The 288,358-nt window shown below is 38.0% G+C and overlaps 7 protein-coding genes across 16 annotated transcripts in view; 5 read left to right on the forward strand and 2 right to left on the reverse strand.

Annotated features, from left to right (window-relative positions):
• The first annotated feature begins 1,980 nt into the window (after positions 1-1,980).
• rnf144aa (ring finger protein 144aa) lies at positions 1,981-52,548 on the forward strand. Of its 2 annotated transcripts, none has more exons than XM_065288475.2 (8): positions 1,981-2,130; positions 27,300-27,450; positions 32,038-32,142; positions 35,555-35,615; positions 39,091-39,301; positions 42,997-43,144; positions 43,805-43,894; positions 47,741-52,548. In XM_065288475.2, exons 2-8 carry the CDS (start codon positions 27,316-27,318, stop codon positions 47,870-47,872), a joined length of 882 nt encoding a protein of 293 aa, XP_065144547.1. In that variant the 5' UTR covers positions 1,981-2,130; positions 27,300-27,315; the 3' UTR covers positions 47,873-52,548. The 2 variants fall into 2 exon arrangements, with proteins under 2 accessions (XP_065144547.1, XP_065144548.1); XM_065288476.2 differs by lacking the exon at positions 1,981-2,130 and adding an exon at positions 13,148-13,302.
• Positions 52,549-53,064: 516 nt separating this feature from the next.
• Positions 53,065-70,459, forward strand: adam17a (ADAM metallopeptidase domain 17a). Of its 4 annotated transcripts, none has more exons than XM_065288471.2 (20): positions 53,065-53,478; positions 53,893-54,025; positions 54,465-54,598; positions 54,692-54,780; positions 55,070-55,247; positions 58,333-58,466; positions 58,544-58,630; positions 59,667-59,780; positions 59,977-60,121; positions 60,212-60,306; positions 60,415-60,567; positions 61,869-62,068; positions 62,519-62,622; positions 62,708-62,842; positions 65,198-65,328; positions 65,414-65,492; positions 65,597-65,685; positions 66,018-66,074; positions 66,280-66,322; positions 68,213-70,459. In XM_065288471.2, exons 1-20 carry the CDS (start codon positions 53,364-53,366, stop codon positions 68,557-68,559), a joined length of 2,562 nt encoding a protein of 853 aa, XP_065144543.2. In that variant the 5' UTR covers positions 53,065-53,363; the 3' UTR covers positions 68,560-70,459. The 4 variants fall into 4 exon arrangements, with proteins under 4 accessions (XP_065144543.2, XP_065144544.2, XP_065144545.2 ...); XM_065288472.2 differs by having other exon boundaries at positions 66,283-66,322; XM_065288473.2 differs by lacking the exon at positions 66,280-66,322.
• Positions 70,460-70,532: 73 nt separating this feature from the next.
• Positions 70,533-74,221, reverse strand: iah1 (isoamyl acetate hydrolyzing esterase 1 (putative)). Of its 2 annotated transcripts, none has more exons than XM_065288808.2 (6): positions 73,944-74,221; positions 73,816-73,856; positions 73,586-73,728; positions 73,352-73,513; positions 71,020-71,141; positions 70,533-70,934 (listed from the first exon to the last, which is right to left on the reverse strand). In XM_065288808.2, exons 1-6 carry the CDS (start codon positions 74,004-74,006, stop codon positions 70,761-70,763), a joined length of 705 nt encoding a protein of 234 aa, XP_065144880.2. In that variant the 5' UTR covers positions 74,007-74,221; the 3' UTR covers positions 70,533-70,760. The 2 variants fall into 2 exon arrangements, with proteins under 2 accessions (XP_065144880.2, XP_065144879.2); XM_065288807.2 differs by having other exon boundaries at positions 70,536-70,934; positions 73,816-73,868.
• A 400-nt stretch (positions 74,222-74,621) lies between these two features.
• Positions 74,622-81,610, forward strand: itgb1bp1 (integrin beta 1 binding protein 1). Its single transcript, XM_065288470.2, has 7 exons — positions 74,622-74,751; positions 75,711-75,840; positions 76,175-76,253; positions 76,348-76,478; positions 77,820-77,912; positions 80,182-80,331; positions 80,933-81,610. The coding sequence occupies exons 2-7, from the start codon at positions 75,769-75,771 to the stop codon at positions 81,002-81,004; spliced, it is 597 nt and encodes a 198-aa protein (XP_065144542.2). The 5' UTR covers positions 74,622-74,751; positions 75,711-75,768; the 3' UTR covers positions 81,005-81,610.
• A 1,263-nt stretch (positions 81,611-82,873) lies between these two features.
• Positions 82,874-177,221, reverse strand: asap2a (ArfGAP with SH3 domain, ankyrin repeat and PH domain 2a). Of its 2 annotated transcripts, XM_065288469.2 has the most exons (28): positions 176,661-177,221; positions 149,622-149,694; positions 128,088-128,233; positions 126,273-126,347; positions 116,993-117,042; positions 112,371-112,500; positions 112,176-112,261; positions 111,877-111,952; positions 110,544-110,630; positions 108,589-108,692; positions 108,205-108,274; positions 105,142-105,229; positions 102,290-102,338; positions 101,997-102,163; positions 100,377-100,510; positions 99,897-99,991; positions 99,599-99,788; positions 99,287-99,372; positions 98,947-99,062; positions 95,337-95,404; positions 95,144-95,251; positions 94,852-95,062; positions 92,608-92,754; positions 92,390-92,501; positions 91,932-91,990; positions 88,574-88,653; positions 88,250-88,363; positions 82,874-84,886 (listed from the first exon to the last, which is right to left on the reverse strand). In XM_065288469.2, the coding sequence occupies exons 1-28, from the start codon at positions 176,784-176,786 to the stop codon at positions 84,812-84,814; spliced, it is 2,922 nt and encodes a 973-aa protein (XP_065144541.2). In that variant the 5' UTR covers positions 176,787-177,221; the 3' UTR covers positions 82,874-84,811. The 2 variants fall into 2 exon arrangements, with proteins under 2 accessions (XP_065144541.2, XP_073668377.1); XM_073812276.1 differs by lacking the exons at positions 149,622-149,694; positions 176,661-177,221 and adding an exon at positions 145,306-145,387.
• Positions 177,222-187,015: 9,794 nt separating this feature from the next.
• Positions 187,016-262,684, forward strand: mboat2a (membrane bound O-acyltransferase domain containing 2a). The gene is made up of 13 exons (XM_065288467.2): positions 187,016-187,288; positions 217,281-217,426; positions 222,558-222,635; positions 237,049-237,144; positions 237,686-237,741; positions 243,285-243,339; positions 248,580-248,763; positions 250,942-251,134; positions 252,022-252,125; positions 252,220-252,284; positions 254,903-255,035; positions 255,441-255,592; positions 258,728-262,684. The coding sequence occupies exons 1-13, from the start codon at positions 187,211-187,213 to the stop codon at positions 258,903-258,905; spliced, it is 1,518 nt and encodes a 505-aa protein (XP_065144539.2). The 5' UTR covers positions 187,016-187,210; the 3' UTR covers positions 258,906-262,684.
• A 1,139-nt stretch (positions 262,685-263,823) lies between these two features.
• kidins220a (kinase D-interacting substrate 220a) overlaps positions 263,824-288,358 on the forward strand; it is an 84,958-nt gene continuing 60,423 nt past the window's right edge. For 3 of the 4 annotated variants that reach the window (XM_065288463.2, XM_073812299.1, XM_073812300.1), the window contains exons 1-22: positions 265,095-265,224; positions 267,406-267,556; positions 267,923-268,021; positions 269,733-269,831; positions 270,300-270,398; positions 270,533-270,631; positions 271,371-271,469; positions 273,348-273,545; positions 273,634-273,732; positions 273,942-274,040; positions 274,139-274,237; positions 274,347-274,524; positions 274,594-274,758; positions 274,837-275,016; positions 275,963-276,128; positions 277,376-277,527; positions 280,093-280,379; positions 280,468-280,608; positions 282,687-282,924; positions 284,316-284,404; positions 286,884-287,028; positions 287,148-287,310. In XM_065288463.2, the coding sequence (XP_065144535.2) occupies positions 265,220-265,224; positions 267,406-267,556; positions 267,923-268,021; positions 269,733-269,831; positions 270,300-270,398; positions 270,533-270,631; positions 271,371-271,469; positions 273,348-273,545; positions 273,634-273,732; positions 273,942-274,040; positions 274,139-274,237; positions 274,347-274,524; positions 274,594-274,758; positions 274,837-275,016; positions 275,963-276,128; positions 277,376-277,527; positions 280,093-280,379; positions 280,468-280,608; positions 282,687-282,924; positions 284,316-284,404; positions 286,884-287,028; positions 287,148-287,310 (3,050 nt within the window). In that variant the 5' untranslated portion in view covers positions 265,095-265,219. Of the gene's footprint in view, positions 263,961-265,094; positions 265,225-267,405; positions 267,557-267,922; positions 268,022-269,732; positions 269,832-270,299; positions 270,399-270,532; positions 270,632-271,370; positions 271,470-273,347; positions 273,546-273,633; positions 273,733-273,941; positions 274,041-274,138; positions 274,238-274,346; positions 274,525-274,593; positions 274,759-274,836; positions 275,017-275,962; positions 276,129-277,375; positions 277,528-280,092; positions 280,380-280,467; positions 280,609-282,686; positions 282,925-284,315; positions 284,405-286,883; positions 287,029-287,147; positions 287,311-288,358 lie in introns of those variants that run through there. The other variant, XM_065288464.2, reaches the window with a different exon arrangement.

Raw genomic sequence — 288,358 nt, forward strand, 5'->3', positions numbered from 1 at the left:
TTCTGGGCCGGGGTGATAAAAAATATGCTTATGTAGCAGTTTAGCCAGTTGCTGTGAACATTAAGATATGACATAAAATTAAGCCAATCAGCATCTCAAACGAGCCACAGATTGGACTGTAGGGGCTGAATAAAGCAAACAATTATCTCATCAGTAAAGTTTTAATAGATGACAACTGTAATCAAGGTACAGTAAAGATTATTATAATGTTGACCATGAGTCAAAACAAACTGTGTATGTGCACTGATGGATCACATTTCGCCAAGTGCAACATCTAACAACATTCCAATCAGGGACAAGTTCCCAATTTAAGTCTAGTTTAGGCTTACAATCAGGGTTACATATCATTCAGAAAGTATTTAGATCACCTTTACTCAGTTTCTTGGGTTGCAGCCTGATACTACAAACAAATAAATTCATGATGTTTCTTATTGAACCACACTTAATTTCGTATCCCATAATGACAAAGTGAAAAACACATTTTAGAAATATTTAGATTTATTAAAAAGAAGAAAAAAAACTCAAAACTTATCACATTTACAGACCTTGTAAAAAGAAAGTTGTACACTTGTTTAATCTCCATCCATATTTATTTTTCAATCTATTTTATTAAGATAGAAACAGAAAATACAGGGAATATTTACAACAAAATTTTAAATTACATTTTTAGGACTAAATCTCTTCTTTAAAAACACATCTTGAGTGTTTTCAAGCAGAATGAAAGTTGGATTAACTTAAAAAATTACTTCAATTGTTAACATCTAAAAACTAGATTTTTTTTAGATAATCCAGTACACATTTCCACATCAGTTCTGCCGATTCATAAACAAACTAATCACTCTCTTTTACTTATTGGATAATATGAGATGAATCTCAATTTATAATAAATGTGTGTGTAAATACATTAATGCCATTATTGAGCCAGAAACTTTAACCTATGTTACTTAAGTAACTATGTTAAACAGTGAATGGGTATAACAGATTATAACACATGATGGCAGTCTTGTGCTAAATAATAATTTATTATTTACTAAGAGACAGAAGTTATCCCTGCCTGCAGTCTCTGATAGGCATGTGCATTTAACCTTACCCACAGAATGACACAGGTGAAGCACAGGCATGATTAAACACTGACCCACAGAATGACACAGGTGAAGCACAGGCATGATTTAACACACCCCCACAGTATGACACAGGTGAAGCAAAGGCACGATTTAACACTGACCCACAAAATGACACAGATGAAGCACAGGCACGATTTAACACTGACCCACAGAATGACACAGGTGAAGCACAGGCATGATTTAACACTGACCCACAGAATGACACAGGTGAAGCACAGGCATGATTTAACACACCCCCACAGTATGACACAGGTGAAGCAAAGGCACAATTTAACACTGACCCACAGAATGACACAGGTGAAGCACAGGCACAATTTAACACTGACCCACAGAATGACACAGGTGAAGCACAGGCACGATTTAACACTGACCCACAGAATGACACAGGTGAAGCACAGGCACGATTTAACACTGACCCACAGAATGACACAGGTGAAGCACAGGCATGATTTAACACTGACCCACAGAATGCGACAGAATTCTGTTCCAGCCCCAGTCAAACACATCTGAACCTGCTAGACTAATATGCATGTTTGAGCTGCCTTAATTTAAAACATCTTGCAATGACATGTCTTAACATCTATCAGTGTCACAGTCACCTCAGTAATGTTCTTATTTGTAAGGTATGTTTGTAAAAACTACTTAAATGTCCTAATATAACTAAGGCCTAGTCCTGGATTAATATAATCCCTGTCTGGGAAACTACCCCATGGTGTTATATCCAAATATTAGCCCACATAACAATCACAAAATCTTCTTAATCGTTTGGAATTGTTCCAATCTAGTTTGCTTGGGCTTCGCACGTGTACCCGACAGAGGGCGCTAGTGTTGAGCTTTCGTTTTCAAGAGACACATACACACATATAACTACAGTAGATATAAAGAAACCCACTGTCTTTACAGCACAGCAGTAGGAAATGCTGCTCAGACTAATGGCGTCTTCACAACGCGACGGACCGATCAGCTGATTCTTATATTTGGCTGCAAAACTACAAGAAGACATAAGGTAAAATAAACGCAACTGTACGCTTTGAATATATCTGTCTTCAGCTGAAATACTATTTTATGTACACCGTTCGCGATACACGACATCGACTTCATCAATCAGTAATGAAAACAACTTGTGCAGCGTTCGTCCTTTTAAAACAACCCCTTTGTCAGCCATCTCAAAATGTAACGTCTGTTTATGCCAATGCTATTGACTACTAGCTATAACGGCGAACTCTAACGTTACTTTCTTTCAGGATGTGCTGCTCTGATCAGATAGATTTGTTTACACGACTGATGTCTAAAAATGTCTGTTTACTATCACATTCAGTTTGACTGTGTATCAAAATCGTGTACGCTTTGACCATTAAGTTATAACGCGTGCAATGTTTTGGCCATCATGATGTACAGAAATGTTGCGCGCGCATGTAATGCCCAGAAATGCTGCCTTCTGTAAACAGCACAAGGGTTTTAAAACCCCTGGCCCTTTAAAGCATACGATGCACTGAGTTTGCATTAAAACATTTGCAGGTGGTCAGCAGCTTGTTATGTGTCGGACCGTGGACCCCATGGTAAATAGCTTTAAATTAGACTACAGGGATTTTCATGTTTTCAAATTGTCCGGTTTATGCAAAGACATGAAGTAATCTCTACCTTAGTTTGTTAAAACTAGCATGTGGTATTCTGCAAAGAGATCCAGGGCAGGATACCTGTCTGTAGATCTTTAGATGTATCAGATAGAGGTGATGGAAGGGCTGGATTTTTTTGTCCTTGGATGTAGGAATGGCTTTTTTCTGTAAAACAGTCATATGGTGCATTGACATTTTGTTTTGCTGTTTTGTCTGCTTTGGTTTAGCCTTGTAATTATGACTAAAATGTATGGATACATCTGAAAACATTATGATCGATAAGAGTCAAATTTTTAATATGAAAAAAATCAAAATCACACTTCGTAACTCTTGCCTTTCTGTCGCCATTTTTGTTTGAAACCTAAAGTTGCAGGTTATTTTATGTGCATATTTTTACATGAGTTTAAAGGCACACTATGCAATTTTCAGGCTAGAGAGGTCACAGTGTTTCCAATTAATTGTAACAATGCGTCGAATTTCTGGGTCGAAAAATCTGTTTCAACCAGCTTGTTACTTTAAAATGCATGTCATGCAATATCCACGTCTCGCTGCATGGTTGTAGTATTTTTTTTACTAAATTCTACAATAAATACTAGTGATGCACCGATGCATCGGCCGCCGATATTTATCGGCCGATTTTTGATGAATTTGAAACCATCGGCATATCGGCAATAGCACGAGAAAGGCCGATACCGATTGTTTATTAATTAACCGCATAAAGTCAATGAATTGCATGTCTGTTGTTCAATTAAAATGATTTAATGTTTGGGTGTGCACTAGGGCTGTTCCGAATACAATTCTTTGAGCTTCAAAGCTCTAGTAGAAATCAAATCAAATATTCAAAGCTTCGGAAGGAGGGGCTGAACATATTTTTCTCTTTAATAAAGGCAGGAATCTGTGTGCGTATGTAGCGGCGTGCCTGTCACGCGTGCTGCGAGAACAGCATTAGTGAAACAAAACACAAGCAATACTTTTAATAAGGTAACGTTAGCCTAACATTTTTCTAACAAACAAACACTCCCGTATCAGAAATTAGAAGCATAGTAATTACTGATAACGTAAAGGGTAACTTAGGCCATTTAAATAAAACAACGTAAATAAATGAACGAATGAATGAAGTTCAACAAACTGTAATAAAACGGTAGCATACTTTCAAAATCAAGTTTATTTACTAACACTTACACCATCCAATACGTTTTTCATCAGTAGAACAATAAAGAAGATATTTTGCAGAAACCCCAGTGCTCCGTCATGCAAGTCAACCGATCCGCCACTTTAAACATGTATATCTAATACAAAAGTAATCCCCCATAACTCCGTGTGACATATTGATGTCTTGTGAAGGAAATCAATCAGTTTTTGCAAGAAACTGAACGTTATTTACAACACTATTAGCGTGAATGCCAAAGCAGGAAGCGCGCTTTCCGTTCGAGGCGATCTCTTCTACTGGTGGCGTTTGATGGCTGTTTGCTATGGATGTTGGTCTCTCTGCGCCACCTATTGAGCGGGAGCGTGAAGCGCACTTCCTGCTTGGCAAAAGCTCTGCATTAACGCTGTGAAATATTTATATATATTCGAATCTCAAAACTGAAAATTGAATGTCAACCAACGGAACGAATATTCAAACATTCTGGTCCAGCCCTAGTGTGCACTATACTTAAGCACCGACAGAAAACCTTTGTTGAGCTGGCTCAAATGTCTTGGACAATAAAAGAAACAGACTGCACTTTAGTGGGGCAAGAAGTCCAACTTTTTTGAAGTAGCAATATTTATACTCTGTTTAAAGCAATAGCACTGGCATTATTTATGTTTATTAAAGAAATCAAATATATATGTAAAAAAAATTAGTTAATGTTGTTAATAAAAGAAATGCTGAATAGCAAAAACCACCTTTGAAGGTTGTCATGTTGTCTTATTATATTTGTTTTAGCTTAATTTGTGCCTCTTATTATGTTGGTCAGTTGAATGTTAATTAGATCCAATCCATGTTCAGTAAAAATAATTTGATGCAGAAATAAACTAGCTAATAGACAAACTGTATAATATTGTAGGCTAAAAGTGTTTAATATCGGTATCGGCATCGGTATCGGCCATAAGTTGTCTGCTTAAATCGGTATCGGTATCGGCCCAAAAAAATCCTATCGGTGCATCCCTAATAAATACGTGAAGAAGAACCACCGAAGCATTTGATATTTTGAGCTGTCAGTCCTAAGGTGTTTTTATTTTACAGCAACTGTTTGAAATTTTGTGTCACTTTCAACCGGTTTGTGTGCTTTCACTAGCCTGGGTGCCAGCCGATCTTAGCCCCGCCCACAACATTTTGAGGAAGGGAAGATCGGTCTGGGGTTTATTCGTTGAGGAGCTATGCGAGACCCAAAGCTGGTCGACCAATCAAATTGTCAGGGCGGGCTTTATACGATGATGGACAGTAACGTAATCAACCACATCACCAAAGAGCGCGTGTGTTGAATCTATTTACAACGAAATGGCTGCCGCTGTAGAATTCAGATGTGTGGTTTCTGACATTGAGTCTGTTTTAAAAGATATCGACAGAGCATTGATTTTTAAAGAGGAACAGATGAACGTGATCAAGGCATTTGTTGATTGGATAGATGTTTTTGCCGTCCTTCCTACGGGAGTCGTCAAAAGTTGGTCGCACTTACCTATTAATTGCTTAGACTTTGGCATCTTATTTGTCCCATCTCAGTTTCAAAACGAACGAAAAAAAGCTTGTAAACATCTCATAATAACATATGGGTCTCTAGCGTTTCGCTGTTTTTTGGCCAAGCATTTCTCAGTCATAGTCAGTCGCACTCCCGTCCTATTTCGTGAGATGATGTCGTGGTTATAAATCAGGATTTTAGCAGTTTAGAAGTGACTGCTGATTGATTGAAAATATGTAAATGAAAACAGCTTTATTTGGCATTCAGCTGCATTAAATTACAATATGTGACGGTTCAGAGATTTGAAGTGCTAAATAGAGTCTGAATGGAAAATGTGAAGCTCTGGTTAAAACTATGAATTTCTATGAAACATCTAGATCGGATAATGTAACTTCACATGTGAAAAAAAATATAACATTGTGATTTTTGAATGTTTTAATGAAATCAAACTGACATTAGCTATGAAATCAGACTTGTGAGCTCAAATGATAAACCGTTTTTATAATCTTACCATGTGGATTTGTTAAGGAGATAGTTCTCAAAGACCAAAACTGTTTAGAAAAGGGCTTACGTAATTGTACTGGTCTGTTTAGATTAGAGCAGAGCCCTTATCTGATGGGTGTGTTATCTAAAGTTGAATTTGTATGATAACAATGCATTTAAGTGACTATGACCAAAAATTTTGTCTTTTGGAGAATGCCAAGTTCTGTTGTGCATTTTACCCTTGACAGATGAACAATTATGTGCCCAACATATTGTATACTGTATCACAAATATGTGACAGGGTGGGTGGGGGTCAGTCTATAAACATTACCATTAATGGCCTGTGTTCTAAATGTGATGGAATCTTATTATTTCCACCAAAAAAATGTAAATCATACAGAGATTAGATAAATGAGTTACTCATAACAAACAGAAAAACACTCCCAAACTCGGCCGCTCTCTGATTCACCAAACTGGCAACCTACAAATGCTTTTATCATAGAAAGTTGGTTTGTGGGTTGTGGTGATCCAGCTGCACTAGCAAAATTTAAATTGAGTCTTTTGCTTATAAAATATTTGGTTAAATACATAAAAGATGGGAAAGTGGTAAGCTAGAAGGCTGTGTATGGTATGATTCCAGACTGTCTATTCCAACAAGACTATAGTAAAATTTGTTACAACAATTTGTAACTTAAACTCTAAATAGCTTCACCTTGCCTATGTCTATCGACCATTTAATATCTCTTCCTGGTCCTTGCATTTAATGTACATGACTTGGAAACTTTCACCCCACACTTGATTTGTTTATAGGATATCCATAAAGACAGTGGCTGGCTTTCTTAATGTGTTTTAAAGTTCGGCAGATAAGCATCTTATATTTTTTTACCATAAAATGGCCTTTTTTTGACCTTGTCAGCCCACGCACACATATATTTTATACGTTAAATGCGTTACTGAACACTTAAAGCTGTTGAGCCGTTTTCAACAATCCGTAATGTGTATTTTCTGAGATAAAGTGACCATTTTGCAATTGAATTACAAGAGGTACTATGACAACAGGCCTTTTGTTTAACTCAGAAACGTATTGCCGTACCAACTTATAATTAATAATAAACGACAATAATCTTTTCCAATCATATTATTTACCATAAAATTCAATGTTAGTTACCTCCTTGTTCAAATCTGTCTTGCATTATGGCTCAAGGCGACATTTTTACCTTAAGCAGTAGTGTTTCTTCTGTATTAAATTCTATGCAATCCTGCTTTTTTATGACATACCATGTTTTCACTATTAGCCAGGCGCCATTTATCAAAGTAGCATTGTTGCAGCCTACCAGCTGTGGTTGAGATAGAGAAAGCTTTATAATTCAGACACTTACTAGACTGTCTGGCTCAGGGTAGAAGCTGACCTCAGCTGGGTTCAAATCTGAACCGAATTGCAGAATACCAGTAGTTTTGTGTTTAAAAGATACACATGCACAAACAGTTTTTAAAAGTCAATTTGCCAGGAATACGTAGTTGGCACACAACCTCGCCGAAAGTACGCAGTTTAACATCTGCCATCATTGCTCATGGGCACTCAGCTTTGCAATTTAGGCTTTTTGAGCCATTCAGCTAAAACAGGAAAATAATGTCATCACAAAAACGATTGGCTAATGACACCACAGGTCCTTTGCTAGTGTATAACCTGCTTTGATGTTTTATATTTGTACTGTAGTGGTTAACTGGACTAAAACTTGACACCAAGTCTGTCAGTCTTTCTTTTGGTCTCTAACAATAATGTTGGTATATGACTTTATGGATGTGTAAAATGGTTGACCTTTTCATGAACAAGCTTGCCACGAATTTAAACCGTGGCTTACCTGGGTGACAGATATTTTTATTCATTCAGTTCTCACAGTCGGTAGCCACTTAACCTAAAAGCTCGCGCCCACCCTAGAGTATCAAGCGTTGCCACATGTGGTTGGTGATATAATGAGACATTTGCATGTTAATAGCTTGATGGCAAAGTGTGAACTCATCAGTCAGTGAGTACTGCAAATCTATGCAGATACTGCACAGCATCATCCAAATGACTGGACCACCACGATGTTAATTGAGGCACTACATTAGCAACAGTTGAGTCAGAGAAAGAAATTCTCTGCTCCATATTTTTCTACCAAGCTAATCTTTTCTTTTAACTTTCGGTTCGGTACAATGTTATACATGCTTTATGATTCATGCTGTGTTATTGAAAGCCTGTATTCAAATTTCACTGGTTAAGTTTACCTCAAGGCTATTATGGATGACTCAGTAATGGCGCTTTTCCATTGCATAGTACCCCACGGTTTAGTTTAGTTTGGGTCGGGTCAGCTCACCTCACTTTGGCGTGGTTAGCTTTTCCATCGAGTTTAGTATCACTTCGGAGTGGGAGGGATTATAGGCGTGTCGTTATATTTACGCTGCCTACTGCTGTGACATCATACAAGTGAGAGCGTTGTTGTACATTCCCATACATTCATTTATTTCCCAGTCTGCCACAAAATTAAAATTGGCCACCACAAATAGATGTTTGCACATCGCGTTTATAACTACCTCTGTCTCACATGACAGTTTCTGTTCAAACACCCGACCCGTGGCGTCAGTCGACGGCGCTCCGCTGAGCCTCATTCAAGTTGCATTTAAGCATATATAATGCGGACGTGCACGTCGCGAATGTGCCGCCACAAACTGCAAGTCTGGAAAAAACTGTTATGGTGTCCCGGATTCTCAACCTGTGGATGTTTTTCATAGGGCTGGACCAGAAAATTCGAATATTCGAATATTCGTTCCGTGGGTTGACATTCGATTTTCAGTTTTGAGATTCGAATATATATATATAAATATTTTTCAGCGTTAATGCAGAGCTTTTGCCAAGCAGGAAGTGCGCTTCACGCTCCCGCTCTGTAGGTGGCGCAGAGAGACCAACAGCCATCAAACAGCACCAGTGGAAGAGATCGCCTCGAACGGAAAGCGCGCTTCCTGCTTTGGCATTCACGCTAATAGTGTTGTAAATAACGTTCAGTTTCTTGCAAAAACTGATTGATTTGCTTCACAAGACGTCAATATGTCACACAGAGTTATGGGGGATTACTTTTGTATTGGATATATATGCTTTAGCTCTTAAAGTGTGCGGATCGGTTGACTTGCATGACGGAGCACTGGGGTTTCTGCAAAATATCTTCTTTATTGTTCTGCTGATGAAAAAAACATATTGATGGTGTAAGTGTTATAAATAAACTTGATTTTGAAAGTATGCTACCGTTTTATTACAGTTTGTTGAACTTCGTTCATTTATTTTCGTTGTTTTATTTAAATAGCCTACCCTACGTTGTCAGTAATTACTGTGCTGCTAATTTCTGATACGGGAATGTTTATTTGTTAGAAAAATGTTAGGCTACCTTATTAAAAGTATTGCTCTTGTGTTTTGTTTCACTAATGCTGTTCTCGCAGGACGCGTGACATGCATGCCGCTTCCAGCTTGCGCTGTTCTGTAGTATTTTTAAAGTTTATTTCTTAAAGTTTATTCTAAACGTGTCACATGTCCATATTGCACGAAAAAAAGGCACTACACTCCCTTGAGTCCGCAGCAACACATCCGCCACATAATAAAACTGTAGATAAACAGACACACACACACACACACAGATTCCTGCCTTTATTAAAGAGAAAAATATGTTCAGCCCCTCCTTCCGAAGCTTCGAATATTCGATTTTATTTCTACTAGAACTTCGAAGCTCAAAAAATGGTATTCGGAACAGCCCTAGTTTTTCATCGCTAAAAGGGTGTTGGGAAACTTATAGCAGAACACAGATAACAACATGTTTGCTTGAGACAGCGCAAGCTAGCAGTAAGCTAAAGCTAATATTTACATTATAGCGATGACGCTTCTCTCAGACCAATCAGTGACCTACAGTGTTTTCGCGTCACGTTTGGTATCAGCTCGGGTCGCTTGGAACCCCAACCGAGGTGGTACGAAAAAAAGTATCGGGTACTACGTACTGCACCCAATGGAAAAGCTCCCAAAAGTAAGCTGACCCGACCCAAACTAAACTAAACCGTGGGGTTCTATGCAATGGGAAAGCGCCATAACATTGCTGTGACATGCTGGCACAATTTTGATGAGCCTTTACTTCAGTCTTCAGTTGTTGTTTTTTTACTAAAAACATCCAAATTAAATCAAAACTCCTAGTCTTTTGCCTATACTGTCAGTAAAAAATGGTCACTGTGGCAGTAGTATTTAGAAAAGGTATTAATATGTACCATTTAGGTACATATACAGTATGTATATCTTTAGGCCAATTCACACTGGTCCAAACAACCAACTGCCAACAGGGATTTCAACAGACAGTTAGGGCGCAATCACATTATCCAAACCAAACCAAACCATGCCCCAGCGTGATTGTCACCCCTCCCTACTCCCCCAGGTGCACGCACTCACAGTGTACTTTTTATTGATCCGAGTCCGGGCGTCATTAAGATGCGTTTGTTTTGAAAAAAGCAGGAAGTAAAATGCGCTCTTAACACTGGAACCCACCTTAATGATAAGTCTGTGTTTTTTATCCGGAGTCGTTTGGTGCGCGATTACAGACAGCCCTCTCACATGCCATCATATTGCTTAGTTGATCTGTCATGTGTGCAGCTCGGACATTCACGTAACCCCACTGCGCGCATCAAAAGGTTTTTACAGAGGCAGATGAAGGTGAGTGGTCGCGCAACTGACGTCTTCACCTTTTGAATCGCGCTCAGGCGCGATTGCGCTCACACCACAGCCTTCCGCGCCTGAGCCCAAGTGAACCGCGCTCCGGCCCACCTCTGCAACCCGGCCGCTGCACGATTAACCAATCCGCGCCCCGGGCATGGAACAGAGCGATCACATTAGTCAAACAAACCAGGCTTTGGGGGTCAAACGCGCCTGAGCGCGGTTTGGTTTGGATCGTGTGAGTGCGCCCTTAGTGTGAATTGGGCTTTTGAGGTACTAATATGAACTCTTAAATTGCAAATGTGTACTTTTTACAAGGGTACAGGCACAGTAACAGCTAGAGACCATTTTTTTTTTTTTTTTTGTCTGACAAGTGTAGAGTTTCATATACAAAAGAGATGCTCAACCATTAAAGAAAGAAGGTGCAACTCTCTTTCTAGACGATAATTAAAGGGGACATATCATGAAAATCTGACTTTTTCCATTGTTAAGTGCTATAATGGGGTCCCCAGTGCTTCTATCAACCTATAAAATGTAAAAAAGATTAACCCAGTAACTTACTTTTGGTAAACCTTTCTCTGCAAGCATGTGGAAAAAATACTAGTGTGCAAAAGTCTTCAATAATACCATTAGATTAGTTGTTTTTGCAATTGTATAGTGATCATATATCATTATTTTTCAGTCTCTTTATTAGAATACAACCAGAAAATACAGGAAATTTGTATGTTGTATTAAAAAACAGTATAAAAGTATAAGCTGAAGTGTCACATATTTAGGTTAAACTCCCCTACGCTTGAGCAATAGCAAGCAGCTGTAGGATCTCTTAAACCTAAATAAAATTAAATCCTAATTTCTAATTCTAATCGAATGACTTCAGGACTTTAGTCTCCTCAAAAAAGCTCAAGATGTGTTTCGTGCCAAGAGAGATCACACTAAATACTGACTGATGCCTGAAGAAGACATATAGTTCTGAAAAAAAAATAGTTTTTAATTTTGTGTACATATTTCCTGTATTTTCTGTCTGTATCTTAATAAAAAGAGTGAAAAATAAATAAATATGGATGGACATTAAAACTTTGCTAAAACAACAAAGCTGGTGATGGTGGCCAAAGACTTTTGTACAGTACTGTAGGTAATTGAAATTTGGCTCCCCTTGTGATGTCAGAAGGGGTCAATACCGCCTCTTTATCTGCACTATCCAACCACGACACTTCCATTAAGTGCAGAGATCAGCTCATTTGCATTTTAAAGGACACACCCATAAACGGCACCTGCTCACACCTACAAAGTGGCAATTTAAACATCCTATAAAAATTATCTGTGGGGTATTTTGAGCTAAAACTTGCACCAGTGATGCACCAGTTTGTTGAAAAAGTTTATTTTTGGCATTTTATCATCCAGCTTCCTGAGGCATAACCTTGAGATACTTTTTCAACAATATTTTTTGAAAGTCATTTTCAAATATATAATAAAATGAAGTATTTTTGTCTACCAAAATTATTTCAAACATTAAAGCGTATGAATGTCCTTCAGATAAAGGATTTTTAAGTTCATGACAAAGTAAAGTGACTGTAAACGTTTGAAAGGCATTGTATGACTTCAAGCAGACTTGTGAAGCCAAGCTCTTCCTTTGAGAGTCAAAATATTAAAGCAGTTAATGACTTCATGAACACAGCGGTGCATCAGTTTAATGTGACAGAACATTGAGTGCCTGTTGAAATAGAGCTTTTGGTGTAGATTATAATAAATTATAATATAATAAAGTTTAGATTTTAGACACTCAGCTCGTGCCATCATAGGACAAATGCACATGCCTTGTGATGCAATGAATGCGTGTGTTTTGTAAAGAAAAGGTGAGGGGACCAGTTTAGGCAGGCAAGTGAATTCTGTCCTAATCGTCTGTGATTTACAGCTTTTTCGTAACTGCTATAGGCGACTTCTGTACCTTTCCCATCTTATTTGTGTTTCACAGTTGAGAAGGCATCTGTTTTTGTTGAGGAGCAGGCATGCTCACTTATGTTGCTAAATGTTTCACTTTTATATTTATCTGAAATCCAAAATGTAACAATTATTTTGTAGTTATAGTTGTAGGTGTTTCACTTTATTTTCTTCTTGTAATTTAGAATGTGTTTTTAAGACACAAAACTTTAAGAGACATCAAGCGCCGTTCCCAGATAACCTCAGGCTTTCTGTAACCTGTTTGAATGTGTCTGTCAATAGAAATAAGTATTCCACAGATAACTTGTCATACTCACTTAAGCCTGGTGCACACTGTCAGATTTCAGCCACGACTTAGCTGTCTTGGAAAAATTTTGAAATCCTAAAAGATTTCTGGAATCCTAGGCTAAAATCTGCTGTCTTTGATCGCTATGTTCACAGACAGTCGATTAATGAACGTTGCAATCAAAATTATCCTTCGACATAATTCTGGTAGTGACAGAAATTTTCAGACACAATCCTGCTGGGTGACATCTCCCTACGACAACCGGCAGATCAATAACCAATAGAAGCACAGAACTCGATTACGCAATTAGTGCGACAACAACAAATCAAAGAACCAGGTAGACTGTACAGCAGGAGGAGAAACTTGTGAAGTTATGGAAAGATAAAGAGTGTTTGTGTCATCGACACTGTACCATGATAGGATAAAAATGAAGCAGCCTGGAGAGAAATCGTGCTGGAAATACAAATGCCAGGTAAATTACTCATATCCTTGTTTTTTGCCTTCTTTTTATGCTCCAGACAAGTCATGATTAAAATGAACGGTAGATGTTGTTTCGGTTTGCTAGCCTTCGCTTTAGCGTGTGTTCGCTCAGCCATCGTCGATCGATGACTTAAAACTGCAAACTTGTACAGTCTGACATTGATGGAAACTGAGATCATTCAGTGTGACATGGACTTTACTACAATCTTGATCGCACAGTGTGGCAAGCAACAATCCTAAAGGACTATTTAAAATTGCACAGTGTATACCAGGCTTCTTCAACCTCCTAAGCCCTTATGTGTCCGCAAATGTGGACATTACATTTTTGGTTGTTTGCACCTTAATACTTAATCCTATGTAACTGGAACCTGTTGTACACAAACTTGGACAATTACAATGCTTCATGTTCAAAGAAACATATTTGGTCATTATATTTATTGGTTCTTCCTAACCCCCAAATAGTTGGAAGAAATCTGAAAAAAAGACAAACCAAAGCTCAGGTCTAACGTTAAGGCACAAATGGCGTGACATATGGCTTATATGATGGAAGATGTCTTGTTAGATCTAATTTAGTGTTATTTTGTCTTCGTTTCAATGTTGCATTTCTGCTTTAATTATTCATCTTTGTAGATAATGGCGTTCTTGTAATCAAACTGGGAAACATTTTCATACCATCTGTAGACAGAGTAACATGGATATTTAATAGAGAAACGTTCTCATTCTGTCAGGTTGACCTTTTCAGACTTGATATAAACTGATGAGACTGTCTATGTTTTCCAAAGTGCCAAGATATTCCTGCACCGGAGTCTGAAAATTTGATCTATTGAAAATTAGTCTGTAAAAAACAGCTTTTTGCATGAAATCATCTTACATGCTGTAATGTAAAGAACATTTTGTGACCTTGATATCTGTAAAGTTAATAAAAGTGAAATCAGTGGTTGAAATCAAACGTTGATGGTGCTAATCTTATAATTAGATTATTAGACTTAAGCCTGCATTTTACAGACAGGGTCACATGTGTCACTTCCTCGTGAATTAGTTTTTATAACAGTAAAATACTACTGATGGAACTACATACTTTAAGCACATTGTTTCAGCTTATACTGCTGGATAAACTGGTCAAACCAATTAACTGTGTTCCATCTTATTGATTCCCAACCAGACGTATGTGTATTCGCTTTACAGTGTCAATTGCATTTTGTGAATGGCTCTTATAATAGCCACTTGGTTTTGGGTGATAAAGCCTCAAACATGGGGCAGTGGGGGTCAACCACTTCAAACTTTGTTTTGAACCATTGTTAACCAGTTCAGCCAGACCTTCACCAGTTTAGCTAAGGTCTACGAGCCCTGATCTGGTAAACCGAGATGGCCTACCTGCACACCCACCAGCTGGTAATTCATCTAAACTAGTTTTAGACCAGGTAATTATCAGTTTCAGCTAGCTAAAGAATATATTTAAAAAAATCTACTAGCAGGTTAAGGCTGGATTGTATGCCAGGGTTATAAAGCAGGTTTTGCATTTTATTGAAAATAGTCATCTCCGTTTGGACGGATCTCATCCTAGTCACATACTGTAGAGAGAGAGACACCACAATAATCCTTTCCAAAGAGCTGACTATTAATCTTGCCCATGACGTTCAAGGAGGTTTCTTTGGAAGAGAGACTGATGGTGTTGGTGTCATTAATGACGCATGCCAGGGTTGAAGGCTGCCACCAGTTTGTATTTGTATGCAAGACTGTTATTGTAGCCTTGTCTGACTCACTGAACTACAAAATAACCCTTGGTACTCTCTACGTGTAAAGGATGATCACTGAGGTATCAAGATGAATAAAGCAATAGTGGAGTTCAGTTCTCATCACTATGATGAAGGCTGAAGATAATTGTTCTTGCTCGCTTGGAGGGTTTCACTTCTGGGATCCTGAAGTATAGAAAGATGATGTAAAAAATTAAAGAGTGCTCAGTCCCTTTGGGAAATAAAGTGGGTCTTTTGTAAGGACTAATAAACGATGGTGGAACAGTAACATCTGTGATCTTCCTTGACCATTTAAGAGCTTTTGTCATTACAGTGTCATGGGTATTTTAAAAGGTGTAGTCATGAACTTTTAGTTGGACTTTATTGATTCTTTTGTCTTCCAACCGTGAGTGTCTCTAATATCTCAGTTGTTTCTATTTAAAGCCAAAGAGATGAAATTGAGATTTTAACTTGGACAAGTTAAAGTTAAACGACACCGTTTTTCAATATTTTGCTATGTTCTTCAACTTGGACAAATTAATACATGCCTATCTGCTTTCAATACATGCACTTAATCTAGGGCACTATAAAATCCGTTTTATTTTTTCCCAAATTCGGTTTTATTTTTTCCCAAATTCCGTTTTCTCAGTTTTAATTTTTGCAGGTTCCGTTTTATCCGTTTTAATTTTTGGCAATTATGTTTTTTACCCTTTACTGTTATTTTTGTCATAAAAAGAGTGTGCCTTTAATGTTAATGATTAAAATGTAAATGATTTGGGGAAAAACTGGATAACACGATTACTTAATGACTGTAAAACAGGCACATACACACGCGCACACACACACACACACACACGCACACGCACACACAACTCAATTCAATGCATTGTGTAGTGTTGTTGCAGAAGGCTACAACAAGGTGTCAAAGCAGTGGTGCCTTCAGAAGTGCCTTAAACACATCGGTCCAGCGGAACGCGATCCATATTTTATACACGATCGCTTGAAATGTATATAACTTTACAAACATACACAGGATATAGTGATCTGACTTGCATGAGCGCGCAGCTCTTTGCACGTGCGAGCGCAAGAGAAACAGAGAGCGGCGCCGTGATGCAGATGATTATATTTTAAATGCTAGGGATAGTTAGTTTGCCTCAGCTCGCTTGAAATGCATAAAACTGAACAAATACATGAGGATTTGTGTTCGGACTTTGGACAGATTCCCCCGTTCATATGTAAAGCACTTTGAGTACTGAGAAAAGCGCTATATAAATGTAAGGAATTAGATGCGAGAGCGTGTGCACGTGAGAGATGTGCAGTGAGACAGATGTGGATGAGAGAGTGCTTGGATCTTTACGCTCACCGTGAACAGAATGTTGACAAAACGTACAAAATGACAGTTCTCCGGTCACATAAAAGTCATGTGAGAACTGCTCGGAACTAAGTGCTTGGCGTTGAATTTTTAAATTTTTTCGCTGACGAAAGCAGAAGAGAGTCGTGGAGAGCCGCTTCACCATGGTTTCAGTGTTTTAGAAGGGGTCTGAAACAACGGGAGGGGGTGTGTCGCCCAGATTTACTTCCTCCGGTTTGCTTTTCCCCCAGACATACGTTCGTCTCCCACACAAAAACACAATTTTATTCAAAATATGTAAAATTCCGCGAAATTCCGCGTTAATACTAGATTCTATGTTAATTTGCCAATTCCGCGATTCCGTCCGCGATTCCGTGATCGCGGAATATATAGGGCCCTAACTTAATCTTTATAGAGTGTGTTGTGAATGTGTAAGCATTTAGCCTAGCCCCATTCATTCCTTAGGATCCAAACAGCAGGGCTCGACATAAGGGACTGCCCGGTTGCCCGGGGCCACTGTGAGAGAAGCTCGGGCCAGTAAACAGTAAAGTCACTTGCCCGATCGGGCCAGTGCTTCATCCTCAGTCACTAAAATATATTTTCTGTCTGCGGCCGTTTGTCTGTTTGTACTCTTACGCAATGTTACCATTGAGACGCATTTTAAGCGGCGCGAACGTAAACTTCTTAGCAATATCATAAAGTTTCTCTTACCTTATTGGTTGTTGTGGTGACTTATGCGTGTTTTGCGTAATACTCAGCTGGTAGTAGTAAGTTAGAGCAAAGATACGTTAAGATGGCGGAGGCGCCGGCGCCCTCCGATTATAAGGCCAAACGTAAACTTTTTTTAGCATCTCGGAAGCATACATTTACTTAGATAAAACACGACGAAAGAAAGGAAGCGATGTTTCGACCAGTTTTCCGTCAATTTCCAGGTATAGCAGACAAGTCAGGATCCTTTTTCGTTAGGACCAGCAACTACCGCAAACAAAACGTCGAAGCCCATGAGAAAAGTCTGATAACGCTTCATCTGGTCCACTGAACTTAATGGCGAGACGTATGAATGAGGAGAATTTCCAGCGCATCGAGAGACATATCAACACAGCATATCACCTCATCAAGAATGAACAGCCATTCGAACGATGTATTGACTTGCTTAAAAAATTTAAACAGAGTTTATGTGGGATCTCAGTACCACACAGATATTGCATGTCGGAGGTAAGAAATATTTGGTTTTACGTCTTTACTAATAGTTAACTCTTTCCACACCAATGATGAGTTTAAGGCAATCTATTTTTCCGCTATTACCCACTAGGTGGCGGGCTTACCCAACTTATAAAACACTGTAGCATTCACTGATATTATCTGATCTCTAACAAACGTCCTTAAAACCCACCCATATTTGAGAGGTGATGAATAAAAATGAAGATGGGATGAAACTGTATTTTGTTTGAAAGCAGAGGGATCAGCATAAAACTTTTGTGAAAATCATAAAAAAATGCTGGCGCTGGCAACTTAAAAAAAATCCTCTTGCGTTAGAGAAGTAAGTCCACTAAATGCTCCACTATTTGTTAAAATGGATAGAACTGCATGGAAATATATGCATATATGCTGTTTGTTTCCATCACACTATGATTTTGACCTATTATAACATTTCCTAAATATTTATAATTCTAGATTCACAGACACTATCTTTGAGGTTCTTTGGAAAGATATGCTAACTGAGATTAAGGCAATTCACTTTATTAGCGTGCTGGCAGAAACAAAAACAACACTGTATAAAATGTAATACCACTGTTTTAGTAATATGGGTTAGTTAACGTTCTTGCAACAAGATTTCTTTTATGAATGATCTTTTGTGCAGTTTTTATGCTGAAATATCTGAGACCATAGCCATGACAGGCTAATGATGAATACAATGTGTAAAATTATATTTGACTTTTGAATTAATATATTTAATATTTGACACAAAAATATTTTTTGGTGGGGCCAGTGAAAATTTTGGCAGGGCAAGTAAAAACCTGAACCACTAGCCCGACCGGGCCAGTAGAATTTTTTTTTTGTGTTGAGCCCTGAACAGGAATTAATTTAGAAGCCACCAAAGACTGTTACATGAGTAGTTACACGAGGAAGTATGGTGGCACACAAAAAACAGTGATTTAACGTGGCGATTAGGAGTGATGATTTTACTGTGCGCTGAGGTCGAAGTGCGGCAAACTAAGTGCTCTTCCACCATACAATATCAGTGTTTCCCACAGATCTGAAATTTACTTGTGGTGGTAGCTGGTGAAAAGGGCAATCATTATTATCCACCGACAAAAAATGGTCTACTATACATGTAACAAAGAACTAATAATGTGTGACACAACACAATACTTTGATTTATAAAACATTCATATTAATTTCACATTATAGTTCATTAATCTAACCACCCCAAACTTTTTTTGCCATAAACAAAGCTGACACTGTTTGTCAAAGCACCACGAAAAAAACTTGATGTTTTTGCACTGATATATGAAGCAATTTGATGACCCCTTTTATCAAACTCAATTATATACAATACTATGTATACTATAGCCTATATAGACAGTGCAGGTCTATAGATTATAAATGTGACTGATGTTATAATGGTAATAACTTCTATAGATAGGCACTTTTACTGCTTTCTATTTCTCTTTTGCCGATTAAAAAAAGCTTAATCCACTAATTATTTCAGATTTAAAAGTCTACTTGCTGTGCTGTCCCGATGACAGACTTTACATTACAGCTTTGCGTTTTTTATATCCTGAGTCAGCTAGAGCTTTGCTCATTCAGTATTAGCACTGCTTTTTGCTACAATCTCTGTGCAAACTGTTTAGATTTTAGTAAAGATATTGTCTATTAATAGTAAGACTATTAAAAAATGGGATAAAGAAAATGAAGCGGCGCGTGGTCGTGACAAGAGCCAGTTGCTATCGCCATAGAAACCGGAGGCACGCTAAAACAGCACTCGAGCTTTAGCGCGGTAGCGCTCACGGCCGTTCTCCGATCGACTCGGGTTTTACACAAAATATTAATCAGACTTGGGACCCGAAGTAATGAACTAGGACCGACCCGGACCCATCTGACCATTTAAAATATAAACCCGGAACCGTACGGGTCCCGCGTCCTCAGTGAAGAAAGACCTCTAATGGTAAAACTCTGCTCAAGTTCAGAAACATGAAAGGATACAATGTGACACTGAGGTTGCTTCGCGTCGCGCCCAATTCATTGAGAAACAGAGAGCACGTGAACGGACACTCAACCGGAGAGACACAACGTGCTTGCACGCAAAATGAAGCCAACTTAGATGCTATAAACACATATGCACATAAGCATATGCGACCATTTTGGTCGCAGTGTGTTCCCTGGCTGCTCCGTATGTGCTGCTGCAGTTGATCCAGTTTGCCGCGCTGGATGATGAGTTTATGACGCGTGCATCATCTTCACGGTCACCCGACCCCCACCTCTCTCTCGCGCTCTCTCTCTCTCGCGCTCTCTCTTTCGCGCTCTCTCTCTCTCTCTCTCCAAAACACGGGTCATCCAGTCGAGTTCAGAAATACGGAAATTCGTAAAGTGATTTTTTTTACTTGGGCGGGTCGCAATTTACCTGGGCGCAGCGCCCAAGTAGAGCCTATGTATGGGAAACACTGAATATAGTTCTCAATTTTATCTGCTTAAAAATTGTCTTGTTTAATTTTGTGCCACCATACTTACTTGTGTAACTACTCATGTAACAAGCTTTAAAAAGGTAAAACATGGAAGTGTTTGGTGGCTTCTAAATTCATCCCTGTTGGTAGCAAATTCCCTTTAGGGAAGTCATGCCACCAGGTGGCCGTGTTTGCAACCACACCAGGCAGTTATTTCAGTCATGCAAGTAGGGATGGGTATCGTTAAGGTTTTAACGGTATTACTACTCTTACCGGTACTGCTTAACGGTCCGGTGCTTTAACGGTATTCTTATCGGTACTTTGGCCAATGTTAACATTTGATCACGAACCTATGTTCACATGATTAAGTTAATTATGTGTCTGCATTTCATTATTACAAATTAATTTCTGGATATCATTTCTAAATATTATACATATATTTATTAATGCACCAGCGTGAAAGCTGCAGAAAAAATACTTTAAATAGGATATTTAGGCTAAATAAATGTTTACATGCTGATTTTTCTTTATTTGGGATTTTAAAAAGAAGTAGAAAATATGTTGAATGCATAACGTTCAGCATTTCTCCCAAAAGAAATCAACAGAATTTCAACGTAAGGTAAGCAAACCAATTAGGGAGATTGTACATTTATTTTAAATGACGTGAACAATGTTGATTCAACATGATTTTAGCATACATGCCTGACGTTGATGCGGCAACCACCAGAGATGATGGTTGAATTTTGCAGGCTGCGACCTTCTAAGGACGTATTTTAAGACCGATTGCGTCACAGCAGCGCGACTTGAGGCTGTGACTTGTGTTAATATTATTCTGTTTATGTTGCGTATTTCTAAGGTTGATTAATTTTATATACTGTTGAATAGTTTAATCTACATCAACGTGTCATATTTTCTAAAATAAATGAATATTTTTCTGATTCCATATTTATTTAAATAAGTCAGAAACGTCTCCGCTGTGTCCTGCTGACAGGCGCGGTGGGCGCGTGCAACAGGTGACGCAAATTATAGGTCCTCCGAGGGTTAGACTGTCTCATTTCAGTTCTCTTCGCTGACTTCTGAGGCTGCTACCTTGAAAGACAGAGTGCTCCCCTTTTAAGGTTGTATGCTTAGAAGGTCGCAGCCCTTGAATTGGGACACAGCTTCTTTCTGCACGTAATACACTTTTGAAAGATGCTTTGACAGATTGCTTGTGTTTCCGCCCTTACATGCAAACATCTTGTTGCACTTACCTGTATGACAACGAGCGTTGTCTGCATCAACTCTAGTGAAGTATAACCACACTTTTGAATGTTTTGCTATATCCGCCATCGTCACTCTTTGTATTAAGCGGTAGTTTTCGTGCTGTTATGCGTGTGCGTGCGCCGCGCTCGTTGTTGTGGTTGTGTTTGACAGACAGCCAGCCTCCGCGGCGCGCATGAGAGATCTCGCAGATCTCACAGACAAACGTCTTAATCGCAAATTAGAAATGTTTGGTGAGATAAAATGTGCACGAAAACATTATTAAGCAAGAAAACATAGTACATTTATTTATTTATTTTTCTCCAGGACCGATAGCAGAACCGATAGCGTCAGATCTTACTGATACTACGGTCTTTCATATTTTAGCCCCGGGGCCAGTTTAATACCGGGTTTCGGTACCCATCCCTACATGCAAGACTAAAGTCCATTCTAATTAAAAGGAAGAAAGATTGATATCTCTAAAAGTATGTGCAAAAAATCACAATTACCATATTTCTGACCAATTAAACCTGACATCAACCTTTGTTTCTTAAAATCAAGTTGCGCTAAAACATCTTTTTGAGGTTGCTTCATCTACAACATATGCACACAGGTTGGCAAGCACCTCACGTGACTGAATAGAGCCACTCCCCCAGGGAATAATTAGTCTTTATCAATCGATGATAGGTTCTTTTAACTGAAAGCGGGACTTCTGATGTCACAGTGGCTGTATTGAGTGTTCCCCAATTGCTCAAACTTGATTTAATATCTTTGCTAAAGCCTCCTGTGTTTCAAAGAAAACACCTTAATAATCTCACAAGTGACTCATCTAAAGTCAAACCCACCTAATGTGCACAGCTACTGCATTCTCCTCTGTTAGTGTTTGAAGCCTGAGCTCTTATGAAACCTTTATTGAGCTTGTTGAATATTTATTTTGGCATTCACACATGGCGGATTAATGAGGGTATAGTTTTCACAAGAAACTAGAAATGACCTTTACACAAAGACAAATTCAATGCTGATGTACTACCTCAGTGTTAGCACCAACACAGACGGCAGTCAGAAACAAGTGTTTAATGAACGCTTTCTTGGTTTTTTTTCTACATGTTAGAACAATAAATCTCATTTGCAAATCTTGCTATAAAGAACAGTAAGTAATAATTAAGCTAGTCTCAGCCATCACGCCAACAAACCATTGGATGAACATTTAAGACATCTGAATTTTACAGAATTTCCTAAAGGCATGTGTCTTCAACGGTCCACCAGAGCCGGGCTAGTTACCCAAAGGTCGTTGGTTTGAGTTTCGTGACCGACAGGTGCCTGAGGTGCCCTTGAGCAAGGCACGTTTCCCTCAATAGCTCCCGGGTGCTGCAGTTATAATTGTCCACTGCTTTGGGTGTTCGTGATTTGCAGTGCGTTTGTTCACTACTCACTGGGATGGGTTAAATGAGGTCACATTTCAGTATGGGCTACCATACTTGACAATTATATCCATTTTTACTTAAATCTAAGCCAAAATGTGATTGGTTGCTTTTCTTGGGCAGTCCTTGTCATTGTTGTGTATTCTTTATATAAAGTTTAAGGCGTTAATACAGTACTGTGGGGACTTGTTTACTGGGATTCATTTTGCAAAAATTGTTGATCAGTCCCTGAATGAGTCTGTTTATTCTTATCACAGTCTATTGTGTTTGCTGGCATCCAGCTAATCTCATATGGGGATATGTTGTCAAAAAGTGTTATGAAAGCTCACAGTGTTAAATTATTATGATTGTGAAATATTATGCTCTGACAAATGAGTTGAACTTGGGCCCATGGTGCCCTGCTTTTCTTTTAAAGAATGATGTGGAAACCAACCACACGCCTGTTGAAGTTGATAAGAAAGAAGAGTACTTTACGAGTCAGGGAACATTGTGTTTGTGGATTGAGGCAGAGATTTACAAATAACCATATCTTTGATTGTTCAGGCATCTGTAGCGCTCAATTCCAACTGAAAATAATTATAAATACATTGTTTTTTAGGATTTTTTAATGAAGTTAATATGGGCTGTCCTTTAGAACTAAAACATTTTAGAAATACTAAAACTGTGCCCTAAATTGTCCCCTATACCCTCATTCACTAGTCCCTATACATGACTTAAAGGAATGAATGAAAATGAGTGAGTGAATTTAAAGGTATAGTTCACCCAAAAATGGAAATTATGTCATCATTTACTCACTCTCATGTTGTTACAAACCTGTATACATTTCTTTGTTCTGATGAACACGAAATGTTTGTAACCAAACTGTTTGTGGACCCCATTACTTCCATAGTATTGGAAGTGAAAGGGGTCCACGAATGGTTTGGTTACAAACATTCCTCAAAATATCTTTCTTTGTGTTCATCAGAACAAATAAATTTATACAGGTTTGTAACAACATATGAGTGTGTAAATGATGACATAATTTTTATTTTGGGGTAAACTATCCCTTTAAACAATGCAGGGACCAAATGGGGTAAGGGTATCATCATCTGTTAAGATCATCTGTGAGCCTCACTGTGGATGGGTAGTGGCTAGCGTGAAGTGTACATTGGTCATACACAAATTATTGCTGAGCATCATGGGATTGAATGAGTGCACTTAATAATGTCCACTATGTTTTCGGATACCACTAAAAATAGCAGGCCCCTCAAGTGCACTATGTATAAGGGGCTATTTCAGACAGATATATTGTAACAACTGTGGTTTATTATTTTGGGAGACGTTATGGTTACTATGGGATTTTTTAATGAGATAATACTAATCAGTGGGCTTTGCCTTGTTTGTCAGTTAGTCACAATAGGAAACTTTTTGAGATGCTGTAGATCATATTGCCGCCCGAGTTCAAGATAAATGATTGTTCTTCTCTGTTCAGTGATCTGATAAGTGACTGAAATATGAGTGCAGAGATGTTCTCAGAGGGCTGTGTTATTGTGGATTGCTTGTGTTGTTGTTGTTGCTGTGTTGGGAGGTGATAATTGCTCAGAGGATTGCATCTCGGTGAACTAACTTTCCCATTGCACCTTATTTCACATGAAATATCTGTAACCGTTAATGTAAAAACCTGGTAATAGGAATAGAAGTTGATTAGAAATTTGGTAGTTTATTACTTCTGCTTATTCCAATTCCATTTAAAAAAGATGTAGTTACCAAAAAATGATGCATTTGTTATCATTTACTTGTTGTTAATTTGTTTATTTGAGGAACACAAAATTATGTTTTAGGCAGAATGTTAGGGACTGACAGCCTCATTCGCCATTTATTTCCATTGCATGGTGAAAGATTCAATTAAAGCAAATGGTGACTCTTGCATTTGTGACTTTTGTATCCCTTTAAATTAGGGATCCATAACGATTAATCACGGTTAATCTATAGCAGAATAAAAGTTTTTGTTTACATCATATATGAGTGTGAACTGTGTGTAGTAATTATGAATATATAAATATGCACACATGCATGTATCATTTTATAAATTATATATATAAAATTATACATGGATGTGTGCATATTTTATAAGTATTTTTATTTATATATAATTATTATATAAATGATACATAAATATACAAATGTATACACATATAAACATTTCCTTAATATATACATGTATGTTTGAGCATTTATCTAAGGTATTATAATCAGTTCACACACATACTGTATATGATGTAAACAAAAACTTTTATTCTGCTATAGATTAATTGTGATTAATCGTTATGCATCCCTACTTTAAATATTTTGGTTCTTTAGATAAACCTTTATATACAGTATCTTAAGGTGCCAACACAAATCATCCTCCTTTATATTTGATGACATATCTATTGAATGCAGTTTTCTTGCGGCCATGTAGATGAGGTGGTAGAGAGAAAGGCAGAGCGATTGAAATGGATAGATGTGGACGAGTGAGATGTTGTGATAGATTGAAGAGAGAGTGACGTAAGCATCAGCCTGAAAAATCCATTTGACTTATAAGCCAAACGGGCCAAGAGGGTTTGTGGAAATGATTAACGATTTTGCTTAACATAGAAGCCCTTTGACTTCCTATGAAGTCTGGGTTTAAAATGAAAAACAATTAGAAGCATTTTTTTCAATCGATTGTCTGTTATTCACAACCACTCTTTATCATCACTGATAAAGTTAAACAAGTGCATTTCTTAAAAAATGTGAAAAGTTTACCCCCAAGCCAGGTGTATATGACTTTTTTATTTAAGCCAAATGATATGGGTTTTTATAAGGAAACATTTATATTTTAAATAGTGTTGCACGATATGCCCCATAGTGTGATCGTCCTGTTGTCAGCATGTGAGAAAGCCGATACATGATAATATTGGGGGCGGGTCAATAGTTTATCAAATATTTAGTTTTTTTTTTGTTTTTTACTCAATTATGAAAAACAGAGGCTGATTTAGTCTAAGGGCAACTGGCAACACTGTCACAACAGTAACCTTTTTAAACCTGATGCCATTAATCTGAGTGCGTCATTAATGCCCAGGCGTTCTGATATTTCCTGCATTCGAGGGTTGGGGAACAACTCACTCACTGGTTTTAAAACCCTGCGCGCCTTTCCAGTGCAAAAAAATTTCAAAGCCTTGCGTATTACAAGCTCAGGTGTAAGAAGGAGTCTGTGCGCATGCATTACAAGCTCTCTCGCGCAAACAGAAGCCCACAAGCCCTCTCATGCGAGAAAAAGCATACAATGCACATGTTCATGTAAAACGAATGTGATGATAATTATAATAATTTAAAACTATAATTGGCAAACATGCCAACTATGGTTATGAAGGCCCGCTATCGGCCATTCGTCGTAAAGGAATAGTCTACTCATTTTCAATATTAAAATATGTTATTACCTTAACTAAGAAGAGTTGATACATCCCTCTATCATCTTAGTGCGTGCACGTTAGCGCTGGGGCGCGCTGCGACACTTCGATAGCATTTAGCTTAGCCCCATTCATTCAATGGTACCACTCAGAGATAAAGTTAGAAGTGACCAAACACATCAACGTTTTTCCTATTTTAGACGAGCTCCAGGACCAGGGTTCCCCACCCCTGCTTTACAGTCTACAATTGATGACTTACGTTTTGTTTCTTCGAGTGTTTAGTCCACAACCTTCCTATTAGCAGATCACCACATTAACCACCACGTCACATTGCCCTTTGCAGCTCTGGCTGATGGTTTTACTTCACAACCCCTGATAAGTGAAAGATACCTGACCATCCCTCAAGTCACAACTACGTCATAAAATCTGAAAGTTTCTGCCCCGTCTCCTTCCACAACTACAGAATGAAATCTGTAATATAGTCATATATACTTCAGGCACCACCAGCAGGAGCATATCTGCCTCGTTCCTCCTTCCCACGTTGCTTAGCAGCCAAGCCAGGGTGTTTTGGCGTTCTCACAAGCGTTTCCTGTAAACACTTAAGGGTACGCAAGCCTCTCAGTGCACAACAGCCCACTTCAACATGAGAAAATAGAAACCACTGTGTCTCTCATACTCAAGACATCCAAAAATATCCCTTTCCTGAAAACTGTAAAAAGCAGAAGCGTAGGCAGAGTGAAAGTGTGATTTATTTTTTCCTCCTCACCTTCTCACTCACTTCCCCTTTGCTTTTCTACGCCGGTATCACCAGACGAGGAAAAATAGCTCCTCCTGACTTATTCCCATTCCATTACATTTCAACAGCAGTCTCGAACGTATCTCGGAAAGCACTTTGAGGCCACGCTTTCTGTTACATAATATAAAGGGGGGTAAATGCGTTTGACCCTTTCACCACTCCGTCTATCAGACCTTCTTCGTACAAATTGTGGCTAATTTAATGTGCATTTAAAAGGCCGGCCATAACATTGGTAGCGATATGTGTATGTTAGCGACTGGGCAATAAAGATGCACTTCTCGTAGGCAGTCGGCAGTCTGGATTGACAGTGCTTAAAAGCTTTGCTCTGTCTGTATGTGTAGCCTTTCTGTAACACAGCATGTTATGTGTTTCAGTTCTCCAGCAGGAACCATGACCACAGCTAGGTACCGACCCACCTGGGATTTGGCCCTGGACCCACTGGTGTCTTGTAAGCTATGCCTAGGAGAGTTTCCTTTGGAGCAAATGACCACCATCACCCAGTGCCAATGTGTCTTCTGCACCCTGGTGAGTAGCATCTAAACATAGGTCTCAAAGTTCAAACTCATCAGATAAGAGAGCAGCCCCCTGCCGACCAAACAAAGAGCAGAGCCAGTCATCACCAAATGTTGTTTTGGATGCTGGTCCCCAGGGGTGGTGGGTATCAGCAGGGACCTTGGCGATACAATATTAAATGAATACCCTGGTCACGACACAATATTGTTGCCTTTTTCTTATATGTTTTCAAAGGTGATTTAATTGTAATGCTTTTTATTAAAGATTTACTGTATGTAGCATATCACCAGCACTCTTTTCGTCTTTTGTTTGTTCTTTACAAAGAGTTAAATAAAGTGCTCATGTATAGCTTAGTGGTTAGCAGCACAAAAGGTCATGGGTTTAAACCCAGGCAACATGCATACTGATAAAAATGTATACCTAGTTAATGCACTGTACGTCGCTTTGGAAGTATAGTAATATTAAAATCTGTCTGCCTCGGTTTGAAAATATTGATTGTTTTATGTATTTTGTACCATTTGTGTTTACTCACTTTGGATAATAGGTTTGTGCCTATTTCTATTATTCAAATGGAACATCTAAAAATATATCGGTGTGATTCTTGCGTAAGCCTTTTTAAACGTGTCTAAATTTAGGCGCAGAGTTTTTATGCCAGCAGTGTGTTCACAGTACAGCTTGTTTTTTTTTTCATTTGCTGTGTGTATGAATAAATTAAAATGAACATAAAAAAGCAAAACCTGATCAGCATTCCTTTCCCTTCATTTTCTGTAAGTACAGTTAATAAATCTAGCTGTTTTTCATGTTATTCATTAAAAGAAGGTACACTGCCATTTTGCACAGACATATGCACCTGATGTCTTAAACATGACTAAAGGACGAAGTATGATCCAATTTTATGTGCACGCGAGGGTCCTCATACAGTGCTTTTGACGCAATTTTCTTCATCAGACAGCCTGGTCTCACTGTTAATACGTAGTATTTACACGTAACTTTAAAAAACAAAAAACGTATTTTTTGTATGTTTAAATAGATGCTAAAACGTACAATGTAGACGTATTTACAACATTTAAACGTAGCATTATTACGTTTTGATAGCTAAAAAACGTAAAACATTTACGTATCTTTCATTCCATAAAGATTTCTGAATAATTTCCCTTTAACCATTTTAGCGATTTGTTACACCTTAACCCTACCCCAAACCTTACCCTAAACCCAAACCTTATCCTAAACCCAAACTCTTCTTATACAAAATGTTTAAATACGTAATGTATTATTTTTATATTATGCAGCGTAACAGACAGATATGTTTAGGAACATATTAGTAACAATATAGCATTCAAAAGATATTTTAATGTAATACAGTCCTACGCAAAACAGTTTTTAAAATCATTTAACGTTACTGTTTAAAAAATCATAACAGACAGCCAAGTGTAATCACAACAACTTATTTATTGCAAATATTAAAATCAGTACCAAAAGTAGTTAAAATGACGATGTGCTGCAGGAAGGTCCTCTCTGGAGTATATGAAGTAAAGTAAAGAGAAGTATTAAAGTTATTAATCCAAGAGTTTGATCCGCGTTGATCCGGCTTCCTTCTGTCACGACGCGCGTCGCGCTTTAATTTCAAACGTACACCAACGGAAATGATGCAAATATGTCACGTGGCACACAAAGAGCCAATGAGCTTTTGATTTCACTGCCGTAAAGCAACGTGTAATAAAGCTTCTTGAGGCGGGATATTTAAATTCACAATTTCACATTAACGAACGCACGATCTAACGCAGCCGGGTTGCTGATGAGAACTCTGATCAGATCCCTGGATAAAGGCCTGAATTTGGATCTGTTCCTCGCAATCGTATGAATTTTAAAGATGTTGATTACAGCAAATGAATAAAAGTGTTTCAACATCTTAACATCTTTTGTGAATTGATGTTGTATGTTGTTGTTAGTAATTATTGCTTAGTAGTAATAACGTATTATTGCATAGAAGACAGCAGGAGAAACCACGTTTTTGTGTGTCATGGCAAACAAACTAAATATAAATACAGAAATTCTATTCATTTTAAAGTTTTAAAATGTTAAATATTCTCTGAATATCATAATAATTTCATTAGGTAAACGAGTAAACTGTCTTAAATAAATAAGTCAGAAAATATGACTGAAAACATGTAATTGTTATGAGTAAGAAACGCCAATGCCCGCAATTTTAATATTTATGAATAGGAATAACTTACGTACAAATTTGTACATTTGTAAAGCTGTAAATACGTAAATAATTTACGTATTAGTCCTGTCAAAACTTTGATATTAGACGTTTCAGTGTGTTTTAAACGTAAGTAAATGTACGTATTGTACAACCACACTGAAACGTAAAAATACACACGTATTCTCATGAGATCACGTTGCATCAGAACAGTGCGTGTATACTTTAGGCATGGGCCGGTCACCTGTTTCAAGGTATACCGAGGTTTTAAAGAGTCATGGTTTCAAAACCACAAAAACTTTTTGTGATACCACAAAATGAATTAAATCATGTAATTGAATTCATGTTTATATTTCAATTACATATTTTTGTAAGAATATAATCATGTAAAGGCTTTATTTTTACCTGGCATAAACATTGTATGTTGCTTAAAAATAAAATGTATTGTGTCCAGTTGAAAAGTTGATGTTTTTATATGCAGACATTTGAAAATAACAAATTTTAGTGTTACAAAGGCAATACCGCAAAACCGTGGTATTTTTGCTTACAGTTATCATACCGCCAGAATTTCATACCAGCCCATGGCTATACTGTACAGTACAGATATTTGAAACCCCACGTACATTGTACATGTAGATCTAGCATGCGTGTAAAGGATAATGTAGCATTTTCCATTGCATTTTGTCGCAATGCGCATGCGTTGAACGTCTGCGTGCACATATGAGTCAAATAAACTATGCTTTGAAAGGCTGTGCGTTCGATCTTTCGTGTACATGTAAAAACTACACTATACTCCGGGCTTTACCGGCTTTTTAATACTTAATAAGCAACATTTTCCTTGTCAAGCATTCCAAAAAGCTCAGATACACGTGTCTTTTTGTTTTTGTTTAAAAAAACTATTCAGTGACTAAAAAATGTAAACTGATAATTTATCAGTTTGGTTCCAAATCATGATAAACGCCTTTTTTTTAAGTAGGTACTACCAAAATCAGTATTTTATCTGGTCAGTATTAAAAAGTAAATTCTTCTTAATTTTACACAAAATCCGATATCCGTTGTGTTTTTCTATCATCTTTTCTCCTTTTTCCCAAAACGCGATAAACGCCAGTCCTCCTTCTCTGCAGAATGCAATAAATCTGCTTAACAAATCACAGCGCACCATTCCACGCATTGTAAACAACAATGGTGGCACGTTGAATACACACAGAATCCTAGTTGTTCCTCATCTGCTTAGCACTTCGGGATCGACAAACGACCAAAAACAAAATAAAACTTTTAATGGCATTGATAAACCTGTGGTGGTTTTCTGTGGCGGGGAAGACACATAAGCCACTCGGGCGAAGGAAAAATGTTGGCTGTTGCTTGTTCTCACACGACAGCATCAAACTTCTGTCATGTTAACACATTGACCCCAGGGGATCTTATGAAAAACTTTCCATACTCGAAGTCAACGAAAATCGAGCAGGACCAAAACATTTTACAGCTGAGTGATCGCTGTCAAAAAAGTTTAGCACCACTAGTCAACTAAATGAATATAACATGGCAAAGATTAATCCACATTTATATATTGATTCAATAGATATATAGCATTTTGAAAAAAACTTAATAATTAATCTTTGAAAATAAAATTATGGATTTGAATTTTTTAATGCTATTATAACCTAAATATGCTATGTGAAATTTTGTAACAGAAAATAGTGGTTTTCATCTTGTCACTTTCTTGGTATAGACGGATTCAGCAGTAACAACATAAACAAGCGCCTGTCGTGGACGTGGTCCTCACGTAACTTCCGGTGAACGGCGCTAAGAATAAATAATAACAAAGTTCTTTAAACGTAGTTTATTTATATAACAAGCAAAAAACAACACATAGATTACATAGGAAACCAAATTTTTTTTTTCGATGAAGCATTTGTTCAAGAGATCAGTTTAGCAACTAGTCAGATCATTAAAAAAACGAAACCGGAAGTAAAGTTCGGATCCAGATGTGTATCGCGTCAGCGCACGTGCGTCCGATGACACGGTCTATAGAAAACACGCTTTTTACCGAAATTAGTCAAAATGGATATATTGCGGTTTGGAACCAAACTCTTCTTATAAATGTAAATAATAAAACCAAAGTATTTTGTTATGGCATATTAAAAACAGTTTGTGTACTGGAAGATAATTAGTCTTGGAAAATTGACTGCGTCTTCATTAAATTGATACATTACACAATGTAATTATTTAGAGAAAGTTAACAGTTCATTACAAGTGATGTTTCTCTGCTCCAGTGCTCGCTCTTGTAGACATATCGAGCAATAACAAAAGCAATTTGTTTTTTAGAGATTGTGTTTTTCTTGTCATTTTTGTTTTGTATCTTTTAGTTACTATTTTGTTGTTGTTGATTTTCAAAGTGCCTGAAGCAGTATGTGGAACTTCTCATCAAAGAGGGCTTTGAAACCGCGATCAGCTGTCCTGACTCGGCCTGTCCAAAACGTGGACATTTACAGGAAAATGAGGTAAGGTTAACATTTATAATGCTGTTGCAGTTTATATAGCTTATCTTAGGAAAATTTCAAGTCCAAAATACTAATTTAAACATGATAAAGAAAATATTTGTTCAGAAAGGCTATATCACTAGGCAGGATTCATACAATAATGCTTAAACTGAATGTTGTTTATTTGTCAGACTGTGTATTCTAGATAAATGGAACCTAAATAATTTTCTTAATAAAAAGTAAACGTTAATAAGGTTGATTAAATTTCGGGGGAAAATAACACGTTAAAAGTTTTAACGCATTTAACATTCCCGGTCGAGCCAGTGCTGCATCTTCACAAGGGTTTATCATTTCACATGCTTTTAGGTTTGCCTATATTTAAATATTTAAGCACAAGAAGACGCGAATCGTGTATGTGAACATACAAGCACGGTCGAGTGCAAAGCATAGTTTTTTTTTACTCATATACATATACACAGACATTCAAGCATGAGTTTTGCAACAAAATGCAATGCATCTGGGCTACATATGACATCCTCCTCTACGTGCATGCGCGGCCAACACATGGTAATCGAATCAAATTTTTGTCATGCACACTGTTTGCAGACCCTCAAATATGCGAAAAAACAGAACTATACTTATAGCATTAAAGTGCCAATATGAAATTTGTTCATGGTGTAGTTGTGTAGCAACTTTATTATAAACACCTGAGGCTATGATATACTGCAAATATAATACGAATGGGATTTCTGAAAGATGTGTTTTCAACAAAACCTGTCATGGATGCTGGATACAAACATAGAGCAAATGAAATTCTACTGAGCATCAGGTGTCTTTCAGTATGAAATGTATCCTGAGATCTCAACAGTTTCACTCTTTCCTCGGTTGCTTGCACTGTAAAATCCTCTGTAGTCTGAGGTCAGCGCGAGGACAGGGTTTCTCCTCAGGCTGTGGGCTCATTGTGAGGATGCTTGGCTCATTTAGTATTCAAAACTGTTAAATCGGAGGAATTGGACTCAGGAACCGAGCATTAGAGCAACTGATGTGTTGGTCTGGCCATCCTAAAAGACAAAGTATATCACTTCTGTGTCACGATAGTGTAGTGTAACTGCGAAAATTATCACTGTTTTCAGGTTTCCAGAACCCATCTTTGAAATTAGTTGAGCCAATGTTGCACAGAGTTTTTTTAAAGTGGTTCATATCTATACTGCTGCTATCACTGTCCTAAAATCGGCTGATGTCTTCCTTGTTCTATGTAGTCCTTCCTTTAGAAATACTTACAGAGTTCTGATTGTGAAGTGTTTTTAGTGATTAAATAGCAGCTTAGCTTGAGCCATTTGAGCTTAGCTGGCGACTGAAGTACTCCTGTGGGCGGAGTTCAGTCAAAAACTGTTTTATTGACGTCATTCAACCGGGTAGTAGAGGTCTGTAGTCCAAACCGGCCATTCGCTGTAGGCTTTGAAAGGGAAATTCTGTTAAAGAAAATATATCGCCTGGCAGTGAACTTTGAGCTTTATCATTTTGCAGGTATTATTTATGCTATTACAGCCACATTACACACTAACTAAAGTTTAAAAAATGGGATAAGAAAGAATGTGACTTTTAAAGGCACACAGCGGAACTTTTTGGCCACTAGGGGGCGCTAGACATGTATTTTTCACGCCTATCGCCCCTAGAGGCCACAAGCGCCTTAGCACTGTCGCAAAGGAAAAGAACTGGCCAAACTTAAAACTAAACTAAAAACTAAACCTTTAAAAACGAAACGCTAAACGATCAACATTTTGAGGCATCAGGGAGAACGCAGTCATGTTACAACTTTCTGAGGAGGAACTCAGTCTGAAGGTTGCAGCCTCCGGATGTCGTATTTCTAAGCTGCATACGACATCAAGACTGACTTATTTCAGAATATGAACAATTATAAAGTTGACTATTATACTTAGTTAATCGTAAATTGTTGCAGTATGCTTATGACTTGCGAATGTAATGCTCAGTTTACCTTAATAAACCAGACTTGATGACGTATGCAGCCTGCATATTTGACCTCCGGAGGCTGCAGCCTTCCAATTGAGAAACGACCGGAAGTGTATCCTTGCCTTTTTCGAAACAAATATTGTTGCATCGTCCCTCTCTCTCTCGCCACCAGGATTTTCCGCAATGACGCTCGTTTTTCCTCTCTTTTGTGTGAAAATTGTCGCTCCAAATCCAAGTAAACCGATGTGTTTAGGTCTGCCGCTTTGTGATACGTCACGCGAGTGACAGCCGAACGAAGCAAATGAGGAAGAGAAAAGAGAGAAACACTCGGATCGGATTGGTGAATGAATAGGGATTGGTGAATGAATAGGGTTTGGTGAATGAATAGGGATTGGTTTTACACTGTGTGAGTTTGAGCAAGTTTGACTGCTATAGCATCCTGGATTGTAATGTAAATACCATAGACAGTTAAAGAAAGGTAAATACGTAAACACGTGAATGCAGCATCTGAATACAGGGAACTATATGCAAGATAATCGCCGTCATTTATAAAGAAAATCGCATTTATGTATGAATCAAGATCGTGAGTTTATATAAAAAATTGCCTTAAAGGAGAATCGAACCCGTGTCGCCCGTGTCATATGTCCGTGACATTAACACGGTGCCACAGAGTCGCACAATAGAAGTTGCTCTCTACACTCCTTAAGTAGCCTCCAGCAAAATGCACTTTAAAAAAAAATTGTGTGGAGGAAGCGACGTATGCCGTAAAGCAGTCGAATTTTTGTAGTTTTTTTGTGCTCTGGTTACTACCCGAAACCCTAAGTTTTAAAGTACGAGTAACAGCGATACAGACCCCGTCAGCCTATGGTAGACATGTCATTCAACCTGTTTAAAGTCGATGTACTATCACAAGGGTCTTGAAAATTTATTATGAAGGTTGAAAAATTACATGGTGTCGCTTTAAGTATAAAAATTATTGAAATGAAAGTGAAATTAATGGTTGAAATCAAACATTGATATAAGATTATGATGGTCCTTAAAATTAAAGGGTTAGTTTACCCCAGAATTAAATGTTTTTAATTCAAATAAATAGTTTTTTTTTTAGATTATGTCTCTCACAGTGGACATGCACCTACGATGACAATTTCAGACCCCTCCATGATTTCTAACTGGGAGAACTTGCAAAATAGCAGGGTGTTCAAATACTTATTTTCTTCACTGTAGCTGTATATTCTTAAAACACTGATTACACTAGACATCGTGTATGATATCTGGACAGTATTTACCAAGATTAAATTGTAATTTTAAAAGTAATATCTGCAAATCGAAGAGTGATCTTGTTTCCATCAGACCACACTGTGCATAATTGCTTTTGTTCTCTCTCTCTCTCTCTCTCTCTCTCTCTCTCTCTCTATCTCTCTATCTCTCTCTCTTTCTCTCTTTCTCTCTCTCTCTCTTTCAGATTGAATGCATGGTGGCCACAGAGATAATGCAGAGGTACAGGAAGCTCCAGTTTGAGAAGGGTGAGTGGAAACAGCCTGTCTGTCCATCAGGGGGGCGATCAGCATCACCTGATCAGACACGTGTGCATGTTTGTTTATGGTGAGCTCCATGGTTCCTGTCCTAGATGCCTGAGGGTGACTCACCTTAGACAAATAGGCCAAAACGGTGGTACGTGTGTGCATGAAGGTAAATAGTGGGGACTCGCATTGCACACGTGTACATCCAGCTGACCTTATGCTTAAACAGGTGCTGGCTGCATCTCAAACAGTCACAACATGCCATCTGTTGACATATGAATATCACCCAGTAGATTAACCTTATTATGTTAACTGTCTTTGTTTTTGTTTTGTTTTTCAAACTCACGTTGTCTGCATAAGCACCACAGCTTATTGTAATGACTGGGTTGCCAGATAAAAATGGGATAGACACATCTGAAGTCTTTTGGGTGACAATCCCTGTTAAAACCCAGCCAAAGTCATTTTTTCCATATAAAATCATCCAACATAATGTAAAGAACATTTGGTGAAAATATAACCTTGATATCTTTAATATTAACTAAGTAAGGTGTCAAAGATATCTGTAAAAAAAAAAACTATAAAAAGTGAAAGCAAAAATTTAAATCAAACTTTGATGCTCTTAATCTCATAATTAGATTATAAGACTTAAACCTGGATTTTACAGACAGGGTCACAGTTATATGGAACTCAAAGTTATATGCAGTTAAATCATCTTTTAAAATTATAAATATGAAACATTTAAAACCCATATCTAAAAGTTACTTTAAAGGCATTAAAGCATTAGCACATACTGTCCTGAAGTGCCTTCAGTTTTAACATGCTTCAAGTCAGATTCATAAGGAGTTATTTAGAGACTCACATTAATTGGATATGCTTGATCAAAAATAATGCATGTGATGAGACACAAGACCCTTTATCTCTGGTGCCATTTGAATCTTCTCTTTCATCATATTCATCAGTAGGTGATCCCAGACTCTGTTATGCCTCCGGTAGTCTAAACCACAGGATACATTTGAGTGATATTCACCCTCTCCCCTCTCTTGTGTGTTGCATGCCTTTGAAACAGCACACAATAGAGAAAGTTAAAGGAGAACGCCACTGTTTTTCAATATTTTACTATGTTCTTACCTCAACTTAGATAAATTAATACACACCTATCTTTTTTTCAATGTGTGCACTTAATCTTTGTACAGTGCGTCGTGAATGTGTTAGCATTTAGCCTAGCCCCATTCATTCCTATGGATCCAAACAGGGATGAATTTAGAAGCCACCAAACACGTCCATGTTTTTCCAATTTAAAGACTGATACATGAGTAGTTACACGAGTAAGTATGGTGGCACAAAATAAAACTTTTGTTTAGAGCCATAGGAATGAATAAAGCTAGGCTAAATGCTAATACAGTCATGAGGTGGTATACAAAGATTAAAAGTGCACGTTTTGAAAAACGTTTGAGGTAAAAACATAGTAAAATATTGAAAAACGGTGGTGTTTTTCTTTAAATGTGGTTACATGATGCACTCGCTGGGAGTTGATGTTTTTTGTTCTTTATAGAGTGTATTCTACCTTAAACTATGGTACTCTGACTAAAAACGTATAGATTAACACTGGGGTTGACTATAAGAATATAATACAAATTATGTAAAAACAAAAGATAAGCTTTATAAATGCCCACAGTAGGCTAGGTGGCAGTTTGTGGTCTTGGCACCCGCATGCCTTTAAAGGGCACCTTTTGTTCGATTCACGATTTTACATTTCCTTTGGTGTGTAAGTGTGTATTAGTACTTGTTAACGATATGCAAAAGATACAAACTCCAAAGTAATCAATGACGCGGGTTATCGTCTCCAACGTAAATCTCTTTTCTTGGACTACAACAAACACACGGATTGTAGGCAACAGTTTACTTCCTGGGATTGGTGATGTAGGCAAGACCGACATTATCATAGTTCCTCCCGCTTTGGACTCAGCCTGTAAGTTAACTCCTGTTAGCATTGCATTGTGACCGAATCTTTCAAACATGGTAAGGAGCGTCACATTTCCGGCTGACGTCAAAGGTATTCAGGCCAATCACAACGTACAGATTAGCTGGCCAATCAGGGACACAGTGCTTTTCAGATCGAGGAGTTTTGTACAAAATCAGTGCGTTTCAGGACAAAAGAGATAACTGGAGCTACAAAAATGTATGGTATGTGGATATAATGTGTTGTTGGAATCATAACCCACGCGAACTCATTGTATTATACCAAATACACAAAATAGCGTTGTTTTTAGCAATGAAATAGGTGCCCTTTAAAAATTCAAGTTTAACAACATCTTCTGTTTAGCCCTTTCTGTATGAACTGGATATTAACAAAGATGAACAATACAGAAAGTCTGAGTTGTAAGAAAGTGGGGAGTAATTTTTTAAAATTATTTATATAGTATTTTATATGGTTAATAACCATTACACGCTATTAACCAGAATGCACTATACACAAAACATAATAACATCTTAAAATAAGTATTGCATGTTGGGATTTTTTAAAGTAATGAAAATATTTAATGTGTTTTATCAATGGATTTTACTTGTAGAAGGCAAATACAAAGTATTATAGTTATATTCAAAACCAATATGGCTTTCATTAATCTTTTTTATATTAAGAAAGCAAACTGGATCAATTGTTATTAAATTTGACTCAGACTTTGCTCTTTCTCCGACAAAGCTTTCATATGTATCACTTTTATGGAGCTATTTTTTGTTTTTGAAGCATGGAAGCACCATTTTCACTGTATGATAAAGAGCCTGCAAGGTATTTCTTCCAAAAGAAAGTCTGGATCAACCCAGCTGTTCAGTTTCGCACAAGGATTGTGATAGCAATATCATCATAAATAAGTGAAACAAGAAACAAGCCCATCATTGTTCTTGCTAACTGGGGCGGAATTATGAATTTAACATATCAAGGCTTTCAGAAACCAAGCAAAATACAAAAAATATGGAGAAAGATTGTGTTAGGTTTGTGAGAGATTCACAGTGCATGCAGGGACAGATAAGAGCGTGTGTCATCCTGACTCAACAAGACTTCTAAAAATGGCAATCAGCACATATTATGAAAGCAGTCTTTTTACAGTATTTGCCCTGACCGTACAAAGATAACTGAGTCATACAGTATGTTGTTAAATAAAAAGTTCACAAAGATATGAAAATTGTCAATAATATTCTCACTTTCATGCCTTTCTTCAGCTGAACACAAATAAATCATTTTATAGTAAAATGCAGTCATGTTATAATCTTGGCTTATTTCTTTAATGATCACTTATTTAACTAATGAATATATGCAAAGCTATGATAAGTCATTGCATCGGTAGTGTCTTGTTCCCTGGGGCAGATGAAACTCATCTTTGATGGTGTAACCATGGTGACCCATCAGCCCGAATCTGTTCTAAGCAGCCTAAAATATACACTCACAGGAACCGTAATGTTCTTCCTCTCACCCCAACAGAGGTGTTGCTGGACCCGCGCCGGACCTGGTGCCCGTCTTCCACGTGCCAGGCGGTATGCCAGCTGAAAGAGTCTGACACGACACTTCCGCAGTTGGTGCGGTGCAACGTCTGCACACACGAGTTCTGTTCCGCCTGCAAGGCCAGCTGGCACCCGGACCAAGACTGCCAGGAGAACGTCCCCATGACCTCCTTTCTACCTGGAGAGAGCAGGTAGTTGGGGTTAAACACTCTCTTTCTCATTCATTGGCATTTATGTATAAAACAATTGAACAAGGCTTGTCAGGGTATACATTTTATCTGTATGTGTATCAGTGAGAATCAAACCAATGACCTACCAGCTGAGATACTCGGTCTCATTGATGTACATTTAAGCTTTCATTTTTTCCACACTGTTGAGCACTCGCATCATTCAGCCTAAGAATTGATTTCTGCTTTAGATGTCAAAGAGCTTTCTGCTTTCAGCTCAGTGAGCATGAGATTCACCCACAGGTGTTAGTTGACATTCATGTCACACACACAAACTCGATTCACAAGCAAAAGCATCACTGAAGAGAGTGTCTGACTCTGATCCTTGATCTGCGGGCAGGTGGGATTGAGCACTTAGCTGGAAGTGAACTGGAGTGAATTACATACTACACACATCCTATCAAGATCTCTGGATCTTTTTGCATTTCAATATTGCTTTGTGTCAACCTTCGAACATCAAACACATGATGAAGTATACCATCACAGAAACTAATGTCTAATGTCTCTTTTTCAGTCAAAAAGAAATTATGTTTTTTGAGGAAAACATTCCAGATTTTTTTTCCATATAGTGGACTTTAGTGAACGGTTCGCAGTTTCGACGCAGCTTCAAAGGGCTCTAAACGATTCCAACCGAGGCATAAGTGTCTTATCTAGCGAAACGATTGTCATTTTCACAGAAAAAACATTTACTTTTAAACCATAACTTCTCATCTTGCATTAGCTATGTTACGCACCAGCGCCACCTTACCTATTACATAATCATGTCAAAAGGTCACGCCTTCCATAGTATGTGAAACGCACACTTGCGATTAATTTTAAACAATAAACTGACACAAAGACATTAATTAGTGTCATTCTACATACAACAATGTCGGAACGGTCCTCTTTCTCTATACTTGTAAACACTGGAGCAGTAGTTTCGCATACGTCATGCACATAACAAGGCTAGTGCAAGAAAATAAGTTGTGGTTAAAAGTATTTATTTTTTATTTTTCTTGGCAAAATGACGATTCAATTTGCTAGATAAGACCCTTATGCCTCGGATGGGATTGTTTAGATCCCTTTGAAGCTGCCTTAAAACTGAAAACTGCTGAGGTCCACTTAAGTATATGGAGAAAAATCCTGGAATTTCTTTTTGACTAAAGAAAAAAGACATAAACATTTTGGATGACATGGGGGTGAGTACATTATTAGGATTTTTATGAAAGTAGAATATTCCTTTAAGAAGCTATTTCTGCCTGATCATTTCAAAAATATGACTTGGTTTCATTTGTGATTGTGAGTTGTTGTTTTTTTCAGGTTGGGTCAGGCATATTTAATATTAACTTCAACAGGGTTTTTGGTTTTAATCTTGTAGATGTATTAACTTTCTCTGCCTCTGAAATAAATCAGTTTTCTACTGATTATATTAAAAAATAATGAAAAAATACAAATGAAAAAAGCTAGCTATTTTCAATCCAATCTAACGCCAATAAAATCAGCTCCTGTCCTGCATTACTGTTTTTCCCCAAGACTGTCTTGGTTCCCTGGAAATCATATTGGTACAGTCAATATTGTTTGCAAATCCATTTCATGTTGTCTTTAAATGAACTACACTCTAAATGTTGGGTTATTTTCAACCCAGCGTTGAGTCATAAAGGTACAAACGCAACCTGTTGGTATAAATTAATCCAGAGAATTTTATTTTTGACCCAAATAACGGGTTAAAACAACTTCACATTAGGGGTGTAAGAAAATATTCAATCCATGATGTAAGTGTTATGATATTTTGTTTGGCAAAGATGTCTTAAAAAAAATCTATGGGGTGGTTTCCCAGCTAGAGATTAGCTTAAGACAGGACTAGGCCTTAGTTTAATTAGGAAATATAGCTAGTTTTAACAAACATGCCTTACTAAAAACATTACTTGTGTGCATTTTGTACTCAAATAGAGGCTCGCCACAATTATTTTTGCTAAGGTGGTTTTGCATATTGCGGTGTGCTCTCAATGACAGCTTTCCTAAAATTTGATCCTATTATATTCCTAAAGCCCGGGATACACTGCACGATAATTGGCTGTCCCAGACAAAAGATTGCCATCGTGAAACAATCGTCGCGATTTCTGTGATCGTGGCTCTTCATCGGTGGTCCTATGTCGTACATTGAGAGAGGTTCAAGGACGGCCGTTTTCCTGGTCTTGCGTCCAAAGATAGCCTACGATAGTTTTCTGACAGTGTCAGAAATTCAGCATGATCAACGGACAGTTTGTTTGCTGCTACGACCTGCGCGCCGGTATTTGTTTACCGCGAGCGCATGCTGGTGACGTTGCGCAACGTGTGACGCTGCCGCCGAAGCTTCCGTGTCATCATCGTACAGTCTAAATGCCTCTCGTACCCGAGTTTAAACGAGCAATGTCGCATAGTGTGATAAGGTAATGATCTTATAGGAGGGCAAAAATCGTGCAGTGTATTCTGGGCTTAAAAGAGGAAATCTCAGAATATACCATCTCGCTGTACAGTATTGCAATGTATTGCAACATTTTGCATCGCAACATTCTTGCCGATACACAGCCTTACTCAGCATAGGTGAAATTACAACCCAGTGGGTTGGGTTCATCCCTTTTTGACCCAACGCTGGGTTGAAGTGATCCCAGCATTCTTCGTAGTGTGGGATTAAAATGTCAACGTATCATATTATTACTATTGTAATTAATAATACCTGCACTACTAATACTAATTAATTGTAATATTAAAAAATACGTTTCACACCCCCCTTAAGTAGCAATGTGAATTAGATTCTGCCCCTGCAGTTGTAAAAAAAAAATTCAGACATGACTATGAAAGCACAGCTGGACGGTGTCACTTCTCTTAGATCAATAGAGCAGGGATTGTCCTGGAAATGAATGGGCTTGTACCTGTCAGCTCGGTCCCTGTGGGTCATCTGCTCCATTACCAGCAGTGACTCTGGACCACAACTTTTCAGTACAAAGATATGGGCTTGTCGAGGTGAAAAAGAGTCTACTCTTGACTTTTAGCAGTTCCTCTTTTAAAATCAAAGATTAAGCAAGGCTAGTCAGTTTCATGCAAAATTACAAAAGTCCTAACTCTCATCATTTTAGTGCGTATTAAAGGGGACAGAGAATGAAAAACCATTTTTACCTTGTCTTTGTTGAATAATGGTAGTCTACCTGTATTCGCAAACATACAAAAAGTGCTAGACATGCTAAACATCTCAGTCTTATAGAAATTCCTCTTTTAGAAATGTCAGCCAGAAAACAGCCCAATCTGAAAAACTGATGCTTATGACATCACAGGCATCTCACTGCCCCTCAACTTTGAAAATAATTGGCTACATTTCTTGAGTGGCAGCAAAGTCAGCCAATCAGTAATGAGATTGCAAGTTGAACCAGTAGGGGGAGCCAAATAGGTGCAAAACCACTTGTTTAAAATCCCCCACCCTAGAGCTATCTGAGAGAGGTTTGTAGGGAGCTTCTAAGGCATTACAGACCCAAACAAAAAACTTTTTGTCTACGTCACATCACAGAACAAGGATAAATACCCCGTTCAATCATTCTATGTCACCTTTAATATAAGCATCAGTTATATTTGTTTTTACTAAGTAATACTCATATCTGTTACTGCTACATTTTTTTTTTACTTTATCTATTTTTTTATTCTCACAGTTCTTTCTTTAAGACCAACGATGACAACACGCCCATCAAACGCTGTCCAAAATGTAAAGTGTACATCGAGAGAGATGAGGGATGTGCCCAGATGATGTGTAAAAACTGCAAGCACGCTTTCTGCTGGTACTGCTTGGAGTCTCTGGATGTAAGTTCTCACATCATCATAGTGCAAAATATCTCCGCTAACGTCATTTATTCACCCTTATGTTGTTATTTTCTTTCTTCTATGAAACGCAGAATGAGATGGTAGGCAGAATCTCCGAGCAGCTGTTTTTGTATGCAAAGTGGGGAGCGATTTATAATGACAATTTTTTATATTGTGCTCTATATTCCAAGTCTTGTGATAGCTCTGTGCAAGAAACAAACAAATTTTTGAGTTAATGTATGCACTAAAAATCTTTTCCCCTAAACATTTTACTTCACATGAATTCACACAAACCTTTCGTCTGTATCATGTGTTTTTTTCTGACTTGGAATGTAGCACAAAGAATGTATAAACTACTGTTATGATACCTCCATGGTGATTTTTTTAAGAGTCCATCCAAACATCCCTTTTCACATTTCCTTTTGTGTTTTCCCAACGAAAGAAAACAATACAGGGTGAAAAAATAAGCACATTTTCATTCTTTAGAGCACTATTAGAGCACTTAGAGCATGCCACACTATCCTACTGTATTTTAAGTGGTCATGTGTCTGTCATTGAGGCGACACGTTTGGCCGTGAATGCAACAGTGTCCTTCACTCCGCTCTTCTGAACACCCACAGTGATAATGAGAGCTTTCTCCTAATACTGTGTTTCTAACAGGATGACTTCCTCCTGATTCATTATGACAAAGGACCCTGCCGGAACAAATTAGGCCACTCGCGAGCCTCCGTGATCTGGCACAGAACACAGGTGGGTGCACGTTTTTTCCTCTGATGTTTTGCTGTGAATCCAGCATGCGTCCATGCACATGCACATACACGTGAATCCATTCAGAAACTAGCGTCTATTCAGCAAGGTGGTTGTGTGCTTCAAAGATTACGCTTACTATGCGTTTCAAAAAGGACGGGTGATCTTTGGATTGAGCCGTTGGTGGCAATTCGTAGTCTTACTGTTAGATGCTTCTAAAACTCCCTGATTGCACCTTTAAGTTAGGGATTATGAATCAAACGTATTTATATTGTAAATTAGATTAATAAAGAAGTTATTCTTTATGCCTTACTGTGGGTTCACACCAGCCGCGGAAGAGGCGGCAAAAACGCGCTATTCGCGCGTAGTTGGACGCTTGAACATTTGAGTTCACTCGCTTCATTCTCGCGTGAAAGCCGTGGGTGAAATTCTAGTCATTCGAGAAATTCACGCGGAAATCCGAGTCATGGGAGGGGCTTCTGCGACTCCGCGGAGACTACACCACTCCGCTCGCTTCCTGTAATCACGTCACTACTACAGCAAGCTCCTGATTGGTTAACGCGGCGCGGAATTCCGCCAAAGTTCAGATTTTTGAACTCGCGCGTTTCCCGCGACAACGCTCAATTCGTGGCTCAACTCAATGCGGCTACCGCATGTACCGCGCCGCAGGATGCCTAATCGCGTGTTTGCATTGACTTAACATGTAAATCATCCGCGCTTGCCGCCTCTTCCGCGGCTGGTGTGAATGCACAGTTAGAAGATCCACCACACACAAATACACACATTGCTTATGTCTATAGGACATTCTGTGCGGACATAGTTTCAGTACTGTATAAGGCTCATTAGACATACTGTTCATTATGTATTTCCTATTACCCAATTTTTCTACGGCTCATAAGATGAGCAAAAGCTATGTGCAATAAAGTCTCCAAAGGATGTCATTAGGAGGAATCTACAGTATGAAGAAAATGGATTTTGAAGATTTTGAACATTGCTGATCATTTCCTTGTTGGGCCACATTGCACTTAATTTCATAAGAATATGCCTTAAAGATGCAATGTGACAGAAATGCAATATGCAATATAATATACATAAATATATTATCAGTGGTGTATAAACACCCTACAAAATGACCTGGATTGTTTTTATTACCTTAGAATGAGCTGTTTTTATCTACATACACTGTGGGTCCCCTTATATGGAAACCGTTGGTTGCAGTCATAGACCGTAAAAAAATATGGACGTAGTGTCCGTGACGTCACCCATTGGCTTGTGAAGATCGTTTTTGAAGCTTAAAGTAGGCGTTGCCTGCCGTCGCCATCTTGGCCACGCGTCACCGCGAATCACTCGCGGAAAACCGAAAATGGGTAAAGAGGCGGGACATGGTTGAAGCTGAGGTGAAACCACGCCCGCCTATCGCGAGCCTAGTGACAGCAGTGGCTGTTCAACCGTCACTCAAGCGGCCACGCCCTTAATTATGCAGAAATTTAAGGCTTAATATAATTTAAACGGATGAGTTACAAAAAATTCACCCCCCTCACAGTTGTCATGAAAGGCAAAATTAGCTATATAGGCCAAAAACACTTTTTGTACCAGGCTGTAAACATATTCTTTTCTACTGTAAAGTTGGGCATTTTTAACATGGGAGTCTATGGGAATTGACTCCCTCTTGGAGCCAGCCTCAAGCGGCCAGTCGGTGAATTGCAGTTTAAGTCACTTCCATATTGGCTTCATGAGAGAGATCGGAAGGTTGCCCTTCGGTTGCAGTTCACAGTCTAAGCACTAGATGTTGCTAAAAGTCCCACATTGCACCCAGTGTCGGCTCTTGACTGCTCATCCGAGGGGCGCTAATTCAAAATAAGTGTTCAGAGTTTTGTGTGTGGTTCAAAATACATACAAGACACTCCTTTAATAGTAAAGTCTGATTACGCATGAGATTATGCGAGTATCTGGCAAACGCGAGTGTCTCTTTTATCATTAACCCTTTAGATGCATCTGCAGCAGGCACGTAATGCACACAGGATCTCTCGATGCGCAGAACACATATTTTGAAAAAAGGAACCACGCACATGACGGGCTAAATACATTTTGTTATGAACTTCGCATCGAGCCCCCTCAAAAAAGAAGTCACCGGGGATCCACCTATTGCACCTTTAAACCATACCATACAATAGTTACTTTAAAAACTGAATGGATGAGAGGCATTTGAATCAGCCAATAATCCGTCAAACACATCAGAACTGTGTGATTATTTTGAAGAGACAATGACAACAGAATCGCATTATGTACGCTCTGCACACTTATAATAATGTATTCTTTATAATACGGTTTTGTATTCGTTTGCCTTGATATTTTTTGAAATATCACTATGATATTAAAATATGATAAAGCAGTGCAAATCGCAATTATTGCAAATATTATGTGCTATTATGTGCTTTATTATGAAAAAAAGTACTGAAAAAAAATCTTTTTTAAGCGCTGACATCATTATATGCTGAACATAATGTTGAAAAGGTGAGCTGGCCCTGAAACTATGAAGAGATCTGCACAAAGACATCTGTTGCTCAGCAGGGAAGAGTGAGTCGCATTAGGCGTCATAAAAGCACGGCAGCTCTGCGCCAGCCCTCAGAGTTTGAATTTTACAAAGCCTCAGTTTGTATACCATCAGAATTTGATTCTTTATAAATTAGTAAAGATGAAGCTACTGGGCTGAGCCGCACCTGGTTCTAAGCCTTGAGCTGTTTTTTCATTTCACTGCTCTCCTCTTCATGCCATTTGCTTATCGTGTGGTTTTTCAGACTGCAAAAGAATTTACATAGACAAAGTAAATGAAGAGTGTGTGCAAATGGGTCCCTTGATGAATTGCTGTAATTGTCCTTATAAAAATTCTGGGAAGTTTTTTTATAGAAATAGAGGCCAGTCGTATGTTTTTGAAGTTGTTCAATATGAAGATAAGTTTCGTACTGTGTCTTAGAGTGATGTGAAGCAAGCATAATTTTAGGACCATGATTACATGTTTAAGAATACATCTTTTCCAGTAATAAATTATAAAGATCTGACGCCCCTATGTGGTGAATTATGGTGCTGCATTTGGATAAACACCGTCAGAAAAAAGGTACAGAATTGTACCTTTTCTGTCACTGGGGTGGTACCCTCAAAGATTTATGTTTGTACCTTAATGAGTATACAATATTGAAATGTTGTACTTTTCGGGGTACATATTACACCCTAAGGACTTATTGTGTACTTGTAATAACCCATTTTGTACCAAGTTACATTTAAGGGGACAAAACATTTAACTTTGCCTTTAAAGGCACACAATAGGTCTTTGAGGTACAGTAATGTCCCCCTATAAGGGTACAAAACATAACCTTAGGGTAGCACCTCAGCGACAGAAAATGTACAGTTTTGTACATATTTTTCTGATCAGATCATCATACAGCTTGTTGTTATTAGTTTAAAGGTGGGGTGCATGATCTCTGAAGCCAATGTTTACATTTGAAATCACTTAAACAAACACGACCCTACCCCAGTAGAATCTGGACCTTTCTTTTGACAGACCCGCCCCACACATACACAACCCAGGCAACGATGTGGTTAGTGGACCTGCCCCTTACTGCTGATTGGCTACAAGTGTGTTTTGGTACTTGGCCAGACTCCCAAAGTGTTTTTTAAAAATCATTCACCCTGCCTTTAAGTAAATACTGCTAAAAAGCGTTATGACTATATGAACTGAATTGGTCACCATGGTTTCATGGTCTAAACAGCATTGACTGCATATCGGTAGACCACCAGTCTCATGTACTTTCTGTTACATCTGTTATATTGACTTTATTGTTTTTTCCGCAGGTCGTTGGAATCTTTGCCGGTTTCGGCCTACTCTTACTGGTAGCCTCGCCATTTCTGCTGCTGGCCACACCTTTCATTTTGTGCTGCAAGTGCAAATGCAGTAAAGGTGACGATGACCCTCTTCCCACCTAACAGCTCGTCCCGAAGAGTCGCTGTGTGAGGAATTCCGGTCATCTCCTTTAATTGTTTTTCTTTTCTTCCTCCGCCTTTGAGCTCTTCATCAACCGGTGGGACTTGTAACGTGAGCAACTCATGCCACGGTTACACGGCAGCATAGCTGGCTGAGTAGGCTACATCCTGGCAGGCTCGACGAGTCCAAAGGAGACCTCATAAGCCACTTGCTTAGGTGGAGGATTTGAGAGGAAGAGTAACCTCTCCGCAGTACCGCAGGAGACAGCATGGTGATTGTATGGGGCGCTTTTATTTTTGTATGTGGTGGATGTTTCGCATATGTGGCTGTCCTGAAGGGTTCTGTTTTAACACAAACATTTTTCAATATGTTAGTCGGTGTGCAAAGTAGCAGTCACATGGTTATTTCTTTATCACTAGTATTACACAGAGATGGGGCTTGTTTGTCAGTTTAAATGTGAGCATATATCATTTCTTTGTCTCAAATGTACAGAAACATTGCAGTTTTAACATTAAGTCTGTTAATCTAAACCCACAGAAAAATGAAATTCCTATTCCAAAACCTAGTGAGCTGTCTTGCTTTCTCTGCCTATAAAGGCAAACTTGGAACAAGTGACCAATTTGAAACGCAACTTTGTACGTCTAACAATTAATTTGAGAACATTAGCATGTAACTAAGTTAAAAGCATTTAAGCTAATAACCATTAAAATAAAATACAGACAATTTTTTTTTTTTTAACTGGAGTACTTCCATTAAAACTCATTTAGTATTGAATATGTATCTATAGTCTATTGTGGATTTTTGCTGTCACTGAGCTTGTTGAAGTGCATTTTGGGATTGCTTTTCTTGCAAGGGGTGCATGCTACTGTATGATGCCTTTAAAATTTGGCCAAAACAAGGTATCTTAATACATTTGCATACACTTTTGAACAGCCTTCTCTCCAGCAATGCACCTTTCATGCCTTACAGTGTTTCCATAGGCAGCTCAAGAGGTTTGGGAACGGAGGATTATAAGCATTATGATTTAAGGGCTGTTACACCTAAGATTGCAAGTAGCTAAATGTAAACGGTCCAAATACTGAAACCAAATTATTAAAATGTATTATAGTTAAGAGCCTTTTAACCTAAACTGCATATATGCTTTGTAAACAGACTTAATTTCGGTCTCTACAGATCTTTTTTGGATATGTCAAGATGAGCTGCAGAAAAGCGCAATTAAATTTTGGAGATTATATGGCTATTGAGCTATATTTTTTGTCAGATGGTTTAAAACTTGTATACAGTTTGTATCACTTGCAACATTTTCAGTTTTGGAACAGTCTCTAATTCTAACAGGGATTATACACTGATTCAAGCTTTACAGGTCTAGCACTGTATCTATGCAAGTTTATACAAATTGTAGATAAAAAATGTGGCTTTTGCTGTCTTGAATTGAATGGTTGCCAGTTTATGTATACAGTGGTTTTGTAGCTAAAGGAGAGCTATATCAATATATGTTTAAAACAGTTGAGCATTTCTGAAAACATTGAAAATAATTTCTTGCTTTAAATATACCTTAGAGATAAACTATTTCAATGTTATCATCTTGCCTGCAGCACATGGCTCATCTTTAAAAGCTATTGTGCCATCATATGTTTCATAAATACAGGAACGGAGCACCAGCCATATTTGTAGCTGGACAATATGTAGCTCATCTCCTCAAAATCCTTTGTGAGATTTTCTCATCTACCATTTGCAAAGTATGTTTTGAAATGTGGGAATGCCATATTGGAGGCTGTTGGTGAAGGGGTTGTCTTTTTACATTACATTTATACATTTTTCGCTAGCCCTACATTCTACTTCTTATTCTCAGTATATTTAGGGCCCAAGCACGGGGGCCTTAACATGCTCGAAAAGTCTTGAAACTTGGCACAAATGCTGGAGTTGTCGCCATTCGGACCGGGTAAAGGCTGGCACACGGGCATGGCAGGAGGGCTCTAGCACCTCCTGTAATGCAAAAAAATTTGGTGCACAGATCGGGTGTACATGTATGTAAAACTTGTACGTGCATAGATTTTATAATCCCAAACACCTTTTGCACTGACACCCAACAGGAAGTCATCCATTTTGGATTGTTTGAAAAGTGCATACGTTGAAATTTTAGAAGACTCCTCCTAGGGGATTCATGCGATTGACACCAAATTTGGTGAACATGATGCCAAGACATTGGAGATGAATTGCGAAGGGATTTTTGATATCTCAAACGCTGTTGCCATGGTGAGGCGACAAATTTATGGCGACATCAGAGAAACAGGAAGTGTCTTATATCTAAGGCATACATTGTCTGATTGGGATCAAAATATAGGGTGTATGTTTGGCCACAGATTCTGATCACAGTGATGTGCCTACTGTAAATCCTGGGCATAACGCCACCAACTGGCGCCAGGAAGTGTGTAAGTCACAAAAGTGGATTTTACAGTAGCATGCAATAGACATTTCAATACTCCTTTTAGGGGATTCATTCAATTGACACCTAATTTGGAGAACATGATGCCAAGACATAGGAGATGTTTAATTGCGAACAGATTTTTGATATCTCGAACGATGTCACCGTGGCGAGGCAATACATTTATGTCGAAATCAGGGAAACAGGAAGTGTCTCATATCTACTGCATACATTAAGTGTTTGGTTATGGGATCTGATCATATTGATGCAGATATTGTAAGTCACAGGCATAGCGCCACCAACTGGCAACAGGAAGTGTGTCTTGTAAACAGACTTTACAATTGTCTGCATATTTTTACCCAATTGAATCCAGACATGATCATAAAAATGTAGAGACGTGGCTGATGTAAAATTGTTGAATTGTTTTTGTGCTATCTTTAATGGTGTTGTCATGGCAACCTATCAAACTTTAATATTACATTCAGGTGTATTTATAGCTCTGAGCATTAAAATTTGGCACAGACGTCAAAGTTGTTGGCCGGTAGGCGTGGGCAAAACTTAGGGGTGGAAAAAGAGTTCTGTAGTGCCCACTTTTGAGAAAAGTGGTGGTGTTCGTTTTGCTTACAGTCCCCAAACTGGTCAGTAACAACATTCAAATGGTCCACTGATATTTACTTACTTAATTGCATGTGCCCACCATGCATTGTTTTCTGGGAACCACCATGTAGCGATGGCAACATTGTGCGAGGGCCCATCATCGCTGCTTGCAGCTATATTTACAAGTTATTTTTTATGTTAATGACATCCTTTCTTTTGTAGCAACTTGCATTTTCACGTTTTAGCCTTAAATTTTAGAGTACCTCAGTGGTCTTCTCTTCTGTAGCTTAAGGTTTGGTTCATTTTTATGTTTGTTTTTATTTGTTTTGCTTACCCAGATCCTTCTAGAATAATCATTTTGACACTTTACAACTTTTGTGATGTTATATATACCATTAATGCATACATAAATAATTAACACAATTGGCCAAAGTATGGACTAAACTAATCATTAGCTATACATTTTATTTACAACAACTTTATTAATCTTTTTTCTCACTAAAGTAGATCTTTTAACATCATAATAATGGTTATTCTCAGTCTCTATAAAATTATGTTAAGAAAACTGACTTATAATTAAAAGTAAATGTTTGAAACCTTTAGCTGCAGTACATCATTCTCTAATTTGAAACCATAGCAAAAATATGCTAAATTAAAGCAAAGCACAGCATATATGTCACTTATAAATAGCACACAAGTTCCTCTGTTGAGTGAAATCTAATTGTTGTTGTTTTTTAGCAACATATGGCTATTTCTGTGCAAAAAACTATTGTAATGCATACACATACATGTATATATTGATAGTGCCAAGCAGATTTTTACGACATTTGTAGAGAAAACACTTTTTGGGTAAATATGTACTGATGCGAGATTTTGATGTATGGGCTATAAAATCTCATTTATAGGGTATGTACATTTGGTTTCAGTATCCATTTGATGTTTTTATGTTTATGTAATATATGTTGTTTAATATAATTGTTTTCCTTCAGGGTTATTGAAATAGCACTTTGGCTTTTTATTTAGTTGGTGCTTATTTTGTTTCTTCTTTTTGGGTAGCATAGAAAATGTAATTTGTTCCTGCAACATATTAGAAAATATTGTGACTAGGAAATACATCTTAAAATACAGTATAGATTTTACAAACAGCCAAATACTGTATTGTTCTTGTTTGTAAGAATTTGCCTGTTGCACAAAACTTAGCTTTGTCAGTTTGTTTTTATTAACACATTAAACTATGTATGTGTCTGTCCAACAAACAATTTGCTTTCTTTTTCCATATGGTGGACCCTTTGTATTAATGTTTCTGGTTTTTAGCTATATTATAAAATAAGCTATATTTTTAGCCATATAACCAGCTGTAAAACATGAAAATTATTTTTGCCAATTTTAGTATGTAATTTAGGGACCTTGTCAGTGCACCTTATCAAAATGAGTTTGCCTTTCAAATCTTCTTTATATGACCTTTAAATGTGTTTGTTTTTGATACATTATAAATAAATGTGTGTTTTCTGTAAATTGGCACCAGATCCCATTTGTACAGTTGCAATGTTGTAAAATTGCATGTGTGTGATGTCTTGAAATATAAAAAATACAACTACAAGAAATACAACATTACCTGTATTGTCTGTCCCCAATAAAATGCATACATATTCATGACATTTGTTTATATTTGCATTTCATTCAAATGTCAAGGAAACTGCTCAAAATACAACTGTTGGAAACTGTATCATTACAACACAACAATAATTTTCAATTTAGTAAATAAATTAGTTTTGGACAAATACACTTATAAGTAGGGCTAGAGAGATGTTTAGAGTATTTTAAAGTCTGGTAATAATTAGTTTCCTTGTTGTTGGTTGATTTGTGCATTTTAAAAGTGCCCGCAATGCAAGTATATTTAGGCATTTTTAATTTTATTTTTATATTTATTTATCATTTATAAGAAATTTTACTATAAATGATAATATCATTATAATTTAAAATAAAAAAAATATATATATTTGTATCATGCATATTTTAATATACGACACTGTATAATTAATGTTTTCATTTTTAAATACTGTTTAACTGATATTTAATGGTAAATTTTTTGTTACTACAAAAGTAACGTCAGAAATATTACATAATAAAAGACCAAACTTCCGGCTAATTCACATTTTCCCGGAAACAGAATCGTTGTTGGATTTTTCCCTCAGATTATTATCTAAAGGGGATCCACGCAAATGTGGACGGAAGTGTGAAAGCTACTGTACGGTGTAACCGCTCGCGTATTTTAACACTAAATAATCGACTTTTAGCATTTCTTGCCAGTTATTTCCACGTTAGTATTGATATTTGTATGTATGTTTTTTAAAGGCGTGGTTAATAACCGGAACAGCAACTAGCCGCGTATATTTGCAAATAACAGACGACAGATGTTGACAGCTGTCGCTTGGACATGGTGCTTTGACAAGTGATGTTACATCTCCAGTATGGAGTTTTTTATATTTTATTTATTCCTTTTTGCTCCATTATCTGTCCGTTGTGCGGTGACACCAGTATCTGTTGAAGAAGACCTGAGAAGTCAGGAAGAGGCGCCAGAATTTGGTGAGTTTGGAGTTAGTTTATTTTAAGGGAGAATAAAAGCTATTAATAAAGAGCATTTTAGGGTAAGTTCAAACATGCCGTGTTTTTAAAAGCAGCTGTGTGGGTGTTGTCTTTATCAGTGTAGTTTTTTGTTCCTTTTCCTGTTTTAGCAATGCCTGTGTTGTGTAAATGGTACATTTCCTCTTGTCATGGAAGTTCCTGCATGTGCAATTGAATTGAATATATGAAAGATCGTATTTTATCCATATGGCTTAAATGGTGTACATGAACAATATGTACACCATTAGATATGTGCAATGCCTTGTCTAAACCCCAAATGCAGAAGCAAAAATATGTGGATACTTGATTGGTTTTCAAAATGAACTATTCATGGATTTTGCATGAATAACGATATATATGCTTTTAATCACTCAGATACGCTCAGCTCCTTACTGTCAGACTTTGAGGTTCTTCCTGCATCAAGTCTGCATCTTCATTCGCTCAAAAAAAGGGACGTTGATCCCCAATCTCATGTGGACCGGCTGGTCAGCTTCACAGCACTCGAAAGGTAAAACTCACAAATCGACACGTCCTACTTGCTATTACACAGTAAAAAAGCTATAAATAAGAAAAATCAGTATTCAAATCGCCAAGATTGTGGGTAGAGCATATCAGATAATATCTGTGGTGAAACTCCATGCTGTGTTTTCTGACTCTAAGCTGTTTAATTTTTATCTGCATTTGTGTTAGTCTTCTCTGATCTGTACAACTTGTTATCAAAGTCGTTAAAATGTAGGGATTTTACGTTATAAACCTGTTAAACTACTTTATCACTCTCTCAGTGGTAGAGCATTGCGTTAGCAGCCCATAAGGTCATGGGTTCGAACCCATGTAACACATATAACGATAAACATGCATTCCTTGTAACGCACTGTAAGTCCCTTTGGATAAAAGTGTCTGCCAAATTCATAAATGTAAATGTTTTATACTGTATATTTTCCTCAAAGGCACTTCAAGTTGTACTTGACAACCAACACAGAACTCTTCACAGAGGACTTGAAGGCTGTATTTGTAGACAAGAATGGAAATGAGGACCAATATGAAGTTCAGTTACAGAATTACTTCAAAGGACATGTAGTAGGTAAGATATAAAACAATTATATTGGATATTTGTATGAGGCTGCTGGGTTAGATCTACATATTTTTGTCATGTGATTGTATGATATCCCATCAGGAGAGGAGCACTCGCGTGTGCAGGCACACATTGATGGAGATGAGTTTTCAGCCCATATTCTCACCAATGAGGCAGAGTATAATGTAGAGGTGAGTTGCTAACACATTTATATGTGATCTTTTTAATCTCCCCAGCCTTAAAGGACAAGCTTTTCATATCCCATTTGAATGTAGTGAGACTATATCATACTGTACTAACAAAACAAAAGCCAACCGTTGATTTATTTTACTTACCAATGGCAGAAAAGTAGAAAAAACATTATTTCATAAAAATTCAATACACAAAGTAATGAATCATCTTCTTGGGGACATATGTAAAAGTCCAATGTTTTGTTTTCATCTTAACAGTGTTCCTTTTCTCCTGTCTTGTTTCTGTTAGCCTTTGTGGCGATTCACAGAGACACCCGCTGATGGACGTTTGCTGGTGTACCGCTCAGAGGATATAAAGAACATCAGTCGACTGTCATCATCTAAAGTGTGTGGATATGTGAACACTAATGCCGAGGACATGTTGCCACTGGAGGCCAGAGGAGTTGGACATGATGAGGATGAGGAGGGTGTGTATTAGGGATGCTTAACGATTAATCGCGATTAATCATTAGCAGAATAAAAGTTTTTGTTTACATCATATGTGTGTGTGAACTGTGTATAATAACTTTGTATAAATAAATGTACACACATGCATGTATATGTTTTAGAAATGTTTACATGTGTATATACATTTGTATATTTATGTATAATTTATATTATATATAAATATAAATACTTAATATATACATTTTTTTTTCTAAAAATTATACATGAATGTGTTCATATTTATATATATACTTATTTATTATACACAGTTTACACACATATGTGATGTAAACAAAAACTTTTATTCTGCTAACGATTAATCGCAATTAATTGTTTAGCATCCCTAGTGTGTATGTTTATGTGCATGACACAGTCCTGGAAATTGAGCCTTTAATATCTTAAAAATAGTGTATCTCATCTGGTAGAGCATTGTATAAGCAATGCGAAGGTCATGGGTTTGAGTCACAGGGGGAACATACATGTGATAACGTGTGTAGTTTACATGTGCTTCAAGTCGCTTGGATTAAAGTGTATGTCAAATGAGTAAATGCAATGGAAATGCAAAAAGAACATGACATTTATAGTCTTTACCAAAAAAAAAAAACTATTGAATCACATTCATTCATTTGTGAAAAATTACACTTTTATGCTATGGAAGTGGGGAAAATATGATTTGCCAGTAATATTAAGTCAAATACTTAAAAAAATACTTACAGAATACTTAACATTTCGATCGTATTGATTAGGGGTGTCACGATTCTCCAAATCCTCAATTCGATTACATTTTCGATTCTAGGGTCATGATTCGATTCTCAATTTTTACATTTTTTTTGAAAGACAAAAAATGATATGCCATTATTTTTTATTATTATTATTATTATTATAGTTTCAAATTAACATGCACATTGCATGCTTTTTCTTGCATGGGGGTTTGTGGGCTTCACTTTACGCGAGAGAGCTTGTAGAGAGAGGATTCCTTCTTGCATGCACATGGACTTAATGCACGCGTTTTGGACTCCTAGCATCTGAAATAAAACCAGTGCGTAATAAGCAGCTGCGCTTCTCTCTGTCTCACGTGCACGGCACACGCTCTCGCATCTGTCCGAAGTCTAAACATAGACTAAAGTAGTAATCTTTACATATTTGTTCAGTTTTATGAGTTTCATGCGAGCTGAGGCAAACTATCCCTTTTTTTTATAAATATAACCCGCTACATTTGGCGGCTCTCTCGCGCACGTGCAGAGAGCTTGGCTCTGCCCAAAGTCAGATCACTAGGTAGTAATCCTGTTTATGATATGCATTTCAAGGAGTTGTAGCAATACATCCAACGTTTTTAAAATATGAATCACGTTCCGCTGGACCGATGTTTTTAAAGGCACTTTTGAGAGGTTTATTTTCCCCTGCTTGGCAAGCCGACGGGACGTGACATGGGGGCGTGGCAGAATCAACGATTTCATTTTTTAATTCAAAGTTCGAGGTTGTGACTTAATTTCGATCGGTTTCTATTTAAAATCTAAATTGTGACACCCTTAGTATTGATAGGGTTGGTGACGTGGTGTAGTACGATCTGTGATCTGATCATCAGGAGAAAATTATGCAAGTGAATCAAAGTATTTTTTCACTTGGATGCAAAAATACCTTGTGCACATGCGCAGAAGAATTGTGCTTAAGTTCACGTACGTATTATATTTATTTACCGCTTATTAACGTGTAACAAGATTCTCATCACAGAAACATGCAATAAGAAACGCATAATCATTAAAGTCGCAATGAAATTAAAATGAAAATCTGTCATTTGTTTTAGAATACAAATGACTTCTTCCTGATCCATTTTTCAAACTTTAACAGTAGCTAGAGCATAAATAATACCTGTAAAATCATAAAGCTCAAAGTTCACTGCCAGGCGATATATTTTGTTTACCAGAATTCCCCTTTCAAAGCCTACATCGAACGGCCGGTTTGGACTACAACTTCCTGTTTGAATGTTGTCAATATAAGAGTTTTTGACTAAACTCTGCCCACAGGAATATGTCAGTCGCCAGCTAAGCTCAAATGGCTCTGCTAAGCTAAGCTGCTGTTGAATCACAACACACTAAACAAACTACTCAATCAGAACTCATTACGTATTTCTGAAGGAGGAAGAACAAGAACAAAGATGACATCAGTCTTTTTTTAGGACAGTGAAAGCTCCGGTGTAGAGCTAAGTAAATTGTGTGAGAAATTCCTCGTTTTTTATACGTGAAACATGAACACATGTTATTTTCCACACTGTTAACACAATCAAAGCTATAAAAACACAGAAAGAATGGGACCTTTAATCAAAAATGCCTCCAATCCTCGATATGATCTCTCTTCCGGTCATATGGTATGGCAGGTGGGCGTGGTCCAGGAAAAGATTAGGAAAAGTTAAGATTGTCTTATTTTCCCCATCGTAGCGTATATCCAAGTGAAATGGCTTCTGAAATGATAAAGGTAGGGCTGGACTTAAATTTGTCCACACAAGATTTAATCAAATCCAATGGATGAAATCAGGTTCTGTACCCCAGTAGAAAAAATCCTACGTTATTATTTACTGAATGTTTTGTTTTACTCCTACATGTCACAGTATAATGATATTCAGTTACAGAAAATATGTTGCAAGTGTTATGTTGTGGTATCAAACTCTTTTGTTTCACCCGAACAGACAGTAGATAACTTTTATCACATGCTCATGACGAGAGAATAATCATTAATGCATCAGTGTGTAGGAGTTTAACTGACAAAGGCTATCCATTCAAGTGTGTTGTCGCCCAGCTATGACCTCCTGCCCTAAATAAGAATTGATACTTGTCTAGAAACAAACTACAGCTAGTAACCATGGTTAGTAATTAAGTTGACTAATAACACATTTCTTTATCCTCTTATTTAAATAGCAAAGACATACAATCTTCTATTGTATTGTAGGCAACTTCATGGCTCTATTGAAGGATGTAGAAGCTATGGATTTTTTACGTGTATGGACCAGAGAATTTGTTTTGTTTCATAGCTTGTCAATTAATTTTTTTTATCTCCTGGTTTTGCGTTCAGAGCCACATGAGAGAGAGAAGAGATCTTCATCTAACCACGGCAAGAAAAACACCTGCACTTTGCTGTTAGTGGCGGACTATCGTTTCTTTAAGCACATGGGCCGTGGAGAGGAGAGCACTACAATAAACTACCTGGTGAGCACGGCAACATTCAGGAACACATGATGACGTGCACAGTGTATTCAATTTTGTCTGCGTTTTGTTTATTTCAGATTGAGCTGATAGACAGAGTGGATGATATTTACAGAAACACTTCCTGGGATGATGAGTTTATAGGCTACGGTGTGCAGATTCACCAGGTGAACCCTTCAATAATGGCTTTCATTGCAAATATGCAAACATTTTCGATATGTACTCAAAATCTTGGTCAGGTCACAGATCTTTTCAAACTGCGTGACTATCTGGGGTAGCGTTCAGTCGCTGCTGTTTCATGCCAAAATATCTCATGGGTGTCGCGACTCGTCTGCAATTCTCTCAGATCACATCTTTGATAATTCACACTGTGTTATTGTCACTCGCGTGCACAAGCATCAATTTGATTCGTGATTTATGGCATTTGTCTGCGATTTCTCAAACCTGCCGGTGAGTCAAAATCAGGGCTAAAATCGTGCAGTCTAAACTCTGCATTAGTTGTCATTCTTTATTTGTGGCAGCCCATGGTGGTATGCACAGCATTTTGACCAGACACATGAAGTATAGGCTTTGCACAAGGCTCCGAATCCTAAAATGACCGACCTGACCGCATGTTAGTTTACCTATCCCCCTTTGCGGATGTGCCGCAACAAATAAACTGTATGTTTGTGGCAAACACTGGTTTGGTATGTTAAAGTCAACTCGCATGCAAAGAGCTTAAAGACGGGTGCATGATTTTTGAAAAACACTTTGGAAAAGTGAGTTGGGTCGACTGCCAAAACACACTTGTAGCCAGTCAGCAGTAAGGGGCGTGTCTACTAACCGACATCGTTGCCTGGGTTGTGTATGTGTATATCAAAAGAAGATCCAGATTCTATTGGGGTAGGGGCTTGTTTCCTTAGGTGATTTCAAATGTCAACATTGGCTTTCAGAGATCATGCACCCTGCCTATAATGTTAGTTTAATCAGGCGACAAAAGTTTCCTGGCTTGTCACAAACCCAATTTTTTTTTATAACTTTCCCAAAGTGAAAGAATAACCTGATTTCCATCTGGAGAGATTCCACCATTTTTTTTTACCATATTTTTGTGTTGTATTTTTATTTTAGTCGCTTGTCAGAATATAATTGCTTAATTCTACTTTTAGAAGTGAGCGTTATTTTTTATTAAAAAAAAATTATAAATATGAAATTCTTCCCCCACAGATTCTAATAAACAAGGAGCCCACAACCGTGGTACCAGGAGGGATTCACTACAACATGAAGGGCAGCCCATTAGGAAGAAAGGATGGTGTGTGGGATGTGAAGAAACTTTTAGAAGTAAGTGCCAGACATTTTTTACCATCCAATCCCTTGCGGATCAATCATTTCTTCTGTTGAAAATCAGTTTCACTCGTGTCACATTATGGAAGTAGTTTTTTGAAAATGCTGTTTCACGATGACTTTTAAAGTGCCAGTATGTACAGTACTCTCACTTTGTCATCTCTCTATCCTGTGGCATCTCTGTTCCCTATAGCAATTCAGTTATGACATCGCAGACAATGCCTCTGCCGTCTGCCTCGCTCATCTTTTCACATATCAGGACTTTGATGATGGCACTCTGGGTCTTGCGTATGTGGCTCCTTCCAAACCAAATGGATTAGGTGGACTCTGCCCTAAACGTAAGGCTGTGATCAACTTGAAATCGACAGAATACTCTCTCTTTTTTTTTTAAACAGAGCTTGACCTTGCATATCAATTTCATCCTACAGCCTATAAGCCATCACACTCCCATAAAGGGAAGGATTATTACCTGAACACTGGCCTAACTAGCACTATGAATTATGGGAAAACTATTCTGACCAAGGTTTTTACAAACAGCACTTCACCTGTTTCTGTATACCAGAGCTTGAAATATATGCTAGATGTTAATTATTAACTGGCGAGACAGTGATGTATTGTTTCTGATCTCCAGGAAGCAGATCTTGTGACCACCCATGAGCTTGGTCACAACTTCGGAGCAGAACATGATCCAGACAACATACTTGATTGTGCTCCAAGCGATGACAAGGGTGGAAAGTATGTCATGTACCCCATTGCAGTCAGTGGAGATCATGACAACAACAAGGTATTGCCCATCATGGAATAACTTTATTTCCTTTATCATGCGGGAATTTTGATTGCCTTTTATTGGCCTGGTATGTTTTAAACAACACTCTATTTATTCAACTTCAGCATTTACCAGTCCCCACCCTTTGTACACCATGGTAATATCTCCAGGTTAGTGCTCAACGATACAGGTTTTTAATGCCAATATTGAGAAAGCAGTGGGGCTGATACGAGGTCGATATACCATACATACAGAAAATTGTTGAAACTAATAATAAACTAATAATGTTGTGCATCAGAAGTACTTCAGAAATATTCCTGAGATATTTGTACATATGAAAATAAGCTATGACACTTTTGTCAAAGTTTTTTCTTATGAAACAAAGAGCTAATGCGCTAAATGGCAAGTAAACCGAAAAATTGATGGTCGGATGCCGATAGCTAGAAAATTATGTTGACCGCAACTCAAATTGGCTTTTCAGGAGAGTTACACGATTTCTGTTCTAAATGAATTGATTGTTTTTGTTTAGCAGAAGGCAAATTGCACAAATAATCACTTAGGTTTACATTACATAAAGAGACCCAAGCTATCAAAGTATCAATGAGATTTACAGTGGGCAATTTTGGGGAAGTAAAAAAATATATAGTCTGTTTTTTACCTGACATTTACCTGATGGAAATTGTGTCACGCGCACTGTATGCAGACCCTCGTGTACGCATAAAAATGGACCATACTTCGTCCTTAATTAAACACCCAGAAGACTTAAGCAGCCACGATTTTCCAAATAGGCTTTATGCCCAGCTGCACTACTTCTTGAACTTCAGCCAGCTCCTTGGCCCGGTTGCATAAAGCACCTTAAGTGTAATTTTCCCTTAAGTTCACCCTTGTGTTTCCCTTAAACTTAAGGGTGTTGCAAAAAAACCCTTAATTTTTTCTGTTCTCCATGGCAACAATAGTATTTTCATAACAACAAACCTGGGTCGCTGTCGTGAAACATTTAACGATTACCCTTACCTAAGAGAACTATTTAAGGTGCTTTATGCAACCGGGCCCTTGTTTCCTGTCTGCCATTATTGGACAAACTGATTAATCCAGCTGTGCTTGACCTTAGTAGTCACAAACAAACTGATTAATCCAGGTGTGCCTGACCTCAGTAGTCACAACAACAATAATCAGACACACCTGGATTAATCAGTTTGTCCAATAATGGCAGACAGGAAACAAGGAGCTGGCTGAAGTTCAGGAAGTTGTGCAGCTGGGCATAAAGCCTATTGTCTTGTGCTCTCTGTTTTGACTTATAGACCTTTTTCTTCTCACAGCGCTTCTCCAGCTGTAGCAAGTCATCAGTCATTAAATCTTTAAAAATGAAGGCCCAGCTGTGCTTTAAGGAGAGGAACAGGAAGCTGTGTGGAAACTCCCGTGTGGAAGAAGATGAAGACTGTGATCCTGGACTCCTTCATCTCAGCAATGATCCCTGCTGTACATCTAATTGCAAATTCAAACCAATTGCCCAGTGCAGGTAAAAAAAAGTGTTCATACATTCCAACTAGAGTGTGAAACTCTGCATGTATTTAATTTGTGTCCTCACAGTGCACTAGTGCTTTATGAATGCCCAGTGATGATAACTGAAGAATAGTGATAGGTTGACCCCTTTTTTTACTTTGTGTAATTGCAAAAAACAAGTGGTTTAAAGGAATGCAAATTCATTATACCATATTATATTTAATACATTGTATGTAAGCCATTGCTCACCCTGCTGTTTAGATATGGATAATGCCAGCAGACATTTTATAGGTCATTTTGGTTGACAAATAACGATAAACCTGCCAACGCTGTTAGCCACGTGAACACTTTAATTTTCTAATGGCGATAATCTTAAAATCACTGAAAATCCACCTATCCACAGTCCACAGTTACTGTAGATCTCTAAATGTGAGTGTTTTGATATTGTTGTTTTTGTGGATCTCAGTGACAGGAACAGTCCCTGCTGCAAGGGCTGTCAGTTTGAAAATTCAGAGAAGATCTGTCAGGAAAACATCACTGCCACCTGCAAGGGCATATCAAAGTGCACAGGTGAGTCCACATATAGTGTAGGTGTAACTGGTATTTTGGGATCTCAGTCACTGTTGGTTAAACTTGGATATCTGTGTATCTTTAGGCTTCAGCAGTGAGTGCCCTTCCCCTGGAAATCTGGCTAATGAAACAGAGTGTGTGGATAAGGGCCGCTGTCGGAATGGTGAATGCAAGCCGTTCTGTGAGGCCGTGCATAACCTTGAGTCCTGTGCCTGCAATGGTAAACTTATAAACAAATGTATTTTTTTACTTTGATTTTCCAGGTATAACCCAAAGGGTTTAGGTAGGCTAACTAGAAGAAAGGACTATTTATTGTTTTCTGGTCTTTTTCTGGTTATAGGCACTATAACCAGGGCTTGACATTAAAACCCGCCAAATGCGGGTAGATTTCCGCTGTGGCGGGTAAGACAGCAAATCCCACTGGCCACTTTTGCAGGTTGAATAAAAAAATTTTTATTGTAGTTTTTTTTAAAGTGATGCGAAATTATAAACAATGAGCAATGTGACACTGGGAAACTACAACTCCCATGAGCACTCCCTGCACCCAGCGCAACGTACAGTAGGGCTGTTTACACTTGGTATTAAGATGTGTTTTTATCGATCACAAGTGGACGAGAGAAAACATTACGTTTACACCTGGTATTTAAATCCGTCTCTTTTGTCCACTTTCGACCGCTTTTGTCCTGAATACTGTGAGGGGGTGGTCTGTTAGACGGTGGGCGAGTCTCTCTGCTGTCATTCAAACCCGAGCGGGAGTAATTTTGAGTTTATATGGTCGCAAACTAATATTATGTCGGAGTCCACTGCTTGTTTAGCAAGTAAACATGCTGCACAGGGTTTTGTATGTGTGTATGTAAGAGCTTTCTCTGAATTTTCAGCGCAATTGATGAAATAGGATCGCGCAACTTTCACACGCTTTCAAAACGAAACTACGGAGATCAGCCGCTTTAGAGTTATCAATGAAAGGCTAAAAATAGCACGGTTCACCGTATGTTTACGCCAGAAGTAAAAAAAAAAAAACGTAAAACTTGTGTTTAATACCTCAGATTAGATAAATTGGGCGGAGAGAAGGCGGTCGCGTGTGGCTGTTCGAACACATTCAACCACATATGCGTTCCGCAACTCCAAAGCGATCCGATCGAAAGTGGTGTGACTACTGACTACCTCTGGATGTGGTTGAAAGTGGTCAAAAGTGGACGAGCTCAAAACGTTTTGAACACCGTTTACACCTGGCATTAACGTCGTCCACTTGCGATCCGATCGACGAAAACGCATGTTAATGCCAAGTGTAAACAGCCTCAAAGAGAGCTCGAGCGCTGATGGATTTGCGAATGCACGGGGCGCAGTCTGAGGACATACACGCACAGTTCGGGAAAGATAAAACAATTGCATGAAAGTGATTTTAAAGTGAGATTTAAAGTGTGTGCACACTCTGGGCAAGAGCGGAGAGAAATTTATAGCGCGCACCTGAATGCACACGTCCCAGTTTTGACTGTCAAAATAAGTCAAAAGATCAATAGAATAGTCAATAGTCAATAGAAACACCGAGCGGAGAGGTTCGCACATCATATTAATGTAGGCTACTTTGGGCAACAATATAATGCCCTCTCGACATTTGTCAGTAAAAGAGCGCCTTGAATTCTTAAATCACTTTTAACAAAAACCATGATCAAGCTTATAAAATACAATCTGCATAAACAAGTTGACACCTTGACAGTATTTACAGTATATTGTGTTTATCCTTTCAGTTAATCCTTTACATCCCTGCTCCACTTTTAATATATTCATTAGACGTTCATCTATTTATGCCTAAGTGTGGGTTTACACCAGACGCGAGTTCAACGATTTGTGTGATTACATACAAAGTCAATGCAAAGACGCGATTAGACGTGTCTTCGCGTGGGGCGATGCGAATTACGCGATATGGGTGGCGAGAGTGCCGCAAAAACACGTGCTACAAACGGGTCTTTGCCCAAGTTGAAAATATTCAACTCGAGCGAAATATTCGCATGACACGAAGTTAAATCCCGCGAGTAATCTAGAGCGAGTAACACGATGCCCCGCGTTTGGTGTGTACTTAGCATTACTAAAGCATCTAAATATATTATATGATACTGATATACCTGGTAAATACCAACTAATAAATGTAGTCTCAATTTGGGTGGTCAATCTGCATTTGAAAGTCAATCTGCATCTAAGTCAAGTAAAATTACTCAAATTAAAGTCGATGTCAAAGTCAAGTTTAATCATATAACATTTATTTTACCAGCATCAAAATTGTGGCCAGTGAAAATGCTGAGTGGTTAGTAACTTTGGAAAACAACTAGCCACTTAGGCTGGTGAGCAAATAAGTCAATCCGTGACATTATTAATTTTAGTCACCTGGCATTAAAATATACCATGATACATATATATTTGTCAAAATTGTTATTTATTTTAATGCAGTAACACTCCTAAAAGTTACATAAATTTTACAGTAATACTAAGACTGTAACACCAGTCAAACAATTTTGGTTGTTACATTTTTTTTTTTTTTATTTAATAACCATTCTTGACATACTGTAATTGTTTTCAGAAACGGAGAACTCATGCAAAGTCTGCTGTCGAAATACGTATGGGCTGTGTACTCCCTTTTCTATGGGTGAAGGGAAATTTCTTTATCTGCGCAAGGGCAAACCCTGTACTGTCGGCTTCTGTGATGGGGCCGTGAGTGAACTGATTTTTATTATGAATTTTTTAATCACATTTTATCAAATAAACAGACGTAATACAGAGATGTTTTTAATTTCAGGGTAAATGCATGAAGCAGGTGCAGGATGTCATTGAACGTTTATGGGACTTCATAGACAGATTGGATATCAACACATTTGGTAAGAGATAGCAGGGTGATTTTAATCAAGCAATGTGCATTGACCTCATTAATGCTTTTTAAAAGGTTAACTGACATGATTAACTCTTTCCTGTCAATGTTCAGGAAAGTTTTTGGCTGACAACATAGTTGGGTCAGTGGTGGTCTTCTCTTTACTTTTCTGGATTCCTCTCAGCATACTGGTGCATTGCGTGGTAAGACCACATACGGGCTGTTTATTTAAGTCAATGTAATGTTTTATAGAAAAAATAAATACTGTTGTAATTTCCTTGCCCTCATAAACCAAACCTCAACGTCCATGGAACACAAACAAAGTTTAGGAAACTGTTGACTTTGTGTCAGGACCAGGATGTAATTTAAAACATACATCAAATGGATTCTCTTTGTGCTATTTTTTCCAGATAACTTACTCCTTTTGTGGTACATGTATAAATGAAAATTATACAGATTTGGAAGCAAATGTGTGTAAATTAGGTTTCTTTACAGGATACTGCAATGATAATATATCTTTATTTTTTGTTAACAGGACAAAAAACTAGATCAACAATATGAAAAGGACTCCAAATCCTTTTTGTACCCAAGTGTAAGTTCTTTAATACAAATTGACTATCTGTTTTACTAACACACTAAACCTGCATTGGGGTCATTCAGAAACCAAAAATAACAGAATAACATTATGCAGATGTGTGCTGCTGTTAGCATGGCAACTTTTGTCAAGGCTAGTAAAGGGGGGAGCTTGGCTGCACATGTATGACTTGTGGCTTTTTGCTCTGACCCGCGTGGAACAGCAGCAGATGGTGGTGGAGGTGTGTAGTAGAGCCCTCAACTCAGGTGAGTTTGTGTTGAATGGCAACCCCCATGTGTAACCTGAGTCAATGTGATGAGTTTGCGCTGGTTGTGACATGTTACCGTCAGAGAAAAGGCACCGATGCCATTGAGCTTTGCTGTATGTCTTGTGCGTTCAGTGTAAATAAAGACCTGGCGTGTTTTTGGAAGCAGGCCCGTATCAACGCATCGTACAGTGAATGCACGGCATTGACAATGACATACAGTAGATACTGCATATAAGATGGATGGCTTGTTTTGTCTTCAGATATTTAATTTAATTCAGGAGATGTGAATGGACAGTATTGGTGTAGTTAGATTATTTCGCTGCATTTATCACAAATGCAGCATGCTGTTAATGTTATGCATAGAGATGGGCATCAGTTTGTCTACATGAGTACTCAACAGATACTTCTACCTACTCCCATCTGTGCTTTTTTACGTTGCTGTATGTATGCATGAGATAGACATGTTTGGATCGCATTTTGCTGTTTCTTCTAAACATGAGTGACATTTTAAGTTGTGTGCCAGGTAAAATAGCTATGTATATTTAATATATAGCTGCTTTGAAACAATGCGTATTGTAAAAAGAGCTATGCTCAATAAATTTGAATGAATTGTATCCAATATCGTTTTGGAAATTGGAATACAGTATCGGTCAAAAGTTTGGAAACACCTGACTAAAATGTTTCCCCATGATCTTAATTTTTTTTTATTTGAAGGTGTATGTATTTGTTTAACTATAAAATTACCTTTAGTCATTTCTATCAGGCTTATGAATCTAACATCTGTGATAGCCGCATGAGAGCAGATCTGTCCTTATTATACATCGTACAAGTCATAAAATCAGGCCTAAATAATGCCTAAAAGCTGCTGTGTGACAAGATGTACAGTTAACAGCCAAAAAACCCAGAAATAAGTTTTTATAAGCTGTCGAAGAGATGTAAAACTCAGCCTTTAAGGAGAAAAATGAATCGCCGACTACGTTTCCCATTAGTGGGCGCAGTTCTATTAATAGTAGTACTATGAAAAGTTTCCACTTTTGTGTCTTTAAACGCTTGTTTTTTTGGGGTCGACAGCTTATAAAAACGTATTTCTGGGTTTTTTGGCTTGTTAGCTGTACATCCTGTCACACAGCAGCTTTTAGGCATTATTCTGTTTTTTGTTATAAGCCAGAAATGACAAGGAGGTGGCCTCTCGCAATACAAAGTCAATGGAGACGGATGGATTGTTTCCCCCCCCTGTGGGTGTGGTTTTCAGGTTATGACGCGCTGCGCTCTGTCTCTATAAAGCACAGCTATTGACCAATCAGAATCAAGGATTGTAACTAATCGTTTTATAAAAGGCAATAACTGATTTATTTTTCTAAAATAAAAAATACAGATTGGAGCTTAAAATGTTTAAAATTACATTTGCAGAAAAAAAATATTATGTGCAAAAATACTAATTTCTTATTTCATTAGAAAACTACAATTTTATTTAAAAAATATATTTTTTAAATTGATGAGATAATGTTGATGAAAAAGCAGCCAATAAGAGTCCTGACGGTGAGCCCTTAAGAAACTTCTTAATAAATTGCCACAAGTAAGCAATTTCTGCAAAAAAATGTAGCACATTTTGCAAACAAAGGTGACTACATAATTCCTATAGTTACATTTGTGCCATTCAATAGTTTTGATGTGTTTACTATTAGTCTATAATGTGGAAAAAGTCAAGTGTTTCCAAATTTGGACTAATACTGTAAATCTTAAAAGTTTGCATGATCAAATTTCACCCCCAAACTGTACTTGAATACTCATGCCCATCCCTAATAATGCAGAGCAAAGCAAATACCATGATAAATAGTTTAAAAGCGTTGTGTATCACTTACTGATTACTTATAACATCTACCTTTAGAAGTTAGAGATGCCGAGTGGTCCGGAGTCAACTCCCATGTGCATTCTGAGACCCCATCATCTGGCTTCATTACCAGCACGACATACGGGCCCCGTCGTTTCACCATCACAGGAGACGTTTACCGCCCAAAGCCCAACCAGCCTCTCCGGCGCACCCAGAGCAGATCTGCAGCGAATGGACACTATCGAGGAGCAACCCAGCGGGGACTCCTCACACCAGGACGAGGAGATGCAGGAGGAAAGCTTCCCTCTGAGCGGCACAGCTGCCAGGTCCTTCGAGGACCTCACCGCACAGGGAACGCCAACCCACGGGGACAAGAGACGGCTGAAGAGGCAAGCGCGCATTGAAAGTAAGGAGACTGAGTGTTGAGGACTGCTCATAAGTATATGCACCCTAAAGAATTGTGCATGATTCAAGGTCACTTGATGGGTTCCTTTGGTATATTATATGCACTTAAATAAGCCTTAATTTGATTTTGGTGCAGGCAGGCCTATTTTGTACATTTAAAAAAAATGATTCATTCAGTTTACTCAATTTTTTAAGGTAAGTGGTCGCAATCAATTTATTTAAGCTACATTTTTTTTTTTTACTTTTAAATGTAGCTTAAATAAATTGATTGCAACACTTACCTTAAAAAATTGAGTAAATTGAATGAATCATTTATTTCAGTGTAGATGCACTTGTGATTAAAAGTGTATGAGGTTCGTTTGCTCTTATATATAAAACAAACCTTTATTATAAATATGTGGTCACCTAAATAAATAAAAATCTCAGACTGCCAAGATAAACTACTGAAATCTAGTAAAATGTAAAAAATTAAAGACGTGTTAAATACAGCATATTGATGCTGTTTACCACAGTTTAAATTTGTACCTTTGATTTGTAAAAGCAAGCAGAAGGGATGCAGACTTTAATGCACTGATGACGAAAGTTTAACGTTGACACGGTTCAAGTGTGGTTTGTTTGCTTTTATAAACAAAGAAAAAATAATTTTGTGCTCCACTGAAAAAAATGTATTCAATTTACTACATTTTTTAAGGTAAGTGGTTGCAATCTATTTATTTAAGCTACATTTAAACAAAAGTTTTTTGTTTTGTTTTTCAATTTTTTTTGTTTAAATGTATCTTAAATAAATTGATAGCGACCGCTTACCTTAAAAAATGGAGTAAATTGAATGAATCATTTTTTTCCCAGTGTAACAGCATTAGAGGCGGTTCACATTTTTCACATCTTTAGCCCATGCAAATACATTATTTTGGCATTATATGGCAAGCGCACTATATGGCCGACGCGCCCCGAGTCATGACAGCAAGTTGAAAATGCTTCTACTTTTCAGAATGTTGCATTGAGGAAAGCGACTATGCATGGTTTTAGACGTGAAATGTGAACCGCCCCTTACCCTGGAATATTCTGTCAATACAGTATGTGCCTTGTTGTGTGTCACAATTTTAGTAGTGTGGTACTATAGCTACAGTTTGCCTGAGAATGCAATAATCCCTTAAATATTAGGACATATGTCATTCATTTATACCTTTTTAAGGAGTAAGACTACAGCTTCATTCTGAATAAGGCTTCGAAATAGTTTAATGACTTAATGTTACACTGGTTACTGTATGAGAAGATTCAAGCTATGCATATACAGTATGCACCATCTAGTGCATGAATTTAATTTCAGGCATATATGGGAACCACTAGATTGAATGCTTTCAAATTGAAACTTTCTATGTAATTTTGCAGTTGCACAGGGTGTTTAAAATATTGTTTTTGCATTTTAAGATTTGGTCAATTGTATTTCGCTCATCGTGACACAAACACAGTTTCTGTTCATGCCACTAGAGCTGCTATTGTATTGTATATTTGATGTGACCAAAGTCAATATTTCAGAATCACTAGTATTCCCCCACTGTGAAATGTCTATAAAATTGCTCTATGATGTAAAATTTTAAGAGGAGTTGAGGTTTGTATAACTGGAAAGGATTGTGGTATGTCTTTTAACCAGTAATAGTCATAGCTAAACTACATTTTTCGTTTCAGAGTTGTTTTTATGTGCCATACATATGTCATTGGACTAAATATATATATATATATATTTTTATGTTTCTTATATTCTTGTATATCCTATCATAAGTAATGATTTATACACCTCACTTGAATGCCAAACTGTATCATTCTGCTGTCATTCAGTGTATGTGTGTGTGTTTTAGTATTATATTACATTTGAATAAACTGCCTCCATTTATAATCTGATTCTGGATTTGTGCTGAATAAAAGCATTTATATAGCCAGAGAAGAACTTGATTACAAAATTGTAAAAACATCAAAAACTAACTTTATTCGATATTTTGGAAATCAATCCAGGTTGACTTTGAACTAGTGTCCATTTTAATAGCCAATAATACTGTTTGACCCAACTGTTAAACTAGGTCTTGTTTTAGGTAGGTCAAGGAACAATTTAAACTTATATCTATATACATCTATATAACAAAACCTGAGTAGTACTTCAAAACACAATCAAATTTAAACTACAAGAACCAAGCTTTTCTTGAGTTTAATCACACAGTAGACAGCTCTCTGGGCTTTTCGGGTCCACATCCCCCCAGTAGGGCAAAATAAAAGGCAACGCTGCCACCCGACTTTCAAGAAGTGTCCATAAATGCTCCGCCACAAACTGGTTGCCTTTCTCAGAGAGATGCAATCCGTCCAAAAGGTACACTGAGAAATCCTGAGGGAAAATGCATGGTTGTTCTAGTATTGTACCATGGTTTAACCAACTTGTGTGACATTGGAGTCTGTTGAGCGACCGTTACCTGTCCATCTTTTTGCATGAGTGTCCAGAGATCCAGAACATCGACGGCACACTTTCCTGCAGTCTGAACGCAGGCCTGTGCATACTGACCAGCCACAGAGTTCAACCGATTCAAAGTTGAACCTAAAAGAAGAAAATAACACTTAAAAATCACATTCTGCATGTGCACAGTACACAAGAGTGGCTATGTTCGTAATTAAATATTAGTGTACTGCTTATTATAGACTGTTTTATCGGACGCGCTCGTTGTCGCAGTTACGCATCTGGACGGAACTTTACTTTTGGTCTTTGTTTGTTTAATGGTGTGGCTAGTGACTAAATAAAAATCTGGAACAAATACCTTAAAAAACATATGTCGAAATAACAAATGTTATGGTTTCCTAAAGACAAGGAAAGACCGCAATCATGGATCACCGCAACGTGAAGGGAGATTTGGCCGACGATCTGTAGTTAATATTGTATTAGGGGTGCACCGATATATCGGCGGATGATGCTTGCTATGCTTCTCAATGAATTACGGTGAAATGCCGCTACATCCAAAAGCAAGAGGAGGCGCTCGTGTAGAAACTTAATATGCGCTGCAGACTAAGAACCATAAACATGCACATGAACCCTTACATTGTATACATTATATAGTACACAATTTACACAATAACGTTAGCTCACAAGCTACACAATAACGTATGATTTGAACTAAGCTAATCGACTTGTTTATTTTGCTTGTTATTTAGAAATAAACTACTTTGTTTTGTTAATTCTTTGTGGAAGTTTACCAGAAGTTACAATTGTTACACAAAACATAGTTATGTTTGTTTAATATCTAAATAAGTGATTTTGAGTGAAATGCATTATGGGATACAGTATTCTTCACTACATACTTTGACGTACAACATAGGCCCTGTCCCAAACGTCACACTTGTGGACCTTCTCAGAGTTCACACTTTGATGACATCAGGTAGTCCAGACCTTAGGGACCCTTGACGTGAGTCCATGAGGGTGCACCGGAGTCGTATTTTACGACAGACTTGAGCGTCACGCCAGAAACATTAAGAGAAGTTCCCAATCAGTGTGAACTCTTTCGCAAGGACTTCTGGGTTGGTAAAGTGTGCGCAGTCTCCATTAAGGGTGCGCTGATGAGCACACTTCGGAGCGTAAACATGACAGATGGGACACCCTACGAATTATAAACTAATGGCGCTTTTCCATTGCATAGTACCCCACGGTTTAGTTTAGTTTGGGTCGGGTCAGCTCATCTCACTTTGGCGTGGTTAGCTTTTCCATCGAGTTTAGTATCACTTCGTAGTGGGATGGATTATAGGCGTGTCATTATATTTGCGCTGCCTACTGCTGTGACATCATACAAGTGAGAGCGTCTTTGAACATTCCCATACATTTATTTATTTCTCACCCCGCCACAAAATTAAAATTGGCCACCACAAATAGATGTTTGCACATCGCGTTTAGCACTACCTCTGTCTCACATGACAGTTTCTGTTCAAACACCCGTTGCGTCAGCCGACGGCGCTCCGCTGAGCCTCATTGAAGCTGCATTTAAGCATATACAATGCTGATGTGCTCGTCGCGAATGTTCCTCCACAAACTGTTATGGTGTCCCTGTTTCTCAACCTGTGGATGTTTTTCATCACTAAAAGGGATTTTGGGAAACTTATAGCAGAGCACAGATGAACATGTTTGCTCGAGACAGCGCAAGCTAGCACTGAGGTAAAGCTTATCTTTTACTTTATAGCGATGGCGCTGGTAGTGACGATTCTCTCAGACCAATCAGTGATCTTCAGTGTTTTTTTCGCGTCACGTTTGGTATTAGCTCGGGTCGTTTGGAACCCCAACCGAGGTGGTATGAAAAAAGTATCGGGTACCACGTACTGCACCTAATGGAAAAGCTCCCAAAAGTATGCTGACTTGACCCAAACTAAACCAAACCGTGGGGTACTATGCAATGGAAAAGCGCCACAAGTGACCATGCCGAATTTAAGGCCATGAGACCGAAAGTCCACATGAAGTGTGCCATTTGGGACAGGGCCAATCTCTAGTATGATGTATACTCCACACTGGAATTGTAGTACATGAACTTTATCAAAGTATTGTAAGTATACAGAACATTTGCATACTATAGAGTGCATACTATAAACTGCAGAAATAGTGTTACGGATGATGACCAGTATTGGCCTACTATCAATATACGAGAAAGGATTTTATTTAACATTCCAGTACGCTGCAGTAGTACACTAGTATTCCGTCATACTGTAAGCTTAAGTTTTGAGATACAGCCTCGAGCAAGGTACATTTTGCATGGTAGTATGTTTGTGTGTGACCTTTGACCAAGCACTCTTTCTCCCAGGCGTCTTCTTGAAGTGGAGGTGGTGTGATGAAGATGATTTTATCTTTGGATACTCCTGCAGACACCAGTTGGCTGACAATGTCTTTTAAATTGTCTGAGTACTCTTGGCAGGGCACGTGCTGTTGTGGGTTTTTGTCTGTAAAGAAACACGCGCATCTTATTTCTCCGAAGTTGAGCTGATGCGCAATTCGTGCAGAAATTATTTTACCTTCTAATGCACAATCATTGGCACCAAAGAAGATCGTCACGGCTGCTATTGGGACATCAGAGGGGGGCACGATGCGAGGGAGCACTATTTTAGCCCATCTTGTGTTATACCCTGATAAGCCCCTGTTCACCACGTCGCATTTTCTAATAATAAAACGATGCAATGACAAAATCAGCAGCTGTTGAAATATACATGCAGTGATTAGTGATACGTGTGAATGTATCGCACACCTGGCGAGTTTATGAGCAATATCAGCGCCCCATCCATTCACCTGAAAAGAAAACTGAAACAATGTATGTCAGCGCAAGGATCACAACACAAACCGCACAATGTGTCTATATATATATATATCTCTTACTTGTGTTATTGAGTCGCCGAAGAGAATAATCTGAGGCCATACAACTCTCTTCAGTGTCGACATGATAACCGCAACCCAGCAGACAGTTTGAAATTTACACTTGAAGTCTAGCAGGAAGTCGCAAGCAATGCGCTTCCTCTTTCTCCAGGAGTATCGAATAGCAGTTTAAAGAATTTTAACGCTTGGAATCAATGTATTAAGGAAAAAAATAAAGGCACAGCGCTGTATTGATTTTTTATTTTAATACATCGAATACCAGTTTATGGACTACACTGAAGTTCGTGTGACTCGATTATGAAGAATGAACTACAACTCCCAGACAGTTTGCTCAAAGTGTGCATTGCGCATTCTGGGAGTTGTAGTTCATTAATCTCCAATCATTAAAACAAAACAAGTCCCCAGTGAAATCATTGATTTTTTTAGTTTTAGTATGTGTTATGTAAATCTTTATGAATAAACTAGTGTGCTCCAAAACCTTAATGTTTATATTAAAACATCCCAGTCTGTCACTTCTGCCGATTTTTATGACATCGTCCTGCACTTAAACTTCTTATCAGATACAATAAGTTAATTTTCTAACAAAACAATGTTTTGATATATTCTTTAAAGAATTTAAGAATATTATTTAGACTTCATGAAATTTTACCGCTGCGTGCGTCCCCTTTAAGAGGTGCTGGGTGGAGCTGAACAGGAAGTGAAGTGTCAACGCAAGTCTATCCAAAACAGAGAGAGAGAGAGCGCCGCTTTGATGAATTGATCTTATAGTCATTACACTCCTTCTCTGCTACATAGTGCCTTCAATTTAAAGGTATGCACATCGGGCTTGACTATCAATATCAAATTCACATTACATGTTAAAATGAACGAATACATAACAGCCTTTGAGCTTGAATTAACGTTAGTAAAGTTAGACGTGGGGTGGTGTTGTGGGTGGGGGCGAGTGTTGTTTATCCTAGCAACGGCTTTCCGTTACTTTCCGCAACAGTGGGCTTTTGGTGAGCTCGTGTCTAACAAAGTAATAATGCAGCACACGAGACGATAAAAGCTGTGGTTCTCCGTCCTAGAAAGTTTAATTCAAAGGTTGACATCAGGGGCGTGGGCAGCCACGAGTCCATACAGTCCCTGACCCTTTAAAGACCTGTATTTACCTGTCATGCTTTTTCATGCACAAGTTGCAACGTTTGTGTGTAGATATTTACATTATGACAAGGTTTAGTTTGAACTCTACACAAACTGTTTTGTACGGTTATTACTCTACTTCGAGTTAGGCTAATTATATAATACTACAGTAAAGGCCAAAAAATATATTTGTGCAAATATTTACCCAAATAATGTTATTTGGCTTTAATTTTTTAAACACTTTTTATCATCTGTTTAATTAACTACAGGTAGATTGTTATAAGAAAATACCCATTGAAATATTCAGCGTTTTGGTGCGTTGACGTAATTTTCAGTGAAGAGCCAATAGCATTTAGTTTACCTCACAGAATGATAAGCTGCTGAAGTGCAGAATGATGTTATAAATAACCGTTGATTCCTATTGGCAAAAGTAAGAGACTGTAAATATGAATGTTTTTAAAATGCACATTTTGTCAACGTTTTAAAACACAATTTTTTAAGCTATCTTTCATAGGAAATGTCTAATATTTGGCCTTTGTACATTTCACAATACTATTAACATTCTCAGTGATGGAAAGTTTTGGTTTCCACTAGTAAATTTGCATGTAGTAGTTAGTTAAATGGGACTGATGTGGATAATCTCCTCAGACTCTGCTGCCATCTGCTGGTGAGCTGGAGAACTGCAGCACTGGCGTCATGGTGAAGGATGTTTCGAAAGGTCAAGAAGCGGCACAGCAGCAGCAGCTCCCAGAGCAGTGAGATCAGTACTAAAAGCAAGGTGACCTCAACATCAGTCACCGAGTACATACTTTATAAGCAAATTGGCTGAACTGCTGTTTGCGCTTATATACTGCACTGGTAAAGAAACCGGCATCTAGTCGACAGCCCTTAAATCTGAAAGCCTTCATCCTACAATGTCATTAATCTTGTGGGCAGCATTAGCCCAGAAAGAATATAAGGATCTATGTCAAAACTCAATACTGTAATAAATAACTTAAATACTGTGTACTATACTAATATAATTTAATTTGGGACATTTATAACAAGTAAGCAGATTTTGATTCAGCTGGTCTTTTTCACAATGCCATAAATTTTTATTTTTCCTTGTCCAGTCAGTAGATTCCAGTTTGGGAGGCCTGTCTAGGTCAAGCACAGTCGCAAGCCTTGACACAGACTCCACCAAGAGCTCAGGTTAGCTTTAATTGATACTTGTCGATGAAACTTCCATTATTTGTCTATTTATAACATGGCCCTGTAAAAGTTCCTCTCTTTGTTAACCCTTCAGGTAACGCTGTGTCTGACACCTGCGCTGAGTTCAGGGTGAAGTATGTGGGAGCCATTGAGAAACTGCAGTTTGAGATGAGCAAAACCCTCCAGGAACCTTTAGACCTCATCAACTATATTGATGCAGCTCAGGTAAGGATCTCAAAAACTTTCTGCTTAACAAGAATTGAGGAGTTTAGATGCAAAACCCTCTAAGGGGCTGATCACACAAAACACTTTTATGGCAATGGCAGGCACCTTTTTGAATGATTTTCTATGGGCAGTGAGTGTTACGCGCGCTGCCCAACGTCATTCACATTTTTTATTGTCCAATCAAATGATAGGAAAGTCGGGCTTTCCCTTCTTATGACAGAAAAAGGGACTGTCGAGACTGCACTCACTCATTGTCTTCTGCGTGTTTGTGCACCTCTCCCCCTTGATCAAGGTCAGAGTAAGCGTCCTATTTTTAAAGTTTCTGCTAATATGACAGTTAACAGCAAAAGAGCACTCACACTTCAATATTTGATTGACAGGACAGCTGCCCCGGTGGTTGCCTAGCAATATAAAAAGTCGTGCCGCACTGCTCTTTTTTAAAGTGACCAAAAATGGCAGTGCGGCGCGCCTTGTGTTTCCAGACATTTAAAACGCTTTTGGTGTGATTGGCCCCTAAGTGCATCTCACGCTTTCTTGTAAATGACTCTTAATTGATTCTTACAACAAACCAGTATTTCTGAATGGCCTGAGGCTGGGATAAAGCGGATTTGAAGCAAAACTATTTGATGATGAATGTGCAATACATGCCGAGAGCATTGGGTTAATATAATTATCTCATATTATATCTCATTTTCATAAAGTGACCAAAAGGCACATAAACTACTTTGTTTGGTACTATTATTTAAATGACAGTCCTTCCAGAAAAATGCTTTTTTGTGATTGTTGCAGGGAAAATCATTGTGGCACGTTTTCTTAAAAAATGCGATGGAATATGCAGGATATTTATGCAATTTTTATGCGATGAAATTGCGGGAACTTGCAAAAATTGTGAAAACGTGCAAAAATTGCGGGAACTTGCAAAAACTGCGGGAACGTGCAAAAACTGTTTTCAGCTTTTGCAGCTTTTCAATGATGTTCATGTCACATAATCACGTCACTTCATAACGTTCCCATGGTAACAGGGGACATGGCTGCGCTTGTGTGAGGTAAATGCAACATTTTTCAACTTTCTGCTAAGATATATGTGATTTTTGCTACGAAAATGTGGGGATTATAAAATCATGCAAGCCCTGCATATTTTGAGCACGGAAATCAGCAATTTATGCTGCGAAAGAGCGGCATATTTGAAAAAATGCATCCCCCGCATAAATAGGTGGACTTTGGCTGATTATGCTTTAAATCATGCGATCGCATAAACACGTTTTTCTGGAGGGACTGAATTGAGTCTGAAATTGTGCAAACAAAAAAAACTTGAAAATAACTCATGTATTTACTTAAAAGCAAGATGGAAAGCTGCCGTTCGTTCCTGGAGACGAGGAGATGATTCTGGGAGTGTCCAAGTATGGTGTTAAACTGGCCTCATTGGATCAGTGTGTGAGTTAAGGTTTTTCATTCCCATTTGACTTGACCTTTGATTTTAAAGTGCACGGGTGGACAGGGCTTATTCTAGTCCCAGACTGAAGGGCATGCATGAGCTGTCTTAATTTAAAGGTGCAGTAAACCCTAAAACACTAGCCCTAAATGGATGAGATGCTCTACAGAGCGTGTTTTTCCTCACGGGACGAGCTAGCGTTTCTGACTCGTACATTATATGTCACACCCTGATGTCACGTGTCTATACAGAAATTATCCGGGATGTGTCTGAACGCTGGCACAGATTCCAGAAAAATGACTGTCAGTGTGAACAAACAAAAATCAAACTATTCCCAGAAAATACCCAGTCACGTTTTTTGTGTATTTTCTGGAATCTCTGTGTGAAAGGGGCTTATGTTGTATCACACAACAACCTGTTTGTCCTGTGGCAGCTAATGTATCTTCTCTATTGGTGCTTTTCCATTGCAAAGTACCCCACGGTTTAGTTTACTTTGGGTCGTTTCAGCTCACCTCACTTTGGCGTGGTTAGCTTTTCCATCGAGTTTGGTATCACTTCGCAGTGGGAGGGATTGTAGGCGTGTCTTTATATTTGCGTTGCCTACTGCTGTGACATCATGAGAGCGTTGTTGTAAATTCCCATTTATTTATTTATATATTATTTATCTCGCCACTAGATGCTGCTAAAATTCACACTGGTCCAACAACCACCAACAAACCCCAACATTCTAAAGTGTTGGATCAGTGTGAATTGGCCTTTACAATGAGTTCATTTACATGCACAGTCTGACGCCGATTATGCTTAATACACTGATAACATGTGGGGTCATGTAAACGCGTAAAACAGTTTTCTTTTATCGGGGAAAGCCCATAAATGGCGTAAACAAAAACCGATCTGCACATATGAGATGAGATACAACAGTACAGTTTAAGACAGATATGCCGTAGGCTTTTTGAACGACTATTGTGTACTGTAGGTGGTGACGTCACTACCTGCAAGAAACCTGACAAATCTCCAAGACCCATGTGAACGCAGTTGTCTGCATAGCCGGTTTATTGATTTGCATGTAAAAGCATGAATACAGTTTTCTTTAATAAGCAGATTTTTGCTAGTTATCCGGTTATTTTGTGCATGTAAACGCACTCACTTACATATCAGCAACATTGTTTTAAGATGCACACTAGTATTGTTTTTGTAAGGTATGTTTGTAAAAACTACTAAAACAAGTTCTGGATTAATCTAAACCCTGTCCAGGAAACTTCCCCTACATGTTTTATTGAAAAAAAATATATATATACAATATTCTGCAGAAGTCTTAGGTCACCACCAGCTTTGTTGTTTTAGCCAAGTTTTAATGACATCCATATTTATTTTAATTTTTTTGCTCTCTTTATTAAGATTCAAACAGAAAACGCTGAAAATATGTACACAAAATGTAAAAAACAGCCCTATCATTTTCAGAACAAAAAGACTTCTGGCAAAAGTCAGTATTTAATGTGACCTCTCTTGGCACTAAGCACATATTAAACTCTTTTGAGGAAACTATTACTGTAATAGAGGTAAGAAGAGGTCACACTAAATACTTGACACTTCTTTAAAGGGGACAGAGAATGAAAAACCATTTTTACCTTGTCTTTGTTGAATAATGGTAGTCTACCCGCATTCACGAACATACAAAAAGTGCTAGACATACTAAACATCTCATAGAAATTCCTCTTTTAGAAATGTCAGCCAGAAAACGGCCCAATCTGAAAAACTGATGCTTATGACATCACAGGCATCTCACTGCCCCTCCACTTTAAAATAATTGGCTACATTTTTTGAGTGTCAGCGAAGTCAGCCAATCAGTAATGAGATTGCAAGTTAAGCCAGTAGGGGGAGCCAAATAGGTGCAAAACCACTTGTTTAAAATCACCCACCCTAATAGAGCTATCTGAGAGAGGTTTTTAGGAAGCTTCTAAGGCATTACAGACCCAAACAAAAAAATGTTTGTCTACATGTCACATCACAGAACAAGGATAAATACCCCGTTCAATCATTCTATGTCACCTTTAATACTGCATATGAATTTCTTTTTTTTTTGGGGTTGTATTCTAATAAAGAGACTGAGAAATAATTATATATGATCACTATATCATTGCAAAAACAACAAATCTAATGTTGGCATGGTGGTCTTAGACTTTTGCACAGTACTGTATGACCAAACGAAATACGGATTTGAGTGTAGTGACATGATTAGTATCTAATATGTTGGTTTTCTGTGTCCCGTAGGATGTGCTTCACCGTCACCCCCTTTACCTGATAGTCCGTATGCTTTGCTATGATGATGGCCTGGGTGCAGGAAAAAACCTGCTAGCGTTGAAAACCACTGATGCCAAACAACAGGAGTGCAGTATCTGGGTTTATCAGTGCAGTAGTGCGGTAAGTAGTGCTTAAAGGGACACTCCACTTTTTTGGAAATATGCAAATTTTCCAGCTCCCCTAGAGTTAAACATTTTATTTTTGAAATCCATTCAGCTGATCTCCGGGTCTGGCGGTACCACTTTTAGCATAGCTTAGCACAATCCATTGAATCTGATTAGACCATTAGCATCGTGCTAAAAAATAACCAAAGAGTTTCAATATTTTTCCTATTTAAAACTTGTTAAATCATGTACTAAGACAGACGGAAAATGAAAAATTGATTTTCTAGGCAGATATGGCTAAAAACTATACTCTCATTCCGGTGTAATAATCAAGGACTTTAATACTATATATGCAATAGGAAGACACTGCTTTTCGATGGCTGTATTAAAAGATCTGTGAGAAAAGGAACGGTTGTTAAATAGTTTAATGAAACCTAATGGTTTAATGTTGCTTTAATTGTTTATACCACCAGCGCTCATTATGAATGTTCAATATATTGACCAGCCTAATTGGGACTAGCTGACAGTTTAATAGAAACACTTCGGAATTCTCATTAGTCAGGTGTCTGCCTGTCCTTTATCCCTTTATTAACGGTCACATCTTTTGTGCTCTGCAGGAACAAGCCCAGGCCATCTGCAAAGTTTTATCAACCTCCTTTGACTGTGCTCTGGCTTCAGAAAAATCCTGAGGTCTCTTCGGAAAACACCTGTGGGAATCTGGTAGAAGTTGCCCTGTTTAAAACTGATGTGAAAGAAATGTTACAGTCTCTCAGTACTCGGTACTTGTTCGGCACGAAAGGGCAACCATCTTCATCACATGTTTACACCGTAGTTGATACCCAGCATCCTCCGCCCCCGACATCACCCAAAAGTCCTGCTAGCAAGTTTGGACTACGTCTATTTTTGTACCTAATTTAATCTTATTTAATGTACATATACAGTAACCTCAAAGCACAATTCTCACCATGGATCCGTGATCCTAGTGGGATTTGAGCAAAGCATGGTACAGTAATGTTAGTGTGTAACACAGGGATTTGTTTTTATTTTTATTAATGATGCTGTAAACCACAGACCCTTTGCACCTTGTTTATGTAGGGGTGCAACAGGTACTATGACAATCAAGCTGTTTATCAATGTTCCCCTCCCCTGTAATCCTCCAGTGTCCTGGTCCAGCTGGGATCGGATCAGTTAATACGGTACAATAAATTGTAATTACAATAAGTGGAACTTTCTCATTTAAAAATAATTTTAATTGTGTGCGCTGAAAAGCAAAATAAAAGCGTCACTTGAATGCATGTGAATATAGTTACATACTGATTTTTAAAGAGATACTTTGACCAAAAATTAAGTTGTGTCATTATTTACTCACCTTCAAGTTGTTTCAAAAATGTATAAATGTCTTTCATCTGCTGAAAAAAAGTAAGATATTTTAAGCATTTTTAAAGTTTTTGAGCACCGTTGACATCCATAGTATTTTCTTCCCTACTATGGAAGTCAATGGTGCTCCTGTTTCCTGCTTGATTAGAAATATATTCCTTTGTGTACAGAAGAGGTAAGAAATTTATACAGGTTTGAAAACTTGGGGGTGAGTAAATGATGACAGAATTTTCAGTTTGGGGTGAACTATTCCTGTAAAGTCATGCAGCTATGTGATACTTAAAAAAAACTGAAATAAAGTGGTGTAAAAACACCACATAAAGCTTAAAGGCAGGGTGTGTGATCCCTGAAAGCCAGTGTTGACATTTGAAATCACCTAAACAGACACACCCCTACCCAAATAGAATATGGACCTTCATTTGATAGACCCGTCCCACACATGCGCAACCCTTACTGCTGATTGGCTAAAAGTGTGTTTTGGTAGTCAGCCCGACTCCCTTTTCCAAAGTGTTTTTAAAAAATCAAGCACCCCGCCTTTAAATGTAAAACTATGAATTGCACATGAGAACATGCACATCAGTAAATTAATAAATGTGACTTTTATCCACTAGATGGCAGTGGTTTTCAAGCACCATTCTATTACTTAAAGGGGACAAATCATGAAAATCTGACTTTTTTTCATGTTTAAGTGCTATAATTGGGTCCCCAGTGCTTCTATCAACCTAGAAGATGTGAATAAGATCAACCAAGTAACTTAGTTTTGGTAAACCATTCTCTGCAATAATGTGAAAAAATAGCTCATTGAAATTTGGCTCCCCTTGTGATGTCAGAAGGGGATAATACCGCCACTTATTCTGGACCATCCAACCACAGCACTGCCATTTAGTGCAGAGATCAGCTCATTTGCATGCAATTCACACCCAAAACGGCACATTTTTGCTCACACCTACAAAGTGTTAATTTTAACATGCTTTAATAATATATCTATATGATATTTTGAGCTAAAACATCACATACGTACTCTGGGGAAAATCTTAAAAAAGTATTGTGAAATGTCCCCTTTAACTAGTGGCTTTTAGTTTTTTTTTTTGTTATTAAAAAATATATAAAACATGTAGGTGGTTTACATCACTTCATCAGACACATTTCCACCTCAAAGACCTAAAAAACACAAACGCAAATTCATTTACAGGTCTTGTTTAATTCCAGTTTTCCCATGTGTTTGTACATATATGTATATATTTATATATTACCTTCAATGACAAGTTATGGTAAACGGGGGTGAACAGAAGTTAAAACTGTACTGTAACAGTACATCTAAACATAAGTCATTATCATCTCTGCTTACAATTAAATATGCACAAGGCAAAGTCTACATTTATTTACACATACAGAAGGCGACCAGTTGCCATTTATATACAGTCAACTGAACAATGCTGGATAATTACATCCCTTCACTGCCCGAGTCACGGGTCATTCTGGTCCAAACTTCATCAGTACTAACATTAGTTTCATTAAAAGTTACATAACACATTATTAAGTTGCTCTGCAACCACATCAAACATACGGCACATAAAACGCTCTGCTGTGTTACTGCTGCAGTAATAACTCTATTGACCGGTTAAACATTTCAATGCCTTAGAAACGGTTAGTAAAAGTTAAGGAACGTGACTGAGAATGATGAATGGTTTTAATTTAACAATACACACAAAGAGAGAAAGGATAGAAGAAGCATTACTGTTTGAGGGAAGACTCATCTGGATAAAAGCAGGGAAAACCATTTTTAAGGATGAAAATACATTTCTAGAGTCTCAGTTTGCAGACGCTCAAACTGACATCACACAGATTTTAAAGGAAAACACCACCGTTTTTCAATATTTTACTATGTTTTTACCTTAACTTCGATGAATTAATACATACCTATCTTTTTTCATTGCGTTCACTTTTAATCTTTGTACAGCGCGTCGTTAATGTGTTAGCATTTAGCCTAGCCCCATCCATTCCTATGGCTCCAAACAAAAGTTTTATTTTGTGCCACCATACTTACTCGTGTAACTCTTCATGTCAATAGGAAAGACATGGAAGTGTTTGGTGGTTTCTAAATTCATCCCTGTTTGGATCCTACGGAATGAATGGGGCTGGGCTAAATGCTAACACATTCACCACGCGCTATACAAAGACGAAGTGTACATATTGAAAAAAGATAGGTATGTATGATTTCGTCTAAGTTAAGGGAATAACATAGTAAAATATTGAAAAACGGTGGTGTTTTCCTTTAAGATTCTTGGCAATTATGTTAAATATAATTGACTAGGTTTAGAAATGAAACCCACACATACCTCTCAAGGTAAAAGTCCATTCAGTATATTCCTGCACACTAAATGAAATTAGAATTAGCTCTCCAAAATATCAATCGAAGACAGTTCAGACTAATAAATATCTATAACTTGAGGCGCTTTAATAGTTCCTGTAATCTCCCTGTAGGTCACCAAATATTCACCGACTGTCATGGTGCACAAAACTCTTCAACACAACACAAATACAGTCATTCTGTCCAACAGTATCCTCTTTTGTGCTGATTTTTCCTCATTTGAGCAGTGCATTTTCCAGGTGTGAGCATTAGAAGGCCTACGTATATATGCAGCGCTGGGGCAGGTAGTGAAAACGAGGGGATCGAAGCTCCCCTCAAAAGGCAAGACAGCGCTCTCATAGCATATTTCTGGTTTAGCACCATTACAATGCCGTCCTTGGAAATCATACATACGAAGCCAAACCTATACATCATTCTGTTCCCATAATTCCATGCCAGACATGGAATGTGGCCGACACAAGATAGATGCGTGTACAAATCTCACAGTTTAGTGTGAACGGCAAAGCTCTTCACATCACCATTGTGGCTGTTACAAAGAAGTCAAAAGTGCATTTATTGCATCACAGTAACACAGAGATCACATGGAATCGTATCTGGTCCACAAACCAAATAAAAATGAACCTCAATCCATCTCCAAACTTGTGTGTTGTGTTTAGGTGTTACGAGACTGTAAAGCCAGTGGATCCACAATAGCTCGCCGGTAAAGGAAACTCATGGATGATGATGGTTAGGTGATGCCATCAGACCGTCACTCCATGATGAAATGTACGAATGAGACTGGAAATGCTCCTCTTCTCATTGGCTCTCCTTCAATGTGGCCCAGCTACAGAACAAAAGAAATATGTTATAATACATAATAATGTTGCTATGATGTTCAGAAAAGATACATTTTTCAATTTTAAGTATTTGAATCAAGTGTACAGACTTAAATAATTGAGGTCTATGGTTGTGTCTATGGTTGTGTCATGCTGAGATCACAAGAGCTCTCTGGAACCCTCAGTAAAGATTAAAAATTTTAAAGCACTTTATAAACAATTCATCAACTTGGAAGCCCGTCTGTGAGACTATCAATCATTTGAAGTCTATTTTAGGCAACATCAGCATACCATATTTAGACAAAGACCAAGTCTAAAAAACATGCAGAATTGCCTTTCAAGAATCTTAAGGGATAAAAAAATACCCCATGATGTACTCACCCTCAAGCAATACGAGATACACATGTCCATCATCTTTCAGACGAACACTTTCAGAGTCATTTTAGTAAATGTCCTTGCTCTTCCAAGCTTTATAAATGGTAGAAAACAGGGATCAGGGAACAACAACTGACTTTAAACTAGCCTGGGTGCCAGCCTATCTTAGCCCCGCCCACAACATTTTGAGGAAGGGAAGATCGGTCTGGGGTTTCTCCGTTGAGGAGCTACTATGCAAGACCCAAAGCTGGTCAACCAATCAAATTGTCAGGGCGGGCTTTATACGATGATGGACAGATGATCAACAGTAACGTAATCAACCACGTCACCAAAGAGCGCGTGTGTTGAATCTATTTACAATGAAATGGCTGCCGCTGTAGAATTCAGATGTGTGGATTCTGACATTGAGTCTGATTTAAAAGATATCGACAGAGCATTGATTTTAAAAGAGGAACAGAGAAACGCGATCAAGGCATTTGTTGATCGGAAAGATGTTTTTGCCATCCTTCCTACGGGATTCGGCAAAAGTTGGTCGCACTTATGGAGGACAAAGTTAAAGAAGCAACTGAAATGGGTATCATAGCGATGCAACTCGGCGTGCACAACGAGATGGATATAATTAACGGTCGTTGCCAGCTTCTTTTCGGAAGCCTGGAATAATTTTTCATGCAAACGTAATGGGTATCATCGTGGATGAAGTTCACCTAACGTACAAATGGTAAGAGATAGTCTTACTATATGACTTAGTAAATACTTAATGTTGTGATATAAATGAAATGTTGTAAACATAGTAGGTGTTGATGTACGTTCGCTAGTATAATCACAATGTTAGTGTCATAGTAGCGAAATAACTAGCAGTTCGGTCCGGCTGCAAAAGACAGCATTTCAACATACGTCACACACTCCGTAGCTCTGATTGGTCATAGGTCTATCCAATTGAGTGCAGAGGCTTTTTTCGGTTGAGACACGCCTCATAATCATGGCCCAATGGAGCGGTATCAGACTTAAATTCTGACTAGAATTGAGTATAACACCGTCAGGCTAAATTTAAACCACCCAAAAAGAGCATTCTTCCTTCACAGAAGTAATCCACATGTCTCCAAGGGGTTAAAAAAGTTATTTTGAGTGTAATCGATGTGATTTTGTAAGAAAAATATATTTGTTTTAAACTTTATAAACTCTAAAACTAGCTACCCTCAAAATAGCTTTATTGTGGATTACTTCTGTGAAGGATGGATGCACTTTTTGGGCTTCAAGGTCAGAAGTTGTTCCCTAATCCGTGTTTTCTAACGTTATAAGCTTGAAAAAGCAAGGACATTTACTAAAATAACTCCAAATGTGTTTGTCTGAAAGATAATGTGTGTATCTCGGATTGCTTAAGGGGTAATAAATCATTGGGTAATTTTGTCTGGAGTATCGCTTTAAGGGTTACCTCGACTATAAAGAATAAAGACTTGTATGCTTTATGGGGCAGGGTTTAGATGAATCCACGACTGGGTCTTAGTTGTATTAGGACATTTAAGTAGTTAACAAACAAACCTTATAAGAAGTATTATAAGTAATATTTTCCGGAATATAAGTCGCACTTTTTTCATAGTTTGGCGGGTCCTGGAACTTATACCTCAAAATTATTTCATATGAACCAAGAGAAACCATTACGGTCTACAGCCGTGAGAGTCCACTCTATGCTGCTCCTGTATTTATGTAATTCAATGGATTCAGTAATGCGGAATGACTTAATTTGGCTTATCGTGTTTAGCCTCCCAGGTATGTTCTGTATGCTATTGTGTCAATAACTGTTTATGTTACTTTAACATTTACGGACACCTATTCAGCCTGCTATTCTGTGCTATTGTTTAGCAGAATAACTTGCCTTTCCAGATTAAATGTCTGTTCTTCGGCTTCGATTTTGTGAAATCATTATCTAAATAAATGCGACTTAAACTCCAGGAGCAACTTATAGTCCGGAAAATACGGTACTGGTGTACACCTTGAGACGAAACAACGGCATTAATATATATTTAGATATGTCAGTACAAGGTGTTTTCAAATGAAGGCAGATCAAGTCTGGGAAATGTGACGTGCATATTTTTTATAAGGACGGGAGAAAAGTATTCTCCAGCTATTGCCAATTAAAGAAACATCAAAACTGTAAGTATGTTGTAGATGCAGTGAAGCGCATCCACATGTAAATAGCATTGCAGTCATGCAGACGGAAGACTGAGCTTTGGGGATTTGGCTGGGCTGCTCAAAAGCGTCCTGTGAGAGTCAAAGACTAAATACAGCCAGTGGAAATCAAGGAGATTTGGTGGAAAACAAGATGCAGCTGGTCTGCATTCAGCCAGAAGGACACTGAACCAGGCTGACAGCCAAATGAACCCAAATATGATGAAAAAGAAATGCTCTTTTCCTGTGGTTCCTTCCCCCCTCTTTCTCTCTCTTTTCTCTCTCTCACCGCATTTATGTTTAAAGGTGCATTGTGTAACTTTTAAAATGATCTCTTGACAGAAATGCAAGATAATAATACATTATTATATTATCAGTGGTATATAAAGACCTTACATAATGAACTGTATTGTTTTTATTACTTTAGAATGAGCCGTTTTTATCTACATTAAACACACTGCGGGTCTCCTTCCATGTAAATCGCTGCCTTGCTTCTACAGTAGCCCTAAATGGACAAACTTTATTACCTTATCCTACGTTGTCTCAGACTACGACATGTTTGTATTGTTGCAGCCACCGTATGCGTTTAAAAATGTACAGTAGGGGTGAGCTGTGGAATGAGCTGTTGATTGCAATTTGCAATCCCACCACTAGATGTCGCTAAAACACACTGCTACTTTAAAGGTGAATTGTGTCATTTCTTTGCAACGATTTGGAATCGTTTGTTTGGCCAAATGCTCCCCATGTTTGCCAATCTCATCTTGAGTTGCATGCATTCATATGGTATTTAATATGGTAAAGATTTGGTGTACGGCGGTGAAGATACTTACCCACCACTCCTGGTCCTCCTCACCATCTACCACAATGATTTCTCCCTCGGAGAAGGTCAGCTCATCCGGGTTATCAGCTACACAGTTATACACGGCCTTCACACGCTTTGGCTTCTGCTCGTTACACACATGGATCAAATTTGGAAACACAAGACTGTGAGTTGATATGTTATACCCTGCTAGTCCAGCCTTGCTCATAGTTCACTTTCACAATAAGCACTGTACCAAATGTTGAAAAGAGATTAGCTTTTTTTTAAATGGTGCCTTTGCTATACTGGACATTATACATTAAAAATCTATTTTTTTTCTTGAAGGCGAACATACCAGGTAGGTTTTCCTGGGCATGTGGGTGGGGGGCAGAGACTGGCCAATGGTGATTTGCGGACATCCGGGAACTTCTTTAGCTTTTTAGAATGAAAGATAAACAGAAAATGACACCTCAATAATATGGCTGATGAATCGATAATATACAGTAATAAAAGTAGTGTTCAACCAATGTCATTATCAATTAATTTGGTCTGTGATGTCACATACTGTCCCACTGCAACAGTATGACCTGAAGCACAGTTCTCCCAAAAAGGAAAATTATGTCATTATTTACTCACCAAACCTGTGTAAATTTCTCTGATTTGCTGAACACAAAAAAATATATTTTGAGCAATGACTGTAACTAAACCATTTTTGAGGACCACTGACTTACATAGTATTTTTTCTTCCTACAATGGAAGTCAGTGGTGCTCCTGTTTCTCACATGATTACAAATATCTTCCATAGTGTTTAGCAAAACAAAGACATTTAAACAGGTTTTTAACTCGCCCAATTTTTGGGTGAGCTATAAATTTAATTTTTAAAGAATCATACCCATATTTGAGAGGTGATAAAAAGAAAACTAATGAAGGTATGATGAAACAGGTTTTTATTTGATATACTGTATGTTTATATATTTTAAAAACAACATTTTCTTTAAGGCATTAAACTTTTGTGAAAACTTTAAAAAAAGCTGGCGTTGGCTGGCAACTTAAAAAACCCGCTGGCAGGGAAAGAGTTAAATATATAAACATACAATATATTAAATGAAAGAAAAGACCCTCTGCTTTAAAAAAAAAACACATTTCTTCTTTTTATAACCTCTTAAATATGGGTAGGTACGGAGCCCTTAAGGGGACATGGAGCAAAAATAAAATAAAGTTTAGTTTCATGTGCTCACGCGAAACTTTCATGTGGTCACGCGAAACTTTCATGTGCTCACACGAAACCTTCATGTGCAGAATTTTTTTTACGTTTAGTTTCGCGTGCTCACGTGAAGCTATCGTGCGAGCACGTGAAACTATCGCATGCTCACCTGAAACTATCGCACGCGCACGTGAAAGCGAAAGTTCACGTGCGCGCGCGATAGTTTCACACGAGCACGCGAACCTAAACTTTAAAAAAAAACATGAATCACATGATCTGCACATGAAGGTTTTGCGTGAGCACATGAAAATTTCACGTGAGCACATGAAAGTTTCACGTGAGCACATGAAACTAAACTTTAGATTTTTTTTACTCCAATCACCTTAGGGGCTCGGTAGGTAGGTTTGTTCAAAAAGAGTTTAAAATTTAATTAATTAAATTCGTTTTTTTATAAATTGGGTAAAAGCAGCATCTAGTGGATAATAGCAGAATTACATATTACCTTACACTAAAAAATATATATTTTTGCACCTTGTCTAATTTACTTAAATGAAACAAGTTAGTACAACACAATTTTTTATTTTTTTGTCTCAACCTATTTTTATAATGTTCAATCTGCTTAAATGTAAAAAATTACATGAACTCAATCTTTTTATATTGGGACCACATTAATGATTTTTGTTGCTATTACTTACAGGGCCGTGAATCTGTATTTCCTAGCTTGCTTTGCATGCAACTGCCTTTGGAGAGTAATTTTTTTAATTAAGTGTGTTTTTTTAGGTAAAGAGAAAGACTTTATAGTGTTTAATGTTGGTTTATATTATTGATTTAGAAGAATTTGTGTTATATTTTTACGAATTGTTTGGTTTCCATCGTGCAGAAGAGTGGCGCCTGTGGTTAAGTTGTGGATGTGACGTCCGTACTTCTTTTAAAGAGCACTAACTGTGTTAATGTCTGTTTGAAGATCAGGCTCTTCTCACATGTTCATCCAATGTGTTATTAGCATGCTAACGTGTGCTTATGCTAATTAGTATTATATAGAAACTGACAAATGGTTTAACTAGACTTTTTTGCTTGAATGAACTTGTTTTTTTCTTTGTTGAACAGACCAGAAATAATTGCGTGGAAAAGTTTTCCTTAACTGAATTAAGTTTATTGAACAAGATATTTTTATGACCAATAAAAATATATTTATTAAGTTGGTGCAACAAAAGATTATTTGTTTAACTTATTCTATTCTTGTTGTACAAGCCTAAACTAATTTCGTGGAAAGGTTTTCCTTAATTCAATTATGTTGAATGAACAAACACTTTTTTAAAAGTGTAAAAACTTGTCATTGGCAGGGAAATGTTTTCTCTTAACAGTCCATCCAGAAAAACGCGATTTAAAAAAATTAAAAAATTTACAATTTCTCTTTTATTTGATATACTGTATATTTATATATTTTAAAAACAACTTTTTCTTTAAGGCATTAAACTTTTGTGAAAATTTTGAAAAATGCTTGCGTTGGCTGGCAACTTAAAAAACCTGCTGGCAGGGAAAGAGTAAAAATATATAAACATACAATATATTAAATGAAAGAAAACACCCTCTGCTTTAAAACCCCCATCCCCACATTTCTGCTTTTTATAACCTCTTAAATATGGGTAGGTACGGAGCCCTAAAGGAGACATGGAGCAAAAATTAAATAAAATTTAGTTTCATGTGCTCACGCGAAACTTTCGTGTGCTCACGCGAAACTTTCGTGTGCTCACGCGAAACTTTCGTGTGCTCACGCGAAACTTTCGTGTGCTCACGCAAAACTTTCATGTGCTCACGCGAAACTTTCATGTGCTCACGCGAAACCTTCATGTGCAGAATTTTTTTTTACATTTAGTTTTGTGTGCTCATGTGAAGCTATCGCGCGAGCACGTGAAACTATTGCGAAAAAAATTATGCAATCGCATGATTTTACGTATAATCAGCCAAAGTCTGCATATTTATGCGGGGGACGAATTTTTTTGCAGCATAAATTGCAGATTTCCCTGCACAAAATATGCGGGCTTGCATGATTTTATAATTACCGCATTTTCATACCAAAAATCACAAAAATTTAGCATTTCGCTCACAAAAGCGCAGCCATGTCCCCTGTTGCCATGGGAACGTTATAAAGTGACGTGATTATGTGACGTGAACATCATTGAAAAGCTGCAAAAGCTGAAAACTGTTTTGCAAGTTCCCGCAATTTTATGCAATGAATATCCCGCATATTCCATCACATTTTTTAAGAAAATTTGCCACAAGATCAAGGATTTTTGCCCGCAACAATTTGGAAGGACTGTCTTAATTGATGAGATAACTTGTCAATGGTGTGGAAAGAGTTAATAAAGACATTCGTTCAACACTATTTTCATAATCGATTATTATTGATCAGTCGATTAGTTGTTGCAACCCTATTCAACAATGCAAAAAACATTTTATAAGTCAAACACCAACTTGACGGTTTAAATAGGGTTTTTTTGTCACCTACCTGGTCTCTCGATGGATCCCGAGCGTCCCAGCAAGCTTTTGTTCGGGCTCTTTTCCGCGCTGCAACCAACAACATAAAAATTCAAATTTTTATGTGCATACAGCGTACAACGTTTCCTTCCATTCCTGCAATATAGAGTTACAAAGCTAGGATATTTGAACTCGGGTCATACTGGATAACACCATTAGTAATCCGTGTGCCCTCCTTGTCTCTTCCTCTGGTGTGTGTGTGTGAGCCAGGACTTGAATAAGAATGAATGACCTGAAGAAAGCCCCAGTTCCCTACAGGAATTTTCCAAAGAGATATACTCACCTTTGACTCACCGCAAAGAAAGTTCAACTTGAGGACTTGTGACTAACAGCAGTTCGATTTTTGGACTGACTCTATCACTGGTTACTGTTGTGTTGACAGGGGCTGTGTGTATGCGCATGTGGTTGCGAGTTACGCAGTATTCTAACCTCGTAGCCCAGCTGATGTTCTGACCAGGAATGGTTTTAGGCTGTATACTCATTGCCTCCATCATACTGCCAGCTTTGGGCTTAGAAGGGGGAGGACCACCCGGTGCGAGGACTGCGGGGAGATTAAGGCATTAGACGTGTTCAGGATTACCATTTACGATAGTGAAAAAAAGCCAACTACTATGTCGATCAATCATTTATCAAAAAAATGAACTCACCAGAGTTGGATGTGACTCGTAATGGGGGCGCTGGTGGGTGCATGTTCGGTGGGTCAGAGGAAGATCTCTGCCTGCCTGTCAGATCCAAGGTTCCAGGTTTCCAACCAGGTGAGCCCTGAGTAATTCCAGGAAGACCAGACGGCTGACCTGTGAAAAAGTGAGAGAGAAAAAGGGGCCAAGAGACTATGAGAGATCGCATACAATATTCTGAGAGATTAAATGTGCACAGGCTCTCAAGAGAAGTCTGCTTTTGTTTACCAGATATGTGCATGCTGCAGTGAGTTACGGTTAACCGGATGTCTTGGCAAGCTTTTTAATTAATTCCCTATCTAGGGATTGTGGGACTGACAGAGTGACATTATGCACATAATAGTTTTCTCTTTCACCAATGTATAGTTTTGCTTCAAAGGACATGTTGGAGGCTATATGAACTAAAAATGAAACACAAGGCACATACTGGCAAGCATTTGAGCTGAGCTCCTGCCCAGAGACTTTGGGAGCACACATTTAGGTCAGCATCTTCACACGGCCATTGCCATGGAGCTTTGTGGTGTAAATGGTTATAGTTAAGAATTCAGGAATAGGTCAAATGAGATCTCTCCCATTTTGACTAATTTTGCCCTTCATGACAACTGTGAGGGGAATTAATTTTTTTGTAACTCATCCGTTTAAATTATATTAAGATTTAAAGTTCTGCATAATTAAGGGCGTGGTCACTTGAGTGAAGGTTGAACTGCCACTGCTGTCACTAGAGTCGAGCTAGGCGGGCGTGATTTCAGCAACCAGCCACCTCAGCTTCCCGCCTCTTTACCCATTTTCGGATATCAGCAAGTGATGCACAGTGACGCGCGGCAACGATGCAAACAGCAGGCACCGCCTACTATTGGCTTAAAAACGATCTTCTGAAACCTATGGGTGATGTCACGAATACTATGTCCATTTTTTTACAGTCTATGAAACACACAGGAACAACTCCGCTGCTAGCCCAAATAAACTACCTATATTTTCAACATATTAACCTATTGTTTCCATAATGCTGGGTTTACTGGGAAGCTGAACAAGCTTAACCCCTTCAGACCCTGCATTAAATTTCCCTCACAAACAATAACACACTTCTTTGCTGACGTTGAGCGTGCGCTAATCTGGTTAAGTGCCATATAAGGACTTCAACTGTACTTCCTGTACTGAAATTGCCCATAAAAGAAATAAAGCAAGATTGTTACGTATTAATCTTTCATATTACTCCGTCATATGTCCCACTTAACCTATATTTAGCATGAGAAATCTAACTCTTAACAGTGTTTATAAATCAGAATGCATGAAATAGCTTTACGGCCCCATCCTTTTAATCGTAAAAGATTAAATATTTAAAGTCTATTTTTGTGTAACTTTTTTATGTAAAGTAATAAAAAATAAGAGGTTTTGTATCAAGTATATTTCAAATTTCAACCCACAATCACCCGCTTTCTATTCATTCTTTGCTAAATGAGATGAAATAAATGGTGAAATATGAATACTTCAATTTCGAGGTGTAAGAGGTGCAATCCAATTGTCTATTAGGCATATTTAAAAAGAAAAACGACCAAATGTCCTCTTTCAACAGAAAACACATGGGAAAAGAATCTTGGCAACCAATCTCATAGGGACAAAGTTATTTTATGTAACATAAATGCAAAATGCGGACAAGCTTCGCAATGAATACATAAAAAACAAAATTGTGTTGATGAAGCAATATTGGACCCACCAGTGGGTCCACGGGGATGGCAGAGTTTAAGAGGTTGAAGTGTTTTCTGCCAAGGTAAACCCAAAGCGTATTTCAGTGATTGTGTACCATATTTTCCAGACTATAAGCCACGTTTTTTTTTTATAATTTGGCTAGTGCTGTGTCTTATAGTCAGTTGCGCCTTGAAAGTCAGTATGAATTAATTTGGACATTTATTAAGCAAGAAACAACATTAACCATTGTTTGGTTAATTTAGCCTATTCAACCTTCCAGGTTTGTTCTGTATGATGTTCGGTGTGCTGTTGTTTAGTTAAATAACTTGCCTTTCCAGATTAAATGTCTGTTCTTCGGCTTGGATTTTGGGAAATAATTTTCTAAATAAATGCGACGTATAGTCCACTGGGACTTATATATGTTATTTCGTCTTAATGATGCATTTTTGAATGGTGCGACTTATGCTCCGGAGCGAATTACAGTCCGGAAAATACAGTAGTTAAAATAAATAGTGAAATATGACATACCTATATTTCGAGGTGGTAGAGGCGGAGCGGAGGTGGACAAAGTGACGGGGGAGTTGGTGTTGATTATGGTTCCATAAGTCTCGTTGTTGACCAGGTTGGGTATGAAGCTCCGCTGCTTGTCTTTGACCAGACTGGACGTGCTGGGCTGAAGAGAATTACTTCCTGGTGTGTAGCAGCTGATGGGTCTTTCATCCCGTCTGTGAGGGCTTGACTGTCGAGACAAAGGTCAAAGATTAAGATGCAATCTGACACAAACAAGACACTTTCCTTGAAGTTTTGAGTTCTTTCTTACCTTCTCATCCAGATCTTCATCACTTTCATCCAGGTCCTCGTGTTGAAGCCTCCACTCGTACTCTACGTGTACATGAGCGTTGAACTTCCCCGCTAGCGCCTGGTTCAGCTAAAGATGAATTTACAGTGAATCAACAGCTTTCATTTCTAAACCCAAGTTCAAAATTAGCCCAATTGCGTTAACAGTAGCTTACCATTTCCTCACACTGTATATGTTTGAGTCGCCTGGCGATGTCAAGCGGTGTCTCGCCAGCCTCATTAGCTAAACATACAAGATAAAACACTTGTTAGACAGTTTATGGTGTCACACTGACTAAGCTGCTGTTAAAGTTAGTTAGTAAGCCTGGGAGGATGAGGACATCTTTAGCATTTTCTTCTCTACCTTCTACTGGCTTCCTGTGGTGAATTGTACTTTATGCATAAAACTATCCAGACAGCTTTCTCACAAAAGACGCTGGCAGGGAGCTGAGAAAAGAGATTCCCTGGCACAGTTTACTCTCCAACATACACAGAAGGGCCACGTATGGCTCCAAGCTATATTTTGACCCCATTGTTGGTGGACAGACGGTTAATGAGAGAGATTCCTGTGCATAACAACAGGCTTGCACAAACCCTCCCTAATCACCACCACATCAAGTTTTCCCAGAAGTCCGCAAAAAAACATGGTGTGAGTATCCTGAAGAGAAACACTAGACAAAACAATAAATCTGGGAATTCTAAAAAGAAAAAATACACTTTTGTGGCATTTATCCATGTCTATTAGACTATGGTCATTCGTATCCCAAAATTTACTAAATCTATTTGGTAACACTTTACTTGAAGGGGTGTTCATAATCATGAAATGGCACATGTGATGAACATGAAGGAGATTTTATGCACATTTATGACGATTGTCATTAAGTGTCATTTGTTCAGTTATGTCATTTTTAATGCAAAGATGACATTGTTTGAAATGTCTTTGTTATGACAACTTGACATAAACCAATACATAATAACTTGTCATAAACATAACATAACAGAATGATTATCAAACTTAATAAACTATATTAATTTATGGGTTAACATTACATTAAACTGTCATTTAAATGTCATAATGGGCCCTATCTTGCACCCAGCGCAATTGACTTTGTCAGTGACGCATGTATCATTCGTATTTTGCACCGGCGCACAGCGGGTTTTTCCCTCCACAGACGCACGTCAGCAAACTAGGGAATGAACTTGCGCTCCCTGGGCGGTTCAGTGCAAAAAAGGAGTCGTGTTGTGGCGCAAACCATCCCTGATACTATTTTGCAGTTTCAAAAAACAATTGCACCACTGACCAAAAAAAAACTAGTCTAAAGTCAGTGGCGCGTTGCGCGTGGTTCATTATACTATTTTAAGGGCGCATGCTTGACCATAATGTATAGCGTGCACAACGCGCACACACTTTGCTTATCTAATCTACATAGATGCAACAGTTATTTTTGCAAATCATAAATTGTTACAATAAAAAATATTAACACATGAGATAAGGGGAATCATAGTGGTGAGCATTGTGGTGATAGTTTTTATTTATTGTGTGGCTGCGTTAAAAAATTCTCATGCAAATAACGATTAAAATATTTTCATAAGAAACCTTAATGTATATGAACTTGATTTGAAAGTGTACTTTGGGGTTGGACCTTGCTTGCGTTTCTTGGGTCCGATTTCAAAGCCCCCAAACCCTTTCAGCAGTGAGGGTCCTCTGCTGGCGTCAGGTCCTGAGGCAGATCCACCTCCCGTTACACGGCGTGCCCGATTTATGCTGGCAAGCTTGGGATTCCCCCGTCTCCTGACATCATTGTAGCACTTAGCGCAACAATGGGGATGCCAGCTGATGAGACAATTGTGGCTATTTCCTCTCACGGCTGTTTAACCAACACTGATTTGGACGGGTTTCTCCCATCCCCATACAAAACAACTTCTCTGCCTTTGACTGCTCTTACAAGAACGTCGGTCTCCTCGGCTGTGAACCGCTCCTGGCGTGCGCCTGGTAAATCCGTCATAATAATAGCAACCCGCCATGGAACTTGCGCACTTGCGTTTAAAAGGAATGTTGGATAGCGTTCTGATTGGTTTATTTGACGTTACGCCCAAACCACACCTATGAATAATGAACCTACTTCAGACCAACCCCTTATTGACTGGCGCAAGAGTTATTTCTCCCGCCGGGAAAATAGCAACAGCGCCAAGATCCGCCCACAAAGTCACTTGCGCATTGCGCTTCGCACTTGCGTTTCAGATCGTTAAAATAGGGCCCAAAGTGTTAATACTATGTCAAATAATAGCATAACAAAATGCAACGGACACGTGTGCACAATACATAAAAAACTAACAACTAACCGAACTTGTTCTTCCTCAAACAGAGGATTCTTACATTTTCTGACGTAGAAAAAAACATTTAATTAATTGATTTAATTAATTTAATGAACTGTTTTCCAGCGATATGGACCCAATGTTGCATGGCTTAATCCATTATTGTACCATTTTCATTTAATTTTAGGTGAATCGGTATATAATTTTATCAATGTTAATTTTTTTTATTATTATTGGATGGTTGATTTTATTTGTTAAACTCATGGAGTAAACTAAAAAAAAAAAACACTATGAACTGAAAAATATTCATGACGCTCTTATAAAACTATTTGACAGAGTATTAACACTTAATGACATTTTAATGGCAAATTATATTTGTACCACTGTAGTTGAGGTCAAGAAAAATATTAATGACGCTGTTATAAAACTATATTACTATGAAGTATTGAGTATTAACACTTAATGACATTAATGACAAATTCCATATGTTACACTGGTAAAAAGTGGTCAGTTATGTTGTCTTGATAATGTCAAGTTGTGATGACAAGTTATGATGTATTGGTTTATGTCAAGTTGTCATAACAAAGACATCTCAAACAATGTCAACTTACATTGAAAATGACATAATTGAACCAAAGACACTTAATGACAGTTGTCATAAACATGCACAAATTCTCCTGCATGATTATGAAGGTGTCATGTCAGTCTTATAAACACCCCTTCAAGTAAAGTATTACCATTAATTCTTAGCAGAATTGCGCAATTATTTCTCTTAGGGAAAAACAAACCAAAAAGACTGATGACTCATAATGCACTACACAGGTGTTTGACCAATCAAATGCTTTCTAGAATGAGTATGCTTCTTCCCCATATCACCCGCAATAGAATTGTCTATCAGCTATATTTAAATAAAAAAAGAAAAAAGGCCAAAACATTAGAAAACACATGGGAAAAATTATTGGCAACCAATCTCATAGGGACTTCATTCGGACTGGTTTCACAACTTATGGATTTTCTGGCAGAGTTTAAAAGTGCAATGTGTTGTTTTATGATCTCTTGACAGAAATGCAATATAATATACATAACTATATAATTAGTGGTGTATAAAGACCTTAGATAATAAACTGTATTGTTTTTATTATCGTAGAATGAGTAGTTTTTATCTACATACAAGCAGGTCCCCTTACATAAAAGTCCCCACCATGTTTCTACAGTAGCCCTAAAGAGACACAGCATAAAACACTAGGTTTTCTCAGACGATGACATGTTTGTCCTGTGCCGGCTACTGTAGCTTCTCTATGCTTTTTGAAAAGGAGGGATAATTTGTGAACTGAGCCGTTGGTTGCAATTCACAGTTGCACCACCAGATGCCGCTAAAAGTCCCACATCGCACCTTTAAGAGGTTCCAGTGTTTTCTGCAAAGGTAAACCCAAAGCGTATTTCAGTGACTGTGTAGTTGGATTTTCTTACCAATATCTATAGAGGCCTTTCCTCTCAGCAGCAGTTTAAGACACTCGCTGTTGTCCGTCAAGCAGCAGTAATGCAGCGCTGAGCTTCCTTTAACCGTTTGCTTATCCAGGTTCAAACTGCAGAGGGAAACACAAATTTTTTTCGTTTTATAAACATAAAACTTCAACTTTCTGCTGCAGCCACAGCTATAAAAGCCACATTGAAACCAGCATGTTTAAATAGCTCTGGTCAAACAACGACAAAAAAGGCATTCATTCATGTGTATTTGGAGAGCTGTGAAAGTTGGTCAGCAAAGAATGGAAATAAAAGTGGAAAGTAATTTCGGCTGTCTGGGTCGTGCCTGTTTTGGGTGAGGAAGTCCACGATGTGAAGGGAGGTCCTGTCCACCAGTCTGACGGCCAGATGAAGAGCTGTCTCGCCTTGTTCCTACCACAGCAAAGCAAACAGAGAAATGAACAAACAAACAAACAAACAAACATAACAAGGAGTTATATTGAAGCTCGGTTGCTTCTAGAGTTTGTGTATGCGCTACTTAGGAAACATTTGGTGATAATCTGACCCTGTCTGTGAAAACCCAGCTAAACTGACCTAGAAGTTTTGTAAAGCCAACAACTAAATAGCTGTCATCCAATCAGAGGTGAGATAAGCTTACATGTCCATTGGCCAGAGGAATAGGCTCCATTAGATCCACCCCCTCAGCGTAGACCTGGATCAGAGAGAAAATATCTCGGGCCTTCACTGCGTCACACAGCGTGTGCAGTTTGGAAAGACCATCGGGACACTTCTTTCGAGCGAACCGTTTCTCTGTGTATTTTGCCAGGATGAAGTCTTTCCTCGCCTGCCTGTGCCATTAAACAGAAGATGAAAGGGGATACATTAAAAATGAAAAACTATGCAAAGGCGCCACTTTGAGTTACAAGGCAAATTCCCAAAGAACAACTCTGGCTTACATGTCACTGGCCGGATTTGGTTTGATCACATCTTCCGCCGTCAAACAAGCCTCCATGATCTCATTAAACCCAGCGTTCCCCACGTTCTTGGCCAGCTGAACACCACAGCACACCACGTACACACAAACACATGCATGAAATCAACCGTACAGCAAAAGTTAGATGCATTCAACATCCCCAAACTGCCAAATGTGGTGCATTTATTCAGTCCATTTCATCTATTTTGTTACTTAATTATATTCCAATCAGCGTAACAATGTGTCTTGGCAAGCATGTATTGTGTAATTGCCGTAATGATCCTAAACGGCACAAACATTTAAGCTGCAATCATGCGTGTTTAATGACTCCCAAAGAGTCTGATTTTTTATAAAGAAACGATATAAAATTCAAAGCATGCAGATTGAATCAAATCAAGTGCAAACCGCAAATAAACCCAATATTAAAATCTGAAGAGATAAGCTTCTTAAATCAAGCACTAACCAAGAGTTCAGAGGTGCTGAGGACATCTAGCGTTAAAGACTGGATTCTGGAGTAGTGCACGCCCAACTCACGGTGGATCCCAGAACACTCGATGCACGTCAGGATGCCCAGGTTGGTGGACAGCCACGTCGGACCTGAGGAGGAATAAAAGATGCTCACATGCTTGCAGAAAAAAGAAGGCCTCTCAAGGTTCCCACACCTTGGTTAACTTCAAATTCAAGGATCTTTCAAGGACTTTCCAGGTCCAATACCCTCCAATTCAAGGACTTAATGTGTGGACACATTTCAAGTGAGAGCAAGGTAACATAGTGTTACCTTTTAAGATACATTGTTACAGTTCCCTTTCGAGGGAACCTCGCGCTCCGTCACTGCGGTGACATTTTGGGGACGCCTTCAGGGGTAAGTGCGTCTGAATGTGTATATCAAATACAACCAATGGTGAGGATTAACGACAAAGACATGGTGACGCGGGAGCCAGGAAGTGTATCGCTATCTGAAATATTGCCAAAGACGGCGTTACAGGGACGCAGGAAGTATGGCAAGGGAGACGCAGCACCTGGTTCCCTTCTCAGGGAACAACAGTTACATACGTAACCCGAGACGTTTTCATGTGTCAAACACAACTATGCAAAAAAGCATTTTGGTATGAATCAACATTCGGATACAGAAGATATAAGCATTTAAAGTGAACAGTTTAGCACGTGTTCCTAAAAAGTCTAGAATTTTTATGATATTATCCTACACTACACAGGGAATATATGAATTTTTTTCCAGAAAACGTCTTGCATAAAATAGATTCAAGCACTTTCAATGACCTGTATCTATGTATGCATATTTTCAAAAACTTCCCAGGGCATTGAATTTCCCCCCAGATTCACAAACTTTCAAGGATTTCAAGGACCCGTGGGAACTCTGAGTAACATCATCACTCCTGACTACTCCCCCCTCGCTCAAACTTCCGCCAATATTACTGCGCCCGAGTTCGAAGTGCTGCAAACTAAGTGCTCTTCTGCCATACAATATAGTTCTCATTTTTTTATTTGCTTAAAAAAAATCGCCACGTTTTATTTTGTGTCACCATACTTACTCGTGTACCTTCTCATGTAACGGTCTTTAAATAGGGAAACATGGAAGTTTTGGTGGATCCTAAAAATGAATGGGGCTAGGCTAAATGCTAACACATTTACGATGCACTGTACAAAGATTAAGTGCACTGTTGAAAAAAGATAGGTATGTATTAATTTGTCTACAGTAAGTTGAGGTAAGAGCATAGTAAAATATTGAAAACTGTTGTGTTTTCCTTTAAATGACGGTCAATTCATTTTTAAAGACTGTATGACGAACATATTTTTGTAATAAAATGCGCTGTTTAATCTTACGGATTTAAATCAATATGCTCTTGATAACTCTTATTGTCATTAAAGATAAAATAGGGTCAGGCATATTATGTTTAACATCATAATGGTGGTTTCCTTTTTTGACTGTGTGATTGGTCCTAACTAAGCAGCCTATGCAAATTCAACCCTAGCCGACTTCCTTTACAACCAGCTTCCCCTTTGTTCTTCCTCTGAGCCAATTCCAAACAACCCACCACTTCCTGTCAATTTCCAGGTCATTTACCGGGAGCTCCGCAGTCACAGCAGACGTCGTTGCCGGCCATCCGCTTGACCTCACCCAGGATGGCCTTGGTGAGCTCCTGGACGATGTTGTTCTCGCCGACGTGTTGGTCGCCCTTAAAGGCGTTATTGAGTGCCTCCTCTTTGCTGTTTTGCAACACTGAGATCCATCTAAGAGGAAACCCAGGAATTATGAGAGGAAATAAAGAGCAGTGATGGCAAATAAAACAAGTTAAAAAAAGTAATATCAAAGCTCTCGTGACAGCTTCCCATTGAAAAGATAAAATACGAACTCACATTTGACACTCCGGCTCATCTTCTGCCTGGAAATGATATGTTCTGTCATCTAAGAGTAAAAAACGAAGGAAAAGACTGATTATACCTATTGTCAATTAATTTGTGATTTATTTTTTTCTACATAAAATCATCCTACATGATGTTAAGTGAAAATATATGTGAAAATATAACCTTGATATATTTAATATTGACTCATGTCAGATCTTATTTTAATATTGGTATCAATCAGAAAAATATAACTTTGATGGACCTAATCTCATAATTAGATTACAAGAATTTAAATATACAATGTTGTCATGTCCAAACAAAAATGGTATTACTATTTAATTTTTTCGTACCTTTTTGTTAGCATAATGCCAACCATTTAAATAAAAGCTTGTTAAGTAATCCCTATATAATAATATAGCAATAAAGAGGATACTGTTGTTCTAAATAGGCTTTATAAAGCCGAGATAATTCCAGTAAGCAATAAGTTGTACTTGCTAAAGGGAAAACTTCCTCATAACTGTGAAAAACTACTGGGAATGAGGATAAACTGAGGAAATAAAAGACAGGGCAGGCTGAAGATAACCTTCAAAACTCCCACTCATGACATAACACATGAACTTGTTTTTTTCTCTGGCGTCAGTTTCCTGTGCCCAGATGAGGAAATACTGAAACATGGGAGAAATTCCCCAGCTCGTACTAGTGTTTCCTTAAAGATAACACTAAACACTTAAATAGGTGTTTCTAATAAACACGCAACAGCTCAGAAGACAGCATCAACAAAACCGCCTAAACCAGCCTGAGATGGATTGTTGGTCTTAGCTGGTTTAGGCAAGTCTAGCTGGCCTTCAGCTAAGTGAGCTGTGAACCAACACTTGTCTCTGACCCAGGCCAAGGATTTGTAAACACTGGTACAGAATCTGACCATGTGAAAACTATGATGTTGCCCCCTTTGCAAACACAGTGCTTCCGGGTTTAAAAATCCCATGTTTTCCTTACAGGGGAATTTTTTTTAACTTTGTTTAACTCTTTCCCCACCAGCGTTTTTTATAAAGTTATACAATTCAGAAAATGTTCTTATTAAAATGTATAAACATACAATATATAAAATGAAAGAACAGACCCTCTGTTTGTAAACAACAGAAAAAAATATTTCATCCTACCTTCATTATTTCTCTTTTTATCACCTCTCAAATATGGGTAGGTTTCTTCAAAAACACCAAATTTTGAGCAAAAAGCTGAGATAATGAATAAATTGTGAAGGACTTTTGATAGAGATCAGATTCAGAGCGATCCTCAAAACATACATGGACATACAGCTGCTTGCCCTAGGGGAAACCCCTGGGTTGTTCAAGTTGCGGAAGAACACCATCTGGTGGATAATAGCAGTATCACAGATTGCTGTAAATACTCGTCATTGGCAGGGAAGCGTTTTATCCTCATTGACGAGTTAACTCGTCTATGGCGGGGAAAGAGTTAAAGACAGACCTACTGTATGCATATACATGGTTGTTAATGGCATTTACTTCTGTTTCTGTTCATTATTTAGCATTATTTCAACGTAATTTTCAAATTATCATGTTTGACAGATCAATTCTTGGTAAAGAACTACGCCACCCATGATCCATTCCGACCAATCAGAAAAGCAAGGCAAACAAAATGTATGAATCAATTGAATCAAGTTATTAAAATGAGCCTAATGCCTAATTTATTGGAAAAAAAATCCTAATGCTTTTTGTTGGAAAAATACAAATGTGTATGGGGCTGATCACACCAAACGCGTTTTAAACTCTTGGAAACACAAGGCGCGATGCACTGCCTTTAAAAAAAAAAAGTGCAGTGCGGCGCTTTTTATATTGCTAGGCAACCACAGAGTCAGCTGTCTTGTCAATTAAATATTTAAGCGCGAGCGCTCTTTTGCTGTTAACTGTCATATTAGCAGAAACTTTAAACAGAGGGCGCTTAATCTGACCTTGTTTTAGGGTGACAGATGCACAAACACGCAGGAGAGAATAAGCGAGTGGAGTCCGGTTCTTCAAAGCAACTGTAAACTTCCCTCACCACAACGTAAGGCCCGCCTCTCCCCTCATTCAATTGGACAATGGAAAGACACGAATGATGTTGGCTGCTTTTCTGCTCTCAGCGTTCCTTCAAAAACGCGTGCTGCGACCAGCGGCAAAAACCACAAGCCATTTGGCGCGCATAAACAGATATTCTGCCCATAGAATATCATTAAAAAAAGGCGCCTGCAACTGCCATAAACGCGTTTGGTGTGATTGGCCCCTTTCTTCTATTCATTGACTTTAAAGGGCACATATTATGCCCATTTTTACAAGATGTAATCTAAGTTTCAGGTGTGCCTGGAATGTGTCTATGAAGTTTCCGCTCAAAATACCCCACAGATCATTGTTATACCATGTACAAAATGACCCTATTTGGGTTTGTACCTTTAAATGCAAATGAGCTACTGCCCTCACTCCCTTACTAACAGACAGTGAGCTCTTTTAATTAAAAATAGATCTGATTCCTGTGAATATAGTCTGAGACAATAGTATCTTTAGTAGCATTAACGCTAAAGTGTACTAACAAACACATTTAGAAAAGCTCAGTCAGTGACCATGGGCGGGGCATTATCAGTGTGATGTCACATTAACAAGATAATCACAACAGCATGTCTAATGACACAGCTTTGGTTTAATTTTTTTTCATTGTAAGTTGTTGTGTTCACATACTGCCAACAAACATTGATGTCTAAACCTTGTAAATATGGATTTTTTATAATATAGGCCTATAAAGAGGTTTTACAGAGCTCATGTATCAGATTTACAGATGTGTGTGTGAAGTAACAGCGACGGCTGTAACCGTACGAGAGATGAGGTCAAAACTCTTCTTCTCCTCTGGGTTGTGCTTCACCTGACAGGTAAGAAGATTGAGTTTGGCAGGAGGTCTGTTAGCCTGAGTCACAGAGAAAAAAAAGAGAGAGGAAAAGAGACAGCATATCAGTTACCGAAAAAAAAAACATACTAAAAATAAGTCTTATATTTTAAATTACGTTTTAGAATTAGACTAAAGATTGATGTGCTGTTAATGAAGGTGGACATAAGCATTTGTCGTATCCCTCCTGCCAGTTATCTTGATCTAAAGAGCACTGTGGCCAAAGCAAATGCCTCCATAAAAGACCCAAGAACGGCTGATGTTCTGAGAGGCTCGTACGGGGAATATTCAGAAGCATTCAGCCATTGAAACAGCACTAATGAGAAAAGAGGCTCGTTGGCTTGGAAACAAGACTCGTACCCGGTGTTAATGTGTGCTTTTGTGTGTTTGGGTTGTTTGTATATCAACATCAAGATTAAGGGCCAGATTTACTAACAGTTGGCACAACTGCAAACTATTATTTGACGTTAAATAACAACTATCAGGATTTACTAAAGATGTGCACGTGCAGTGGATAATTAGTGCTGAAAAGATGTGGCCTTGTTATTTTTGCAAATGAGCTTACTGCATATGCATGACTAGGAGTTATTTCCTGTTTCAATGTTGTGTTGCCCCCTCGTGGGCTTTTTGGTTTTCTTGTTTATTTAATAAATGTTCAGTGTTCACTCCCCGATATCGTCTGTGCATGGGTTCTCTTGTTCCTCGTCTCCAGATTCTCACAGAACGATCCAGCCACAACTGAACCCAGCAGCGATGTCGGGGAAGTCAGCGCGTGCAGCGCATCTGGAGCTGCCGAAGCCAGCGCGTTCAGCGAGACTGAAGCTACCGAAGCCAGCATGTTCAACGCCGCCGGAGCCGCCGATGTCTGCGCGTTCAGCACGGCCGGAGCCGCCGAGGCCAGCGCGTCCAGCGTGGCTGGAGTTCTCCAAGCCGGCAGGTTCAGCGCAGCCGGAGCCGCCCCAGTCCGCGTGTGTAGCGCAGCCGGAGCCGCCCAAGCTAGCGCGTTCAGCACGCGTGGAGCCGCCCAAGCTAGCGCGTTCAGCGCGCGTGGAGCCGCCCAAGCTAGCGCGTTCAGCGCGCGTGGAGCCGCCCAAGCCAGCGCGTCCTGCGCGGCCGTAGCCGCCGAAGCCTGCGCGTTCAGCGCGGCCGGAGCCGCCGTTGCTTGCGCAGCTGTCCTGTCTACAGACTTTGTTTCATGGACTTTGTTTTGTGTTTTTACCATGGACTCATGTCTGTTTTGTTTAGTGTTTTGGTTTTGTCTTGTGTGTTCCCCTGAGGAGCGTCTGGTAGTCACTCCTTAGGCGGAGGCTACTGTCAGGACTCTGCCATGAGAGTTTGGTTTTATATTTATATTTTATTGTGATGGCAGAGTTCTGATAGTCTCTTGTTTCATGTGAAGGCCATGCCTTGTTTAGTGTGGCATGTGCCTCTGGTGTCTCGTCTCTAGTCCCCGCCCCCTTGTTCTCCCTGTTAATTATTCATTATTAGTTTATCCCATTCACCTGTGTTGCCCTCGTTATCTTGTTAAGGTTTCCCTATTTAATCTCCTCTTGTCTCTTGTCTTGTGCTGGATCGTTGAGTTGAATCATGTCATGTCTTGTAGTCTATCGTGTTTATTCAGTTATAGTGTTCATCAGAATGTTTCTTGTCTAGTCAGTGCTGTTATTTCATGTTTCAATGTTGTGTTGCCCCCTCGTGGGCTTTTTGGTTTTCTTGTTTATTTAATAAATGTTCACTGTTCACTCCCCGATGTCGTCTGCACTTGGGTTCTCTTGCTCCATGTCTCCAATCCTCACAAGGAGTTTCCCTTTTGGACGCTAAATTTATGGGAGTAGAAGTATTTAAATGATTCACACAATGCGATTTACTAATGTTTGGGCGTGATATTACTGGTGTTTGCGGCATTATTTAACATCGAAAAAAGCACATCTTAAATCATTTCGCGCTTGAAATGGCTGAAATTGTTGCTATTGGAGAGGCATCGCAGAGATCAGAGAGCGCGTGGTACAAGACAGAGGATTTTTTAACATGGATCAGCTTATTTGGAATGCCATAGGAACATATTATTCGAAAAATTTTGTTGCCATGTTATTTTTATATTTGCTGGAGGAATTAAAAGAGAAGTCACTAGGAGAAGTCACAAAATACCAGGTGTTTTAAAACTTCTTGTAAATCTTCATTTTTTGTCCTCCAGTTATTTTCAGTGTACTATGGTTTCATTAGCTGGGATTTTACACCCCAAATTTTCTGCTGCGATGTCCGTGGTGCTGAACTAAAGCACATCAGTCATAAGTAGGTCACCCGCACCTCATCAGCTCTGCTTATTTGCGACCCTGAACTAATTTGCGCTGCTCTTAGTAGATTGCGTTGGTCATTATGGAAATCAGCCATTGCGTGCCTGTGTTATTTAATTTGCGCTTTTTTAGTAAATAATCCGCAGATATTATCACTCGCATCTGTGCTTTTTTGGAATTGCGCTCTCGTGCTAATTCGCCCCGTTTAGTAAATCTGGCCCTAAAGATCTAAATGTTGTAGGTGTAGTTAGGGTGGGGAAAGGGGGGGCACTGCCCCCACAGACCAGAGCCAATTATAATTTTGTCTGAGCTACCAATGAAATAAAAATATGAAAATTCATATTTTATTTGTCTTATCTCAATTTTTTATGGGTAGACTGATTAACTTATGCTTTAAATGAATTAAAACTATTTTAGCCTTATTCAAAAACCATGAAGCACTTCCTCGTTAATATCAAAATATTGCAGTGCCATTGTTTGCTGGAAAAGGTACTAGAAAAAGCATCCTTTCATTTAATTTGTTTAAATCTATTTTAATCACCTTTATGTCTTTGTAATAACAATTACCTAAACACTCCATTGATATAACAATATATTTGTAGAGCTATATTTATATGACTATGTTGTTTCCTTATTTAATGTGGTACAGTATACAAACTACAAGTATAATATTTATTTAAGTGAGGTCAGCAGTTTACATACCGTCCCATGTGAGATTGTCAAATAACCATTTTTCACTGTGCATTTTCTCTTCTGCCATACTTTCCGTAGCCTGGGGACAAAACAGGAAATGACTTCATCATCCATCAGCGAATCAATTCACCCATAGCAGACACAAGTCAAATATTTTCAACATTCAATACATGATAAATTACATAGCACTGTATATGCTTTATTAAACATGAACTAACTCAAAATAAACCTTTTAATGCACGTTCTGTTATGCTATATATTTAGTGTTCCTGTAGCTCAATTGGTATTTAGCATTTTGTGAGCATACACATTCAGATAAACTGTATTATTGGAATACACTGTCAGTGGCTTTGGATAAAACCATGTGTCAAATTAATATCAAACCACAATTACCCATCGCTCTTTTTGTAAAGATTCCCGCTGCGTTCTGTCCCGTGTTCTTTGTTTCCCTGGGGCTGGTGAAGACTGTAGGTGGCGCTCTGCCTAACCTGCGAGTCCTATGTAAACAAAAACAAAAATGTCTATACTCCGCAGGTAGAAGCAATAGCAGGAAAACGCAGACAGCATCACCAGGCAGAAGAAATGGAAAGTCACTCCAGTGAGGAAATGGGAACAGTGGGGTTCAAGTGTCCCCAGAGAGCTGAGCTCATTTTGAAATGCACTGCTTTGGAGCACACGGCTCTGAGCCAGTAATGACAATGCTCCCATTTTAGTACTAATGTTGTTTTTTAGCTAAATGGAAGCCAGAAAGGGTTGTACCCCGACAGCGTTCACTGAAACTCATGGCTTATATTTAATGCTACAGAACTCTTGTGTGAGGAACAGCCACAGCAGCAGTCTTATCTAAATTGCATTCAAAATTTTAGCATTAGGACCAATCAATATTATAGAAAAATTACTTTTTTAAGTATAAAAGCAAATGTTTATATGTAAGTAGATGGCAGAAAGTGTGTACCAAGATGACACTTACTCTCCTAGACTTCGTTGCCAAAGGATGGTAAGCATTAAAGAAGAGAAAAAGCATGAAACCTATTGCACAATACTGGTACAGTTTACTGGTACAGTTTTTATCAAAACACTAAGCACTAGAATCTAGCTAGAATCATAATATTTACAATCTAGAAAGAAAAACAATGCATTATAATTAAGCAGAAATGTATGAAATGATTATATTTAAAATAAAACGCAGCCTCGAGTGCCTTATTACACTTATAAGTAAGGCTACCGCATTTTAATATTGCATCATTCTTCTAACGTAAGCACTGTAGTACAGTATAGTCGGATGACAGGAAAATAAGAGCTGTGAAAACAACTAAAAACGTTGTATTGGGGCGGTTCACATTTCGAATCTAAATCCGCATGGAAAACGTGACCATTTGTTGGTTTTGTCACAGGACCTGCTGTGTGCTTGCGGCATTCCAGAAAGTTGAAATGTTTTTAACTCAAAGCGGTGCAGACGCACCTAGAAAAACGAGCATGTCGCACCACGTGTGCATCACGACGCGTCGCTTACATTATGAGAGTGCATACTGCGCGCCTATATTTGAAATAACAAACTTGGGCGCGTAAAAGGAATGCGAAATGTGAATCGCCCCTTATCCGTGCCAGGACAGGGATGTTACTTCGTAAACCTAGACAAAAATATAAAAAAATAAAGACAAAAAATCAACAACTTTGTTTAGACGGACAATGCGGTGCACAAGGGAGTTGGGCCGACTACAAATCAGCAGTAAGGTGTGAAGCCAATCAGCAGTAAGGTGTGTGTCTGTGTGTCTACTAAACGACGTTGTTGCCTGGGTTGCGTATGTGTGGGGCGGGTCTAATCAAAAGAAGGTCAAGATTCCCTATTGGGGTAGGGGCGTGTTTGTTTAGGTGATTGAAATGTCAACATTGGCTTTCAGAGATCATGGACCCCGCCTTTAATGTTAAAAAACTTGACTACTACAAACCCAGTCCTGATTTATGGTTGTCAAGTACTTGCGCATGCCTGTAGATTGAACACATAATACCCATGCGCATGACATCACCATTTTTAAACATTTGCATTCGTCATTTACACTGAAATGGTAACGCTGTTGTTTTCAAAAACTTGCACTTTAACCGTTTTCAAAAGTTGGCATTTTTAGGACCCGAAAGCGTGGTTGTCGTGTAAATGAACAGCCAAAACGCATAAAAACCTTTTAGCTTTTGTTGACATGTAAACTACCCCTAAAAAAGTTTAAAATGGACAGCAATTATAAATCATTCTAATTTAGATGTAATCCTGCATTGTAAATGTAGTATAATTAACCACTAAATGATGCAGTGGTTGGTGGATAGTGTTGTATTTGGTTTGAGAAAGGACCAACCTCCTTCTGCTCCACCTGCAGAGCTGTCTTCAGAACGTCCCGTAACTGGGTTAACTGTTTGCGCTCTTCATCCTGCACCTGTTTGATCTGGGAAAGACGACCGGACAGTAGAAATAAATATTATCATGACTATAATATACACATTAATTTTTTCTAATTGTTAACACAATAATTTATACTATCTAACAACTTTATTTTCAGACATAAAAAAGCACTTTTTATAGCTTTGAAACAATATGCATTGTAAAAAAGCACAAAAATAAATAAATCTGAATTAAACTGAAAAAAAAATGCTTTTGTAGAGATAGAAACAGGATTTAAAGGGCATTTGTGTGAACCTGTGTAGTAGAGGTCTTCTTGGGTCCAAAGAAATTTACCTGACCCGAACCACTTTTTACCCAAACCTGGCATGCATAAATATTTTTATAATAGAAAAACCCGACCCGAGACAAATCCGAGAAAATTAGACCCCGAGTCCGCCCCAACCCAGTGACAAATTTATTTAACTCAACTGGAAACTAATGTAAACGGCACCGACGTGTATGCAGTCTGCAGCCCCGCACGCACTAGTCAGAGAGAAAGAAACCAAATGGCTTCGCAACCAATTTGGCCTGCTGCTCCATTTTTTTATCTTGTTATCTGATGACGACATCACGCTTACTGTTCAACGATTTGCACGAGTCAATGCAAAGACGCGATCTGACGCGTCCTCGTCAATGCAAAGACGCGATCAGACGCGTCCTCGTGTGGGGCGATGCGAATGACGCAATATGGGCGGCGCGTTTGCCACGAAAACACGCGCTATTCGCCTCAAACGCGTCTTCGCCCAAGTTGAAAATATTCAACGAGCGAAAAATTCGCATGACACAAAATTAAATCCTGCGAGTAATCAAGTGCGAGTAACGCGATACCCCGCGTTTGGTGTGTACGTAGCGTTACAGTGTGTATTCAAAATTGATTTAAATGTCTGGCCAAATGAAAACTAACCTACTGCCAACCACACAATGTCGCAAGCACTCTTGGCAAACAGAGGAGGGGTTAGGAAATGACTCGATGCACACACACAAAATGTTTGTGTCTTTTCGGGTCCGTTCGCCAAAAATAGTATACCCGACTCGTGCCTGAGGCACATGAGGTTTTCAGGTCTAAGTGTACCCGTGAAGCCCATTCATAAAGATTAATCTTTATTTAATACTAATCACTTACAAAAAAGTTTTTTTTTCTTTTAGTAAAATAGTTTTTTTTGCTTTTAAGGTATTAAATACTTAATTAGTATGGCTTTTAATAATGCCTGATACAAACTCTCTAATATTAGAGCATACATGAGTCTCACCGAATGCAAGTCTGTAGCGAGTTTTTCTATTGAAGGTTTTAGGTTATCCACTGCTTTTAGACCATCCTGAAAGAAACTACATCAAAAGACTTTACGTCAGATTTCATCCTAAAAAAAACATATCACCTTTAGTCACCTTTACATAATGGCTTTGTCTCAAAATTTAGTGAGCTGACAACCTAGGAGTATTCCTTCAAACATACAAAATGTGCCTATGATGCTCTTATAAACCGTCTAGGTTGGCTGCTCACTACATTGTGACAGACCTATTATTTTATGACGGATATGACCAGACTCACTTGCACTGTGCATGAAAGTATTTGATGAGATTCTGCAGCAGGTCGACCCCCTTCTTGATCTTTATTTCGTTGACTTTAAGAAGGTACTGTAAGAAAACAATGGGAGACACTGAATCACACACGGTGCACAGGAAGCTCCTGTGGAATTAAAGCAACATAACAGGATTCTCCATCAAAGAGAGATCCTCCTCTGACCTCACACATCTGAAGCTGGAAAAAACGCCGCTCTTTCTCCATCTCCTCGGCTATCTCGGCTCCGCTGATCTCCGTCCGGATCATTCCGTGCTGTCGGGCGTGCTCTTTTTTCTCCTTCTCTATTTTAGAACTGCATGAAACACACACAGACCACCTTAAAATTGAGACGCAAACACACAGACGGGAAACACAAACTCTTCCACTCATGCAACAGGGCATTCTTTTCCATATGCTCCAGCGGCATATTGTACCCCACATTACGGAAGCAGCACTTCCTCTGTGGGGAAGGAGAGATCGAAAGCGTCGGCCCTGTTCTTCACAGAACGTGGACTTTAGAGAAAGCCTCATGCATTAGCTCAGGCCTTCCAGATATGACTTTTAACCTCAGCAGGCCATGAAGCAGGCTAACAGTCTGTTTCTGGAACTTCGGCTTTCATGATCTGACACCTTGCGGGAGATTTGTTACAAGGAGATGGCTAAAACTAGATGCCATTCCGAAACAAACGATTTTTTGAGATATAGAAAGATAAAGGCAAATGACAGACTGTGGTAAAAGCTTAGAGCGCTGATTAAAGTGCTGTGTTAGCATGGGGAGCTGCCGTGAAGCTTCATTTTTAGAGTTTTGCGCAAAATCTAAAACAAAACAAAAAAAGCTAAATTGTAAGTCTCAAAATAACATAGTTCTTCTTTTTAAATAATCAGTTAATTTTTTTTACATATATTGTATTCTTACATGAAAAAGTTACTCTTAATCGCACTGATAAGTCAGATTACAGCCACAATATGTAAGATTTTCACCACTAGAGGTCGGTATTTTTGATAATAACAATTACAAAGGCAAACCTTATGACATTATGAAGAAGAGTGGAACGATTAGAGATGTTGGGTGCATCCATAGACTGTAAAAAAGATGGACGTAATGTCCGTGACATCACCCATAGGTCTCTGAAGATCGGTTTTGAAGCCAATAGTAGGTGGTGTCTGCTGTCGCCATCTTGGCCGCGCGTCATTGCGCATCACTTGCAGATATTCGAAAATGGGTAAAGAGGCAGGACGTGGATGAAGCTGAGGTGGCTGGTTGCTGAAACCATGGCCGCCTAGCTTGACTGTAGTGACAGCAGTGGCTGTTCAACCGTCACTCAAGTGGCCACGCCCTTAATTATTACAAACTTTAAGGCTTAATATAATTTAAACGGATGAGTTACAAAAAAATTCACCCCCCTCACAGTTGTCATGAAGGGCAAAATTACCTATACAGACCAAAAACAACTTTTTTACCAGGCTGTAAACATAATATTTTTTCTGCTCTAAAGTTGGGCATGTGGCTCTATGGGAATTGACTCCTTTTGGAGCCAGCCTCTAGCGGCCAGTCAATGAATTGCAGTTTAAATCACTTCCGTATTGACTTCATCAGAGAGATCGAAAGGTTGCACCTCGGGTACATCCCAATTCAGGGTCTGGATCCTTTTTAAGGCCGCGGACTCGGTAGCCTCTAAAGTCCACGAAGCAAACTGAAATGAGACTGTTGAGCTTACAGGGGGAGTGGCGTCACTTGCTCTTCTCGCCTACTACAGGTGAGACCTATCAGACTATAAATAATTGTGCCCGATTTTTTTTATTTTATTTAAAAAAATATAATGACACACTGATGCAGATTAAACTACCCAACAGTATGTAAATTTTACCAACCTTATAACTATACAAAAGTAAAATGCAACATGCACAATATTGCAGCAATAATATTAATTCACATCATTAAAACATCATTTATATTAATAAAACAGTGACAATGACCTTTAATTTGAAAAAATATATATACACTTTTATTTAACTACAGTTCTGAATGTTTATTTTAAAATACCCAAACGTCACAGGTGCGCATTGAATCTTAGGATAACCAAAGCTGTGAAGGATCCATCTATGGGCCACACAATACCACATTCGCATTGGGGAAGGCAACGACGTGGCCCGGGACGTCATTGGCCTTCAAATACAGCCTAACTGTGCATTCAGACTGCCACCGGCGAGAGCGTCAAAGTGGCCGGAAGTCATTCATTTTCAAAGAGAGCCGGCGGCGAGCAGCGGCGCGTCATGTACAGCGTGAGCGTCGAGGAGAGTTGAAATCAGCTCAACTTTATGGTAATGAGATATGATGTGGTTCGGCGGCAACCAATCGGAAGGCAGAAATGTTCGGCAGCAACCAATCGGAAGGCGGAAACATCCGCATGAGAGGAGTTCAGAGAATGCATTCGAGCATCAGAGCGTCCACTACACCTTTTCTTTAGCGTCGTTGGCAGGGCAGCCAGAGCTTTTATTGACGCTCTCGCCGGTGGCGGTGTGAATGCACAGTTAGAATGGCGCAACCACTGAATTGGGATGCACTCGTTGTTTTCACCACGTATGGAATTCGCTAATCATGTTTACAGATGAGGTAATAAATTGATGTTATTACCTGTAAGTTTGATCGCATTATATTTTGTAAGTGCGATAATTACAAGGAAGACAAGGGACGAGCCATTATTTAAAACAGGAATTTCTCTGGATTTACACATTCTTGGGGACTTCTGGGATAATGCCAGTACACAACTCCATGAAATACATCATAATGTGCAAGTGGCTTTTGGATAATTTATTACAAAAATGTTACATATTGTTTAATTTAATTTAAGTGAACAGATTAATTTTAATAGTTTGTTTCAATAAAATATTGTCTTATTGAAGAAAAACAAAAGTTCAAAAATGCTTATTGTAATGAATATGTACAAAACTGAAGAAATAGTCTAAGCAGACTCCTCCATGCCAGGACATCACCTCCACAGGTGACTTAAAAGAACAGTCCACCATTTTCTGTGACAAAGGTAAATATCAAATCCAATTAACTGCAAACAAAATGGTGGAGCGTTGCTTTCATCGGTGGAAAAACAAACCACACAAACAAGCAAATATGAATCGCGATTGGATGCTCTACACCTACTCCCCTAAATCATTCTAGCTTAGGATTCTCTATCGCCTTACTTTATCACATAACACAGCAAAGTTTGAAGCATTTTCATTAGCAGGATATATAAAAGGCTACACAAATGAAGGCTGCCGCACAAACTGAGCTTTGCGTAAAAGCCGAAGCCTTGCGCAGACACAGAGATCAAAGTAAACTCAGACTGTATCGGTGGTGACGACGAAAACCAGTTTAACGGAGTCAGGGCCAGAGCTGCATTAGAGGAGGGTTTCGCTTCTTTCTGCCTGGAAACATGAAGGCATTTGTCACAAACTAATATGAGAGATTAAATCTGGTATTGGGTGGGGTGAAGTGAAGCATGTATTTGACTGCCATGATGAAAAGCAACAATGACTACGTTTACATGCACACTCATAATGCGATTATAATGAGATTCTGGAAATATTGCAATTACACTTCATCTCATGTAAACACAATACTTCAATCAAAATAAGCACATAATCGCAGCAAGTATAATTGTATTAAAACGTGTGGCGTATGCCGATTTTAATCGCAAAAACTTTAATCGCATCTGTACTGCACTTTTGTCACGTACCTTAGAAACAGTTTATACCTTGTAGTAAAATCCTTTTTGGTCAATCGGATCACAAGTGGACAAAAGAGACACATTCACGTTTACACCTGGTTTCTCTTGTACACTTTCGACCAGTTCTGTCCTGATTACTGAGGGGGTGTCTAATGGCGAGTCCCTCTGCTTTCATTAAACGCTAGCAGGAGAAATTACAGGTTTTAATTGACGTGCACTAATATTATGTCTGCTGCTTGTGTTATTAGTAAACATGCTGCACAGAGTTTTGTACATGTATATGTAAAGACTTTCTCAGATATTTCACAGAAATTAATGAAATAAGCTCACGCAACTTTCACATGCTCGCAAAATGAAACAAAATCGAAAGAGGTTGCTCCTTTGGTTTTATCAAAGAAGGCCTAAAGATCGCACTGTACACTGTATGTTTTTTATGCTAAAAGTCAGGACTGATGTAAAAACATAATAATAACCACCATTATTAGCGAATGATCAGAAAATAAAAACTGCATGTAAACAAGAGTAAATATCTTACTGCGATTAAGTCCTTACTCTGGTTATTGGAAATAATCGCATTATTGGGCTACATGTAAACGTCGTCATTGATATTTCTAAAGACAAGACCATATAAAGCTCCTGGTTTTAAAGGTAAATCAACTAGACTCTTAAAAATAAAGGTGCTGATGACTTAGAAGAACCAAAAAAAAACCTAAATGGTTCTTATGGCATCGCTGTGCATCTTTATTTTTAAGAGTGTAGTCAACTGATGTGTTATAAAAAATGTATTACCCTTTCAGAATAGAATGTCCCTTGCAGCTTGGAAAATATATAGAAAGTGCTATATAAATTTCATACGTTGTTGCATATAGAAACATTCAGTGTGATAGGATAGAAAAGGGATACACGATGTGAAGTGGAAAGATTGAAAGGTCATTGTCCAGCGTGTTGGGCAGCAAGTGACAAACTGATCTCTTATTTCATACATACACACACACATTCATTCTCTAAAGCGAATTGATATCTATGCAAACATGCATGAAAGTAATGGATTAATGGTGGAGATTTTTTTAAATGTCTTACACTTTAGTCTCATAGTCTTTCCAGGCTTTATCAAAGGGCTTCTTCAGATCCTGCAGGAGACAGAAAGGAAATTTATTAGACAGACATATGACACAATTTTCATGTTCACAGCCTCACCCACATTAAAATGAAAAACTGAGCCGAGACACAGTCGGCATGAAGTCTTATACACATTGTAGCTTATTCTGAAACCAGGAACCGCTCATTTAAAGTTGGCATGAAAATAAAATTAAAAACATTTGTTTTGGAATATTGTGGTATTTTTTTTTTTACAGATGACTTATCTGTGAGCTTCTTTATTTTAAAAAAAATGCATGTGTCCTCATAATCCTTAATCAAAAATGCTAATCTTCTCCTCTCCTCAAAACGATCGCTTTACTTCCAGTCATATGGTATGGCATTGGGCGGGGTCTGGTTGAAGATCACTGTGATTAGCAATTAGCAACATGACCCAACTTCAAATGATCCAATTAGATCTCAAATGGACAAATTCAAATCGAGCCCTGCCTTATTTCATTTCAGAAGCTGGTTTCACTCAGATACTTCACCACGTGGAAATAAGGCAATCGCTAATTCTGTTTCATGGCGACTTTAAGCTGTTTTCCCTTAATGGCACCACCTATTTTATACAACAATTGGACGTTTATGTAAAAATAGCTGAATTACAGAAGGCAGGGCTCGACAATAAGGATAGCCCTACGCCCCGGAGCCAGCATGAGCGATCCTTGGGGCAGTGTAGCACCGTAACGAACGTTTATCATTCGCACGTGTTTTGAGGCCTTGCCAATTTAAATATTCAATCAATCATATTTACACTAAATTAGCTTAAAGTGCCACGATTAGCCTCGTAAAATTAGTAATTTATATCTTAAGTGGGCCAATAAAAAAAATCCTTAGTGTTGAGCCCTTGAAGGGAGTTTTTAAACACCTCTTTAAACTATGCGTTCATTGTCTAAAAATCAATTGTAATCTATCTGTTTTGTCTTGCATCTCCATTTTCATGTGCAATATACATCTGATATTTCATAAATGGTCTGGGGGTGGTCCGCGTACACGCTGTTTGAAGCTGAGACCAGCAATCAAAAACTGGCTTCTGTGTGAACAAAAACACGTCCTGTAAATGTTCTGGGATCGCTTCCGTAAAGTGGACCTAGTAACATAGCTGTAACATACACAGAAAGCATTCTGTATGAACAAGATGCAGAAACAATGCCGTAAGGGGCATGCCATAGTGAGTATGCGCGTGTCATCGCAACCAGAAGTTATGGTTCAGCTCTTTGACACAGGAATTAAAACACAGATCAACATTGACGTTGAGAAATTTTGGCAATCGGGACTAAAGCAAAGATCAGGGAGCTCATCACTATCCACGCTGAAGCTGAGATCATTCACCAGCATGACAGAACAACGCATCATGCGCTCCTTATGATCTTGTCATGAACTAAAATGCACCCGTGTGATCTTTCGAAAGAGAATTCACGGATAATTTGCAAACTTCAGAAGTTGTGGAAAATGTACATCACATGTCTTCACGGGACCTCTACGGCATATGTGTGAATGCACACACAGATTCGGGAAAATCATTAGCAGTGTGAATGAACCAAAAATCAAACGATTCCGGACAAATCCCAAACGCAGTTTCCGTGTATTTTCCATAATATCTATGTGAAAATTGCTAAAGATAAAATTAGCACTCATCTGCCAAGCTTAGTGCATGCCATCAAACATGTGAGACATTTTGTCATGCTTATAAAGAAAGTACCTGATGTAACGCCAGTGCTGACATTTATTTGAAAGCATCAAGGAAACTCTCAGCCTATGCAAACACAATGTTCCAGTGGATTTCTCTAGCAATTTTACAGAAAGATTACACTAATAACAGAAGCCTGCGTCTGTTGAGGGGCTTCTTAAGCTTCCTAATATCTAAATTAATGTACTTTCGTAACAGATGTTAGGAACAGCTTAAGTTTTCGCATCCAGCCAAGCAAAAATAGCTGAGAAAAGGAACTTTAAATGGGCATATCCACAATAAAACTATAAAGGATTTTTCCATGATGAAAGCATAAGAGCATTTTAAGATGATCGCCCAATGACAGTGCCAAATAGTTCTGCAACTACATAGGTTGACAGCTGTTTTTACCACATACATTCATACATTGGTGACGGCATGAAACACTTGTGGTTTCTTGTGTATAGCCAATCCATATATTTTGTGATACGATGATGTCATCACCCCACGTCTAGTCAGACGTCTAGTCAGACACTGCTACGTGACGTAACAGACAATGTCATGGCGAAGTCAGTGATCGTGAGCATTAAAGCCACAACAACACGAAATTAGAGCTTTCCCTATCCTATCTTTTTCCTCATTCTAAAAAAGTCTGTAAACACAGTGCCATCTCATGAAATATCTGCGTACATACAAAATCACTGAAACCGACTTAATTGATGTAGTGAACATGCCAGACCAGTATGTGGAGCTGTAATTCTGCCACAGATATAAATTAAAAACAGAGAAGATGACTTGGAGAATGTGCAAAAACCTTGTTGTTATCCATAATCATTCGTTCATCGCTCATTGTAGTTGCAAAAGAGCATGTTGTTGCCCGCCATTGTTGTTATTGCTGTTGTTACATCACGTAGCAGTGTCTGACTAGGGTCAAAATGTGGGGTGATGACATCATTGTATCACAAAATATATGGATTGGCTATACACAAGAAACCGCAAGGGTGTCGTGTGCAGATTTATCCACTCTGGGACCCGGTTACAAGAATTAGCAGTTTCAGATTCCCAAAATGCTTCTGGATGACCATTTTTGCGTATACTGCTAAATGCATCTCCAGGTGGTTGACCTCTAAGGGGGTATGCACACACTTTTTTACGCGGCTGAAAACACCCGGCGGATGCAGACTGGCAGCTTGTCGTTGTACAATGTGCCAGTTAAGGGCTCATTATAGTTGTGCGTATGTCCTACGGAGTAGCCGTGACGACGTAGGTTCCGCATCGGTTTTCATTTATACTTTTGCGTCGTCGTCCACATCAACGTGCAAACACACGCGTAGAACGCTGGTAGCCAGTAACCACGCGTGTAACCACAGTAGCAGCGCGAACGTCAAAGAAGAAGCAGCTTAGCAAATTAACCCACAAACGAAGAAGAGATTTGAGAAGATCAGCAGTGATGGAAGTAAATAAACAGCGACTTTTGACGCAGTTTGAGTTAAATCACTCCTCAACTTGGCTCATCTTTGTTTTCACCGTCACAAATGGAAATACCTATGACGCAGTTTTTTTACCTGGCGGGAGGGGTTCTGGTGGACCAATCATAGCGCTTGCGGTCCGCGTAGATCTGACGCGCTGTTAAAATTTTTGTGAGGTGCACGTCAGGCTACGCAGAGCTACGCACGGGATAGCCTACGCTACGCCGGTAGCTACGGCTACAGCGGTAGAACTTACGCACGACTATAAATCAGGCTTTAGTTGTTGTGATATTTGTTCCGGCCCTCCTCCACTGTGATTGGACGGCCGTGTGAGAAGAGACATTGACGAGCTGAGCTTTTCAGCAAAAGTTGAATATTTTACAACTCTCTGCGCTCAGTGCCTGTTTTTTTTTTAAACTGCACGCTTCCAATAAAAACAATTAAAAACATATGTCGATCATGGGCGTAAAAACTTTGGTTTGCATGCCCCCTAATTGCGCAAGACCCCATTTTGCATGGTATTTTTTTCAAATTGATCACATCAGCATCAACCACTGAAAAAACGATTCAATAAAATACTATAAGAAAACAGCATATGCTAATTTTGTATGTGCGCTATCATTGTAACAGAGATCAGAGGAAAGCAAGCCTTTTTTTAAATTTTCAGAGGATTTTATATGAACGTGTTGAATTTAAAATCGCTCTTGAGGTTTGAATGAGAAAGATGTTCGTCATAGGCTCATTATAGGAAAGATCTCAACACCAAAGAGCACTTCAGGGATTCAAAGAACAACCGCTCAGCAATCCGGCCTATTAACTGAAGAGCAAATGAGGGTGATTCTCACGAAATCCAGACTTAAAAGGTCCTATAGAATTATTTACATTTTTTAGATTATCATTATAAAAAATGATCATTACTGAAACATGAAATAATATTAAATATATGCATTTACAATCTCATGTTTCGGTAATGAGAACTAAAAAGTTGTCTAGGTACTATGACAAACAAAATTTCAACTTTTATCTGGAGTCATAGCCATCATGAGTGTTACAGTCAATTATGTCCCTTCCAACAATTGTTTAAAAAAAAAAAAAAAAGGTTAGTTCCTTGAGGGCTTAAACATTGATTGAACATTGTTGCGGAGAATGAGAAAATTGGTCTTCGATACATTTATATTCCTTGTTATTGTCTCTACATTTACCAATGATCAACAAATACCACATGTTTCTTTATTGTGAATGTTTATAGTATAACATGCACTGAAGGTTTTTATTTTTAGATTTTTTAATTATAAATATTTCCATGTCAAATAACCCAAATCCAGTCATGGACACTTTGCGGTAATGAAAATGTTCCCCTTAAATGTGGACAAAACAACAAAATTGATTTGTATAATGTCATTTGAAATCATGTGCAAAATAGTACATGAAGTTTGTAACTGTACGCTTCTTATTTTGATACTCTTACTTTGCATTTACTTTTTTTATCAAAATGTTTCATGACACCTCACAAGTCTAATTTCAGGAGAATCACCCATGAGGTCTACAGAAAATAGTGTTCACATTTCTGAATAGCAGACATGATAAAAACTGTTTAAACTTTGACCGACTCGTATATCATTGTTTTTACCATATGGCACCAGGATGCATGTTTTTAACAAGCTGAGTCACAATGGCGTCACCTGGATTTTCAGACCACATATCAGCCAGAGGGGTTGGAAAAGCCTGACTGGGGGTGTTTTACAGTTGAATGAGCTTCTACAGAAAGGCCAACGCTGAAATCACACCCTCTGAGGCTGACAAAACCGTCTACTCCAGCAAAGTCAGTGTGATTGACTGAACATGGAATGTATCCTTCACACACACGCACCCACGCACGCACACACACACACACACACACACACACACACAGTAAAACAATAGAGGCAGCTGAGGAACAGAAAGCACAATCATCAGGTTGATGGGTTTTGGTATGATGTCAGCTTGTCTGCTTTCCGCCAGCTTAAGCTCTTCCGACCCAACACACATCTCAGGGTCAGATTCAGAGGGGACGCTGAGGTCAGGCACATGACAAAAACATCCTTTAACAGGAAAATAAGGCAATTTTTAATACTTAGATTTACCGTTTTCTGCATTTGGAAATGATTGTACCTTGTAAATGTAAATTAGTATGCATATTTTCTTAATACCAAAACGCTGTCTATTGTGCAATTGTTTTTAGTGGAGTGCCCTGTCTCAATATTTTCTCGAACATGCCGTGTTGTACGCTTATTGCCCGTGCGGTCTTAAATTTTGGGCTGCACATGGACGGTGCGTGCAGAGACCACAGACCCTCCTGATGATGAAAATAATGTAAATGTCACTTTTATCTCCGGGCAGGTAACTTTTTTACTTGGACAAGTGAATGACATGTTTTCTTGACCCAAGGACAACTACATGACAATGCTTAATGTCAAGTTCTGGAATGTGTGCTCCCTGAGTTCAAACCATTGCTCTACCACTGAGCTATACCCAAGTACTTATTGTCTATTATTATATATGCTGTCCATATACATTAAATTGACTTCATTTAACAGCCTGTTTTTTCAAAGACAGTTAACAAAAATTATGACCTTCTAATACATTTCATTTCAAAGACTCACTTAACATGCTGACAGGTTAAATGAAGCACAGGTTCAGGTTAATGACCGGAATGATGGCATAAGTTGAGACCCACAATCCTCATCCATTAGCTCTAGTCCCTGCTGAGCTCAAATATCGAGCACAATGCTGATATAGACCGCTCTGAAATCATTAGCACTCCATAACCGCTGCTGAAATAAGACAGCTGCCTCTGTCCTTCCAATCCCCTCTACGGGAAGCTGACGTAAAGTGGGATTTATTTCTTTATACAAGAATCTGTTATGACTCAGTAGGGGTTGATGCCAGACCAGCCATTTAACCTAATTGTTACCTTAAAAAAGTAAGCATGAGTAACAAAGTTCTGAACAAAAATTGTGTTAAAGGGTACAACCAAACCTCTCCAATGCTTCTATGCAGCATAGCTGAATTACAGACCATACAGACCATAGTTAAAATCTTGAAGTGTATCATAATGTGTGTTTGCAGTGTGTGAACACAACCACACTAAAATGAAATAAATCCACCCTTTTCTTCTTTTTTAATCATCATTAAACCAAAGCAGTCTCATTAGACATGCCGTTTTGATTCTTTTATCAATGTGAGGTCACATTGATAAAGCCCTGCCCACTTACAGTACTGCATTACCATAGTTTCCACCCTCAGCAAGTTGTACTTTGTCCACTAGTAGAAACTATCATCTCAGACTGTATAAATCAGATCTTAATTCAGATTTTAACTGAAAGCGCTCACTGTCTGTTTGTAAGGTAATGAGATGCTGTAGCTCATTTGCATTTAAAGGGACAGACATTAAAACTTTACGTGAGGTCGCGCTGGCGCGTCACAGGACCAGAGATAGACGATAAGTTGTGGTTTAAAAGTGCATATTTTTTATTTTTCTTGTCAAAAATGACAATCGTTTCACTGGATAAGACCCTTATGCCTCGTTTGGGATTGTTTAGAGTCCTTTTAAACTCGGTTGAAACTGCAATTTTAAACTGCATTAAAGCTGTAGTGTACGATGTTGAAAATCGGTAGAGAAAGCCTGAGACGGTTAGTAAGTTTTAAAAAACTCATCCCGCCCCTCTGTGCTACCTGATCCCTCCCCCCGGGGAACCACCTGAACAAAGTCACTCATTCAAGCTGTGATCACTGGTAGTAAACATCAGAACAGAGATTTACCGAGCAGTAAACACATAAAGCCTTGAAGGAATGTACAATTACAATTATGATTGTAATTGACGTTATTTACTTTCACAACAACGTTTGGCATACGTTTCCCCTCCTGAGCTTCAAGAAATGACTTTATAAATATAATTATTTTGACCCGTGATACGCGATGCTAAACGGCTAACATTCCGATGCCGACCGACAGCATGTTGTCAGACTCACACAATACAAAGTATAAATAAATGCGTACCTGTTCAACAAAAGTCTGCCGTGTCGGCGTCGGTTTTCAGCCCCAAATCTCCCAGAAGCTTCCTCCAACAGTCAATGGCGGAGCGTCTCTCCAGTTTTTGCAATTTTGCAGTATTATTCCTGCTCATCTCGGGTCTGTTCGTACTGAACAGCTTTGCTTTAACATCATACACCCGACAGGAGCTTTTGGGTATCGGTGAGGACTTTACCAGCAGTTTTATCACCAATCTTCGACTCTAGAACGCTAGAACAACCGAGGCTTCGCACTCTACCCGGCCGGGCGGAAGTGCTCGCAGGCGGCGTCGAGATCGTAAACAAAGGCGGGGGAAGCGCGGAGGTCTAAGAGCCAAGCTAAAGCTAACACCGCTCCGGCTCTCTTTACCCAGCATTTTCCTCGCTAATGTGCGGTCACTGGTGAACAAAATGGATGAGTTACGACTCCGCATCACCCACAGTAAGAGACTTACATATTATAGACCTTTATTCTGTACTTACTGCTTATTGCAGTTCTGGTTAGATGCTAACTGCATTTCGTTGCCTTGTACCTACATGTGCAGTGACAATAAAGTTGAATCTAATCTATCTAATCTATGTTGCTGCTTCGCTAGCTACCATACACTGACACAAATTTCATGTCGCAGGCAGGAGAGGGGCGGGGTGGTGTGCGATGGGGTGGAGACACGAGCACGAGGTGGATTTTCAAATGTAGCAGGGATTGGATGAGAGCAGTTAACCAATGTAAGCTGTCCGGCCGGACAGTTTACATTGGTCAACTTATCTGCTACCATACACCCAATAGACTGAATGGATTTTTTAAATTCTTTTTTCTCTTTATATTGTTAGGATGTTACTGTAGAACCATAACCAGCATATAAACGAGGTTATTAATAATGAACAATCTTTGAAATCGTAGACGATAGCTTTAAAACTGTTACGTGTTGGTGTCCATTAAAGTCCATTAAAATTAGAAAAATCCTAGAATGTTTTCCTCAAAAACATAATTTCTTCTCGATTGAACAAAGGAAGACATCAACATTTTGGATGACATGGTGGAGTAAATTATCTGGATTTTTTTTTTAAGAAAATTGACTAATCCTTTAATATCCATGATGCTTTCTTTAACAAGTAAATCTTGGCTAATTTGGTGGTGAAAGGCTGTGATGTTCAGAATACAACCTGAGATGAAGCTTATCTCTGTGTAAAGGTAAAGCCGAGTGGCCATCAAGGCCCAATTACAGCTCAGTCTGGGGTCTCTGTGATGCAGTTAACGCTTCTTTTCATTTTTAACTACGTATTTAAGGAATCACGTCACCCATGCAGAATGTCTTTTTCAGCCCCATCACCAATAGAAAGAAAGAGCGGAGTCTCCAAGGAAACGAGACAGGGATCTGAACGAGCACCTCATTAGGAGTAAATCACATCAGGCTCCATCCTAAGAGCTAGAAAGACAAGTGTCACGTGGTGCAGAGAAGGTCATGAAGGTTATGGTAAACATTAATGAATAGAGACGTCCTAGAACGACACTGTGAGAATCAGTTCAGCAGAGCGTCTAACCAGCTGTCTTTCACACAAGCAAGCTCATGTGAGTGTATACACACAGGAGCATTCGAGTAACAGGGGCTCTTGCTGAGGGGAACCTGCTGAAAATTGATAAACTGACATATTGCCACATTCTGACCATCTACTACCCCGCCAAGATTGTTCGTAAAATTATTCAATATTATTGCCACTCATCTGTTCATGTTTGAGGGTAACTCTATCGCCCCCTTAAATAAAGAGATTTGTTACCGCCAAAAAAACGCACATACAGCTTGCAATGTGTTGGCCAGCTGTCCACATCTGTGTTCATGCATTGAGTAAAGTACATTTGAGTCCAAACTTGTCATTCCAAACACTTGTCAACTACGCCAAGGAATATTATCTATCCAGTATATATGCACTTGTATCGATGAACATGCTTGAGACATCCACTGGTCAATATGATGCTGATAAACTGCCAAAAAGCACAAGAAAACCGTTTATAGGCTTAAAGTAATGAACTTACCCCTTTAACCCCTTTCAGATCTCCCTTCAGCAGACTGTCCAACGGGAAGGTAATGATGTTATTCATGTTCTGAAACTAGACAAAGTGATGCATTAGATAAATCTCTTCCATTCTTCCCAGCAATGAAATTGTCTTCCTATAATAGTTATCATAACCGGGTAAGATAAATACACAACGGCAAAGAAGAAACATAATTATCTGTCACAGCAGGAGAGAAATTTAAGTGAATAATTCATGCATGCACAGCAACAGTAGGGCCATTATTCATCCTGTTTGCAAATACTGACAAGAAAATAACCCCAAACTACGATATGACTGGAAATATTCAGCTTAACTTTACAAAGCAGAAACCTTCATTGTAAAAAGCGAAAGTTGGATAAAATTAAAAAATTACTTCAGTTTTTCTCAGTTTTCACTTTAAAGGGTTAGTTCACCCAAAAACCTCATGTCGTTCCAAACTCGTAAGACCTCCGTTCATCTTCAAAACACATTTTAAGATGTTTTATATTTAGTCCGAGAGCTTGTTGACCCTTCATTGAAAATCTACGTATACTTTCCATGTCCAGAAAGGTAATAAAAACATCATCAAAGTAGTCCATGTGACATCAGTGGGTCAGTTAAAAAGTGTTGAAGCATCGAAAATAAATTTTGGTCCAAAAATAACAAAAAATACGACTTCAGCATTGTCTTGTCTTCTTTTCTGTTGTTAAGCGCATGCGCGAGACTAAAGTCACACGTGACCACAGTGATACGGATGATGTGTTATCCTCAGACATGTTTCCAAAGTTGTTTTTTTTTACAGCGTGCGTCTCCCTCAGACTGTAAACGAAGCCTGGGCGCACAAAAACAAAGCAAAAATAAAAAAAACAGCTGGGGCGCACCAGACAACACGTCATCCGCGTCACTGCAGTCACGTGACTTTAGCCTCGTGCATGCGCTTTACAACAGACGCGGAAGAGAAGACAATGCCAAGTCGTAATTTTTGGACCAAAATGTATTTTCGATGCTTCAACACATTCTTACTGACCCACTTATGTCACATGGACTACTTTGATGATGTTTTTATTACCATTTTGGACATAGACAGTATACCGTACGTAGATTTTCAATGAAGGGTCAACAAGCTCTCGGACTAAATATATAACATCTTAAACAGTGTTCTGAAGATAAAGGGGGGTATTTTGAGTTTGGAGCGACATTAGGGCGAGTCATTATTTTCATTTTTGGATTAACTATCCCTTTAAGTGAATCATTTAAGTTGAAAATGCTTATATTGTTTTAGGTGTTACCGATTAAAGTCATTTTTTTATTTAAAACTATCCACCTTAAAGGGATAGTTCACCCAAAAATTGAAATTCTGTCATCATTGTTTTGTTTAAAACCTGTATCAATTTCTTTATTTTGTTGAACACAGTAAGCACACAGTTGACGGTACCCACTGACTTCCATAGTACCTGTTTTTCCCAAAATTGTGCTCACCATCATTTATCAAAATATCTTATTTTGTGTACAACAAAATAAAGAAACAGAATAAAGAGTTCTATCCCTTAAAATTTTCGCACTTCAAGTGAAATATTTGAGTTGACAAAACTTAATTTTTTAATTGTTACCAATTGAAATAATTCGTTTGGGTAGATCCAACTTTCACTTTTTAGAGTCTTGTAACTGCTAAGGCACATTTGTGAAAGCTGATCCACCCTGTAGACCAGTAACTGAGTGTCAGATTTTAGACCCAGAGGTCTTCGCACGTTAACAGCTTATACAAAAGCTGTTTAAAATTCATGGGATTGTGCAGACATTCATAAACGTCCTCACCAGGTTCTTGAAGAGGGCTGTAAGCTCCTTGGTGAAGACTGAGAACTTGAGGAAGGCTGATCCCAGGTCAGGGTCATCTCTGTAGACACAGTTTTCTCCAAACTTCTCCAGAGCTTGGGTGTACTGCTCCTCGTTCTCCACGTGAGCTAGAAACAGACGGAAAGTGTCAATGTAGTATAATTAGTAGGGATGCACCGATACCACTTTTTTGGAATACGAGTATGAGTACGAGTACTTGCATTTCAGTACTTGCCGATACCGATACCGAGTACTTAATAAAAAACATTATTTAAATTTACAGGTAACAGCTTTAGTCATATAAAAAAAAACAAGGGACTAGTTTTCCAGTTTGTTGTAAACTCTGCCTCTTTGGACAACACGAGGCATTAACCCCTTACACGCCGCTCAAACATAGACATTTCTCAGACCTTGGTATCAGTCCCTGGTATCGGGGGACTTTCAACGAGTACGAGTACTTTAAAAAAGGTGGTATCGAGGCGATACCCGATACCAGTATCGGTATCGGTGCATCCCTAATAATTAGTATAAGGCACGTATTATGACAAGATGCTTGATGCACATAGTTCACTCGACTCAACGAATACATTTATTCGAAATGACGAGCAACACACATGACACTCCAAACACATATTTTGAATTTGCGCCCCTTGATCGCTGTCAAGTTCAGCGACGGTGTCCCAAGAATAACAGCATCAATGACAGTGTTCTTAATATGACATAATTAGTGATGCACCGATGTATCGGCCGCCGATATTTATCGGCCGATTTTTGATGAATTTGAAACCATCGGCAATAGCACGAGAAAGGCCGATACCGATTGTTTATTAATTAACTGCATAAAGAAATCCATTATATGTAAAAAAATAAGTTAATGTCGTTAATAAAATAAATGCTGAATAGCAAAAACCACCTTTTAAGGTTGTCATGTTGTCTTATTATATTTGTTTTAGCTTAATTTGTGCCTCTCTTATTATGTTGGTCAGTTGAATGTTAATTAGATCCAATCCGTGTTCAGGTAAAAATAATTTGATGCAGAAATAAACTAGCTAATAGACCAACTGTATAGTATTGTATACAAGTGTTTAATATCGGTATCGGCCAGAAGTTGTCTGTTTAAATCGGTATCGGCCCAAAAAAATCCTATCGGTGCATCCCTAGACATAATACGTTTTTGATTAATGCCATTAATGTTTATTTTTTTAATAAGTGTTTACCACTATTTAACTAAATGAATATAACATGGCAAAGATTAATGCAAATTAATATATTGATTCAATTAATTTATTGCATTTTGCGGAAAAAATCATCAGTTTTTATAATAAATCTTTGCAAATCTAATTATGGATTTGACATTTTTATGTTATTATAACCTAAATAACCTAAATTAGTCATAATAGATTTATTGCGTTTTGGAACCAAACTCTTCATATAATGTCATATAGGTTATTAAAAGATAATATTTATATTTAGTACCTGTCAAAATGATTTGCAGCATCCATGTTACCGTGTATTATTTGTTTTTAGCACTTGTTATCTAGGAATAACAAACTTGCAAATGTCACGACTGGCCAATCAGAATTAAGCATTCCAACGAGCCGAGTAATACATGGAAATAGACCAGAACAACTTATATTCTGAGCAGTTTCCTGTAGTATCAAATGTTTGGCTCCAATCTTATCATTCTTTCCTACTGTTGCTTTTTTCCGGTTAACTGTGCTGTCTCATGTTTTAACATTATCTACTATACACCACCTAATCACATCAGCTCAACAAAACCACTGACACACACACACACACACACACAGTATATGTATTGTTTCAGTAAGCCTTTTTCACGCTGTCCATTGTTACTGTATGATAAGACAAAAAGATCCTGATAGGGTCTGATGGAAATGTAAACAAACCAAAAATGCAGAGCTTCCTCCTTTTCCTATCCAATTCCCAAATGTCGTCCTCTCCAGGGCTAAAGCACAACCCCTGGGTATGTTTCAAAACATGGAAAACAAGCAAGCATGTAATTCGCTTGTTACGGCGCCGTCATGCGCTGATGTCGCAAACTCCCCACAGTTTGTCCGTAGGGAAAATGTGTAATTTACAATTACAAACATGTTGTAAAGTGCCGGGATACTTGTCAGTGCGCAAACTAAACAAATGTGGCACCTGAAGCTTCTTCGTGTCTCCCTTGTGTGTGACCTTCTTCTCACAAACTGGTTACCGTTATCAGCATTCCTTACACAATTTCTTTAAGCAAAGACCTTCACCAAGAATAGCCTCCCTCGTCCACACTATCTTTAATGACTCAATGCCCTCTAATGAATAATACACACGGTTATTTATCTTTTTCTCACATTGTGTGTCTAAATAAAAAAATACCCAAAACTACAGGAAGTGACACAGTTGTGTGCTATATCACTCTCTATCTGGTCCATAACTGTGGCTTTTGTGGCAACACCACAGCAAAAAACAACACGAAGACCTCTGTGCCTTTATGTGGATGTGCACAACTGTAGTATTGCCCAGGCCCATGCTAATAAGGATAATGGATATGCAAATGTTGCACCAAAGGTTGTCCATTAAAATGTACCCACTCATTACTGTTTACCTGATCAGGAAAGTCAGAACAAGGCTTTATTCATCTTCTTAAAAACATGTTTCTGGTATATGCTCATTGACTGTTGGGCTTAATGAATGACTACACCTGCCTCAATAAATAACTGTAATAAAACAGATGAGGCCACAAATGTGCAATTTCTGCATTAATTTTCTCCAGTGGAATCTGCTTACATTAGACTTTTGGGACCGCTGACTGCCGCTGAATGTCTGTAGTGGCCAGGAAACCCATTTAACGGTGTATTATCCACAGGCCCATTGCTAAACAGCCTGGATTGTCCACATAGGTGGCTACCTAAGGCAGCATCACTATTAAAGGTGGGGTGCATGATCTCTGAAAGCCAATGTTGACATTTTAAATCACCTAAACAAACATGGCCCTACCCCAATAGAATCTGGACCTTCTTTTGATAGACCCCCATGCATACGCACCCAGGCAACGATGTTGGTTAGTAGACATGATTCATGCTGATTGGCTACAAGTGTGTTTTGGTCCTCGGCCCGACTCCTTTTTCCAAAGTGTTTTTCAAAAATCATGCACCCCGCCTTTATAATGGATCGTATTAACTTGATAATTTGATCATCTTCAAATGATGAGCTAAGATGCAAAAGCCGCTAAAAGCCATCTCCGTCAAAAATGAGATAATGATATAAACCGAATTCTCATGGCACGTATATAATGCTTTAAATTCGCTTAATCCCAGCCTCAGGCCATTCAGAAATATTGTTTTGTTGCCAGAATCCATTAAGAGTCTGACCAAAAATAAATAAATTTACAAGAAAATATGCAAGTTTTGCATCTGAGCTCTTAAGTCTTTAAATGCCCACTTTCATTACACTAATAGCAGTCCTCCTCATGCAAGTGCATTGGGGATGGTTAAAGAGCTATCATTTAGCCTTACCCTCGTGCCATCTCTTCCTTTCTTTAGTTGACCACAAATTAAAATTTTGTATTAAATATTATTACAATTTTGACATGTTCCCTCAAACGGGACTCATCAAAAAAGATGCACCCATCATTAAGATAATCCAAATCACTCCAACTGATTCATTTATGGTCTTCTGAACTAAAATGATATATTTGTGAAAGAAAACTATAAAATTTTTTGAACTTATTTATCAAATGATACATTGCATACCTATGAAAACCTTCAGGTCAGCACGGTAAATTCAAACATGGCGGCACATTAAAGGTGCTCTCCGTAAGTTGAGAAATTTCTAACCGTTACTGACACCAGTGGCCGTTATAGAAACTGCAGCCAGTCTCATGCTCGTTCTCGGTGGGCACACTCGTACGAGCACGACCACAACCACAACAACCAGAGTTGCCGTAGCAACCACAGACAGCTCATTGAGATTCACCAGCATGTTTACAAATGTAAGAAAAGTTACAGTGCTGTAAGGTTATTGTTTGACAGACCATATTTTAGCAAAATGTTGCAGTGCTACTTTATATTTTCAACAGAAGTCTACTTCTAAAAGTTTTGTAACACGACACTGTAAAACACACTCCCGACACTCACAATCTTAATGCACTCGTGCTCTGAATAAAGATAATTCATATAAGAAAGTAACTTTTGAAACGGTCCTGTGCTACATGCTATCGTTAGCATTACACAACAAAATAAATGCTATCGTTAGCATTACACCACAAAAACAATAACATAATATATTACAGATGCCCTGTAACTATGTCTTACCTTTGCAGTAAAAAGGAAACCTGCTCAAGGTCTGTTTTCATACCCAGCGCTGACCGGAGCTCCCTCCAAGAATCAAATGCCAATCCGATGTTTACTCTTGTCTTTTCCCCGACGCCGGTCATGCACTATTTTGGCCGCACTAGATAAGGATTTTTTTTTAAACTTACGAGGAGTTTCCGTGAGTGTCTGGATTGTGCTGGAAGTTGGTCGCTTCTTTCCGTCTACAGAGTCCATTTGAAACATTCTAGCGATTGCCGCTGTTTACTAATGACTGCCGTACGCGTCTATATGGAACGCCCAGGTAGACGAGCACGCGCATGATGTCACATTTTGAATTTCGCGCCAATTCGGACCCGACTTCTCCACACAGAAAAGAGCCTACAGGCTGATAGAGACAACCGTGGAGGACACTCAAGGTGTCATTCTTTCTATTACATTATGGTTGCCTCATAGATATACAAATGAAAACTCTATCTTAAAGATTTTTTTAAGTAATAACTTACATTCAGCCCCTTTAATGACACGTAATCTCATTATACTCATTAAAAAGTCAAAATGTCATTAAATGTCAATAAGATTTCTTTGTATGTAGTCTGTATCATTTATAACCAGAAAACTTCAGATTTGTTTGCTTGCCATGACACATTTAAAACTAAAGCGCTTGTTCTAAGTCACTATGAACAGAAGAAGCATCTAAATGTAAGACTCTTTACACGGAAAAAAAAAGATTCATTCAATTTACTCAATTTATTTAAGCTACATTTAAACAAAAGTTTTTTTGTTTTGTATTTCTAATTTTTCTTGTTTAAAACTTACCTTAAAAAAAAATAGTACATTTTATGAATCATTTTTTTCAGTGTAGTAATATATAAGACAAAACTGATTTAAAAACAGAAACAAAAGTCAAGTCAACTCTGTCTTCTGCCCCTATGAGGATAGTGTCAAGTTATCAGTGAAGGAAAGAAATTATGAGCTGTGAAGATTTGTTTCTTCTCACTTCTCTACAATGACTCATCAAATCGTATTACTGGCTTACAGATGTTCCTGACTTTCTAAACCTGTTTTCCACCAACAAGTTGATGCTGGAGAAAGTGCCCAATCCAAGCCATGTTCCACACATTATCTGAGCTGGAAAAACTGGCTTTGTACTGGCTCTAGATCATGCTGGTCTCTAACAAGGAACGTCAGAATCCCTTACCGTTAATCCAAAGCAACTTACAATGCAGTCTAGTATGAGCATTCATTCGGAATTAAAGCAATAACCTTGTTGTTGTAGGAGTTAAGGGAACCAGAAAAAAAAGGGACGAAGCAAATTATGGTCTTAATGACGTGCCGGGCGATAATTCGATAACAATACTTTTCGATAATCCCCCAATAAAACTATAATGACAGTTCGATAAGTGATCGATAATGTTTACGCACCATGCGTAATGCTGCACAGGGCATTTTCCAGACCGCACATCCGGATGCCGCACGCAGTCTTGGTTTACAATCACAGTGTCAGTTAGACTTGGTATAGTCGAGTAAGATGAGGCAAGTTGTTTGCTGTGTCCGAAACCACCTACTTACAAACCATATAGTAGGCCATCTTGCGCGTGCACGTTTGCACAACTTTGAAAGTATATTTACAGGATATTCCCAAATTGAGGTAAGCTATGAAAACAGTGGATCCGCCATCGCAGTGAATATACTGTATGAGTGTGCAACTATCCATTTTCAGGCCAAGACGCAACGCACTTGACGTCTATTTACCAGAAATAAAAAGTTTGTATTTATTGTAATAACTATTGGAATCGACTATTTCCTGATATTTATATACAATATATCTCAATGCTAAATAATTAAGCCTTTCTGTAAAATTTAAAAGCCATTGAACATCAAGCCTGTGGTCTACTGGTCTGAGGGTCTAGACCAGAGGTTCTCAAAGTCCGGACTCCGATCCGGATCCGGACCCGACGGGAACTTGATCCGGACCCGCGTCCACTTCATATTACAAGTGCATTAATTTCTATGTGATTGATTAAATGTGTGCATTTGCTACTTTACAAATGCATATTAAACTTGTAAACCATTCGTTTAGTTTTCTTTACTTTTTGGATTTAAGATTATTCCTGGTCCGAAAATAAAACGAGTTATTAAAAAATTTCCTGTGTCACGCTGTAGCCATCACACCCAGATATTATGCACAGCCACGTCATGTACTACGGCTTTGATCAGTAAGTCCTTATCAATCTGAAATCACTGTTGGTTTGAGTCGTTTATAACATGCATTTGAAAAAGCAACACTCGTCAAACATAATCTTTATACATATTCTTTATTATCATGAAATACCTGAAAAGGTTTGAAGAACAGCAATATAAATATATCCTTTCTGGAGCTGCCGTGTGTCTGGTTCTTAGTCTGCAGCGCATATTGAGTTTCTGCACGAGAGCGCCCCCTGGCTTTTGGATGTAGCGGCATTTCACCGTAATTCATTGAGATGCATAGCAAGCATCATCAGCCAATTTATAGGTGCACCCCTAATTTTGGTTAGTGTCTCTGCCTACCAACCACACTTTTTTTTGCCATGGTTTATGCATCTGATGGAAAACAAACTGTGCCATTTCTCTTATTAGGTTGCTCTGTATTTTGCACCTGGTTACTTTTGGCATATTTCTTATGTTTATGTTTAAAAGAATGTTTTTACATTTTTTACACTTATTTTTTCACAAACTATTTGTGTTGATTGTTATATAAACAAATGATTTACATAAAGTTATTACCATGCTTCACAATTTTTTGTAATAACCAGTTTTTCCGGACCTATGAAAATGATGAGAATTCAGATTTGGACCTTTGAATGTAAACTTTGAGAACCCCTGGTCTAGACTCTCTGAAGCAATTTAAGCGAAATGTCTTTTAATGTATCCGGTGAAATACCAAACTCAGCAGGTGTCTGAAGTCCTTGTGAAGTTCCGAACATTACAGCAGATCTTGTGATCTCCACATGGTCTTACATTCACACCAGGAGTCTTCACACGGAGACCAGTATCCACCCGATGCCGCCACTAATGTTATGACAATAAATCTCCAGGCCAGGTGGTGTCTATAACCTCAACACAAGCTGTGTTTGGTCTTCAAACATCCTTGTCTTGCTTTCTGCTGCAGAGGGCCGATTAAGCATTTGGATTGTTTTTTGTTTTAAAAGCGACATTTGAGCTCTGCACATCTTATATTTGCCTGCAGCAGTAAAACGCCGGCTCAGATCTGTTTTCTACTTTATTGTAATTCAACCCTGGCAGGCGGTTTGCTATGGTGTGGCCTTCTGACTGACAGACTGTTGAAGGAAAGTTTTATTGTGTGTTGATGCTTCACTTTCCGTTCTTAAATGAGAACTCAAACGAGTAAATGTTATGCAGATCAATATTGGTTAAACTATCTCTAAATACACTACTGCAAACATATTAGGCTGGTAATGCACTAAATGCAATGTTCATGCGATCCAAACATCCAGAAGAATCTGTTATCTGGCAGTGCTTATGTGGTTTCAAACAGTCAGCCATGTGACCACAGACAAAATTGTGAATTCAGATGAGACTGGGGCTGATCCAGGTGAGTAATGCTTTAGTCACTTAAACGTAACCTGTGTATACAGCCTCATAAGGTAAAAAAATCCCCCTTCATAAAACACTTCTGGAGTTTATTTTAAGCCAACGGTTGCTTGCGGTTATGACCTAAGTAAAGTGTGGAAAACATTTAGCGCCAATCACTTGGCTATGTTGATGCCTGAGAGTGTGAACATTGAATAAATGTAGATGAGATTCAAAGTAGTTTAACAGAGAGCTTGTTTAGACCTGGCTCTAAAAGAGTAGCTCACACCAAAAAATTTTATAGTAGAAATAAAAAATACAATGGTCACGTCAATGGGGAAAATTTTTGGACAGTAAAGCAAACAATTTAAATATAAAATTATGCATTTCTCTTGAAATAGACATAAATTTACAATACACATACACTGTGTATAAAAGTATCTATACAACTATTTCTGTTTTTCTCCCTGCTTCCATCAGCTCACTGTCAGGCTCTGAGCAATATGCATGAATAATCCAGCGCTGTCAGACAGAAGTCCTTGCTTCATGGGCTGAAGTGAGAAAGCTTGACTGTGTCAGGAGTGAAAGTTGATCTCTCTGACCTTGCTGGAAGACGCACCCGGCCGCTTACTCAGTGAAAAGTTCAGAGTAAATGAGATGAAACGAGGCTGAATAAACATGGTAAAACGGCGTAAACACTGTGACTCGGCAGATACGCAGATTTGAGATATTAACTGCCCCGCATTTTAAAGTACAGCTGTGTTTGTTTAGGAACGTTTGAACAAACACAACAAATGGAGCTAAATGGAGAAGTTCACACAAACCCTTTAATTAGCACAACTGACAAAATGTGTCTCCTTCAAATATACCTGTGTCTACCTTTACATCCACAGTACTTCACACACAAAACCACACACTAAGAGAGCAGTTAAAAACAAAAGCCTAATAATACAGTGGGGTTTTTTTTGGGGGGGGGGGTTAAGAAAATATAGATACATGTGGGTATTGTGTTTTTTTATTTCTAATAGTCTATTGATTTTCATAAAATGCAATATTGATATTTTTTTAAATAAAATCCTATAAGATGAATGGCTGTTGTTTCATTTGAAGTTTACATTCAGACCACTAGATAGCATTCTTCTTGTCTCTGAACTGACAGGAAGTACTAGCATAGGGCCGCGCCACAATTTTTTTATGCTAAGGTTTGCATATAGTAGGGTGTTCTCAATGACTGCATTCCTAAAATTACATCCTACTATATTTCCCAGATAGGAAGTAGGGCAATATATATCGGCCAGGTTTACAGGACTGCAATTTATCGCAACATATCAGATACACTTCAAGGTTATTTTTTGTTTTTTTAAATATACTATTTATAAGTATTTGTTTAAGTTAAATTCTCCTTTTTATTTCATTCTGCCAACTACCAAAAACATTTTTGCCAAGTTCCGAATAAAAAATATTTTTATTAACATTTATTTACTGAAAAATTTCAAGGAAAACACCACAATTTTTCAATATTTTACTATGTTCTTACCTCAGCTTAGACAAATTGACATATACCTTTCTTTTTCAATGTGTACACTTAATCTTTGTACAGTACGTCGTGAATGTGTTAGCATTAAGCCCCATTCATTCCTTAGGATCCAAACAGGGATGAATTTAGAAGCCACCAAACACTTCCATGTTTTTCCTATTTTAAGACTGTTACATGAGTAGTTAGACGAGTAAGTATGGCGGCACAAAACAAAACGTGTAACATCATCACTCCTGACTAGGGTTGTGCCGATAAACGATAGTATCGTGTATCGACGTTCTTTAGCCATATTGCCAATGGCAGGCTTTCATGGCGATAGTCATGACGATAGTTGGCGAATGATTATTATTATTATTATTATTATTTTAGTTTAATATTAATATGCACATTCCGTGCTTTTCCTCGCATGAGGGTTTGTGGGCTTCACTTTACGCTGAGAGCTTGTAGAGAGAGGATTACCTCTTGCACGCACCTGTACTTAATGCACGCGTCTTGGACTCCTTCTAGCACCTAAATCCAGCGTGTCACAGCTGGGCTTCTCTCTGTCTCACGTGAACGCGCTCTCGCATCTGTCCAAAGTCTAAACGTAAACTAAAGTAATAATCCTTATGTATTTGTTCAGTTTAATGCGTTTCATGCGAGCTGAGGCAAACTTTCCCTTTTGTTTAAAATATAACCCGCATACTGGCGCTTCTTTCACTCTCGCGGACGTGCAGAGAGCTGCGCTCTATCCGAAGTCAGATCACTAGGTAGTATGATATGCATTTCAAGGAGTTGTAGCAATACATCCCTCGTGTTTGAAATATGATCGTGTTTAAAATATGATTGCATTCCGCTGGACCGATGCGTTTAAAAAGGCACCTCTGATCGAGAGCACCACTGCTTGACACGTGTAGCCTTCTGCAATGCACTAAACAAATGCATTGAATTGTATATATGTGCGTGCACGTGTGTGTGCGCAGGCGCATGTTTTTACAGTCATTAAGTAATCATGTTAAATAATCAGGATTATGATTTTTCACATAATTGAGCAGTCCTAGCTCTCACATTTCCCTCCACCAGTTATTAGCGCGCAGAGGGTTAAAATGAGCGAGTCTCGCTCCCTGGGACGCAGGAAATTTTAGAGCGCTTGATGACACGCTCGGATTAATGGCATCAGTTTTAAGAAGGTTGCGGTCATGACGGTGTTGCTTTTGTCTTTTTTGTCCACCACTCAAGTGACTTGTCATAATGAGTACAAAAAAAAATAAATAAACTACTGCCCCGCCCCCCGATACTATCATGTATTAGAGCTGTAATCGGGCCTTAAAAGTTAGGCCCGAAATGTCCGGAGCCCGACAGAATGCAGCCCGAACCCGAACGTACATTTAGATTGACAGCTATTTAAAAGCCCGAACCCGTTTACAGCCCGACATTATTTAAATGTGCGCACACACACAGCTTTTGTCAAGAATGAGAAATTTACACAGGTTTTAACATTATTTATTCATGACTAATAATCTACACGCCACTTGGAAGTTGAAACAAAGAAATAAAATAAGTCATCTGTAACATTGCAACATCTCATTCTAAATAGGCTTATGCAATACACTATAAATATGCCAATAAAATTATTATTTCTTAACGAATTAAATTAAGATAATACATTCTGAATTAAGGTGGGTATTTGGCGATAACGAAATTAAGAGAAAGGCTCCGCGGGATTTGCGTCGGCAGCACTTCTCTCCATTACTGCCAACATTAGTCTATATCCTCTGTCTAAATTATGTATTTAAGACTCGATTCATATTTAGTTATACATTGAAAAACCTACTCACCAAGATTAGGCTACATGTTTTTGATGAGGAAAATCATTAAATCCAATCCACTGTAAATGAATTCAGCGCGATCCTGCGCTACTGATTGAACTTGACCGCTCATTTACCTCACAAAGCCGGAGCGCAAGCCCGAGCCCGCCCCGAGCCCGTGTAAAATGTTAGAAAGGAAGCCCGAACCCGCCCGAGCCCGTCGGGTCCCGACGGGTCCCGTCGGGTTCGGGCAAAGATCTTCAGCTCTATCATGTATCGCCGATCTCACAGGCTGACGATCTCAAAATCCAAACCAAACCGTGCTTGGGCGCGTTTGACCCCCAAAGCCTGGTTTGTTTGACTAGTGTGATCGCTCTGTTCCGCGCCCGGCGTGGATTGGTTAATCGCGCTGCGGCCGGGTTGCAGAGGTGGGCCGGAGCACGGTTCACTTGGGTTCAGGCGCGTAAGGCTGTGGTGTGAGCGCAATCGCGCCTAAGCGCGATTCAAAAGGTGAAGAGGTCAGTTTTTTTTATGCGCGCAGCGGGGTTACATGAATGTCCGAGCTGCACACATAACAGATCATCTAAGCAATATGATGACATGTGAGAGGGCTGTCCGTAGGGTTGGGAATCGTTAGAAATTTTCCGGTTCCGATTCCGGTTCCAGTTCTGCCTAACGATTCCGGTTCTGATTCCGGTTCCATATAATAAAAAATAAGGCACAATACTTAAACAATTCAATTTGTGTTTATTAATTACTGATAAAATATTTTAAATGTAAAATGATTAATATTTCACTTTTTTAGTCACTAGGCCTTTATCATTTATTCCTGTTGTAGTCCTCGTAAGATCCTACCTGTTGAAGTGAACATGATAGCAGCAGTAGTTCTCAAACATATGATTTGAGATTTATATGCTGGAGCAAGTGTTTTGTCATATATCCTGAAAAGGCTGCTGTACAAGTAATAATTTTTGTATGTGCATGCGTATAGGCTTATATATAATGCATACATATATTTTGAAATATAAAAATGTAAATGAGGATCAGATATACGTTTCTTAACAAACATGCGTGTTCATATGCGCTGACTTCTTTTCGCCGGAGGCTGCTCGTCACAACATCAAGCAATGCTTAGGTTACTTAGCAACGCTTTGGAGAAAAGTGGCGCGATCACGTTTTCCACGTGGTTTTAGATGCGAAATGTGAAGCAATTGAGCATAATGTGCATGGCCATTTCGTTGGCTGATGCTTGAGCCCCGGAGCGACCACGGGATCGGCGCGGCTATGTGCGTGTTTATTTTATCACTTTCATCCGTGAAACAACACACGGTTCAAGTGAGGAACCTTTTTGGGGTTATAATGTCTGCACAGTGCTGAAAACGCATGTTGCTATACTGCTAGTGCAGATTGATACTTTTTCACAACCTTGACCAAGAATATCTTACCTCATTGTTCCGCCCCCAAGCCAGCGGGTCATCACTGATATCGGTTTATAGCGCATTAACTCTTGAGTCTTATGTCCGTTTGCTTTCACGCGAACTTGAAGACATCTCGCTGGGTGAGACTGTACTTTATATTTTTCATAGTTTGTGAAGTGCACGGCATCGCGGGTAGCACTGTACCGTCAACAGCCCTAGAATCCACACTTTTGACTTTTAGACATGTTTAACACGAAGTATACAAAGCTTACCTCAGCAGCCCGAGTGCTTTCTGTGGTAAGCTGCGTTAATTTGGTTGCGCGAGTGACTATAAACAGTGGCTCAACGTAATTAATATTCATGAGGTAAGAGTCATAAGCGCTTTGCACGTGCCTCGCATCAGAACCGCTTTTAGAACCGAAACTTAAGAATTACGTGCGGTTCCGGTTACTTTTAAAAAACGGAACCGGTTCTGAATAAGAACCGGTTATCGGTTCCCAACCCTAGCTGTCCGTAATCGCGCACCAAACGACTCCGAATAAAAAACACAGACTTATCATTACGGTGGGTTCCAGTGTTAAGAGAGAGCTTTACTTCCTGCTTTTTTCAAAACACTCGCATCTTAATGAGGAAAGCGCGCCCGGACTTGGATCGATAAAAAGTACAGTGTGAGTGCCTGCACCTGGGGGAGTAGGGAGGGATGACAATCGCGCTGGGGCATGGTTTGGATAATGTGAGTGCGGCCTTAATTTGTCCCCCCCTAACTTCTTGTTTAAGTGTAAATTACGTAAAAACATTGACCAAAAACTGCAAAACATTTACAGCTTTGATGAATCTCATTCCATCATAACTATAACAACACTGTTCTTCACTTTGCTTGTGTTCGCCGCCGATTCTACTGAAGTCATGATAACAGACAGGTGTTAATGTGAAGTGGGGCAAAAATCACAGCAGTGAATTCCACACTCCCGCAGTGATTATAACACACGGCTACTGTTTTCCCCAGGTGTGAAGTAGACCTATTTCTACAGAGCAGCATGTGACCCAGCAGAGCTGTTAAAAACATCCGTTCACCACAGTTCGGAGCTTTCTGATGAGGAGATTTGTCTCTTTCATCTCAACCGTGAGAGATTTACTGCCCAGGCTGTCTAAAACCATCTAAGGGGCTGTTTACACTTGGTATTAAGATGTGTTTTCAGCGATCGGATCACAAGTGGACGAGAGAGACACATTACGTTTACACCTGGTATTTAAATCCGTCTCTTTCGTCCACTTTCGACCACTTCTGTTCTGAATACTGTGAGGGGACCCTCTCTGCTGTCATTCAAACGCAAGCGGGAGTAATTATGAGTTTATATGGACGCAAAGTAATATTATGTCAGAGTCCATTGCTTGTTTAGCAAGTAAACATGCTGCACAGAGTTTTGTATGTGTGTATGCTTTCTCTGAATTTTCACCGCAATTGATGAAATAGGATCGCGCAACTTTCACGCTTTCAAAACAAAACTACGGAGAACACCCGCAGTAGTTTTATCAATGAAAGGCTAAAAATAGCGCTGTTCACCGTATGTTCACGACAGAAGTCAAAAAAAGACGTAAAACTTGTGTTTAATACCTCAGATTAGATAAATGGGCGGAGAGAAGGCAGTCGCGTGTGGCTGTTCGAACACATTCAACCACATTGCGTTCCGCAACTCCAAAGCGATCCGATCGAAAGTGGTTTCGACTACCTCCGGATGTGGTTGAAAGTGGTCGAAAGTGGACGCGTTCAAAATGTTTTGAACACCGTTTACACCTGGCATTAATGTCGTCCACTTGTGATCCGATCGATGAAAACGCATGTTAATGCCAAGTGTAAACAGCCTCTAAGAGCAGATGTCCCTAGCCCTTTTTACACAGACATTACGGAAAATACACAAAAAATGTATTTACATCCGGGATAGTTAGATTTTTGGTTCATTCACACTCCCAATGATTTGCTGGATTTCGTGTGTGCTTTCACACAGATATCGTAAAGATCCCGTAAAGACATGTGATGTTTTTAAAGTTTTGCACTTGGTAGATTTTTCTCCGCAGAGTCTGAAGTTTGCTTATTATCCGTTATTTCTCTCTCCCCACTTGCGTGCATTTTTGTTTATGATAAGACCATAAAGGAGCGAGTGTGCTTTAAGTTCACAAAAACATGTCATTTATTAACCCTCATGTCGTTCAGTGAGGTTCATTTTCACATTTGCATGCTAATGCTCACTAGAGAAAAACTGAGATAATACTGCTAAAATTATTTTTCCTTGAATGCCATTGCTCTAATTTTTTTATTATATTTTAATATATTTCATATTTTGTTCAAATGTTTGATATATCTATTGTTCATATGTTAATTTATTAGTGTGTTATTTGATTAGATTGTTGTCCCGGTTTTAAAATAGAGTGTTTTCCCTTTCAGTAAAAGTATCGGAACCAAAATACTTGACTATATTGAAACAATAATTTTGGTATCGTGACTAACACTAATAAACAGACAATTTTTGTTACTGTGGAAGAAAATTTAAAGTTGGTATTAAGGTTTATGCAAAAAAAGCTTTTCTAATTCAACTATTTGATTTTTGGCAGCTACCAACTGATGCACTATAGCTATACGTATTCAGCCATCTAGTGCATACATTTAATACATTTACAAGTTTTTCAGCATCTAATATTTCACAGAAAATGGCAGGCACTGATGCTTAGTTTCGATAACGTCACATAGATGCAGTGTTTATTTACACTTTTTGGGAAGTCAACCTACAAACAGTTTACTTACAGTTTACATTACACTTTCAGAAAAAGTATTTTACTGACCGATGCTTAATGCAGTGGTGCTAAGTAACAATACAATAATATTTACATTTACATGTATTCATTTAAGTCGCTTAACTGACGTACAAATAAAAGAGCATGTAACATCATGTATAAATAATAATAAACTTGCTACAAACTGCTAAAAAGTTGTCTGTTATGCAAATACTGAACCTATGCAAAAATGACTCAAGTAAGTTCGAGGTGAGTGGACCAGTAACATGCAAATAAGAGAAAAAAACTGATTTGTTTCATGCTTGGTGAACTGCCAATCAAATAAGTGTACCAGAGCAAAACGACATAAAAGCCGGCAAACAGGAAACAATAACAGTCCCAGCTCCAGGAACCCCATCAGCATGTATATGGGCGACAAACACACGGGGAGAGAGAGACACAAAAGGGTGTGTCCTGCCACAGCTGTCCCCTGGGGTGTGGGAGACAGCTGTCCTGCCTGAACAGAGCCAGCAGTGTTCCTGGAAACATCCAGATCAGCAGAGCTCGCCCCTGTGTTCTCGGCCGGGCCTCCTCTTGTAGTTGAAACAAACTCAGTTTCTGAATGAGCAGTGTTGTCAAAGCCAAAGCAGGCAGCACAATGGAGAGGCGCCCAAGTTTAGTACCGGCACAGTTCTCTGGTGCAAGCAAATAACTGGAGCCATTCAATCTAGAATCACTCGGAAACACTCCAGAGCTACTTATGTGCAACTCAAGGAATGTGGTCTTCCCATTGGATCAACTAAAGAAGCCTGTCAACGTGGGTTTAAGTCCAATTGTGGTCACAAAGACCAAAGCAACACTTAGTAAACACCGCACCCATAGTAAAATCCCACATAACTGTACAAGTACTGTATGTTCAGAAAGACTTTATGGCGCTTCAAAGAACATTTGGACTTTTAATGAGGATAAAACATTGTCAAATCAGTGAATTTGTTTGTCAAAGGCTCAAATTGTTATTTAAACTAAACGCTGGTCCATCAAAACAAGCATGAATAATTTAATTTAATTGAAGAACACACTCAGACTGAACATCCTTAAATACTATAATGCGCTCACATCATTCTCAAATACGATTGTCTCCCCTCCCCACTCCTCCGCTCGTCTGCACTCACACTACACTTTATGATCTGTACAAGAGTACACTTATGTCAATAAAAGATGCAATTGTTTTGAAGAAAACTGAAAGAAATGCGCAATAGAGTTTATCGTAATTATGAGTTAATGGCTTAGATGTGTTTGAAATGTGTTGCGCAGATCGTTTGGCGTATGACAATAAATAAGAGATTAAAAGCATATTAAGGCTGGTTCAGACGGGACGAATTTAAAATCGTCGGCCGATTTTCCAACCCTGAGAGACCCCACACACGGCGATAAAACATCGCGGGTCTAACAGTTTTGGTCGTACAGTTAGTGGTGCGCCACCACATGGCAAAATCAACACATCACACACGAACCGATTTGACTCCCGAGCAGTCCCAGGTCAGACGGGAAATCTCGCAAAATCTCTCGAGATCAAACGTGATTTCAGAGTAAACAATCATGGCGGACGAAGAGGATGCAGTGGCGATAGTTTGCAGTTTGTTTTTAACCGACAAAAAACTTTCTCAAAAGAAAAGGCAATGGTCAAAGAAGTGGAGACAAGACAACGCGAGCATGGACTATACTTGCTACATCATGATATGAGTGAGTTGTTGTGACTCGTGATTTTGTTTACATGACACCGGTACATCCTCGCTTCCTCCTCACCTCGCTTTCTGATTGGCTACACGTCACAGTCCACAGGCTGCATGCTCGTTTGTCCCCGAGAGACACCACACACGAGAAGAAATCGGGCCAAAAAAATCCAACATGTTGGGTATCCCCGATTTGAGATCGGAGCGGTCCCGAGGTGCTTCCGAGTAGACGAGAGCAGTCTAAACACACCACACACAGCAAGAATATCTGATCAGTTTATTTTACGATTATCGGAGCATCCTTAAGATTGTCGGAAGGGGTGAATAGGGGCTAAAATCGGCCTAATTATCCTGCCGTGTGAACCAGCCATTAGGAGCAGTCTTCTCTCCATTACTCTGGTGCTGCTTTAATGTTAAAGGGACACTCCACTTTTTTGAAAATGTGCTCATTTTCCAGCTCCCCTAGAGTTAAACATTTGATTTTTACCATTTTGGAATCCATTCAAGCTGATTTCCGGGGCTGGCGGTACCATTTTTAGCATAGCTTTAGCATAATTCATTGAATCTGATTAGACCATTAGCATCGTTCTAAAAAATAACCAAAGAGTGTCAATATATTTAAAACTTGACTCTTCTGTAGTTACATTGTGTACTAAGACTGACAGAAAATTAAAAGTAGTGATTTTCTAGGCAGATATGGCTAGGACCTATACCAGGGCTCAACATAAAGGACATGGTATTGTCACTTGCCTGATCGGGCAGGTGCTTCACCCTCAGTCACTAAAATCTATTTTCATCAATGTATATTATTTAAGATCTTGGAAGACGACATTTACTTGGGTGAAACATCAGTTTACAGGTAAATTAATTGTTTTTATATTTGAATTATTACTTTTAAATATGTGACACAGATTTTTTTTTTATTGGGGCTAGTGAAAATTTTGGCAGAGCAAGTGAAAACCTGAACCACTGGCACGACCGGGCCAGTATAAAAAATGATTTGCGTTGAGCCCTCTCATTCTGGTGTAATAATCAAGGACTTTGCTGCTGTAACATGGCTAAAGGAGGCGTAGTGATATTACGCACTGCCTGAAAATAGTCCCCTGCTATTGAAAGTAACCAAGGGGACTATTTTCGGCAGTGCGTAATATCACTACGCCTGCTGATTATGCTAAGCTATGCTAAAAGTGGTACCGCCAGACCCAGAAATCAGCTGAATGGATTCCAAAATGGTAAAAATCAAATGTTTAACTCTAGGGGAGCTGGAAAATTAGCAAATTTTCAAAAAAAGTGGAGTGTACTAGGGATGTGCATTTATGTCATTTTTTCATTTCGATTAATCCATAGGTCTGAAGAACGAGTACTCGATTAACTGGGGGCGGGGCAATCAAATAATCAAATTATTTGGCGTACACGTCATGGTGAAAATTAAAATATTTTTATTAAAAACACTCAAATAAAACTTAATTTCGAAGAAACTATGACAGAACAATGAACACATACAAGAGTTTTAATGAATTAAATGTTTTTAACAGAAACCTCTAACAGGAAAAGCTGCGTGATGGAATGAAACTAAAGGGTTAACAAACACAAACCGAAGCGCTTTCTATATGACGCACACTGCATAATATTAAGCCTTTATACAACAAAAATGTACAACGTACATCTATCTGCATAAATGCAAGACTTCAACTAAGTTTTCAACTAAGTTATCTAAAAAAAAGAAAGTTTAACTCCCTTTGTGGATGTGCATCATAAACAGCACACTTTTAAACACGTCCAGTCAAAGCACAAGCTTCATAACATTAAGCAGCTTTAAAGCTCTACTGTGTACTTTATTGAGTTAATTCTTAACAAAAACCCATGTTTTCTTTCAAAAGTATGTGCTCATTCATGTGTAATTACTTCCCACCCACTAATCAAAGTATTCTCGTAAGTGTAGAATCTGCTATTTAAAATGCATACCGTCGAAGCGCTCTCTGGCTGAATCCATGTTGTGCCTCCATCTTTGAAATACATTCGCCGACGAGGGACATTCCTGAAATTCAAACTCCGCCTTTCGCACTTTCTCTCTACACTCACGCTGTCCGATAGCTGAAGCCTCCGGAGGTTGCATGTGTAGGCGGTATACATCATCAAGACAGTCTTATTTCAGAATATTAACAATTATAAAGCTGACAATAATTCTTAGTTTATTGTAAATTGATGTAATATGCCTATGACTTGCGAATGCGAATGTAATGCTCAGTTGATTTAAATAAACCAGGCTTGATGACGTATCCAGCCTGTGACCTGCGTAGCTGAATCCTTCGGATTTTACAACAACCGCACACCGTGATGAACCTGCGATCTAATACTTTGATTTGAAAGCCTGTTGAAGACATATTCTCGAGGACATTAAAACAAATCGCCAAGGATGCGAAACGGGGATTTTAAACGACAACGCGACAGGAAAAACATCAAGACCAAAGTCACTATTGGAGTTAGTTTTCCAAGAGGGGACTCAAGGGACACTGAAGTTGCACTTTCTATATTCTCCACAGGTAATTCAGCATATTCGTTTACATCTATACAGTCCATGTTGTAAACTTGAAGTTTTATAGTTCCTTGGCTAACTTTAGCATGATTATGCATAACACTTGTTAGTGTAAACATGCATGTGGTTTAATGTGTACAGCCACACGCCGTCTCTCCGCCCATTTATGTAATCTGAGGTACTGAGATAAATGTTTTTCATCTTTTCTGACCTCTAGCACAAACACACGGTGACAGCGCTATTTTTAGCCTTTCATTGATAAAAGCGTCTGATCTGCGCGTCTTTCGTTTCATTTTACAAGCATGTGAAAGTTGCGCGATCTTTTTTCACCAATATGAGAGAAAGCTCTTACATATACACGGACATGTAATGTTTACTTAAAACATAAGCATTGTACTCTGACATAATGTCTGACATAATACTCTGATAAAAGCGTCTGATCTGCGCGTCTTTCGTTTCATTTTACAAGCGTGTGAAAGTTGCGCGACCTTTTTTCACCAATATGAGAGAAAACTCTTACATATACACGGACATGTAACGTTTACTTAAAACATAAGCATTGTACTTTGACATAATATTAGTTCGTGTCCATTTAAACCCGTCATGGTTACTTTTTGTATGTGATTTTAAGCGGACATATCATGACAATCAGACTTTTTTCATGTTAAACATAAATCTGTGTGCTTTGATGGATCACAGGCAAAGGACATTGCAAATTGTTCATTTTTTTCTTATTGCTTTTGCTTTGTAGCTACTGGAAGCCATGTTAACCTTGGCATGACACGGCCGGGCCACCGTACGAGTTAAAACGCGTTCTGAATGGGGGGGGCTAGAAAGTAATATTCAGTTGCTTGTCATATAGACTTTCACCGCTAGATGGGAGTAGATCCTACACAGTGGAGCTTTAAGTGTTTTGCTATCATTTTAGCATTTAGCTGTGTCGTGTCGTCCTCTTACCTCAGTCAAGATGTAATGTAAATGCTCATATGGCTCTCTGGTATCTCTTGACATTTGATGTTTAAATATGAGATGATAACCCATTGAACTTTTGACGGCGCTGTACATTTTGCAACTGACTGACTGTATTTCCGAAGATCACGGCATCCTTTTAAACCATAGTGCCTCAGTGATGTGAGGTGTGACCGGCTTCGCGGGCTGCCGCGCATTCGCAGACTGGCGGGTTGCTGATGCGCGGTCGCGCGGAATCTGTTTGTTTTTGAATCACGCATGGTAATGCTACTGATGTCATACGTCGGTCTGCGTAGCTCGACACGACGTCAAATACGCATCTCCAGACCCAGTCTTTACAACCACATGCGCTCGTAACGCTAACCAGATACCCAAATGCCGCCATATCCACAATAAATAAATAAATAAACCCACATGATCATCGTTTTCGTGATCGATCATCGATGCCACGTTCGAGTACTCGAGCAATCGAGTACTCGTGCCCATCCCTAGAGTGTACCTTTAAAAACTTCTCGGTCAGCGAAGCAAGCATGATGTCAAACACACCTCTGTTATCTGAGGTCGTTTGAGATGCAGTGACACGCTGCTGTATGTATTTGTGCTGTGCATATCAGTGTGTTTTACAGTGACAGCTGAAGTTTCCCATTACGGAAGGTGTGCCACACCCCCGAATTAAAGTGAACCGTACCCAAGACCACCTCTGCAAAGCGTACCGCACCATGGACCAGTACGGAGCAATCACACTAGCCAAACGAACCGTACTTTGGAGTCAAACGTATTCAGGTAAGGAAAGTATCACATAATGCAAGTACATCCTTATTGATTGCACTGTAGTTTAAATAAATGGATAACAGTGAAGTAGTAAAAAGGCTGAGATCACTTACCCAGACCAGAGGTGTAAATGGCCTTAACTGACTTCTTCATCTTGTAAAGAACACTGCGGTCCACATCCAGTGCCTAATCACACGGAGAGAAAACACAGAGATATATTTAACATGTAGTCTCATCCTCAGATATCAAAGTCTATTCACCAACCATGTGACATATATAACTGGAAATACGTTTATCAGTCTAGAGTAGTAACCACTAATCTGGCTACACACAGCAAGGGCACACTGTTTTTAATACATATTTTTTATGTTAATCTAGTACTGAGGTATAACAATAATAGAAGCAAGCTGTCATAAGCAGCACCAAAAAATACTGTGATTGGTTGATTTAGATGTCAGTCAGACACCTCTTCCTGTCGAAGTGGTAAAAAGCACCAGACATTTTCATTTCCTACATTACATATACGGTACAGTATCTCAAATCTTATATATGATTATCAGTGCTACATGGTATCTATCACAGACTCAAACTATATATTCAGAAATAAATCACACAGTAAGGCAGGCAGTCCTTCACTGTTAGAACAGCTACAAAAACAAACTCCCCTCTGTCAAAACACGCTGATCCAAAAAAGTCCAATAAAATTGACAGTGTGCCTTCTGTGTAAATGCAAACACGTCCCGTAATTGTTTCTGACCTAGTAACATTGCCGTGACATTTACAGAACGCGTCCTGTGTGAACAAAAGGCAGAAACGAGGCCGTAAGGGGTGTGACACAACGTGTCATCACGACAAGGAGTTATGGTTGACACAGGGGTTTTAAATGCTGATCAACATTCACAACGAGAAATGTCTGCATACTGGAATGAAGCAGAGATATGGGAGCAGATATTAAACCACAAAACTGTATGACACTTGCATTACATCTCTTTCCCGGTCTTGTTCTTGACACGAGGACTGAGACTTACAGACCCAGTTCCTGCTGCCGTGAAGTTCATCACACCACTGACCTTCCTGCAACGTGATGCACAGCGAATGTCTGACCAACGACCACCGGCCACCCCGTTTAAAGGGACATTTCACTTTTTTTCAGCTCCCCTACCAGTTAAACATTTGATTCTTATCGTATTGGAATCTATTCAGCTGATCTATGGGTCTGTGAGATTACACACTGCTCGAATTTTTTTACTTTTCCGTCTGAAAATTACTTTTAAAACTTTTAAATTTTCCGTCAGTCAAAGTACACAATGTAACAGAAGAGTCAAGTTTTAAATAGGAAAAATATCAAAACTCTTTGGGGTTTTTTAAGCGAAATGCCAATGGTCTAATCAATTTCAATGAATTATGAACTCTAGGGGAGCTGGAAAATGAGCATATTTTCAAAAACGTGGAGTGTCCCTTTACTTATTTTTTGTATATAAATATATATATAAATGTTTTAATTCCCATAAAATTGTATCTATTATATCCTCTATAGAATCAGCTATGTCTGGCTCTCTCTCAATAGTTTTTTTTTCTTTCTAGGACTTTTTACTCCTGATTAAAAAGTCAGCGTTTTTTTCTCCTAGGGGCCCTATCTTGCAGCCAGCGCAATTGACTTTGTCAGTGACGCATGTATCATTCGTATTTTGCACCAGCGCACAGCGGGTTTTTCCCTCCACAGACGCACGTCGGCAAACTAGGGAATGAACTTGCGCTCCCTGGGCGGTTCAGCGCAAAAAAGGAGGCGTGTTCCGGCGCAAACCATCCCTGGTGCTATTTTTCAGATTCAAAAAACAATTGCGCCACTGACCAGAAAATTATTTAAACAGTTTAAAGTCAGTGGCACGTTGCGCGTTGTTCATTATGCTATTTTAAGGGCGCATGCTTGACCATAATGTATAGCGTGCACAACGCGCATACACTTTGCTTATCTAATCTACACAGATGCAACAGTTATTTTTGCAAATCATAAATTGTTACACTAAAAAATATTAATACACGAGATAAGGGAAATCATAGTGGTGAGCATTGTGGTGATAGTTTTTATTTATTGTGTGGCTGCGTTAAAAAATTCTCATGCAAATAACGATTAAAATATTTTCATAAGTTTGTTGTGTGGCTGTATTACGTTTATTTTATGTAAATAATAATTAAAATGTTTTCATAAGAAACCTTAATGTATGTGAACTTGATTTGTAAGAGTACTTTGGGGTTGGACCTTGGTTGCGTTTCTTGGGTCCGATTTCAAAGCCCCCAAACCCTTTCAGCGGTGAGGGTGGACGCAGCGATGTCCTCTGCTGGCGTCAGGTCCTGAGGCAGATCCACCTCCCGTTACACGGCCTGCCCGATTTATGCTTTAAGGGATCTTTACGCACGCACAGATTCCGGCAAATCACTGGCAGTGTGAATGAACCAAATCAGACGATACCAGACAAATCCCTGACACATTTTCTGTGTATTTTCTGTAACCTGTTCTGTAAAGACTCTTGGGTGTGAGTGTTTGTGTGTATGTGTGCAAAGAGCAGTCCCTGCTGCCCAAGTCTGCAGGTGATTCATTATTTAAAAGCAATCTCCTAAAAATATTCATACACAATCCGTGCTCAGCCAGAGCAAGGGAAGTCTGCAGGCAGGCCCAAGCAGCTAAACCTGCTGTGAGCATTCACAAAAGAGGATTCCTGAGGAGCACTGCAGGACACATGAACCCAAAGGTACATACAGCATATGCCAGGTGAGATAAGTATTAGGCATATGCAAGTAATAAACTTCAAAGTCAACATTGCATCAAAATTTAATGTACTTTCCTGGAAATTTGTCACATAATATAGTATAGTTAAAGGTATAGTTCACCAAAAAATGAAAATTTTGTCATTTCCTGGCCCCTTATGTTGTTCTAAGTCTATATGAGTTGCTCTATTCTGTGGAAGACAAAATAAGATGTAAGTAAGCACACAGTTGACGGTAGGGGAGAGCGGGGTAAGTTGTCACACTCTTCATAACTTCAACACTAGAGGCTATACCTCAAAAATTGTCACAAGTGAACATTCACTAGTATTTGTTTTTTCTACTACGGTCAATGGGTACTAAGTCAATGGGTACCTTCGCTATGTGGTTACATCTACATTCAAAATCTCAGATTGGTTTAATTGTATCACCATAGCTTTTTGTATCAAATTACACAAGATAATCTAAAGGATACTGAAATACGATAACAATCGAAACTGATAACAATCGAATACCTGCAGAAAGCTTTAATAAAGGGAACTAATGTATGAATGTGATAGTTCCTCTGCTGAAATACAATCTTCTACTAAAGCAACTGAGATCAGATCTGGTCACACGATCAGACATGATTTTCCTTTTTATTTCAGCACCCGGTTCACTGCCTAAATTCCTATCTGAAACACTGGCCCTATTTTTGGCCCAGTTTTCACAAGCAGCCTTAACTGTCCCCAAAATGGAAAAGGTAAATCCTGGTTTTATTAAAAGGGCTTTGTCCTATTTATTTTCCAAACATTTCTTCTGCGTGCTTCTATCCCTGACGTCTGGCCGTGTTTTATTTTGCTGTATTGGATTTCAGAGCACCGAGCAGAACTGATGATGCTTTTACATATGTTGAGGAGATGGCAAGTGAACCACCCAAACCAAGACGTCTGACAAAGCAAAATGAGAGCTTACTGAGAAAACAGTCAAGTTATTAATATACTGAAATGCAAAAAGAATGGAAAGAAATTCACACAAATACCACATTGTTTGGTAAAACTATTAACGCTTAAAGGGATAGTTCGGCCAAAAATGATATTAAACCCATGATTTACTCACCCCCAAGCTGTCCGAGTTGCATATGTCCATCATTTTTCAGACAAACACATTTTCGGATATTTTAAAAAATGTTTTAGATCTTTCAGTTGATTAAATGTAATGTTACGGGGTCCACGACCTTCAAGTCCAAAAAAGTGCGTCCATCCTTCACAAAATAAATCCAAACGGCTCCAGGATGATAAACAAAGGTCTTCTGAGGGTAATCCGCGCGGTGTTGTTGTAGAAATATTCATATTTAAACTTTATTAACGTAAACAACTACCTTCCGGTAGCGCCGCTACATGTTTTATTACATGTTTTACTACATGTTTTTATATAAGCTTGACTTCTTTTATGTATTTTAACATTTTAAACAACGATAAAACATATCAACAAGTATAATAAAATAAAATCAAGTAGAAAATAAAAGTTTTGAGTAGACTATATCAAAAAGTAGCCCTCCAGTAAAAAAACATTCATTTCACATTAATAAAGCACAAAAGCAAGCCTTCGAACTAGTACCTACTGTACATTAAAAATGCCATACATTAAAGTGACATGAGAACTTATAGGAATTTATAACTGCATTGATATGTAAATTACTTGTATTAGCTACGAACCCCAAAGACCAGTTTAAGCAGTAATGTTACTTCATTTGTCATAAAACACTATATATATTTTCTAAAACTTGAGTTGGCCACATAGGCGGCATCAAAGCTTTTATGAAACCTCATAAGTGACTAATTTAGACTCTGCACATGCAGTTTAGATCTGTAGGTCAATTTCCCCTTTTTACGTGTCTAGACTTCAAATGTCTAGTAGTATAAACTACGAGTTTCCCTTTCATGTTGCGAAAGAGATGCATTAGAGTGATGGGCATTAAAATCTGACAGTCTGATCGAGTAGCTCTCTGTTATCTGAAACCGCCATAAGACTCCATTTATCTTCATCTCTGCAGGCCCTGTACTGCTTTACTTTTAAAGAGGGTAAATAATCTCATTTTATTGGTCTGTGTAAGTGAGGCACTCAACAAAAACCCACACGTAAAGACGAACTTGATATATCCACTTCTGTGAATGCCTGTAAAACCTCTGGTTCATTACAGAAGGCGGCAAGTACTGTATGAGTATCGCATAGAGCCCTTAAAGGGGTGGTAAACCGGGGTCCACTTAAACATGTGTGCATGCTTAATTTTTTTTCACATGTTACCTTTATTCAACATCGCTGTCCTAAAAATGGTCAGTTGAGTTCCTGGTTCTATGAAATACGCAACGAGCCCACACTGCCCCAGTGTGTTGCGAGTCGCAAACCACCTACCACACGTTGTCCGGAAACATCACACCTCTTTCCATTACGGGAAAGAGGTGCTTCAGTGTATTGTAAACAATGGCATCAATATTGCCTTATCAACTTGAGCCTGAATCAGACCCAGGAAATATTTGTGAAGAGGATCCAGCAGAACATCTGCATTACAGACTGCGGATCTACAGTGATTACTGTTGACTGTATATCACCGTAAGTTTTGTCTTTATAGAATGAGTGCAGCCAAATATCTGTCGCCAGAACTATGAGCCAATACTAAAACATTTACTACATTGGCCGAACAAAACACTGAACCATGTTTAGCGTGCCTGTAGCTATAGGAACATGTGAGAAAACCACATAAAAGCTCTAAAAAAACAAAACTGATCACACAAACGCCAACAAATACCAACTTTTGAAGTTCGCTGATGGGATTAAAAATAAGTTTGCATGTGTTTGTCAGAGAAGTATGAATTAGCATTTAGCTAACTGGCTAACAAAGCCAAACAGTGTTGCCATTTGTTTACAACATTAAAAGCAGCCCAACATGGCCTCACCCCTTTTGTTCCATGTTTCCCTTTGAGGCAGGGTTTGTGTACACTTTGGGGTTCTGATGTCAGTAACCCAGATTAAGCTTACTGTAGTCAAACCTTTGGAAAGTGATTTTTGAGAAAATATCTACCTTCAGATTTAACTTTGAGCGATGTAACCTTGCAGATGTTGTTAATGCTCAAACAGCAACATTAAACACCAACAAAAATTATAAGCTGAAATCATAACTAAGGACCCCTTTAAACTTCTTGTACTGTTTGTTAGCACTAACAAATGTGTGAAGCAGGACTCATCACTCAGTTTGCATAAGGTATTTGCATAGTTTCATTTTAAGCTTGATGTGACTGCAGAATGCAGGGCGCAAAGGTGCAAAATGGGACAAAGACCAAAATGGTCTACTTTATTTGAAACTCAACTCGAAATAAAACCACTTTGTATAAGTCTGTGAAACCATGACACGCATCCATGACACGCATGTGGGTTTGATTTCCGTTACCCATGCTACCTCTTTTGTTTTACTGCTAATAAAAGGTGTATGAATGATAATACCATCACTGCATCAACCCAATATACTTTTTGGTAAGACCATCCATACATGAAATTAAGGATAACATGCTGCCTCTAACACTAAAAATCTATGTATTCATGCGTCTTTCACAATAGGATTTTATGGAGCCGAGTATACAATCGAGCTGTTATAACAGCACACAGTAGCATTTACACGCCTCAACATTTATCATCATCAGTTTTAATTCAAGTCCTTGTAGAATTAAATGAGGTCCTTGAAGAAATGAAGAAGCCAAAACTTACCAGGCTAAGTGCTCATCAAACTTAATCCGTCAATGTTAAAAAAGTAATGAAGGGAGCCACATCAAATGAGACGTGTTTATCTCTGTCAGTATTTAGCCTGTTCTTTTATTATGTACTTGAAACACATTCTGGCAGGCTCCTGTGTGCTAGCTTTTGGGCTGTTAAATAAGCATGCAGAAGCAGACAGAATGTTAAGTCACTGTTTCTGACTTATGAATGACTTAATGAATTACACACCTGCCACATACTCACGCTTGGCTGAGAAAATGCCTCACTCAATTTCAAGGTCTTCTGTAAAAGCTATAAATTTAGGATAATGGACAATTTAACTCTCAAAGTCACACGACTACATAGGCAAACAGGGTGTGTGCACTGTGCAGTGTAGTGAATCTGTAGCCATTCAATTGGGTATATGCAATCATGTGAATCTGGTGAATCTGCCGAAAATGCACCAGTGGGGAATGACTCGTTCCAATTAGGGGTGTGACGGATCACAAAACTCATGGTTCTGATCACAAACTCACAGTTCGGATCACATTAAGGTTTTGAGACACGGATCGGATCATTTTTCGGATCAGCAAAAAAAGGGATGGGAAAAATCGAATAAGAACAAATAAAGAAATTACAAACATTTATAAAAAAGAACAAAGTTGCACATTATGATTTTCTCTCCGTTTTGGGTTCTTTGATTAACATTATTGACACGGACTTAAGTAGGTTAATTGAGGTTACTGTCTCTTAAAGATAAGCACAGACTGGTTTCAGCCTAATCAATACATAAACTTAAGATAAACCAATGTTTTTATTAGAAAAAATCATTTTGTTTGTATGTGGTCAAGAACAGAAAGATTTTACGCTCGATTGCTTTTTGAAACGCATCTCTCCGTGTATGCACTTTGAGTGCACTTAAACGCGCACACACAAAGGGAGAGGCGAATTCCAAACGGCGCAGCATGAACAGTCGATCCACATAAAAACGTTACTCTGTTTTTCATTGCCCTATTCATCAAAAATGTATTTTAATCGACTACAGTATGAGACACAGTAGGGCAACTCTCTCTAAAGTCTACACATCAAGAGTTCTGATCTTTAAAGGGCACAGAGACGATCACGTCTGACTGGAGCTGGACCGGACACATTCAACCCCATGTGCGTCTGTGCGTACAGAAAGCTGCTCACTTTAGCTTGAATGTTAACATTTGCAAGCCTTTAAAAACACGGGCAACTTATAAACTTTCCCTATTTAAATTTGCAAATTAATCCGCCAAACGCATGCGAGCTGTACTGTGGGTTGTGATCCATACGGATCACAACACTAGTGCCAATGGTGCAGAACACACCACAAAGACTATACTGATTGGTGGCTTGGTGCATCCCGGATATTAAAAGGTCAAATAGCAAAAAGACCCAGCTTAATTCCCAGGGTCTAATACTTATATTAAGTGACATTTAAAATTTAAATGCTACAAAAGCTTTTATTTTTTTGCCATTTTAATGCAGTTTAATTCCTTACCCAAAACTGTCACATCGTTATAACCTCACTCAGGTGATAATGGGAGATGCAGCATCTGCCACAGAAATGACACATTCCTTGTACTTGGCATTATTATGTTGTTCTGGCACCAACGTTCTGAACAGCTTCACGCTGCACACTAGCATCTTTCATTTGCTTTATTTCCTCATACTAATGTTTAGCAGGCACAGTCCACATAGCCAAAACATTACAAAACCGAAGGTTTGATGACTACCCCAGCACAGTAAAGTAGGGACCTTCAAGTCAATATGACGTAAGGCACCATCTGTCCTGCTTGAATCTGAACAGCAGCATGTCTAAAGGTGCCAGGGCACGGCTGGGGTGACTGTGTCACTCTATATTCCCCATGTTGGCGAGAGAGAGCCAGGTTTCAGAGCTGCTCGGGCATAAGTGACCCTAATTTATGGGTCACCAGGGAAGTGCTGCACAAGGGGAAAACTTTCTCCGGACAGATGCTACCTTGTGACAATGGAGCAGATCAAATCTTTAGTGCAATGCAGTTTTGCTTCAATAACAATAACTGTTTTTGTACACTAGGGTAGTAATAACTTTAAAATCCTATAACCACTAGACAGTTGCTACCTAGTAAATAGAGAGTCGGGCTTGTAACTCGAAAGTCGTTGGTTTGAGTCTCACAACTGTTGGATAGCAACTATTAGGGCTTTGATGGTTGTCATATTCCCCGCAACATCATGGTGGTGCAGCGCCATTGCGGTGGTGCAGCGCACTCACATGCACACACACTTAAGGGCTCATTATAGTTGTGCATAGCTCCTACGGCATAGCCGCGATGCCGTAGGTTACGCGTTGGTTTTCATTTATACTCCTGCGGCGTCATGCACGTCGACATGCAAACACACATGCAGACCGCTGGTGGGCAGTATCCATGCGTGTTACCACAGTAGCAGCATGACCGTCAAGGAATAAGCAGCTTGGCAAGTTTAACCCACAAGCGAAGAAGAAACAGCAACTTGTGTATGTTTTGGGATGACCAGCAGTGATGGAAGTAAATAAACAGCGACTAATGTTGCAGTTTGAGTTAAATCACTCCTAAACTTGGTCCATCTTTGATCTTACCGTTGCAAACGGAAATACCTATGATGCAGTTTTTTACCTGACGGGAGGGGTTCTAGTGGACCAATCACAGCGCTTGTGGTCCACGTAGAACTGACACGCTGTAAAAAATTTGGTGAGGTCAGGTGCACGTCAGTCTACGCAGAGGCTACAGATCGTTGTAGACCTTACGTACGACTATAAATTGGACTTTAACCACCACAGTGATTTGGTCCATTACTATCGCGGTGGTAAAATACTGCCAGCCCTAGCGACTGTGGTGTACTTCAGCAAGGCACCTTAACCCCAGCGACCATGGCTTATCATAGATGCTTAAACTTGTTTTATGGTTAAATGATGTGTAATCCTTAATATTTTTAAGTTTGCCAATAAAGCAAAACAAAGGTTTTATACAACACATACATTAAAAAGTCTTGTTACAAAAGGTTTTAACAAAACAAAACAGATCATTTTCTCTTTCAGTAGTTTATAAGAGAATTTATAAAACTGTCATGTTCTGTTAAAAACCATACACACCAAAATAACGTGTGTGTAAGCCCTGCTCACCACCATTCAAGAAACAGTCTGACCACAACCGGTCATTAGCTCAGGAACAGCTGACTGCTGCAAGGCTTAAATCTGCAGTCTGACCCTAGTTAAACCAGCGATTAAAATAAAGATTTAAAGCATTAACCCTAAATTGAATAAGGTTTTAAATCTTAAAGCTTATGTAAATTGTGAATAGGCTGATTCTAAGACATCCACATCTCCAAAAGAAACTGTATTATTAAAAGATGTTGCAATTCAATATTTTTAAGAAACAAACTTTCAAGAAATGTCCATCATACATCACTACAATACTTGCAGTTAAAAGACTTTCAATGTTTTCAGTAAACAAGTAATGGGAATTCTTGAAGTGCTAAACCAAAAATAGCCGAAGGGAAAAAAGCTTGAGTTTATTGTACAGCTATTCATAAACACAGTCCTGCCCAGCTGGTGAAAAACCATTGCATTCGCACATATTTGATGATGGTATGTCAATTGTAAGCCACACCCATCCCCCTCTGTTCCCACCTACCCAAAGCAAAGAAAACAAAAGCGACTGTTGGGCGCAACACATTTCTAATTTATCATTTTTACTTCCTCTCACTGCATGCCTTCTAATGTAACCCAGATGTGAGTGCCGCCCACTTTGAAGTGCAAATGAGAAATCAAGGGAGCGTCGTCTGCGGAGCACGTGTCTGGCTCCCGTCTGGTGTCATTTTATTCCCACTTTCATCCCCGCCCCAAACCAGACCAAAAAGAAATCCAAACAAAGTTGAACTTGGGCCAAAAGGGGCCGTGCGGAATGCAATTATCCAATTCATTAGGGATAAGGAGCGATTAATATCCAGGTTTGACGGAGGCACCAGATGTTTAGTTTGACAAACAAACATTCTTAACGAGCAAAAGGGTGGTGCAGTTTTGGGCCGCTTTTCCTTCATGTGTGATATCTGACACCACTGTAGCCTTTGTGAATGAGAACCACGAAAGAGGTGTGTTATTATGGAGCAGTCGGATACTCCAGACAGGCAATAAACTCCACCCTGTGTGGTCCGGTGATGTGGGTGTGGTGCTAAACTCACAAGTGTCTAATTTGTCTCAAACCTGTTTAATTTATCTTCATGTGAAGAATGTGTTGTGTGGCAATATGGAGACAAGCGCCACAAAGTGCTTGTGTGAGAGCGGCTTATGCACGGTATTATATATATGCAAGTCAGCTTATTTCTTATGATCTGGAAACTTCCTGAAACCTCTCTAAATTTTGCGACAGGTCAAACAGATGTTTTTGAGCAGCGGAAGGGAACTGGACCTGGTGGTTTGCTTGGTATTTTAGTGTGCATACTTGGACTCAAGATCAGATGGAGACATCCGCCCAGTACCAGAGCTAGCACTCATGGTTCACATATGATCTGTTATGGTAAGCAGTTTAACAGCCAAATCAAAGTTGTACTCTTGATGGTTACAACAAAATCATGAAATATTTCTCAAATGATTTCAAATGCAAATGAAACCAGTGCGACTTACATAAGATGTGCTCATGGTTTCATTCTGCAGTATTTTTAAAGGGGTCATATTATAAGATTTTTAAAAAATGTAAAATAAGTCTTTGGTGTCCCGAGAGTGCGTATTAGGGATGTGCATTTATGTCTTTTTTTAATTTCCATTAATCCATAGGTCTTAAAAAATGAGTACTCTATTAACTGGGGGTGGCTTTAATAGCATAGCGCGGATCGGCGGGTGCACGGACTTTATCAGTTTGTTTTTGAATCCTGCATGGTAATGTTACTGATGTCATACGCCGGTCTGCGTAGCTCAACACAACGCCAAACACGCACCCAGTCTTTACTACCACAGGCGCTTGTAATGCTAACCAGACATCCAAATGCTGCCATAACCACAATAAATAAATAAACCCACATGATCATTGTTTTCGTGATCGATCATCAATGCCACGTTTGAGTACTCAAACAATTGTGCCCATCCCTGGTGCGTATGTGAATTTTTAGCTCAAAATATCCACAGATCATTTATTATAGCATGTTGAAATTGCCACTTTGTAGGTCCGAGCAAAAATGTGCCATTTTTGGATGCGTCCTTTAAATGCAAATGATCTGATGAAATTCAAACACTGATCGCAATGATGGTGGTTTGTTGAAATTGAAACTTAAGTGTCACCTCCAGCTTGGATCTGCATAGCACTAACAGAAATACTTTAGTTATGGAGATAGCAACTTTCAGTAATCTACCATTAGAACACCCGTAAACTTGGTTAGCATGCAAGGCCTTAGCCAGTCAATAATGATCAGTGACATCTGTTGCAGGCTTTAAGATTGTTACAGACAGTCAGTTACAGTTTACATTTTACAGTTTTTTTTGCCAGAATTTAAGATTGCATTTGAATCTGTTCTTCTCCTTCCACCATTTTTACGCTAAGCTTGCAGACTTCCCTAGAGAGAGTCACATGTGCATTACCTTGCTTTTTCGACCATCGTCAAGTTTTTTCGATTAAATTATTATCGACAATGATTTGACTATTTATTCACTGTTAACATCTCTAATGCCCATCCCTAATTCAGCTGCAACTCATTTTAAGCAAAATATATGTCTGCACACCTCTTACATTTTAACTGGATTAAGTCTTAAGGCAACCAAGATCTACACAGTTGAAGCTGAAATAATATTAGAGAATTACTTTCTTTTGATGTAGTTGTTATTCTGAAATAGTAACTTAATTTCCTCTCTAGATGCATAACGGCAGTACGTAGAGTGTTTCCAAGGCACTTTAATGGAGTCATCACTGCCATTTAGAAACAAGAGTAGCTTTTTCCCAGTCATGGGCTATTGCACAAAGAGGAATTTAAGGGGATGCAAACTACATTCTGCCGTCATTTACTATGACTGAAGGAACTATGGTATCCAAATATCTGCGTTTCCATTACAGATTTGCGCAAAACTTTAGGATCATTTTCTAAATGTCGACAAAAACCTATTGAGAAATAACCGGTGTTATGCGACTAGAGGTATCGATTCAGATGTTCCAGATCGATTCGATTTCAATTCACAAGATATCAGTTCGATTTCAATTCTCAGTTCAATTTTCGATTCCGGTTCTCGAGAGAGGTACTCGATTCTCGATTCAACTCAATGAATATAGATTTAATACAAATACTATATTAATAAAAAAGAACAGTGAACAGCAGTTTACAAGTGGGTAATTAATAAAAGCCACAACACTATTGTCGTTGTCTTGCTTGCGAAATCTAAAATGCTTTCATACCTCTGACTTTTTATGTGAAGGTGCCATCAACATTGATAAAGCACCTGAAACCGCCATTTTAAGCACTAAATTAATGAATGACAGGCTCGCCTCTCGCTCCTTGGTAACATTGCGCTAGGCAAAAAAGAGGGTGACATCTAGTGAAGACTAGTAATTAGATTAACTTTAATCTTACGTTTAATTTTTGCAGAAATAAATATGAAAGAAAAAAATCGATTCTGCTCTTTGAGATTCGATGTTGAATCGACCACGTTTAAAAAAAAAAAAAAAAATTAATCGAAAAATCTATTTTTTTTGGCCAGCCCTATATGCGACTAAAACGTAATTTTGTCGTCTCGTGATTAGTCATTCCAAAAACTATGGCGACGAGTGTGTTAACATGCAGATAACATCAGGGCAGTTGACTTCCGAATCGCTCTCGCAGTATTTTGATGTCATGCCCTTGATGGTTCTTTTAGGCCACATTAAGTCGGACACAACTCGTTAGTCTTATCCTCCAACCAAACACACCGTGCCATTTTTAAAGAATGTAAAAAAACATGTTTTCATCGCAGTTTTCAACCACCTCACTCGAGCTTACAAACTTTTTTGCGATATATGTGAGTTTATGCGAAATGCGCTTGTGCATAGCAGAAACTGACATCCATCAACATTACTCTCAAAATGTTAAATGTGGTTTGCTGACGCTGCATGTGGCATCAAAAGAAGAATTTTGAAGAGCTGTACGCACAGACGTTTTAAAAAAGCTGCATGCAGATATAGGAACAGTAGGGGCCTCTGTTCTGGGGGCACAAATTGGGGGTGTTTGAGTGTCTGTGTGGTGGACTGTGTAGAGCGGGGTCCATTAATCTGATTGCTACGGTGTCTCTCTTCTCTCTAATGCTTTGACAATACACCTTGTCTAGTTCATAAGACCGATTGGTATCACAGCAAGGGTCTACTAGCTCAGGCTGGGACACAATTTGATTTCACACACACACACAATACAGGCTTAAAGCACAGGGGGTGTGGGATAAAAGCCTTTAATGCCACAGTGTCCTAAAACAGCAGCAGTCTTTTTAATATTTGTGTCGGCCTCAGCACTATCCCCAAAGGAGTGGAGCTCATTCTTAACCACATTTCCTGTCAGCCAGATGAGGAAAATAAAACTAAACTTCAGTTTCATTGTGGGTTGTTAAAACATCACAAAGACATTGATTTAAAAATAAAAGAGTCGATTTTGTGTAAATTGGTCAAAGATGATCCATAAGGCAGGTAAAGAGGGCAGCAGTGAAACTGCTGCGACTGTGGTGCCCTTGAGCAAGGCACCTTAACCCTAATTGCTCCCCTATAGCTGCCCACTGCTCTGGGTGTTTGTGTGTTCACGACTTGCAGTGCGTGTGTTCACTATTCACTGGATGGGTTCAATGCAGAGGTCACATTCCAAGTATGGGTTACCATACATTGGCAAATACTCACTTCACTTTCACTAAATAATACGCTCTATTAACTCTAATCTTTTATTAAGATTCTCCTCTTGTAGTGTCAGGGGACTGCCCTAAGCAACCAGTGTCATACAAACAACCTTAACAAACACCTTATCCCCGAAGACTGCTTTTAAGTGCTCCATAAAAACAGAGGTAACTACAGAGCCAAAAGGGTTTAAACACTCCCAGACACCCACACACAGATTTGAGTGTGACATCCCTGTATAAAAAAACATTATGGACTAATTGCCCATGAAGGAAAACAAAACATACTGAAAACTATTCCTGGCAGTTCAACTCAACAGTGTGTGTGTGCGCGTGCGTGCGTGCGTGTGACAGTAAAACAAAAGGAAAAAGCACAACACACTGACACTTTTAAAAATAAAGTTTCTTTAAAGGTTCTTCTGCTTAAAAGGTTCTTTAAATTGATGCCATAGAAGAAACCATTTATGTCGCTTTTCCATTGCATAATACCCCACGGTTTGGGTCAGCTTACTTTTGGGAGCTTTTCCACTGGGTGCAGTACGTAGTACCCAATACTTTTTTTGAACCACCTCAGTCTGGGTTCCAAGCGACCCGAGCTGAAACCAAAATGTGACGCAAAAAACACTGTAGATCACTGATTGGTCTGAGAGAATCGTCACTACCAGCGTCACCGCTATAAAGATTAGCTTTACCTTTATGATAGCTTGTGCTGTCTTGAGTAAACCCAGGGTTTCCCGCAGCACTTTTCAGTTAGGGCGGCCCACCTACGCTGGGATACCCTACCACCTTAACTAGGTCGTCCAAAAAAAAATTCCACCAAACGCCACATGGCCGAAATGAGAGAAAGACATGGTCCGTCACTGTCTGGAGGATAACTAGCCTGTTGATAAAACATTTAATTCATTACTAATCTAGTATGTGTTCATTTTCTGTCATAGTTTCTTCAAAATTGAGTTTTATTTGAGTGTTTTAAATAAAATATTTTCATCATGACGCGTACTCCACGCCCCTTTGATTGCCACGCCACCAGCCCGCCCACCTGCACAACCCTACCACCTTAACTTACAAATTTTCTGCGGGAAACCCTGAAACCTGTTGTCATCTGTGCTTTGCTGCAAGTTCCCAAACTCCCTTTTAGCGATGAAAAACATCCGCAGGTTGTGAATCAGGAACACCATAAGTTTTTGTCCAGACTTGGAGTTTTTGGAAAATTAAAAAGAGAAAAGAAGAGGAAGATTGCACATGCGCAGAGCATCCCAGTTTCAGTTATCCTTCCGATCAAGTGTTTACATGTAGTTTTGATCGGATTACAAAAGGTATAAACCACCCCTCTCAAGCGGATTAGATTTTTAATCTGCTTGGCTCTTTTTAATCCGATTGAGGTGTTTACATGGAGCATTTTTATTCAGATTGAAGTTGAACATTTAAACCATTACAAATGTCCATGTAAACGCAGCTACTGTCACTACATGACTGGGTTGAAGTCCTTTTAAGAAACTTTGAAATATTTTAACATGCAATTGGCAGATTTCAATAAATAATCAATAAGAACAAAAAAATTTACAAAATGAACATGTGAAATCTGTGATGATGAGTAGCAAACATAATTCTGTTGCTTCCTCTCCTTGAAAGCTCATCAGTAGATCAGTCCATTTGACTTTAGTGGCAGCACTTGTCAAACAGGAAGACCTTTTGCTCTGCACTGACCACTTCAAAGAGAATCCTCTATTTTATGTCTTTCAGGGTCGAGCACATGACAGTGTTACCAGACGTACTGGTCTGACCGTAAAACCTACGGTCAGCTATAAACACAAGGCACCACATATATACATACATATTCAGGCAAGACAACAGGAAAATAGTTGAAGTCAAACTTAGGCCTAGTTTAACAGACTAGGCCTTAGTTAAATTGTTAAATTGGATGTTTAATCATCATTTATAAACATAGAAAAAGATGTTTCTGATGGTATGAATGTTGAGACCGGTGTGCATGTTGAGGAGTGCAAGTTATTTTCAGTTAATACAGCTCAAACATGTCTTTTAGTCTATGACTAGCCTTAAGCCATGTCTGTGAAACCAGGGGTTAATGTTTTAAAATATAACTTTAACTTAACTATAAGTGAACTTAAGGCGATGCACATAAGGACAGACACTGGCTTCCGTTTTAACATCTGCTTCTTAATTTGAAAGACTACTAGGGAGAGTGTGTAAACTCCAGGAGACCGATGAAGGTTTAAACAGTGAAGAAATGAAGACCAAATGTGTTTGAAAACTCTCCATATCCTAGGGATTAGATGTGGCCCTTCATGTCACTTTCCACTGTATGGTTTGACGCAGCTCGGTACAATACGGCTGGGCTCGCTCTACTGTAGCTCGGTTTGGATTTTCATTGGAGTTTGGTGCCGCTTCAGAGTGGTTGGGATTTGTAGAGTTACGGTACATTCACACGGGGTTTCCCGCAGCACTTTGCAGTTCGGGCGGCACGCCTAAGCTGGGAAACCCTACTGCCTTAACTTGGTCATCCCAAAAAAAAAATTGCTGCACAAATGGCCGTCAAGTGCATCTCGGACGCGCTTCCGGATAGCCAGTTGGTAAAACTTGTGTCCGTGAGAACTGTAGAAGTGGACTTATGCGTTGGGTTTATTTTAGCCTGTTATTGTATTAGTCTATAGTTCTTGCAAATTTAAAGTAAGTTAGCTTACTTTTTTGATGTTTGAGCAACCTGCTAGCTAGGTTGCATGTGCCTGTTGATTAGATATAATTGTTGAGCGCTCTTTGCTCATGTTATTTATGTGAATTATTTACATGCTACAGTAGTTACACTTCTTTAAGATAATGTAATTAATAGTGGGAAATCATCACTTCTTACAATCTTTGCGCTATCTATCATCGTTCACCAGACGTTCTACACCATCTGCTTTAGTTTGTGTTTATTAACCCTTTAGTTTCACCACGCAGCAATTCCCGTTAGAGGTATCTTTTAAAAACATTTAATTCATTAATAATCTAGTATGTGTTCATTTTCTGTCATAGTTTCTTCAAAATTAAGTTTTATTTGAGTGTTTTAAATAAAAATATTTTTATTTTCATCATGACACCTTTGATTGCCACGCCCCCCGGCCCCGCCCACCCGTCAAACCCTACCACCGTAACTAACAAATTTTCTGCGGAAAACCCTGGTTAATACTGTGAAAAATTAAATACTTACATTCAATAAAAATAGCTTAGTAATGCATCATTTTGACACACATAACATGATTCTCCACATTATGACAAAATAAACGATTTACCGTATTCACATAGGGCTGTCACTTTTTATTCGATATTCGAATGATGACGTAAAATATCCGTATTCGAACTATAAATAAACCATCCGGTTTTTAAAATGCCATGTGTGGCGCATTTTTTACAGTAACACCTCGTAATAGGAAGGAGGCTGAGAGTGAGACCGACGACAGCAACTGTGCGCACAAGAGGAAATCAAATGGGACCAAAATGAACCTAATGTGCATGTCAAGATAGAATTATAGTTTGTATATAAAATGGCATATTGTTTATAGTGTTAAATATTATAGCAGAATAAAAAGCTTGTGTTAATACGTTCGCATTATGAAATTAGCATGTATGAAGATAATTTCATCATTTTTACAATGCAATGTAAACTTTATATTAAACAACAACAGCATTTGTCTTGTAAACGGATTTGAAATGATGATGTGTTGACTGTCGCGCGTCACATAGACGACAAGTGAGATCTGCTTAACTCATCTAAAAGTTTAATTTCATCTGAAGTATCAAAGGGTTTGTGCTCTCATTAAAAACGGTCAAGCAAACAGCACGCGCAGAGATAATGCACTTGTCAATGACGGCTCACAAGCGCGCGGGTTATAGGCTGTATGTGTGCTTGTTGTCAATGAGATTACTTCTCACAAACACGCTCAAGCGCGGGATATGTGTGCTTGTCAATGACGGGCATTAAATCCGTCGAATTCCGCTGAGTTTTCTGCCGAAATCTGCGGGCGCGAATTCCGTTTGGGTCTGCATATACTCCTGCTGCTATTTAAGTTGTCACGTTATTGTTTGTAACTGTTCTGAATCGTTTTTTCTATATATATAAGTTTGTTATTCATAAGTTGATAACCTGCTGTTTCAAACATTAAGTAAAAGAGTAATCCAAACAACCCTGTTTATGACTGTCACTGTTAATAATTTTGTGAACCTCCATTACGGTGGGTTTTTTTATGCGCACGGGGGGGGGGGGGGTTGCTAGATATTGTAATATATTCGGATACATTGCATGATATTCGAAATCCGTTCGAATTTGATTTTTCTCAAAAGTGACAGCCCTCATTCACATTATTGAATCACCACAAAAAGCCAAGCCATTTTTAAAAAACTCTGCAGGATTTGTTTTTTGCACAAGCTTTCAGCATCAGCATCGCCAGCATTAAAAATTCAGCTGCTGTAAAAATAGCAGCGCTGCAGACCTCTAGAGAGCCTGTCCAAATGTGGCCTTGCAGGTGGCATTTGTACAATATAAAAATTTCCCTGAAGACACTTTATTTCAGGAATTATGGATTTTTAGTATAAGGAATAAACAGCTGCAGGTGAAAAAAACATTAATCAATGTGAGACTAAAGCCGAAAGTATACTCGGGACGTCCGCGTATGCGCGCCGTCCGCATGACGTCATTTTCGTCATCAGGAGGGTCCGCGGCCGGCCGCGCGGACCGTCCGCGTGCAGCCCAAAATTTGAGACCGCGCGGACAGTGCGCGTACAGTCCGCGTACGACAGCGCATGCGCATGAAAATATTTAGACAGGACACTCCACTATAAACAATTATACAAAGGAAATAGACAGCATTTGCACACACACTATCGTTTTTCTTCTTTAACTTTTACTTCTTCCAAGAACAGAAAGCTCTGGAGCATGTTTGTTTGATTCCTGTTCTTTGTTGTCTTGTTGTTTGTTCTAAACTGTGTTTGCAATGGTGGATCAGTTACTTTTCTTCACCTATCCTAATGTTATAATGTACTGTAAATGTCTCCAAATCAGTGCTGCCCTGACAGCCTGTTAGACTAATAATTTGAATAAGAAATCATATGTATTGCGTATAGTGTCGAACGCGGCCATCCGCGTGTAGCCGCGAGGACTATACCCGGAAAGCTGCGCGGACGCGTGCGCGCGCGAGCCGGACGCGGACGCGGAAAAAAAGTATACCCGGGCCTTAAGTGTGAAGAAGAAACATGACAGACAGACACAAAGATCAAAAGGACCCACAAATAAATCCCTTTTGACACAGTGATTATGGAAAATACATGCATCTGGGATTTGTCCGGGATCGTTAGATTTGTGGTTCATTCACACTGCCAATGATTTTCTGGAATCTGTGCGTGCATTCACACACATACCGTAAATATCTCGTAAAAACACATGACGTATTTTTTCAAAAGCGTCTGAAGTTTGCTATTTATCTGTGATTTCTCTCTCTAGAAACTATACGCGTGCATTTTAATTCTCAGCTTCAGCGTGAATATTGACAAGCTACACATTTTAAACATGAAATATTAGTAATTACTAATTCCTACACTAAAGCTGGCATTCAAATCTTTTACAAAGCTGCTCGCCATTGGTTAAAGCGACAGTGTAATATGATTATCAGACACCTCAGGGGAACTGACAACCATCCTTAAAGGGCACATCAACAAATCAATGCGGGAACTTCATTAATGAAGAGGTAAAGCTTGACAGTTAACAATGGCACTGAAAGGGGAGTAGTTTCTGGTAATCTGTGACAAACCCCCGGACCGGGGCCTCCCTGCCCCCATTAACACTCAACAAAACAAAGGCCAGTGCACTTCTGAACCCCAGCAGATCAATGCACGCTGCTCCACCCAATTAAAGGGATTTCCTCAAACTCACTCTTCAAACGTGTCATTGGGAACTCCGGAACCTTTGGCCTTTACCGTGCGAGCCACTGCAGGATAAAGACATCCAAGTTGGCGGGAAAGGATCGTGACTCCAAGGTGGATCCAAGATATTGAGCTTGATTGTTTCATAGCGTACGACTGTTTTGCAGGACAACTACATAAATTTACTTGATAATCTACATGCATTTTTTTAAATTTCAGTGTCTAATCTGAGTATTATTTATTTATCATGTTCAAAACAAACAAAATTTAGGGATTGTAACGATGATCTGTGAAAAAAAGAGGTGAATTATATATATATGCACAATATTGATTGTGCAAGATTGATAAGCTTTATGAAATCCAGTAAGGATCACAACTCAGATCAGACTTCACACATCTGACTAGGGGGCTGTTTACACTTGGTATATTAAGATGTGTTTTACTGTCTTCGTCGATCAGATCACAAGTGGATGAGAGAGACGCATTTTGTTTACACCTGGAACTTTAAATCTGTCTCTTTTTCCACTTTTGACCGCTTCTGTCCTAATTACTTTGAGGGGGTGGTCTGTAGAGACTGTGGGCGAGTCTCTGCTGTCATTTTTCTCAGCACCCAATATGGATGCACTGGTCATGCTGGTCCTACCTGCAACAAGAACCAGCCTAACCAGCTTGTAATAGGAACCAGGCATAATAGACCAACGCAGGCCACCTAAACAGTTTTTCAGGTGATCTTTTTGGCCAAAAATTGGAACGTTGGTTTTGGCAGAATGAAAAAATTACCAAAAATATAAACTGAAACTAAGCGACCATGCTCATAAAAATTTTTCAAAAATTTTTGCTCCACTTTTGCTTCTGTGAACGTGTTTTGCATGCACTCTGTTCACGCACACATCATATCAGCGCGTTTACGGTCGAATGCACAGCTTTGGAAAGTATTGTTCGTTTGACTTGTACATGTACACAGACATTCGATGCATGCACATTCCGACATAATGCAATACATATCCTGCGGGACCTTATGCGTACAATGTACATGAGGATTAAACAAAATCGCAGCGGTGCACAGACCCTTGCATACATGTAAAAAATGGAATATACTTCGCCCTTTGTGACGTCCCTAAAGCCCTTTTCATGCATGTTGACATGCTGTTTCTTGACTGTTGCTTTCATTAAAATTATTGTGTATCTTAATTATACTTCGTATTCATGTTTCTAAACCTTTACATTATTTAGATACACACAGATTGTGAAAAATGCACTGAAGGCAATTTTATGGGATTAACACCCTGTGTGAAAGGGGCTGAACACACTGTGAACATTTCAATGGAAGCATATCAAGATATATCAAGCCACATAAGGGTGGGAAGCACTGTGGCCTCATATGTGTTTAAAACACTTTCTAAACATAAACTGGGATATGAAGACTAACCTCCTAGCTATTTTTTAACTTGGCGACAGAAAAACTAGTGGTTTTTGTCTTGGGAACATATTTCAGACATCTTAGAATAAATACATGCTAATCAAACAGTACTATGCATCTATCTAAGTATGTGACCCGTCACGGAAACCAGGGACTCAAGTCGGCAGCACAAGTTTCGAGAAAATGAGAAACAAAGTTTTTTTTTCGAAATTTGTGATTTTCGTTTTATTGCAGAATCTGTTAGTTGAGATCACGAAGAAGCCTCTCCATGTTTGAGATAGCAGTTTTTGTATATTTAAAAGCGTACATTTTGCTGTTAAAATAGGCTTGTTTTTCCGGAGATTCTAGCGTGCAGCGGGGGGCGTCATTGTCTGTGTGTATATTTACATACTGTATAAGCTTGTGTTTTCGCCTCCGCCCACAAAGGGAACAGCGTGACTACTAAATAAGGATAGTTCGCCCAAAAATGAAAATAATGTAATTAATGACTCACCCTTATGTCGTTCTAAACTCGGAAGACCTCCGTTCATCTTCGGAACACAGTTTAAGATGTTTTATCGTTAGATTTAGTCCGAGAGCTTTCCCCTTCATTGAAAATCTATGTATGGTTTCCATGTCCAGAAAGTTAATAAAAACATCATCAAAGTAGTCCATGTGACATCAGTGGGTCAGTAAGATTGTGTTGATGCATCGAAAATACAGTTTGGTCCAAAAATAGCAGAATTACGACTTATTCAGCATTGTCTTCTCTTCCGGCTCGAGCGTGAAGTCACGTGACTGTAGTGACGCGCTGCCCTGTTCCTCAGACATGTTTGCTAAGTTTTTTTTTTTTTTCAAACTTATAGCCTGCGTCTCCCCAGACTGTAAAGCTCGGGCGCACAAAACAAAAGAAAAACAAAAGAAGCTGGGGCGGAACAAATAACAGTCAGCCGCATCGTACGTCAGCCGCGTCACTGACTTTATGCGGCGCCGCAGTCGGATGACGTCAAAGTACCGCGAGAGCTCTTCAAGAAATCTTACGGAGTAGTTTAATTTCGACTCGCTCTCGCGGTACTTTGACGTCATCTGTATGTCAGTTCTTGCAGCGCAGCATGAGTCCAAACACACAGAAGTTACACAGATATAGTTGTATTCTTCATATAATTGGCTACATGTTTTGTCTATCAATATTTTCCATGAAGTCATTGGCTGATGGAGGAACGAGCGAGCCATTGGTAACCTCTCTAAAGGATGTCACGTTTTCGACGGCGCTGTTTGGATGATCTATTATACTACTTCCCTATTTTAAATACAAACTTTGAAGGCGGGTTCATGTGTTTAACGGAATGTAAGCTCATATACCCTTACATGTTACGATTTAAATAGCCTTCAGATTATATATTATATTGTATTACCAGACATTCATGCGAAATCTGATGTAAACAATCTATATTTCACGGATTATACGCATTTGTGGACAAATATGGACATTGGATAATCTGAAACAGACTGGATTCGACTTGTGATCCCCACAAAGGTAAAAGAGTCATGTTTATTTTTGCGGGTTGTCATTTGGTCATAAAATACTACATATAATGCTAGAACATCTCAAAAAGGGTTTTACAGGGGGCATGGCTTAGCTAAATGAGATGTAAATGAGCCCTATTGTCTCCCCCAGCTGAAAAGAAGAGTCCCTTTCGTCTCGATTTTCTCGGTTTGAGTATTTCTGAGTTCCTATATTCAAATGGCCACAACTTCTCCAAATCTTATCAGATTTCCATGTGTTACACATCGTTGGAAAGCTTAGAAACTGCACTTTCAGAATCTGTGAACAACTCAAAATGCCCAGATCCGACTTGTGTCCCTACTTTCCGTGACTGGTCACGTATAATAATGGCTACTATTAGCTTAAAATACAAAACAAATATGTTTTTGGCCTACAAAAGTTATAAATAGGATGTCTGACAGTATTTTTATAACAAAATCAGTCATTCAGATCCATCCTTGCAGCTAGCAGCAGTACATCATGTCTTTATGGCTGTGTTGTGGTGGAGAGATGATTCAGAGATCATATGAAGCACTGATGCTTATTGATTTTGAACACAATGCCCTTAACTGACCTCCAATCATAAATCAACCTCAAACTGCCACTCCATGAGAGCGACAGACAATTAAACTAAAAGCACCAATATGTTTTCCCAGCAAAAAATGTGCATGAAAGAGTGCATTAAAATGAAAACACACATTTGCAAGGTGACATAAGACTTTGAGGATGCAATTTACTAATGCTAAAAATGCAGCAACATTAAAATGCAGATGTATTGGAATAATAAAAAGTATTGGAAAAACTCAAAAGTTCGATTTGTTTGGACAAATGTAGGTTTGACACCAAAGTAGGATGCGTTTGGCTTGTGTTGTAGCTCCGCACTGTACCATTGAAACAATTCAAGTATTTTTCGTTGCTTTGCTTAATTTCCTTAGTGTGCCAAGTTTTACAACTGCTATCCTAAATTGTTATCCAGTTAAATTGCTTTAAATGGAAATAATGGAAAACGTCAATCTCCAAAACGTCCCTCTATCTTGTCCTGTTGATTATCAGACAAGGCTTCAAGTAAATTAGTCTCTTAAGTGGCTGGAACAATAAGACCCTTGAGAGAGGCATTTTCAAATGTGATAAGACAAAACTAAGCAAGATTATTCTGCAGCCCAACCGAGATGCAAAAAGTTGCTCTCAAAAACAACAAGCTAGCTCCAACAGTAATCCTTGATGGTATCCAGTGTAAAATAAAAACACAAACCCACAAACTTACAATGATGCTACAAAACTCCATATTGGTGGACAACACTATTTATGTGCCTGAAGCAGTGACCACAAAGCCTAAAGAGTGAAAAAAAAACAGCATGCAAGAGGAAAACCAAAAACAATCATTCAGCTGTAGACTTCCTGAGTGCCTTCAAGGACAGTACACAGTTACCCATTGGCAGAATTACCTTGAAAGTACATTATTCACTTAACCAATGTGTTTAATGTCCAACTTTAACCAAGCAAACAAACACACAATAGAGATTAAAGACCTAAATTCTTATCACCAAATACATTAAATTGTTCATTTTTGTAAATTTAATCTGTCTCAATATTTTAGATGTCTACTAATTTTTTCAAGGTACCATTCACCCCTCCAAAAAAAAACATTTTGTTCATGTAGTTTACCCTCATTTTTAATGCAACTTCGATTTCAGCTTGTTCCTTGCACAATGCAGCTTCAGAGGTTAATACTGTAAAATATACCATAGTATGGATCATGGTATCCATACTATTATCCATGTGTTCTTCAGCCCTAGGAAACACACATACTCTGTAACAACTATCTAAAGACTAAGGGCAGTTTCACAGACAGGGCTTAAACCTAGTTCCAGACTATCTTAAATGTTAGTGTTGTCTTGATAGAAAACAACTTGATCTGACATATCTTAAAATAGATCAGTGCAAGTGTTGTGTCTCAAGATGCACATCACTAATGTTTATTTATAAATTATGCTTTTAAAAATAATTTAAATATCCTAATTTAACTAGTACCTAGTACTGGCTTAAATTAATCAAGATATGACAGTAAGGGATTTTTGGTATATCATCTCTTTAAAGTGCACCTATTTCATTGCTAAAAAACAACATTATTTTGTGTATTTGTTATAATACAATGTGTTTGCATGGTTTATGGTTAAAAAACACATTATTTTCCACATCCTGTATATTTTTGTAGCTCCAGATTTCGCTCTTTTCCTGAAACACACGGATTTGATAAGTTCTGTGTCCCTGACTGGCCAGCTAATCTGTACGTCCTGATTGGCCTGAATACCTCTGATGTCAGCAGGAAACGTGACACTCCTTACCATGTTCGAAAGATTCAGTTGCTAACAGGAGTAAAACATGCCTTACTTAAAACATTACTTGTGTCCATTTTGAGGCAAAACACAGGAAACTGATGTATTTTAAGATATGTTAAAAAGAGATGTTATAAGTTTGGACAGTTCTTACATTTATTTTAGTCTAGGACTAGTCGTATTCCTGTCCGAGAAACTGCCCCATAGAGATGAGAAATAAAAACCCGCTTTGTCCAGCTATTATCAGCTGTTAAGCCGAGCTTCCGATGTTGTCATGGAAAGGTTCGTTGTTTTTAGTCACATTCCAGCACTCTGTCTGTGAATAATGTCGGAAAAAATCTGCGAACACGCCAGCCACGTATGCTGATACACATGAAACTTGCAAATATCGTCCCGATATATCGGCCGGCCGATATATCAGTCTATCACTAATGCAAAGACGCAATTAGGCATCCTGCAGCGCAGATGGTGCATTCTGCGCAAATTGAGCGTTGCCATGGGAAACGTGCGAGTTGAAAAATCTGAACTTCGCCAGATTTTCACGCCGCGTTACCCAATCAGGACCTTGCTGTAGTAGTGACGTGTTAACAGGAAGTGAGTCCCTCCCATAAGCCCCTCCCATAATGCGAATATTCGCTTGAATGTCTCGAATGACTAGAATTTCCCAAGTGAATGAAGCGAGTAAACTTAAATGTTCATGCGTCTAACTATGTACAAACTTACACACCAAAGGAAATTTAAAAACGTGATTCGGACAATAGGTGCTCTTTAACAGAAATTGTATGACTAAACTGCACGGGTACATCCTAGCACAAATGCACCATGCTATCAACATACTGCAACATTTTACAATCTCATACTGTAAAACAAAATCTCAACACAATGTTATTGTTAATGTAATATCTTCACACTTTAAAAGCAAGTGTATAGGCTGCAGCATCTATGGTGACTATAAGCTGAAGCTGTGATGATGGAGGTCCCACAGGAAGCTGTCTCCATTCAGCACAACACAAAAGCAGCATAGCCTATCAGAGCTGGGAAAAGCTATTTATATCTCACCAGGGCGAGGCTTTAATCATTTACTAAATGTTTTTATACACTGTAGACACTGTCAACTTTTGACTGCTACATTTACATATTATGAAAGCCAAGCAACATATCTAAAGGTCTGATGGTGGACAATAACTGCTAGGTAAATCAATAGGTTCAATGTAAGGTGCCTTCATATAACAGGTGCTGGTCAATTATTACTATTATTAGCACCATTTTAGGACTATTCTACTATTATACGTTCACATTTTTCCATTCAATGTGGCGTTTATCCATAACAGCATCATATTTGACCTTAATGTGCAATGAATGAGCAAAAATCTTTTACCTCAGAGTTTTGTATATCTCATCAAGAAGATGAGACAATGCAATACAACACTTGACTGATAATGGCTGTGGCAACAACAAAGAGGGGCGAGGATTTGGCTCCCCAATAACTCACTTAAGTTACCCAAGGGGGGCAATAGCTGACTCCAGTGGTCTGCTAACCACACAATAAGCCTTTAACACGCGTAAAATAGCAGGTTAAATAAACTTAAATCTCACCTCCTCGAGTGCTGCTACGGTATTTCTGCAGTGAGTCATTTTGGTGGTGAAGTTTGAAGCGGTGGGCGATTTATAATCTTCATTCGTCTCCGCCACAAACTCTGCCACTGTGATCTGATCCGGCATTTTATTTTCCTTTCGCAAAAACCACAAATCTGTTTTAATCCTTCCAGTTACCGTTTGCGGTACACCTATCTGTCGAAATTCAGCAATAAAATGAGGAAATGCAACTCTGATGAGCCTCCTGAAGTCCAAACATCGCTGTGTTTCGTCCTCGGCGGATTAAGAGAAGTTGGAAATTAATACGAATAGCAGCCAACTACAGAGAAGTGCAGGTTGTACGACGGGAAATCTCTGTCCCACGGTGTTGGTTCACACTTCATGCAGTTTAAGTGCAGATACTGTCCACTCGTTTGATGATAAAGCGATCAGATGATACGTTTGTCATTTGTTAAGGTACAGTAGTGTATCTTGTCGTGCTGAGATTGCTGCAGAGCGCGCGGATCGATAAGAGCTCTCGCAGCGCAATTCAATGAAGGCGCAGAAATTGACAAAGTAAAGGTGGAGGACATTCAATGGGAAAGCGGTGACCAATCAGGAACAGGAGCAGCCAGTTCACAGCCAATCGGAATGGAGTAGGGCGTGGTCTGTCTGTAGATCGCCTTTAGGATCGTGTGCGCCTCTCTTAAGGTGGAGAAGGGAAATTTATTGTGCGTGTAAATACAGAAATTGATATTCAAGGTCTTTTTGATGATATCCAAAAAATCTTTAAAGAAATGTTGTGTGGATTTTTTTATGAACATTTAGTTCTTAAAATATATTGTATTATGCATTGCATTTTATTATGCAGTGCATGTTTACATTTTTAAAGTCACCATGAAATCAAAATTGATTGTTTTATTTTAGTATTTATATCTATAAAGTTCAAAAATTCGCATAAGGAGGGTAAAAGCATTCAAAACAAATTGTCTCTCACCTCATCTAATACAGATAAATTACTTTTATGACATCATTCTGCACTTCAGCTTCTCATCAGATTCCTGTGAGGTAAACTAAAAGCTATTTTAAAAAGGGGAGGAGCCTTAACTTATGTCCCGTCCTAAGGTCCTGTTTCAGGGGAAAATACATACATTTCAAGCACTACAGTGAGTCTATTTTTGTTTATTCAAATATAGGCCATTTTTACGTTATTCTTACTGACACTTCATGATTTTATTATGCCAGGTTACTGTTCCTCATTCTGTAACTTAAAAAAGGGCACATTATCATTTGAATACAGCACTGAAAGTCTTTATATGTCACCTATGTTGGCTACAAATAATTCAGTTTGAAAAATTTCTTCCTTCATAAATTCTTCCATTATTCCTGGGCCATCAGAATGGATATTGCGTCATATTTTGGAGATGTTATACCCCTGTGGTGGTAGAAAGAGGCTGAATCCCATGATCAATAAAAAGACAGGCACATTTATTTTGACTCTGAAAACACTTTGGTCTTTTCTTTGCTTTGTGATAAAATATAAATGTGCTCACATTTGCCAGCCCATTCAGCCTTGGCAGAGCGTTAAAATAGTGTAGCAGTGCCAATCTGAGAAAGAGGGCATGCTTTAAACCTCCAACATTGCATGGCTGCCCACTTACCAATGAAAGTTGTCTGGAAATAAATTTTCTGTCCTAGCAACACGAGTTTGAATGCAGAAAATAGTAACTGTGAATAAAAGCATCTACAGTGTTGTGGTATGTTTGTACCATTGTGGTAAAAATAGTAAAAAGAAAAATGTCACCAGGGTGGTACCCATGGGTTAAAATTGGGCCGGGGCCAGACTGACGGTTTCACTCTGCTCCATGTCGGTGTGCAAGTAACCACTGGTGCGTGTGCACTGACGTGAAGCGAGAATAATGTATTTTCATTCATTCCTATAGAAGGAGGGTTCACTCTTGCCTTTTGGTGCAAATGTTCCCAAAGTTTACAAGTAAACTCTAGAGACAAATACAAATACAGTTGAGGCAAAGTATACAACAACATCTGATGAAACTCCACAACCTGCTTTTGTCATAGCATTTATTTGGGTTTATGTACAAATCTACTGTATAATGTAGATTATAGGCCTAAATAAGCCCAAATAAATCTACATTTATTTGGATTTATGTATAATCCACATTATACTGAAAGACATTTTTTGATGTTTGTTTCTTTACCAATAAGCATCTTTTTTCATCAGCTCAAGCAATATCTGTGTTGAAACTTTGCGCATCTTTGATGGAGACATCTGATGACCTTGAGACTTATAAAGTGTTGTCTTATTTTATAAAATTTATTTATAAAGGTTATGCGTATTGCAAAATGTATCAATTAATATTTTAAGCAAGACTTTATCTCTAATTCACTGTGCTTTAAATACCCTTATAATAGAGCTGCAATGCTTTCAAATAATCTTCTCATAATGAAGAGTGTAAGCAAGAGGGGGATTCATATGACCTCTGCTGGTGTCTCTTTGAACAACCATGACTTTGTATAATTTGCAAATTCTGTGAATGCTACAGTACATCTGAATTTTAACCATTTAACTGGTCTAACAATGTTCTTATAGGCGTTTTCTATAAGAATACTGTATGTTGTTTACATTAAATTGTTTACATTAAATAAAAAAATGAGTATAACGTATTAATCATAACATGATTTCAACGTGGAATTGCTAAACCTATTTCACTGTTTTATTGCATTTATGCCTTAAAATTAAACTCAGCAGCCAAATATATATAAAACATAAAAAACAGGCAACATTGATTATGAGTTTTAATGCAATGCATAAATGAACTTCCATTTAGCTGGTCCACAGCAACTTATAATGTAAGTACAAATACAATTGCACTATATAAAGTCACAAAAATGAACGGAAACACTACATTTTCACATTATATATTATTAGATAAAACTTATACTTGTTTGCCCTTTTGACCTGTACACATTCTAACCCTGATTGAATAAAGCACTCCCAGCCAACAGATATACACCTGCTAAGAGAAAGTTGCTCATTGCTATTCATGAATATAGCTCCATTAAATTGATGAAGGGGTGGGGATGTGTTTTGATCCAGAGTACAGTACTTAGTATTGATCTGACAATGCGAGATAATGCCTTTGGGTAATTCAGGAGGTGCAGAAAGCTCATGAATCTAATGGGCCAAAAGTGTTCAGGACATGACAGGGCTGTTGATCTAAATGTGGTTGCCAATTTACTTATACAGCAAAGCAGGTTAATTCATATTGCTGTAAAGGTCAGGGTGAGTGTGGTAGATTGTGTATGGTGCACAGCTCCAAAAAGATTCAAAGCTGCATAGTGAAAATTTGAGTTTCCTGGGCAACCGTGAACAATGGAAGAATCTGGGAATGAATATATGCTGGTCAGAACCTATTGCAGTTTGTTGCCTCATACACAGTGTGGTTTGCTGAGGAATATTTTTATGGATTGTAACACTGATATTGGTATCATCCCTGATGTATACCATATTTGACTTTTTGGGGCGGTTTCACGGACAGGGCTTATCCTAGACCAAGATTAAATATATGTTTGATCCGCCTTAATTTTAAAACACCTTGTACCAACATATCTTAAAATATATCAGTGTGGAATTAAGTTGTAGTCTTACATGTTAATGGTTAACATAATGAAATAAAGTTTTATAATGATTCTGTTATAACATAAGCCAAAAGATTGTATCTGAAAAGGAAAAAAACAACTGAGTTCACACTAAAGAGGGCTGATAGGAGGAAGAAAACATCAACTGGATGAAACTTTTGGAAAGACACAAAAACACACGCAGGTCAATAAGGTAAAAAAGACATCAGCATGATTATATTGGAATATTGATTTCACCAAGAAAAGTCACCTTGCATTATGCAACATAGTGACAATATAAACAGATCTACTATCTCTTAATCTATCTCTCAAGAGAGACCAGTTAAATGACAGCTTAAACTCAGCTTTTTCATAAAGATCCAGCATGCAATGCATGCTACGCTGCAGTTCTTTCTTAACCTCCAAAGACCTGAGCTTTAGTTTGGCTTGCACTTTAGATTTCTTCTAGCTATTTGGTATTAGGAAGAACCAATAAATATAACAACCAAATATTTTTCTTTGAACATGAAGCAGTGTAATTGTCCACGTTTGTGTACAACAGGTTCCAGTTACACAGAATTAAGTATTATGGTGCAAACAACAAAAAATGTGATGTATGTGGACACACCAGGTCTTAGGAGGTTAAATATTACCATAGCTTTATTTAAAACCTTTCAAGTACTAACAATAAAAGTTTTTAGCAGGTTTTGCCCAAAATATTGTTCAAAGTCTATGTGTAATAATATAAGGAGAACAGATAAAAATGATTTGATTATGAAACCTATAATATTCATCTTTTTTTAATAAAGGCACAATATTGACCATAAGGATATAATAATTCATAATCACAATCCTATCCTTAAACCTATCCCTAACCTCCTCACACTATAGCGTCGATAAAGGTTGATTTCAGTCACTACTTTCAATCTTTGCTATGACCTTACTTTATATAAGTAACTAGTAAGGTTATCAGGATATATCAAGGATATATCGGTTATAGTTTCAAAAAACTTTTTTTTACATTGTATAGGATGAGTTTGTATAAAAAACAGTTCCAGAATTTGGTCCCAAGAATAAAAATATGACTGTTAAAAGAATCACAATGCAAATAAGCAAATATGCTAGTGTGAAAGAAAAATATATAATGTAAATTAATAAAATTTTTATGTGGCTTTTATATATAAAGTAACCAACAAATAAGAAGTGCCTGACTTTATTGTCCATCCAATTTCTGGCTGTGATCCCAGTGCTAAAATATATCATGTTTTCGTTTGTATAAAAATAAAATTTAAACCGAGTTGGTTTCAAAGAAACAAATTTATTATTTTTTATTTTCAGCAGTTGAGCCCCTCATTAGATCCACTGCATGGATTGCCTTTCAGGCTGTGTTATACAGGTACAGTTAAAGCAAAGTTGCCATAGAAACTCGAGTCAAGACATCATTAGATTTTGACAAACACTAACTTGTTTTTTGTCTGACACTTAAAAAGAGAACTAAAAATAAGACTCTAAAAACAAACGGTGCTAAATAGCACTAAAAGTGGTTCTTTGCTTGTAATCATAGAAGAACCATATATAGCACCAGTGAAGCACCTGTGTAGCACCTGTGTTAAACCATATAGTGCTATGTAGAACCATATGTTGTGCTATATGGCCCCCGTATGGTTCTTCATATGCTATATAGCACCGGTGAAGCACCTATGAAGAACCATACAGGGGCCATATAGCACCACTATAGCACCACAGTTCTACATAGTACTAGACGGTTTCAGCAGTAACAACATAAACAAGCAGCTGTCGTGGTCCGCACGTAACTTCCAGTAAACTCTGCTAAGAATAAATAACATCAAAGTTCTTTAAACGTAGGTGATTTATATAACAAGCAAAAAACAACACATAGATTACCTAGGAAACCAAAACATTTGTTATTTTCGACGAGGCATTTGTTCAAGAGATCAGTTTAGCAACTAGTCAGACCATTAAAAAAACGAAACCGGAAGTAAAGTTCGGATCCAGATGTGTATCGCGTCAGCGCCCGATGAAACCTTCTATAGTTTAACACAGGTGCTACACAAGTGCTTCACTGGTGCTATATGGCACTAAAACTGGTTCTTCTATGATTATGTGCAAAGAACCACTTTTAGTGCTATTTAGCACTGTTTGTTTTTAGAGTTTGCTTCCTTCATTTTATCTTATAAGTGAAGATAAATAAAATTCTTTAAAGAGGACATTTCACAAAATCTTTTAAAGGTGCAGTGTGTAAATTTTAGCGGCATCTAGTGGTGAAGTTGCAAATTGCAACCAGCGGCTCAGTCCATTGCCCAACCGTCGCTTTTAAAATGCATAAAGAAGCTACGATAGCCACCACCGGACAAACATTTAATCGTCAGAGACAACTTAGTAAAAACGTTTGTCCGTTAAGGGCACAGAAACATGGTGGCACAAAATGGCGACCTCCATGTAAGGGGACCCTCGGTGTATGTAGATAAAAACGTTCATTCTAAGGTTATAAAAACATAACGGTTTATTATAAAAGGTCTTTATAAACCCCTGATAATATTAGTTTTATATATTATTTTGCATTTCTTTCAAGAGATTGTTTACACACTGCACCTTTAAGATGTAAAATAAATCTTTGGTGTCCCTAGAGTAGGTATGTGAAGTTATAGCTCAAAATACCCCAGAGATCATTTATAACATGTTAAAATTGTTTTTGGGTGTGTCCTTTAAAATCCAAATGAACTGATCTCTGCACTAAATGGTAGTTCCGTGGATGGATAATGCAGATTAAGGGGCGGTATTATCCCCTTTATGACATCACAAGGGGAGCTTTATTTTAATGGCTGGATTTCCAGATTTGTATCAGGCATAGCGTCTGTACAATTTATCTGTAAGTGCCTATATTCATAAGGTTTATAAGCTCATAGTATGCCAACCCCCTTGTATGGCCTGCATGAGAGAAAATAAGGCTTATGGCAAAACACCTTAAGTAGTAACTCTCAAAAAATCTTATTCAAGTGTTTGTTTATCATCCACTCACCCATGAGGACTGAACAGAAGTGCTGAGTCTTCTTTACAAACTCCTCTCCATATGTCTGAGGATTTGTGTTGAACAGGTGTTGTGCAGAGATAGCAACAAAGCCTTGTACCAACATTATGTGCTGACCTGTCAATGTTATAATTAATTATGTTTGTGAACGTAAAAACCACTGAGTTAAGCAGGAAAAAGACAAAAAGCAGGTGTTTGCTATTATGAAATGTATTTGGTGGTTTGATTTACATCTAGTTTGTGGATATCCTGAATATGCTTTGCAATATATTTTTTCAGAGGAAAATGTTATTGCTGATGAGATTTGATGCAAATGCTATACATAAGTATAAAGCTGAATGTATGAACCATTGCTAAAATCTAGATTCTGGTAAAACCAATGTGTTTACTGTAGATTGATATAGAAATGTTTACAACTACCCAAGAACAAGAAACAAGAGAGGAGTAAATGTTTTCTGTGCACTTTAAATGTATGGCCCAAGTTGGGTGGAGTTATTTAATTAAACACTTTTGGGTCCTTTTGAAGGGGTTTTCTTGTTACTGTGGTTATGATGTATGCACAACAGCAGAGAGATGTCCACCACATCCCCCGTGTATAACACGCCCATGGGATGGTGATTGCTTTGGTCACCATCCAATCCCATAGTAACCAGAAAACCCAAAACAACACATCTGCTTTTGGGTTTAAAAACAAGTGGATTCAAACGAGTCAATAGTGACAAAGTTTTTGTTTTTGGGTGAACTATCCATTTAAGCAAAAGTTTATGCTTGCTCTCCATTGAACCTAACTGATGTATAAGACAAACAACTGAGATATTAAAAAGATTGAATGATTTTTCCTTTTATATAGAGTACCTCACTGACTGTGGCATTGAAGCTGACATCATGCTGCTGCACAAAAAGGTTTTTACAATCATATTGATCCCAGCTGCTGATGCACATTTATCTTTATATAAAAGAAATAACCGTAATTTAAACAAAGGTAATGGGACTTAAAGGGGACATATCACGAAAATATGACTTTTCCATTTTTAAGTGCTATAATTTAGTTCCCCATTGCTTTTATCAACCTAGAAACTGTATAAAAGAACAACCCAGTAACTTTGGTTCCCCTTGTGATGTCAGAAGGGGATAATACTGCCCCTTAATCTGGACTATCCAACCACAGCACTGCCATTTAGGGAAGAGATCTCCTTATTTGCATTTAAAAGGACACATTTGTGCTCACACCTACAAAGTGGCAATTTTAACATGCTATAATAAATTATCTGTGGGGTATTTTGAGCTAAAACTTCACAGACATACTCTGCGGGACACCAAAAACTTATTTGACATCTTAACAAAGTCTTGTGAAATGTGCTCTTTAAAGGAATAGTTTTTTTTTTTTAAATAGCAAAAAACACATTTCCCAGTTTTTATCTCATGCTTTTAGAGGTAATGCACTAATCTTTTCTCCGGTCTTTAATATATAGTATATTTATTGATTTTTATGCACTGTGAAATGATCCTGGTCTATCAGGTCATTAGGTACAAAGAAAAAAGGATGTGCAAACAGGGTGGACATTTACTGCTCCAATAACAAGAATGTTTGGAAAAATGTGTATTAGCCCTGTAGCTTTGATGTTAATCATCTGTTTACCAATGCAAAATAATGCAGGATGTCTTATTAAATTCTAAAACGCCAAAAAAAAAAAACACTAAATAAACATAGAATAGGCTTTATGCCCAGCTGCACTTCTTCCTGAACTTCAGCCAGCTCTTTGTTTCCTGTCTGCCATTATTGGACAAACTGATTAAGGTGTGCCTGACCTCAGTAGTCACAAACAAACTGATTAATCCAGGTGTGTCTGATTATTGTTGTTGTGACTACTGAGGTCAGGCACACCTGGATTAATCAGTTTGTCCAATAATGGCAGACAGGAAACAAGGAGCTGGCTGATGTTCAGGAAGTAGTGCAGCTGGGCATAAAGCCTATGGTAGGTCTATTCCATTTACTGAAGTGGTTATTTTGGATATAGAAAGTATTAGGATATAGTGACAAATTTTGCAATATCATGTACTTTTGATTTTCAAAATAACATTCAAATCAACGAAATGAAAAGAACATAAATGCACTGCCCCCTACTGTAGGACTGAGAAATGGTAAAACAATAAGACAAGATAAGTACTACTGTAAATATAAAAAGATGCTTAAAATCATGTATTCCTTAGAACTTACCATAGATTTAAAGTTAACTTTACTGTTGCCATTAGTTTCAGTGTTTTTATTGTAGTTCATCAGATTACAAAGCATAAAACAAATACTGATCACGCTCTTTCAAAATATGTTTACAGAATGAATCTGAAAGATTTTTATTACTTATGTGGTTTTTATCACTATTAAGAACTTATTTTTCTGTTTATTTTTTAGCAAATATGACTGTGATAGTTTGCTTTCCAATATGACCAGTGGGTGGCAGTGTCTGACTGTGTTGCAGAGACATAGTTCTCCTAAAACTGCTCACGTGTTAAAGGGATAGTTTACCCAAATATGAAAATTCTGTCATCACTTACTTTCTCCCATGTTGTTACAAACTTGTATAAATTCTTTGCTCTGATACACACGAAGGCAGATATTTTGTAACCAACCGTTCGTGAGCCAATACTATGGAAGTGAATGGGGCTCACGAATGGTTTGATTACGAACATTCTTCGAAATCTCTTTCTTCAAAACCAAGAAATGTATACAGGTTTGTAACAAACATGAAAGTGAGTAAATTATGACATAATTGTAATTTTGGGGTGAACTATCTCTTTAACAAAGAAAGAACATTGTGCCCTGATACAATGAAAAGAGTATTCGCAAAAATAGTTTGGCATTTGCCTCACTTCTATAGTTCCTCTATAACAGGTTGTCTCTGTGCCTGTTGTATGTTCAAAAAACTAAATGCTATCAAACATGCTTTTATTCATGTTAAGGTCATTCTATCACCATGGTGCAAATCACATCACATGACTTAAATACTATCTCCTATAGGCTATAGGAACCAATAAATGCACATTATATACACATTATTCCACACCACAGTGCCCAAGGTCTTGTTTATTCTGTGAATACAGATCTCTTGCAACCTTAACTGAGATACCACAACAAATTTGTTGAAAGATAATATATTATATATATATTTTACATATTTTGAGACCTAAAATAAGATGAAGTGTGGGGCTATAAACAATAGGCGTTTGGCCAAAATATTATTCTGTACAGCTTCTCAAGCATGTAAACGGATATGAAAATAAGTGGTTGTGCTAAGAATGATTTGCATAGGATGTGCTTAAAATACACAATGCAGCATACAAGGGCCTAAATGTGAGTGTTTGCCAAATACTTAAATTCCACCGCTCAAAGGTTTATTGGAGATGGTTGCTATTACAAAGGAACATTTGGTAAGCAACATGTAAACATTGTATTGATAATATCAATAATCAATTTTTTTGCGAAATCATGCACTTGTCCCATTTACTTAACTATATTATATTGCTTACATACAAACATAATTCAATACTTTATGTAGTGCATGTTTTCTACTGCTTGTATAGGCCTACGCACATGTTGATACATACAGTAGTAATTGGGAGGGATTATGAATGAATGGGAGTGGCAGTAAAGTTGTCTGTCCTTAGCAGCTGTATTTTGATGTAATGGAGGGGTTGGGCGACACAGTCCGCCTACACGAGCTTTGTGTTGATGTTCAAAAGAGAAAAAGCACTGACAGTCCGCGACCAGAGGAGCACAAGAGGACATCACAGCGAACAGACAACGCCAGAAAAGGAGAGAAAGAGGGAGACTGAGGGAAGACGGCGTTTTGTGGGATTTCAAGGGAGCCGAGAGCTGGACTGAATCATGGCCATCACGACGGCTTGCACTGGCTTTACAGTACTGCAGCCAATCAGTGAGATTATTAATCTACCACTGGACCAGGTAACTGTCACTTTAACATACATTGATGCTGCGCGTTTGTCGCTAGCTGATCTGAAATCGTTTGTTATAAATACAGCACACTTCATCTCTGGCATCGACTGCGTGATATAAGCGTTTTATTATGAGCTGAGTGTATCACATTACAGTCCTCCTGTTTGTCATTATATGTTACACAACGGCAGTTTTTCCTTTCCTGCCTGTGTTTTCGCTAAACATTGGCTGATGACAAGTGAACCATGGCTGTGTCGTAAAACATAGCGTGTTGACTGGCTAGTTTTGAGAAACACGCGCCCACGATGCACGAAAACGCACGCTCGTGACTCTGACGTCCCAAATGCTTTCTAGGTAGTTAGCTCAGGTTTTAAAACACAGCCGTGGTCACGATTATACTTGAGTTAAAGAGACGGTTATTGTAAAAGAAGAATGGATTAACAGGTTTGAAAGACATCTGAGTTAAACGGTTATTAATAATGAAAGAAATCGAGGCTTTAGAGAGATTGTTTCATTTTCACAATGTTGCATAATACGTCATTTTGTCGTCACTTGTGTTGAATAGATTTTAAAAGATAAAAAAATAATAATAATATTTTTAAACAAAAATTATACAAAACTATTATTATTAGTAACAACAACAATAATAATAAAAATAGCTAAATAATAAACTATTCTTTTTGGTAATCGTATTGCATATGGAACCAAAAGTTTTGTTTTTCATCTTTAAACAAATGTGGCTTCATACTTTTTCGACGTCCTACGTGCCTACCGACAGTTTTGTGACGTCACACATATAGAAACTGCTTTACCACATCTTAACTACTAAATGTAACTGCATGTAATATTTATGGTAATCTAAATAAACAAGCATATTAAGAACAAGTACCTTTGATCACAGATGGCTAATGGTTTGCTACCTACTTTCAACTAGATTGGGTGAATGAATTAATATTGCCTTTGGATAAATTAAAATTCCTTCTTTCACACCCTTTCCAACAAGTAATATGACTGCATTGTCTTATCCTTGCTCCACATACATCGCTGCCGATATTATGCGTGGGTATGCATTACAAATTGATTTCTTGTTGCAGTTAAAAATCTGCCTGCTATGCAAAAAAGTAATCGAACGTTTATTTTCATGAACAGGAGGTATCAAGGTTATGCATCGCATCTTAAAAATGTATGACCCAAGTTTGTCAATGTGGTGTAAGAGGTTATTTTAACCTACAAAAAGTTGCTCGCATCTCTGGTCGTGCAAGATTTTTTTCATCCTTCCTGGATCATGCAGCCTCATTACAATATCTTTATAAACACATCAAGTTTGATAAAGTGTTCAGATAAAGCATCTTTACAGTTGCCCTGTACCCATTAATACTGTACCCGTATTGTCTTTTTCAACTCATCTGACCTCTTGGGTCAGAAGAGTCTGCTGCACATGTGGAATGTGGCTAAAAATGCAGTCGCTCTGGAGTGTGAACATTCTTGTCTTTCTTTGTATGTGCCAACCTATAATTGTTAAATATATTTATAAGTGCATGTCAGACTTTAAACTGTACATACATTGATGGTAGCAGTCCTCTAAACATTAATCTGTAGTAGCCTACTCATCAGGATAAATCAAGGATGCAAAGTAGGGATGCATAACGATTAATCGCGATTAATATATAGCAGAATAAAAGTTTTTGTTTACATCATATATGTGTGTAAACTGTGTATAATAATTATGTATATGTAAATATGCACACATGCATGTATAATTTTAAGGAAAAATATATATTTATATATAATATAAATATACACGTTAACATTTCTTAAATATATACATGCATGTATGTGCATTTATCTACACAATGTTATTATACACAGTTTACACACATATATGATGTAAACCAAAACTTTTATTCTGCTATAGATTAATCGTGATTAATCGTTATGCATCCCTAATGCAAAGAAGGTGATTTTTGATCTGTAAATCTATTTGGTTATATCCAGAGCCATAGTGCCATGTGCTGGCATGAATCTCAGACTTTGTTGAATGAGATTTTTGGCAGATAGCACAATGGTTCCATTCAGGAGATCATTTTAATGTGACAGAAATCAATAATATAGCCCATCATGAAATGAGCTGTCAGGATTACAACTTCCTGAGCCTCAGCCAGCCGGGAGATTACATAACATTTGGATCGCTAGACTGGTTCCAGTTTATCCGCAAAGGAAGATGAGAAGTGTTTAATTTGAGACTGGGATGTTAAAATAACCGTGTCACTAAGGGCACTTAGATAACCAATTTGCATATAAGCCTTAAGGTATTAGCATATTGCTCCTCGGTTTACTGGCTTGTTTTAATTAAATAGCTAATTAAATAACAAAGCAACAACCAATAATGTGAGTTTGGGGCAGGGTATCTCTTTTTTGATTCAATCGGTGTGTGGGTGTGTCCATGAAACTTGTTTGAAAACACTAATTTGTTTGATTAAAAAATATTAGGATAGTTATGCGATGCACCACTTCTAAATATATAATTGGCCACAAAGATGACTAATGCCTTGTCCTTCATAGTGGCAAGGCTCACTTCACTTTCTGAAATTCTTCTTGACCCAATGACCTTCAGAGGCTGATGGATTCTAGTTTAAGGAAGACTTAAAATAGACCACAGTCCTTAAAGTTGTTTCATGTCACTAGTACACACTAGAGCTTATATTATTTCATATTATATCATATCAAAGCTTTAAATTCACTGAATGCAGACTGTGCATATTGTCTTTAGTGGCATGTTATCAGGAAGCACACAGGTCTCTTGTCTCCTACCCCAGTGAGCCTAGCAGATGCACAAGACACAGCCATGATTTCTCAGAGGAGTATTCTCTCTCTCTCTCTCTCTCTCTCTCTCTCTCTCTCTCTCTCTCTCTCTCTCTCTCTCTCTCTCTTTCTTTTAATAGGAGACTCTTGGCACCAGTTGCCTCTGGTGGAGTTCTGCTTATGGAAGTGTTGAACTGTTCTTTTTGTATTATTTTCTGTTGATGTGCCGAAGTACATTTTGGTCATAATGGACTTTGACTTTATCTACAAATCATTTTCAATGCAACATTAACCCTGTCTCTATTTGACACATTAGATCATGTTTGGACTTTTGTCGACCTGACAAAGTCAGACTGTGGCTGTGTTTGAAAGCTTAGGGGGTGTCCACACCAAAGCTTTTACGCCCGCGGCCGGCGTTTGTTTCCAATGGAAGCTCTGCGTTTTTCAAAAAAGCACTGGGCACGAGAGTTGAAAATATTCAACTTTGAGTAAAAAAGCTTGGCTCGTCAATGTCAGTTCTTACATGGCCATCCAATCACAGTTTATGAGGGGTGAGACAAATATCACAACAACCAAGCGCATCGTACAATGACTGATAAACAAAGCAGAAGTATCACTGCAGGCATTCGTCGTCCTCCAGGCGTTTTGAGCCGCGTTTAAAAGCTTTGGTGTGCACACCCCCTTATGCGGCTTTCACATAGGAGGCGCTGTACGCTGGGTTCGCCACTGGGTTCAGCGCAGCCAAGCGATTTGTGCTCTGATGGCCAGACAAAGTAGGCGGGGTTTTCAATAAATTACTACAGTATTTATATTTGGGTTAAATAGCGGATGAGTAATACAGAGATTGATGTTGCCCGGCTCCATATCACGTAACTTTAAGCTGCCTACCTACAACAAGCTACTTGAATTAAACCACACCTGACATGCCAACTTGAATTACTACGTGTTTCCATGACACGGCTTTCCTTCCGATGTCTCTATAGGATCGTAAACTTGTATTATAAAGCTCCGGGAATTCCGAAACACACCGTATATAAGCTTTTTGTCCATTTTGATTTTGATTTGCTTGTTTGGATGCCCTGTTTTTATTGGTCGCGCGGTTAATCGTCACAGCACGCAGCGCAAAAGTTAAACTTTTTTTAACTTTGACCGCAGCGTGAGCGCAAGCTGCGCTCTGCTGCGCTAGCGCTTTGCTCGACGCAACAAAAAAACGCCCTCGCGCGGTGGAAGCCATTGAAATGAATGGGATTTATAGCGCAGCGCACACTGCATCCTATGTGAAAGCCACATTAGGCAGCTGACTTGTTGCTTCGCTGACTCATAAGGCAATGATTTTGCTCCGGGAAAAAACACAATTGTACAGCCGTCATAGGCAGGTATATATAAACAGGGAGAAATATAAACAGGGAGTGCCTTTGTGATAACTAATCCCATATTTGAAAATTACAATACTAATCACTCGACAGAAATGCATTTAAATTGTGTCAAAAGAAAACACTAAATTTGTGCTCCATCTGCTTTTTTGGCCGCCAATTTATTTTGAACTTGACCAGGCTCGACCAATCACATTCCCCGTGCACAAACATGCCAAGAATTGTGTGAAGGTATCTCTAGAGACAGGAAGTCATGCAAACATTGGGTTCAGATGTGCCTTCATGCTTTCTTGCCTTGGAATGCTGCCTCCGAAGGAAGCAGAGCTTTCGGGTGCAGCCTGTATCTATATAAGGAACTGTTTAGTTTAATATTTTCGAAAACTTTTGTAAAATGACAGCAGTATGATAACCAATTTTGAAAAGCAACAAACACATAGTTTTTCCTCTCGCGATAAGTCATTCCAAACATCATGTAATGGATGTTGGCATGTTTACTAATATCACATATACACACTAGCCATTATTTTAACTCAAAGGAGACTTGAGGAGTATTAATGCCAAAGAAAACCTCTTATACGTACTTGGGAGCGACAATGTTTTCTTGGAGGTAATAATAGATTCTTTTAAATCAATGAAGATGTAGGAGTGTCATCCAAACATATTTGGCAAGAAAGCCTCATATACTTGGGATCAGACACGTATGAGGTGTTTCTTGGAGGTTTAGTCATCTTCAAATAATGGTTATGTGACTTGCGTACATCAGGTGACCTTCAATTGCGAAATACACCTTTTCCGAATTGCCTGAGAAAGCACCTCAACCTTTTTGCGAAATTGTATTTTCAATTCTTATGACAGCTCTTATGCCCGAGTCTGTGCTACACTGTTGTCTAACACTTGAAAGTGACCATATAGAGAATTGACACCTTATAAACACTAAACATGCTGGTGTAGAGATAAGAAACGGTTGTATTCACTTTAGAAAACCTTGTCAACCTAAAAAAGTAAGTTACCTGGTTGCCTTCAATTTTTTATTTAATACAACTTGTAAATATGAATTAACTAGTTAAATACAGTTCTGTAAAAATGTTGTGTCAACTAATATTTTTAAGTTGAAATAACTTTTTAAGTCAACCAGGTAACTTACTTTTTTAGGGTTGAACCAAGTTTTTGTTTTTTAAAGGGATAGTTCACTTTAAAATGAAAATTCTGTCATCATTTACTCATCCTCATGTTGTTCTAAACCTGTATGAATTTCTTTTTTCTGATGAACACAAAAGAAGATATTATAAGAAATTATGGTAAACACACAGCAGTATGTGACCATAGACTTTCACAGTAGGAAAAAAATATTTCAAAGTATTGTGATAAATGACTAAGAAAATATTTTGATAAATGATGTTAAGCACACAGTTGACTGTACCCATTAAATTCCGTCATATTTTTTTATTCCTACCATGGAAGTCTATGGTCACTTACTGTTACCATCATTTCTTAAAATATCTTATTTTGTGTTCATCAGAAAAAAGAACTTCATACAGGTTTAGAACAACATGAGGGTGAGTAAATGATGACATTTATGATTTTAAGGTAAACTATCCCTTTAAAGTGTAGTGTCTTTAGGTAGCACTGTGAAGCCCACGGAAGAGATTTGGACTTTGGACTGCATAAAGTATTTGAGTTGTTGTCCTACTTTAGAAACATTACCACTGTAAAAGATACTAAGAACTAATATGATACTAATATGTTATAGCTGTGATTACATGAATGACTCTATTAAAGGTGCCATAGCGACTTTTTCCATGTTTAAGTGCTATAATTGGGTCCCCAGTGCTTCTATCAACCTAAAAAAAACGTGAAAAAGATAAATCCAGTAACTTAGTTTTGGTAAACAATTTTTGCAAGCATGTGAATAATTTGGTCCTTCAGATTTTGCCTGCATGTTTTGTGAGGTAGGTAGCAAGACGAATTACAATAATACCGCCCCTTAATCTGCACAACCCAACCACGGCACTGCCATTTAGGGCGCACTCACACTATCCAAACCAAACCGCGCTCAGGCGTGTTTGACCCCCAAAGCCTGGTTTGATTGACTAGTGTGATCGCTCTGATCCGTGCCCAGCCGCGGATTGATTAATTGCGCCGCGGCCGGGTTGCAGAGGTGGGCCGGAGTGCGGTTCACTTGGGCTCAGGTGCGGAAGGCTGTGGTGTGAGCGCAATCGCGCCTGAGCGCGATTCAAAAGGTGAAGACGTCAGTTGCGCGCCCACTCACCTTCATCTGCCTCCGTAAAAACCTTTTGATTCGCGCAGCGGGGTTACGGGAATGTCCGAGCTGCACACGTGACAGATCAACTAAGCAATATGATGACATGTGAGAGGGCTGTCTGTAATCGCGCACCAAACGACTCCGAATAAAAAAACACAGACTTAACATTACGGTGGGTTCCAGTGTTAAGAGAGAGCTTTACTTCCTGCTTTTTCAAAACAATCGCATCTTAATGATGAAAGCGCGCCCGGACTCGGATCGATTAGAAGTACAGTGTGAGTGCGTGCATCTGGGGGAGTAGGGAGGGGTGACAATCGCGCTGGGGCATGGTTTGGTTTGGTTTGGATAATGTGAGTGCGCCCTTAGTGCAAAGAGAAAAAAAAAATTACAGCACAATTGAGTTTCAATTGCAACAAACCATCATCATTGTGATCAGTGTTTGCATTTCATCAGCTCATTTGCATTTTAAAGGACACACCCAAAAACGGCACATTTTTGCTCAGAACTACAAAATGGGAATTTTAACGTGCGATAATAAATTATCTGTGGGGTATTTTCAGCTAAAAGTTCACATACGCATTTTGGGGACACCAAAGACTTAATTTACATCTTAAAAAATATCATGATATGACCCCTTTAAATAACCTCACATTAACCCCTACAGGGGCATCATCCAGCTCAAAAAGAACAGGGATGAATAAATTGTTTTGGGTACCCAGGTTCCCATGATCTCGCTTCATTGCATGTAGGTGCACGCACATCTTATTCATCAAGACTAATTTTTAAGAAAGTCCTTATAGAGTTAAAGTGTCAGCTCTAACCAGAGGGAGAAAACAAGAGCATGTCAGTTTTTTCTCAATATAATTGTTTTAAGTAGACTTGTTTAAACATGAAGGTGCTTCTGTAAGACTGGGTATATTACCATGCGGCAGTTCTCTGTTAATTTTATTTAGATTTTTATACAGTTGAGGACTCAATAAAAAGGCAGAAGTGCTGGTTGCTCCATCACCCCTGCTGGTAAAGCTAATGGGTTGTTGTAGGAAGTTGCTCATGAATGTGGCAGGTGCATGTAATGTAGCAGCAGATCTACACCGCAGGCATATAGTGAAAGCTGACACTAACAGACCGTCCTGAAGCAATTTTCCATCCTTTCAGACATATAGTAGGCAAAATCTTTTGTCTTCTCCCAGATGGTGCCGGTTGCCAGCGTTGCCCAGGTGTGATGTTTTTTTTACACTTGCGCCATGACTCAAAATGAAAAGGAAATTTATCACATTTCAGCATCTATTCCCAATTTACTTATTGTCAATTTCCAGCCACCGTGGCTCTGTGGTAGTGATGTATCCTAGCAACCGGAACGTTTTAAGGCTCATTGTGAGTCATTACAGTCGGATCGCCGGTATGCCCTCGCTAGATCTGTCCTTGCAGTTACCGGAAAAAAGCCTACTGCTTTGAAAACATTTCACTTTTTAGTTGCAAGCTCATTAATAGATGGTAAGGCTTGGTGGAAGTCCAACAGAAGGGAATTTGCTGACTGGAAGAATGAAGTGTTGCATGGAGAATTGTATCTGGTTCAGCTTGCCTTTGCATTGTAAAACTGATGCACCTTTTCCTAGGTGTATCTTGAAATTGCAGGCAGCATTAAAGGAAACTGGTAAATGGAGGCATTAGTGGTCATCAGTTAAAAAGGAAGTGCAGAGATCAGAGAGAGAGAGAGAGAGAGAGAGAAAGGGAGACCAAAGCGGAATTTATAGTTGTGCGTAAGTTCAAAGGCTCAGTGGCAAAAAAACGCTCAACGCCACCTCCGTCAAAAACGAGATGATGATATTAACCCAAATGTTATGCTCAGCACATATTATACGTCCATCAAATATTTTTGCACCAAATCCGGTTAATCCCTGCCTCTGTTTATTCAGAAATACTGGTTTGTTGTTGCAAGCCATTAAAGGGACACTCCACTTTTTTTGAAAATATGTTCATTTTCCAGCTCCCTTAGAGTTAAACATTTGATTTTTACCTTTTTGGAATCCATTCAGCTGATCTCTGGGTCTGGTGCTACCAATGTTAGCATAGCTTAGCACAATCCATTAAATCTGATTAGACCATTAGCATCTCACTAAAAAATAACCAAAGAGTTTTGATATTTTTCCTATTTGAGAGAGTATAGTTCCTAGCCATATCTGCCTAGAAAATCTTAGTAAATCGTCTTAGTACACAATGTAACTACAGAAGAGTCAAGTTTTAAATAGGAAAAATATCAAAACTCTTTGGTTATTTTTTAGCGCGATGCTAATGGTCTAATCAGATTCAATGGATTGTGCTAAGCTATGCTAAAAGTGGTAGCGCCAGACGCGGAGATCGGCTGAATGCATTCCAAAACTGTAAAAATCAAATGTTTAACTCTAGGGGAGCTGGAAATAAGCATTTTTTTTCTAAAAAAAGTGGACTGTCCCTTTAAGAGTCTGATAGAAATTCTCATTCACAAGAAAACTTAGAGGGTTTTACATCTGAGCTCTTCAATTCTTCCTCATTTCCTTAGTAGCGGCTTGTATCGCAAACATGACAGCAAGAACTCGATTGTTTTTCACAGTGTTTCGTTTGACGCTGTGGTGCAGTTCTTATTTTAACCCTTTGTTGTGATTGGCTTCCAAAATAAAGAGTTGCAATCGACAGGGAGTCTGTGAAAAATGTTGGGACTTGTTTTTAAATGATCACATCACTCTTTTTGGGTGACAGACCCAAGGGTGAGCAGGCTTCAGTTACTATTAGCTTTTTGGCTAGACTGGTGTATTGTATAAAGCAGGATAAATGGCAGCTGTTTGTCATGCAGGGAAGGCTTGAATGGTGAGCTATTTATAGCCAACCAAGGAAGCTGTGATTGTTGGATCGACATGAAGGGATGTAACAGGAGGCTGCTGCTTGTGACAGAAGCTTTTTGTGTTGGACACTGTTGATTTTATATATATATATCAGGGTTCCCACGGGTCCTTGAAATCCTTGAAAGTTTGTGAATCTGGGGGATAAAAATTCAAGGTCATGGGAAGTTTTTGAAAATATACATACATAGATACAGGTCATCGGAAGTGCTTGAATCCATTATGCAAGACGTTTTCTGGAAAAAAATCCATATATTTCCCTGGAGTGTAGGATAATATACAAAAAATTCTAGACTTTTTAAGCACACATGCTAAACTGTTCGCTGTAAATGCTTTTATCTTCTGTATGCGAATGTTGATTCATACCAAAATGCATAGCATGAGTTCCTCGAAAAGGAACTGTAACAATGTATCTTAAAAGGGTAACACGATGTAACCTTGTTCTTACTTGAAATGTGTCCCCACATTTAGTCCTTGAATTTGAGGGTATTGGACCTGGAAAGTCCTTGAAAGTTTAATAAGGTACTGTGCAAAGTCTTAGGCCACCACCAGCAGCTTTGTTGTTTTAGCAAAGTTTTATTGTCCATCCAGATTTATTTTTCACTTTTTTTAAGATGCAAACAGAAGATACAGGAAATATGTATACAAAATTTAAAACAAAACAATATTCAGAACTAAATGTCTTCTTCAGGCATCAGTCTGTATTAAGTGTGACCTCTCTTGGCACAAAACACATCTTTTGTGAGCTTTTTTCAAGTCCTGAAGTCATTTGATTAAAATGAGAAATTAGGATTTAATTTCATTTAGGCTCAAGAGTTGCCTGCTATTGCTCAAGTGGAAGGGGAGTTTAACCTTAATACTTGACACTTCAGCTTATACTTTTATACTGTTTTTAATACTACACACATTTCGTGTATTTTCTGTTTTTATTCTAATAAAAAGACTATATATAAATATATAAATAATTATATATGATCACTATACAATTGCAAAAACAACAAATCTAATGGTAGCATGGTGGCCTAAGACTTGTACTTAGGCACAGTACTGTATATATAAATGTATATGTATATATATATACTTTGTGTGTGTGTGTGTGTGTAGATTGTATATATGTATGAAACTAAACTATAAAATAATAAAACTAAACTATGCCAGAATGAGGAACTGGACTACAGGTAACATGGTTGAATAGTTTGCTTACCGAATGCAGTCAACGCTACGGATGTGGATACAGATATTTTTTTAAAACACTTCTTTTAATGCAAAGTTTATCTTATCTTTGTTAATTGTCTGCTTGCGCCTGAAACAACAGTCTATTACATTTCCAAGCAATTGATTTTAGTGATGTTGGAAAATAAAACGACTAAATTATCCCATAAACTTCCACTGAAGGAGCGGTGCTGTGCAAACCTTGATTATGAACCAAAATATCATTGAAACCTTATGTGATTTCTTTTGATCAGTAAAAATCTATTGCAACTACCCAGGGCACACCTTGTGGTGTGGGGCTTTGCAAGGGCAAGCATCACTCACAATTTTGTGAAAAGCTATTTCATTTTACTGCTTGGAATCATTGATGCAGTGATGTTGTAAAGATGGAGACAAGGGCCTTGGGTTCAAACACTGTCCTTGTGTTTAGCTCGGAGAAAATGCATGAACGTTTTAATGTGTGATGTTATTCATGTTAAATTCATGTCTCATGAACTAACAAAGAGATCTTTTATTGGGAACAATCTGCCTTTTAAGGCTTTCCCTAGTTTTTTTTTTATTATTTAGGGTTTCTTGACTGAGTGCACAGTAAAGTTAGACTGTAAGTTGATTTTAATACAGGGCTGTATCAGGGTGAAAAAACTCCCTGTTGGCAGTTGGGTCAAGTAAAGCTTCGGAGAAAGCGTGGCTTATCTTAAGTACTCCTTCTGCAGTCAGCAGACTAGCTCCTTATCTTTGCCTGCAGTTAAAGTTGTATGCAGACTTGCTGGTGCTTATTTCAGAAATGGATTGCCAAGTGAATCAGTAATGCACAATAGATGTGTGTGTGTGTGGGGGTGAGCTGGCAGGATGTTAAACGTGCAGCGGAGGTAGTGGTGTGTCACACAGTTGTGAAATTAAGATTCCCATGGGAAGCTACAGGTGCCGCATGCAGGTTCAGCAGGCCCGACTTGACGGCCTTGTTTCTTTCTTCCAACAAGCAGATTTCTGCTTAATGATTATCTTAAAGACAACTGTAAAAATTTCTATTTTCTCCTATTTCATTTTTTAAGTTAAATTAACTTGAATTTACAATTTATTTATACTTTCTTGACTAGTATGGAGTTCTTATAAACTTTAAAAATAAAGTTGAAATAATTTAAGCTAATTCAACTTTATTTTTATGATAAACACATCACTAGTCAAGAAAGTTTTGCAATGAATTGTAACTTCAATTTGATTACACCGACTTTAAATTTAAAGGGGACATTCCATGAAAATCAGACTTTTCCATGTTTAAGTGCTATAATCGGGTCCCCAGTGCTTCTACCAACCCAGAAAACATGAAAAATAGCAACACTGTAACTTTGTTTTGGTAAGGCTCTCTCTGCTAGCATGTGAATAAATAGGTCATGCGGATTTCGCTTCCTGCATGACGTAGGTAAGGGATCTGATTATTATGATACCGCCCCTTCATCTGCGCTATCCAACCATGACGCTACCTCGAGTGCGAGTGACCGAGAGAAAGAATGACTGACAGCACGACGCGTTTGTATTCCCTCAAACACAAACAGGAGCCACAATCTTATAACTTGTAGTTTTAATAATATTTCTAAAGATTGAATTAACGTTCTAAAGGATTAACCTTAACTTAGTGAAAGAGAGAGAGCGAGTGAGCGAGAGAGAGCAAGTGAGCGAACGAACGAGAGAGAGAGAGAGAGAGTTGTTTAATATGTTTCTCTGAAGTTTATATGAATGAACACGAGGATTAATGCACTGCACGAGACAGAGTGAGAGAACAACGCGTATTCACTATCATACACAATAAGTAAATATGTTGTTTAATGTTTCTCTATAGTGTCAAATGAATACGAGGAGTTACAAGATAGATGAGAGACTGACAGAAACGCGAATGTGTTCAATATGTGTACACAATAAACTTAAACATGTCATTTGATCTGTTTCTCTAAAGTTTAAGCATTAAAAGTGTTGTTTTATTACAGATCATTTAAATGTGCTCGTGTGGTTTGGTCAAAAAGTAAACTTCTGAGTGTTTGTGGACGTGTATTTTATTTGTAACATGCTGAAAATCATTGTGAAAATCATTGTGCCTGTTTAATACACTGGCAGCAGCATGAGAGCTAAAAGTCTTTATTTTTATTCCACAATGTTCCCCATCTGCTGATAAACATGTATTTAGTATGCGTAAAACAGATGATTGACTTTTTAAACTTGTTCAAATATATAATGCTTAACATCGCTCACTGCTTCTTTCGTGAGAGAATCTTCCTCGATGCTCTGTCATGTCTACAGCGCGAGCGCTTGAGACTCCGCCCACCTGAGCAGCTCGTTTGGATTTAAAGGGATACACACAAAAACGGTGCATTTTTGCTCAGACCCATAAAGTGCCTATTTTAACATGTCACAATAAATTGCCTATATGGTATTTTGAGCTAAAACTTCACATATGTACTCTGGGGACATCAAAGATTTATTTAATATCTTAAAAACGTCTTGTGGAATGTCCCCTTTAAAATTTTTATAGTGTGGTGACAAAGGGGTACTTGTATAGCTTGATCAGGTACAGGAGGGGTACAGATAGCCACTAACGATAAAACACCTTTCATGTTATCCATAATGCTATGATCAAACTAGAAGTTTCATTCCAAAGACTTCCATTCATAAGCATGGGAATGCGTCAGAAACGCACTTTACTTTAGTGCATTCAAGTTCAAGTTTGATGAACTCTGACCTGCGAATTTGTATCTACTGAATGTGTGTGACCAATAGATGATCTGTTATCATATCATATTCAGGTCAAGGAAAAAGTAAAAATAATCAAGGAAAGACTTTTTTGTACAATAGTAAAAAAAGGAACAATATCAATGCCATATCGGTCTAAATAGATATTTCCAGCCTGAAAGTGTGAATGCAACATTAGGTTTGTGCTCCAAAGATTTTTGAAGTCTTCAGATAATGTTGTGTGAGGACCAGACTTTTATTTAAAGTCACAATGAAATGGAAGTAGCTGTTGTCTGATTTTCCAACCTGATCTCACTAATTTCCGTGGTATAGTCACGTAATATTTTGCTCATTTATCATATCGTGTCATTGTAATGGATCTCCGCATTTTTCCGTGTCCGTACAACAGACTTTCTTTTTCCGTGTCAGTTTCACGTATTCGTTACTCAATTGTTTTTCCTATTTTTAAACCATTGTCGCTTGGGTTTGGGGTTAGATTTGGGGTTTGGGTTAGGATGTCACTTTTTAACTATTGGTTTATACAAATTTTTCCAGATTTTTAAACAATTGTCACCTGATGTTAGGTTTAGAGTTGGGTTTGGGTTAGGATGTCATTTTATATAACAGAAAGTGTTTTTAACCCAAGCGACAATGGTAAGAAAATAGGAAAATCAATTGATTAACCAATACGTGAAACTGACACAGAAAAGAAAGTTTGTGGTACGGACATGGAAAAATGCGGAGATCCGTGACAATGACACGGATAAATGAGCAAAATATTCCATGACTATAACATGGAAATTCGTAAGATCAGGCTATATTATTTTTCCCATCGTGATGTATATGTGAGTGAAACGGCTTCTGAAATGAGAATAAAATGTAGGATTTGAATTCGTCCATCGAGAATTTATTGGATCATTGGAAGTTGGGTCATGTTGCTATTTGCTAATCGCTGCAATCTTTTCCAGGGCCCCACCCACTTGCCACAGAGTAAAGCCCAATTTATAGTCATGCGTAAGCTCTATGCCGTAGGTTATCTGTAGCCTGTGCGTAGCTCTGCGTAGCCTGATGTGCACCTCGCAAGCGCTGTGATTGGTCCACCAGAACCCCTCCCGTCAGGTAAAAAAACTGTGTCATAGGTATTTCTGTTTGCAACAGAGAAAACAAAGATGATCCAAGTTAAGGGAGTGGTTTAACTCAAACTGCAACAAAAGTCGCTGTTTATTCACATCCATCATTGCTGGTCTTCTCTAATCTATTACGGCTTGTAGATGATTGTAAAGTTTGAATGTGTAGAAAGACATGATCTTGATCTTGTGCAGAGATATCTGTTAGTCTTGTTACCTGGCATCTATAAAGCACAATATCAGTGTCGCATAAACTGTCAAATAAGTTTACCATCCCTCTTTTGCTTGTTCAGGAGACGGGTCTCAGCTCAAAGCTGACTGGCCTCCCTTTGGCGAAGTTTTGCTCTGTTGAGCAGTTGGTTGCTCAGATACAGGCGAGGATCTTGTTTTGCTTGCAAGTTGGGCGTTGATGTGCAGTCAAATGAAAAAGTATTGTTTACCCCCGATTTGTTAATGGAGCAGCGGCAAGTATACTTAGTGTGCAGCATCCAGTCAGTTAGAATGTGTAGCATCAGTAAAATAAAGACATTTGTTTAATAGTGTGGCTGCCCTGGGTATATATTAAAAATCATGAATCATAAGGGAAAAGACTTGGAATAACTAAATTTGTTTGGCCATATATCATTGGTTTTTCTTATTTCTCTTATTCATTCTGTCAATGAACCAATCAAGTTCCAATGATTTGCTACTTGCTAAATGGTTGCAGGTGGTATCAGAGAGAGGGGCATTTTTGCGAGACAGGAATTGAAGCAAACATTAGATTTGGTTGTGCCTTGTTGCATTCGAAGGCAGCATTTATCAGCTTACCAATATAGCCAGTTTGTGTGAACACAAGAATCTAGTCCAGTGCAAATTAAAGGGGACATATCATGAAAATCTGACCTTTTCCTTGTTTAAGTGCTATAATTGGGTCCCCAATGCTTCTATCAACCTTGAAAATGTGAAAAAGATTAACCCAGTAACTTAGTTTTGGTAAACCATTTTCTGCAAGCATGTGAAAATTTTTTGGCTCCCATTGTGATGTCAAAAGGGGATAATACCGCCCCTTAATCTGTACTATCCAACCACAACACTGCCATTTAGTGCAGAGATCAACTCATTTGCATTTAAAAGGACACACGCAATGATAAAGACGTAACCTGTAGTCATGTCAACTTCAATAGTTTTTACTGTAGTTTATAATCAGAAAGGATTAGATTGTGTAACTACACATGTGAAGTGGATGTTGGTCTGTTTGTTTATTTCTCGTATTCTAACTATGATCCTGTCTATGAAGTCTCATAATGTAATTTTGAGATTATAAGAATCAAAATTTGATTTCACTCATTGACTTCACTTTAATCGCAATAGAGGCCCATCTTTCATTTCTCACATCTTGTGTCTAACAATAACAATAATTGTGTCTAAAGTTATCTGTATTCCCTACAGTATTAATGTGTCCATTCCCTTCCATAGAATTATTTTATTGGGTTCTGCCAAGACACTCAAGGGAATGGGAATCTGGCCATCCACTTTAAAACTATATCCATAGATGACAAGCTTTTTCTGCACACATTCTTGACATGACCCTTGAAAAATCAATACACCAAGGGCTTATTATATTAAACACTATTTAATATATTCATTCCAGACAGACATCTCATTTTCAGGCACCAGCTGGTCTTAAAAACCTTCCATGACACACAGTTCAATCCGGTTTAAGTGGTTGATCAAATGGCCTACAGTACAGTGGGTTGGCTATGTTGATCTTAAAGGGATAGTTCACCCAAAAATAAAAATTCTGTCATTTTCTCATTCTCATGTTGTTCTAAACCTGTATGAATGTCTTTTTTTCCTGATGAACAAAGAAGAAGATATTTTGATAAATGATGGAAAACACACAGCTGAATATAACCACTGAGTTCCATAGTAGGAAAATCAAATACGATGAAATGCAATGGGTACCGGCCTCAACTGTGTGCTTACCATCATATATTAAAATATCTTCTTCATCATTTATCACAATACTGCCATAATATTTGTTTTTCTACTATGGAAGTTCAATGGTTACAATCAGCTGTGTGCTTGCCATCATTTATCAAAATATCTTCTTTTGTGTTTATAAAAAAACAAATGTATACAGGTTTAGAACAACATGAGGATAAGAAAATGATGACAGAAATTTCATTTTTGGGTGAACTATCCCTTGATTATCTGTTGAATTAAACATGGGTTTTCTTTCAGCTGTATTTTTGTCCATTCTGAGTATAGCTGTGCTATTTTTAGTTGTGTATATAATTTTCAAAAACTGTTTGAGTGTAGTCAGGGGTCCAGACTGTAAACATGACTAACTTGCAGGTTTATTTTCCTTTCCACTTCTCAGAGATACTTGACCTTGCTTCACCTCATCTCCGCTGTATATTTGTTATTCCTTTAGTTTGTAAATGTTGATTCTACAAGACTTAAAATAATATTTATAGTAGTGCTGCTTATATTTGTCCACGTTTACTGTAAGTGCTATAATTTGGTCCCTAGGGCTTCTACCAACCTACAAAATGTGAAAAAGATCAACCAAGTAACTTAGTTTTGGTAAACCATTCTCTGCAAGCTTGTGAAAAAATAGGTCATTGAAATTTGGCTCCTCTTGTGATGTCAGAAGGGGATATACTGCCCCTTAATCTGCACTATCCAACCACGGCACTGCCATTCATTGCAGAGGTCAGCTCATTTGCATTTAAAAGGACACCAAAAAATGGCACATTTTTGCTCGCACCTACAAAGTGGCAATTTTAACATGTTATAATAAATTATCTATATGGTATTTTGAGATTGAACTTCACATATGCACTCTAGGGAAACCAAAGATTTATTGACATTTTAAAGGATTAGTCCATTTTCTTAAAAGAACAATTCAGATAATTTACTCACCACCATGTCATCCAAAATGTTGATGTCTTTCTTTGTTCAGTCGATAAGAAATTATGTTTTTTGAGGAAAACATTGCAGTATTTTTCTCATTTTAATGGACTTTAATAGAGCCCAACATTTAATACTTAACTCAACACTTAACAGTTTTTTTCAATGGAGTTTCAAAGGACTATAAACGATCCCAAACGAGGCATAAGGGTCTTATCTAGCGAAACGATTGTCATTTTTGAGAATAAAAATAAAAAAAAATATGCACTTTTAAGCCACTTCTCGTCTAGATCCAGTTGTGATGCGCCAGCGTGACCCCACGCAATACGTCATGACGTCAAGAGGTCACAGAGGACGAACACGCCCCAGTGTTTACAAGTGTGGAGAAAGAGGACCGTTCCGACGTTGTTGTATGTGGAATGATACTAATTAATATCTTTGTGTCAGTTTATTGTTTACAATGGTCCGCACTACGGTTTCTACGTCACTACGCAATTACGTTAGGTCACACAAGACCGGAGATAGACGAGAAGTTGTGGTTTAAAAGTGCATATTTTTTATTTTTCTTGTCAAAAAGGACAATCGTTTCGCTAGATAAGACCCTTATGCCTCGTTTGGATCGTTTAGAGTCCTTTGAAACTCTGTTGTAAAAAACTGTTAAGTGTTGAGTTAAGTATTAAATGTTGAGCTCTATTAAAGTCCATTCAAATGAAAAAAAATCCTGCAATGTTTTCCTCAAAAAACATAATTTCTTCTCGACTGAACAAAGAAAGACCTCAACATTTTGGATGACATGGTGGTGAGTAAATTATCTGGATTTTTTTTTAGAAAATGGACTATTCCTTTAAATAAGTTTTGTGAAACGTCCCCTTTAATGAACATTTACCATGATTTTGGTATTGTAGAAAGGTAGATTTTAATAAACCTTTTTGAAATTTAAATTGTTATTGCAAAGTCGAATGTCTTAAATCTTTTGAATATGTTGGTTTGTTGGGGACATAAGGTCATTTTGCTTAGCCAGGTCCCTACCAAGTAGTATTGCTTTTGCTAGCTTGAAACCCCTAGAAACTACCCATAGATATGTACACTAAATGTCGCCTTGGCTTTGGCAGTTCATTGGACCGAATGCATCAAATAGAGCCGCCATCTTGAAACAGGGGAGCCCCGCATCAGCGTCATTGTAGGCAATGGTGTAACGGAAATAAAATCACCATAAATCGTCATGAATGCGATTTTCTTGGTTTTCTTTTGGTTCGTTTCAACAGTCAGACATGTATTTAGCATTGAGTCCAGAAAAAAATTCAAGTTTTGATATTATGAAAAAAACACCTTTTTCTAACTATAATGCATAGTGCTAACATCCATACACAGCACAAAAGTCCGGAATCATCCAGAATTCGAAGTACAGGCGGAGAAAGCAGCTTACCAGCTTACGGAGAAGCCTATACTTCCTATGACAAGACCCCTGTTCCAAGATGGCGGCGGTTTTGACGCATGCTTAGAACCCCAAGGTGACATCTAGTGTATATATCTATGGAAACAACCTAGCACATTTTTGGAAGTCAGGAATGGTTGATCATGTCAGTATTTTTTTCAATGGCAGTAAACCAGTTTACATCTGGAAGCATGTATGTCAGTGGCTGTGTTTGTCTATGGCTTTGTACATATATTTGCTGACTTCTTTTACTTTAAAAATACCCAACCACTAATGATGCGTCATTTAAAAAAACCCTAATACAAGTTGGTTTAGTGTTCACTGAAGTACTGTATTTACACAGCACACAGTGACCAGACTCTAATATTGACCTTTAATAAGTCTGTCCTGTCTGTTCCCATATGCAGCTATTTTCGTATATTTTTCTCTCAGATGAAAAGGCAGAAGGTGCCTGTGGAAAGTGAGCCAGATGGCTGGCTGCGAGAAGGAGACAGTTTAGAGCCACAGGGGGACAAAATCTGTCATCAGTCTCTCTTTATCTGTCTCTGCGCCCTTACCACTGAGACTAATGTTATTCAGACTAGTGGTTAAATGGGTAATGTTGAAACGATAAGTGTTTCTGTAATCATCTTTATCTTTAATTGTGTTTGATATTGGGTTTCTGTAGAAATGATGAATGGTGGTTGCGAGAGTTAGTGAAATGCAGTTGCTAACCCTAGTATAAACAATGACAAGTGGCATTGTGGTTTCAGTTATTATATGTTACATAAAAGGTTGATTCTTTGCTGTTGACTGGGGTGCATCAATGCATTTACTACCACCTGCATGCAACCCCATCGCCAACTTCAAAAGCAGTTTGAATGATTGGATACATTTAAAGGGGACATTTTACAAGAATTTTTTAAGATGTAAAATAGATCTTTGGTGTCTGGGACAACGTAGGGATGAAACGCGCTCTGTCGAACAGTTTGTCAGTTTAGAGCTATTGTAAAAAAGATGACAGCGACTTCCATGTAAGTGGACTAGCGGTGTATGTAGATAAAAACGGTTCATTCTACGGTAATAAAAACAATACAGTTTATCTTGTCATATCTTTATTATACACCACTGATAATATAGTTATGCATATTATATTGCATTTCTGTCAGAAGATCCTTTTAAAAGTTACACAGTGCACCTTTAACTCATTTTCACCTGTATTTCGGGGTTGTCCACTTGTTAAGTCATTGTTCCAAAGCAGCTTTGCATAAAAGATCAAGAAAACAAACCACAAATTATTTTAGAAAATTATTAAAAGTTATTATAGTATATAGATATATATTTTTGTCCTAATAAATGGATTATATTCTAATAAAACGGTATATACTTCAATCAGACATTTAGTCAATTACTATGGTAAATAACAGCCGTCATATTAAACTAGACATGACTTTCCATTTTTCATGGAAATGGCCCTTAACAGAAGTAAAAATGATATAAGAGCAGGAGTTTGACATTACTTAAGGAATTATAATATCACAAATAGCAGCGTAAAAAGCATAGAGAAATTGTAGCAACATCATTTAGTGCAATATAAACCTACAAAAGTGAAATCTTTAAGATTGTTGCCAGACCATTACTAGAAAAGCTATATTAAGTATATATGAATGTAGGAAGTTCAGAGTTAAGGCAGTGTGGACAGTTGAAAATATGGTAAACCTGAGGTCAACGGGAGGTGATCCACATATGCTCATTTGCATGGTTGGGGAAACGCTCTGTGTGTGTTTTAGAACCAGATGTGTTGTGGTTCAGGTAGCCATTTATAGTCGACACTCTAAAGTCCACATGAAATCTAAACAACTGCCTTTTTTTTAATTTACTTTGTTATAGCACATTACTTGTTTTGTGGTAAACAATTCATGCAGGAAAAATGAGTCTGAATAAGCACATTTTCAAAAATTAGTTATTTGTATTTTGACATTTTCTGTTAAAAAACTTCAAAACAATGTATGATGTATTTGATTCTTACCATTTTGGCATCCATTCAGCTGATCTCCGGGTCTGGTGGTACCATTTTTAGCATAGTTTAGCATAATCCATTGAATCTGATTAGACCATTAGCATCGTGCTCAAAAATAACCAAAGAGTTTTGATATTTCTCCTATTTAAAACTTGACTCTTCTGTAGTTACATTGTGTACTAAGACCGACAGAAAATGAAAAGTTAATTTAAAAGTTAATCAGCAAAGTAAATCCATACCTTAAAATCACTGGTGAAACAACTAAAAGATTTAGCACACATAAAGTAAAAAACAATATCTATAGGAAAAATATATGTTCAACTTGTTTCTTTCTTTTATTGTTTATTGTTTGGAAACTTTATCTCTCTTAATAACTACTTTAAAGGAACACGCCGACTTTTTGGGTTATTTTGGCTTATTCACCGTATCGCCCAGAGTTAGAAAAGTCCATACATTTTCATCTCCGTATGTGCTGTAACTCTATCTGACGCACCCACCGCTAGCCTAGCTTAGCATAAAGACTGGAAATAAATGGCTCCAGCTAACACGCTGCTTACAATAAGTGAGAAAAAAACTCCCAACATTTTCCTATTTATATACATATGAAGAGTTTGGTTCCAAAATGCAATAAATCCATTTTGACAAATTTCGGTAAAAACGTGTTTTCTATACCAAGAAAGTGTCAAGATGAAAACCACTATTTCTGTTACAAACTTTCACACATAGCATCTTTAGGTGATAAAAACATAAAAAAATTCAAATCCATAACTTCATTTTCAAAGATTTATTATAAAAACAGATTATTTTTTTCCACAAAATGCAATAAATCCATGACAAGTTTTTATTCAAAATGCTATAAATCTATTGAATCAATAGCCTATATAAATGTGCATTCATCTTTGCCATGTTATACTCTTTACTCAATTTAGTTGAACAGTTGTACACACTATTTAAAAATATAAACATTAATGTCATTAATCAAAACACTTACTTTGTCATATTAAGAACACTGTCATTGCTGCGGTTATACTTGACGTCGTCGCTTAACGTTTTTCACAGCGATCAGCTGTAAAATGTTTTGGTCCTGCTCGATTTTCGTTGACTTTGAGTAAAATTATGGAAAGTTTTTAAAAAGATCCCCTGGGGTCAATGTGTTATCATGACAGAAACTCGATGCTGTCGGCCCGGGCAAACAAGCACCCATCTCCCGAGTGCCTCTTGCCATTTACTTCCAGTCTTTGTGCTAAGCTAGGCTAGCGTGGGTGGGTGCGTCAGATAGAGTTATAAGGCGCATGGAGATGAAAAGGGTATGTATGAACTTATCTAACTCTGGGAATACGGTGAATAAGCTAAAATCCCAAAAAGTCGGCGTGTTCCTTTAACATCAAGCAAGTCCTGCACTTTATTTTCCAATTCCTGCATGTTTTAAAACCGAAACCAAAATCTCACACGCATGTGGATGGACATGCATCTTTGTATTGGATAAAGCATTTAGTATGTACACCTCTCAGGAAATGTAAATAAAGTTCATTTCAGATGTTTAATGACTATTTAGAACATTGAAATCTCTAGATGAGGGCTTAATGTACTTATTTTTATGAAAAACTTAAAGCAACACTAAAGAGTTATTGCTCTTTTCTCCCCCTACAGGTTAGAAGCGTAATTGTTCATTACCACTGTCGTAAATACTGCAGCATAGCTGGCTCTGATTGGATTGTAGGTCTGCCGTAAAGCAAGTTTTTGTAGTTTTCACTCGAACTACAGGACCACGACCCGACGGTTGGAAACTTCTTTAGTGCGGTTTTGGCCGATAGAGGGCTGGAAAGCGAATGTGAAAGTGCCATTCACCCTGTTTTGAGTGGATGAACCACTGAAACTTTTTTGGAAACGTTATTTTAAGGTAAAAAAAAGACTCTTTGGTGTTGCTTTAAATTTCGACCTAAATCAACATTTAAGCTTTCTTTTGGCTGTAGCTCAAAATTACACTGTGCAGTCTCATTTTGCCAGCTCGGGTGACATATTGTCTTTGTTAAGATGAAAATCTGAAAAAAAATGTGCCTGTAGCTCAGTTGGTAGAACATTTTGTTAGCATGGCAAAAGGTAATTGGTTTGAATCTTAGCGAGCACCCATACTGGTAATATGTAAACCTGTAATGCACTGTAAATTGCCTCGATAAAAGCGTCTGCCAAATGCATAGACATAAATGTATTTACGTGATGCTAAAGTTGGTCGTAATTTTCAGTTCACGTGAATTTGAACGTGCTCAGCCAGATTTTGGCCTAGAAAATGAAGCGTTATGCCAATGGCGCTATAATGTTTATTTAATGCAATCCTTGCATAGCATTAAGAACCACATTCCAGCGCATTTTGAAAAGCACCAACAGTAGAATTTGAAGTGATTTCCTTGCATTTCAGCTTCAGCCTGTTTTTCTCACCAGATTAGATTTTATTTGTTCATTCCACTGGTACCTGTTTATCTAACTAACAGTTGTAAAACTAGCTGAAGCCTGCTTTGTTTTCAAATTGTGTCAATCGTACAGCAATGGTAGATTGTGTTTATTTGAGGTTTAATGTCCCAGATGAATTGTCTGTAATTCTGTGGTGCACTTTAAGGGCTTTACAGCAGGGGTGTCAAACTCAATTTCATCCCAGCATTCCAGTTGTTCTCAAAGGGCTGTTTTATCTGTAAGACTATATGAATGTATCTGTTTTATTACACTGCATGTTTACTTGTACCTCTGCAAATGATTCCTACTGGTTTTGTTAATAGCATAACTCAATTTATACCTAGCTTTGAAAGTAAAAGCCCGGGACAAATAATGACACAGTGTATTCAAGTGTACAACTATTGTTGTATGGAAGCACATGCTCAGATTTCTCTGTGTGATCCCTTTATTGCGCAGGTAATAAAAATCAGATGCAAAACCTGTAAATGGGTGATTCTCACGAAAACTTAAATTTACTTTTTTCCCACCAGACATTGAAAAACAAAGTCTGGAGTAAATGGGAACATTAATTTAAACACTTTTACTTATCATTTAACACTTTTTGTAACATAATTTAAAAAATTAGTCCTAAAAAAATCTCATTACAGCAACAGTCAGAAAACATCAACACTGACATATTTTCAAAATGACATGACAAACCTGAAAGAACATAATTTGGAGATTCTGCATTTAAAATCAAAGTATTATGCTTCTATTAATTAAATTAACATTTAATAAGCATCTGTTGCGGTAATGATAATCAAAATGTTGTGTAAGCATTCTGACAAGACAATATTTCAAATTAACTGTAAAAAAATGATCTTACCTGGTAGCCATCTTGAAGTAACTGGTCCATGTGCTTGGTCACTCAAAATCAAACTTTATTAAAATTCTGTATGTGTGCTTAAACTGTTCTCAAAAAGTGTTGCGGAGGATGAGAACATCAGGCATGGACACATCATTTTCCTAATTTTTCTTCATTATTATTATACATGAATATTCAGTAAATATTTTTCTGTCATCTAAAGTAGTCTAGCAAAACATCCATTTATTTATTTTCTAAATATTTTTGTGTTAATTTGATTAAATTACAACACAACGCATGTTCAAACACAGCCGGACACATTGCAGTAATGAGAATTTCAGCAGAAAATGAGATAACATTGACAAATTATAATTCTTATGTTGAAATCACACATTGTGCAAGGTAGAACACAGTATTGTGTTAATTCTGATGCTTTTTAATATTACTATATTACACATTTTATAGCTAAAATCATTAGTGCCGTGGTGTTTCAATGGTTTCGTGAGAATCACCCAAATACGGTGGATTATTTAGGCCAAATCTTTCTAAACATTATTTCTAAATTGGCTAAGCACACTTAAAGGAATACTCCACCGTAAAATGAAAATTAACCCATGATTTACTCACCCTCAAGCCATCCGATATACATATGTTCATCATCTTTTAGACAAACACAATCAAAGTTATATTAGAAGATATTCTGGCTCTTTCAAGCTTTATAACAGTAAACAGGGCTGCCCCAAAAGTGCATCTATCCTTTACAGAAGTAAAGCACACGGCTCCAGTGGGTTAATAAAGGCCTTCTGAGACCTTAAGCCCGATTTATAGTCGTGCGTAGGTTCTACGCTGTAAATTTTAACAGCGCGTCAGATCTACGCGGACTGCAAGCGCTGTGATTGGTCCACCAGAACCCCTCCCGTCAGGTAAAAAAACTGCATCAAAGGTATTTCCGTTTGTGACGGTGAAAACAAGGATGAGCCAAGTTGAGGAGAGATTTAACTCAAACTGCATCAAAAGTCGGTGTTTATTTACTTCCATCATTGCTGGTCTTCTCAAATTATACACAACAAGTTGCTGTTTCTTCTTTGTTTGTGGGTTAATTTGCTATGCTTCTTCTTCTTTAACGTTTGCGCTGCTACTGTGGTTACACGCGTGGAATAATCAATTGTTTGGAGATTGTTAATTGACGTTTTTGAGTGGTAAGTTTGTGTTTTTTTTTTCAGTATGGACCTGCAAAACGGAACTGTAACTGAACAGTAGCATATAGCATTAACTAGCATATAGCGCTAACTCAGCAGTCACAACTTTGTTTTTAGCAGTGTAACAACATTTTACTTAAAAGGACACTCCACTTTTTTGAATATATGCTCATTTTCCAGCTCCCTTAGAGTTAAACATTTGATTCTTACAGTTTTAGAATCCATTCAGCTGATCTCTGGGTCAGGGGCTAGCACTTTTAGCATAGCTTAGCACAGTCCATTGAATCTGATTAGACCATTAGCATCGCACTCAAAAATAACCAAAGAGTTTCAATATTTTTTATTGAAAACATGACTCTTCTGTAGTAACATTGTGTACTAAGACCTACGAATTTTTTTTAAATGTTGCGATTTTCTAAGCAGATATGGCTAGGAACTCTACTTTCATTCTGGCGTAATAATCAAGGACTTTGCTGCCGTAACATGGCTGCAGGAGGCGCAATGATATTATGCAGCAGCCGAAAATAGTCCCCTGCTATTAAAAGATTCTAAGTTGTGAAATAGGCATATTTTCAAAGAAAGTGGAGTGTCCCTTTAATTTGGGGGCGTTCATCTCGACTGTAATGTCACAGTCGTTGTTATGTTGAGATTGGCCTGTTTTCCAGCATTCTTTTGCATGCACAAGGTTTACATAAGTAGAAGGAAACAGTCGTGTTTGAGGCTTATGATGTCATTTCCATGTACATAACTCTTATTATTTATATATATCTAGGTAAATACAGTTTTACATTCTACGGCACCTTTAAAGCCGATAAAAAGACCAAGACTGGGAGATTCATAGCACAAGCACCTGAAAGGGTCAAGGAGATCACGAGACATCTCAAGGGAATGATGAAAATAGATCTGTGAAAACAAATCGAGAGTCTTCAGGTTAATGCATTGTGCTGCATGAAAAGCTATTGTCATGGCACACTTCAGAGAGGGGTGAGAGAGGACGACCTGCACTTCCAATAGTGGAAGCACTTTATCGCTGTAATGCATGAACTAAACTAGAGTGAAGTGCATGGATTGTGACGCATAAATAAAGCACGAGTGGGTGAAAAGGGGAAAATCGTGATAGATGGTTGCTTTGTTAAGCCGGCGCTCATTTGCATGATAGTAGGCACACAAAGATGACATCATACTTGTACACATGCTATTGAGAGTCAGATGTGTCTCAGTGATTTCCAGAGGGCCTTGTACAAGATGACATACTACTTGTGCTGGTTTACAGTATGTACACTGTGTATAGTATGCAAAATAAGTGCATTTGCAAAAATGTGCAGTACACAACCAGTGGACAAAGCAAGTAGGACTGTTTGCCTCGGAGCAATGTGCTCGACTTGTCATCCCATTTTAGTGTTTGACATGGAACATAATGTCAACAGTTTATTATGTTTTCTTATTTGTTACGTTTATTGTTGCATAATACATACTGCATCATTTATGGCATACTGTTTGCATAATCACTATACACCATATGCTAGTATTCCTTTATGAACATTGCCTGTTACCAGCTTGCTTGATGATCATGGCAATCATACAGTATTAGGTGTCCATTAGCTAATGGAAAGGTGGCGTATCTCTCTTTTTACCGTTGTTATTAATCAATATTAGTGACTAATTTGTGGTTAATACAGGCTATTGATTAGGAAGTATGGATTAAAATACTCTTTAATTGTCTTGATTGTCTCATTTATCATGTGTTTTTAGTTTTACCCATCATTCTGCAGAGTATAATCACACAAAAGCCCTGCTGTATTGACAGTAGCACTCGAGACAGTATGAGTACAAAGATTTTTACAGGAGCAAGTTGAAACATTCATTTCTAACGCAATTGTTCTGGAAATTAAGGAAGAGCGAATATAACACAGCAGCCTACTGTAGCCAACCTACAGGAAGTGAGTCCAGACTTAAATTTGTATACAGATGCTGGTACACTTGAGTAAAGTTACTCACATGTGTGCACTATCAGTACAGCATTGTAAGTTGGGTAATTTTATGACTGTGTGGTTTCCTCTTACTGGACGAAGACATATATCAGTAAAGATTTGTGGCACTATATGCTGTTTAAACAAGGCTGTTACACAAACAATCTAAGGGAGGTTAGTTACTATCTATCAAATGGGTACGTAATGGTTCAAGGCAGAGCTAAATTGGTTGATAGAGCTAACACACTTAGTAAACTCATGAGTGTCATTTTTTTAATTCATGGGTCAAAACCGGGTGTGCCTAATACGTCTTGAAAAGTGAAGCCTCTGGCTCTTTGATCGCCCCTGGTGGCTGGCTGCAGTACAAGTCATAACCCCGCCCTCTCCATTCAAACGAATGGGACTCTGCTCTAAATAAAAAATATATTTACACTTCCAATGAAAGTTTCTGAAAGATGGTTTTGGTTCTTTTAAGTAGTTGTTATGACGCTGATATATGTTCAAGTGTTCATTTTTGTGATAAATTTCATTTTAGCTAGTAATTTGATGCTATAGATACGGGGCGTGACGTTAAGATTGGCGTGGTTGAATTGGTCGCGCGAGCGTTTGGGCGGAAGTTTGATACCGCGGCTCCGCCTTTGGCTCCACGGACGATTCCTTCTGCGCATGCCTTGGCTCCAAACTGACGTTTTTACGTAACATGGCGGCGACCATGGTCGGACATTTTTGGCTTCAATTCATTACAATGGAGGGAGGCGACGTAGCGTTGTCCATCTTTTTTTACAGTCTATGGTCAAAAGCAGTTTAAATGTAAAATAATGCTATTTTGGATTTCAACTTTATTCTCAGTGGAATAACTGCACTTCCTTCTTGCTATTAGTTGAATCGGTGTCTGTATGTTTGGCCGAAAGGTTTTGATAGTTAAAGAGTTTTTGCTCTTTGCTCCCCCTACAGGTTGGAAGCGGAATTGTCCATTACCACTGTCGTAAATAATTTAGCCTACTGCAGCAAAGCTGGCTATGATTGGATTGTAGGTCTGACGTAAAGTAAGTTTTTGTAGTTTTCACTCAAACTACAGGACCGGGACCCGACAGTTGCAAACTTCTTTAGTGCGGTCTTGGCCAATAGAGCAAAGCGAATGTGAAAGTGCTGTTCACCCTGTTTCGAGTGGATGAACGACTGAAACTTTTTTGGAAACGTTATTTTAAGGTAAAAAAAACTCTTTGGTGTTGCTTTTAATCAAAATAAATAGCTTACTTGTATATCAGGGTTCCCACAGGTCATGGAATTTCTGGAATATCATTGTATTTTAAAAGGTCTTTTCCAGACATTGAAAGTCAGTTTATTGTCCAAGTCCAATGGAATATCAGGAATTTTTGTTTGTTGCTTAAAATTTTTGTTTCTATTTATCAAAATCTAGTCTGCTTTACTTTCGATGTCGACTACCATTTAAACAGCTGTTTATTGCCATTGTTTATTCATTTCACACATTTAAGCTACATTTTTATAAACTCACATTGAACACTACATTATCCAGGCTCACGTCTTCCCGGACTTAGGTCATGGAAATTCAGCTTTTTAGTCAGTGAAAGTCAAGGAAAAGTCAGGGAATTTGCTAGGGCTGTAACGATCGTGCAAATGCGCGTTTTCTCAATGAATGAATTTGAATGAATTACGGTGAAATGCCGCCACATCCAAAAGCCAGAGGGCGCTAACGTGTAGAAATGCCATTTGTGCCACAGAAGAAGTAGCATTACAAACGCTATTCCAGGAAATGTCTAAAGGGATATTTATATTGCTGTTCTTCAGATTGTTTCAGGTTTTTTTCATGATAATAAAGAATATTTTGAATGATTGTGTATGACAAGTGTTGCTTTTTTAAATGCACGTTATAAATGATTTTAGATCGATAAGGACTTTCTACTGACCAAACGCGGTAGTACACGTGCAAGCTGTGCATGAAACACAGAATCGCAGCCTTGCGATTCAGAATCGATTTCAGAATCTTTTTTTTTTTTATGGGACACACGATTAATCGTTACAGCCCTCGAGTTTGCTACAGTATTTGGAACCCTGATAGATGTTTCTTGATATTAAATATGCAACCTGTAACATTTACCTCTGTATCAATGGCTGCTTCCAAAATCTCTAAAATGCTGCCTTCGGATCCAGTATTCCAAGGCAGGAATGCATCAAGGCATGTCCGAATCTCATGTTTGCTTTACTTCCTGACTCCAGATACCTCCATCGTGTTGTCCAACAATTCTATGCGTGTGTGCGCACAGGGAATGTGATTGGTCAAGCCTGGTCGAGTTAAAAAAAAAAATGCCGGCCAAGAAATGTCCAGATCACAAATTTAGTGTAAATAAAGTTACAGCTTTTAATTGCATTTCTAGAGAGAAAGTAGCATTGCAGTTTTCAAATATGGGATTAGTTAATACAAAGGCGCTCTCTGTTTATATTTCAAACTGAATTCCATTACACTGCCTTTGAAGGCTGTCCGAATGCGTTTCCCGGAGCTGCTTTCATGCCGCTGAGGTCATTGCCTCATGAGGCAGAGAGGCAACAAGTCAGCTGCCTTGGGTTGGGTTTTGTACGCAGCAGACATCTGCGTTTGAAACATATAATTGCAGTTAGTTGCAAATACATTTTCTGGAAGTGCATTGTGCTTTCACTCTGTGTGGATCAGTCGGATGTTTTAGCATTTCCGTCGCGACATGAAAGTGTATTATGTTTAATAATTTTAAAATGAAAAATATAGTGATTATTGTGAGTTAAATTCACATATTCTTTTTAGCTATTTTCCTAATCATGCACATTTCTTTTTTTCTCATCAGGTGAACTTTGTGGTGTGCCAGCTCTTTGCCTTAGTAACAGCCTTCTGGTTCAGACTCTATCTGCACCCCAGCAAGACGAGTCCCTTCATCCGACATGTAGTCGCCACATTGCTGGGCTTATATTTGGCTCTCTTCTGCTTTGGCTGGTGAGTGTCTATCTGCTTTTATCCCTTGCTTTTTAATTCATTGCAGGGTCATTGATTTGCTGGTTAGCCCTCCATTCATTTGTAATGAGCCTGTGGGGTGCTGGCAGAAGCCCAGAGCCTGCACTCGACACTACATGTGCTGTCTGTTTGTTAAACCTGATAAACAAGTGTGCAAACATCTTTATTGATCGGTATGCGTTACCACGTTTCTTTTGAATATTGCACATTTTTTGGAGTGTTTTGTTTGCTATCTGAGATCCATGTTCATTGTAAGAAAGGGTTTCTTGCACCAATAGGAATAGTTTACCCGAAAATGAAAATTCTGTCATCATTTCCTCACTCTTATGTTGTTACCTGTATTAATTTTTTGTTTGTAAACAAACCATTCATGAGCCCCATTCACTTCCACAGAATATTTTTTTCCTACTATGGAAGTAAATGGGGCTCATGATCGGTTTGTTTACAAACATTTCTCAAAATATATTCCTTCGTATTCATCAGAAGAAAATAATTTATACAGGTTTGTAAAACCATGAGAGTGAGAAAATGATGACATAATTTTCATTTTTGGGTGAACTATCCCTTAAAGGTGACATAGAATGATTGAACGGAGTATTTATCATTGTTCTGTGATGTGACATGTAGACAAAAACATTTTTGTTTGGGTCTGTAATGCCTTAGAAGCTTCCTAAAAAACCCTCTCAGATAGCTCTATTAGGGTGGGGGATTTTAAACAAGTGGTTTTGCACCTATTTGGCTCCCCCTACTGGGTTAACTTGCAATCTCATTAATGATTGGCTGACTTTGCTGCCACTCAAAAAATGTAGCCAATTATTTTAAACTGGAGGGGCAGCCTGTGATGTCATAAGCATCAGTTTTTCAGATTGGGCCGTTTTCTGGCTGACATTTCTAAAAGAGAATTTCTATGGGATTGAGATGTTTAGCACTTTTTGTATGTTTGTGAATGTGGGTAGACTACCATTATTTAACAAAGACAAGGTAAAAATGGTTTTTCATTCTCTGTCCCCTTTGATAGAGTTTTATAATAAAACAAACTAAACCAGAAAAGAAAGTTCAAACTGGAAACCTTTTTACAGAATGCTGACTGAAATTAAATGTCTGTTTAACTATATTAAAGTAAACTAAAGTAGATATCATCTCACTTAAAAAGTTAGTTGTTGTTGAATGACTAGTTGACCATTTGATCTACGGAAATGAAAGTGACGTGGCATGGTAACCCATACTGGGAAAAGAACTTCTGCATTTAACCCATCTAGTGAGTAGTGAGCAAACACCCACAAGGACAAGTGGGCAATTCCCTGCAGCCAATGGAGCAATTGGGGGGAAAGATGCCTTGCTTAAGGGTACTTCAGTCGTAACCTATCTGCTGTGAGAATCGAACCAGCTAATGGTGGGGTTACAAACCCAACTCTCTAACCTGGATCTACCTAGTTTGTATTTCCATGTTCCATGTTGGCTGTGTGTGTCACTTAAGCCCTTTTCACACAGACATTCCGGGAAATACACGTAAAATGCATCCTGGATTTTTCCGGAATGGTTAGAGTTTTTGTTTGTTCACACTGCCAAGATTACACGGCATCTGATGGTCCCAGAAAGACACGTGACCTGTTGAAAGTCCCGCCCTCTCTTCTACGCAACGTCTGAAGTTTGCATATTATATATCATTTCTCTCTCCAGAAACAACTCGCGTGCATTTTTGTTTATAATAATACTACAAAGGAGCACGTGAACGCACAGTTCTATGCTGGTGAATGATCTCAGCTTCAGAGTGGATATTTGACATGCGGGTATTTTCGTTTATTATAGCTCAAATGAGCACGTGACGCGATATTCTTTTATGCTGCTGAATGATCTCCGTTTCAACGCAGTAAGTGACGAGCTAACTTACCTGATATCTGCTTCAGTCCAGTTTGCTGACATTTCTTTTAGTGAATGTTGTAAATCCCTCATTTTAAAGAGTTGAACCAACTTCATGTTGCCATGACACGCGCGTCCTCACTACGGCACGTGCGTCATTGTTTATGCGTCTCATTTATCATTTCCTGATAACTGCTTCAATCTAGTTTGCAACATTTCTCGTGGTGAATGTTTATATGCATGTTATCTCTCGTTGTAAGGAGCTGAACCATAACTTGTGTTGTGATGATGACGCGCGCGTCCTCACTTCGACACGCCCTTTAGGGCATTCTTGCGGCTTCTTGTTCACACAGAGGGTTACCCGCGTATCTTACTAGGTCCTCTTTCCGACAACGATCCCAGAAGATTAACGGAACGAGTTTTTGTTCACACAGACGCTTGTCTGGCAATTTTACGGGTATTTTCTGGGACCAGAGGTCTGTGTGAATGAGGTTTTAAAGGGACAATTCACTTTTTTTGGAAATATGCTAATTTTCCAGCCCCCTTAGAGTTAAAGATTTTGATTTTTACCATTTTGGAATCCATTCAGCTGATCTCTGGGTCTGGTGCTACCACTTTTAGCATAGCTTAACACAATCCATTGAATCTGATTAGACCATTAGCTTTGCGCAAAAAATAACCAGAGATTTGCGATATTTTTTTCCGGTGCACGGTATATCACTCGGCGATATGGCTGTTTTTTTTTACACATCGACATCGTTTCGATGTCAAAATAGGGCCGATGTGAACATGCCGATAATCATTCCTGTGTATTTGACGTGTATGTAGGAGATGTGAGTGTGGGGGCGAGGATGTTTGTTTTTGCACGAGCGCATAAGTTTCACGTGTGTGCTGAAGCAGGTTCTGTCGTCTGCCTGGTCGTTCTTCAAAGTGTCTGAAGAAGATCCTCGCTATGCTGTATGTATGCAATAAGAGTGAGGGCCGGGTGATGCAGGGGAGGAGTTCGGGCCAAATTGTTCAACACAACCAATTTGATCACCCACTTAAAAAATAAGCATCCCGAAGCTTACAAAGAATATGGGAAATCAGCTAATTGATGACATTTTGCACATGGGTAAAGGTGCCAAATCAGTAATTTCTGGAAATAAATTACAAAAGTAAAAAAAGTGTTTTGGAAAATAGCTCTTTATTTGATTATCATAAAAATGTGTTTTCTATACAGAGATATCGGCATCGGCAAATATCGGTATTGGCCATAACAGACAAGAGTCATATTGGTTATCGGTATCGGCCAAAATTTTCACATCGGTGCACAGGGTTTCCCGCAGAAAATTGTTAGTTTAGGTGGTAGGGATGGACGGATGGGCGGGGCCAGGGGCGTGGCAATCAAAGGGGCGGGGCGTATGCGTCATGATGAAAATTAAAATATTTTAATAAAATAAATAAATAAAATAATTATTTTTAAAACACTCAAATAAAACTTAATTTTGAAGAAACTATGACAAAAAATGAACACATACCTCTAATAGGAATAGCTGCGTGATGAAGTGAAACTAAAGGGTTAATAAACACAAACTAAACCAGATGTTGTAGAACATCTGGCGAACGATGATAGATAGCGCAAAAATTGTAAAAACTGATTATTTCCCACTATTAATTACATTATCTTAAAGGAGTGTAACTGTAGCATGTAAATAATGCACATGAATAAAGTGAGCAAGAGCGCTCAACAATTATATCCAATCAACAGGCACGTGAAACCTTAGCAGGTTGCTCAAACAACAAAATCACCAGCTAACTTACTTTACAATTAGAAGAACTATAGACTTATACAATAACAGGCTTAAATAAACCCAAAACATATGTCCACTTACAGTTGTCACGGACACGTGTTTTATCAACTGGCTATCCTCCAGACAAGACGGTCAGACCACGTCTTATCTCATTTCGGCCGTGTGATGCGTGTGCACGCTCGCGGTGTGAAGTGTGTCTGCGCTGTTTTATCAACTGTTTTATCAACTGGCTAGTTATCCTCCAGACATGACGGTCGGACCACGTCTTATCTCATTTCGGCCGTGTGGTGCGCGTCCTCGCATGAGGTGTGATGCGCGTTCGCGCTATTCTCCGAGATGCACTTGACGGCCTTTTGTGTAGCGATTTTTTTTTTTTTTTGGATGAGCTAGTTAAGGCGGTAGGGTATCCAAGCTTAGGCGGGGCGCCTTAACTGAAATATGCTGCAGGAAACCCTGGGTGCATCACTAATATTTTTCCTATTTAAAACGTGACTCTTCTGTACTTACTTTGTGTACTAAGTCCAAAGGAAAATTAAAAGTTGGGATTTTTCTAGGCCGACATGGCTAGGAACTATAATCTCATTCTGGCGTAATAATCAAGGACTTTGCTGCCTTAACATGGCTGCAGGAGGCGCAATGATATTACGCAATGCCTGAAATCAGTCCCTGTCAAGTTTTAAATAGGATAAAGAAACTCTTTGGTTATTTTTGATCCTGATGCTAAATGGTCTAATCAGATTCAATGGATTGTGTTAAGCTATGCTAAAAGTGGTAGCATCAGACGCGGAGATCAGCTGAATGGATTCCAAAATGGTAAGATTCAAATGTTAAACACGAGGGGAGCTGGAAAATGAGCATATTTTCAAAAAAAGTGTCCCTTTAACAACAAACCAAATAATTCCCATAATCACAAGTCATCACAAGATGTTTTTTTTAAAACGTTGTGACATTGTGTGATCACAAGTCTGTGTTAAGAATGAATGTATTTCCTCTTAGGAAGTCTTGCTTAAGATGACACCTGATAAAAAACTGATCATATTGAGCAATCTTCTATACAGTAGGTCTCTGTACAGAGGTCAGAATGCCTACGTCACTTAATAAGCTTTTATGCAATGAGAGGACTTCCACAATAATGGCATGGCCAACGCAGGCTAATAAATTATATAGAAGGATTTACTACGCCACTGTTTCTCTGATTTCTCTGCATTACGTGGTTTCCCATAATCCTTTGCACATTATCTCATGTTTATTTCATGTAACAAAAAGGAACTGGACTGATATATCCTGTTGTAAATGCTGATTGTAAATAAAGTCCTGTGTCTTGCGCAGACAGATTGATTCTCTTCATAAGAAATATATATTTATATAAATATATAACTGACAGTCTTGTAATATATTTCAAGTTTATGCAGCAGAAAGATAAGTTCTTGCTTTTAATATTAACATCTTCTCTATTCCAGGTATGCGTTACACTTTCTGGTCCAGAGCGGTCTTGCGTATGGCGTTATGATTTTCACAGGAGTGGAACACATGCACAGGTGAGTGCCAGGCTATTGCGGCATCAAATCGGCTGTGCTTTCAATAACAAAAGCAAACAGATCACAAATCAAAATGGCAAATGGGCTATAACACAGTGTTATGTCCTACTGTGGCACAGTCAACAGGTGTATTTTATGGATTTCACTGTATAAATTATGGATCAATATGGCATTCAGCCTCTCGATTGGTTCGTTGAAGATTAATCCATGCTGCTTTCACTCTTATCAGTAAATAAGCCCAAGGGAAGCAGTAAGCGTCTGCTGTCATCGTTTCTTGCCTAACTTGCATACTAAGTGACTGCTGGCTCTGATCTGATGTCAGATGAATGGATGTACTGGATCATGTGGTGTGTTGTGATGCTCGGGGCAGCACAGTACTGCTTGATACAGATTACTACTCAAACCAGCACATATAGAGCCATTGGTTGTGTTAAAAACACAGTGTCTCTCACTGCCACATTGTGGTTAGTAGCTTAAAAGTGACAATGTGGTTAGTAGCTTAAAATGCTTCTGGTTGTTCGAATGAGACAGTTTGGCTGTAAATGTTGTTGGGATGATTTTGTTGTTCATTGTGCACTGGCAAAAGGAATGACATTTCAGTTTTGTTTCTTTATGTGTTTTTTTTTCTGTAACATTTGACTTTGAATGGAACGGTGCATTAGTCCATGAGGATGGAACAGTCACACCGACAGTGATGTTTTTTGTCATCTGAGGTCATCTGTTCTAGGTCAGTTATCTTGCCAATTTTATCAGAATATCTAGCCAAAAGCTGTGCCAGCATGATTTGTGACCTGCTGCTGGAGGACCAGGTTGTGATGACAAGTTGACTTTTATTGCATCATTGATTATTATCAGATAAAGAGTCCAATAATTCCATGTGGGCTAAACCTGGAATGTGTTGGGTGTTCTGTTAAAGGGGACAGAGAATGAAAAACCATTTTACCTTGTCTTTGTTAAATAATGGTAGTCTACCAGCATTCACGAACATAAAAAAAAGTGCTAAACATGCTAAACATCTCAGTCTCATAGAAATTCCTTTTTTAGAAATGTCAGCCAGAAAACGGCCCAATCTGAAAAACTGATGCTTATGACATCACAGGCATCTAACTGCCCCTCCACTTTAAAATAATTGGCTACATTTTTTGAATGGCAGCAAAGTCAGCCAATCAGTAATGAGATTGCAGGTTAAGCCAGTAGGGGGAGCCAAATATATGCAAAACCACTTGTTTAAAATCCCCCACCCTAGTAGAGCTATCTGAGAGAGGTTTTTAGGAAGCTTCTAAGGCATTACAGACCCAAACAAAAAAATTTTTGTCTACATGTCACATCACAGAACAACGCAGGGTTCCCGCAGGGTCTTAAAAAGCCTTAAAAGCATTGAATTTAATGATTTGAAAATAATACCTTAAAAAGACTTTAAAAAGTCTTGAATTTTGATGTCTGGGTCTTAAAAATTCTGCTTTATGTAAATTCTCCATATTGTATTTTTCCTTAAAAGTTTCATTTGTCAAACATAATTTGATTAAATCAGGGATGCAAACACATCGCTTTTCGGCGCCTCACGCTTTTTATTATTAATGGCGTTTTGGTTGCGAGCACATCGTGTCTCTTCCGATGAGTTTGCTGTACGTTCACGTGCTCTCTGTTTCTCTGTGAATTGGGTACATGCGACATGAAGCGAGTTCAGTGCACATGTTTCTGAACTTGAGCAGAGTTGTATGCATTGATTAGAGGTTTTCACGGAGGACCGGTCCGATTAACATTGTGTGTAAAACCCGAGTCGATAGGAAAACGGCCGTGATCAGAGTCAGTCAGCGCTAATGTTCACGTGCAGTTTGTTAAGCTGCGTGCCTATGGCGATAACAACTGGCTTGAAAGTCAAGACCACTCGCTGCACTTTCTTCCTCTCTCCCTTTGTTTAATAATATTATTATTAATGAACCATCTTTTTAAAAAGTTTGCTCAAAGATCACAAAGATGGTAGCAAAAAAGCAATGTGAATGTTATTTAAGCCCATTGCACGAGCAAAGCTTAAGCTGACTCTAGATATAAAAAAAAAACGCAAAGCTCTAATACTGTATAAAGTCACCAGTCACTGGGACAGGAAGTAGACTTTTGAATCTAAAATAATAAGTGGATTAAGCTCTTTTAATCTGCAAGAGAGGCACTTTTACTGCTTCTGCTCTATCTAAAAAAGGAAAGATAATTACATAAACCATTATAACAGACCGGTCACATTTATAATCTCTAGACCTGCACTTTCTATCATTAATATACTATACATATAATTGTATTCAATAGATTTGATAAAAGGGGTCATCTACAAGGATTGCTTTATATGTCAGTGCAAAAACAGTAAAGTGTTTTTGTGGTGCTTTGACAAACATTGTCAGCTTTGTTAATTTATGGTTGGATTTATTAAATATAATGTGAAATGAATATAGATGAATGTAGCCAGATGCAAGGCCCTGGATACATTGCAGGTGGTGGCCAGGAAGAAGAGGAAGAAGGAGTAAAGCAAGAAGAATGCTAGATAGTTCAATAAGAGTTTTGGTTTAAAATTAAAAATGAAATTGAATATTCCAAATTAATCTTTGTGTATTTTGATTTTCGAATTTAATTTTACTCTATATGCCTAGGTAGGGGTGCGAGGGCTTCGATTACCTTTCTCTTTTTTGAACATGTGTTTGCATTCATCTTTTACCCATTTCACTTGAACTCAAGTTCAAGATATTTTGTTTTTCTTTGCTGGTAGGGACGTGAAATGGGTATTCATTTTTTATATAAATGGTCTTAAAAAGGTCTTAAAAAGACTTGAATGTAACTTGAAGAAACCTGTAGGAACCCTGACAAGGATAAATACCCCGTTCAATCATTCTATGTCACCTTTAAGTACTGTGGGTGCGGAACAGATTCCTGCACGGTTCCATTTTTGAAGATCCACCCGTACCCGCAAAGTTCAGCACCAGATCCGACCGTCACCCGTGATAATATCAAAATTAAATCCGCACCCTCCCAGACCTGTTAATATTTGGCCCATAACCTGATCTGTGCCCGCTATACATCACGCGCTAGGGCTGCATAACGATTAATTGTGAGTAATTGTTTGCAGAATAAAAGTTTTTGTTTACATCATATATGTTTGTGTACGGTGTATAATAACTATGTGTTTATATAAATAAACATGCATGCATGTATACTTTAAGTATTTAAATATAATATAATATTTAAATATAATATAAATGTACAAATGTATATACACATGTAAAACATTTCATATATATATATATATATATATATATATATATATATATATATATATACATACATGTGTGTGTGTGTGTGTGTGTGTGTGTGTGTGTGTGTGTGTTTCTATATATACATACAGTAATTATTATACACAATACAACGAACATATATGATGTAAACAAAAATGTTTATTCTGAAAATGATTAATCGCTCTGAGACCCTCAATTGCATATCTAAACAGGTGGTGCTGGGGAGGCGGGGGGCTAGGATTGAGAATTTTATAGAGCACAGAGAATTGGCTGAGGAAATTACCTGGAGTCTCATTTATTAAACTGTGCGTAGAATCCTTATTAAAAGTCTACGTACGCACAAAAGCCAAAAATTGCATATGCCACAAAATATTAAGACTTATAAAACAAAGCAACGTTCCCTTTATAAATCACAGATCACCTACAAGTTTGCGTACATGAGTCATCCTCAGATCCCACCCTGCAAGCCCCTGCTCCTGTCAAGTTTTTTTTTATAAATCATAACCTTTACGTGGAAACTGGCCTACGCACGTTTTCGGCCCCGTTTTGTGCATACTCACGCTTTATAAATGAGAGCCCTGGAGACCAGTTATTATGGAGAGTTTCATGGCTGAACACTTGACACACATAAAAGTGCTTTAACAAAAATACAAACTTGTAAACCCTGGGAAAGCTTTGTCCCATGAAGTTGTTTTGTACTGTAAGTGCAAGTCGACAAGATTTTTCTAATAACTGTTGGCAAGTCTCAAATATTGTCTATAGAAATCTAAACTTTGGTTCCTCTAGACAAGCTAGACCTTGAAAAGATGCTTTAAACTTTAATACTTGAATGTTTGATTTATCTACAGTACTTTGCTCCACTGGCTAGTCACACAGGTTGTGTTATGTAAACTCGGTGTATTGGGTGCGAGATAGGGAGATAGATTGGGTGTGTCATGTTACACAATCTGTAACTCATATTGGTAATGAAACGATAATTGTGTTACATATTTCTCTTTGTCTGTAGTTTGGACTTCAGGCTGGTAGTCATTAGAATTTTTGTCCCTAAAAAAGTAAAAGCACCAACCTCCAATGTAAAAAACAGTAGAAAACGTCTGATAAGTTGTTCATGAGATCTGTAAGATTATAGACACAGAGCTTTCCTGCATTGAGCGATTTCAGCATTATAGAAGAAACCTTCAGAGACTCCAGGAGCTGATCACTATGTAATGAAACCACGCTTGAGTGCTCTGTGGAGATGGGAGCCAAAGCAAAGGTTGATGGGAAACTGAAAACACCGGTGGGAAAATTATATTTGTGCTTGGTTGTGTAAAGTGTGTGGAGTCGTTTCATGACACAGAAAATGTTTTCGGTTTTGGTGGCCTAAAAATTTACATTTTTTCAAAGTGCAAGTTTTTGAAAAAACAGCACTATCGTCTTTTTGTGTAAACTACAAAAACGTGAAGTCATGAGATCAAGGATTGCTTTATGCGAAAAACACAAAGAAAAGAGTTTTCTATTTTAAGTACATTTATTTATTGTCATGCACATACACTACAGTATGTGTGCAGTAGTTTTGAGAACAGATCATTTTCAAAACGCTTAAACTTAAAATAAACTTGATCTGCCGTTTTTTTGTATAAACTTATGTTTATTTAGGCCTGTTTACACTGTATTTACACTTACAGTAGTATTTACTGTGATGATATAGACTTAACCCTTGTGGGTTGTTCAAATTCACCTCAACAACCCATAAGGGTTAAATCCAATGTGTTGTTTACAGAAATGACTACTACCTGTAGGTGCAACCAAAATCAGGACTAAGCAGGGTTCGATCTTGAGTCATCTGCACACATGCACCTCCATGCTGACTATGAGACGTTGTTCACTGCCTGTGCCTTTCTGGTGAAGGCGTTCATACCAGACGTGAATAAAGTGAAGAAATCATGCTATTCGTACATAGTTGGATGCGTGAACAATTTCACGGCTTTAGCTAGCTTGTAGTCTCAATATATATTGCGCAAGTTGAGTAAAGAGCATTTTTTACAACTTACAAGATTGTTCACCTCCTCAATCACTTCATTTGTGTGTACCGCGCCGCAGAATGTGTTCGCGTCTTTGCATTGACTTAACATGTAAATCACTCGCGCTTGCTGCCTCTTCCACGTCTGGTGTGAACGCAACTGCCAAAAACCTAGCTAGGGTTATTTTTATCTGCCACACGTAAACACTACAAAAAATACACATTTTGATGTATGATGAAACGATTAAAAATGTGTGTTGCAGTCTATTTCCAGTGTCTCTGTGTCAGCCTGATTTCCATATATTCAGTTACAGCCAATAAAACATGAATCAAATTGAGCAACTTCCTACTTAACACATTCAAATTGATTGCACACAATTCAATTTAATTGCGATAACATGTTTAATGTAGAGCTAAGTTGCTTTGACTCATTTTCATTAACTTCATTGAAAAGGCTGAGTGTATTTAGCACCTGGAGTATCATTATATCAGACATCATAAAGATCTGCAGAGCTGATAATGCAAACCCCTAATTCATAAAAACTGAGTTTTATAGGTGTGCTGGGGAAAAATGTGACATAATTAGATTGTTGTGCTATACTGTATGTGAGCCGCACATTAGTGAATAAAGTCTCTCTCTCTCCCTCTCTCTCTCTCTCTTCTCTCTCTCTCTCTCTCTCTCTCTCTCTCTCTCTCTCTCTCTCTCTCTCTCTCTCTTTCTCTGTTTTGGCCTTACAGTATATCACCCAAAACTAAAAAAATCCTTTGATTGCTTGTGTTGTTTCAGAATGAATACAAAAAAGTGAATTATAAAGTATACTGTCAAAAAAACAACATGGTGCCCAAAAATATGCCATAGTCAAGTCTTCTAAAGTCATACGATATCTCTGTGTGAGAAACTCGACTCCGCTGCAGCTTTGACATCTCTTTCATGTTTGTTTAAATCAAACACTGGTTCCCAAGCATCTCACAGTCTTTACGACGTGTTTAACACCAAACATCATATGACATTTCTTAGTGATTAATCCAGTGCTCCCATCCATCCATATTTCTCAACTCCATTATTATTGTTATGCCGCTTTCATGTTGTGTCTAAAATTTGCGTAACTTTTGTGGAGAAAAACACATAAAGATATCAGTCACTACAGCAATTGTTCTTCCCTCCGACATTTTACATTTTACGGCCTGCCCAGACTCGTGTATCACAGTAATCTCAGAATTTTCCGGTCATAAATACGACTTGAGAGACCGTTCATGTCCAATTTCTGACTAGGATACTCATATTTACAATAGTTCAGATAACACCTCCTAAAATGACTCATAACTCAAAAGTAGTCATAAAAACGGCGCTTTATTTATTCTCTATATGGACTTTTCTATCACACAATTGTGTGATTGTTCCAAGTCTCATTAAAAACAACACTTTTATGACATTATTTATTGATTTAATATGTTTTCACTGAGGAATGTGAGGGACAGTTTTATGGCACAGGCGAGACTCCATCCACCCAGTGCTGATAGCCACTCATCTCTGCGTCTCACCTAGATAAATTATCATCTCTGGATGGTGTTATTGGAAAATAGGGCCAATCAGGAAATATCATAAAAGAGAGCTGCGTGTATCATGGGTAGCTGGAGCTCTTGTCTGTCAGGTGAATTTAGTGTATGTGGGTGCATCTCAATCAACCCACTATCGTAAGTTGTGAATCTAGATGGAATTTGGGCACTTGGAAGGGTTTTTTTGTGAAAAATTGGGACATTGAATAGTACTAAACATTTGGCAACATTACCACATACCTGAGTAGTAGTCACACAGTAAAATGTATTAGCAGAAGGAAGGCCTGATATCTTTCTGGTATCATTTGCTTTGCTTATCACTCTTTAAAGTACAATTCCCTTTTATATCCTTGTAATAACTTTTAAAGTCATTTCAGATAATTGTTTCTAAACATTAGAAATGTTTTGCTAAAACACATTACAAAGACCATAGTACTATGAAACTATGTAGTACTTAATTGTAGGAGTGTGACTAGACACTTACTCCACGAGACGAGACGAAACACGAGATTGGGTTCACGAGAACGAGACGAGACGATATTTTTACACTTTTTAAGAAACCCTCAATGATAAAATAAATGAATAAGAAACTGAAATCACATTATTTTTTTAAATGTTTTAACTAATCAAGGACTGGCCCTAACAATTATTTTGCTAACTGATAATGAAGCCATTTGTTATTTTGGGGTAATAAAAATAGACCCAAGTGAGCAGTAGCATTTAAAATTACATAATAACGATTATACAACAGTTCTTTCTGGTTCTCGAATCTGATTGGCTAAGAGCTATGCGATATTGTGCTGATAACGGCACTGTAACCGCATCACCTTTCGTATTATTCCGCCACCTAGTGAATGGAGGTCCTAAGCAGGCTCATCTCTGAATGGAAAAACACAGACGCGCTGTTGTGAATCACTCTCCGTGTGTCTCATTAGTTTACTAGCTCATAAATCAGTCTGTGAATCCCCAATCGGAAGTAATTATTCTGTCAAAGATCAGCGCTCTTGGATGTTACGTTAAAGTTAATGGGAGAAATGTCTTGTCACATCGTGTGGACGATTAACACTTGGAAAGAGGAATATAAACACTCGTTTTTTTCTGGAGCTATATCTTTTATCAGAACGCGAAAACACCGTGGAACTGCAGGTAAGCACCGCAGCTTTTAAATGTGGACATTGATCATTTACTTTATCGTGATGTGACTATTAAAACATGTTATGAGATATCGCCACTGGTATATTTATAAGCAGCATGCAAAAACATCTCTCTGACACTTATAAAAAACCATTTTGTATAGTACTGACAAGAACAAAGTTTAATAATAATAATCGAGTGCTCGTATCGCGTTAAGAATAAATGAGAAAGCAATAGTAACGTTATACAAGTATATTTTTATTAACTTTTACCTCGCGCCAAAACAATAACAACACAAAAGACACTAAATATGAATAAAAAAACAAGTGATCGTTTGATCATGACACCACATACTGCTGATTTGATCTCATTTTGACGATCATAAACAAACAAGGCCAACATGAGAGCCAGGGTATCTCTGTCAGAGATGTAGCCCAGAGAGGGCGGTGGTCAGCGGGACGAGTGAACACTCACGTCCGCTCATGCTTTGGTTCTCATTCGTACCGAATCTCAGTAAGCACTCGTTCAAACAGGCGCTATCTTTACTAATCGACTGCAGATTTAAATATAATACATATACATTCTCGACTAAACTAATCTTAAAACTACACTTTGTGACCAAGAAACGGTAATATAAAGAAACGGCTTTTCCGTCCATTGAGTTGTTATGAGCTTCAAAGCAGCCGAAAGTTTTACCTGTCATTCTGGCCGCCCTCAAATCCGTGGCGGAAGAAGTAGTTCTCAAACAAAGAGGCTTTTAAAATAACTCCGTTGTTGTTTTTTAGTTTTCGTTTTTCAAACGTGTGCCGTCGAACTGTTGTATAAAAGCAATATCGCTCTCGGAGTCGTGTGATATAGCTCTATATCATCACGTGATGATATAGAGCTATATCACACTCCTACTCGAGCAATATTGCTTAAACATGCAATAACAATTGGTTCAAATAATGTATTAAAACCAAGTTAAATTAAACAACATTAACAAACACATTACATTTGTGGCATAAAACGCATTATGTATGTATTATAACAAATGCCTGCAGGGGGCGATAGTGGACTCGTCTCGCGGACACTATCTTCACTTTCACTTTCACTTTAGACGGAGAGAAACGCTTAAAACACATTTAATCTCGCGAGATCTCGTCACACGAGATCTCGTCACACCCCTACTTAATTGCATAGTTACACCGTTAAACAGTTTTTCCACGTTTCTCTGTTCAGGATTATTTAGGCGGGGCTAAAACAGTGGCTTGATGACACACTGGAGCCTCTGAGCATGGCCCCACCCCTAATCCATTCAAGTTGTAGCGATAGTTTTTGTTTTTTATATGACCAGCGATGTATGTAGATAAAAACAGATCATTCTAAGGTAATAAAAACAATACAGTTCATTATGTAAGTAGGCATGGTTTCAGCACCGACAGCGGACACACCCCCAGCATTTGAGAGCAGAGAATCCTGATTTTTTTCTCTCAGATTTTGAGAAGTTGTTTTATTTACTTGTCGTTTATTATTATTCAAATTTGGCTGGGTGGTTAATAACACATTTTTCTGTGATGTGACAAACTCAGAACACATATTTAATATAACTTTACACAGACTAATCCAAGATCCAAAGATAGCACACTCCCCTTTTAAGTTATAAAATCTGGAGCTTCATAAGGTCACAGCATTTATCTAACTGAGAACCTGTCTGTGACTGATAAGGTTTGGTGTGCACGTATCAGTTTTTTGGCACAGGTTTAGATGTTCTTTTCTCTTTATGCAATCACTGCGGTCTGCTCACTATATTTGTTTGTGTTTCTGCTTTGTTGCTGTGTTTGCCTTGTTCCCTTGATTACTGTTATTGGCAAAGCTCACATGGGAAACAATCTGTGTGAATCTTAGGAGAAATAAGGCTGAATGAAATCATGTGTCATTCTCACCCTGTGATTTTGCATAACACTTCTCTGCCTGTTAGCATCCCGGCCAGCATGTTTTTTCAAGATTTAAAGGTGCATTGTGTAACTTTTAGAAGGATCTCTTGACAGAAATGCAATATAGTATACATATATATTCATACCTATATTATCAGTAGGGGTGTAAATCGGACAGTTCATTACGGTTTGATCCGCTAGTGATGCGATTTTTGCAGATACATCAAACACTTCTTCAATGCGATTACGGATCGATTAATTTATCGATATTTTTATATAGTGCCTAGTTAAGCAGATACATTTTTACTTACAAATGCAACCAAAATATACAGCATAACATGAAGATTTAATTAAACTCTTTGAAAATGGCACAATCTCTCGCAAAATTTCATACAAAATCAAGCTTATGATGGCAGCAGTCAAACTCTTTCAGTATTTTGTGCCAAAATGTGCAATAGTGACAATCACTGAGGTAGTTTTAGAAAAAAATCTGTGAGTTGATCATTTGATCTGTCATACAACATCAGATTATCATCAGAATCATCTGATAATATAGTTATTATATATTATAAAACGGGCAGTTCTGGTTCTTCATTCTGGTTGGTTGAAACGCATTCTAAGCCGTGATAAAATACCCCGGTAAACCCACGGTTCAGACTTTGCTGCGTCTGTGTTGCTTGGGTACTGCGCTCTGTTTCAGTCACACTTGATTCTGAGGAACTACTTTGTTTTGCGGAAGGGTAATATTTGTACTAATATAATTACAGCTTATTTGTGTTTTATTTTATAAAGTCCTGCTAACATTATGCATATGAAGTAACCGTTTTATAAAAGCAATAACCCCCGCGAAGTAGGGGAGTTACAGTGCATTTTATAACAGCTAAGGGGGTCCGCTTCGCGTCGTGCCTAACAATGCCCCTTAGCTGTTATAAAATGCACTGGTAACCCACTGCTTCTTGGGGCTTATTGCTTTATTTTATAACATTAAAGTCCCACATTGCACTTTCATATCAGTACATGGTATTTTTGAAGAGTTTGCTTCCAAAAGCGATAAATGCCATTTAAAAAAAAAATTGTTACCACCAAAATCAGTATTGTATCAGGTCAGTATTAAAAAAGTAAATTCTTAATTTTACGCAAAATCCAATTTTCGCTCTGTTATTCTGTCATCTTTTCTCCCTTTTTCCTGAAACGCGATAAACGCCAGTCCGCTCAACAAATCACAGCGCACCATTCCACGCATTTTAAACTATAATGGTGCAGCGCGTTGATTACATGCGGAATCCTAGTTTTCCTCATCTACTTTGTACTTCGTTATCAAATGAACAAACAAAATAATACTTTTGATGGCATTGATAAACCTGTGGTGATTTTCTGTGGCGGGGAATAAACGTAAGCAACTTGGGTGACGAAAAAATGCCGGCCGTTGCTTTTTCTCACACGACTGCATTAAGCTTCTCTCATGCTAACTAGGCATGGGCCGGTTACCGGTTTCAAGGTATACCGAGGTTTTAAATAGTCAAGGTTTCAAAACCACTAACATTTTTTGTAATACCGTTTACAAGGTATGAGCTGGGTTTACACAAATTTAATTAAATCTTTAAGTCATGTAATTTACATTTGAATATATATTACAAAAAAAATTTGAAAGAAAATTATAATTGAAAGGCTTCATTTTCACCCAGCATACATGTTGTATGTTTCTTAAAAATAAAATGTATTGTGTCCAGTTAAAAAGTTGTTGTTTGTTTACATCTGAAAATAACACATGGCATGGTAAAACCGCAATACCGTGATAGTTTTGCTTAAGGTTATCATACCGTCAAAATCTCATACTGGCCCATGCCTAATGCTAACACATTGACCCCAGGGGATCTTATGAAAAACTTTCCATTATTTTATGCAAAGTCAACGAAAATCGAGCAGGACCAAAACATTTTACAGCTGAAAGCTGTCAAAAAAGTTCAGAGACGATGACCCAATAATGATAGCAGCAATGACAGTGTTCTTAATATGACGAAGTGTTTTGATTAATGCCATTAATGTTTCTTTTTTTAATCAGTGTATACCACTAGTCAACTAATTGAATATAACATGGCAAAGATGAATGCACATTTATATATTGATTCAACAGATTTATAGCATTTTGAAAAAAAATAAAATTGTCATGGATTTATTGAATTTAGCTGAAAAAATAAGTTTTTATAATCAATTTTAATGTTATTATAACCTAAAGATGCTATGTGAAAGTTTGTAACAGAAAATAGTGGTTTTCATCTTGTCACTTTCTTGATATAGAAAACACGTTTTTACTGAATTTGTAAAAATGGATTTATTGCATTTTGGAACCAATCTCTTCATTTTTTTCTATAATAGATTCCTGCATTGCTGAAGGAAATCTATCTCGTTCAGTCATAAAAGACCAATGGTGTCAGACAAAATGTGATATTGAGTGATGACTGTGGTCTGGCTCACAGTTAGATTTTTAATTAAAATAGTGGTTTACATTAGACTTCAACCAAACTTTGGTGCTCCTATTCTCATAGATTATCAGACTTTAGAACGTCCATAAAGTCAAATTAACCTCATGTTATACACAGTGGCATTGTCATGCTGTACATGAATAACATGTAAAGCCATGTCAAAGATTGAAATTAAAGTAAAATCGATCAAACTATGATTCTTATAGATTATCAGACTTTTGCATGTCCATAAAATCAAATGCCATGTGGATCCCATATGTGATGATAGCACGACAGCATTTAATATAAAATGTTCTGTTTGTATTCAACTGCTATTCAAATACAAAATCCATGGTACTTCATGTTCCCTTTAATTGAACTGGTTAACCCGCTTCGGAAAATGCAAACAGTTCAGTTTCTATCTGTACCATCTCTGTACATCCAGGCCACAACCTCTGCACAATCTTCCTACAGTATACTGGAACAGAAGACGGTCTTTGATAGCACACAGTAATGCTTAGAGCTCTTATGAAGGGCTTCAGTGTGTAACCCGAGCAGGCGCTGCCTCTCAATGCTTCATGTAGGACTGTAGATATGTTAAGTCAGCTGTGAAGCCAGTGGCATGATTCACAAACATTTGCCCTTGTGAGAAGTCAGGGAAATAAAATGTAACACCAAAATGCTCTGGAGTTGGGTGGAAATCCAAAGGCCTTTGCTTTAAACTGAAACCATTCTCAACTGGTTTCAGTGCTTGTTATCTTTTTTTTTAAGAGACATCTTAATCGCATTGTGGGAAGAAGTTAATAAACCGAGTAGAAATAATAGTTTGATAAAGTTGCTCTGAACTTACGCTTTAGGTGGCAATAAACAAAACAGATTTGTTTGCTCTCTCCCGCCATTCAAATCTGTTTCGGTAGTATGCAAATTACTTGTATGAATTGGTTCACATTTGATATGTTATTCATTGACAAATGTTATTTCAGTAAAGTATAAGTAGATAAAGGCCCAGAGTATAGTCTGTTTTTTCGTATGTGTACGTTCGCACGGTCGAACGCAAACCTTGCAAAGTATAGTTTTTTTGACTCTCGTTACTCCACAGATGCACATTGCGTCAAAATGCAATGCATTAGTGCTGTCTCAGGATTAGTTGCGATTAGTTATTACACCGAAAGTGCACATTAAATAGCACAACCTAATTAGTCAGATAGCATTTACTTCAAAATGCTAAATATATGTTAGCAGCCAATGTTAATCGCTAACGATTTGGGACAAATATCATGTCATGTAATGTTAAACTATGTGAGTGGTGCTCTGTAGCACAACAGGGATTTGAGGAGTGTCCAGAGTCACAGCGGACAGACGCCGCCAGGCGCTGCCAGTGTGCGCACATTTATAGAAAATAATGTGTTCTGTTTTTTAATTTATGGCGGTGCGCTTCTCATCCGGTGTGCAACCCCCTTAAAGGCACACCACAGAACTTTTTGGCCACTAGGGGGTGCTAGACATGTATTTTTCACTTCTAGCGCCCCTAGAGGCCACAAGTGCCGCAGCACTGTCGCAAAGGAGAAGAAGACTCTTTAGGTCACAAAGTGTGCCTTCCAGCATGTCATATGAATATAATTTCATGTTATTGTTTTTTTTTGGCAAACGCCAAAAGATCGCGTAGCTCACGTTTACAAGCCAGTTGTAACGGGCGTCGCTTGGTTAAAGTTTATATTTAAAAAATTGCCTTAAAGGAAAATCGAACCCGGGGAGCCTGTGTCATAGATCCGTGATGCTACCACGTCGCGCCACAGTGTCACGTGATATAAGTCTCACTCTAAACTCTCCAAGAAGCCTCTAGTAAATTTCACGTTAAAAAAAATAGTGTTCGAGCGCGAGACAGGACTTATGCAAGCAATATAACATTACTTGCTAGTCCAAAAGATGACGGCCAAGTCAGCATCGATCAGGAACCCTTCCTCTTCTATTTTGTTCATGCCAGCAAGCTAACACTGGCCCAATATTGATCATCCTTCTTTATATTTTTCAAGTTTGTCTCCTATTTTGTCATCCTTTCCACAGATACTGCTTTGTGGTTACCATGGGATACCTCACTTTCTGTCAGATTACCAGAGTCTATGTGTTTGACTATGCCATGTACTCGGCAGACTTCACTGGGTAAGTTGATTAGTTGTGTAGTATTGTTTTTTTTTTTTAAATAAGCCTATGATATGAACGTATACCTCATAAAGCCCTCATCTGACTAATATTTATGTTTGCAAACATAAAAAACACTGTACATATTCTGGTTTTCCATAACCTATGGTTTGAATAAGCTTGAATTCAGCGATACAACAGTACTCCAGGTTTAGGAACATGCATTTTAACTTCTGTTTTAAGCACAGTGATTTATTTTATTTATCAAAGTTGATCAGAATAACCTTTGGTCGGTGTAAAGCTCTGGTCAGTGCAGATGTATGAATAATAAATGATGGCAATGAGAGGATGAAGAGATGGAGAAGTAAGACATTAGAGATATATGCTAGACTTACATCCAATACTTCTTTTTTTAAGTATCACAGCTACAAAAGCTAGTTGAATTCACTTATTGATAAGTCAGTTGGTGGATATTATTTGACTAGTCAACATGCCTGACCCATTCCTATTGAATAAACCCACCTACTCCCAGAATCATCTCTTTTTCTCTTTCTCTTTTAAGGCCCATGATGGTTATCACACAGAAGATTACTACTTTGGCATTTGAGATTCATGATGGTATGTAATGATTTTACACAATTTCATTTTTTATATTTCAAACTGACTGGTGGAAAAGCCATAGTAGTTAAAGATGGTAGATCTATAATAGCGTTTGCCAGATTTAATAATAAAAAATATTCTGGTTGGAGTTTCTTCTAAACCCATGCCCTTGATTCAAACTTTTTGTAAAAGGGGTGGTTTCCCGGACAGAGATTAGCTTAAACCAGGACTAGGCCTTATTTAATTAGGAAACATAACTAGTTTTAACAAACATGCCTTACTAAAAACATTACTTGGGTGCATTTTGAGGCTAAACAAAGGGCACTGATGTATTTTAAGATATGTCAGTGCAAGTTGTTTTCAGTTTGGACACCTCTTACATTTATTTTAGTCTAGGACTAGTCTAATCCCTGTTCGGGACACCGCCCCTATAAATGTTTAATGTCAAAGCCATAGGGGAATGCTGTGGGAATGCTTACCACTGTAGGAATTTTTCATTTAAGCATCAGTGAGACCAAAATAATCCCTAATGCTGGGCATGCAGAGTGCGAATTCTGACTGTCGGGAGGTCGCAAGCCCCCAAACACATCATAAGTGAGTCTGTCTGAAAATCATATGGGTGCAGTGGTAAATAAATATGGGTGCAGCGGTACAGTACCTGACAAGACATTAAAGGAACACTCCCACATTTTGGGAATTTAGCTTATTCACCGTATCCCCCAGAGTTTGATAAGTCCATACATACCTTTCTCATCCCAGTGCGTGCTGTAACTCTGTCTAACGCAGCCCCCGCTAGCTTCGCTTAGCACAAAGACTGGAAGTAAATGGCTCCAGCTAGCAAACTGCTCCCAATAAGTGACAAAATAACGTGAAAATTTTCCTATTTATGTGTTGTGATTTGTATAGTCACACTGTGTACAAATAACAAGGTCATATGAGACACAGCCATCTTTTAACAGTATACATACTGGGAACTATATTCTCAGAAGGCGAAGCACTGCTACTTGGGCGGAGTGATTAGCTTAGCTCGCCGTTAGCTTAGCTGGCGACTGACAGACTGTGTGGGCGGAGTTTAGTCAAAAAACTGTTCTACTGATGTCATTAAAGCAGGAAGTAGAGGGCTGTAGTCCAAACTCACCGTTCGCTGTGGGCTTTGAAAGGCGAATTCTGTTAAAGAAAATATATCGCCTGGCATTGAACTTTGAGCTTTATCATTTTACAGGTATTATTTATGCTATGATAGCAACATTACATATTAAAAAATGGGATCGGAAAGAACGTGACCTTTAAGATTGGATTTCACAAAGGCAGTGTTTCAATGTTCGTTGATTCTCATACGCAGCTGTCAGAAAATATGATGCTCGACAGCAAATGTAGCTGACAGGATGTTTCATTTACATGGAAGTATAAAAGGGTAAAAACTAAGCCAACCTAAAACTATGACTCCATTGTATTGCTGCATTACAGACACTGCTATATCCTTCAGGAAATGCAAATCTATGACTTCTTTCCATAAAGGCTAATCTGTACCACTTTATAGTAATGCTGTATTTCTTAACATTAGTAAATGCCTTAGCATTTACTAATTTTTTAGCTAATACCAATACAGTTATTAATGTTAGTTCATGGTGCTATCATAAGAATTAATCTTACAATTCCTATTAATTGATGACTTTCCATCACAGAAAATCAAGAAAAGTCAGTGTTAGGAAGGTTTAGTAAAAAACTATTTATTTTGTGTGCAGTTTGTTTAATGTGCAAGATTATTTACCCTAGTCAACATTTGAAGTGGTTCAAAAAGTTCATAAAAGTTGTCCTAAGACAAGAACTTTTATGAAAGGTTTTAAATGTTGACTATATAAAATATTTTACTTTATCTAACTGGTGGTGGTGGGGTTGGGGGGATTCAACCAAACAAGCTTAAACCCACTACTGTTAGTAAATGCTGAAAATAACATGACCTAATAATAAATGCTGTAAAAGTATTGTTCAGTGTTAGCTAATGTATTTACTTTATTGTAAAGTGTTACCATTGAATCCTCTCTGACTATGTGGCGTGTCTTCGTATGTCATTGATTTACACTGCTGGCTCTGCACTCCAGAGTTGTTTGAGTTGCAAGCTGGATGTTTCGCATGATAAACCACAGTCACCTCATTCGACTCATTGTGGCTTCTTTTGTAACTGTGAGATTTATTTATTGTGATGCTAAGTATGCTGCATTTCCACATAATTCTGGATGATCTGGCTCATTGATAAAGGACTGACTGGGTGGCTTCAGGATTAGCAACTTTCATTCCTCTCAGTATGTTCAATAGTTGCTTTTAATGCCCCCTCAGGTTAGATTAAACCATCCAAATATGAGCTGTATGGCACACAATGGACAAACAACAAACTTTATTGGAAAACAATTTGGCAAAAAGGTAGTGTATTAGGGAATCTGGGTTTTATATGAATTTACAAAAAATGCATAATAAAACAAAAAGCCAGGGCTAATAAAGCATGCATTAACTACAATTTTATTTTATTTTAAGTTATTTATTATCCTCTTTTGTGGATATATTTTATAATGATTGTTCGGGGCTTTGTCTTCATAAACTTTTCACATTGTGTCTTCACAAAGCTGAGCTTTAGTCAAAAAAATCTGCCAATGGGGTAAGCAAAAAAATCTTGAAAATTTTTCTTAAAGGGGAGGTTCAATGGTATTTCAAGCATTCTGACTTAAAGGCGCTCTAAGCGAATTGACGCGTTTTAGACCATAAAACATTTTATGTTACATACCGGAAACATCTCCTCACTATCTGCTTGCTGCTTGTCCGCTGATCAAACTGTAAAAAACGCGATCTCTGTAGACAGCCCAGGCTTCACAAATGGCAATATCAACATAGTGGCCAAACCTAGCACCACAAAACAAAACAAAGTGTTCCAGCCAATAAACGACAAAAAGGATTTGGGGGTGGGGGTTGGGCGCGTTCATGAAAGCACGGAAGGGAGGGGGAGGGGGAGGAGTTAACTACGCTCCGTCTGTTTGAAAACAATTCAAACGTCAACAAAAACTAACGTCTCGCAGATTCGCTTAGAACGCCTTTAACACAGTTATAGAGTTGTTTCCTCATGCTAAACGTATGCAAAGTGTCAAAAAAGTAGTTGGGCGTGTTACACCCATTAGTATTTCTGTGCCGAATGCACTTCGCCAGGGTTCGTACAAGTTTTTTTTCGATTACAGGTCCAGCTGACGTTTCAGGGGTTTTCTATACGTATCACTTCTTTATATGGGCACTTCCCCCGTAAAACCCCGCCCACCCGTCAATCAGCGGGAGACGCTAGAACTTGCAAACATCATATCACGTGACACAGCTTTGTTTAATTTCAAAACTCAACAAGGGCACGAAAGCAGAAATGTGTTTTTGGATAAGGATAAGAAAGGCAGCCTTATGAAAACAATGGATATAGTTTATTATCCGGGGTAGCAGCGGAGTTTTGCTTTTGTTTTGCTTAAGTAAGACTTCTGTCTTATGTTGGAAATAGCCGCGTGCATATCATATAAATGACACAAACATGTAGTGAATCATAAGTTAAAACAGTGTTTTATAGGGTTGCATGACTCGTACTCGCTCCTCCCACGATAGTAACTCCTCCTTCTTCATTTTTTCGTACGTTATCGGAAAGATTCGGTAAAGCTAATATTTCTTTTATAAATCTGATTAAACTAAAGACTCTTCAGAGATATAAAGAATGTAATACTACTCTATAGGTACTCCAGATTAACATCAGAAATGCAGAAACAGCGTGTGTTACGTGCACTTTAAACACTAAATTCAAGAAAACCCCATTGGCAGATTTTTTGTTTGTTTTATGCACAAAATCACTTTAATTTGATATTTTTGGTCTAAAAACTTGGGTCGTTTTACTTATCAAGAAAAATAATCTTAATTTAAGAATTTTTAGATATTTTTACTGAAAACAAAAATACTAAGAAAATTTTTTCTTGAAAATAATTTTTTGAATTGTAGTAAATATTTACCATAACTGTTTTAATCATGTTTTATGCGTGCTCCCACTTCACTGTTTTCTACCGGCCGGCTATTGAAACAGACGTCTCGCACAAAAAAGTGAAATATGTCACTTCCACGTTCGAAAATACGGTTGATAGACAAACATCAATCGCAGGGTTTAATTAACCATAAACAGGGATAATTAACCCCAAAATAAACATTTTGTCATTCACACACCCAAGTTGTTCCAAACATGGTGCTATAAAATTGTTACAAACAATGCTCAAAATATCTATAAAATGTTGGGGTGATGAACTGTCCCTTTAACCCAACTGTTTGTTCATATTTTACCCAAACATGGGTTGAAACAACCCAGCATTTTTTTAAGTGTGTGTAAATAATAACATTTAAATATTTAAGTAATCCGCTCTCATTTTATCAACGATTGGCCAAGTGCCCAGTTAGTCGGGGCAGCTGATAAGCTAGAATCGATTACAGTCCAGTCATAGTTTTTAGATGTGTAATTAACCGCAGAGTCACTTTTACAGTCTCACAGAAATATTAACACACCCTCCATGTTTCCTTTAAAAGCCGTTCTGGAAAGATTAATACGGCACATCCCATTTCCCTGAAGTATGAGCACACCAACAGCTGGCTGAAACTGTAGCCCAGCACTTCTTAGCTGATGATTCACTATGAAACCTGCAAGCTCTGATCTACAGTAATGTGACATCATAATCTATTGCATTAATAAAGTTATGCAACAAACTCCTCCCTCATTCAGTTTATAGAGAAATAAACTCAAACCAGTACTAAATTACCTTTAATATTCTGCATGTATGTATTGTTTATTGCTTGAATCCCTGGGGTGTGACATTGTATTGTGTTTCCTATTGACACAAGTCAAGTGGAGTTATTTGTTTAACACTTCTGAGACATTGTAAAGCTTGAAGGGTTTCTGTTTACTATAGGCGTGGAATGTGATTGATGTGGTCACCATCTACTCCCATAGTAACCAGAAAACACTTAATGTAAACTATCCCTTTAAGGCTGTATTACACCGCATTATCATGTCGTTTTTGTGAATGGATATAAATTATGCAAAATTGGTTCTGCACCAAACAATTAATATACAAAAGCTTTAGTCTGTAGTAACTTCCCAACATTAGCTAAAATTTAAAAATAATGTATTTATCGTGCACTTGATTCACCTGCCTAATAAGTGTACATAATGTGTAGTGTGACCTTTAATAAGTATAAGTTTGCATTCAGATGTCTTAATGTGTGGCCACATACATGTGATTATATATTCTGTTTGTACTTGCTATCTGTGTGTGATTTTAATTTTTTGACATCACCGTCATTCACACATATTTGCTGTCTCAGAGTTTATCTGCTGTTTCTTCAGGGTAGTGTAAACCACACTGCAGTACTACTACAGTATAGTACAAATCACTGCTACTGCAGTAATTCTGCAGCTTTATAATCGACTTGAACATGTTCCTAATTTCCAATGCAATATAGGCCTGTATTTGATAATTTGCACTATGTTTTGTGTTTTTCCACAGGTATGACCAAAAGAGAAGAGCATCTAAAGCCCACTCAGAAGTATCTTGCTGTCAGGTATGTGTGAAAGGTATGTTTGTGTGGGTTGAGATCACTCTTTTACTATCTGCCTGATTAAAAAATTAAAAACACATTTGTGTGGCCACTACTAGGGCTGTCACAATGATTTAATAATTGTCTCATCGCGATTGTTTGACCTCATCACGATGATTTCAGATCACCACAATGATTGCACATCTCTCTAAAAAACACAAGGGGGAGCTGCAGCACCTGTATGAATGACAGTATCAGATGGCGCTCCTTAACTCTTTCCCCACCATTGACGAGATATCTCGTCAATTAAGAGAAAACGCTTCCCCGCCAATGACGGGATTTTCCGTCTTTCCGTAATACCGCTATTATCCACCATGTGGCGCCCTTCCGCAACTTTTTTAAACCGAAAGTATTGCCCTATGGCAAGCGGCTGCATGCCCGTGTCTGTTTTAAAGATCGCTCTGAATGGGATCTCTATGAAAAGTCCGTCACAAAAATGGAATTATTTTTGCTTTTTGCTCAAAATGTGGTGTTTTTGCAAAAACTTACCCATATTCAAAAGCTGATTGCAAAAGAACCACTAAAGGTAAGATGAAACGGTTTTTTTTGTTTGAAAGCAGAGGGTCTGTTATTTCATTTGGTATATTGTATGTTTATTTATTTAAAGAAGAATATTTTCTGGAAGGCATTAAACTTTGGTGAAAATCATGAAAAACGCTGGCGCTGGCTGGCAACTTTTTTTAAAAACGCTGGCGGTGAAAGAGTTAAAGGACAAGTTCGGTATTTTAGACTTAAAGCCCTGTTTTCAGATTGTTTATTGTGAAATAGAATGGTTTTGACTGAAATTTCGACATTTGCGGCTGCCCTGAGAATTTTCGGGTGTTTGTGTTTCATCTCACACCTCTACAATGGGTTTAATGGTGCACTGGAACAATCCTTCCTAAAATGCATTAAACTTTCGTTTACAAAGACGTGAAACTCACCGAGTGGTCAGGGGTGTTCACTGGTATGCTCACACAAAAATCGCTCCAAAAGACGCATTCCAACAGGTTTTATCGTAGTTTTTACCAACTCCATTGACTTGTATTAGATGTCCTGTGAGGTACGCAGAGGTGTAAAGAGTAGCTGAAAGCCATACTTGAGTAAAAGTACAAATTCCTTACTGTAAAAATTACTCCACTACAAGTTACAAGTCACCAATTTAAATACGACTTGAGTAAAAGTATTAAAGTAACCCAATTTAAAAGTACTCAAGTATTTTTACTCATACTGAATGTTGGCTCAAAGATGCACTAGTCCTCAACACAAAGAGACATTGTAGGTCTGGGCAGTGAAAACTAAGAAAGTTTATTTATGAGGTTTTATTTCCTAATATAGAAAAGAAATCAAACACCTCAAAATTTTGACCTGGCAGAACAAACACAGATTAAACATAGTCATAGTCTTTTGACTAAAATTTAATTAAGTTTTAGTCATATTTTTGTCATCTGAATTGATTTAGTTTTAGTCTAATTTTATTCAACTAAATACCATGAGATTTTAGTCTAGAAATCTACATTAAATTTAATTTAAACCCATTTAATTTTAGTCTAGTGTCATTGTGTACTTGAATGTGCCATGCTGAAAAACATATAGCCTAACTTTGTGATATAAATATATGGTAACACTTTACAATAAGGTTCATTAGTTAACATTAGTTAGCTACATTAGTTAACATGAACTAATAATGAACTGCACTTATACAGCATTTATTCATCTTTGTTAATGTTAATTTCAACAATTACTAATACTTTATTAAAAGCTTGTTAACATTAGTTAATGCACTCTGAACTAACATGAACAAACAATTAAAGCTTACATTTTTATTAACTAACATTAACAAAGATGAAGAAATAATGTAACAAATGTATTGCTCATGGTTTGTTCAAGTTGGTTAATACATTAACTACTGTTAACTAATGAACCTTATTGTAAAGTGTTACCAAATATTCTTATATAGGCCTATCCTAAAAAAGATATAATTTTAATATTTAAAAAATTCCAGTAAACTAAAATTACACTAACAGAAATATGATAATGCATATTAAAAACGTGAAGTTGTTCATTTGAAAGATTAATTGTTAACACATGTAGTACGTAACAACACTATCTCACATTAAGTGCACTACATTTCTTCCGTCATGCATCCCTCTTTACAGTAAATACATTACAGCATACTTGATTAAATGTGAGGACAGTGAAATTATCTTATTATCAATCTTATAATGTACTTAAGTTACTCGGGCAATCAGTACAGGACCTCGCTGGTTTATATAGTAAGTTATATCAAGTTATGTACCAGCTCAGGTTAGCTGATAAGGTAGCATCAGAGTATATAAACATTTGTGCTTGCCTTTGAGTTGCGGGATGACCCTCCTGCAATCGCGCATCACTTTTATTTTGATTGTGGCATCACATGTTTAACAAAGGGTCCCTTGACTGAAGCAAATGTGATATGCATCCATATGTTTGCTCTTTATCTCTTCTCTCAGACCAGACGCGAACTTTTCTCTACGTTTATGACATACGCAGCATGCAGATGTCCCGCTACGGTGGCTCAACGCAAGCCATTCAGCGTTTGACATCAAAGTACCGCGAGACCAGACTTCTCCATATGCATTTGATTCGCTCTCGCAGTACTTTGATGTCATACGATTGCTCTGCGCAGAGCCAAATGAAGTCCCTCAGTTGTGTGTGTGTGCGTGTAACCTCGCGACCACAGATTCTATCCATCATCACCCTCTGACACTTTCGTCTCATTTTTATTTGACGAATAAACAATGTAGCGAGTAACGTTAAGTGTCATTTCAAATGTAGTGGAGTAAAGAGTACAAATACCCAATCAAAAATGTAATTGAGTAGAGAGTAAAAGTTGCTTATATTTTTGATACTCAGTACAAGTACAAAGTAGCCCAAAAAATACTTAAGTACAGTAACGAAGTACATTTACTCGAGTACTTTACACCTCTGGAGGTACGGTATTACTCCGCGCCGGGAACTTTGTTTCTATTCTTGCAATTGGCAATGGCGGATTAGCGCCACCACCTGGGCTGGAGTGTCTATTATTCAAGCTCTAAGCGGAAGAATGTACGAGCGGAAAAATAGGTCCACAAGTTAACAACGAATGCTAAAACAGCTGTTGGAAAGCATCTTTTGCAGCGATTTTTGTGTGAGCATATCAGTGAACACCCCTGACCACTCGGTGAGTTTCACGTCTTTGTAAACGAAAGTTTAATGCATTTTAGGAAGGATTGTTCCAGTGCACCATTAAACCCATTCTAGAGGTGTGAGGGGAAACACAAACACGCGAAAAATCTCAGGGCAGCCGCAAATGTCAAAATTTCAGTCAAAACCATTCTATTTGACCATAAACAATCTGAAAACAGGGCTTTAAGTCTAAAATACCGAACTTGTCCTTTAACTGACAGTGTAACACGAAACATTGCAAGGCCATTTAATAAAGTGTAAAAGCAGCATCTAAAGAAATGCTGCAAAACTTTGATAAGCAGTCTGAATTGCCAGGTAAAACATGCATTTCCAAAACAGCAATTTCAAATTTAGGGAAGTGAAGCATGCAGGATTTTTGAAGTGAAGGATTTTTTTGCAGCCACTACAGACATGTGGTCCAGTACTAATATGACCTTAGTAGGATTGGCTACTAGTTCTGGCATAGTCAGTTTATTTTGATTGCATTTTTATTTTCTGTTATTTTTCCGACCCTTTATTGTGTTTATTTCTTATAAAGAATTTTCAGTTTTTGAAAGATATATATTTATTAAATAATTACTTTTAAATATATGTTATTTACTGCCAGGTAAACCTTGCAAAATGTTTCATTTAAATAATCACAACAATGTGTGAATTATTTCATGAACAAACAAAAAATGTATGAGAATTAAATGTCAAAGCCCTAAAACAGGCAATTAATCATCAAAATCGTCACAATTTATGAGACATTTAAACATCAGCCATATTTCATAACTGTGACAGCCCTATCCACTATAATGAAAAGTGATATTTGTAGCAAACGTATACTGTATTTTCAATCACAAATTGAAATCGGCTTCATGTCTGGAGCATCTTAAAGGCGCAGCGCATTATTTCTGTGCCACTATCGGCACCAAACAGAATGGCATGGATAAATCATCATCATTTATCATTGATGAAAGCAGAAGTTGTTTTAGAAAACTTCAAAATGTGACCCTGTCAGTAAAACAACATAAAATCATCCTACATTATGTAAAGACCATTATGTCAAAACTTAACCTTGATATATTTAATATTGACTCAGTGAGGTCATGTTAGAAATTAATGACTTAAATCAAACTTTGATTTCACAGAAAGGGTCACAAACTTTTAAGGAAGTTTAAAAAAATGCATATTTACATTCCTCAGGAAGTCAACCCACATATTGGTCAGAAGAAAGAGTTTTAATATTAAAACTGCTGCACTTCCCCTTTATGGTCTATTGACTTATTGAAACTTACACAACATGACGATAATAAGGTGTGTATTAATCCCTTCAGACAGTGCACAACATTCACAACAGTTTTGATTTTAATTTTGCACTGTCATTTTCAAAACAACCCACTTGCTGCAAGTCCCGAAAAACAGCTTATCAAGCAGAGCTGAAGACTGTTGCCAAGCAACGGAAAATTCCCACTTTATCATGTGAGCTAGTGTCCACATAGGAAGTTGTCAGGATTCTGAAGGGGGTTGGGAAGTCACACCCTAGAACTAAACACTACAGTTTTAAACAATTTTGGAACCAAGGTGTCAAAATCCTTATTATAATACTGAAAACTTTTGTGGTTGCAGTGTTAACTAACCGAAATTCTAGTAGTGTGAAATGTCTAGTAGATATTTTTTTACTTCAGTAAATTGGTTTGTTCGTATGAGTCATTTCAGTGTACTGATCGAAAACAATATTCACATGGGAAGTTTCTTGTTACACCTTTAATATGTTTTTAACACAGTAATGTTTCAATATTATCGTTTAAAGCTGTGATCTAAGACAAATGACCCTTTTTTCCCTTTTGTAAGTCCCTTTGGATAAAAGTGTATGCTAAATGACAAAAAATATTGTTTAATGTTACATTTTAGTATATAATTTTAAAAATGTTTGTTTTGTTATCCCTAAAGACCAAACCATATTCTGGTACTTGACATGTTTTGTGTGCACTGTATGACAATTTTATCTTTCTCTCTTTATGATTCCTTCACAGAAAGATGCCCAGTCTGCTGGAGTATCTAAGCTATAACTGTAATTTCATGGGAATTCTGGCCGGACCGACCTGCTCCTACAATGATTACATCGGCTTTATAGAAGGCAAATGCTATGAGCCTAAACATCTGGAGTCAAACGGCAAAGAGAACGGAAAACTGAAGCAAAGCGACCCTTCACCTAAGGTACAGCGGCCCATCTCCTGTCTTTCGCCCTCTGGTGATCACGTGTTTTATATGAGAGCTGAGATTTGTCTTTTGTTCCATTTAGTGTAAATAGAGAGAGTCACGGTAAATTAAACAAGATTAAACATGAAACTTTGCGTGCGGCAGAACCTGTTCTTTTATTTTTGGTGAGGAAACTTGATTCGTGAAGAACAATGCTGGTGTTGTGTGACTGTATTAAGCCAGATAAAAGATGTACACAAGATATCTGTAAGTGTACATTTAAGCTAAACACTACTCCTGTTTAAGCTTCTGGCAAATACTTTTATTTAAAGCAACAGTGGTTTCAATGTCATACACATTTTATCAGTATGTGTTCCCTGGGAATGGAATTCAAGACCTTTGCACTGCTAAAGTAATACTTTACCCTTTATGTGTCCTAAAGAGCGCAGAATTTTTACGTTTTATTTTGCAATGAATGAAAACCTTTATAGACAGAATTTCATATTTCAGGAGTTTTGTATAGATGATAATTAAAGCGCTTTTAACATCATTTCCTCCTCAGGAATAATACAGTGCTGCTCACTCAATTGAATGGCTTTCAGCAACAGTTTTAACCATCTCCCAAATCACTTGTAAATGCTCCAAAGCTCATTAAATACTGTCAGTGATGTATGCGTTTCATCCCCAATTGACAAACAACAACGTAACATTTGCTGAATCAGCTCAGCAGCAAGAAGAGAGGAATTTTTCTATCACACAATGATGGCTCATTGCTAATTTGGGAAACCCTGCACTAAACAGCATAAATGTCAAAAGCAACATGCTAAGAAAACACATTTATGTAAATTAATTTTTGTCTTAAACATTGAAGTTTTGTGACAACTTCACTACACTGTTAACCCAGATATTGTCTATACTTAAACAATAAAGTGAACATCACTTAATATTTTATGTTTTGCACATACACTTAAAAAATCTTAGTTAATTTAACTGTTAAGCATATAAGAACCCTTAAACTAAGACATTCAAGTAAAATGAACCTAAAATGATCAGTACATGTTCACAGATGAGAACTGATAAGAACTTTAACTACTTAAATAATTGTTAATAAAATGTCATTAAGCTCTTATATAATTAATGTTGTTTTGTTGTAAATTATAACTTTGTGAATTTACAGTTTGTGTGATCAGTGTTTACTTACATGAACGCTGTTCAGCACATTTTATTGTAGTTCTCTCTACAGTACTGACAATTCATGTAAAAATAAAAACGCAGTTTTGTGTGTGTTAATGTGGAGAATCAAGTTTATTCAATGACTAAGTCTACTGTATTGTCATTCGTGAATTTTGTGTTTATAATGCCATTTATAACACTAAAAGTAACTTTGTTAACTAAATGGAGATGCTGGACAGCGCAATTGATATTACTAATTATTTCAAGTTAAATCAACTTAAAATTAAGTTTGCTGAACTTTCTGAATTAAGTTGGAATTACTAGAAATTTTAAGTTAAATGTATTTGTTTTAGTTCACATTACTTAAAAAATTGGAGGAAAGTTGTTGCCCCAATTTTTTTTAAATTAATTTAACTTCTCTGATTCAACACCACACTTTAAAAAATACTTTGCTGCCTTAAAAATTTTTTTAATCAACTCAGATTTACAAGTCATTTCAACTTATCATTATTCATCTTGACTAGAAATGAGTTGTTATAACTACAGGTGAGTTGTTATAACTTATAAAATTAAGTTGACTTTTCTCAACTATATTTTATAAGTTGTGACAACTCACCTCGGTTGACATGACTTCTCAGTATATCTGAGTTGATTTAACAAAAGTTTTTAGGCAGCAAAGTATTTTTTACAGTGTTATACAATGTAATTAAATTGAATGTAATGTCAAGTTGATTAAACTTAAAAATGTAAGTTGCTATAAAATATAAAAATAAAGTTGAATTAACTTAAGCTAATTCAAATTGTATAATTTATAGCAACTCCTTTCTAGTCAAGAAGTTGAAATGAATAGAAAATTTAAGTTGATTTAACTAAAAAATGTAAGTGCAACAAGGATTTTTTTTTACATTGTAGCTTAAGTGTTTTTGCCGACTGTGCCACAGCTTGAAACTATGTATTGACAGTATAAAACACATTTTTAAGATGTTAATGATCTCAGTGATGATATTTGTGTTGTTCCTGTAGTGGGATGTGATCCAGAAGCTGTGCACGTGCGCTGTGTCCCTGATGGTTTATATGGTGATCTACACCGCTTACCCCACTGGTTATGTCATCGATGACTCATTCATGGCCTCTAACCCCTTCTACATCCAGGTCCTTTACCTCTACATCTCCATGCTGGCATTGCGCCCCAAGTACTACTTTATATGGACGTTAGGTGAGTAGGACAGATGGGCACCGGGTATTATTTTTGAATAATACATTTTGATCTGTATATACGCGTGATAAAGATCATCTGCTTCTTTCAATGTTAGAAATTCTTTTGGATGATTTAAATAAGTCTTTGCATGTTCAGACAGTGTGTTATACTGCCATCATGTGTCCAAAAAAGGCATTACATTTTCTATGTGTGATGCTTAACATAAATTATTGTATATTTGCAAGTTGCTATCATGAATGATTTTGAACAGAGCCAAAAACCACCAAATGTGATCATTCCTTGGCAAGAAGTCCCATCACAGAGATGACGTTTTTTTGTAGGCCAACCTCGGAAGTTAGCGGGACACTGGTTCCTTCACCCAAAAAAATTTCCCATAGACTTTTTAGTTATTGCAATAAATAAGCTATGTGTTTAACAAAAGTATATGACACTTACATGTTTTGTCCAACAAGATGATCTTCACAGAAGATTTTGAAGTTTAAATGTCTTTCTATTTCTAATAAACACATTTAGACTTTGAAATTCATAAAATTTGTGTTCATCTGTGAAGTGTGATCAACTTTTGTCAAACACATGCAGAGCTTATTTTTTTTAGATAATCCAAAAGTGTATGGGAAAAATGTATGGGCTTTTTAGCAAAAAAATGTCCCAGTAATTTCCACGGTACAAAAATACTTTTTGTAAAAATTAAGATTTTACTGGTCATTGCCAGAATAAATTGCTTAAATTATAACAACATTTACATGAAAGCTGCATTGGAATAAAGTTTCTTTTTCTTTTGTGAAACAAATGAATGCACTGTTTTTTGTAAAAAAAATCTCTCATTTTTTGGTGAATTTTCACATTTCTCCACTGTACCAATAAATGCTTTCATTATTCCACAGCTGATGCCATCAATAATGCAGCTGGTTTTGGGTTTAATGGCTATAACACAGACGGTACCCCAAAATGGAACAGGATATCAAACTTAAATGTACTGGACATTGAGGTAAGAGACAGAATCTGCTCCAGTACTTCCACCAGTTTACATCTATCATAGACCCACATCCTAATATTTACATTTTTCCTTATGTTCCACACAGTTTGCCACCAGCTTTAAGATGTTCCTGGATAACTGGAACATTCAGACAGCCCTTTGGTTAAAAAGGTAAGCACCTGAGAATAGGCATGGGCTGGTTACCGGTTTCAAGGTATACCAAGGTTATAAACAGTCGACTCGAGGGTTCAAAAACACTAATATTTTCTGTGATTCTGTTTGCAAGGTATAAGCTGGGTTTACACAAAACTAATTAAATCATTGAGTCATGTACTTTACATTTAGGGCTCTATCTTACACCCGGCGCAATGCACGACGCAAGTGTCTTTCGCTAGTTTCCACCCTAATTTTCACGTTAAGCGACGCGTTGTTTAAATAGCAAATGAATTTGCGCCCCCTTTTGCGCCCATGGGCGTTCTGGTCTGAAAACGAGGTGTGTTCAGGCGCATTGTTGGCGCGTTGCTATTTTGAGGCAACTAAAATAGACTACGCCATTGACCAACAAAAACCGTGTCTAAAGTCTAAAGTCAATGGCGCAATGTGTTTTATGTTATTTAAAGAGCGCATTAGTAAAATGCGCCTATACACGGGAGGACAACGCGGGTTTGCTTATCACAAAGTACATGAATGCGCAGCAGCACAAAAATGCTTTTAAATATGAAAGATTAAAGGATTGAATGTAAAAGATTATTATTGAGTCTCTTGGACATAAATGAGGACTAATTATGAGACGTTAGAAGGCACAAAGAGCTGCTTCACCTGCAGCCTGGTAAGTAAATAAATGCTTTGCTTTAAACAAATTCGTCTGTTTTTAAATGTTTTTTTTTTTTAATGCTACCTCACGGATTTATTGTATATGATCACTCTGTACTTGCGGATATGGTGAGATGAGAAACATTTTTAAGTAATGCTTAAAAAAAACTCTTTGCTAAAAAAAACGCTGTCCAAAGTGCTGAAACGTGAGGAGAGCAGTTTGTAAATTCTTTATCTCCTGTAAGGATTTTTAGAGTACAAACCTTATCTTACATACTTGTAAATTATTTTTTTATGATATTTGATAGCCATACATTTAAAGCAATTACAAGCCTGCTTTTTTACTTCCATGACTAAAAGAAAACGGGTTTTAAAGGTTTTAATAAAAAAATAACAATTTCAATACAAGTGAAAAACAACACAATTATTTAACATTAATCTTAAACTGAGGATCTTCTTCCTCCGCTTAGTTTTTCAGTTTACAAAGTCCGTCATCTAAATAGGGATTAGACATAGCGCCAGAGCAACTGGCTTTTAAAGGGGATGAGAGCTGAGACTCTCATTGGTTTACTGCACGTTATGCCCAAAATACTCCCATTACAATAGGACCAACCCTTTTCGACCATGCGCTCGGCGCACAAACCATTTTTCCCGTCGTTAAATTAGCAAAAGTGGATTCGGACACGCCCATTTAGACGTTGCGCTTTGCGCTTTAGACAATGCGCTTAGATCGTTAAAATAGGGCCCTTAATATATATTACAAAAATATTTTTTTATATAATTTAAAGGCTTTATTTTCACCCAGCATACATGTTGTATGTTGCTTAAAAATAAAATTTATTGTGTCCAGTTTTTTGTATATAGACGTTGTTTGTGTTTTTGCATAAAGGATTAGTCAATTTTCTAAAAAAAAAATCCAGATAATTTACTCACCACCATGTCATCCAAAATGTTGATGTCCTTCTTTGTTCAGTCGAGAAGAGATTATGTTTTTTGAGGAAAACATTCCAGGATTTTTCTCATTTTAATGGACTTTAATGGAGCCCAACACTTAACACTTAACTCAACACTTAACAGTTTTTTTCAACAGAGTTTTAAAGGACTCTAAACGATCCCAAGCGAGATATAAGGGTCTTATCTAGTGAATCGATTGTCATTTTTGACAAGAAAATTAAAAATTATGCACTTTTAAACTACAACTTCTTGTCTTCCTCCGGTCCTGTGACGCGCCAGCGCGACCTCATGTAATTGCGTAATGACATAGAAAGGTCACGCGTTACATATATGAAACGCACATTTGCGATCCATTTGAACCAATAAACTTACACAAAGACATTAATTAGTATCATTCGACATAAAACAACGTCGGAACGGTCCTCTTTCTCCACGCTTGTAAACACTGAGGCGTAGTTTCGCATACGTCTTCTGTGACCTCTTTACGTGATGACGTATTGCGTGAGGTCGCGCTGGCGCATCACATGACCAGAGATAGACGAGAAGTTGTGGTTTAAAAGTGCATATTTTTCTTGTCAAAAATGACACTCGTTTCATTAGATAAGACCCTTCTCGTTGGGGTCCATTAAAATCCATTAAAATGAGAAAAATCCTGGGATGTTTAACATAACATCAAAAAACATAATCTCTTCTCAACTGAACAAAGAAAGACATCAACATTTTGGATGACATGGTGGTGAGTAAATTATCTGGATTTTTTTTTAAGAAAATGGACTGCACCTTTAAAGGCGGGGTGCATGATCTCTGGAAGCCAATGTTGATCTTTAAAATCACCTAAACAAACACGCCCCTACTTTTCCAAAGTGTTTTTCAAAAATCATGCACCCCACCTTTAAGGTTATCATACCGCCAAAATCTCATACCGGCCCAGGCCTAACTTCATACAAATTTTTTTTTTGTTGAGTATTTACGTCCTGAAATCTCAGACACATTATGAGCTCTTATGGTGCTGTTGCTTACAGGGTTTGTTACGAACGCTGCCCGTACAATCCGACAGCGGCCACATTCCTGCTCTCGGCCCTATGGCATGGAGTGTATCCGGGGTATTACCTGACCTTCATCACGGGCATCGTCATGACGAAGGCAGCACGGGCGGTGAGTGATTTTTACATGGGATGAGCTAGCAAAATGTTTGTTTTCTAAAGATTCGTTCTGAGCTCTTTCAGGTAATGGAATGTCTGTAAAAAACTAAGTTATTAAGGCTTGTTTAAGGCTATTAGTTGTGCAGTCACATTTTGTATATCTGCTGTGTGGTATGATCAAAGTTTCCCAAACTAAAGGACAAAGTAGGTCATTTGGTAGCAGAGGTCCTTTTAAAAAGCTGATCTATCTCGCCCATGTATTTAGCTGCATGCTGTGTTAGATCCTTAGCAAACTCCATAACAAATCCACATACGACCAAGCTAATGTTCAAAAGGGTTGTAAGGCCCATTTATTTTTGTCTTTCGAATCATTCTGTATCTTAAAAATTTCAAAGCTGTACCATTTTTTGTATTTCAGGTCAGGCACAATGTAAGACAGCACTTCCTGAGCTCAGCCACACTCAAGCTCATCTACGACGTGATCACGTGGGCCTGCACGCAGATTGCCATTTGTTACACAGTTGTGCCATTTGTACTGCTGACAGTGGGGCCTTCACTTAAGTTTTATAGGTTAGTAATGCACCAATATGTGACACTTCTTGTTTATTCAGCATAATACAAGGACAAGTCCTGATGCTGTTAGGGACCTCAGTGGATCGGCCATTTCAGTTTATTTACGAGCAAGCTTGGGTGATAAAACATTAATGAGGAAGAGAAAGGATTTCGGAAGATATCATAAACTTGCCCCGTACCGTTGAGCCATTGCTGAAAAGATATCAGCGGACGACGTGAAGCTGACAGGTAAAAATGCGAATGTGAATTTATCTCTTCTCGGCTGGTGACACTTTATGATCTGCATGGGAGTGGATCATTTATTTCACAGGCTCGGCTGAGATAAAAGAAATCTGTGACGGTCATTTGTTGGAACGGTGTTAAGTGAGTTCACCCTTGAAAAGCATAAAGCATTTTAATTAAGGAGCGCTGCGATAGGATTGAAAGGGGTCAGATCCCATCAGGGTCAAGAAGCATATGTTCAGAAGATGTTGGGTCTAAGGGGACTTCATTGTTAAGATATGGAGTGGTAAAGCCTAGATAGTTCACTCAAATTTTTTATTATTTCTTTGTTTTGCTGAATACAAATCAAGATATTTTAAAGAATATTTGTAAACAAGCAGATCTTGGGCACCATTTACTTCCACAGTATGAAACATAATACTATGGAAGTGAATGGTGCCCCAGATCTGTTTGGTTATTACAGGTGCCGTAGAATGTAAAACTGTATTTAGCTTGGCATAGATGAATAATAAGTGTTCTGTACATGGTAATGACATATTGTGAGCCTCAAACGCGATTGTTTTCTCCTTCTTTTGTAAACCTCTGGCATGCAAAAGACTGCTGAAAAAAAAAGGCCAATCTCAACATAACACCAACTATGTCGTAACAGTCGAGATGTATGCCCCAACATTAAATTACACATTCAATTAATTACAATGTTGTTACAATGCTAAAAACAAAATTGTGTCTGCTGAGTTAGGGCTATATGCTAGTTAAAGGCGGGGTGCATGATCTCTGAAAGCCATTGTTGGTATTTGAAATCACCTAAACAAACACGTCCTACCCCAATAGAATCAGGAACTTCTTTTGATAGACCAGCCCCGCACATATGCAACCCAGGCAATGATGTTGGTTAGTAGACACGCCCCTTACTGCTGATTGGCTACAGGTGTGTTTTGGTAGTCGGCCCCAAAGTGTTTTTCAAAAATCATGTACCCCGCCTTTAATGCTATATGCTAGCTTTTAGGCGGAGGTTTTACTATTGACATTAACTTATATTTATGTTGTGTAGGTCCATACTGAAAAGCCCAAATAAACTTTCCACTCGGAAACATCCATTTCCAAACCCCAAACAATTGTTTACTCCTCAAAATCTGTGTCTTCGTCTGATACATGCTCAAACATATAGGGCCCTATCTTGCACCCAGCGCAATTGACTTTGTCAGTGACGCATGTATCATTCGTATTTTGCACTGGCGCACCGCGGGTTTTTCCCTCCACAGACGCACGTCGGCAAACTAGGGAATGAACTTGCGCTCCCTGGGCGGTTCAGCGCAAAAAGGAGGCGTGTTGCGGCGCAAACCATACCTGATGCTATTTTGCAGTTTCAAAAAACAATTGCGCCACTGACCAAAAAAAAACTAGTCTAAACACAGTGGCGCGTTGCGCGTGGTTCATTATGCTATTTTAAGAGCGCATGCCCTTATCTAATCTACACAGATGCAACACTTATTTTTGCAAATCATATAAATTGTTACAATAAAAATATTAACACATGAGATAAGGGGATTCATAGTGGTGAGCATTGTGGTGATAGTTTTTATTTATTTTGTGTGGCTGCGTTAAAAAATTCTCATGCAAATAACGATTAAAATATTTTCATAAGTTTGTTGTGTGCCTGTATTACGTTTATTTTATGTAAATAATAATTAAAATGTTTTCATAAGAAACCTTAATGTATATGAACTTGATTTGTAAGAGTACTTTGGGGTTGGACCTTGCTTGCGTTTCTTGGGTCCGATTTCAAAGCCCCCAAACCCTTTCAGCGGTGAGGGTGGACGCAGATCTGTGTAGAGGCAGATCCACCTCCCGTTACACGGCGTGCCTGATTTATGCTGGCAAGCTTGGGATTCCCCCGTCTCCTGAAAACTTTGTAGCGCTTGCGGCACAACGTCCTGGGCATGCCAGCTGATGAGACAATTTTGGCTATTTCCTCCCACGCCTGTTTAACCTACACTGATTTGGGCGGGTTTCTCCTATCCCCATACAAAACAACTTTTCTGTCTTTGACTGTTCTTACAAGAACGTCGGTCTCCTCGGCTGTGAACCGCTCCTGGCGTGCGCCTGGTAAATCCGTCATAATAATAGCAACCCACCATGGAACTTGCGCCCTTGCGTTTAAAGGGAATGTTGGATGACGTTCTGATTGGTTTATTTAACCTTATGCCAAAACCACACCTATGAATAATGAACCTACTTCAGACCAACCCCTTATTGATTTGCGCCTGCCGCAAGAGTTATTTCTCCCGCCGGGAAAATAGCAACAGCGCCCAAGATCTGCCCACAAAGTCACTTGCGCTTTGCGCTTCGCACTTGCGTTTCAGATGGTTAAAATAGGGCCCTTAGTGTTTTGGTCTTGTTTTTTAGTAAAAATATCAAAAATTCTTAAATTAAGATGTATTTTCTTGATGAGCAAAATGACCTAGGAAAATAAAACTTCAAGAAATATTTGCCTACCCCATTGGCAGTTTTTTTGCTTGTTTTATGCACAAAATCACTTGAATTTGATATTTTTGGTCTAAAAACTAGACTTTTTTTCTTGGGTCGTTTGCTCATCAAGAAAAAGCATCTTCATTTAAGAACTTTTTGTTATTTTTACTGAAAACAAGACAAAAATACTAAGACATTTTTTTTTGAAAATCATTTTTTGCAGTGTAAGGGCAAATCCTAGGTTTGTAAAAATGTTTCTGTATAATTTTTGCACTTACTGTAATACTTTTTAAACAATTTAACATATTATTTCAATGCATTCTTTGGCACCTTTAATAAAATTTTTCAAAATATCTTCTCGTTCAGCAAAACAAAGAAATGTATACAGGTCTGAAACAACTTAAGGATAACTTAAACATCTTCCTCTCTGTATCTCTTCAGGTCGTGGTACTGCTGCCTTCACCTGATCTGTTTGTTGCTGATACTGGTGTTACCCGTCAAGTCCAGACACTCACATGAAAAACAACCCCAGCAGCAACAGAACAGCGTCCAGGCCAGCGAGCACAACTGCATCTCAACTCCGGACAACAACTTCAACCGGAAGCAGAAAGCCACGTGAGGACAGGGAGAGCCGCTCGCCCAAGCACAATGCTGTGAGGAACTCTGACATCCATACTGAGAGACCCAGAGCGGCTGTTTCTCCCTAAAAAAAACAACAAAAAAGACATAAACTCAAGCAACAACAGTGGATGGAGAATAGAGGTGCCAAACCCAATGATCACCCTCATCCAGACTGTTGTGCTTTGTTTAAATAGAGGATCTTTATAGGATGAAAATTCAGTGTATTTTTGGACTTTATCATAGGAAGCAGCGAAATGTTGACTTATTGGTTAATCTGAAGTTGCCTTAAACCCTTATGTATTTGGGGCTAGAAGCCTCTCGTATGGGAATTGTGTTTTGCAGGAATAGACCATTGTCAGTCATTGCTGAGAGCTTCACTATGTTAGTGTAGGAAGTGTAGCACTGGAATCAACCTACATGATACCCACAAGGTTTCTGCCTTTGGCAGTAAATTAAACAAATAACCTCTTTTCCATTCACCTAAAATGTCAGATAACAGAAAATTTGTATGTTGCCAAACTCATACTATAAGCCTTTATTTCCCATAGGTTGCCATCTTTTTTGTCTCTTTTTTTTGTAGCTTCATAATCTGTGTTTTTTTTTTTGCTTGTCCACTGCTGTTGGGAAATGAGTGTTAATCTAAAAGAGAGTGTATTTATTTGAAAAACCTTTCTGTTATAATAATTTCCAGTCATTTTATGTTGATTTTCATTAAGGGCTTTCGGTTTAATTAATGTTTGTATTTATGAGATTTGTATGGATTGTAGGTTTCCTCAGGGCTTCAAAGTCTCGTTTTAGACCACAACATATGAATAGATGTTCCTCTATGATCAGAAGACCGTTTAATATTACTCAATACCGCAGCTTGTTTGTTAATAAAAATCTGTATCGTTATGTTACACACGCATATACGATAAGTGCAATAGCCGTATTACATAGTTTCCATTTTAGTCAACCAGTCAAATTTCAGAAATAAGTTTACTGTTTGTTTCCAGTTAAAGCTTACAACTGCTTATTATTTCCCTTTGATTTTAGGATTCAGTTATGGTTAGGGTTGGTGTTTGGGGTGGGTTTAGGTTTTATTTACAAAAATGTTGTCTTTGTGTCAACAATATATTGCCCTGAGTACATCAACCACTTGGCAAAATCAGGTCGAACGTATGCATATGCATTTAATGTCAGGCACTTTCAAACTTGGGCCTATATAAAGCCTGCAACGGTCTTTGTTAACACATTTATTTTCTAAAAGGTGTCAAAAAGTTATGGTCATGCGAATCAGGATTCGGTGAAATCAGACTTACCGAGACTTTTTTGGAAGTAAATGTTTAATTTTTTTCCCACATGTTTTAGGTAAGTTAAAGGTCGGGGATAGCAGGGGTGAAAGTACAATTTTTCAGAAAAAAAACTTAATAAAAAAAATAATGTTTTAGACAGATATATTTTTGCTGTGGCCAATAACTCACAAGTGTTGTCTATCAATATCAGGTGGAATTTTTATCAAATGTAAAAAGACTTCAGTATAATTTCACTTTGAACATAAGTATCGCGTTACTTTTGACCCCGTCGGCTGGGATGAAAGTAACACACATGTGGGTCAAACGTAACACAACAGAACAAGATAGATTTTTGTGTTACACTTGTTTTTAGTAAATATACATGACTATGAGCTTTTTAATATGTTACTGCAAACATATTTTGTCGTTTATCTTTGCAATAAATAATTAAATTACATTTTAAATTTCAGTTTCATCAAATGTTCAAAAGCAACCCGACAGTACAAACTTGAATTGTTGAGAATACATTTAATTTCAATTTGAAAAAAAAAAAACATTTATTTAATTATTGTATTATAAATCTCAACGTATACAACACAATTAACAGTGGGACAAAGTAACAATTGTTACCTTCATCCCCACAGGAACTCCTGACATTTAAACACAATTTACTTTTAATAAAAAAAAACTATGAGAAGTCAAACTTCAGGATGTGTTAGAGCACTAAATAACCTGTAGATTGATCAGTAAACACAGGAAATGAGAAACACAATGCGTTATAAGAAAAAAGACCACTTTAGGAATTTAATTATCATGGTAGAAAACAGCTTTCTGCACCTACACGCGCAAAATGGTTATTACTGCGATATTCCTCAGCTCTGTCAATGGTTCCGTGCTACTGTCATAGTTTGAAATGCAAATTTAATCAGGGCACCGCAAAAAATTGCCTTGTTACTTTCGCCCCGGTTTACCACTATGTGCTTATGAGGGCCTGAAGGCACTTAAACCTTTACTAAAGTGAAGTTCAATGTGTGTTTATGACCCTGGACCACAAAATTAGTCAAAAGGGTCAATCTCCTGAAATCTGAAAGTTGAATAAATAGGACAGGACAATATTTGGCTAAAATACAACTATTTGAAAATCTGGAATCCGAGGGTGCAAAAATTCTAAATACAGTATTGAGAAAATCACCTTTAGAGGGAACATATCATGAAAATCTGACTGTTTAAGTGCCATAATTGGGTCCCCAGTGCTTCTATCAACCTAGAAGATGTGAAAAATAACAACCCAGTAACTTAGTTTTGATTAACCATTCTCTGCAAGCATGTGAAAAAATAGGAAGTTGAAATCTGGCTCCCCTTGTGATGTCAGAAGGAGATAATACCACCTCTTAATCTGCACTATCCAACCACAACACTCCAATTTGGTGCAGAGATAAACTCATTTGCATGTTAAAAGGACACACCCAAAACGGTGAATTTTTGCTCACACCTACATAATTATCAAATAAAAGATTTATTTGACATTTTAAAAAAAGTCTTGTGAAATGTGCCCTTTAAAGTGGTCCAAATGAAGTCCTTAGCAACATATATTACTAATGATAAATACATTTTTTTTTTCAAAACATCTTCATGGAACACGATCTTTACTTAATATGCTAATGATTTTTGGCATAACTATAATTTTGAGTCCCATACAATGCATTGTTGGCTATTGCTACAAATATACCTGTATGACTTATGACTGGGTATGTGGTCCAGGGTCACATTTGTTAACTTTGAGATGAAGAAATGTGAGCAGGTCCATAAACAAAGCCAGGTTTAAGAAAATATTTTTGTAGAAAGCGCACTGAACCAGACTGCTGTGGTTTCGTAAACAAACTTCTCTAAGCTCTTATTGTTTTAGGATTCACAGAACAACAGGCATGAGATTAATAACAGGCCAGAATGTACAAGTCTAGCAACTATAAAAACAATAGGAATATTAATGCTTTGTTGCAGAATTAATGTTTAAGGTTGCAAACAGTTTTTTGTATTTTACAGTATGATTTTGCATAGCTGAAAATTATGCTAAAATGTGCTAAACAAATCACGCTAACCAGTACAGTAATTTACGGTTGTCTTTTTTACTTAAATATTTATATTTAACTGCCCCTAAGGAAAATTTTCCTCAGTTACCAATTTACTAACCACATAACCAGCACATAAGCACTTCATTGCAAAATTTACTTTAAAAGTGCCAAATAGTTGGGGTAAACAAATTGCATGCATACAACAGTTTATTTGTACAGGTTTATTATAGCGTGAGAGGTTTGTACCCAAGATCTTAAAAGAGTGATTTATATGGTCGTATAAGGTCGTATTTTGCACTTTTATTAGAGCTAAAGTAGAAAAACTGCCAGAGCAATGCAAGATTAAAAATTATGTGATGCTTACAGTATGTGATTACTAAAAAATGCTTAAATTTGCCCACAATGTTACTTTAACTAAGTGTATGGCTTTTTTTAAAAACAGATTTAAGTGTTTTTAGCTTATTTTGTAAACATGCTTTTTTCAAAACGATGTTATACATGTTTTGTTGTTAATGGTAACATTAACCCTTTGTTCAGATTGGCTGCATTCAGCTGCATATCTTCCATTTGTCTGGGCCCAAGTAATAATTAACGCATAAATCAGCATTATTTATCTGTTAAATTTCAGTTACATCTCATTTATCGACTTTCATACCACTTCCAGATACTGATTTTATTAAGGATGATTCAAAGCTATGTGAAAATGTTTATGTCTCTTTTCCACCAAACACTTGAGCTTTTTCCATTTTATTTGGTGGTCTTTCACATGTTGGTGATTTGTGACCCTTTATAAAAATGCCAACCCACCCAAATTATTAAATGTAATAAGGTTGTGGATATATACAGGAAAGTAACGTGTTACTGGTTTCACTATAAATCAATTTATCAATACGCAATATAAAGTCACTTTTTCTAAACCAAAACTTGTCAAATTGTTGCATTGAGATCTTTCAAGGGGGAACAAAGCGGGGTTTTCAAATGTTTTACTTTCTGTTTTTCTTTATTAAAGGAGTGTAATGGTCATACTGTAAATTGAGACATTTGAGGTGTTCGAGTGCTACAAAGTCCTAGCAAGCCAACAACTTTTTATTTAGGACAATAATATAATTCCACTACCATGATGATAAAGTCAAAACAAATAAACAGTATCTTTCCCTGGGTTAGAGTGTTTTCAATCTTTATTTATTAGTATTTTTTTTTAAATGAATGAAATAACAGGTTTACCGAAGATATTGGGCTTCATTAAAATAAAACATTTAGACACCACACTGCAAAAAAGTGTTATGAAAAAATTCATTAATATCAATATCTCCACACATTTTAATAACAATACCGTTTATAACAATGATAATAACTGCAGTAAATGTTTTAATGTTTTCCATTGTAACATTTTGGGCAATAAAACATAAATATTGTACAATACATTTGTTTAATAATAATTAGAAATTGTTTGAATTGTCGTTACTTCATAAGAGAAAATGAAATGGAAATAGAACAACAACTTCACGTTAAAACATAAGCAGCGCGTGGTTTCAAGCAGTGGGCGTGGTTATGTCAACTCAGTTTTATTTTTTTTCCCACACCTCTGTTCAGCAAAATGGCTGTTCTGTAGTCAAAATATGAAGTTGCCACCCGGCAAGAGGATTATGGAAAGCAACGTTATTCTATCGGATTACTGTGGACCTTGTTTTTCTCTAGGACAGACATGTAAGTTGCCAGTTACGATTTAAAATATTAACAAACAAGTGTGTTGTTCAAAAGTGAGTTTGTAACTTGCCAACATGATATATTTTTACGGGTAGTAAGTTAGTAAATTAATGTAAATTGACATTTAAACAATGTTGTGCGTCACTGCGCACAGATCAACATGTCTTGTGACTTTTACTGCTGTCAAACAACATGTGGTCACCCAGAAAAAAACTGTTGGGAAATATTGCATACATTAATGCGTCGTCAAGTCACTTCATACGTCTGTCATATTTGCTTACAACTGTTTGTCTGGCACTTTTTATATTAAACAGTATTTTAATTCTCAACATGCGCTCAGCTTTAAATACAAATAAGTTAGGTTGAGGATCTTCACGCGGAGCTGCTTGAAAAAGTTATTTTTCTCATTCAGGATGCACGAAGATGGTGTGAACTTGTTTACCTCTGTGCCACTGTTGTGTCACACCATGGAGACATATATCATACCTATTAAAAGAGCTCAGTTATATATTTGGGACCCGCGGTTGTCGTGGCGCTGTTTGCCTCACTTTAATGTAATGTAATATCCACGTGCTTGCAAGCGAGCCCATGCAGGGACAGACATTTAAGTTCTTAACCCTTAAACAGTTTTTTTGACTTTCTTCTCTTCAAACAGCACGGAATAAATGAACTAAAATTGCATTAGTTTATCATGAATTGGTAAAATTAAATATAATATAAATACAAAGTTAATATGTAAGAGGGTCATGCAAATATGCGCCCCGAGCGACTTTTGGTTAATTACCTGTTTTGTTTTTTGAAATTGCAACCATTTTATTATTTTGTTAATAAAAATTAAGTGTTTTCCATATAGAATAATGAAGTTTGGCGACATATTGAAGAGAAAAATGATCCGGTGTGTCTTAAAAAATATGTCTTGAGAACTGAATAATTTTTTTGCTTATATAGCAATTCAATTATTAGTTAATGAAACAATTTAAATAAATAAATAAATACGTTTTAAAACGTCAAAATAGCCTTATTAATATTCATGATTTAGCACTCGTTTCGGTCAAGTTCATAAATCGGCACGTGCGTGCGCTGGGCGTTGGTCTAAACAGAGGCGGGGCTTTGCGCCTCATGCATTAATTATGAGCGCGTGGAGTGACAGGCAGAGCCCCGGCTTGTTAGTACGCACAATATGAGTGACAGCGTGAGTGGAGTATCAACTGCCTTCACAAAAACAGGCTTTTGAAAACCAAGTCACAGAAAACACTAGCATGAGGTAAGTCAGCCTGTTACTTCTGTTGTAATAAAGTCATTTTACATGAATGCATAGTTACAGGTTTAATGTTGACATGGGTTATCTTAACTGTTCTTTGTGCACATTGGAGCTGGAGAGAGGGGGTGAACCTTGCACAGTCAATATTTGACAGAGGGGCTCTTGTGACGCTCCATGTGATTGGCTGTTTCCAAGCATTGTCTGATCCCTCTCAGGAGGGATGCTTTGAAAGCACTGAAGGGTGTGTCAGCAGTTCAGAGATGAACAAAGGATGATGGAAGTGAATGAGTTAGATTATCTTCATCTCTGCTTTTATTTAGTAGATAGAATATTGTCATTTTCTGGTTGACCTAAACTGATGTGATTTTTGATGTTATAGCTCTGCTAGCTGGTTAAATTAATTGTGATGCCTGGCATGTAGTCAGCTGGAAACCAGTTTATCTCGGATGGGTTGTACCAGCATGCTGAGCTGAGTTGGCAAAATAGCCTGAGAGGTGTCAGCAACATGAGTTTCTACTTCTGCTATTTTAAAGCTCAACTGTATTACAACATGTGCTTTTTATGTTTACATAAACATCTCACTTTCCTCTGTGCTAATCTACAGTTGCCCGTAAAGATGTTTGTACAAGCCTGCTTAAAAATGTATGAATGGCATTAGATAACAAAACATAAATGCAAGAGGCACGTGTTTTGAAAGAAACAGCAGCACATGTAAAAGATTTCACAAAAGTGTACCAAAAAGAAGTTTGCTAGATTTTAAATACAACACACAATGTTGTTTTAAATTAAGACAAACTTTACTGTTAAAATTCAAGTAAAGTGGAAAATGTCTATATTAATGTGGTAACCCAAATCAGGTTCGTAACCACAATAGACATTGAAGGGGACATGCCCCCCCAATAATCAAAAACATTTAAAGGGACACTCCACTTTTTCTGAAAATATGCTCATTTTCCAGCTCCCCTAGGGTTAAACATTTGTTTTTTTTACCGTTTTGAAATTCATTTAGCTGATCTCTGGGTCTGGCGGTACCACTTTTAGCATAGCTTAGCATAATTCATTGAATCTGATTAAACCATTAGCATAGTGCTAAAAAATAACCAAAGAGTTTGGATATTTTTCCTATTTAAAACTTGACTCTTCTGTAGTTACATTGTGTACTAAGACCGACGGAAAATTTAAAGTTGCGATTTTCTTGGCAGATATGGCTATGAACTATACTTCTGGCATAATAATCAAGGACTTTGCTGCCGTAACATGGCTGCAGCAGGTATAGTGATATTACGCACTGCCCGAAAATAGTCCCCTTGGACTATTTTCAGGTGCTTTGTAATATTATTGCATACATATAGACCTGAATGTTTTGGTCTGTCCAATGTTCAACATGTGGTTACATCCTTGACCCAAATCTGGAGTGACCCAAAGTTTAGACATTTGTGTGAATTTCAGGGTGACCTGATACTGCACATGCTATGATGACCTTTGAACCAAATGTAAGCATTTTCCAAAACAGACAGGAGCAGTAAGGTTAGCAGATGCTACTACTGCACAAATTAAATATAAACTTTAACCATACTATGTTGCATGTGGTGACCTTTGCATTGTCTGCATGATTAGAGAAGCAAAATGTTCTTCTGTGTATAAGTGCCTTTTCGTTTTAATGAATGGGCTTAGACTGCGCAATGCATTTCTGAGGCCAAGGTTAAGCCTTGTAAATATTTCCCTTCTAGGGCACATTAGGATTAAACTACTGCCTCTGTGCTTTATAATAACAGTGTAATGTAAACTGCTATGTATAATCATTTATAAAACTGCTGTTTCTTTTGCTGGATTTTTAATGAATCGCATGCTGCTGAGTATCGTACTTATTGCACAGACAGCATTAGAGGCTTTTATCTTAATATCATTCAGGCTAAATCAATATTGATATGGCGGTGGTCTCCTACTGGCTGTTAGGTTACCATACGGTTCATCATTAACTTGAATGATTTGTGCAATTCGGCAAGACAGGGCTTGTTACCGTCTGTCTTCTCATTCCAAATCTGTGTGGAATGTAGGTTTGTTGTCAGAGTAGAGCCCAGGTTTTAGAGTTCAAACGGTTACTTGATTTTACAGTATAATGAGTGAACAAAGGAGAGTTTCATTTAATGATGTATCGCTCCTGCTGTCTTCAACCTTTTTTAGTGGAGCTCCTAATACAGCCATGGATGTGACCACCTCTTTGAAGATGAGCTCCATGACCACCCAGAGTCTCTTCAGCTATGTGGAGGAGGAAAATTTATCGGCCCTCAAAGCTCATTTGGACAAATACAGAGATGTGGACACCAGGAGTGACGTGAGTGGGCATATTTTATGTCATATTTCTAGGTTAATTGTAACTTAATGTATGTTTTACTATATCTGTGGCAGGTTTTTGGTTATCACAGACAGCAACTTTTGACTCTGTTTATAAAACTTTGTGTTTGTGTTTCGATAATAGTTTAAATAAAAGTGTATTTACTGTAAATGCGTTTTTATTCATTTACACCGAGGGTCAAGTGTAAAATGAGTTTTACATCAATTTATTGAGGGATGAGTTAAAAATGAGTTGGAAACATGCCATGCATGTAGTTAAACATAAGCATTAGGTAAAAACTATTCCTTTAAATTTGCTTCTCCATTATTGATTTATTGTGCACTAAAGCATTGTCATCCGGTTTAGAGCGGCCAGACTCCTCTGATGGTGGCATCAGAGCTGGGAAGTCTGGAGATTGTGCAGGAGCTCATCAGGAGGGGCGCAAACGTCAACTTGGATGATATTGTGAGTTGTTTTTCACATAAAACTTAAACATTCACAGCAGAGACATAAGAAGAGATAACAAGATCGAACAAAACACACATATGCTCCAAGAATGTGGCTCACTAAATTTTGAAAAAGTTAACTTTTTTATATAGTCTCATGTTGCCATACTTTAAAAAATTTACTTTTTGGCTTATTCTGGCCAAGAACTGTCCACTTTAACAGTAGGAGAATGACTACTTTAAAGGGGACATATTATGAAAATCTGACTTTTCCATGGTTAAGTGCTATAATCGGGTCCCCGGTGCTTGTATTAACCTAGAAAATGTGAAAAAGAGCAACCTAGTAATTTAGTTTTGGTTAACAATTCACTGCAAGCATGTTAAAAAATGGGTCATTGAAATTTGTCCCCTTGTGATGTCAGAAGGGGATTATCTTATAATAATACCGCCCCTTAATCTGCATTATCCAAACACGGCACTGCCATTTAGTGCAGAGATCAGCCCATTTGCATGCAAAAGGACACACCCCAACACGGCAAATTTTTGCTCACACCTACAAAGTGGCAATTTTAACCTATTATAATAAATTTTTATATGGTATTTTGAGCTAAAACTTAACATACGTACTCTGGGGACGTACTCTTTTATCTTAATAAAGTCTTGTGAAATGTCCCCATTACAGCTGTAATCACTAACTTTTGCCTCTCAAAAAAAAAAAAAAAAAAAAACATGGAATCTGATGTGATGTAAATCATATTCAGTATGATATTTCCCAGATCATTGCTTTAACTTTACAGATTAAACTTCGCCATTTAGATGACAAGTATAAATTCAAAGCAACTGTTGAACAAGCTACAAACTCTTCACCATCTACAGCAGCACACACATGCAAAAACACACATCTTGGATGTGACGCAAAGTTGAAAGCCGGAAAAGATTTTTCCACACTGTAAAAAAAGATTTGTTGGTTTAACTTAAAATGTTAAAATTTAAGGCAACCAGGTAACTTCTTTTTTTGACTTAATTTAAGTTAAAAATATTAGTTAATCTAAAAAAGAAAATTGTGTAAAGTATTATTTTTAAGTTGAATTAACTCAGTTGAATCAACTTTTCTTATGGTGCATAAAAACAGACCAAGCGGATCAGTTTACAAAACATTATTATTAGCTTTCCATTGTGAAAATCAACATTTAATTTGCGTAAATTTTTACCCCCAAAAAAGTTACAGATTACAGCTTTAATGACTCACCATACTTTGCTATTTTAACATCCGATCATACTTTGCTATTTTAATTGAAACAGACTGGAGCTTGAAAGGCACTGTCTTACCAATCAGTGCCTCATCATTGTCTTTGCAAATATCTTTTCATACAAATTTAATATTTAGACATTACGAAGCCATTATGCCTGCACTTCAACCATATGAATGATTTCATAGGTGTGGGTGGGTCATAGAGACTATATAATTGGCACCCTGTACCATCATTTTGTAAATTACTAGATGTCTATATTTACATGCCCATACACACACATTCAGCTTCTCAAACCAACAGACGCTGAGCATTATATTATATAACCTCTCCAGTAAATCGAAGTATCTTAACTATGTCCACTTGGTATGACCAGCTGGTATGTTTTAAAGCTCAGCGAATATCTTCTAAAGATAAGGAGTAGTTTCCTGGAATCATATTTGTGTAAAACTAAACAAATATGTTTTTATCTTATTTTAGGATTGCTGGACAGCATTGATTTCAGCTGCTAAGGAGGGACATGTTGAGGTGGTGAAAGAACTGTTGGAGAACAATGCCAATGTCGAGCACAGAGACATGGTAAGATACAGCTAACAGATATCTGATGTCCAACAGCTGGTACTTTTACTTTATTTTCATTTATTAATACTTTTTTTGCTTTTATTTTTATCTTTTTTAAAATGTACTATTGTACATACTCTTTTGAAACTGTGTCCTCAACTTTTCCGCCCAGATTACTGCCTTACTGGAACATGTGATGCATGCATTTAAGTTCTGCTTTCCTGGCAGGTCCTGGATATATTTGATCAGATTGTCATAATGTTATGTGGTCATGCATTCTCTATGGTTGTATCTCAAATTATATTGAGCCAATCTAGACAGCAATGCACCAATTCATGTGTAGGTTCAAATGCTGTGTAGGTAGTTTGTAATAATACAGAAGAGACTTGTAGTCACTCCCTGACTCAGGGGAAATGTGTTTATTTTGTGAGTGTAAAATTATACGGGACAGTGTATGGAAATATAATAGGAATGTTTTTTGTGTAGGGTGGATGGAGCGCGCTCATGTGGGCGGCTTATAAGGGCCGTTTGGAGGTGACACATCTGCTGCTGGAGAAAGGAGCGAACCCAAACATCACCGGACAGGTCCGCAGAGCTCGTCCTCTTCCCGCATCAGACATTTGTTGTACATTAAAAACGATGTTTGCAATGTGGCAATGCATTTACAAACGTGTGCGGAAACGTGTTTGTGTGTAATTGATTTATGTCTGTCCCAGTAGTACAGCGTTTATCCCATCATCTGGGCGGCTGGAAGAGGTCATGCGGAGATAGTTCAACTTCTGCTTCTGCATGGAGCCAAAGTCAACTGTTCTGACAAGGTGCCTTATCATTTCTATCTGAAGAAATGCTGACATGAGCTGCTACCTGATTCATAAACACAGATGGAGAACTAAGTAGCCAAGTCAACATTTTCCAATGAATCATCTTAAATGTTTTTTATAAACAACAGTAGCCTATCATTTTTTTGCGAGCTTTGTTAGTTATTATAATTCATAATGCTATAATGTTTTGAACATTATTTGTTTATCATATTTCTTCTGTCGCTCACTGATGTTTATATATTTAATATGAATATATATTAGTTATTTAGCCAGATTAAAGTTTTGAAGAGTCACAGACAGTAAAACACAGCCATATCATTGCATTTGTTTTTTAAAGGTGCAATGTGTAACTTTTAGAAGGATCTCTTGACAGAAACTATATTATTGGTGGTATATTAGGACCTTAGTTGTTTTATTACCTTAGAATGAACCATATTTTATTTATCCCTTACATGGAAGACGCCATGTTGCGCCGCCATGTTTCTATAGAGTGTGTTTTGTCACTACGTTGTCTCAGACGATGACATGTTTGTCCTGTGTTGGCTACCGTAGCTTCTCTATGTGTTTCGAAGGGGAGGTGTGAGCTGTAGACTGAACCATTCGAGTAATACAGTTTATTAGCTTAATTGTAGCTGTTTACAGTTGCCCAGCAATATAACAATCACAGAGCATTGTATGAAAAATCTTACGTACAGCTTTTTGATTGGATCTATGTGTTTTATTCCTTCACTGTTAGTATGGCACCACACCTCTGATCTGGGCGGCCAGGAAGGGCCATTTTGACTGTGTGATGCATCTGCTGGAGAATGGGGCCAATGTGGATCAGGAGGGAGCGGTATGCACTTTTTGTGGTGAAGATTAAAGATGTTTGTACAATTGTAGAGAGCTGGGTCATGAGTAATAAACATGATTTTACAGTATATATTAGTGGCCAAAAGTGATGTCGGAGGAAATTTTTATAATATTTTCTCTCAGTGCCCCTTCAGGTTAGATTAAACTGTCAAAATGTAGTGTTTGGGTCAAAATACTTAACTTTTTAAGGAAAAAAAGTTTTTCAATATTTTACTATGTTCTTACTTCAACTTAGATTAATTAATACATACCTATCTTTTTCAATGTGTACACTTTATCTTTGTATAGCGCGTCGTGAATGTGTTAGCCTAGCTCCATTTATTCCTAAGGATCCAAACGGATGAATTTATAAGCCACCAAACACTTCCATGTTTTCCCTATTTAAAGACTGTTACACGAGTAAGTATTGTGGCACAAAATAAAATTTTTAAGTGGATAAAATATGAGAACTATATTGTATGGCGGAAGAGCACTTAGTCTGCAGCACTTCGACCTCGGCGCGCAGTAGTTTCCGAGTGCGTCTGTTGCTTCATATCATTATAAAGCAATTAATTTGCTAAATGGATAATGCATTTGCATAGAAACAACAGAAGGAACCTAAGTTTGTTGTCTAGGCTGACAGGATGCTAATATTGGTAGTACCTCAAACAGTTGCACAAAAATACACGCAGATAAATTCAACCTAAATATTTAATGTCATCATTATTACCATCAATTTGCATTAGTGTATATTAAGCTGGTTACTTTTATCCATGATTTATTCATATTTTAAGTTAATAATGAGAGAAAGCAAACTATATGCAGCTGTCGACTACATTAACATATCCAACTAATCAAAATTTGATTTCAGTTCTTTTGTTATCATGCAATACATCTTTTGTTATTTTGAGATAATCATTAAATGTTTAAATGGAAGAAAATAAAGTACAAGACTACACTTATAATATACATTTATGTAATTTGAATTTTATCAGTGGGAGTAATCCACAGAAGTATTTACTTCAATACTTATTAATATAATAGAGATATTTTTATTTATACATTTATTTAATTTAGCACATTTTCATGGTTCAATACTTTTGTTACTTTTGTAATACATTTCAGCACTGTTTTACTTTAAGTGTGATGTTTGTTTTTATCCAGTATCCATTTGAAAAACTATTGGTCGATTAATTGGTTAAAGCTGGACGTCACATTTGGCCACTGCTGCATACTACAAACTCCAGTCTCACAAAAATATAGTAGTAGCAAAATTAATATTCATGTTCATTGGCGTAGGCAGAGTTTGTGTTTATGCTGGGGGGCACCTATCGGAGATAGTGTGGCTTAATGGTTTAAAAATATAGTTTAAGTGAATTAAAACTACTTTAACTTTAAGTTACTCAGTTTACCTATAAAAATATTAAGATTAGACAAATAAAATATGAATTTTCATATTTCCATTTAATTAATAGCTCAGACAAAATCATAATTGGCTCTGGTCTGGGGGGCAGTGCCCCCTCTGGCCCCTCCAAACTCTGCCTATGTGTATTGGGATGGACACTGTCCAATATTGGTTTGTTTTGACCTCATATCTTATGTTTCTTAGCCCTAGGAAGTTAAGACAAAGTGACACAGCCTACATTCCCCTATATACTTTCTTGACAGACTACATTCCCTGAGTGTTTTTGCTTTGAGTAACTGTTTGTATTTTAGGGTACTCACACGCTAAAGATTGAAGTGATTAACATGTCCTTGTCAGATTTCACACCCTCTTGAGGTCTTGACTGACTTTTTTCAAGTGCACCAAATGTGCTGATTGTAGTATGTGCTATTTATGAACATGAATATATTATGTCCTAACATAATGTCCTCCTGTTAGAACTCAATGACGGCGCTGATAGTGGCCGTCCGAGGCGGCTTTACAGAAGTGGTGAAGGAGATTCTGAAGAGGAATCCCAACATGAACATGACAGATAAAGATGGAAACACAGCACTGATGATTGCTGCCATAGAGGGCTACACCGAGATCGTACAGGACCTGCTGGACGCAGGCACATATGTCAACATCCCTGATCGGGTGAATGCATAGCTTGACTTTTAAAGCGACAGTTAATACTTTTCAGGAATTTTGGAATTCGTAAATATCTTGTGTACGTGTGTCTCAGAGCGGTGATACGGTGCTGATCGGTGCTGTCAGAGGAGGCTACGTTGAGATCGTCCGAGCTTTGCTTAATAAATACGCCGATATTGATGTCAAAGGCCAGGTAACTGCCTCCTGTGAACCGTCGTCCTTCCTTTCTTTATTTTAGACTCCTGTATCCATCAACACTTCATCTCGAGTTCCAGTATATACAGAACAGCCTCTTTGTTTTGTGGCTTATATTAAAAACACATTATTAATCCTCATCTGATTAAGGAAGTAGATGTCAAGATGACCTAGAGTCATGTGAATCATTTTTGCTCTTCATTATAGGACGGTAAGACCGCCCTGTACTGGGCTGTGGAGAAAGGCAATGCAACCATGGTACGAGACATTCTGCAGTGCAACCCGGACACTGAGGCCTACACTAAGGTAGCAATGAAATTGAGGAGACGTAATATATAAATTCACTTGATGGTAGAAATAATTTTATACAGAATCATGCTCATTTATGTATATGTGTGTGTTAGGATGCAGAGACTCCTCTAATAAAAGCCACCAAGATGAGAAACATGGAAATTGTGGAGCTTCTTTTAGACAAAGGGGCCAAGGTGTCTGCGGTGGACAAGGTAAAGCGTAAAATATTAATTGTTTTGAATAATGCACCTCCATAATATGACCTGTACAAATACTGTACATATAGGACCTTTATTTTAAAGCCTCATACTGTCTTCTCAGAAAGGAGACACAGCTTTGCACATTGCCATCCGTGGGAGAAGCCGTAAGCTTGCTGAACTGCTTTTGAGGAACCCTAAAGATGGCCGCCTGCTCTACCGGCCCAACAAAGAGGGCGAGACCCCTTACAACATTGACTGCACCCATCAGAAGAGCATCCTCACCCAGATTTTTGGAGCCAGTGAGTGTGCATTCATTAACACACCTGACACAGCTCTGAGATATCCCTGACCGTCATCTTCTTCCCCAGAGCACCTGTCTCCCTCTGAGTGTGATGGGGACATGTTGGGTTACGACCTGTACAGCAGCGCTTTGGCTGACATCTTGAGCGAGCCAACCATGCAGCCCCCCATTTGCGTGGGTCTGTATGCACAGTGGGGGAGCGGAAAGTCCTTCCTGCTCAAGAAACTGGAAGGTACGAGACCGAAATATCAAGATCTATCTCGTGACCATGAGAGCATGATTTAAATGTTTGTATTCTTTTCTTCTTTAGATGAGATGAAGACGTTTGCAGGGCAGCAGGTGGAGCCATTGTTTCAGTTTTCGTGGTTGGTGGTGGTCTTGACTCTGCTGCTGTGTGGATCTGTAGCTCTTATCTTGGGTTTTGCCGTTAACCCGAAGCTGGCCATCGCTGTGGCCCTTAGTCTGCTCGCACTGCTGTATATCTTCTTCGGTGAGATTTTTCATTTTATCAAGTTAAAGGAAAACAACACAGTTTTTCAATATTTAACTATGTTCTTACCTCAACTTAGACTAATTAATACATACCTATCTTTAATCAATGCATGCACTTAATCTTTGTACAGTGCGTCGTGAATGTGTAAGCATTTAGCATAGCCTCATTCATTCCTTAGGATCCAAACAGGGATGAATTTAGAAGCCACCAAATACTTCCATGTATAAATAAAACGTGGCGAATTTTAAGCGGATAAAAAATGAGAACTATATTGTATGGCTTAAGAGCACTTAGTTTGCAGCACTTCAACCTTGGCGTGCAGTTTTTATTCGCTTAAAAAATTGCCACGTTTTATTTTGTACCATCATACTTACTCGTGTAACTACTCGTGGAGCAGTCTTTAAATTGGGAAACATGGAAGTGTTTGGTGGCTTCTAAATTCATCCCTGTTTGGATCCTAAGGAATAAATAAGGCTATGCTAAATGCTAACACATTCACAACGCACTGTGCAAAGATGAAGTGCATGCGTTATGGCTGTATTAGGGGCCAAATATGTCCAACTTCTCGAAGGGTTTACAGCGTCAGATCATTGTCAGAATCTTGTTACAGTAAGAAAGTATTCACACTTTATAGACTACTGAAACTGTAGTATTAACAGGGTAATACTGTACAATTAAACAGCATTACCTTTTGGACTTATTTTAATTTGCCCATGTAATATATTATATAGACCCAATAAAAGGACTAAATTGTTGATGAACTGTTTATAAAATTGTGTCCACAAGAGTGCAGCATTGTTCTTCAGACTGTAAAGTAGTGTTTGCACGAGGAACTGTCTGTCCTGCAGTGTCTTCTGATAAATTTTAACAACATTTAATTTACCATCAAATGCCTTTGCATTATCTTTCTCTCCTGTGCTTTTTAATATACAATTATATATAGTGTTGGTGTATTTCGGTGGGAGAAAATCAGGAGAGAGTTGGAGCTGGGCCTGGGGGCTTAGCACCAGACTGGCCCGTCACATCAGCTACCTGGAGTTGCTGTTGAAACTCATGTTTGTAAATCCCCCCGAGCTTCCGGAGCAAACCACCAAGGCTCTGCCTATCAGGTACCACCGTCACAAGTAAAAATGTTAAGGAAATTATAAGGATATTAAGATCATGTACCATGAAGATATTTTGTAAGTTTCCTACCGTGAATATATTGAAGATTAATTTATCATTAATGCGTTGCCAAGACATTCATACCGTCTTTTATTCACATTTATATTGCCAATCCCAGTACCATACATGTGTTTATAATCGGGATACCTTTAAAAAGGACACGCCACTTTTTTTGTAAATAGGCTCCCCTAGACTTAACCATTTGATTTTATTGTTTTGCCATTCAGCCGATCTCCTGGTCCTGGTCTTTTAGCATAGCTTGGCACAATCCATTGAATCTGATTAGACATTTAGCATCACGCTTAAAAATAACCAAAGTTTCCATATTTTTCCTATTTAAAACTTGACTCTTTTGTAGTTATATCGTGTACTAAGGGCCCACTCACACTATCCAAACCAAACCGCGCTCGGGCGCGTTTGACCCCCAAAGCCTGGTTTGTTTGACAAGTGTGATCGCTCTGTTCCGTGCCCGGGCGCGGATTGGTTAATCGCGCCGCGGCCGGGTTGCAGAGGTGGGCCGGAGCGCGGTTCACTTGGGCTCAGGCGCGGAAGGCTGTGGTGTGAGCGCAATCGCGCCTGAGCGCGATTCAAAAGGTGAAGACGTCAGTTGCGCGACCACTCACCTTTATCTGCCTCCGTAAAAACCTTTTGATGCGCGCAGCGGGGTTACGTGAATGTCTGAGCTGCACACGTGACAGATCAACTAAGCAATATGATGACATGTGAGAGGGCTGTCCGTAATCGCGCACCAAACGACTCTGAATAAAAAACACAGACTTAACATTACTGTGGATTCCAGTGTTAAGAGAGCGCTTTACTTCCTGCTTTTTCAAAACAATCGCATCTTAATGACAAAAGCGCGCCCGGACTCGGATCGATAAGAAGTACAGTGGAGACACGCCCCTTATTCCAAAACCCCAGTTTTTTGCAGTATTTTTGTTTGCAGTTTACATGCCCTTATGATGCCACATAGACAAAATTTGATATTTCACAACATATCACACACATAAAACACTTACAGCATCTTTCATTTATCCATTATAAGAGACAAACATTGCCCAATGATTTGGAAAAAATACAAGGAGCCAATGTGAATATTTTCACATCTTTGATTCCCTCTGCATTGTGTTGAAAAACGCACAGGTGTGACGCTCACTCTCAGTCAGTCTTTTTTTGTCTTCCATCTGCACAGGTTTCTGTTCACGGACTATAACCGTCTGTCGAGTGTGGGAGGGGAGACGTCTATGGCTGAAATGATAGCCACGCTGTCCGACGCTTGCGAGAGAGAGTTTGGCTTCCTGGCCAGCAGACTTTTCAGGGTCTTCAAGAACAATGAAACTCAGGGTATGCCTGTAGAAAATACAGTAGGATTTTTTTTTATGAGGAAGCACAAGTGTATTTATATTTTTTATTGGTGTAAATATGATTTATCCTTTTATAACGAAATGTAAAAAATGCACAGAATGCTGAATTTGACTCATTAGACATGCTGTTTTGGTTCTCTTGTTAATGTGAAATCACAAACAAAGCCCCGCCCACAGTCACTGACTGACTGGTTAATTTAAACCAAAAATGATTCTTAATGTGTATGTTGCAGCTAAATACTATTGTCTCAGACTGGATTCATAGGAATTAGATATATTTTTAACCAAAATTGCTCACTGTCTGGTTATAAGGGAGTGAGGAACAGTAGCTCCTTTGCATTTAAACACATAAAAACAGCGCTTTTTACTCCCATTTTACTATTTGCTCTAACAAATGGTCTGTAGGATATTTTGAGCTGAAACTTCACAGACACATTCAAGGCATACCTGAGATTTACGATATTACGTCTTGTAAAAATGGGCATAATATGTGCGCAAAACGGGCATAAAACGGTGAAGACCTCTGCTATAGATGGTTGCATAGATAAAAGAAAGGCAAACCAATCACATTTAAGCATATAAGAGTGTATTCAAATTTCTATATGCATACATAACTATAACTTCATTACTATCGATTGAATTTGAATGTTGAATAATTTAGAAAGATGTTTTTTTTAAGGATAAAGTTTAGAGAACATTTTTAAATCTGTGACTCAACAACACAAAGTTTGAAGTACATTAAGTGGTTTGAGCAGAATTTATGTCAGAAAAGTAAAAAAAGAATCGTGTTCACCTTGCAAGACCTATAATTAAATATAAAACTAGGAAAAGCTTTTCAATGTGATTAGCATTATTGAAAAGTACATTAACCTTATTGTAGAGGGTTTATGGTTGCCAAGCAATGTGGTGTATTAATATAAAATTCAGTTAATGTGCGTTCACAGGAGTGTGTGATTATCGGCTGATTATTTTACAGCTTCTTTCAACATGTCTCATGCCATTTAAGAGCCTAAACATTTGGTTTTATAAGCATCGTTTTACCATAAAATCATTCAGCAACATCATGTATTTAGCCTGTACGCAATTTACAATAATTTTAATTAAAGGTCCCGTTTTTCTTGTGTTTTCGAAGCGTTGATTGTGTTTACAGAGCGCGATAACACATTCATGTTTTGTGTGTAAAAATGCTGTATTTTTCACACAGTTTACTTATCTCTAAGTATCGCTGTTTTCACTGTCCTAAAAATGGGCTGATGTCTTCCTTGTCCTATGAAATTCCTCCTCCTTCAGAAATTCGTAACAAGTTCTGTTTGTGTAGTTTGTTTAGTTTGTTGTGATTGGACAGCAGCTTGGCTTAGCAGAGCAGTTTGAGCTTAGCTGGTGACTGACGTATTCCTGTGGGCAGAGTTTAGTCAAAAACTTTTATATTGACGTCATCCGGGAAGTAGAGGGCTGTCGTCCAAACCGGCTGTTCTCTGTAGTGCTTGAAAAGATAATTTTATTGAGGAAAATATATCGCTTGGCATTAAACTTTGGGATAGTTCACCCAAAAATAAAAACAATGTCATTAATGACTCAACCTCATGTTGTTCCAAACTCGGAAGACCTCCGTTCATCTTTGGATCACAGTTTAGGATTTTTTTATATTTAGTCCGAGAGCTTGTTGAGCCTTCATTGAAAATCTATGTATGGTATACTGTCCATGTCCAGAAGGTAATAAAACATCATCAAAGTACTCCATGTGACATCAGTGGGTCAGTTAGAATGTGTTGAAGCATTGAAAATACATTTTGATCAAAAAAATAACAAAAATTATGGCTTTATTCAGCATTGTCTTCTCTTCCGGTTCTGTTGTGAACGGCGTGCATGAGACTGAAGTCACGTGACTGCAGTGACACGGCTGACGTGTTATCTGGTGCGCCCCAGCTGTTTTTTTTTGTGCGCCTGGGCTTCGTTTACGGTCTGAGGGAGATGCACGCTGTAAGTTTGAAAAAAAAACTTTGCAAACATGTCTGAAGATAACATGTCAGTCAGGTCACTGCAGTCACGTGACTTTAGTCTTGTGCATGCGGTTCACAACAGACGCGGAAGAGAAGACACTGCTGAATAAAGTCGTAATTTTTGTTATTTTTGGACCAAAATGTATTTTCGATGCTTCAACACATTCTAACTGACCCACTGATGTCACATGGAGTACTTTGATGATGTTTTTATTACCTTACCGGACATGGACAGTATACCGTACATAGATTTTCAATGAAGGGTCAACAAGCTCTCGTACTTAATATAAAACATTTCAAACTGTGTTCTGAAGATGAACTGAGGTCTTCCGAGTTTGGAACGACATGAGGGTGAGTCATTAATGAATTATTTTCATTTTTGGGTGAACTATCCCTTTAATTTTGCAAGCATTATTTATCCACTAACAGCAACCTTACACACCAGCTAAAGTTTGAAAAATGGGATCACGAAAAATGGCCGCTTTAATATATTACTGTAAATGTTTAATTTAATGAACTTGTTTTCTAACAAATTTCTTTCACAGGAAAGAAGTGGAAGAAAACGTGCTGCGTCCCTTCCTTCGTGCTGTTTGTGTTGACGTCGGGCTGTCTGATCACAGGCATTACCCTACTGGCCATCTTCAAGGTGGATGTGGAGAACCTCACGGTAAACGCGGTTCTCATCGCCATGGCCTGTGTGGTGGGTCTGGCTTTGCTTCTGAACTGTCGGACCTGGTGGCATGTGACCGACTCTGTGCTTCACTCTCAAAGGAGAAGACTGCACAATGCTGCCAACAGCATGCACAAACTAAAGAGTGAGGGATTTATGAAGGTGAGGCATTGTATATAAACCATATAGTATACAAATAGTGCCCTTTTGTGGGATGTCAGTATCTGATTTGTGTCCTTTGTTCTGTCAGGTTCTGAAGTGTGAAGTGGAGCTCATGGCTAAATTGGGTAAAACTATTGATGGCTTTACTCAGAATCAGACTCGACTTGTTGTCATCATCGACGGCTTGGATTCCTGCGAACAGGACAAAGTGCTACAGATGCTTGATACGGTATGTCATTGGGTTCAGTCATGACTTTACATAAAAGGGCATGAAATTTCAGCTCAAAAATACCCCAATTTATACCAATTTAGACTGTTTCAGGTCAGTCATCTATCGATGAGTTCCCAAATGGGTGCTGCCTTAGAAGGCTGGCATCTATATAGGCAAATCATTGAGTTTTGGAATGAAGCTTGAAAGAAAACTACCAAGAATATTTTACTATTTTCTTACCTTAACTTAGATTAATTAATACATACCTATCTTTTTTTAATGCGTGCACTTTAAATCTTTGTACAGCGCCTCATGAATGTGTTAGCATTTAGCCTAGCCCCATTCATTCCTATGGCTCCAAACAGGGATGAATTTAGAAGCCACCAAACACTTCCATGTTTTCCCTATTTAAAAATTGTAACATGAAGAGTTACACGAGTAAGTATGGTGGCACAAAATAAAACTTTTGTTTGGAGCCATAGGAATGAATGGGGCTAGGCTAAATGCTAACACGTTCACAAAGCGCTATACAAAGATTAAAAGTGCAAGCATTGAAAAAAGATAGGTATGTATTAATTTATCTAAGTTGAGGTAAGAACATAGTGAAATATTGAAAAACGGTGGTGTTTTCCTTTAAAACGTCTCATTGCCAATGTGTGAGAAGAACAAGCAGTTTCACCTCTTCGGCATCTCCGCGGCACACGGCCGTGCTCAGAGTTCCGTCTTGTTTAGCTCGGAAAGTTGAGATTCCTCTCTCCCAGCTGGACTAATGGAATTTCCTTCAGCTAAATGTCATTATTTGGATATAATCCTCTTGCGTTGGCAGCCTGCTCACTGCTAATGAAATCTGCCATTTACCAGAGAGCCTTCAAAGTCCCTCAAAGTTTCCTTTGTGGCGCAATTAACCACATCTCTTTTAAATTTCGATCGTTTTGTCTTTCATTTTGATAGGAATTACCACATTAAAATTTTCCTTCAAGCTTAAACATTGTTTCAATTGGTAAGGCTGATGTTCCATAAGATAAATGACGGATATGACTGGACATGTTGCCATCAAGAGGCAATTGAGTTGGCGTAGAGAACTCCAATGTAAGCACATAATTCACAGCAGACACTAAACCAGACATGCATGCTATTCTGAAGGTTTTAAACGGTGTACAAATCAGTATCCTGTGACACTTGGACATGTTACAATCTTTCGAATTAGTCTGGAAAGTCCCCATCACTACAGTATGTTTGTGTGTGCATACGGTAAGTATACAGAGTGGTTTGTGTATAGAGACACATGATACACTACATGTAATTTTAACTATAGGCAGAAGATTGATAGTCTAGGGTAATACAATAACAGCTACCCTTAAAGGGACATTCCACTTTTTTTGAAAAATATGCTAATTTTCCAGCTCTCCTAGAGTTAAACATTTGATTCTTACCGTTTTGGAATCCATTCAGCTGATCTCCAGGTCTGACGCTAGCACTTTTAACATAGCTTAGCACAATCCATTAAATCTTATTAGACAATTAGCATCACGGTAAAAAATAACCAAGGAGCTTCGATATTTTTCCTAGTTAAAACTTGACTCTACTGTAGTTACATTGTGTACTAAGACCCCTTGGTTACTATCAAAAGCTTGGTTACTTTTAATAGTAGGGGACTATTTTCAGGCACTGCATAATATCTTTGCGCCTGCTGCAGCCATGTTACAGCAGCAAAGTCCTTGATTATTACGCCAGTTTGAGAGTATAGTTCCTAGCCATATCTGCCTAGAAAATCAAAACTTTTAATTTTCCGTCTGTCTTAGTGCATGATGTAACTACAGAAGAGTCAAGTTTAAATAGGACAAATATCGAAACTCTTTGGTTAAGAATCAAATGTTTAACTCCAGGGGAGCTGGAAAATGCATATTTCCAAAAAAAGCATATTTTCAAAAAAGTGGAATGTCCCTTTAAATAAGTTAATTTATATTAAAGTGGAAAAACATGCAGTGGCAAATACAGATTCAGACATGAGTGTGTTTGATCTACTAGCCAAACTACAATATAAAAAGGTGTTTCTTAATGCATAATAAAGAGCAAACATTTTCATGTGTCTGCAGGTTCGAGTGCTCTTTTCCAAAGGTCCCTTTATCTCCATTTTCGCCAGCGACCCTCATATCATCATCAAAGCCATAAATCAGAACCTCAATAGCGTGCTGCGTGACTCCAACATCAACGGCCATGATTACATGCGAAACATCATCCACTTGCCCGTCTTCCTCAACAGTCGTGGCCTCAGCACCGCCAAGAGGCTCTGCATTGCCACACCAGCCAATGTGGATCAGGTCAATGCTGAAGGTCAGTCCAGAGATGCTTCCTAAGGCCTGGTTTGTATGCTTTTACTAAAAATTACAGTTATGTACTGCGCTGGTAATAGGAAAGTATTGGGAAAGTATTTTTAAAGAAGGCACACCAATACTGGGACATGAATATGATACGTCCGCATATTATCTCAAAGTTTAAGGATGTTCCCAAAAATCATTCAAGTGCACATTACCAAAAATTGTTTCACATCCAGAAATTATTTACAGTATATACTCTGTGTTTGCTGTTTATCCTTTGGAAAATAATAACTTATTGAAAATCTTAATTTTAAAGGAAAACACCACCGTTTTTCAATATTTACTTTGTTCGTACCTCAATTTAGACGGATTAATACATACCTATCTTTTTTCAATGCGTGCACTTAATCTTTGTACAGTGCGTTGTGAATGTGTTAGCATTTAGCCTAGCCCCATTCATTCCTTAGGATCCAAACAGGGATGAATTTAAAAGCCACCAAACACTTCCATGTTTTCCCTATTTACAGACTGTTAAATGAGTATTTACACGAGTAAGTATGGTGGCACAAAATAAAACGTGACCAAGGTCGAAGTGTTGCAAACTAAATGTTCTTCCGCCATACAATATAGTTCTCATTTTTTAGCCGCTTAAAAAAATATATAAATAATAACATTTTATTTTGTGCCCCCATACTTACTCGTGTAACTACTCATGTAACAGTTTTTAAATAGGGAAAACATGGAAGTGTTTGGTGGCTTCTAAATTCATCCCTGTTTGGATCCTAAGGAATGAATGGGGCTATGCTAAATGCTAACACATTCACGATGCACTGTGCAAAGATTAAGTGCATGCATTGAAAAAGATTCATTTTAAGTCTAAGTTGAGGTAAGAACAAAGTAAATATTGAACAACTGTGGTGTTTTCCTTAAACATATGATTTAAAATTATTTAATTTAATAAAATTTTATATATTTTCTCTTTTTTATTTCAGTATTGTGTAAGGATTTACAGCAACAAAAGTGACAAACAAAGGATGCAATAATGCTGTTTTTATTTATTTATACAAAAAGTTTGTTTGCAAAAATAAGACAGATTTTTTATTTTATTTTGCAAACCAGTTAATTTAATTTTATTGGAAAGTTCAGGCACTGAAATCTATGAAGGATGGATATGTGAATTGGGATTCACAAATATCTTCAATAATAAATAAAGACTTATAGCTAGATAACAAGATATTGAACACATTCATTCTTTGAAGCTTGCATTCTGACTTCTTTCAAGACTGCTGAAGATATTTCATGATTGTTGCCTGCATCATCTGTGGTGTACTGTGTTTAATATAGATTAACAGCACAGCTTTTCTGTTCTCATACCTCCTCTGAACATCTGACTCTCTCCATCTGTAGCATGGCAAGAGGACATGGACAGGAAGTTGCCTCAGAACAGTCTCGGGGAGCAGGGCAGACAGGGCAGTAAAACAGCATTGAACCGCAGGGTAAGATTAAGTCAACGCACCCAACGTTTGACAAAAGCCATATGGCTATGTTATTATCTCATTAATAACTCATTAATTACACATTTATAAGGGTTATTACTCCTAAAATGCTAAAACTGTGTATATGTGCATATCAGACCATCAGAGATTAGAGCAAGGAGAATCAGAACATGTTTTGTGTATTTGTTATTGTGTGTGTTTGGGAGGGGGGTTCATTGTCAGAGACCCTCGATGTCGCCAAAGAGCGTCTGTAATTGATTTAATGTCTGTTTACTCTTCCTGCTGGGATGCCATTGCCTAATGATGGGGTGCAACAGCAGTGGGTCTCCGTGACAAAGCACTGGCACGGTGGCACGGAGGCGGGTGGCTAAGTGGCTCCTCCACTCACCCTGCGAGGGCTGTTTGTTAGCTTGGCTGTTTATCCACCTCCTTTATTTGGCCCCTCTTTATTTCAGGGCCACACTTCTCTCGCTTTACCTCAGCAGTTTCTTGGCCGGAGATCCTGGTCGGCATTACCTCCGATCTGCACGTTTTGGTGCGAAAGGTTGTTTAGCGGATTTACGAGCACTTCGCCTCGAAGACTCTGGTCGTTGAAGAATAAAGGGTAGCTCTGTTATCGGCGGGCCAAATTTTTGGATAATGTGAAATTACATCCCGTTACATTTTGAGGTCAAGCCAAGGGTACTGCAGGGGTCCGTTTTGGCATTCAGGAGCAAAGACGAAGTCTGATTAAAGGAATTGAGTTGCATCAGGAATGCTTAAAATTAGGGCTGTCAAAATATTTATTGGGATTAATCACATACAAAATAAATGTTTGTGTTGCATCATATATTTTTGTGTGTATTGTGTGTAATTATTATGTGTATATATAAATACACACATACATTTAAGAAAAAAATTATTTATGTAAATTTTTTATTTATTTAAATATAATAGAAAATATATTAAAATAAAATATACGTACATGTAAATGTTTCTTAAATGCATACATGCATTTATACAAAATAATTACATACAGTGCACACACATATATTATGCCAAAACAAATGTTTATTTTGTATGCGATTAATCATGAATAATCTTTTGACAGCCCTATTTAAAATGCTTTATTGGATTTATTATTGAATTTATGCAGAATTTGACACCCAGCAATCAAAAACTTTTACGTTATCTTTGCACCTGCATGTTTATTAAAAGGCACCTATTATGCAAAATCCACTTTTACAAGGTGTTTGGAGATCATGTGTGTTGGCACTGTGAAAAAAATCCTCCTGCTTCTTGTTTTTTAATCCTCATTAGACCAAAGCAGTCTCATTAGACATGCCATCTTGATTCTCTTATCAATCTGAGGTCACATTGATAAAGTCCCGCCCACTTACAGTCCTGCATTACCATAGTTTCCACCCACAGCGAGTTGTACTTTGTCCACTAAAGACTATTATCTCAGACTGTATTAATCAGATCTATTTTAACTAAAAGCACTCATTGTCTGTTGGTAAGGAAGTAAGGAGCTGTAGCTCATTTGCATTTAAAGGTACAGACATTAAAACAGGTGTTTTTGCTCCCACCCACTCATTTTGGACATGCTATAATAAATGATCCGTGGGGTATTTTGAGCTGAAACTTCACAGACACATTCTGTGACTTATATAACATCTTGTAAAAAGGCCATAATAGGTGCCCTTTAAATCTTTTTACTTCTTTGTCAAGTCCAATTTATTTCAGTTTTACCGCATTTTAATCCATCCTGTATAATTTAATAGATTTTCACCCAAAATCAATAGAGAACAAACAAAACATTTAGTTTCACACTGACTTATGACTAATTTTATTGTAGACTTTATTACATAAGGCCGTACAGAATTACATTAGGCTTTGTAAAACCCTCCAGTTGTTCTGGGGCTAACTTATTGGTGGCCATGTGTTTCTAAGTAGCTGTAAAGTCACAAGTTTTGCATTAATGACATCAAAGTGGGCTTAAAGCTCTTACCCTCCAAAGCTCGTGACCAACTCCGCATTATGCTTGCACTGGACCAGTTAACAGTCATAGAGACGAACAGACATCTCGGCAAGGCCGATCTCATGATGACAGAACGGACAGCAGTCAACCAGTCATGCACAATAAACTGGCCAGACACAACAGTGAATCACCTTGGAAGAGCAGTCCAATGCAATAGCCATTTCACTGCAGCTCAATGTCTTTATTTAGCTTAAAATATAAATAGATAGGATGTTAGGATTGTGACATATATTATTTTTTAACATATTTTGATAACACCAAAAGTGATGTCCCACTTTGAACAACTCTTGCATTAAAAATGTTGTATACATGTTGCATTTTTGCGTTTGGAGTATAAACTGAAACTTAAGTCTGAGAAACTATGTGCAAAGTTAAAGACCTTCAGGTACTTTCAGTGTAACGGAAAGTCAATATCCACTGTAAAAAAATTATCACACAGGTCTTCTAAACTTTTTGTAGGACACATACCGCAGAAGACAGATGCAGCGCAGTGTCACGCGGCAGATGTCCTTTGACCTGACCAAGCTGCTGGTCACTGAGGACTGGTTTAGTGACATCAGCCCCCAGACCATGAGAAGACTGCTCAACATCGTATCGGTCACAGGTCTGTGCGACCTCATTATAGGCTCATTCGTTCTTGAATGTTTAATGTTCGCATGGAATGCTAAAGATTAGTGTGATGCATTTACAAATGTATAATAGTAATAAAGTGTCCTCTGATAGGTCGACTTCTCCGAGCCAATCAGATCATTTTTAACTGGGACCGGTTGGCGTCCTGGATCAACTTGACGGAGGAGTGGCCTTATCGCACCTCGTGGATCATTTTGTTTTTGGAGGAGGCCGATGGGGTCTCAGACCAGGTTACTCTAAAGACCATCTATGAGAGGTGAGCTCCCATGTGCTATATACACTTGACACCAACTTCGACACATAGTACGTTGCCCATTTTTGTGCATATTTTTGTACACTGTTAAGATTAAAGGAACAGTATGTAGGATTGTGGCCAAAACTGGTATTGCAATCACAAAACTTGTGGCTAAAACTGGTACTGCAATCACACAACTGGTAGCGCCAATACAAAAAATGACAACATAAACATCAGTTGAGAGCTGCAACTCCACTTTTTAAATGACAATATCCTGGCCAGACCCCTGTTGTCAGTGATATAAATATTTGAAATGAAAATGATTTCTTAATGTCTAGTGACATATCAGGGCCATTTTATGATTAATTGATATAAATTTCTTACATACTGTTCCTTTAAGGTCGGCATGAAACAGAAGTAGCGATTGTCTTATGACTTATATACGAGTGAAATATGAAATATGTGGCAGATGCCTTTATCGAAAGTGCATTACAAGCTATAGATATATATTTTTTTATTAGAATGTGTGTTCCCTGGGTTCGAACCCATGACCTTTTGCCCTTACCACTGAGCTATACAGGAACATACAGGAAATGATAAAAAAGGTAGGGCGGGACTTGATGTCATACATTTAGAACTAATTTGATTGTTTGAAATTGGGCCATGTTGCTACTTGCTAATCGCTGCAATCTTTTCTTGAGATGTAATGCAACACATATTGAATTAAGGTTGAGAAAAAGAGCCATCAGGTGCCCAGGTTAGGAAAGATAAGGAGAAATTTATAAAGGATGAAAGTGTGTATGCTGCTTTGTAATGAAGCATATCTAATATTTCATTATGTAGCTTGCTATGCAATTACGCATAAAGCAGTAATATTCATTTGTTCTGTCCAACTAGCTTATGCAACATTGACTACGCATTCAAAAGTTTTAGGATAACTTTCACTTATTATAAATATTTGTCTACATATTACTATAATAGCAAATTAATTAAACCGTTTAATAATGGAACATGAGAGGTAGGGCTGAAACGATTCATCGAGTTACTCGATTTACTCGATTCAAAAAAT

The sequence above is a fragment of the Paramisgurnus dabryanus genome, chromosome 17 (assembly GCF_030506205.2).
Source record: "Paramisgurnus dabryanus chromosome 17, PD_genome_1.1, whole genome shotgun sequence".
Classification (NCBI taxonomy): Eukaryota; Metazoa; Chordata; class Actinopteri; order Cypriniformes; family Cobitidae; genus Paramisgurnus; species Paramisgurnus dabryanus.

What these genes read in the sequence shown, in the direction of transcription:
- adam17a (XM_065288471.2), top strand. Translation starts at nt 53,364, where the DNA reads ATGGAGTTTTTTATATTTTATTTATTCCTTTTTGCTCCATTATCTGTC. An exon ending in ATGTGAAGAAACTTTTAGAA is followed by an intron (nt 59,781 to 59,976) that starts GTAAGTGCCAGA and finishes TGTTCCCTATAG; the next exon opens with CAATTCAGTTATGACATCGC. An exon ending in GAGATCATGACAACAACAAG is followed by an intron (nt 60,568 to 61,868) that starts GTATTGCCCATC and finishes TTCTTCTCACAG; the next exon opens with CGCTTCTCCAGCTGTAGCAA.
- rnf144aa (XM_065288475.2), top strand. Translation starts at nt 27,316, where the DNA reads ATGACCACAGCTAGGTACCGACCCACCTGGGATTTGGCCCTGGACCCA. An exon ending in AATGTGTCTTCTGCACCCTG is followed by an intron (nt 27,451 to 32,037) that starts GTGAGTAGCATC and finishes TGATTTTCAAAG; the next exon opens with TGCCTGAAGCAGTATGTGGA. An exon ending in ACTGCTTGGAGTCTCTGGAT is followed by an intron (nt 43,145 to 43,804) that starts GTAAGTTCTCAC and finishes TGTTTCTAACAG; the next exon opens with GATGACTTCCTCCTGATTCA.
- itgb1bp1 (XM_065288470.2), top strand. Translation starts at nt 75,769, where the DNA reads ATGTTTCGAAAGGTCAAGAAGCGGCACAGCAGCAGCAGCTCCCAGAGC. An exon ending in AGATCAGTACTAAAAGCAAG is followed by an intron (nt 75,841 to 76,174) that starts GTGACCTCAACA and finishes TTCCTTGTCCAG; the next exon opens with TCAGTAGATTCCAGTTTGGG. An exon ending in AGACTCCACCAAGAGCTCAG is followed by an intron (nt 76,254 to 76,347) that starts GTTAGCTTTAAT and finishes TTAACCCTTCAG; the next exon opens with GTAACGCTGTGTCTGACACC.
- mboat2a (XM_065288467.2), top strand. Translation starts at nt 187,211, where the DNA reads ATGGCCATCACGACGGCTTGCACTGGCTTTACAGTACTGCAGCCAATC. An exon ending in GGCATTTGAGATTCATGATG is followed by an intron (nt 237,742 to 243,284) that starts GTATGTAATGAT and finishes GTTTTTCCACAG; the next exon opens with GTATGACCAAAAGAGAAGAG. An exon ending in TAAATGTACTGGACATTGAG is followed by an intron (nt 252,126 to 252,219) that starts GTAAGAGACAGA and finishes TGTTCCACACAG; the next exon opens with TTTGCCACCAGCTTTAAGAT.
- iah1 (XM_065288807.2), bottom strand. Translation starts at nt 74,006, where the DNA reads ATGTCGACACTGAAGAGAGTTGTATGGCCTCAGATTATTCTCTTCGGC. An exon ending in ATTGCTCATAAACTCGCCAG is followed by an intron (nt 73,729 to 73,815) that starts GTGTGCGATACA and finishes TTTTATTATTAG; the next exon opens with AAAATGCGACGTGGTGAACA. An exon ending in CAATGATTGTGCATTAGAAG is followed by an intron (nt 73,514 to 73,585) that starts GTAAAATAATTT and finishes GTTTCTTTACAG; the next exon opens with ACAAAAACCCACAACAGCAC.
- asap2a (XM_065288469.2), bottom strand. Translation starts at nt 176,786, where the DNA reads ATGCCGGATCAGATCACAGTGGCAGAGTTTGTGGCGGAGACGAATGAA. An exon ending in TCAGCACCTCTGAACTCTTG is followed by an intron (nt 99,992 to 100,376) that starts GTTAGTGCTTGA and finishes TGTGGTGTTCAG; the next exon opens with CTGGCCAAGAACGTGGGGAA. An exon ending in ACGAGTCACATCCAACTCTG is followed by an intron (nt 92,502 to 92,607) that starts GTGAGTTCATTT and finishes ATCTCCCCGCAG; the next exon opens with TCCTCGCACCGGGTGGTCCT.